Source organism: Gigantopelta aegis, chromosome 6 (genome assembly GCF_016097555.1).
Source record: "Gigantopelta aegis isolate Gae_Host chromosome 6, Gae_host_genome, whole genome shotgun sequence".
NCBI lineage: Eukaryota > Metazoa > Mollusca > Gastropoda > Neomphalida > Peltospiridae > Gigantopelta > Gigantopelta aegis.
In genome coordinates, this window is record NC_054704.1 from 97,699,351 (window position 1) to 97,936,850 (window position 237,500).

The 237,500-nt window shown below is 37.3% G+C and overlaps 7 protein-coding genes across 13 annotated transcripts in view; 4 read left to right on the forward strand and 3 right to left on the reverse strand.

Annotated features, from left to right (window-relative positions):
* Positions 1 to 30,412: 30,412 nt before the first annotated feature.
* Positions 30,413 to 58,262, reverse strand: LOC121375639 (fatty-acid amide hydrolase 1-like). 4 transcript variants are annotated; one of them, XM_041503189.1, is made up of 17 exons: positions 58,137 to 58,262; positions 51,677 to 51,892; positions 51,263 to 51,376; positions 50,153 to 50,209; positions 46,827 to 46,916; positions 46,318 to 46,389; positions 45,815 to 45,876; positions 44,028 to 44,234; positions 43,369 to 43,409; positions 42,552 to 42,676; positions 41,836 to 41,961; positions 38,179 to 38,276; positions 37,227 to 37,326; positions 35,859 to 35,936; positions 34,857 to 34,968; positions 33,902 to 34,049; positions 30,413 to 32,942 (listed from the first exon to the last, which is right to left on the reverse strand). In XM_041503189.1, the coding sequence occupies exons 2-16, from the start codon at positions 51,881 to 51,883 to the stop codon at positions 33,922 to 33,924; spliced, it is 1,617 nt and encodes a 538-aa protein (XP_041359123.1). In that variant the 5' UTR covers positions 51,884 to 51,892; positions 58,137 to 58,262; the 3' UTR covers positions 30,413 to 32,942; positions 33,902 to 33,921. The 4 variants fall into 4 exon arrangements, with proteins under 4 accessions (XP_041359123.1, XP_041359124.1, XP_041359126.1 ...); XM_041503190.1 differs by lacking the exon at positions 58,137 to 58,262 and adding an exon at positions 57,580 to 57,898; XM_041503192.1 differs by lacking the exon at positions 58,137 to 58,262 and having other exon boundaries at positions 51,679 to 51,820.
* Positions 58,263 to 58,415: 153 nt separating this feature from the next.
* Positions 58,416 to 96,201, forward strand: LOC121375638 (fatty-acid amide hydrolase 1-like). Its single transcript, XM_041503187.1, has 17 exons — positions 58,416 to 58,551; positions 61,884 to 62,099; positions 63,307 to 63,420; positions 65,012 to 65,158; positions 67,627 to 67,698; positions 69,036 to 69,097; positions 69,517 to 69,723; positions 70,672 to 70,712; positions 73,344 to 73,468; positions 78,262 to 78,387; positions 79,944 to 80,041; positions 85,032 to 85,131; positions 87,206 to 87,249; positions 89,735 to 89,774; positions 93,727 to 93,838; positions 94,917 to 95,065; positions 95,596 to 96,201. The coding sequence occupies exons 2-17, from the start codon at positions 61,884 to 61,886 to the stop codon at positions 95,710 to 95,712; spliced, it is 1,770 nt and encodes a 589-aa protein (XP_041359121.1). The 5' UTR covers positions 58,416 to 58,551; the 3' UTR covers positions 95,713 to 96,201.
* Positions 96,202 to 96,320: 119 nt separating this feature from the next.
* Positions 96,321 to 100,895, reverse strand: LOC121375919. Its single transcript, XM_041503628.1, has 2 exons — positions 99,097 to 100,895; positions 96,321 to 98,735 (listed from the first exon to the last, which is right to left on the reverse strand). The coding sequence occupies exons 1-2, from the start codon at positions 99,725 to 99,727 to the stop codon at positions 98,704 to 98,706; spliced, it is 663 nt and encodes a 220-aa protein (XP_041359562.1). The 5' UTR covers positions 99,728 to 100,895; the 3' UTR covers positions 96,321 to 98,703.
* Positions 100,896 to 102,979: 2,084 nt separating this feature from the next.
* Positions 102,980 to 106,648, forward strand: LOC121374979 (F-box/LRR-repeat protein 12-like). 4 transcript variants are annotated; one of them, XM_041502150.1, is made up of 3 exons: positions 102,980 to 103,096; positions 103,923 to 104,083; positions 104,585 to 106,648. In XM_041502150.1, the coding sequence occupies exons 1-3, from the start codon at positions 103,005 to 103,007 to the stop codon at positions 105,301 to 105,303; spliced, it is 972 nt and encodes a 323-aa protein (XP_041358084.1). In that variant the 5' UTR covers positions 102,980 to 103,004; the 3' UTR covers positions 105,304 to 106,648. The 4 variants fall into 4 exon arrangements, with proteins under 4 accessions (XP_041358084.1, XP_041358086.1, XP_041358087.1 ...); XM_041502152.1 differs by lacking the exon at positions 102,980 to 103,096 and adding an exon at positions 103,219 to 103,514; XM_041502153.1 differs by lacking the exon at positions 102,980 to 103,096 and adding an exon at positions 103,219 to 103,458.
* Positions 106,649 to 106,901: 253 nt separating this feature from the next.
* On the reverse strand, positions 106,902 to 124,915 carry LOC121374978 (threonylcarbamoyladenosine tRNA methylthiotransferase-like). The gene is made up of 14 exons (XM_041502149.1): positions 124,800 to 124,915; positions 122,340 to 122,781; positions 121,565 to 121,666; positions 119,375 to 119,538; positions 118,698 to 118,885; positions 113,436 to 113,539; positions 112,695 to 112,861; positions 111,309 to 111,454; positions 110,637 to 110,697; positions 109,756 to 109,875; positions 109,207 to 109,269; positions 108,093 to 108,176; positions 107,419 to 107,595; positions 106,902 to 107,044 (listed from the first exon to the last, which is right to left on the reverse strand). The coding sequence occupies exons 2-14, from the start codon at positions 122,524 to 122,526 to the stop codon at positions 106,943 to 106,945; spliced, it is 1,665 nt and encodes a 554-aa protein (XP_041358083.1). The 5' UTR covers positions 122,527 to 122,781; positions 124,800 to 124,915; the 3' UTR covers positions 106,902 to 106,942.
* A 16,176-nt stretch (positions 124,916 to 141,091) lies between these two features.
* LOC121374819 (mucin-1-like) lies at positions 141,092 to 142,604 on the forward strand. Its single transcript, XM_041501930.1, has 2 exons — positions 141,092 to 141,139; positions 141,546 to 142,604. The coding sequence occupies exons 1-2, from the start codon at positions 141,092 to 141,094 to the stop codon at positions 142,602 to 142,604; spliced, it is 1,107 nt and encodes a 368-aa protein (XP_041357864.1).
* Positions 142,605 to 206,489: 63,885 nt separating this feature from the next.
* The window catches only part of LOC121376316 (QRFP-like peptide receptor), a 48,193-nt gene continuing 17,182 nt past the window's right edge, over positions 206,490 to 237,500 (forward strand). The window contains exon 1 of the mRNA XM_041504159.1: positions 206,490 to 207,405. Within this exon, the coding sequence (XP_041360093.1) occupies positions 207,106 to 207,405 (300 nt within the window). The 5' untranslated portion in view covers positions 206,490 to 207,105. The remainder of the gene's footprint in view (positions 207,406 to 237,500) is intronic.

Here is a 237,500-nt window from a genome sequence, read left to right on the forward strand (position 1 = left end):
AGTAGTAGTAGTGGTAGTAGTTGGTGTTGTGTTCGTTGTTATTATAGTTGTTGTTGTGATTCGTTTGCTTCCTTTTGTTTTTATTTTGTTTTGGGGTTTTTTTCTAAACAAATGAAATCATGAAATATATATGTGCTTTGATAACTAATCAAATATATACATCAAAGGTGAGATAGAGTGTTACATTTGGGAAAATACCTATTTTTAATTTCCAATTTTGATCAATGGCTTTGTCTAAAAACAATAATAATACACAGATATTAAAAAGACCACCGGGAAAAGAAAATGAAACGTGTTTTGTTTTTGATAACAACTGCGATTCGTCTTTCTAAAGCCGCCGACACCTGGATTGTTTATTGCGGGTAGATCAAAGCAAGATCGCGCTCTTCAAACAAAACTGGAGGTAGTGTTATTCGTTTATAAACGTAAATACAAGGTCGTGGCAACATGTCTTCGACAACAGAATTCTCTGGTGAAAGAATTTATGCCCACGACAGGCGTGTAAAAATGTATAGTGATTCGTTTGAAACTCTATATGCTGTTTGGTAGTAATGCAAATATGAATAAATGTTGGTATTCAGATTCGGGCATTTTCGTTTAATTCGGGCCCGTACCCCTATGGCTATTTTAAAAGGTTTCCGGCAAATAAAACATATCTACATTATTAAAATTACGATTTACTTATATTTGTTTTTGCTTAGAATAAAAAGGAAGGAAGGAAATGTTTTATTTAACGATGCACTCAACACATTTTATTTACGGTTATATGGCGTCAGACATATGGTTAAGGACCACACATATATTGAGAGAGGAAACCCGCTGTCGCCACTTCATGGGCTACTCTTTTCGATTAGCAGCAAGGGATCTTATATGCACCATCCCACAGACAGGATAGCACATACCACGGCCTTTGATATATCAGTCATGGTGCACTGGCTGGAACAAGAAATAGCCCAATGGGCCCACCGACGGGGATCGATCCCAAACCGACCGCACAGCATGCGAGCTCTTTACCACTGGTCTACGTCCCGCCCACTTACAATATGAATGTCTCTATAATGAATGCCTTTCTGGACATCGTATTATGTTGTATAGTGTCTCGATTTCAATTATGTCAAAAATACTTTCATATATACGAATTTATTTCTAAACAAAATTTTAAATAATTTGGCCAGAGGTGTTAATGTTCTTAAGAAAGTTGTTTAAAAAGCAGAATGTATGTTTAATTTAGTACCTTGGGGAGAACAAACGGAAGTCTTGCTAAGAATGAAAACTCGGGACAATCCCTTTAATAGCGACTTTGCAATACTTTTCATTAAACAGATGGCTAATGCAAATCTTTTCCACTGTAACTAGCTTCCGGTTTATTCCAACAAAACGGAGGACTTCATAGAACACAGATCAGCCTAGATGGCACTGCAAACTCGGATAGGAGTGTTGAGTTTCCGCTAGTATCATTTGCACTATAGTTAAAAATGTGTTTTGTTTAACGACACCACTAGAGTACAGTACTTTTATTAATCATCGGCTATTGGATGTCACATATTTGGCAATTGTGACATATAGCCTCAGAGACGAAACTCGCTAAAACAAATTTCATTAGTAGCAAGAGATCTTTTTATATGCACCATAGCACACACAGGATAGCACATACCACGGCCTTTGATATACCAGTCATCGTGCACTATCTGGAACGAGAGATAGTTCAATGTGCCCACCGACGGGAATCGATCCCAAACGAACCGCGCATCAAGCGAGCGCTTTACCATTGCACCCCCATTTGTACCAGTCAAAAAACATGCTATAAGTTCTGTGTCATGAGTGAAATGATAAAGTATCATTGTATAAATATCTGACCCATCAGATTTATAAAATTGTGTGCATTTTAGACACAGGTAGTACCATCGAGCGCTGATCCAAGGAGAGGCGCTGAGGGGTGTGCCCCTACCCCCTCCCCCTTTCGCCAACGGCAACAGAATTTAAGAAGATGTGGTGCTTCAATATTCTAAAACAAATAATGTTTTATTTTTTAAAGATTAGACTTTGTCTAAGATACATCATCATTATCATCATCATCATGATCATCATCATCATAAACGCCATCATCATCATCACCATCATTATCACCAGCACCATCATCATCATATAAAAACAACAACAATCCGAGATCACCAACGTCCTCATCAACAGCATCATCATCGTTGTCGTCGTCATCGTCACCATCATCATCATATTCATCAACAACTACAACAACAACAATTCTTGCATCGAAGGAATATATTATTTGAAAAATACGATATGCGTATTAAATGACATACGCAATATCGCCTCACCAAACACGTTGCTATGACCGGTCGTCAAGCGAGTGACGCACGACTGTACTGACATAAATGTAAAGTAGCAGGCACTTGATCAATCATACAAAAGCAAACGCTCTCGGATAATCGACTTTGAAAGAATCCGCTTCCCCATTTTGGCATTAACGGTTTATTTTCAGCAGGTTTTGTTACTATTTTCGATTCACACGTATCGATGTTTTCTAATTCGGTGCACTATTTATCATCGACTGGGATGTCGAGGGTATAATTGAATTGTAAACAAGATAATCCTAAATGATCCTTGAACAACGGCATTTTATTATTTCTTGTTTTCTTTCTTCACTCCCATTTCTCTTTAGATTTTCTTTCTTTATTTCGTTTTTGTTTTTTTCTGTTTATATTTTTTATGTTCTGAAGATTAGGCGTTTTGGTATTTGGTTGACAGCAATAATGGCACATTAGATTAGCGACTTGCTGCCGATGAAAGCTGTTACCACATCAGTAGTCATTATAGGTTAACGCACTGTGACGAAGTAGTTTCCACTACTTCTAATGAAGTTTAGTAACAGTTCTACTTAAATTGATGAGAAAGTTTTTTTCATTATATTGTTATATTTATTTTCGTGCTGATATCCAATTAAGGTTCATGCGCATTGTCATGGGCACATAGTTATCAGGTCCTGTATTTTTCAAGCAAGCAATCAATCAACCATTTGACTCGTGCTTACATCTAGTGAAGGTTCCAGCACGACTGTCATGGGTACATCATCCGAGATTCCCCGGCGGATGTTTCAAGCTATCTGCGACACACATCATAGCTCCTGACTATTTTACAATATCATAGCGCTAAGATAGCTTCGAAAATATGGGTCCAGGGCCCCGTTCCACGAAGTGATCTTGGCCCTAAGATCACCATAACTGCACAGCCAACATATGCACTTACGGTGATCTTAGCGCTAAGATCGCTTTGTGGAACGGGGCCCTGGGTTGTCTGTGCAAAAAGGAGCTAGATTAGCAGTTAATTGTTAACGGTTAAATCTGGTTTTCATACAGTCTGTAACACGTCGGCGATCGACGCAGATGGACGCAGATCAAAGAATATTTTTAAGGAAATACTTCAACGGCATTTGTTAGATTTGCGACAGATCCGTCCAACATAGATCGTCCGTGACTATGTTTCCATATAAATTCACTCCCGTCTGTGCCGATATGCGTCAGTCTGCGTCGATCGCCAATGTGTTACAGATTTTATGAAAACCTTGGTGTTTTCGTTGTTGTAGTTGTTATTCGTTTTGTTTTGTTTTTTGTTTCTTCTTGAACTATACTTTTTAAGCTAAATGAGGTAAACGTTGGCTTTGAGAAGCCTTAAACAAATAATTACACCACCACCACCCCCCTCCCACCACCCCCCCCCCCCCCCCCCACCACCACCACCACCACTACCAAAACAACAAAAAACAACAAAAACCTACACCCAAAAACATGAACATGATGTTATAAATGGTTTGGCACGTCCTGTTTCTGAAAAATCACCCGTAACCACAGCGTTGGATATAAAATTGATATGAAGTGATCACACCCTAGTAATCAGATTTGGAAGCGAATCAACCAAATATATTCATTTTAAAACAACACACCCTTGTAGTAACTTGTATACTAACATAGTAGTACATACGAACTCGTCACGGATGACACAACATTTCAAGAATGGATATATTATTTACACCATGATCTGTACAGCAGACGTGAAAATTGAAAAATGACGTAAACTGCAAAATTTGTATGTACTTTTGCCTGCCTGGGGGAAACATACAGTGAAAAGGATAACCACAGGTGTCCAGCTCGTTCTCCCAGGATATTGATTTAAACAAACACACTCTCTAAACCTGGCCGGTGTAGGCTACACCCATTTTACACTAAAAACACTACTTTTGCATGGGCCGGAATTACCACAAACAAGTCTTCAATGTCAACAAGTTACACATGTTTACAAACTACATGCTCTCCCCTGTCAACAGCAGACTACATGCGCGGACAAATTTCCAGATTTGGACAGCCAAATGGGAAGATAACTGTGATATGTGGCCATTCAGGTAACCCATGTCACTTTTGAATAAGCCGTCACGACCATGTAAATGGTGTCTTAAATTTAATGCATAAACGAAATATGGGTTACGCAAAAGTATACTTGCGCGAACGTCGCGGGAACGAAATTATCTGGTACTCTCGACAAGGGGTGTGTGGGGGAGGGGACGTAACTCAGTAATAGAGCACTCGCCTGAAGTGCGATTTGTTACAGAATCGAAACCCTCCTGGTGACTAGTTTAGTTTCATCCCGTCCAACCAGTACCCCACAACTGGCACATAACAGTCATTATTACCCAGTTAGTTAAAAATATCTTGGTACATATCAAAGTGAAAAATATCACTAGAACGTCAAGTGGGACGTAACACTTCGACATCATTGATTGGCACACTACAACCGGACAGGAATGTCAACCAAACGAGTTGAGTGATATAAATTAAGATTGATTATGGGTAATAAATTGGATATTAAACTCGCTACCATTTCGTATTATGTTTATGTCCATCGTGCAATAATTTTCATTGTCACTCGTTGAAGCCCGTGACAACTGAAAATTATTCTACTCGGGACATGAACTTGATACTAAATGGAAGCTCATTTAATATCCTATAATAATATTATTTAGTTCTCTTATAACAACGCTGTTTGGTATTTCTGTTCTAACTTGCTTCAAATATCAGACCTCGCCGTCAAAACAAATTGAGGGGAGTAACTAATTGCTCCTCTAAATTACATTATGGGGAACCATTAATTATAGTTAAATACCGGCCCCGGTGGCGTCGTAGTTAAGCCATAGGACATAAGGCTGGTAGGTACTGGGTTCGTAGCCCGGTACCGGCTTCCACCCAGAGGGAGTTTTAATTACTCAATGGGTAGGTGTAAGACCACTACGCTCTCTTCTCTCTCACTAACCACTAACCTGTCCTGAACAGATAGCTGACGTGTGTGCCCATAACAGCGTGCTAGAACCTTAATTGGATGAATTCAAATTAAAAGGAGCTAAATGTTACTCTCCTTGAACTAGTTTTAGGGCAGGGGTGGGGAGAGGGAGGGATCGGGAGATGGAAAGATGGGGAGAGGCAGGGATGGGGAGAGGCAGGGATGGGGAGAGGGAGGGATGGGGAGAGGCAGGGATGGGGAGATGGAGGGATGGGGAAAGGGAGGGATGGGGAGAGGCAGGGATGGGGAGATGGAGGGATGGGGAAAGGGAGGGATGGGGAGAGGCAGGGATGGGGAGATGGAGGGATGGGGAGATGGAGGGATAGGGAAAGGGAGGGATGGGGAGAGGGAGGGAGAGGGAGGGATGGGGAGAGGGAGGGATAGCTCTCCGTAAACGACGAGGTCTGAAATCATGTTTTCATCTGTACGCTTTTGGTTTCGGGGGATAATTAGTAAGCATTTCACAACCCAATATGTTGAAATATTATCTAGACACAAATTTATTATTATTATTAATGTCACCACTATAGAACATTGATTAATTAATCATAGGATATTATGTCCTAGAATCGATCCCCGTCGATGGACCCATTGGGCTATTTCTCGCTCCAGCCAGTGCACCACAACTAATATATCAAGGTCGTGGTATGTGCTATCCTGTCTGTGGGATGGTGCATATAAAAGATCTCTTGCTACTAATGGGAAAATGTAGCGGTTTTCCTCTCTGAGACTATATGTCAGAATTATAAAATGTTTGACTGAATGACTGACTGACTGACTGACTGACTGACTGGCTGAATGAATGAAATTGGGTGAAATGCCAAAAGCCAATGATTAATAAATCAATGTGCTCTAGTTATGTTGTTAAACTAAGCAAACTACTGAACATCAAAATTTTACAATTTAGACATGTAGTCTTCAGGGGAAAGTCTGCATACTTTGTTCCATTAGCAGCAAGGTAGCTTGTATATGCACTTCCCAAAAGACAAAATGCTCATAATTAATATACCTTGGCCTTTGATATACCAGTCGTGGAGCACCGAAGGAGATAACTTAATGCTTATGCTCATGATGAGTTAACGTGTTCTCAATTGTCATATAACCTAATGCTTCAGTACGACGTATTTCTAAAAGATACTCATAACAAAACAATAACATCAAAAGGTTGGCGCGCGTCAAACGACCACAACAACGAACTGTTTTGAACATCTACAGACATCAGAGACATTCCGTATGAATCATTAGGACCAGACAGGGTGTCTGAGTATCTTTATTTCAAAATGTCCCAGGCGCATGGTCCCGAACACCCTACAGACCCCACTTCTGTTTGGGGCTCCGCTCATTTGTCTTATGCAAACTTTAACTTACCCTATTAGAATTGTGTGACTCTCTAACGTTACAAAATCCCGAATCCGCCCGTGTGTACAACAATTAACCATCTTCTAAGGCAACATAATGCAAGTTTCAACAAGAAACCAGGACTAGTTATACTGAAATAAGGGAACACATAAATAATAACAGCAAATACTAACTTTAACCAAAGCCCTCATCCAGGGTATCAGGAATTTAACCTTGTTCTTGGCAATCAGTCTCTGCCATTACTGCCCGCATTACATCTCTGTGTTTTCTACAGGCTTAACCACTCAATTCCGGTAGTGATTTGAAAAACCTGTGCCTGATCCATTTGATTTTGAAAAGCAATAAAATATGTTTCAATCAATCGTAGTTTAAAGTTGTTCTAAATACCATGTGTTCTCTTAGTTATTTCCATCATATCTGACGACTTTAAACAACAACAACAACAACAACATGCATTGATTATCTCAGAAGGGGCTGGCTGTAGCCCAGCGGTAAAGTGCTCGCTTGATGCGCGGTCGATTTGGGATCGATCTCCGTCGGTGGGCCCATTGGACTATTTCTACCTCCAGCCAGTGCACCACCACCAGTACATCAAAGGCCGTGGTATGTGCTATCCTGTCTGTGGGATGGTGCATATAAAAGATCTCTTGCTACTAATGGAAAAATGTAGCAGGTATCCTCTCTAAGACTATATTTCAAAATTACCGAATGTTTGATATCCAGTAGCCGATGATTAATAAATCAATGTGCTCTAGTGGTGTCGTTAAACAAAACAAACTTTAAGTTTATTACCACAGAACTTAACAGTCTGCCAAATGTCAAGGTTGGAGATCCTTGATTTCATGGCTTTACAATGTAGTTATATAATATATAAGTTATGCGTGGTGAGTGTGTGTGTATGTATGCGTATATATAGGTCATATATTATGTTTTACACAGAAATAAATAGTTATTTAGTACATAAATATATTTGTATCGTTTCAGTATGATTTGGGGATTGGGAAAAACAGCTGATAGTTAGGAAAGGATTGAGAAAAAGTAAGACAAAAACCCCCAGATAATTAAATAGACATCATAAATAAATAAATAAATAAATAAATAGTGCTTTTCCAGCAAAAAAACACACCTTTTAAACCACAAAAGACACCTTGTTTTTGTGTTTGTATGTTGTTTGTTATTGGTTTTTTCTTGTTTTCGTTTCTTTTGGTTGTTTTTTGTTTTGTTTGTTTGCTTCTTGGTTGTTTTTTTTAATGGTTGAGTGGGGGTGGGGGTGGGGGGGGGAGAGACATCCCTCCATTATGTCACCGATTTTGTTCACTGGCCTCTAAATTAGAGACTCTATGACTAATGTTAGAATTACCAAATGTTTGAAAACCAACAGTCAATGATGAATTAACCGATGTGCTCTAGTGGTGTCGTTTAACAAAACAAACTTTAACTGTATCACAGTTTGCATATAAACGATCGCCTGAGTACCATCGGACTTAAGGCTGTTAGACACTGGGTTCACACCCCGGTACCGGCTTGCACCCAGAGCGAGTTTCAATACTCGATGGGTAGCTAGGTGAGTCTGGGGGCCTGTCCGCGGCCCCCGGGCGTCTTTCCCCCGGCTTAGGCCACGCTGAAGTTCCCGATAGGATCGGTGTGTCGGTATATTTTTCTTATCTTATGATAGACTTTCCTGTGGCCTAGGCCCAACCTCCTAAAAACCTACACATCAAGGGTTAAATGTTTTAAATTAATTATTTCCTTTTGGAAAACCCGTTCTAAAAATGGCGTCAAAAAGTTTATTATAGATTTTATAGGTAAAATTGTATTGGGAAAGACGTAAGCAAATTAAAAATATATTAAAGCCCCAACTCCCGATTGGTTGTAAGATCAAAATTGTCCTAATTAATTTTATCACCCCGGACTGGGTTACTGGCATCCAGTGATCGAGCCCGGGGGGGTCATGCTTGAAACCTTCGTGGTATAGGAGCATGTTAAAATTTTTAACAAACAAACAAACGATGGGTAGCTGTAAGACCACTATGTACAGCGACTTCTCTCTCACTAACAGCTTAGTGCTTAGTCCTGGACAAACAGGCCAGGGCCACGTTCCACAAAGCAACCTTAGCACCAAGATCACCGTAAATGCATAACTACCATATGCAGTTAAGAAGATCGTAGCGCTAAGATCGTTTCGTGGAACGGAGCCCAGATAGTTGAGGTGTGTATGCCCAGGACAGAATCGTTTGAACCTTAATTGGATATAAGCAGGTAAATATATATATATATATATATATATATATATATATATATATATATATATATAGTAAAAAATCATGCTGTATGGGGTCACATTTCTTGCGACTGGATCAGACCGAACACGTCGCCCGTGCTGCCACGTGAAATGAGGCGGCAGTTCCCAGTTACAAGGCAGTGTGCTAATGACGCCGCAATCTCGGAGATAAGTCTCGTCCTCAGACTAGCAATTACTGACTTAACACTTTGTCTTTGTTGCGAAAGGCGATCTCGCCCCGATCGCCGTATCGAGTCTGGATCGTGATATTTACAGGCAATAAAACATCGCCTATAATCCACCAGTATTGTGCACTGAAGCGACCATTGTAGTGCTCGTCCATATGATTCTTTGTGTTTTGTTTAAGGACACCACTAAAGCACACTGATTTATTAATCATCGGCTATTGGATGTCAAACATTTGGTAATTGTGGCACGTAGTACTGTCTTCACAGAAAATCCACTGTTTTTTCATTAGCTGCAAATGATCTTTTACAGGCACTTTCCAACAGACAGTACAGCACGTACCACGGTCTTTGATATACCAGTCGCACGGCACTGGTTGGGATGGGAAGAAAACAAGCAGAGAATGGGTCCACTAAGGGGGTTCGATCCTACGATTAAAGCACTTGAGGCGGCCACTCAACCGACTGAGCTAGGTCCTGCCCCCCCCCCCCCCCCCCGTCCATAATAACAATAACACCACTAAAACACACTGATTTATAATTAATAATTGGCATCATCTCGACATGTTATTGGTCTACAGGCTGGTAGGTACTGGGTTCGGATCCCAGTCGAGGTATGGGATTTTTAATCCAGATACCGACTCCAAACCCTGAGTGAGTGCTCCGCAAGGCTCAATGGGTAGGTGTAAACCACTTGCACCGACCAGTAATTCATAACTGGTTCAACAAAGGCCATGGTTTGTGCTATCCTGCCTGTGGGAAGCGCAAATAAAAGATCCCTTGCTGCTAATCGAAAGAGTAGTCCATGCAGTGGCGACAGCGGGTTTACTCTCAAAATCTGTGTGGTCCTTAACCATATGTCTGACGTCATATAACCGTAAATAAAATGTGTTGAGTGCGTCGTTAAATAAAACATTTCTTTCTTTTTCTTTCTCGACATGTTTCCATTAGCAGCAAGGGATCTTTTAGATGCACCTTCTCGCACATAACACAGCGTTGATAACACCAGTTATGTGGCACTAGTTGGGAGTACGGTATGGAAAGTAGTATCATACACTAGATAAGAAACCTAATGTCACAACGCAGACTGCTCCTTCCGATTAGCAGTAATATAATCAATTAAGGTGTTACAGATTTTACAAGCCATGTTAGTCTGTCCCTTACAGCCACAAATAGTCTAAATAAAATACCCTTGCTGCTTGTATGTGGCAGCAGCGGTTTCCTTTCTAGACCATGTGACAAAATAACCATATGTTAAACTCGATTTGTTTTAAGAACACCACTAGTACACATTGATTTAGTAATCATCGGCTATTGGATTTCAACACTTGATAATGTTGGCATAGTGTTAGAAAGCCGACATATTGGATTTCAAACACTTGATGATGTTGACATGGTGTTAGAAAGCCGACATACTGGATTTCAAACACTTGATGATGTTGACATGGTGTTAGAAAGCCGACATACTGGATTTCAAACACTTGATGATGTTGGCATGGTGTTAGAAAGCCGACATACTGGATTTCAAACACTTGATGATGTTGGCATGGTGTTAGAAAGCCGACATACTGGATTTCAAACACTTGATGATGTTGGCATAGCGTTAGAAAGCCGACATATTATTCCATTAATAGCGAGGGATGTTTTATATGCACCATATCCTAGATCGACGGCGTATCAGGCGAACGCTAAATACCGCTGAACTACGTCCTGCCATAGACTCAAAAAAGGGTCGATTTGTGCTTAACAGGGGCAGGGCTCGAGCAGGGGGACACGGTAACTACAATAAACGATCGTTTTTCCAATAACAGTCTGCACCAACACACGTCGCTAATTTTATATAACATTTGTACAATTTCTTACATACCCGTTGGTGAGAACATTATTCGCTATTTTATTTTATTTATAACACATACTGTTAATACATAGTATACGTTTGAAAACAAGTTCAAGAGATACGACTGGCATTTCCTAGGTGATGACCAGGTCGCCAGTGCCAACCAGTAATATAAAAACACGATCGAAATCGATTCCACTGTGACATATAGTTAATATGACCAGGCTAGGGCTGTAAATAGGCTTTTAGTCGAAAGTTTAAATTTGCTTAAAACCTGGTGTTTGAGGATATGCAAGAAATAGAATACTACATTCGTGTCCTGTAGATACTATTTACCTTACAACACGTTAGAAATGTTTTAATAAATGGTATCTAACGATCATTTATGTAGTGTTCTCTATGCATATATAGACAACAACAAAAAACTCCACATAATAATAATAAAAATAAAGTAAAAGTAAAAGTAAATAAATAAATAAATAAACAAGAAGAAAGAAAAAAAGAAGATGAAGAAAACTAAATCAAAACAGAAGAAGACAAGAAGAGAACACTGGATGTGACACCCCTTTTAAACATAGAAGCTGACACCTCTCTACACCTAAATAAAGGTCTTTTTCAGCAAATCAGGTCTATCCATTCTTCTTTGTGAAAATCATCTCACACACAAAACCCCCAGAAAGAGTGAAGAATCTCAAATCAGATAAAAAGCTGAAAAATCCCATATCTAAGAACAGAACAGAACAGAACAGAACAGAACAGAACAGAACAGAAATGAAATGAAATGTAATTTTAACTAGACCACAGTATATATATTATATTTGTTTTAACGGAACAAAATGTGTCGAATATTTCATGTGCACATTGCTTCAGCACTGTAGAACGGTTCCTACTTTATATGGTAGACGGCAGCTCGTGAATGTATACTAGTATATATATATATTTAAAGATACCCCAAGAAAAAAAATATGTCGGCTATGGAATGTCAATCAAAGGTAAATGTATAAAATTTCATTTTAAAAACCTTCAAACACAAAAAACACACGATTTATACAGCTATGCTATAAAACGTTACACACGAAAGATTAGACATATTAACAAAATGAAGCAGTCTATGCCGCCATAATGGAACTGTGATACGGGGTATAAAACAAATACTTGATCTGCAACTAAAAACACCTAAAACAAATTTCAAGCATAGCACAATCTATCACAGACGAAACACTCTAAAAACGAAAGGCATATATTATATAGACTTAAAAAACATTATCACGGATGCTTGTAGAATTAATTTTAAAATTTCAATGAATACTAGAGAATATGTACTGTTATCGTCTCTGATGGAACAATATAAGAATGCTACCCTTGCACCGCGATGAGAAACAGCTATAAACTCGCAACAGAAACAGGTTTTGAATGTAGATCGATTGTGTGTATTTATATATCAGTAGCAAAAGAAACCCCAACATTGAGGCTTCTACCGTGTCTCTCAGTAATGCTTTGACCGAAATGTAGTTCAGGAATAGCTATATCCGTCCAAAGGAATGGACCAATATTTATATCATCACACAGTATGGAATGGACACATTAAGGAATGGACCAATATTTATATCATCACACAGTATGGAATGGACACATTAAGGAATGGACCAGTGTTTCTACCATCACACAGTATGGAATGGACACATTAAGGAATGGACCAGTGTTTCTACCATCACACAGTATGGAATAGACACATTAAGGAATAGACCAATGTTTCTACCATCACACAGTATGGAATGGACCGATATGTCTATCATCACACAGTGAGGAATGGACCAATGTTTCTATCATCACACAGTGAGGAATGGACCAATGTTTCTATCATCACATAGTATGGAATAGACCAATATTTCTGACATCACACACTGAGGAATGGACAAATGTTTCTACCATCACACATTGAGGAATGGACCAATGTTTCTACCATCACACAGTGAGGAATGGACCAATGTTTCTACCATCACACATTGAGGAATGAACCAATGTTTCTACCATCACACAGTGAGGAATGGACCAATGTTTCTACCATCACACAGTGAGAAATGGACCAATGTTTCTACCATCACACAGTGAGGAATGGACCAATGTTTCTACCATCACACAGTGAGGAATGGACCAATGTTTCTACCATCACACAGTGGGGAATGGACCAATGTTTCTACCATCACACAGTGAGAAATGGACCAATGTTTCTACCATCACACAGTGAGGAATAGACCAATATGTCTACCGTCACACAGAAAGGAATGGACCAAGATTTTTAAGACTTTCTGAAGAAGCTTAATGATTTTTAGAATTTTCTGCCAGTTCATCAAATTCTACTGTAAAGAGTTTTTCAAAAATAAATTAAAAACAATTGTTTGACTCCTAAGTTATGTTTAGTATTTATACTTATACATGAATACAAACACAGGATACAGTTCGATTGTATTGTTGCCCATCAGTTTGCATCAAACGAAACTAAACAATATATATCATTAAATAAAGCCAAAACCAGGTGACTGGTTCTCATGCAACTGGTAAACACTTACAAGGTTTGTACGGCATTTTGAACTTCCTCCGTTATGGTGTCCAGTCTGAACATTCGTCTCATATCCGCCATGTTGAAATGTTTGTGTTCTGTTTTCTCAAACTGTAAACTTTAAACTGAAACCGAGGCCTGTAGAGTTAAATGGTCAGTAAACAATATCCCGTACGTCTGTTTCTCAAGACGTTCTCGACTATATGGAATCCAGCCTAGCAACAGTTTTCTTTCCCTGGCAACATCACCTTTCCAGGTAACGGACAAACGTCATACATCGAAAGTGTCTGTAAATATCATTTTCAGTTAATATTTAATTATGGTAAACACAGAGCGCATCTTTCGACTACAGGTCTTCTAGGTATAACAAGCGACATACACTGTACGTCTCTATTATGATGCGTGTGCATTACATTGTGAGTGTGAGATAGCGGTTCTTTGACGCAACAAACAGCCAGAACATTAAATGTCGGGTTAGGGTGCAGTGCGATATTAGCGATAACGCTAACTTGTGTCTACGTGGACGCATCTTGTAAAAAGGTCTTTTATGGTTGTTTAATAGTCTGAAGAGAAGCTTTTCGGGTCTTCTGGCCGTGTAATCAATCTTGCGTGATCTAACGAGATTAGGAGCGACCCCCGAGAACAGGTTAGGATTATTAAAAGAGTCAAACAGAGGGAAAAGGTCGCCTCCCCAAATTTGTCATACATGTATGCTGTTCCGCTGCCATTGTGTCTACACCACGCAAGTCCAGCGAAGCGTGACACCACCTCGATGGTATGTCATTAAATCACAGCCAAAAATCCGGTTAATGGAGGTATAGGTTTTTTGTTTTTTGTTGTTGTTTTGTTTTTTAACCTTAGTGAAAATAATATTTTGGTCGGCTGGGTATTTCTTGGGAATACAGTCATAAAAAAGTCTACAATGTATGTTGATGTAACCCTCTCCTTTTATCGAGCTGTTCAAACTTTGTTTTGTTTAATGACACCACTAGAACACATTGATTTTTTTATCTTATCATCGGCTATTGGACGTCAAACATATGGTAATTCTGAAACCCGCTGTCGCCACACAGGCTACTCTTTTACGACAGGCAGCAAGGGATCTTTTATTTGCACTTCCCACAGGCAGGATAGCACAAACCATGGCCTTTATTGAACCAGTTATGGATCACTGGTCGGCGCAAGTGGTTTACACCTACCCATTGTGCCTTGCGGAGCACTCACTCAGGGTTTGGAGTCGGTATCTGGATTAAAAATCCCATGCCTCGACTGGGATCGGAACCCAGTACCTACCAGCCTGTAGACCGATGGCCTAACCACGACGCCACCGAGGCCGGTTGTAGTGTACAGAGGCAACATGCTAAATTTTCCAATTATCAGCAAGGGATCTTTTATATGCACTTTCCCACAGACAGGACAGCACATACCATGACCTTTGATATACCTTTCCTTCCTTTTAACTTATTTTTGTGCTTATATCCAATTAAGGTTCAAGCACGCCATCCTGGGCATACACCTCAGCTATCTGGGCTGTCTGTCCAGGACATTGAGTTAGGGGTTAGTTTGTTAGTGGTTAGTGAGAGAAAAGAGGTTGTAGTGGTTTTACACCCACCCATTGGCGTTAAAACTCTCTCTGGATGGGAGCCGGTACCGGGCTGCGAACCCTGTACCTACCAGCCTTATGTCCGATGGCTTAACCACGACGCCACCGAAGTCGGTTTTGATATACTAGTCGTGGGGCACTGGCTGGGACGGAAAACAAACCGAATCAGATAATGGGTCCACTAACGTGGTTCGATCTTAAGACGCAAGTACCTGAGGCGAGCGCTTTAGATACCGACTGAGCTAGATCTCACCCCCTGGAGGTTTTGAATTACACCGGCCTCTGTGGTGTCGTGGTTAAGCCATCGGACATCAGGCTGGTAGGTACAGGGTTCGCAGCCCAGTTACGGCTCCCACCAAGATCGAGTTTTAACGACTCAGTGGGTAGGTGTAATACCACTACACCCTCTTCTCTCTCACTAACCACTAGCCACAAACAACTAACCCTCTGTCCTGGACAGACAGTTCAGATAGCTGAGGTGTGTGCCCAGAACAGCGTGCTTGAACCTCAATTGGATATAAGCACGAAAATAAGTTGAAATGATTGAATGTTGAATTGCTCTGGGTTCTTGCACGTTATGCTAACACCTATCAGTTAAGGTCGATGATATAACATATATCCTACCACCATCAGAATGGCTGTGGTATGTGCTGTCGGTGGGAAAGTGCATATAAAATATCCCTTGCTGTTAATGCAATTTTCTTTTTTAATAAAGCCGGTTTCCTGTGAGGACTACGTGTCAGAATTACCAAATGTTTGACATCCAATAGCCGATGATTAATTAATCAATGTGCTCTAACTGTGTCGTTAAATAAAGCAAACTCATAACTAACGGAAACGGAATTAATAAATGAATGTTTAACGACACCCCAGCACGAATAATACTTCGGCTGTTGTGTGTCAAACTAACAGGAACGGATACAGGATTTTATGAAGGGCTGTTTAGCTGTAGTTGCATTGCTTGGTCTGGGGCGGGACGTAGCCCAGTGGTAGAGCGCCCGGTCTGGGAGCGATCCCCGCCGGTGGGCCCATTGGGCTATTTCTCGTTCCAGCCAGTGCACCACGACTGGTATATAAAAGGCTATGGTATGTACTACCCTGTCTGTGGGATGGTGCATATAAAAGATCCCTTGCTGCTAAGAGTAGCCCATGAAGTGGCGACAGCGTGTTTCCTCTCTCAATATATGTGTGGTCCTTAACCATATGTCTGTCGCCATTGATTTATATCTTGTTTTAACTGGGTTCTCATTCATTTCTTCTGATATCAGAACAGGTGAAACTGATTTTAATCACCATTTTGCATACACGACTCTTCGTCGAAAATATTACTTCGTCATGATGGCAGACACAATCAATTTGCCCTGCAGCAGGTTTTCCTTCGATACCATTACACGTGATATATCAACTATCTGTAAGTACTGAAGCCGTATATGTCAACTATCTGACAGCACTGAACCCGTACAATATATACAGCGTGGCTGCCAAAGCCTTTAACTCGTGTATTGTTAGCTCGATGTGGCAATAGTCCAGCTACTTTATAAGCGTAGAGGGTTCCTGTTAATGTCCTCTATTCTAGCTGCATTATATCAAATAAACAGCCGTCTGTGTTCTTTCCGAATATCATTAGATCTTCATCCATATAGTGTGTTAAGGTATGCACTGAACACAGTGCAATATCATCTGTGTTATTCGGTTTAGTCCAGGAACAAACAACATCGTGAAGAGTACATGTTTACGGAGGCTGGCCAAGTAGGTCACAGGTCATTGACAGATCTATATGCAAGCTGTGTCATGCTGCCTGAACTTTGGATGTTTAGTGTTGTTAACAGATTCTTACGCAGTATATAACAACAATGATATAGCATGCAGCCGTAGAACCACGTTGATACAATAAAATTGATGTAACAGGTGTTTCTAGGTAAGGGTCGCCGTGTAGATATCTAGAAATTTCAATATATTGATGTGAATATGCTTTTGGTGATCATAGCCCTGAGGTCATCTGACCATCGAGCTCACCAATCACTTGTCGAGTGTCATGAATAGACGAGGAAAGGCATCCATAATGTTCGGGGCAATCAATCATCACTAGCGGGCTAAAGGCAAAGACTTGTAAATGGTGGAAGTTGTTGCCTCTCCCTAAGAGTCAAGTGTTAAGCCGAGGAGAGAAAACCGAGGATCACCTGCTACTGTTTTCACTAGAAGATTCAATATATGATGCCCATAACTCTGAGCTATGCTCATCAGTCATCTCTTGGACACTACTAATAGATGAGAAAAAAACCCACTCACGATGGTCGGGGTTGTCAATCATCACTAGAGTCATCAAGGAAAGTCTGTTTGGAAGTTGAACCTGTTACAACCACCTTCGGTTTGTCATGGACAGTCAAAGAACTCAAAACAAAGATCTGCAAATGGTGGAACTTGTAGTCCTCGGATTCCCCCACGAGTCTCGTCTTGAGTCGAGGATAAATTACTTAACACCATCTACTTATACAACTTCATTTATACAACTGAACATTCACCCACCACAAAAACCTCCACTGTCTGGAACATGCAAGATCCAACTAAGAAACTGCTGAATCCCCTGGATGAAACTGGCGTGAGCTGTATTTAGCTACGGGGGCAAAACTCTCTTCTGTATATTTGTCAAAACTTATTAATCCGTACACCTGGACCTCGTCACTAGTTCAGGCCTTTCTGATTTCTATTCATAACACGTATGTTTCAGAATACATTGATACGATTATTATGATTCCCTCATATGATAAAAGAAATAACAGTATTGTGATATAAACATATTTTAATTCAGTGACAGTATACGTTTCACTAATTTTCTACACCAGTAGTCTTGCTTTCTGCACTCGGTCGGCTTGGAACCCAGTTAAAAAGTATATACAGATGCTCTGGCTGTACCAGTGAATGAATAGATGTTTAACGACACCCTAGCACAAAAAGTTACATCGGCTAAATTGGGTGTCAATGGCTGTACCAAATCAAATACTCTTTGGTCCTTGTCAATGCATGTGTGGAGGTGACAAGTACTTAAAAAGCGAGAGAAAAAATACAACAAACAAATAAAAAACTGACTGATCAGAAAATATACACAGTATACACTCGTGTCACAAAAGTCTGCACATGTTAATTACGTTACATTACGTCTTGAAACAAGTGTTGGGATATGTTTTTAAACAAACAAACAACATTAATTTAATTCATAAAACAATTGTTAAAACAACATATCTTGATTGTGAACATATGTATAAAACTAGTAGATAACGATTTGATTGAAAAACAAAATTCTAAATTAATGCACTAAAAGTATACTTTTGCCAGCCTCGACCAACGTGTTTTTGTATCACCTGTCAACACGTGTCTGCCACCGCTGTAATGATCAACCTTGCAACTTACACCAGTTTACATAGAAGCTTCAATACATACTTTATTGTAATTTATGAATCCATAAATGCAATAAATGTTTTATTTTATCTGTTATCGTAAACATCCAGGCATACTTTCCCTCCGAGTGACACAACACAACAAATATGGCTGCCCAAACTATAAAGCTTACAGCATGGCCTATTTTTAGCTATAGTTTGTTTCATAAAAGTTATCATTGATTGTCCAATATGGCTAACGAACACTTTTGTGGTCATTTACACGTTAATAAAGCAACTTTTATTGAATAATTATTCATTATAATGATCATAAATTTTGACATTCGCTTTTTTATATTGTCATTTTGTGTTATCCAAACTAAGTAGCATGGAACGTCATTTATATTTATTTCATTTGCATAATCTAAATGTTCCTGAAACAGACTATAATAGGAAGTGTTTGTTGTCTAGAACTTACGAAAAAGTCGGATCCATTACCTGTTGTTGTTTCTGTGAACATTAGCGACAGGAGTGGTTATTTTAATGTTTGCTGCGCAGACTTATGTGCCGTCGTGCAAGCCAGTAAATATGGGGGGTGCCACTAAAATGCGCTCGTTACTTGAGTTTAAAAGATTAAAATAATTTCCAGTAGTAACACGTGTATTGTTTCATTGTACTGTGGCGGTGAAACAAATATTTTTAAAGAAAGATTTTAACTTTAAAATATAACACAAATGCTTTGGTGCGCAGACTTGGGTGCTACCAGTGTAACAAAATATATACCTCTGGGCTTGCCATCGCAATATCTAACAATTGTAGTCATTCTTGTAAAGCTATGGTGCTATCACAATTCCGTATGATCATTCATTCCCAAAGTCTTCCCAGAGATATAAACTGAATGTACTTGTAACAATTTGGAATGATTGGCAGTTAGAGGTAACAGACCTCGCCGTTAAAGTGAGCTATCACTCTCGCTCGCCATCAATCACCTGAGACTAGTTCAAGGAGAGTCATTTTTGGCTCCCCTTAGCATGTGAATTTATATGATATCAATATGGTAATACCTTAAATGGCTCCCCATAATCTAAGTTAGAGGAGCAATTGATAACTCCCCTCAATTTGTTCCTGTCAAGGTCTGGCAGGTAAGCACATCTGGAGCCGATCTTGGATCACAATGTCGGATTTTTGTTCCTTCGTTTTTGAGATAGGTTAGGTACAGAGATAAGAATAGCATATTCAAGATGAAGGAAACATACGCTAGCTGACAAACCATGAACAACATATGCTATATGAAGTTTTGTGACACCCCTCTAACACGATTACCGGTTGTAAATGAATAAATGACTGACTGTTTAACGACATCCCAGTACGGTAGTAACTGTGCCCTGAATGCCGGTATACCTATACTAATCTTCTCAAAACACTCCACCATTTTTACAGTGATCTGTGAGCCCAAGATGCAACACTTTAAACCATACCAAAAAACCTAGTCACCATCAACTCCCCCACCCTCCCCAAAACCCACCAAAACCAAATCCACCCCACAAAAACAAACAGCAATAACAACAACAACAAAAAACCCAGACTACAAACTAATCAACTCACCACAAAAGTAATTAATAAATATTACAGTTTATACCGTTTGTTTTCACCAAATCTAACAAGCGTAACTGATTCAAGATGTGTATATACTGAAACGCAAAAGAAATACAATATTTTCCAGGACATGAAAGTTAATAACTATTCTTGTTCATACATGTTACTACAGTGCTAGATGGCATCATTGTCATCAATTTGTCACACTCTGCCTATTACACAGGTAAGTCGCGCATCACCACCTATTCCAGTAAAGCATGAAATACCCGTGCGTACACACAGGTAACAATTTAATAAGGCCAAACATTGTGATAGTTCCGATTACCTGACTGTCTCTAGAAAAAAATTGCGACCATAACGTTTTTAAAGATCCCCCCCCCCCCCCCCACCACCACCACCACCACCACCAAACAATTGGCGACCGACCGAGTCTAAATTGATATCGCCAACGTTTTCACTGTTCAATTGAGATTTAAATTGCTTTCGGTTAGACGTTTTATCATAGCCGATCAATCCCCGTCGGTGGGCCCGTTGGGCTGTTTCTTGTTCTAATGGAAAAATGTAGCGAGTTTCCTCTGTAAGACTGTCAAAATTACGAAATGTTTGACATCCAATAGCCGATGATTAATAAATCAATGTACTCTAGTGGTGTCGTTAAGCAAAACAAACTCTTTTTTTCCCTTTTTTTTTTTTTTTTTTTTTTTTATCACAGCCGTGTTTAGCCCGACTAATCTGCCGTTCGAGAGCTAGACGGACAGTTGGACGGTTATGATAATACATGTCCGTCTAGCTCTCGAACAGCAGAGTACTCGGGCCAAGTCGTTTTGAAATTCCGGAAAATACTGAAAGAGAAAGTAGAGATTTCTACAAATAACACATTCCTAGACTAGTAAGCAGTGTCTTTGTACACATGGAAACATGCTTATTCGTGTGACAATGGGGCGGGACGTAGCTCAGTGGTACTGCGCTCGCCTGATGCGCGATCGATCTAGGATCGATTCCCGTCGATGCGCCCAATGGGCTATTTCTCGTTCGAGCCAGTGCTCCACAACTGGTGTAACAAAGGCTGTGGTATGTACTATCCTATCTATGGGATGGTGCATATAAAAGTTCCCTTGCTGCTAATCGAAAAAGAGTAGCCCATGAAGTGGCGACAGGGGTTTCCGCTCTCAATATCTGTGTGGTCCTTAACCATATGTCCGACGCCATATAACCGTAAATAAAATGTGTTGTGTGCGTCGTTAAATAAAACATGTCCTTCTTCTTCTTCGTGTGACAATCTGCTTTCTTTGTAATGTTAATTTGTTTAAAGTTTATTTTATTGTTGGATGTCAAACTAGACATGTAGATATAAAAAAAACGTTTCCATTTAAAGACTATATCCATATTAATCTTATCACCACATTTATCATAGATATTAAATAGGATTAAACAGTTTTTAAGATGTTAAAAACTAACGTTTTAACGATTGTAATTACATATCAAATATATTTTTCTGCATAAAATATTAGTGGCTGTATATTAAACGTTTTTTTCTGATCGTTCTAATATTTATATTATTTCCTAAACTATTATTTTTTCGTACATACGAAATTGTTTGAAGACAAAATCCAGTTTGGGCTTCTTAGAAATATTAAAACGACCAGAAACACATTGAATATACAGACATTGATATTCTAAACAAGAAAATATATTTAATATGCAAGTTTAATCGTAGAACTATTTATTAGTCGGAAACATCTTACAATGTCCCTTTAACACAAAATGTTTCAGTATTAAAAACGTTTATACAATGCCTACCTACCTTAAATAATCGATCTTACACAAAATGATTGTAACCGGAGGTCATACCAGATGTACCAATATGTTTCTGAATCTTTAATGATCCCTACCCCTATATGACAATCAAACCTTTCCTATCATTTGTCGATTAACAAAATCAAATTGTGTGAAATAAATTGATCTCTATTGTTCACTAGTTATTATTATGATCTTAATAAAACTGATCGCAAAAATAACCAGAAAATATTACCTGCATTTCTTTTGCGTTTTAGTATATACTTAATACTATAGTCTGTGATAAAACAAGCTCAACACATATTTAGTTTTTATAGATGACAACATTGGAAACGTAATACTTATGATATCGCCTTCAGACTTCGTGGAGGAGGGATACCCATCCATAGCCACCTATCTTCAATCATAAAAAGCAACACAAATAAATCTCACACGCTCAACCCTACAAGCAAAACAATTAAACTTATTACTGTAAACATTTTTTATTGTTATTGTTTTTAAAAACAGGTACAGCAAAACATTCACAGATATTTGTATTGGACATGATTCCCACTACCGTCATAGTAAGTTAGTAACAATAATACACCTCACACAATCAGTTACATTCTAACATAATGTTACATTTCAGAATAAACAAGATCCCCCCCCCCCCAAACCCACCCCCCCAACAAACCCAACCCCAAAACAAAACAACCCCCAAAAAACAACCCCAACAACAAAAAAAACACAACAAAAACAACAACATACAGTTAAAATGTGCCTTGTTTAAAGATACGACAAAAGCACATTGATTTATTCATCATCGGCTATTGAATGTCAAACATTTGGTAATTCTGACTTAGTCATACGAGGAAACCCGCTACATTTTTCCCCATTAGTAGCAAAGAATCTTTTTATATGCACCATCCCTCAGACAGGATAGCACATACCATGGCCGTTGATATACCAGTCGTGGTGCACTGGCTAAAACGAGAAACAGCCCAATGGATCCACTTACAAGGATCGATCCTAGACCGACCGCACATGAAGTGAGCACTTTACCACTAGGCTATGTCCTGTCCATTGAAACAAAATAACTAGACCAGTTTCAAATAGATCTATATGGTTATATCATTGTGCATGTTCTTATACAGGCTACACATTTTCGAAACTATGTTAGCGCTACGATATTGTAAAACTTCACTACGACACTCGCCATAGTCTAGTACGGTTTTACGATATCGTAGCGCCAAGACAGCTTTGAAAATATGGGTCCAGGACATTAACCAGACCATAATTATGGATGTTGTTTTGCTGCATGACAGCCAGACATGCCAATCCCTAGCCAGAGGTGAGAACAATATTTCAGACAAACTGAGAGTAGCAAATGATGTCCGAACACCAATACAAATGAGACCAAATAACGCGGAACATTTTTCATCTAATTATTGGAATGATCTTCGCTATCAAATGTCTTTGTTAACAGTCCTCAGCTATGGTTAACAGTGTCTGGGTCCACTGTCCGATTTTCCTTTCAGCACCATGGTGTACGGCAAACTTTGACGAAATGGCGGTGTAAACCGTTCACAAACATTCACCCTTAGAGAAATAAGCGCACGCCTGATGCGCGGTCGGTTTAAGATCGATCCCCGTCGGTGGGCCCATTGGGCTATTTCTCGTTCCAGCCAGTGCACCACGAGTGGCATACCAAAGGCTGTGGAATATGCTACCCTGTCTGTGGGATGGGGCATATAAAAGATCCCTTGCTACTAATAAAAAAATGTAGCGGGTTTCCTCTCTATGACTGTGTCAAAATGACCATATGTTTGACATCCAATAGCCGATTATTAATAAATCAATGCGTTCTAGAGGTGTCGTTAAACAAAACAAATCTTGGAGAAATAATCTCGAATCCTTTGTTTCAACCCCTGCGCGTGCTGTAACCTCACCGTGGTGCAGGGGTGTAACATTCTCTTTGAGAATGGCCAATACAGCACAAATACCCTTGTTTTCTTCGAGATACAATTGAAATTTTGAGTAAAAGTCAGTATCTATCTGTGATATTTGTATTTTTGAACAGTTCTTTACACTGTGTTTTTATTTAAATCTTGAAATTTTATATTGATGATGATCATCACTTTATTTGTTTGCATTACCATAGTTTGTCACCCAATAGCCGATGTATTTTTCGTGCTGGGGTGTCGTTAAACATTCATTCATTCCTTTTTTCAAACACAAACTGTCATTGGTCAGTAACAGCAAAAGACTGAGTTACGCTATTTTTAGCTCAAAATAACGCATGTTACAAACGAAGAAGAAAATTGGCCGACTCCAGGCCCCATGGTTTTAAAACGTTTAGACCCATAATGAAAAGGGCCTTTTAACTGTAAAACATGTTTTAAAAGAATAAAACGATGTTTTAACAAAAAATAATATTTATAAACCTGTTTTAACTTTAAAACGCTGCTCATACTAAAACTTGTTTATACATCCTAATTTATGAAAGCGTTTTAATGCTAAAACATGTTTCAACATGCCCCAAGATGTGTTTTAGACTCAAAACACACTAGGTCTGGGTCTGGCAAGTATGGTGCCAGTTCAAAATAATACGCATTGAATGTGACAAAACACACCGCGTCTGTGCCGACGTCAACTACAGATCTGGCAACAGACGTCATAGAACATATATTTTTACACTGCCAGACTGTCAGCTGCACAGTGTTCGAACCTTACTCGTTAATTTTTCTTACTAACCAACAGGAAAGGTAAATATTAATCAATGTGGATTTTTCATACTTATTGTTGGTGTTTATTGAAGTAAAAATATGAACGCATTAATATATGATAACACGTTACAGTTATAGACCCAGACGTCAAAATACACCTGTCTTTGCCACACTCGACAAACACAGACCCAGCCAGACCCGATGTGTTTTGGGCCAAATGTTTGGCACCTTTAGATATTAAAGATGGAGGTTCTGCAACAGCTACACAAAATTCACCATGATCGATATGATAAATTTGCCGTCCAGTGGCAAAACTTGATTTGAGAATAAATAAATAAGTTATGCCTGATTAAGAATCAATCGACTGCACTAAGGAGATAGTTGCTTAAACACCAATGACTATTACATGACTATTAAAATTCACGAATATGTTAATTTTGGGTGGGGAATTTGGTCACTGCAGGAGATAAGTTCTGATGATGAAGATGCCACTGGTAAAACAAGCTAACTATAGTTCAGTTTGCATAAACCTGAGCATAACCTATTAACTTTGAAGAATTATCTCACATCTCACCAAAAAACGTCAGCTATTGTTTTAAAGACTGGATAGCAGAACTATGAGCGTAGATGAGGATGACTCGTGTACCAGGTTGTCAGATCTACGAGTATTGTAGAATGTGATGTTTCGCTGTATCATAAATACTGTCCACACTGTGACCGACTTGGTGAGCGAAGCAATAGAATAACCGACATACAGATATCACGCTGTCCCATCTAAACGTCAAGTCTTGAAGTCTCTCATAATTCCACAGATGTTACGCACAATGTTCGTTCTTATACAATAATGTTTGCGTCCCATTACCTTAAATCTCCTGTAACAATGTATCGTCTGTGCTCTTTATGGACAAATACTTCGGAACGTACAGTTATGTTTTATGCCTCAAATTAATTCCAGAACATTTGCCTATATGGATTTACAACTAAATAACATGAATCAATCCACATTAATTATTTACACGAGACAAAAACATTGCAAAACGTCGAAAACGCTATGTAGACCGGTAACATTTGCAAAACACGTTTTATACTAATTTTCGTTATGAACGTGGGAAAATGCTCGAAAATGTGTCCACAATATCACCTGAAAATGACGTAACCAAAGTAACTGCTAAGTAGATGACTTTACACATAATTAGGAGTGGCTTGTGTCGGTTTTGCTGTTTTATATTATTATTATTATTATTATTATTATTATTGTTGTTGAACTTTGTGAATCAGTTCACATGGAGAGACGGAAATAAAGAAAATGTCTCTCTGTCCTGATTACCGCTGAAAGCAATTCGTGAGTGGGTGACATCGTAACTGAATATATGCACCGAGCTCGGTCTGGTGCATAGTAATGTTTGTTAAGCCAGTTTTGTGAAATGTCATTCCTTCAGGTGAAGTGGAAACAATGTATCGTCTGTGCTCTTTATGGACAAAGCATATATAGCACTTATTCCTGAAAGCAATAACGACCGTGTCAAAATATTTATTTTATCCGGTTCTATGCAGATATACGATATTTACTGCGAGTGCTGGTCTGTCATATAAATATATATATATATATATATATATATATATATATATATATATATATATATATATATATATGAAGATTTAAATAATTATTGACATGGAGAATAATGGTTAAAAATAAATAAATGACTTTTTTGCATTTAATTCATTTAAGGATTGTCTGTTATTTCTTTTACATTCATCGGGTATAACAAGAAAGAATCATCCGTAAATCGTGTGAATCGGCGAAGCCGTTCTCAAATATGTTTGCTGATGATTTGTTTTGTTCATACCCAGATGAACGTTAAAGCGTTATTGAGCGTTATTGTTTGTGGACCAAAAATAATTCAAAATAAAATATGAAGGGTTTTTTGTTTTTTTATTATTATTTGCAAGTATGATTCAAATTTTATTATAATTATGCACTGTCTGTTATTTCTTTTACGTTCATCTGGGTATGAACAAAAACAAAAATCATCCACAAACTTATGTGAACGGCTTCGCCGATTTACAGTTTGCGGATGATTTATTTTGGTTCATATCTCGAGGAACGTAAAATAAATAACAGAATCTTTAAATACATAATTTATATTTATATAGTTATATTTTCGTTCATTTTTCGTTTTTGATTAAAGAATGGAATTTTCCCTTTAATTCATCGTGGCAGACTAGTGTATTCTTGATTTTGTTTTCAAGAAGTCTGACACTTTAATGCCATGACAACACCATACAAATTGCATGCGTGTTATGTTATTAAAATTTTAAGGCTAGACTGTAGTTTTATAAGGACGTGCCCTGGGCTTCATTCAGTGATAACACTCAATACGAACATTCGTGAATAGTTGGGTTGATTCCTGACTTATTCATTTATTTAATTAATACAAAGCGCGGAAACCATTTGTTCAACGTTTCTTTGACTGAACTAGTTTGTCTCCCCCATCTCAACTGTTCAAAAACCTATTTTGTGTATCACAGGGCATAGCATTTTTCACATGACCGTAGCAGTGTAGAAAAAGCCAATTTGGCGTAGGAAATTAAGTTTAAAATGTAGCATTATAGTAGTGGGTAGGGTTCTTTATTTTTTAAATAATAATAAGAAATTTAAAAAATGGACATATTTAATGAAACATTTTTGACTTTACAGTATTAATAACTTTGTTTCCAGCTGCATGTAATATAACTTAAAGAAACAAAAGAAAACAAAACACAAAAAAAAAACCCACCAAAAAAACAAAAACAAAAAAACGAAAAACTAAATTACATATTAATTACAATTGTCACTAAAGAGGTGCTCAAACTGGATTTACCTGGCTTTATACACGAGGAGTCCATTTCACAAAACATTGTAAGTTTACGTCTGCCACTAGCAATTACACCAGGGATACATTTACATGTTTGGCATCTATTTCATTAAGACATTTTACATCATTAAGGACAAAACAAACTGAAATATGAGCACTTCTAACTATATTTGTTGTACACTAATAGTAATAAGAATTGTGGTTTAATCATAGATTTATGTTTATGTGTAAAACTATGTGTAAAACTAGGCGTACGATGTTTTGTGAAAGTGGGCCCAGAGACTTGTAAACACACTAAGTTACTGCGAGTATTTTGAGCATCAACATGAAGTTATTACATAATCTTAACTGTTAAACAAGTGTCATTAAGCTGATGCACCTTTCTATGTTTACTTTACACAAGATCTGAAGACAACTCAGGGCCATAGCTAGCGGAGGGGAAGGGGGGGGGGGCAAAACAAAAACAAACAAAAAATCCTAGCTACGGCCTTGCAACTTTAGTCCTTGATTAAAATTCTTCAACAAATTTCAACATTAAGCTAATTAATATATCATATTTCACGACATTAGCATAAAATAATACCCATAAAACTGTATGCTATACTAAAAATGTATAATAAAGACAAAACATTGCTATTTAGCAGTCAAAATCAATGTCTATAAAATGATGTAATAAATATAACTGTAAGTTGAAAAATTAACAATAATTGAGCAATATACTGGCAAAATACCAAGACATGCTGAAAACAAAGCAGAAAACATTATAATAACCGGGTTGGTAACACTGAAATAAAAATTTACCACTGGCTACATCCTGCCCTTTTATGAAAAAGAGACAACTCTTAATTAGGGACAATAGATGTTATCAAAGAGTTATATCCCTTATTTTAGCATCAATTCATAAAATAAATAAATTTCCATTTCCTTTGTCTTTAACAGACGATAAACAGTTCAGATTTCATGAGTATGAATTACTATTTTATTTATTTATTAACAAAAAATGTATGAAATAATATACATAAAAACCACCAGATTTCTGTGGAATTAAATGTCCTGTCTATCATAAATGTTTCCAGTGCACTGTGGTGAACATCCACAGGTGCAACTACAAACCAAGTTTCATTGATCTAGGACTTACAGTTTGTGAGAAATATATCCAAATAGGAAACTTTAATAGAAATGTTTGGGCCATCACCGATGCTGTTGGAAAAGTAATACCTATATCTCACCTTTGTACAGGTGAGACAAACATAGTACTTACATGATACACTGCTCTGTACATTGCATGCACTACATCTACTAACTGTAGTATGTGTATAAACCATACACTGCTCTGTACATTGCATGCACTACATGTACTAACTGTAGTATGTGTATAAACCATACACTGCTCTGTACACTGCATGCACTACATGTACTAACTGTAGTATGTGTATAAACCATACACTGCTCTGTACACTGCATGCACTACATCTACTAACTGTAGTATGTGTATAAACCATACACTGCTCTGTACATTGCATGCACTACATGTACTAACTGTAGTATGTGTATAAACCATACACTGCTCTGTACACTGCATGCACTACATGTACTAACTGTAGTATGTGTATAAACCATACACTGCTCTGTACACTGCATGCACTACATGTACTAACTGTAGTATGTGTATAAACCATACACTGCACTACATGTACTAACTGTAGTATGTGTATAAACCATACACTGCTCTGTACACTGCATGCACTACATGTACTAACTGTAGTATGTGTATAAACCATACACTGCACTACATGTACTAACTGTAGTATGTGTATAAACCATACACTGCTCTGTACACTGCATGCACTACATGTACTAACTGTAGTATGTGTATAAACCATACACTGCACTACATGTACTAACTGTAGTATGTGTATAAACCATACACTGCTCTGTACACTGCATGCACTACATGTACTAACTGTAGTATGTGTATAAACCATACACTGCTATGATGGCATACACTAACGATACAATATATTACATTTATATTACCTGTTCTTTTAGTGCATTAGCACACAGCATAATGCACTGCATTTACACTACAACATACTTACACTGTACTATTACTAGAAAGCATACATTAACAGTGTCTACATGTACAATACTACATTTATAATATTTGTCATTATAGCATATTGGGATGTGACGTAGCCCAGTGGTAAAGTGGTAAAGAGCACGCCTGTCGGTGGGCCCATAGGGCAATTTCTCATTTCAACCAGTACACCACGACTGGTACATCAAAGGCTGTGGTATATGCTATCCTGTCAATGGGATGGTGCATATAAAAGATGCCTTGCTACTAATGGAAAAATGTAGCGGGTATCCTCTCTATGACTGTGTCAAAATGGCCATATGTTTGACATCCAATAGCCGATGATTAATAAATCAATGTGCTCTAGTGATGTCATTAAACAAAACAAACTTCTTCTTTTTTTATAGCATATTTGACATAAATAGGTTATGGCATTCAAAGTCAGTAAAGTTGTGATGTTTGGCATGAATATGGCATAAAAAAGGAAAAAAAAGAAAGAAATGTTTTATTTAACGATGCACTCAACACATTGTATTTACGGTTATATGGCGTCGGACATATGGTTAAGGACCACACAGATATTTAGAGAGGAAACCTGCATCGCCACTTTATGGCCTACTCTTTTTGATTAGCAGCAAGGGATCTTTTATAGGCACCATCCCACAGACAGGGTAGTTAATACCACAGCCTTTGATATACCAGCTGTGGTGCACTGGCTGGAACGAGAAATAGCCCAATGGGCCAACAGACGGGGATCGATCCCAGACAGACCGTGCATCAAGCGAGCGCTTTACCACGGGCTACGTCCCACCACTACATAAAAAAGGAAGACATACAGATGGATCAAGCTTGGTAAAACAAAACGAAGCCACAGTTTATTCACTTCTATGTCAATAACACATTTCGTTGTAACCTTAATTTAAAAAAAAGGAAAGAAATCTTGTTAGACATGATACTGACAGAACTCAAATTTGTGAAGGTCCTGCGAAAAATATGTAAGTTGCACCATTACGACCAACACATTTCAAAAACTGTAAATGCTCTCTTATACAACTATGGCACAATTAAATATGAAATACCGGTACTGTGATGTGAAATGTGAAATATTAAAACATGAGTTACGCGGAATTAAATGTATTGCCTACCATAAACATATTCAGTTTTGCTCTAGTAATGCAAAAGCTATGATTAATTTAGTTCTTAAAAAACTCAACTTTAAAAAAATAAAATAAAAATTAAAAATATTTTTTTATATTAACATTAAAAAAAAAAAATGCACTGAGATCAATATTCATAGGTGCAACTAAAAATCAGGTGTCATTGATCTAGAACTTATAGTTTGTAAAAAAAAACAAGGACCTAAATGTAAAAATTATAATTTAATTATTTTTTTAAAACACAAAGGTTGACGCTATTGCCTTTTAACTTTGTCAAGTGAAGACAAAAAGTTGATAAATTATTGCGGTAATAATTTGCCTGAAATATTGAACTATTTCACAGATACATGTAAGTTGAGTAAATGTTTTCTAAAACAATGTAGAGGACATGAAAAATTTGAATAGGTAAATAAAACAAAATCAGATTACAATCTTGTTATGAAAAACAGTTTTCTAACTCAAATAAAATAAATGTGGAAACAATTTTTTATAACAAACATATTTACTGAATATAAGATTTGCTTGAGCAACAGAGTGATACAAGGCGATAACACAATTTAAAACCTTCCATTGCCATGTATGCGCAATGTTAGACTTTTCAAAGATTTCAATTTCAGTAATCACTATAGAACTTTTAAGAATTCACAAAAATCCTATGAAGACATCAAATGCAGTTTTATTGTGTGTTTTTTTTCAATAAATATTTGAAGATAAATATTTTCTGGTGTGTTTCAGTGAATGAATGTTTAACAACACCATAGCACAAAAACAAATACAAGAGGACAGGGCTCGAACTTAATGACTGCAATTGCCATTGTTGAGATATACATTGCTGTAAGTAGAGAACAATTAAATAAAGTTCCTTTGTGTCAAAATATATACACCAGACAAATAATGGAAGATAATGTACACCAGGGCCCGTACTTATAAAACGTTTAGAGTCTAGACTCGAGACTCTAATAGAGTTTGATACAGTAATGTCATGAAAACGCCATGCAAATTGTATGTGTGTGACGTCATTAGAGATGGAGTCTGGACTCAGTTTTATAAGCATGGGCCCTGGTGTACGTTATCTGCCATTATTTAACATTAGCATTTACACATTTGAAATGTCTTCATACAGCAAAATATCCTTTCAGTCATGTTTATTTACTGAAAATGTCATTTTTTAAACAACTGCCAAAGGCAGGCTCAACCTTGCCGTCAGTGGGCCATTTCACCTGTGGCATTTCATTACAAAATTACCATGGGAGACAAATTCTTAAGTTCGAGTCCTGTGAGGGGCCTAATTGACTAAACTCGCACAACTTTCCAATTTTGCAGTGCCATGCAAAAAGACTTGCAAGGACAATGCAATATTGCTTAAGACTAATAACAGAGCGTAAGTGAAGAGTTCCGTAGATTAGGCCTCACATACTGTCAAACAAAGGTGAGAAAAATGGTATGTTTGAGGTAATTTCATGTTTAATCCACCAAGTTGATTGTCCATGGCAACAATATAAATTATAATGAACAAGAAATCATTAATTAAAGATTTTCACAACCTCATTTCGAAATTAATTTTGAAAATGGATGACTAATGCCAACAAAAAGGTACTGGCCTCATTTTAGTATGCACCAAAAAATTATTAGTAAAAGAGTTCACTGCTTTCTAAGATAAAATAAAAATATATACTGTAAATATACCACATTAATTCAAAAAACCTGTATCAAAATGTCACTGTTAAAACATTTACAAAACATAATAGTAATTTACAAGATTTGATCACCACAGTAGTTAGTTCTTCACAAACATATATATATATATCTACTGTTAAAACCTGTTGGGTTGAACCCCGTCGGTGCTCGAGAAAGTGTTCAACCCACTGGGTAGTTCGACCTAACCATTCGGTCAACATCATGAAAGTGTAACTCGGGACTTCGTTTTTGATTTGCGCACTGCGGTGTATTCGACCCTTCCGAGTTCAATCCAACGAGATCCTACTGTATAATATTTTATATACATGACTTTAAATACTGATGTAGTACATAAAACCTGTTGGTATACAACATGTTCTCTCTCTCTCAAAGTCTTGTCTGTCTGTTCCTCCATCCTACTTGAAGTTGACAGCTGTCTCAATTTCCTTCATCACACGCAACACGACCTCCTCCTGGAACGGTAGTGCTGCACACTGGACGGCCACAGGCAATCCTACGGAACCTTGACACAACTGAAAAACAAAACAACCCCCAAAAGAACAATAAACATTGCAACACACACATATAATATGCAGGGCTATTGGTTTACTAAAACAATTAGGTTTTGCTTTTTGTATTAGCGTTCACATTCTCTGGTTCTAAAAAGTCCCCTTTGAACAGAGGTTTGACTGTAGCTGAACCAGGTTCATCTCAGGTGATATAATTGATACTCTCACTGATGTACCATCTAAGTGAAAAGGCACATAAGTGAAACCTCTCAAATCTGGATCCTCTGTAACTTAACACAGTCCCTTTTTAAACTGGATTCTCCTTAAAGCTGGACTTATTATTTGGTCCCATGGGTGTCCAGTTTAGAAGGGTTGCACTGTATATTAAAATATCTCTTGCTTCAGTCAGAATGAATAGCTTGCATGATAGCAGCACATTTTTATGCTTTTGGGGGGGGGGGGGGGGGGGGAGAGAGATGCAGCAGACACCAGGCATAAAATAACAATTAGGTCAATCCAGTTTTAACTGAACTATTGACAAAAAACCCACTAAAGATCATGTCAAACAATATCGTTGGCTTGTGCAAGAATAGCCAATTGCATAGCTATCAATGAAATTGTAATGTTTGTCAAGATTGCCAATCAGTTATTCTTGTGGCTATTCTCGTATAAGGCACTCATATAGTGTGGCTTTGCCTTAATACAGTGAAACCTTGCAAAACTCGACATTCTGTAAACCAGACTTTTTTCAGTCCTTGTTTAGAAATCAGTAGAGAACTTAACCTCTCTAAAATAGATACCTCCCTAACTGGACATTTTGCTTGATACCTAGGGTGTCCAGTTTGAAGGGGTTTCACAGTAGTGTAAAATGTGCTGAGGTTTCACCCAAACATTCCTTTCCTTTCCTCTCATTGATGGGACATTATAGTTACTGTCTAATTTGTGCCAACGCTGACAGTAATTACACGTGAACAGATAGCTACCTTTCTGATGGCTTTCTCCGTCATATTTCTGTAGAATACACACTGGGATCTGCAAGTTTCTTGTCATCATCTTTGGTTATTCTTGTCACCGGAAGAACTCCACAAGGACAGTTTAACAGGTTGAAGAGACCAAGGTATGATACAGAATCTAAACATGAAATAATCAACTCAAGTTTCACTTATACTGAAAGGAAATCTCAATATAAATCAAATGCATTATCAAGAAATTTAAGCTAGTTTCGAATTATTTATTTTCTAAAGACTTCTGGCTAAAACAGCCTTCATTGCCAAAATCAACCATTTCTAACATTCTGACACCAGATTTGAATTTCCCACATTGACCCAGTCATCTGAAGCTGCTAATTAGCAATTTGTATTGTGTTATTGAAAAAGATATTTGTTGTAATCATTGAAAGTTTTGATTTTCTGGCTAAAAACTCACAAAAATGGGAAAATTGAACTCAAAATCTAAATCTAACACCTTTGAAAGGTAAATAATCATCTCTAAGTTTGGCGAGTAGGACTGGAGGTACCCAGTAGCATAACAGGCTTTGTGGCAGAAAGTAATCTGAAAATACATGTACGTAATAAAAACAAAAGAGAGTATAAATTCCCCTACTAGGTAGTTATGAACTTGAAATCTTTTACAATTAGACAGAGCATTTCATGTACTTTGACACATTTTAAATTACAATTATATTTACTATCATCTTTATAAAAATCATTAAAATATTTCCCATTAATTTCCAAGATTTTAGGGTATGTAATTTTACCCGCTGTACCCTCTGACAGAAACCCTGGATATTGACTATCTAATGTGGGATAGGACAAAAAGGAGAGCTGTATATGAAATGGTCCAAACACCATTTGCCAATAAGACAAGTAAATGTATGCTAAGAAATTAAGTAAGTACATAATGAAGAAGTGTGTTTTAGGTTACATTAGAAGTACATACTGATTACGTCTCCTGTTTTGTGTAGTGGTACTGGGGTACAGGCCAGGGCAGGGCAGATAACTGCATCAAGCTTCTTGTTTCTCCAGCTCTTTACAAACTCAAGCTTGTATTCCTGAAGAAAACAGACGGTCTCCCATAATTAACAGTTGTACTCGATGGCATCTTACTGTCATTATTTAACTAGTACATGCAGAACTTACTCATGCCAATGTTAACCAATGGCTAAGCCATGCAATGTTGAAAGGGGAATAACTCCCACAATTACATCATTCATGCAGAATTTATCTAGAGAAGTGGAATAACTTTAGAAAAAAACTACATATATCTACAATATTAAAATGGAACTAACATTATATATATATTCACTGACTAAAAAGAAATAAATTAATTTTAATTCTGTTAATCGATTAAACAATGGATTTTCAGGTCAGTTATGATGTACATGTGCCCAGCACCCACCCATTAAAAGCATAGCCCAGATCACAACAATTCTGTGTCATTACTACTTAACAATGAATATAAAATACCAAAATGCCTTTTCAAATGTTTCTTTGATTAAACTGTAGGCTGTACCCCTGCAGTATTTAAATAACCCATTGATTTCAATTTGTTATTTTTATCAGTAAATGATAAAATCTGAGCATGTGGTGTGCTGCAACTTGTATAACAGCAAAATGAGTTGTTGCTCTGGGTTAAGGGTAGATAACTTAGAAATTTGTGTTGTCAACCTACATTGATTTTTTGCATATCCATTATGAAGTGACATATTTGCTTAAAAAACCATCCACATGGAAGCCTCTAGATGTTGTACATGTACTATTTTTCTCACAATATATTCTGACATAGCAATTATATTAAAATGAATGTAAAAGTGAATGGATGTTTCACAGAGTTGACCAATTTGTATTTTTGAAGTACACATTTTAAACTGAATTATACATTAATTATTATGACCACTTATTACGTTAAATGACAAGATGAAAAAAAATCTGTTTTACTCACGTCTATCTTCTGTGCAAGGTTCCACCATTCACCGACAGTGGTGGTTTTCAGTTTTAGTACATCAGCTGTCATGGGTTCCTAAACAGAAAACAACTCGTATTTAATGTGACAAGGAAAGGAATATGTGTGTAACAACATATCAGCACATTTTAAATTACAGCAACTGATGTCGAGATAGTGAAAGAAAGAAATAAACGTGAATGACATGTCATATGCTGATAGTGAAAACATAAATCAATCCACATAATAGCTAGACAGTTTTTTATTTTACATATCCTTTACATTTGTCCCTGATATTGTGCTCAGTGTATAATTTTAATTTCATATTAGCCAAAGAACAGCTGCATAATAACTCTCTGTATTACATAGGTGTGATACTACAGTGTACTTATAACAGTGAATTAAGAAAGCCAAGATCCTATTGATGAAATACACCAGCATAAATCTACAGTGTACTTACTATGAAGAGAATTACGAAACTCAAAATCTTCCTGGTGAAGTATGGCAGCATGAATCTACAGTGTACTTACTATGAAGTGAATTACGAAACTCAAAATCTTCCCAGTGAAATATGGCAGCATGAATATACAGCGTACTTACTATGAAGTGAATTACAAATTCAAAATCTTCCTGGTGAAGTATGGCAGCATGAATCTATAGTGTACTTACTATGAAGTGAATTAACAAACTCAAAATCTTCCCGGTGAAGTATGGCAGCATGAATCTACAGTGTACTTACTATGAAGTGAATTACGAAACTGAAAATCTTCCCGGTGAAGTATGGCAGCATGAATCTACAGTGTACTTACTATGAAGTGAATTACGAAACTGAAAATCTTCCCGGTGAAGTATGGCAGCATGAATCTACAGTGTACTTACAATGAAGTGAATTACGAAACTCAAAATCTTCCCGGTGAAGTATGGCAGCATGAATCTACAGTGTACTTACTATGAAGTGAATTAAGAAACTAATGATCCTCCGGTGAAGTATGGCAGCATGAATCTACAGTGTACTTACTATGAAGTGAATTAAGAAACTAATGATCCTCCTGGTGAAGTATGGCAGCATGAATCTACAGTGTGCTTACTATGAATTGAATTACGAAACTCAAAATCCTCCTGGTGAAGTATGGCAGCATGAATCTACAGTGTACTTACTATGAAGTGAATTACGAAACTTAAAATCTTCCTGGTGAAGTATGGCAGCATGAATCTACAGTGTACTTACTATGAAGTGAATTACGAAACTCAAAATCTTCCTGGTGAAGTATGGCAGCATGAATCTACAGTGTACTTACTATGAAGTGAATTAAGAAACTAATGATCCTCCTGGTGAAGTATGGCAGCATGAATCTACAGTGTACTTACTATGAAGTGAATTAAGAAACTAATGATCCTCCTGATGAAGTATGGCAGGCTGAATCCATAGTAAGTTAATCTGATTACTGGGTCAATTCTGTCATATTTTCTGAAAAATACAAAACAGTAATAAATACAATTTAACGACACCCCAAAAGCATGCCACGGATACAAACAGCTCCAATAATAACTAGAATGACCTTGCCATGATAGCTTGCATGTCACATACTGAACAGAGAAAACAAACTTCAATCAATCTACACAACTGAGAGAATGTTTCAAAAAGTAAGTCGGAGGCATTATTCCAATGTCAGATTCCTTTAACATTTTGCAATACACTCCATAACCCCATTTCATTTAGAGCATATTACATATAACAATATTTTCTTTAGTAATTTAAAAATGCTTCAAACGATTAGTTTTATTATATTTATTAACAAATTTCTACCTGTATGAACAGAGAATCGAGAGATGTGCAGTTTAAAGAATATCACTTAGTAAACATTTATAACAAATATTAAAGCATCCAAGAAATAATTTAAAAGTTATAAGCAATTATAAATCTAACAAAGCTCAAAATAACAACGACACTGAGAGGTGTGCGGCCTTGTTTAAGAAATAGGAAAGGCATCCTTCAAAAGAATGACATGCTAAAGTTAAAGCAATTGCAGAAATGTTTCACATGATCTTGACCGTGCCGTGTCTTCACAGTTATGGTACTGATGGTGTGCTGCTGAAACACTCATCTGATCCTGTCCTGGACAGAGAAGCCGGCATGGGCTGACACCTGTGCCAAGGACAGCCGTGCGCTACAACAGCTTGTTCTGAATGTGCACATTAAGTCCTATGACCTGACCTGACCTGACCTGACCTGATCTGAACAAACACATCAAACACACCAAATATAAAAGCCATTCATTAAAATGATTTAGAGATAGAAACAATTTTAAATAATACTTACAGGTCTTTTCGGATTTCATGCAACCCATCACCAAACATAGTTTTCAGAAATATCTCAATAAATGCTTCCCGTGCTCTTGGTGGTTTGAATTCCACAACCTAGAAGTTACAAAGATATTAATTAATGACATTGTCACTAAAACAAATATTCCATCAGTATTAAAATTCTTATTATGCTAATAAAATATAAATGTATCAATCTCTTGAGTTTCACAACTTTGAATTGATCTTACTCAAGCAGTGAAAATTCCCTGTGATTTTCTCTTAATTGGATTACAAAACAGTTTACTGACCTATAATAAATATTAAAATACAAACATGAATACCGTGGAATGCATGTAAAAGAATGCAAAATTACTAATGGGGATTATATCATGACATCCACATGATTGAAAATTTGGACAATGTATCACAATATTAACACTTTATGTATTATACACACACACACACACACACAGTACACACGCAAACACTCAGGGCTCGAAATGCAGTGTTAGTACATGTACCGGTGCATGTAACTTTTAAAACTGGGTGCACGCGGTGCATGCTAATATTTGTCAAGTACTGTGTATTGCGTATACTAGTATCCTGTTGTCTACCAGATTCAGACTCAAGTTGTTGAATTTTGCGTATGCATTTCGTAATCTGTTCGCCACATGAAATGATAACTTTTATCTTATGGGCGCATCCATTTCGTATTCCATAATCCTACTTATAACAATGGTTGTTCGGTCATTTCCGTGAAATATATTTGCGAAAATTGCCGGCAATATCTCGGTTATATCCGTGAACGGTATTAGGGAAGGTGGTCGAGACCGACTTTGGGGTATCCACGCGCATAACACAGTTGTCGTCACTGACAAATTGAACTCCGCCAGATCTGTGATCAATACAAAGTACCATAACTGCCTTGAAAATTTTCGACCTCAGATATGAGCACTTGATCAGATGATTGCGAACGTGCAGGTGCGTTACTCGTGTAGTTGACTCGAAGTCAGCCAGTGATTATTTCAATCGCAACTTCTCGTCGAATTCCGTAGGCTAATTTATATTATACCAACAGATCTTATCGAGTTAAAAAAGTTGATAACTTGCTTAATACAAAACACAACTATTCGTACGTTTTTGCAATAGGCCTATTATAGATTTCTGTAAGGCGTTTACGTTGGGTGATATTTTCAAATTTGATCAAGAATCAGTAATAAACGCAGTTGTATAACGTTCCGGTACTGTTAATAAATACATATAGGTATTGCCAAATAATTCTGAATACAGAATAGCTTCGTATAAAAAAAAATCAACACTCTAATCAAGGTAATTAAAATAGTATTTTCCTCATTGTTAACAGGATTTACCTTATTTTTGGTGCATGCAGAATTTTAATGGTGCATGTAACTTTTTTTCAGCATGCACCTGGTGCATGTAGATTTCTTTTTTCATTTCTAGCCCTGAACACATGATCTATACATTACTACAATCAGAACATCTATAAATGATTTAATCTTTTAAATATTTACCAAAATATACATGTAGTAAAAAGGACAAAAGCATCATATATATGCAATTATTCATAATTTTAATATTTTTACTATAGAAGAATTATACAGAGGCCAAAGATTGTTTTTTATGGGTTTTTTTACTAATGATATCACTAGAGCCCATTGATTTATTAATTATTGGCTGTTGGTTGTTAAACATTTTATAATTTTGACATATAGTCTTAGAAAAAACCTGCTACATTTTCCCCTTAGCAGCATGGGATCTTTTATATGCACTTTTCCAGACAGGACCATACATATCATGACCTTTGATATACCAGTCGTGTAACACTCACGTAGCACGCGAAAACCACACATCAAACAATGAATTTATCATATTTAAATAATGACAATTGTTAAAGGGACATTCCTGAGTTTGCTGCATTGTAGGGTGTATACTACCAAATCAAATCCCATAGACGACAATAGTAACATATGTGGCTAAAACTCCTACCTGTAACGTATCAACCGACATAAACGCCACGGATATAAATACTACCACCCCTTACACTGAAAGTGAATCAGAAAAAAATGGGGTCAAGCTGCTCGTTTCTGAGATAACGGGTAGCGTCTATGACTACCCTAGTTTTGCACAAAATTCGAGTACTTTTTTTTACAGGTACCCCATACATGTTTCAAGCACAAGGCTACTTGACACATTGGTACTAGATGAAATAAAATTGCACTTTTTTTTTTTTACCCAGATGAAACTATTATTTTTTACAACCAACACACTCACATTTATAACCAATCACAGGACTTGTGGTGTTCACTTCTCTATCAAAAGTTCGGTGCACCTCGAACTTTGACCCAGCCGGAAGTTATTTGGTTTAGTACTACCTGTAAGATGTTCCCGACTAATAACATATTTCTACGATTAAACTTACATATTAAATATATTTCCTTGTTTAGAACATCAGTGTCTGTATATTCAATGTGTTTCTGGTTGTCTTAATATTTGTAAGAAGTCCAAACTGGATTTTGTCTTCAAATAATTTCTTATGTACGAAAAAATTATATTTCGAAAATAAAATGAAATTTAACCTAGTACAAATTTTAGACTGATCAGAAACGCGTTTAATATACACCCACTAATATTTTATGCACAAAAATATATTTTATATGTAATTACAATCGTTACAAAGTCTTTGTTAGTCGATAACATCTTAAAAAGTGCAGCAAACTCAGGAATGTCCCTTTAACAAGCATTTTGAGAGTACTGTTAAAGCAATACATGTCCCCTACTGGACCCAACACATTTTTGTATGTCCTGAATTCAAGTGTTAAAAATAGGTAGATCGCCATGAAAGTCAAACCTGATCCGTAATACACTATACGCTATACACAAACAGTGAGCTCAGTGTCGAAACATTGCGAAAACATAGCCCACAAAACTATATGTGGGACAGATGGACAGACTAAGATGAAACCTACAGTCCCCTCCAGTTGGAATGGTAGTCAAATAACAAAGAATAACAAGGTGTGACAGGTGATCCACAAGTCTACAATATTGGTAACACAGCTACATGTATTTCTGTTGACGCTAGAAAATGATGTTTTGAGTTAAAACTGCACTGGAGAATACATCCTGGTTATCTAATGAATTCATAGCCCCATAGCTACAGCCTGGTATTCATAAATAACAAGGTGTGACAGGTGATCCACAAGTCTACAATATTGGTAACACAGCTACATGTATTTCTGTTGACGCTAGAAAATGATGTTTTGAGTTAAAACTGCACTGGAGAATACATCCTGGTCATCTAATGAATTCATAGCCCCATAGCTACAGCCTGGTATTCATAAATAACAAGGGGTAGGATGTAGCCCAGTGGGAAAGTGCTCGCTTGATGCACGGTCGGTCTAAGATCGATCCCAGTCGGTGGGCCCATTGGACTATTTCTTGTTCCAGCCAATGCACCACAAGTGATATGTACTATCCTGTCTGTGGAATACCGCATATAAAAGATCCCTTGCTGCTATATTAATAAAGAGTAGCCCACTGCAATGCAACAGCAGGTTTCCTCTGTCCGACGCCATATAACCATACATAAAATACGTTGAGTGCATCATTAAATAAAACATTCCTTTGTTCATCAATAATATAACTGTACACTCACCGTATGGCCCATCTTCTCAAGGGCTGATTTTGCCACCATTACAGCCCTAGCCACAGCTGGAGTTGGGTGGATGCAGCCGTCCCATGTATAGAAACCAACCCTCAGTGGCGTTTTCTTCTCATATACCTGGTAAAGAAACAACAATGGTTCTACCTCAGTGCTGATATGCAAAAATTATGATTTTGAATGGCAAATGTTCATTAATTTTTGTTTATATAAACGTTTTTTATTGTCAGGTGAATTGACATTTTCTTTTTACTATCATGATGTCTAAATAACAACTATCTTAAAAACCAAGTATATTAAAACCCTTCATCAAAATGAACATTGAGAAAAAACATAATCATACAGTTTTGTACGTTTAATAAAAAAAAAAACCAGTTATGTATAAAATACACTAGATTTCCTAAAGATGAGGATGGACTTGACTGGATCTATGGTTAGACTGTAGCCAGGTAGGCCTATTTAAAAAAAAAAAAACAAGACATTCAATTTACCATGCACATAACCATTTGGAGGTTTTAGATCTGCAGGTGTTATTGTCTGTTTGAAGTCTGCAAATATTTCATTCTTCATCTCAGGCTAATGTGCCTTCCATCAAAAATGACATTTGTAGACATAAAATAGACAATAACATCTTCAAATGTAATAACTCCAAAAGATTATATCCTGATTAATAGCTCTAATACTAAATATCATGAATCTTGTATATTTACTTCCGTTCTGAATGGCATCACTGGGATAAAAGGATCCAACTCGTACATGTATGGCACAGTAAGACATTGCATGCTCAACACCAAGGAATCGACCTCTTTAGCCATCGGGCCGACTGCATCCCTCACTACAACAAACAAATTTCAATCAGTAAACAAGTATACATGTAGATGTCCCACTTGATAAATAAACAAAATTCCAAAGAGAAAATTAAAAATAATATTTAAATCAAATAGATCTAAGAAGTTAAAATCAAAAATTAAAAAACAGAATAGAAATTTAATAGTCAAAGGTTTATTTAGAGATTATTAAATGAGTTTGTTTGTACTGATATTACGAAACGAGTGTCAGCATTTTTGTATTGTGTGAGCGAAAGCAACCATAATACAGTACATAAATCGTGACACGAGATTTGTAAAATCAGTACAATACACACGCGAGTGTGATAATGTCTTTATTATCCCTATTATTATTATTATGTCTTTATGAATAACAAGGGCTGTCTCAAAATGTTCAACCTAACTACAAGGAGATGACGAAATGAAGTCATATTTCACATGCACAGTCAGAGCTAGGACTGGGAAAACAACGTCATGTTATGACGTCGCTTCCCAAAATTATTTTCATTACACTTGTTATTACATGTGTGCTTCGTATGATTTTTATTGCATAGTTACCAGATATGGCCAAATTACTTTAATGCTATTTAGTGGTTGGCTAAAATACGTTATTATTTCTAGAATTTAGCCTTCACAAATTTCAAAAGATTAAAATAAAATATTCATTTATCTTGCTTAACAATATTTAAAAATCACATACCTAGTGTTTGCCCACTTCCTAGAGGAAATATGCCACGTGTACTGTAACCAGAAAAAAGTGCAAAAAACCATTATATATATATGTCAAACAAAAATTCAGGAAACATGTCTTGACTGGGGTGACCGGAACAGTTTTCCAGCTGTGCTAAAATCTGAAATACATTTACCATGTAATCTCTGCATTATCAATGCTAATGAAAATATAGCAAAAATGCTGGCAACAGTCTATTAAAAAAAAGGACATCATGTCAGAACATTTGCTCATATGGCAATACTGATTTTTGGTACCAAAACAATTGATTTCTAAGTCATAATTGATCTTTGTGAGGGTGGCAGAGTATCAAGGTATCTGCTTCATCAATAAATACTTCACAGCTACAAAATGTAACCATCTTTTGTTCTTAACTTGGCAAGTCTGTACATTACAACACTGCTTGACGTCAGAATGACCACTGGCAAAAAAAAGATAACAAATAGAATACATAACTTCGTACTTGACAAAAAGTATTGTTAATCTTGTACTTATGAACCGACACACTCATGCACTGGCCAAAGGCTTGCAAATAATGATGTCAATCCATTTGAACAAGATAAACAGTACTGCCTCATAGCTTGTGGAGTATTCTTCAAATGAATACATGCCTAATATATATTATTTACCTGAGTCGTTCAGAGGTAGGTTTAAAACCACATATGCCACAGAAAGCACTGGGTATCCTGATGCTTCCACCAATATCATCTCCAAACCCAAGGAGAGAGCCACCGCCCCCAATCAGGGCCCCCTCCCCTCCTGATGACCCCCCAGCACACCGTGTTTGATCACATGGGTTCTTCGTTAGTCCACTGATTGGGTTTGAGGTTTCAATCCTGAAAGAAATGAAAATATTGCAATTAAAAAAATGTACATACCCTGTATATATATATATATATATATATATATATATATATATATATATATATATATATATATATATATATAGTAATAGCTTGTTAAAATGACTGGCATTATTACTATGACATTTACACCATCCAACAAAAAATTGTCGGGAACAAACGTACATCAACGTTGTTATGTTCATTACATTGGAATTCACACCTTCTGACACCTACAAAGTGAATTGAAGAATGAATGAATGACTGTTTAATACCACCCAACAATGAAAAATACATCGGCTATTTGGTGTCATTACACTGGAATTCACACCTTCTGACACCGACAAAGTGAACTGAAGAATGAATGAATGAATGTTTAACACCACCCAACAACGAAAAATACATCGGCTATTTGGTGTCAAAAAAAGATACAGAGACATACAGCATACTATCAAGTACAACAAACATCATGAGAGGTACTGCTAAAGCAATGCATGTCCTCTACTGAACCCAACAGTTTTTCGTATCTCCTAAATTTAAGGATATACCTTTGTAAAAAGTAGGTAAATCACCATGAAAGATAAACTTGATTAGTAACAGCAAATGATAAGGAAATATACAAAATTTCATCTAAATATTATCAGGAATGGCAAAACAAAAGTCTGGGGGGAAAATATTCAAGGGCCATAACTCTGTCAAAAATGGGTAATTTGCAATGAAAGTCAAACTTGATATGTAACAGTACAATATAAAGATATACACAAAATTTCAGCTCAATATCTCAAGACCATCTTAAAAAAAAAACCAGTATGGAAATTTGTTTTTCGTCTCCTAAGTTCATGGCCATAACTCCATTAAAAATGGGTAATTTGCAATAAAAGTCAAACTTGATCTGTTTCAGTACATTGTAAAGCTATACACCAAATTTCAGGTAAATATCTCAACACATTATAAAATTATGAAAAAACGGAAATGAAACCTATAGTCCCCTCTGGTTGGACCAGTACGGGACTAATAACTTATATATATAATAGTCCATTAGTTTGCTTTAATATTATTGTGGGTTTTTATAAAGTTAAAAGTTAAAGTTTGTAAGAGCACATTGTTTTATTCATAATCGGCTAGTGGATGTCAAACATTTGGTAATTCTGACATATAGTCTTAGAGAGGAAACCTGCTACCTTTTCCCATTAGTAGCATAGGATTTTTATATGCACTATCCCACAGGACAGCATATACCAGTTTTTAATACACCTGTCATGGTGTACTGTCTGGAACAAGAAATAGCCCAATGGGCCCACCAATGGGGATCAATGCTAGACAAACCACACATCAGGCGAGCACTTTACCACTGGGCTACATCCCACCCACCCTGTTTTTAGTGCGACATGCATGCAACAGAAACGATGCAAAGCAATCTAATCTGAATAATAAACAAGCTTTCTTTTCAGATTTTTCAGAATTTTTAAAACATTACAAACTGTTTTTATGAAAACCATGATTTTGGACATAGTCACTTCTGGTGGTCTGCCACTTTAACAGTTTTAAATTCGTTAAACAGTATAAACACAAACCCGAGCATTGTCTGTGGAAGATTTGTTCTCACAAAAGGAATGGCACCTTGCCTTTTCAAAACCTGTAAGAACAAAGAACAATGTTTATCATAACATAATTATGATTCATTAAATAAAGGTATATTGGAGTCTTTCTGTGAGGGTCCAAATTAAAGTTACAAGTTAAAGTTTGTTTTCTTTAACACCACTAAAGCACATTGATTTATTAATCATGGGTTATTGGATGTCAAACATTGGGTAATTTTGACATATAGTCTTAGAGAGAAAACCCACTACATCTTTCCATTAGTAGCAAGGGATCTTTATTATGCACCATTCAACAGATACATGTATATCAATTGTTGTGCACTAGCTGGAATGAGAAATAGCCCAATGACAGGGATCGATCCTAGAGTGACCGTGTATCAGGCAAGCACTTTACCACTGGACTACAACTTGTACGTTTCAACTTGATGTTTTGTACAGTGTATAAATGGAACATGCGTCTTTAACATGAAGATTACCTTAACCAACACAGCATCGTCCTGCACTGGCTTGTCAACATAGTGCAACATTCCTGCAGTGCAATCATAGCCCTACAAATCAAAAACAATTTATTTAATATATGAAGGTAGCTTACATTTTATTCACTACCCTGGAACCAGTGTGCTCCAAGAGAGTTATAATGGCTGAATAAGAAAAGATTATGGCAAATATACCGATCTCTATCACTAACAATTATTAACCCCTGTGTGTCCAGGACAGAATGCTTGAAACTTAAAGGATTATAAATATGAATATCAACTTGTAATGTATAAATGTATTCATCTACAATATTAAAACTTGACCATACCATATTAAACATTCAACATATTTAATATAATATATAATGACAAATTATTTAAGATCTCCTATCTGCTCCTGATATATAGACGAGATAAATTATTTGTATTCAGTATATGACCCCATGAGATTATTAGTAAAAGGTGAAGACATACACTTCTTTGAGAATAAATTACTTAGGAATGTGTACCTGCACATAGAAAGCCTCCTTCAAGCTGATGGGAATCCCATGTAGCGGCCCCTTCTTCTTGCTTTCAAGGTCACACTCCGTCGCAAGAGCCTGTAACAAGACACACACATCAAACTAATAATTACTTTTCAGTCTTTACCATGAGCAAAGTCAAGGAAAACTAAAAATCACTCTCAATAAATGATGCCAGGTGAGCAGTCACATGAAGTTTTAAATATAATTCATTAAACACATTTTATTGCAAGGTGATCAATTTTACAGATCTCTTAAAACTTTACAGGCGAGTGTAGAGGAGACTGATCAAAGTTAAAGCTGTTTAACAACACCACTAGAGCACATTGATTAATTATTCCTCCGTTATTAGTTGTCTAACATTTGGTAAATCTGACACATAGTCATCAGAGGAAACCTGCTACATTTTCCCATTAGTAGCTAGGGATGTTCAATATGCACGTTCACACAGAGAGGAAAGCACATACCACAGCCTTTGACCATTTGTGGTGCAATGGTTGGAACAAGGAAATATCCAATCAGTTCAGTGGATGCACCCGTCAGTGGGCCCACTAGGCTATTTCTTGTGCCAGCCAGTGCATCATGACTGGTATATCAAAGGCTATGGTATGTGCTATTGTGTCTGTGGAATGGTGCATATAAAAGATCCCTTGTTACTACTGGAAAAAAATAAATAAGGTTTCCCCTCTAAGACTATATGTCAGAATGGAGAAAACTTGGAGTGTTTTCTCTTTTATAGATACATTACCTGTCCTCAAACAAGGACACCTCCCCCCCACGCAAGTGGTCTGGTCCGAACATCCCAACAGCCAATGGGATGGCCTAAATTCTTCTACTGCATACTGCTCTCTAGTTCCGGTCACATGACTGTAACTTCCTTCTTTTTCTCTTCGCTAAAGGGTCTGGACGTCCTTTTGCTTGGCTCTGTTTGTAGTCAACTTTTATAAGACCTTTGGTTTTGTATTCGTGTTTGGGTGAAATGTTTTTCACCTTCGTTTTCGTTAGCTTTCGTATGGTTTTTTTCTTCGCGTATTTCGCTTGACTTTCCAAGCGTTAATTACATGAAATGTTGTTTATATTGCCGGTTGTCGTGTCGGATGCCATTTGCAAAATGGCGTCTGTGTTGACTGGCTTTGTGTTTGGGTGAAATGTTTTTCACCTTAATTTTCGTTAGCTTTCGTATGTCTTTCGCGTATTTCGCTTGACTTGCCAAGTGTTAATTACATGAAATGTTGTTATATCGCCGGTTGTCGTGTCGGACGCCATTTGCAAAATGGCGTCTTTGTTGACTGGCTTTGTGTTTGTGTCATGGATTTTTTTTCTTTCTCTTTCACAGATTGAAAACTTATTATCATGTCGGATGTTAATGTTCAGCGACAGGTACGAGCGTGTTTACGCTGTAAGAAGTTCACTGCAGGTGGCGACCCTCATGATTTATGTCCGGGTTGCCGTGTTCCGTGCAGCCTCTCTTCGAGATGCGACCTGTGTTCGGGCCTGTCTACTGTCGAGTTCACGGCTTACTTGAAGGTGGTGTCGTCGAGAGCCAAGAAAGTGGAATCTTCGCCGTCAATTGCGGACTCCGTAGCAGAAGTATTACGTTCGATGCTACCCACTATGCTGAAAGAGACTATGGCGTCGATGGCGACCTTACCAGAACCGGCGGGTTTGGGGTCAGGTCCGGTTCCAGTCCCCTCTTCAGGGGGTGCAGCTCCAGGATGCAAGACTTCAGATGACAGGCCTGCGGTTCCTACGCAGCCCTCTGACAAGCCGACTCAATCAGACGTTCCACGGCCTCCAAGGATCACCGATCTTCAGCGGGGAAGTCATCTTCGGCGCAGCGGAGCCGGGACCGGAGCCGGGACCGTAGCCGTTCCCCACGACCTGCACGGCTCCCTATGGGTTCCGTGGATCGGCAGCGCAGACCTTCTATTGAGGCTTCCGAGGGTTCTCGACGAGACCGTCCACGGTCCGGTTCACCAGTGGCTTCTGTTTCGGCAGATCGATTAGCCTGTGCTCGAGTGCTTCGAGACTTTGGAGATGCAGCGCCTACAGCGGTTTCCATCCTTGATGAGCCTGACTCTCCTGACCATATGACTATGAGGGATTGCTTGGCGGCCGTCTATGACATGTTGCCGTCCTTGCCACATCCACCAACACCGTCCAAGAAGGGACTGACACCGATGATAGCGACTGATGTCCCTCCGGAAGATGTGGTGATCCGTTCCTTGGCAGCCGGTACACTCGTATCCGAGGTGGCGACAGATTTAGACCGCACCTTTAAAGACACAGCGTCCTTCGTCGCCTTCCCGTCTTGGAATCACCGTATGTATCCGGTGTTTGACATGCCCTTTACAGATGGAGCTCCGTCTTTGGATGAAGATGTTCACCGTCTTGGGAAGTCGTCAACCGTGGGGGGGGGAGGTGCCCTTGTTTGAAGACAGGTAATGGCTATAGAAATTACCAAATGTTTGACATCCAATAGCCGATGGTTAATGTTCTAGTGGTGTTGTTAAACAAAAACAAACTTTAACTTTTTAAAGGGATTATCATTGCACCATGATGAAGACATGCAAAGGAGCTCAGTAGCAAAGCAGTCGTCCAACCAACAGTGAGTCTTAGGACTGATATATTCCTGGTCAATCAACTGATATAGAGGTGATACAAACCTGGGGCCCATTTCACAAAACATTGTAAGTTTACGTCTGTTATTAGCAGTTATACCGGTCATACATTTGCACGTGTTTGGCATCTATTTCATGCAGAAAATTACATCATTATGGAAGCTGGAGTATTTTAAAGACAAAAGAAAATGAAATATGTGTTCTTCTAACTATATTTGTTGTACTATAATAGTAATAAGAATTGTTGTTTAGTCGTAGATTTACGTTTACGTGCAAAACTAGGCTTACAATGCTTTGTGAAATTGGGCCCTGTGCTAAAAAAACCATCTTGCACACGTTCCTATAGACAGTAATATAAAAACCCCATCTTGCACACGTTCCTATAGACAGTAATATAAAAAACCCATCTTGCACACGTTCCTATAGACAGTAATATAAAAAACCCATCTAGCACACGTTCCTATAGACAGTAATATAAAAAACCCATCTAGCACACGTTCCTATAGACAGTAATATAAAAAACCCATCTTGCACACGTTCCTATAGACAGTAATATAAAAAACCCATCTAGCACACGTTCCTATAGACAGTAATATAAAAAAACCCATCTAGCACACGTTCCTATAGACAGTAATATAATGTTTACAACATTAAGCTTCTAATTCTTTTCCTTTTGAATCTAAAAAGATTTACCTGTGCTTCCCATATTGGTTCCACAACACAGTTCAAATGTTCATTCATCTGCATTGCCTGATGAAAGATAAATGAAAGGAATGTAGATACACATATCACATACATGACATTATGTATCATTTTGTACATATGGTAATGATCAGAAAATTAAATTAATAGATCATTACAAGTACAAATAAAACCCCCCACCCTAAATTCTACAATTACTTGGGTATTTATTTATATATGTACTATGTACACTGAAATTTATGCTGGCTCCCTAAACAATGAACGTACAAATTAACATGTAAGTATATAATTAATTTTTTTTTGCATCTATACACTTTATGGCAATCTGATTGGTCCAGAGGTACTCGATGAACCAAAACATTTAAACCACGCCTACCCATCCCTGTCCGACTAGCACTACTTTTGTGCAACTAGCTGAATTATTCAGGCGACAATATTTAGATATTTTGATGGGGGAAAAAGGCACATGAAAGATACAAAAGCAATAAAATTGTGACACAGATGTCATAATAGTACACTTTTTTATACGATAAATTAAAAATGGAAAATCCTATATACAGTGTAAATGTTTGACATGTTCCTTTCATTCACATATATAAAATATAAACTAAACACAAATCAGACAATTCCTTCCAACATAACTAAACAAACCGTTAAAATGCACACAGCAGCTACCAAATGACGTCATTTAAAAATCACCTGAGTCAAATAATAGTGAATAATTGTTTGCATTCTTATGCAACAAAAGTATCAATGAAGTTTACACAAACAATACTACACACATAATTAAAGCTAAACAAAATAAATTCAGTCATTTATTGTTAAAGTATGCATATAAATTTAATTATAAGATTTGACAGCAATTATTTCTTGGTTCATTCAAGTATGAACTTAAAGAATGATGTGCATACAAAAACCGAAAAATAACTGCAGTCCATTCTTAAATGTAGCAAAGAAATATTCTTATTTCCACAATGCAATATTTATATATATAAAAAAAAATGTTTTACTAATACAGTCAAAACAATGAGTCTTGTTCCAGAAAATCTAATGTTTTAAATATGCATGTATATTAAGATACAATGTACACATAATGTATACCTTTGACTGGTAGGCTCTCAGAACTTCCATTGCTGTTAGTTCTCCAGACTGTAACTTCTGTTGCAATTCTGCCAATGACAGCTCCAGAATTTTGTCACGATGAACAGAAGAAACCTACAATCAACCACAGGAAGATATGAAGACTATTTTAGTGAGCACAAAATTGTCAATGATTTTGTTTTTAGTTGGTAATCATCAACCAGGTTTCACCCACCTAAATTCATTAAGTACAGGTCTAATCCAGGACTGATAACATGAGGGAGGTATGTGGAACTGTAATTATTAGTTCATGTCTGGTAGCTAGATTTGCAATTTTAAACAAATGTAGTGACAGAAGGCAGTGGACTTCAAACTGTACCAGCATAAATTACATCACGTCAAAAAAACCCACACCCAGATACTTTAAATACATACACCTTCTGTCCGAAGCTGTTCCGACAGCAGCTGGAGAGATTTCTTGAGCGACTCTTGTTTTGTTTTGATCTTTCTGTCTATGCAGTAAGACCGCCAAACCCTCAGAAGAACGTAGCTTCCAACGCAGACAACAAACGCAGTTCCTGCCACCTGTCCACAGATATCACCGCCATAGTCGCTCCACATGATCACGTCAAAGAAAGCCATTATTCAAACCTAAAAAAATATATAAATCAAATGTTTACTACATACATGAATAGGTAGCTGTAACATACAAGTATCGGTGTTCACCAGGAAAGATGTACACGTAGCTGTAACATACAAGTATCGGTGTTCACCAGGAAAGATGTACAGGTAGCTGTAACATACAAGTATCGGTGTTCACCAGGAAAGATGTACAGGTAGCTGTAACATACAAGTATCGGTGTTCACCAGGAAAGATGTACACGTAGCTGTAACATACAAGTATCGGTGTTCACCAGGAAAGATGTACAGGTAGCTGTAACATACAAGTATCGGTGTTCACCAGGAAAGATGTACAGGTAGCTGTAACATACAAGTATCAGTGTACACCAGGAAAGATGACAGGTAGCTGTAACATACAAGTATCAGTGTTCACCAGGAAAGATGTACAGGTAGCTGTAACATACAAGTATCAGTGTACACCAGGGAAGATGTACAGGTAGCTGTAACATACAAGTATCAGTGTTCACCAGGAAAGATGCACAGGTAGCTGTAACATACAAGTATACAAGTATCAGTGTTCACCAGGAATGATGTACAGGTAGCTGTAACATACAAGTATCAGTGTACACCAGGAAAGATGCACAGGTAGCTGTAACATACAAGTATCGGTGTTCACCAGGGAAGATGTACAGGTAGCTGTAACATACAAGTATCAGTGTTCACCAGGAAAGATGTACAGGTAGCTGTAACATACAAGTATACAAGTATCAGTGTTCACCAGGAAAGATGTACAGGTAGCTGTAACATACAAGTATCAGTGTTCACCAGGAAAGATGTACAGGTAGCTGTAACATACAAGTATCAGTGTACACCAGGAAAGATGTACAGGTAGCTGTAACATACAAGTATCAGTGTCCACCAGGAAAGATGTACAGGTAGCTGTAACATACAAGTATACAAGTATCAGTGTTCACCAGGAAAGATGTACAGGTAGCTGTAACATACAAGTATCAGTGTACACCAGGAAAGATGTACAGGTAGCTGTAACATACAAGTATCAGTGTACACCAGGAAAGATGTACAGGTAGCTGTAACATACAAGTATCAGTGTTCACCAGGAAAGATGTACAGGTAGCTGTAACATACAAGTATCAGTGTACACCAGGAAAGATGACAGGTAGCTGTAACATACAAGTATCAGTGTTCACCAGGAAAGATGTACAGGTAGCTGTAACATACAAGTATCAGTGTTCACCAGGAAAGATGTACAGGTAGCTGTAACATACAAGTATCAGTGTTCACCAGGAAAGATGCACAGGTAGCTGTAACATACAAGTATACAAGTATCAGTGTTCACCAGGAAAGATGACAGGTAGCTGTAACATACAAGTATCAGTGTTCACCAGGAAAGATGCACAGGTAGCTGTAACATACAAGTATCAGTGTTCACCAGGAAAGATGTACAGGTAGCTGTAACATACAAGTATCAGTGTTCACCAGGAAAGATGCACAGGTAGCTGTAACATACAAGTATCAGTGTTCACCAGGAAAGATGTACAGGTAGCTGTAACATACAAGTATACAAGTATCAGTGTACACCAGGGAAGATGCACAGGTAGCTGTAACATACAAGTATCAGTGTTCACCAGGAAAGATGCACAGGTAGCTGTAACATACAAGTATACAAGTATCAGTGTTCACCAGGAAAGATGTACAGGTAGCTGTAACATACAAGTATCAGTGTTCACCAGGAAAGATGCACAGGTAGCTGTAATATACAAGTATCAGTGTTCACCAGGAAAGATGTACAGGTAGCTGTAACATACAAGTATCAGTGTTCACCAGGAAAGATGTACAGGTAGCTGTAACATACAAGTATCAGTGTACACCAGGAAAGATGCACAGGTAGCTGTAACATACAAGTATACAAGTATCAGTGTTCACCAGGAAAGATGTACAGGTAGCTGTAACATACAAGTATCAGTGTACACCAGGGAAGATGTACAGGTAGCTGTAACATACAAGTATCAGTGTACACCAGGAAAGATGTACAGGTAGCTGTAACATACAAGTATCAGTGTTCACCAGGAAAGATGTACAGGTAGCTGTAACATACAAGTATCAGTGTACACCAGGAAAGATGACAGGTAGCTGTAACATACAAGTATCAGTGTTCACCAGGAAAGATGTACAGGTAGCTGTAACATACAAGTATCAGTGTTCACCAGGAAAGATGTACAGGTAGCTGTAACATACAAGTATCAGTGTTCACCAGGAAAGATGCACAGGTAGCTGTAACATACAAGTATACAAGTATCAGTGTTCACCAGGAAAGATGACAGGTAGCTGTAACATACAAGTATCAGTGTTCACCAGGAAAGATGCACAGGTAGCTGTAACATACAAGTATCAGTGTTCACCAGGAAAGATGTACAGGTAGCTGTAACATACAAGTATCAGTGTTCACCAGGAAAGATGCACAGGTAGCTGTAACATACAAGTATCAGTGTACACCAGGAAAGATGTATAGGTAGCTGTAACATACAAGTATCAGTGTTCACCAGGAAAGATGCACAGGTAGCTGTAACATACAAGTATACAAGTATCAGTGTACACCAGGAAAGATGTATAGGTAGCTGTAACATACAAGTATCAGTGTTCACCAGGAAAGATGCACAGGTAGCTGTAACATACAAGTATCAGTGTTCACCAGGAAAGATGCACAGGTAGCTGTAACATACAAGTATCAGTGTTCACCAGGAAAGATGTACAGGTAGCTGTAACATACAAGTATCAGTGTTCACCAGGAAAGATGCACAGGTAGCTGTAACATACAAGTATCAGTGTTCACCAGGAAAGATGTACAGGTAGCTGTAACATACAAGTATACAAGTATCAGTGTACACCAGGGAAGATGCACAGGTAGCTGTAACATACAAGTATCAGTGTTCACCAGGAAAGATGCACAGGTAGCTGTAACATACAAGTATACAAGTATCGGTGTTCACCAGGAAAGATGTACAGGTAGCTGTAACATACAAGTATCGGTGTTCACCAGGAAAGATGCACAGGTAGCTGTAACATACAAGTATCGGTGTTCACCAGGGAAGATGTACAGGTAGCTGTAACATACAAGTATCAGTGTTCACCAGGAAAGATGTACAGGTAGCTGTAACATACAAGTATCAGTGTACACCAGGAAAGATGCACAGGTAGCTGTAACATACAAGTATCAGTGTTCACCAGGAAAGATGACAGGTAGCTGTAACATACAAGTATCAGTGTTCACCAGGAAAGATGACAGGTAGCTGTAACATACAAGTATCAGTGTTCACCAGGAAAGATGCACAGGTAGCTGTAACATACAAGTATCAGTGTTCACAAGTATCAGTGTTCACCAGGGAAGATGTACAGGTAGCTGTAACATACAAGTATCGGTGTTCACCAGGAAAGATGCACAGGTAGCTGTAACATACAAGTATCGGTGTTCACCAGGGAAGATGCACAGGTAGCTGTAACATACAAGTATCGGTGTTCACCAGGGAAGATGCACAGGTAGCTGTAACATACAAGTATCGGTGTTCACCAGGAAAGATGCACAGGTAGCTGTAACATACAAGTATCAGTGTTCACCAGGGAAGATGCACAGGTAGCTGTAACATACAAGTATCAGTGTACACCAGGAAAGATGTACAGGTAGCTGTAACATACAAGTATACAAGTATCAGTGTACACCAGGAAAGATGTACAGGTAGCTGTAACATACAAGTATCAGTGTACACCAGGAAAGATGTACAGGTAGCTGTAACATACAAGTATCAGTGTACACCAGGAAAGATGTACAGGTAGCTGTAACATACAAGTATCAGTGTACACCAGGAAAGATGTACAGGTAGCTGTAACATACAAGTATCGGTGTTCACCAGGAAAGATGACAGGTAGCTGTAACATACAAGTATCGGTGTTCACCAGGAAAGATGTACAGGTAGCTGTAACATACAAGTATCAGTGTTCACCAGGGAAGATGCACAGGTAGCTGTAACATACAAGTATCAGTGTACACCAGAAAAAATTAGTGGTGATCACTCCAACTCCCATCAACTCTCATCTGGAAAGTTTTAGTAGAGTGGCAAATTAACCACCTTGTAAAAAATGTTTTAATAAAACATTTTTATTGTAATGCATAATGTATAATGTAATGTATAAATTTTGTTTTATTCGCATCCTAATAAAAGTAACAAAGTGTACATGCATGCATTATTTTCCATGTTATAATGTGCTTAAGGCGATGATTGTCATTTGCAAAATCTATGTTGCGAACATGTGCTACGGTATTTAAAATGTGTAGTTATGATTGAAAAACCCCTGATACATTGCAATATTAATTAATCTACTTTATGATACCTAGTTATTTTTTGGCAAATGACATTTCTTAGAAGGCCCATATATCTGCTAAGTAGAATGTTTTTTCATAGTGGTTATGTGTCAAAACAATAGATGACCACATTATTGGATTTCTGGAAATTAAATGACAATATTTTATTTGTTAGTTGATGTATACATTAGTCAAAATAAATTATTAAATGCATAAATTATAGGGTGGGTTTTTCTGTGGGGGAATAACAATTATAACTCTGTACCTCTCCCCATCGCTCTCACAATGTAGCCTATTATGTTATGAGCTAAGACCAATCACGCTCCAAAATGTCATACCTGTAACACTTGTGAATACTCGCAGAAGTCAAGACATTATGACATAACTGTACTGATAATAGTAATATAACTGGATTTTCTGTTGGTATTTATGTTTGTTTCTTTGGTTATAAATGAACAAAATGGTTTATTTAACGACACACTCAACAGTTTATTTATGGTTATATGGCATTGGACATATGGTTAAGGACCACACAGATATATAGAGAGGAAACCGGCTGTTGGCACAACATGAGCTACTTTTCGATGGAAAAATATCCATCCGGCCCCCCCCCCCCATCAATGTATGGGGCTTAATATATGGAATGAATGGGTGGGTGGGGGGGGGGGACCGGGTAGATATTATGCCGAAAGTCATTTCAGTGTTTGACAAATATTTGAGTAAGTCGCTAGTCCTCATAGAATTTTTGGCCAATGCTATATGTATTATAGTAATACTGTTGATGATTTCTACTAACCTAGACTAAATATTAATTAGTCAGGACCGAGGGCCAGTGGATTTGTTGAACCCTGCATTTGTTGAAGAACATTTTAGCAATAATGCAATCCCTTAGCTCCCCTCTAGCCCTGGCCTCTTGGCGTGAGTTTGCGACCCGTACCCCGTTTCAGTGGTTAGTGTTAGTTTTAAGGATAGGCTTAGGGTTAGTCTTAGAGACTTTGATATAGAGGAGTATGAGTTGAATTCTTTCCGGCCTGTTTACACGAGCGTAGGAAGGTGCCAAAAAGTGTGTGTATGTGTGTGTGGCACACTTTTATATTTACACTTTTACATTATTATAAAGTAAAATACCCCCCCCCCCCCCCCTTTCCTTTGCCAGTGTTTTTTAATATATAAATAGGCCAGGTTAGAGGTCACTAAGTTATAGCAATGCCTGTGCTTTCCCCACCCCTACAGCCTGGCACAGGCAACCTTCACCTTTGCTTCTGTCTTTTAAGTTGTTATACAATTACCTTTTGAGCATGCAAAATACTAGTCAAAATTAACAATGTGCTACAACACTTACGATATACACCTTGCTACAAAGTACAACTGTCAAGATAACACGATTGAGTGTAATCGAAGTCACCGATTCAGTCGCGACTCGCAGTCAGTTGAAATGTTACTGCGTTGAGTGAAAAAAAAGAGAAAAAAAAAGTTCGCAAAACTGGTTCATACGCTTCCCATTAACTGTCAAATCGAATGATTATTGTTAAAATAATTCGCGAACGTTAGGCCAAGCGTTGCTCGATGTCACGTTCCTGTTTTTGTGTTGATTAATTAACCAATCAAGTAATTTACTCCTATGTACATCCAACCTTTGTTCAACGCACCTAAAAAAAAAAGACCCCCACAAAAACAACACCAACACACACAAAACAAAACAAACAAGAAAAAAAAGAGAGACCCCCCCCCCCGAGACCCCCCCCCCCCAAAAAAACCCCACACAAAACAACAACATATTTAATGTATTTTTAAACAAGCTGTGATATAAATGATATCTAACGGACACAAATGCACTATTCTCCCCCAAACCAGGTTTAAAACAAATGTAAACATATTTTGCAACTCAGTCTTACTTACGGCGCTTATGCGTCACAGACCAACAAGTTTCGGGTTAACTTATAAAGCAAAGTAAAGTGTGTTCTGTTTAACGACACCACTAGAGCACATCATCGGCCTCTTTGTCTCCACCTCTTCACAGCCTGCACAGGTCAGGTGCACCGAGGATAGTGTCGTCGTAATCACTTTAACCAGTTTAAAAAACAAAACAATGATATCTGGATAGATTTACTATTAGCATTTGGAATGAGATTTAGATTACAGTGTAGACAGCCATTACAGTGTTAGTGCACACTGTGCAGTGATTATTGTTACTCTGCTGGAGAATGTCACCCAGCCAAGCGTGTCAATGTCACTGCGGGGTTAAAGGTCACCAGTCAGAACAGATCCCACTGACTTAATCGTGACATCTCGATTCAGTTAGTGAGACGATAAGGTTTGTTGATTTTGTTTTTTATGTTTTCCAGAACTTGTCAATTTAATACAAGTGCAGAGTTGCATTAGAAACTGGTCGTAAGCTTAACAATTCAATCATTTATTTCCGTATAATAATATCAATGAATAGATAGTTCATCAAGATTAACCCCGAATGCATGTTCAAGGCTAGTTCACAAAAATAAACGTCTCCGGCACAGTATTTATTATTGTGATGTTTATTGTTGTGCCGTAAACGAAGGTCCAATAAATGTCGAAATGTTAAAAAACCCGGACCGTAGATGTTTATCTTGGTGAACTAGTTAAAGGCCGTTTCATCCTCGGACCGTTTTGACGGCACACCCAATACACTTTAGTTTTCTCCTTACTCAGGCCCGTACGCAGGAGGGGTGCGTACGCACCCCCCATAGTCTGCCGAGGTCCGTCCGTGGATGTGTAAAAAATATTTTGAGGCAAAGAAACATTTCAAATTTACTTCCCAGAATGCAGGAAAATGCATCTCCTGCATTCTAGATTTAACAAAATTTCGGGGTAGCATGCCCCCTGACCCCCCTAGCAACTCCGGCCCTTTGGGTCGTCAATTACGCCCCCCCCCATATAAATTTCTGCGTACGGGCCTGCGTACATCACATCAAACTGAAATTATATATATATACAAAAAATTTCATGTAGGCTGGGAAGGACTGTCAAACTGCAGCAGGTGTTGTAACACTGGTCCGAAGCGGCATAGAAAGTGTGTTATTAAGAAAAGTATTCACTTACAATAGTGTACGCCCTGCACCATTGTAACACCAGCAAAACCAACAAAGTTTGTTTAGTTTAACAACACCACTAGAGCACATTGATTTATTAATCATCGACTATTGGATGTCAGATATTTGATACCGTACTTTGAGAGGAAACCCACTACATTTTTCAGTAACTAGTAGCAAATTTAAGGGATCTTTTGAATGCACCATCTCCACAGACAGCATAGCACATACCACAGCCTTTGATATACCAGTCATATTGCACTGGCTGGAACGAGAACTATCTCAATAGGCCCAGGGGAGGGAAGGGGAGCCACTCTGCATGGGCGGATCCAGGAAATATTTTTAGGGGGGGACCAAAAAAGAAGGGCACATTGACTCGTCAAAAGGGCACCTTACTACAAGTTTTGATATTTACAATTAATATGAATTCCTACAGTTCTACGTCATAATATACTAGCAATAATGAAGTAAATTGGCGTCACTCGCGTTAGAACCTCAATGGGGCCCCATTGAGACTCAATAACACAGACACATATCTGCAAGCTTGCGCATGTACACGAAAATCTTGATTTCATTTATCTACAATATAATTATTGTTTACTTAAAAAAAAAAAAATTCTACAAACAAAAAGGGCACTTGGACATTTTGAGGGCACTTGAACAATTTTTTTGGGGGACGCGTCCCCCTGGTCCCCCCCCTTGGATCCGCCCATGCTCTGTATGTATGTGTAGTAGTGTTGGTATACAGTGCTCTTACTGGCAGTAGCTAGTGGGAATTTCCCTATTAGCTCAGTTGGTAGAGTGCTGAACTCTCGCACAGAGAGTCCGTGGTTCGAATCCTCTCAGTGGAGATTGATTTTTCTGTTACATTTGTAGCCGACGTAGGGACTGGGTGTGTTCTTAACACAAGAATACAACTATAACCCAGTCAGGACCCGTAACAGTTCAACTGCCCGTGGCCCACCGCTCCGGGATGTATGTAGTAGTGTTGGTATACAGTGCTCCTACTGGCAGTAGCTAGTGGGAATTTCCCTATAGCTCAGTTGGTAGAGTGCTGGACTCTCGCACTGAGAGTCCATGGTTCGAATCCCCTCAGTGGAGGTTGATTTTTTCTGTTACATATGTCTAATACAGTAAAAAAGAAAAAGGTTTCATTGGGGGAGGGGCATTGGATTCCCTGCCACTGGATACCCAGTGGGGGTATAGACTTTTAAATTTTAAAAATTTACTTGGCAGCTAAAGGGGTGGGGTGGGGGTTAAACCCCTAAACTGACTCTTGGATCTGTCATTGATTACAATATTGTGTTCACAAAACATACAAGTTGTATGTTTCTCTTATTAATTAGAAAGTGTCCAAAAAAAGAGAAGAAAAGATGTTTGTTTTGTTTAACGACACTGCTAGAGCACATTGATGTATTGACTGGATGTCAAACATTTGATAATTCTGACTGTCTTAGTGAGGAAATCTACTACATTTTTTCATTAGTAGCAAGGGATCTTTTATATGTACCATCCCACACACAGGATAACACATACCACAGCCTTTGATGTACCAGTCATGGTGCACCAGCTGGAACGAGAAATAGCCCAATGGACCCACTGACAGGGATTTATTCCAGATCGACTGTGCATCTGTCAAGCGCTTTACCACTGGGCTGCACCCTGCCCCAGAAGGTGTTAAGTGCAGAGGAAATCATGAATGGCATGCAAACTTTTTACATTCATTCATTCATTCATTCATTCATTTGATTGTTTATTTTATTTGTTCTTTCTTCTATCCATCCATCCGTCTGCCCATCCATCCATCTGTCCATCCGTCCGTCCATCCGACCATCTATTCATTCATTTAATTCTCAACAGATTTCACAACCAATGTGTTTGTTGTTTCAGTTCATATCATATTTATAAGAGTAATGGACATTTTATATGCAATCAGTGTGCTCTAGTGGTGCTGTTAAACAAAAACAAACTTCTTTTTTATATATATACACTGACTAGGGCAGGATCCTGGAAATATCTTTTGGGAGGGGGATAGTAAGTGAAAAATTGCATATGGGGAAATTCTTAAAGACGTCTACCTATTTTGTTTTTAACACCAGGAAAAAAAGGCACTTAAATATATATTTAGGGGCGACAAATACCCTGGATATTCCCCCTGGATCTGCCTCTGCTGAACTGTTCAAATGAATTTACATTCCTCACATATTGTAAATTAATTACAATACAACCATCATAAATTTTAAGATTTAGAACACATTTATTTTACCAAAACTTTGGTGTTAGAATGCACTGGTTTACTAAGCATATGACTTAAAATACATTATGGTCAGTTCTGCATTAATGTGTAAAAAAATAAATATCCAAATCAACCTTAAAAATAGCAAAACACAACAACCAAAAACACACAAACAAACAACCCCAACAAACCAAGAACAACACCCCTTCCCCTAAAAGGAACTCAGTGTCCTCAACTTTCCCCATGCTACCCCATCCATACACACAAGAAAAAAATAATCAACGAAACAAACTCCCAAAATCCCAAACTGCAATTAAAACAAATTCTTTTCTTTTGCACACGCAGATGTGGCAGCACATTAATTTAAGAGAATCTGCATCCAAGATCGAGGTACCGAAATGGTTACCGCAATACGTTGCGGTTGCTGTTGGGTGCGGTGTGGCAGTGCACGTTGTCCACAGACTCTGGAGGAAGGTTGCACTCAACAGAAAACTGGACGAGAAGAAACAACAACTGAAAACCAGCAGAGAAAAACTTGTAAAAGAAGTTCAACATTATCATGTATGTACTGGAGTCAGGGGAAGGTCAGACCCAAAATGCAAATCTAAACACTGTTCTATTGGTCAGAAAATATTGTCACTCAGTATTACCTAACAATTTTGATTTGTGACCACAATAAAACAAATGTTCCAATTATGTTAATTATTGTTATTAGGAATAGGGCTACTTTATTTTATGTCAAATTAGAGAAGTCTATATAAAGTCAACTGGGTCCCACTTGTAATAGTATGATAAATTATTTTATAAGCCAAACTGATACCCAAGTCAAACTGTACCTGAATTTTAATGGAATTCTTGCCAGCATATGACTTGCCAGCATATAAATCCAATTTGACTGCAATCATTAATCTGGATTAAGTTTAAAAATGACCTGTACATTACCCTAGGTACAATGTAACAAATTTAAATGTTATTACAGACATCAGGGATGCGACACCCATTTAAAAGTTGAAATCATCTTGAAAAAGTTGAAAACTATTTTATACTTTAACAGGGCTAGCTCTGGCACTCGTCAAATTCACCAACTGCGAATTTTGAAAGCAATTTGCAAATTTTATTTTCATTTGGCAAAATTATTTTATGTAATAACTGACATTTTTTAGAAAATAACTGTTGATTTCTGCAATTTTTTAAGTTTATATGGACAATTTGGTGAAATGTTTAGCTCACCCAGAGCTAGCCCTGCTTCTGTTAAAAATATTCAACATGTCGGATTCAGTCTATATAATTTAAAAAATGTGAAACAGTTTCATCAAAAATTCTGATTCATTTTTAAGAGTAACAAAATAACTTATATGCAGATCTAACTTATATCATGGAGAGTCATTTAAGATATTACCATGCTGAGCATTGATATGTTTTTTAAATTCACATGCTAAGGGGAGCTAAAATTACTCTCCTTGAACTAGTCTCGAGGATGTGAGTTATGGAAAACCAAATTTATCCCATTTCCATTTCAACTTATTCTCGTGATTATGTCCAATTAAGGTTCATGTACACTGTCCACACACCTCAGCTGTTTGAACTGTCTGATAGTCAGTTAGTTGTTCGTGGTTAGTGATACATATGTTGGTGTAGTGGTCTTACACCTAGCCATCGAGTCGTTAACTCTTCGTGGGAGCCAGTATTACCAGAGTGATATCTCCCCTTAAATAGTGATGCCTGCCCATTTAAAATTAACTGCATGTATTTTTTTCTATCTTCCCAGTTGGACCCTAATTTACAGAAAGAGATTGTCCATTTATCTGTTGAAGCGCTGCAGAACAGACTGCAGACAGGAAAGCTGAAAGCGATGGATGTCCTGAGAGCGTACCAAGCAGAGGTCAGTGATGTGAAATCTTTGGAAATCAACAGAAATTTATATACAATTAATGTTCAAGCTTTGAGCTGCTGTGGACACATACACACACACACCTCAGCTACTATCAGATCTGTCTGTTCAGGACAGTGGTTTAATGGTGTTAGTATTTGTTTAACGACACCACTAGAGCACATTGATCTATTAATCATTGGCTATTGGATGTCAAACATACATGTATGGTAATTTGTATACAGTGATAGGTGAGGAAACCCGCTAAATTTTTCCATTAGTAGCAAGGGATCTTTTATATGCACCATCCCACAGACAAGATAGCACATACCACAGCCTTTGATATACCAGTCGCGGTGCACTAGCTGTAATGAGAAATAGCCCAATGGACCCACTGGCAGTGATCGATCCTAGACCGACCGTTGTTCAGACATGCACTTTACCACTAGGCTACATTCTGAATCCCCCCCCCCCCCCCCCAACCGAAAAAAGCCCAAAGTGATGATATTACAGAAGATGGATCATCATAAGAATGAAACACGCTGATTAATGCATATTTTATACTGTATTATTAACATTAATTGCCCCTGTATGTGCCGTTCCTCATTGTGGTACAGAGGTGGCAACATTCTCACGGGTTTCCAAAAGCCTCTGTGATACTGTATTATTAACATTAATTGTCCCTGTATGTGCCGTTCCTCATTGTGGTACGGAGGTGGGCAACATTCTCACGGGTTTCCAAAAGCCTCTGTGATACTGTATTATTAACATTAATTGTCCCTGTATGTGCCGTTCCTCATTGTGGTACGGGGGTGGCAACATTCTTACAGTTTTCCAAAAGCCTCTGTGATACTGTATTATTAACATTAATTGTCCCTGTATGTGCCGTTCCTCATTGTGGTACAGAGGTGGCAACATTCTTACAGGTTTCCAAAAGCCTCTGTGATACTGTATTATTAACATTAATTGTCCCTGTATGTGCCGTTCCTCATTGTGGTACAGAGGTGGCAACATTCTCACGGGTTTCCAAAAGCCTCTGTGATACTGTATTATTAACATTAATTGTCCCTGTATGTGCCGTTCCTCATTGTGGTACGGAGGTGGGCAACATTCTCACAGGTTTCCAAAAGCCTCTGTGATAATATTTTCAAATGTTTTTCATTTTGTGCTCATAATTTGGTGGCTTACTGGTTTTTTGACCACATCATTCATTTTTGTCTTTTCAGATATTTATTTTTGGTTTGTTGTATTGATCTTTCACAGCAGTTTACTTTTTTTGGCTTGATAATTTGATGAAATATTAGTTTGTTTACCAGTTCCATACAATATTTTTTATCGTCTGATAATAATGTTTATTTCTGTCTTTTTAGTATTTAATGTTGATATGGTTCATTGATGAACATGTTGTTTAACCTTTCCCAGTTAACATTTTCATACAATATAATATATTATTTATATTAATAGTTTGTAATTTAAAAACTCTGTTCCATTTTGAGGGAACTTATGAGTGTATACATTGTAACTATTACACATCAGTAAGTTTCCCCGAAATTAAAACTGTTTCTTTTAGAAAGCTATTTTGAAAAACACCTTGACCTTGCAGGCCCTGCTTGTAGATGACAGACTGAATTGTATTTCTGAAACTCTGTTGGAGGCGACCGACCGTGCTTGTGACTGCGACTCAAACAAAGGTCAGAAGGGAATGCTGCATGGCGTCCCTGTCAGTGTGAAAGAAAACTATAATATTCAGGTCAGTTTGTTAGAACAATTCTCACAGTGTATGTTCCTTGAAAACTATAACATAGCCTTCAGGTCAGTTTGTTAAAACAATTCTCACAGTGTATGTTCCTTGAAAACTATAACATTCAGGTCAATTTGTTACAACAGTTCTCACAGTGTATGTTCCTTGAAAACTATAACATTCAGGTCAGTTTGTTAGAACAGTTCTCACAGTGTATGTTTCTTGAAAACTAACATTCAGGTCAGTTTGTTAGAACAGTTCTCACAGTGTATGTTTCTTGAAAACTAACATTCAGGTCAGTTTGTTAGAACAGTTCTCACAGTGTATGTTTCTTGAAAACTAACATTCAGGTCAGTTTGTTAGAACAGTTCTCACAGTGTATGCTCCTTGAAAACTATAACATTCAGGTCAGTTTGTTAGAACAATTCTCACAGTGTATGTTCCTTGAAAACTATAACATTCAGGCCAGTTTGTTAGAACAATTCTCACAGTGTATGTTCTCTGAAACTGTAACATTCAGGTCAATTTATTAGAATAAATGTCATTTGTCAGTGTTTGTTCCTTGAAAACCTGGAAAATATGGTACAGTATGTAATATATGTACCTGTATATTTTTGTAATCTCTTATTTAAAAACAAACAGCACATGCTAAGGGTAAACATGGGTTGTGTACACATATTATCATACAAATGGGGGGGGGGGGGGGGGATAGTCAGTTTAGGGGTCAACTGCTCCCCCTCCAGTGCAAAAACGATGGAGATATTCGGGCAAAATGAGCCGGGTCTGAAACCATTTAACATTATATTTTCATCACTCTTCTCACAATATTCGCTGTAATCTATGTGAAAATATGTCATGATTTTATTGCAACCATTTCTTAGAATGCTAAGATGAATAAACATCGTTATCCATATTCAGGCAAACATCAGCCTGCCCCACCTACAAAATGGAAGCCCGTATGCCTATGTGTACATAATAATAAAACACCTCATAGTGTACGGCAGGGGTGGGGAAAAGCCCTTTTTTCCCAGTCTGGGACCGATTCTCGATCTCTGAGACCGAAATCATTTTTGAAAAACGCGCGTTTGCCAGTCCCACTTTTGTCATTCTTGTCGGTCCGAAGCACCTGTCCATTTCTATTATTGGAACAAATTCCTATCGGTCAAGTGGACCGGCCAGCCCAGATATCGGTATCTCGTGCATGATCTAAAATAATAAATAAATAGTGGTCAATATGGCTGGTATTTCAGACATTTGTGATTTTAAAGTCTGCCTAAGTATATTGCCAGTCACTGAAGTCGGACCTACAGTAGTGTCAATCGACTGCCACTAGACTACCATCAAGGTATTACACTCCAATTAAAACAAAGGACCCAGAATTTGCAACTGGTTACAATCAACACCTGTCAACACCTGTGTACGGAGCTCTGGGAGTCTGTCGGGTCGAGTGTCCTAGTCTGAAACAAAAGGCTTTTGTGCAATACAAACTGCTTAAAATAGCATGAAATATAATGAAATAATCTATAAATGTATTTATTGTTGACTGTTCAATGTAGTGTATCCAATAATTATAAAGGAGTTTAAACTTAACAACAGGTTTCCACCTTTTTTTTAACAAGTGGGAGTAAGCAGAACAGCTACATGCACTGTTATCTCAAGAACCAGTAGAGGTAAAATTTCATCCAATCAGTGATGAAGTTATTACTCTCTTTGTCTAAACATGTGCTAGCTTAGGCTGTCAAACGCTTCGAACAGTGCCATCTTTTATTAATTTTCAGGACACTACTGAATACTCGTACTTTTTATACATATATGGGAATTAAAATTCATAACTTTTATTCCTTTTTTATATTATTTATTCTATTATTTATTCTATTATGTAAAATATATACAATTTGTGGGGTTTGTCACAGATCATTATTATGTGATTAATTTTTTATTTCTTCATGTTTTCATGTTTATCGTTTTGCATTCATGATTCAAGATAAAACTATACAAATATCACTATGATTTAAAAAAAAAACCATTTGACAAATATCGTTTTTTAATTTATTTTTATTTTTATTCGTTTCTTCTCTCTCCTGGTTCCTGGCTGTGAACCCAGTACCTACCAGCCTTATGTCCGATGGCTTAACCACGACACCACCGAGGCCGGTTTATATTCTATAAAGGAAACTTAAACATATAACAGATATTATGATCAAGTCACATGGTGGTAAAAGGTGATCTGTATATGTTATTACCACACTAGAATACATTTCATTTTCAGCCTCATTTATAATGTTAAGTTCTTCATCATTTATAGTGTGTGATCTGGATAATTCTGAAAAAAGGTTACCATGTGAAAATTTAACTATAAGCATGTTGTTACATTAATTATGGCAGCATGCAATTACTGAGGGCTTTGGGATGATTTTATAACATATGTTGTTAGTCTTAGAGAACATTAATGTGCATGTATTTCTTCTATTTCACAGGGATATGACACAACTATAGGTATGGAATATTTCATAAACAAACCAGCTGATGAAACTGCCGTTCTGATTCAGGTACTTTACACAGGTGTCTAGCCATAAACTGTATTAAAATCTGTATTAAATCAGAACCATTAAATTTTGGATACTGAACAAACCATATGCATGAAGATCCAAATGTTATCTATGCCTTAAAATCTATGACCATTGAGAAGTATAGTTAAGGTAACTCTTAACACATGGAACAAAATGTGTGCTTTTTGTGAGGCCCAGGTTTACCGAATGTTTAGAAAAAAAAAATTTGACATCAGTTATCATAAATCATGAGATATGATGTCAGTCACCAATACTTGACATATTTAGAAATTTAGACAGATTTATCTAGCCCTATGCAAAATGTGGCTAATTCAGTCCAGTTGGCAGCTACTACAGTACTGGAATGGGCAGATTAAAACTGATGTTTTTCCATTGGCCATTTAGTATACGTTTAAACATTGTATTCTCATCCAGTTATCTTGTGAGCTGGAATGGTATCTCAAGGTTGAGAAATGGAAGGAAGGAATATTTTATTTAATGACACACTCAACACATTTTAATTATGATTATATGGCATCAGACATACGGTTAAGAACCATACAGATGAAGAGAGGAAACCCACAGCCACCACACCATTGGCTAAGTACTCTTTCTGATGACAAGGGATCTTTTACATGCATCATCCCACAGACATTCATGATAGTACATACCACAACCTTTGTTGCACCAATTGTGGTGCACTGGCTGGAATGAGAAATAACCCAATGGGACCACCAATCCTAGACTGACCACACATCAGGCGAGTGCTATACCATTGGGACACTTCATTTTGCTTGAGAAATGGTCTGATGGGATAAGTTTTACTAACAACCTGCTATGTTCATTTCGAATGACCATTATCTCAAGCTATTTGGTTCAGTCCGAGACATGACTATGGAACTATTTGAGAGGAGTGATTAATGGCTCCCCACACCTAGACTATGGGGAGCAGCTGTTGAAGATATTTCCATATTGAGCATTGAGAACTAATCCTTTAGCAATACGATACATGTACAATTGTTTTCTTAAATTCACATGGTATAGGTGTTACTCTTATTGAACTAGTCTCAGGGGAGTGATTGGGAGTAAAAGTGACAGCTCCCCATAGAGGGCAAGGTCTGTAGTGCCTACATGAAGATAACCATATATATAGTTTGACCATATATTGGAAATAAGCTGCAGACATGTAAGCATATAACTGGGACCATTTCAAAGTCTTTTGTTTTTCACCCACTTTGTCATTTTTGTTATTACATTTCAATTGAATGAAACAAAAATTTAAATATTTATCCTAGCTTAGATGTCTAGTAAATATTTAAATTAAATCTCTCTGTCAGGTGTTAGAAAGACAAGGAGCTATACCTTTTGTGAGAACGAACGTGCCACAGACAATGTACAGGTATGATGTTTTTGACACTTTTATTTTCCATTTAAGACATTCATTTCCATGCTTATATCGAGTTAAAATTCAAACGCTCTCTGTTGCAGAGACATCAGCTACATGTATCTGGCCCATATTTGCGAGACAGAGATTATAGATTATTATAGATGTTTACCTATTTTCCTCATTTTTGATATTTATTAAATCATTAAATTAGAGATACTTAGCTAATTTCCCCAGTTATTCATGTAAATGATTGGTTCAGCAAAAACACAATATAATGAACAAGTGTTATGGTTTTTGTTACTAATTTCCCAAATTATTCATATAAATGATTGATTTAGTACATATACAGCATAATTAACAAGTGTTTTGGTTTTTGTTAAATTATTGATTCAATAAATACACTATATAATTGAAATGTGTTATGGTTTTAGCTATTCTTGCTCTAATCCAATATATGGCGTCACCAAGAATCCGCATGACGTCGCCAGATGCCCAGGGGGTTCGAGTGGGGGAGAGGCTGCTCTGATTGGCGGTGGAGGCTCATTGATGGGTATCGGAGGTGATATTGGCGGCAGTCTGCGAATTCCGGGTAACATGTGTGGAATTTATGCCCTAAAGCCAACATACGGCAGGTTGAGGTGAGTTTGTCATTCCAGACAGCAGCATTCAAACTTGCAGGGACTGTCCTGAGTTTCCTGCCATATGGTAACATGTATATGACATACAGAACCTTTTTGATGACTAAAATTACATACTTAGCCTAGTATTACCAGTAAAGATATTTTCTGGTTTAGAATATCAGTGACTGTATAAATAAGGTGTTTGTTGTTGTACTAAGTAGTTGAAATCAGATTTTACCTTCCAATAATCCCGTATGTATGAACAAATATATATTACGATGTAAAGTGAAAAATGACTGCTACAAACGTAAGTGCATGATATACAAATACATTGGATATACAGACAGTGGTATTCTAAATAAAAAAATGTATTTAATATGTAATTTTAGTCACCAAAAAGACTGTTAGTTGGAAACATCTTACAATGACTGCAAACTCGAGTCCCTTTAGGAACTTGCTGACTATGGCAATTTTGAAATGGTTTTGCCATAGGAATATTGCTCATTTATGGCAATTTTGTGCCTTTTTACAGAAATTTTAAACAAGTAACTATTGCAACAAATATAAAAATGAAAAACATTTTTCATTCAACGAATGCTGAGGGGCACATACCCCATCCCCCTTTTGTCCCTGACGTCAAAAAAGAAACAGTAATTAAAGCCTGTTCAACATCTCTTACCATGTCCCGTGATCTCCCTTCACGGATCTCCCCTAGATCCATGTCCCGTGATCTCCCTTCACGGATCTCCCCTAGATCCATGTCCTAGCATTTATTAAATGTATTTCTTTCACCACTTAGTGATCTGTATAACCAATACGATTTTACAGTTTTAACTGCAATATTGGTACTGCTGTATTAATATTATGGCAAGTTTAGATAAATTATTAAGTTTATACGTGAAATGTAGATAGACTGTTAAGGTATAATTATGTTTTGATTCTCATCATTTATCTTTTTTAAAACAGTAAAAAAGGAATGTTTTCAGTTGGAAGTGGACAAACATTAGGTAAGAAAGTTGACATTTACATTCATGCATTGTCTATTATATGTAAATTTTTTAAACGTTGTCTAGCCTGCTGTAATTTGGTTTAAGCAATATTAATTTCCAAAGAACAATATATAAAGGAATCACCTCGAATGTTTTTTAATATGGAAAATATCAACGAAGTCCATGTTAATCGGTGTTTGTTGAGGCTCTCCAAAACAAATATCAACCAAGTCCGTGTTAATCGGTGTTTGTTGAGGCTCTCCAAAACAAATATCAACCAAGTCCGTGTTAATCGGTGTTTGTTGAGGCTCTCCAAAACAAATATCAACCAAGTCGCTGTTAATCGGTGTTTGTTGAGGCTCTCCAAAACAAATATCAACCAAGTCCGTGTTAATCGGTGTTTGTTGAGGCTCTCCAAAACAAATATCAACCAAGTCCGTGTTAATCGGTGTTTGTTGAGGCTCTCCAAAACAAATATCAACCAAGTCCGTGTTAATCGGTGTTTGTTGAGGCTCTCCAAAACAAATATCAACCAAGTCCGTGTTAATCGGTGTTTGTTGAGGCTCTCCAAAACAAATATCAACCAAGTCCTTGTTAATCGGTGTTTGTTGAGGCTCTCCAAAACAAATATCAACCAAGTCTATGTTAATCGGTGTTTGTTGAGGCTTGTTGAGGCTCTCCAAAACAAATATCAACAAAGTCCATGTTAATCGGTGTTTGTCGAGGCTCTCCAAAACAAATATCAACCAAGTCCATGTTAATCGGTGTTTGTCGAGGCTCTCCAAAACAAATATCAACCAAGTCCGTGTTAATCGGTGTTTGTCGAGGCTCTCCAAAACAAATATCAACCAAGTCCGTGTTAATCGGTGTTTGTCGAGGCTCTCCAAAACAAATATCAACCAAGTCCGTGTTAATCGGTGTTTGTCGAGGCTCTCCAAAACAAATATCAACCAAGTCCGTGTTAATCGGTGTTTGTCGAGGCTCTCCAAAACAAATATCAACCAAGTCCGTGTTAATCGGTGTTTGTCGAGGCTCTCCAAAACAAATATCAACCAAGTCCGTGTTAATCGGTGTTTGTCGAGGCTCTCCAAAACAAATATCAACCAAGTCCGTGTTAATCGGTGTTTGTCGAGGCTCTCCAAAACAAATATCAACCAAGTCCGTGTTAATCGGTGTTTGTTGAGGCTCTCCAAAACAAATATCAACCAAGTCTATGTTAATCGGTGTTTGTTGAGGCTGTCCAAAACAAATATTTTACATGTTAAAAACACAAGTAGTGAATTCTATTTATCCTATAACACTTCTAAAATAACATCAGTCTTGTTGGCTTGTAAACAAATGACTCATTGACAGCAACAAAATATTCACCTAGTTAATAAATAGAGACTTATTTTCTTGCCCACTAGACTGAATTAGCCAGCTTTTGCATGGTGATAAATAAATCTGTCTAGCACCCCAGTGCTGGACGATTTTTACATACGCTTTATGCTATAACTCATGTTTTACAATGATTGATGTCATAACTCATGGTTTTCAAAATTCTGTTTGCCAGTTCATGCAAATTAATATTTTCAACCCTATATTTATTGGTAAGTTGTTACATTTTTATATCGTTGCATAAAATGGACTATATTTTTCTGTGTATGATTAAGTGAGTTTGTAGGTGAAATGTTTACGAATCATTCTACAATAAACAAACCGTTGCTTACAAAGTTAATATTTTGTTACTGTAATTAAATGGGCAAGAAAAGGAATCAATCACCATTGTGTGGTATAGATAAGGCAATTACAACCCTCGGGACAAAATGTTTTTTATAAGGGCCTCGGTAAACCACGGACCTCACAAAAAAACATTTTGTCCCGAGAGTTGGAATTGCAATATCTATACCTCACAACAGTGATAGATTCTATTAATATGAGCTTGTTTGTAATACTGATTTTATGAAATGAGTGTCAATGTTTTTGTATGGCCGAAGCGAGAGCAAGGGTAATACCTGAATCCTGACACGAGTTTGTTACAATCAGTACAACTCACATGCGAGTGTAATAATTTCTTTATTATCCATAATACAATGTATTATTATTTTTTTAATGAATAACAAGGGCCGTCTCAAAATGTTTTAATCACAACCAGAAAGAGACAACAAAATGACGTCATATTTCACAGGCACAGTCTGAGCTTGGACTGGGGAAGCAATGTCATGTTATGATGTTGTTTCCCAAATTTACGTCATTACACTTGTTATTACACAACAGATGTAAGCCTATATTAAGGCCTCTCCGTACATACATTTCACAAGTACAAATGATGGTATACAGCCAAGATGACAAACACAGTGTGTGATTAATTAATATTTTTGGGGCGGGGCATAAAATACATGCCTGATGCGCATACAGTGCCCATTGTGCTATTTCTTGTTCCAGCCAGTGCACCACGGCTGGTATATCAAAGACTGTGGTATGTGCTATCCTGCTTGTGCGATGGTGTATATAAAAGATCCCTTGCTACTAATGAAAAAAATTAGCGGGTTTCTTCTCTTAGACTACATGTCAAAATTACCAAACGTTTAACATCCAATAGCTGATGATTAATATGTGCTCCAGTGGTGTCGTTAACCCATACTTTATATTTAACTTTGTATCTTGTAGTGCAAGGGACACCCGGTCCCATGGGCCGTGATGTTGACACCATAGTAATGCTGCAACAGGCTCTGCTCTCCCAAGATATGTTTGACCTTGATCCAGCTGTTCCACCAATTCCATTTAGAACTGAGGCAAGTCGGATGTATTTTATTTATTACAGTTTTTAGTTGATCAATATTTGCAGCCTTAAAAGTGTTTTGGTTTTTGTTGATGCAAATTAAACACACAGAGACACAAACAGTGCAAAAAGATTGTTTATCAGATCTGTATCGTATCAGTTAGACATTTTATTAGTTGACGAAAATGAGTTTACAAGCCTCTGAGAATTGAGAATAATTTATATCGAATATTAAGCAACGGTTAAGCAAAAAACAAATTCAGTAACTCATTAAAAATACTCACATTTTGCATAGCTCATTTTGAATTTCTCATTCCAGCCAATGCACCACGACTGGTACATGTACACAAATGTATATCAAAGGCCGTGGTATGTGCTCTCCTATCTGTGGGATGGTACATATAAAAGATTTCTTGCTACTAATGGAAACATAAAGCAATTTTCCTTAGCAAATGTTTGACATCCAATAGCCGATTATTAATAAATCAGTGTGCTCTAGTGGTGTCGTTATACAAAACAAACTTACTTTACCTCATTTTGATGATGTAATCAATGTCTTAAGGGGCCATCCATAATTTTCAACATTTTCACGAGCGTACAAAATGTACACTTTTGACCATCCCCTTCCCCCCCCCTAAAAGTGTACATCCCCAAATGAAAAATGTTGATTGACATTTTTCATTTTTTTTAAAAAGCATACGCTGGCCCCTTAACCCCTTACCCCCCCACCCCCCACCCCCAACCCCCCCACCCCACCCCACCCACCCACCCCCACGTACGGTTTGTACGCTCGTGACTTTTTTTGAAAAGTACATGTATGGATGGCCCCTAAAGTTTAAAGTTTGTTTTTTGTTTAATGACACCAATAGAGTTGATGAAGTGCCAGAGTAGAGGGAAGATACCTGTCCATGTCAGCTTCATCCTTCATGTCTCAGGTGGATTGTCAACCAAGACAAGTCATGGTTGCTCCCAACACAAAGCCTGCAGTTCTTTGGTGTCCTGCTACAAACAGAGCTGTGCCTAGTACAGGTTCCTTTCGACAGATGGGAGGAGATCCACTTTGCATCTCCAGGGTTTTTATCAGGCATGTGATGTTCCACTAGTGTTGGAGTCTGTTGGGTCTCTTGACGTCAGTTCAAGACATGACACTCAGAGGCCGATTGCAGTTACACTGTATTCTTACATTGCATTCAAGTCTTCTTGAATCCTTACATCATGTTGGACAACCTCAATTGATATTCAGAGTTCCATGCAACCTTTGCCCTAACCTTCAGTGGTGGCTGATTCCATCAATGTCTCAGGCGAAGTCTTTTGATACCATTCAAGTGATTCACCATCTTTGTGTTGATGCGTCGCTGGAAGGTTAGGGAGCTCATCTGAACAATCAGATGACTTCGGGGCTGTGGTCCTCGGACGAAGTCTGTCTTCAAATCATTGTGTTCGAGCTTCTGACAGTCTTCAGTGCATGCCTGATGGTAGCAATGGCAATGGGATGGAAGTGGCATACATGAATCGTCAAGGTGGGATGCTTTCCAGCAGTCTGCTGGGACTAAGCCATCGTCTCTGCGAGTTGGTTACCGCCATTCTGCTGAACCTATGAGGAAGACACATTCCTGAGGTCTCGAATGTGCTAGCAGACATCTTGTCCAGGACATCCACTCCACAAGCCATGGAGTGGATGCCACATTCCAAAGCATTCTGGTGGGCATGTCAAAGACTTTGGCCACTTCACGCAGACGTGTTCACGACCCAATTCAATCGTTAAGCTTCGGGTTTATGTCTCACTGGTTCCAGATCCAGACGCTATGGATCGCAACGCACTGGCCATCAGTTGGGAAGGTCTGGACGCATATACGTTCCATCCACCAGTACTACTTTCCTGGGTACTTAAGCAATTCCAAGAGTTCGGCTGTGCCCTGCTACTCATGGCTTGGATGTTGCCGAATCGTGTCTAGTATCCCAATCTACTACGTATTACAGATCCAGATCCACAACCATTACCTGACTGGGAAAGACTGCTTTTTCATCCCACGTCGACACGACCATCCCAATCCATACTTGTTCTAGTTGCAAGCATTGATTTTATCTTCGAGGGAGTGAAGAAGACAGGTTTTTTCCTAAGACCACGGAGGCGATTTGTAATGTCTGATGTCTGTGCTTTCACAGATGGTGTCTTAGAAACAAGATCAAGCCTCAGACAAATCATGTTGAAAAGCTGGTGGAGTTCCTACTGTATCTACAAGGTTCCTATTGTATCTACAGGGTTCCTACTGTATCTACAGAGTTCCTACAGGGTTCATACTGTATATACAGAGATCCTACTCTTTCTGCAGAGTTCTTACTCTTTCTACAGGGTTCCTACTTTATATACAGAGTTCCTACTGTATCTACAGAGATCCTACTGTATCTACAGGGTTCCTACTGTATCTACAGAGTTCCTACAGGGTTCCTACTGTATATACAGAGTTCCTACTCTTTCTACAGAGTTCTTACTCTTTCTACAGGGTTCCTACTGTATCTACAGAGTTCCTACTGTATCTACAGAGTTCCTACAGGGTTCCTACTGTATCTACAGAGTTCCTACTGTATCTACAGAGTTCCTACACTATTAACAGAGTTTCTTCAAGCTGAAGGGATCGACGATAGTGGGCTACATCTCAGTCATTGCTACCATCCGGGACTCCGCAACTGGGTCACAGTTGGCTTGGTACCGGAGATCCATGCGATTCAAAGGGTTCAAATATGAAGAACAGATTCAATGGATCAATGGGTTCGTCCTCCGATATGGGACCTGAATTTTGTTCTAAGGGCCTTGTCCAGATAACCTTCTGAGCTGTTGTCAGTGGCACCGCTGGATGTCTTGACAAGGAAGCCAGTGTTTCTATTTGGCTTTGTGATGGCGGTGTTCAGGTCTACATGCGTTAGCAGTCGTCATAGTGCAGTTGCTGCGTGATGAAACTTCGGTCAGTCTGTGACTGTCAATGAACTTGTAAGAATCACCTTCGAAACCAGCCGCCATGGAACTATTCAGTGCAAGTTCTCTCATCCGTCGTGGGTCAACTGATGTCGAGGAAGCACTTGCTGCAACAATGTCTTTGCACTACAATACACCAAATAGTAACATTCTAACAGGTATTTTGAGGCACTGATTCCATCTTCGCTACCGACTATCAATGAAATGTCTCTACCGACGATGTTGATGGGTTCCACCACCTGGGTCCAGTGGTCGCAGCGCAAGCTCTGGTGAACACAGGCTGTGCTCATCACCACAGATGTTCTGTCTGGTTCCAAGCCTGCACACTGAGAGAACCGACAGCTGAGGACTGGCCTTTGACAATTGTCTGTTTGCGCCATACTACATTTCGACAAGACTTTTGTTAGGTTAACATTAGCCTTTTTGCACAGCACATCAGCGAAAGTTTACTACATTATTGGACTAACAGAAACTTGTTTACTAACCTAGGCTTGTTTAGTTCAATGTTCTGACATGCACGTTGTTATTATTTTTAACTCCAACTGCATGGTCGGTTACCTAATACCAGTATCGCCAGTGGCTATGTCTACCCACTCTGTCAGAACACTGTAAGTAATGGATTACCTGTTCTTGGTTCTCACAAACCTGGGGCTGCATCCTCCATTCATCTGAAGGATGCAACCATCACTGCTGTTGTTACTGACATCACAGGTATGGTCCGTTTCAGGCATCCATCCATGACCTAATCTTCCACTTTTTCAGACTCCTATTGGTCTATGGGAAGAAGACAAATGCATCTTCAGAGCATGGAAACTGCTGCCTTCGTTTAAATTTTATTCTATTTTGTTGGGTGCCCAGCCTTGTTGGCATCAGAGGCAGTGAGAAGGCAGATTCAGCTGCCAAGTCTGCTTTGGGTTTGCCGTATGCCAGTGTGCCTTATACTGATTTTAAACATAGTATCTTTTCAACTTGGGAACATGATTGGGATGGTGCGGTTGCGAACAAGCTATCAAGCCAGTCTTGGGAGAGTGGCAGTCATCCTATAGGCAGTGCAGGAAGGATGAAATTGTCTTGTGTCATGCTCGCATCAGTCATACTTACTTGACCCATTAATTTATCTTGAAGAAAGATTCTCCACCTCAGTGTGAGCACTGTCAATGTCTTCTGATGGTGCGCCACATATTGGTGGAGTGTAAGCATTTCAACGGAACTCGAAAAGATATATTTGGACAACGAACTGTGATGGAATCCTTTTATTACAATTTTTATGTGATACTGACTTTACTCTAAATTTTAAAGTGATCTATCTGTGATATTTATAATTTTTGCACAGTTCTTGACACTGTTTTAATTTAACTGTTGAATTTTTATATTGATGTTGATCGTCACTTTATTTGTTTGCATTTACCATATTTTGACACCCAGTAGCCAATGTTTTTTGTGTGCTGGGGTGTCGTTAAACATTCATTCATTCATTCATTCATTCATTCATTCATTCATTCATTCATTCATTCATCTCCCCACTTCCACTTCTCTGAGTGATCTGCTCAGGAGAAAGAAGGAATTACAGTCACATGACCGGAACTGGAACGAGGACTTATTGGAAGAATTTTAAGCCATCTCATTGGCTGTAGGGATGTTTGGACCAGACTACTATCCTGAGGGGAATATGCAATTGTGTTGAGGCATGGTGAGATATTCTTAAAAGAGAAAACACTCCAAGTTTTCTCCATGTTATAAAACAATGCAGACTTAGTGCACATGTATGTGCTAGAATGTTTGAAACAGTTATTGTTGTTGGAGGTGTTTCATGATTTTAAAATTTCTTTTAGATTTACAAAGACAAAAGCCCACTGAAGATTGGTTTCTACACCTGGGATGGAGGTGTTCAGACTGTACCGTCAAATGTGCGAGCTGTCCAAGTAGCTAAAGCAGCGTTAGAAAGAATGGGGCACACGGTATACTAACGTTCTGACATTCTCACAGAAAATTCTACCATCTGTCTTTGCCCATTATAGTTGGCCTGACCTAGGAAACAAACCATTAAAGCTTGTTAATTTTATGAGACCTAAATAAGCTGAAGTAAAGTTTAGTTTGTAGAATTAAGTGCAAATTGCAACTGACCTATGAGTGCAATATTTTAGTTCCATACAGTTATTTTACTTAAAAGTTTAAATTCTCACGATCTTCAGAGTGTTTTTTTGTTCATTCAGTCTAACATCTTCAGCAAATGTGGTGGAATCAAGAAAGAATAACTATGTTCTCAATAGATGGTGAACAATAATTTACAAAATGGTAATATTTATATTTATGATTTTTGACCCTGTTATACAATGTCATGTAAGTTTACCCCTTGGGATATTGAAGAATATTTTGACATATATAATAGGGGTGTAACGAATACACATAGTGGTGAATACGATAAATATCATGAATATGAGGTGATGAATACTAATATATATCCACATCCATGAATACAAAAGTAAAATGGTTTTGTAGAGCAGTTAAAAAAAACCCCCAAACCCCTCATTAATCAATGGTCTTTTTACTGTCTATGTGCTTGATCTAATACAAAACAGGTTTGGGCATGAGTATGAGTATTGTATTTTGGTTAGTGTGAATTACAAATATTAATTGTAGTTAGCATTACATACATTGTACGTGTATTCGTGTATTCGGTTCAGATAGACAAATACGAACACATGTACAATATAGATCACTGTTTGGTTCACCGAAAATTCAAGTATATCATTACAGCCCTAACATATAGTAGGGGAATTAATTAGTTCATTTCAACTTATTTTCGTGCTTATATCCAATTAAGGTTCAAGCACGCTGTCCTGGGCTCCCACCTCAGCTATCTGGGCTGTCTGTCCAGGACAGTGGGTTGGTTGTTAGTTGGTGTGGTTAGTGAGAGAGAAGAAGGAGTAGTGGCCTTACCCACTGAGCCCTTAAGAACTCGCTCTGGATTGGAGCTGGTACCGGGCTGTGAACCCTGAACCTACCAGCCTGTAGTGCGATGGCTTAACCACTGCGCCAGAGACTTTTCACTGTACCACTGAGCTGCTACTTGCTGCACACGCAGAAACGAATCAGACCGCTATCATGGACAGAACTCTCTGGCCAAGTCAGAGGTTGTGCCCGCGACAGATGTGCTTGAACAGTTTTCTGATGGAAGCATGCCAAAAATTACCTACACCCACACTCACAAATCAGACCAGATAATATATGAAGGGTCCACAGGAATTACCTGTGATGTTACATTTTTAGTAACTTATAGGTAATATTTATAAATTTTACCAGTTACAACTCTGCAATCGTGGAATATTTATGCATAACAAAGCAAAATTTACCAGCTGATTTTAATAGCCTTCCATAATTATACGTTTTTAATTTAGTGTGTCATTGTTACCGTGACATATACGACTGTTATAATACTGACTATCTGTTGGACATCATAGGTTATTCCCGCGGACCCTTTATATGTATTTGATTTAATTTTAATTATTACTAGGTTGTTCCATACACCCCCCCACGAGCTATGGAAGCAGTTGCAACACTCTGGATGAAGGCTATGGCGGGAGATGGAGGCCAATCATTCACTGAGAAACTGTAAGAAATACTTAACACATAAACTGTAGCGATGTTAGGATGTACCTGTCTCATAATACATTATGTATCATGATTCATAGCCCTCAATGTGATATGGGCAAAAATGCAGATATTGTTAACTTTTGAAAAATACTATTCAACAGCATTTCTCTTGAACGCAATGACGTAAAAAAAAAAATTCACTGCTTTTGCAGAAAAAGTACAGATGATTCACATCTATGATTATCATAGGTAAAATAAATATTTTTTAAGTTCTGACCCGACAAAGGTCAGAAAAAACGTAAGGACATTTGTTATAAAATAAATATAACTGCCAGGTAGTCTTCTCTTGACCAAAGCAAAATAGACTGCAGTCCATAAAAAATTTGCTAAGTTATGAGGTCTGGCAGACACACACACGTATTTGTTTTTAAGGTACAGTAATAAACAAAATATGTTACACAACCACTTCTTTGAAAATGTTTGTGTGGATGTCTGAAAATTATATTATGTGATAATACAATATACAATGGAATTATTGTGAATAGTGTCTCTTTGCATTGTGCAAATATAAATTGGTGTCCTTTGGTCTGCTATAAATATTCAAGAGTTGAAAGTATAAACCTGAAATGTAAACAAAATACGAAAAATTAAATGCAAACAACTTTTAATAATTATGTTATATATTCAACTTGTTTGAAATATCCCAATGAAAACTCACCAAATGTGATTAAAATATCATATTCTCACTAAGTATATTGGGGAAGACTGAACCGGTTATCATACATTACGAAACCATGGACATTTTATTAAAAGTAACATATTTTGCTTTAAAAAATGCCCCTTCACTAAAATAACCATAATTTTTGTATATACTTGGTATCTCACAATGTTTGATAAAGGACCTTCAAATGATCATAATTTATAATAATTTCTGAGAAGTACATTTTTCAAAATTTCTCTATCAAAAATTAACAATGTTGGCATTTTTGCCCCTACATGTATGTCTGGGACCATTTCTCGGTCTCCGTGACCAAAATTATTTATAAAAATGTGTTTAATTTGCCGGTCCCACTTTTATCATTCTTGTCAATCTGAAGGAAGGGACGTAGCCCAGCGGTAAAGTGTTCACTTGATGCATGGTCAGTCTGAGATCGATCCCCGTCGGTGGACCCATTGGGCTATTTCTCATTCCAGCCAGTGCTCCACAACTGGTGTAACAAAGGCTGTGGTATGTACTATCCTTTCTGTGGGATGGTGCATATAAAAGATCCATTGCTGCTAATCGAAAAGAGTAGCCCATGAAGTGGCGACAGCGGGTTTCCTCTCTCAATATATGTGTGGTCCGTAACCATATGTCCAACGCCATATAATCGTAAATAAAATGTGTTGAGTGCATCGTTAAATAAAACATTTCCTTCCTTCTTGTTGGTTCGAAACACCTGTCCATTTCTATTATTGGAACAAGAAGAAGTTTGTTTTGTTTAATGACACCACTAGAGCACATTGATTAATTAATCATCAGCTATAGGATGTCAAACATTTTGTAATTCTGACTCATAGTCAACAGAAGAAACCTGTTACATTGTCCTAATGCAGCAAGGATCCTTTATATGCAGTTTCCCACAGACAGGAAAGCACATACCACGGCCTTTGTGGTGCACTGGTTGGAACGAGAAAAAAACAGTCAATTGAATGGATTCACTGAGGTGGTTCGATATTGGAACAATTTCCTATCTGTCAATTGGACATGCCCAGACATCAGTATCTCGTGCTTGATAAAAAAAAAAAAAAAAAAAAAAAAAAATAGTGGTCAGTATGGCTGACATTTCAAACATCTGTGATTTTAAAGTCTGCCATACATGTAAGTATATATCGCTGGTCACTGAAGTCAGACCTACAGTAGTATCAATCCACTGCCACTTGGCTGGTCATGAGATTAAACAGTTGTTAACAATAACACCATTCTTTGTGAAAAGCTCTCAAAGTATTACACTGCAATTAAAACTAAGGACCCAGAGTTTGCAACTGGTTACAATCATTGTCCTGTCAATACCTGTGTACGGAGCCCTGTCAAGTGTCAGAGTCCGAGGAAAGAGGCTTTTGTGAAATATACAACTGTTTGAAATAGCATAAAATGTACTGAAATAATCTATAAAATTAATGTATTTATTGTTGACTGTTCAATGTAGTGTATCCAATAATTATAAAGGTCTTGAAAATTAAAAAATGTTTTCAACCTTTTTTGTTGTGGCAGAATAGCTACACCGGTTATCTCTAGAGCCAACAGAGGCCAAATTCATCCAATCCGTGACAACATTTTTAATCATTTAGTCTTGGCCTTTCCCCAGCATCTTTTTAAGGTCGCTTACATTTTTAGTATCAGTATAACACAAATCAAGCCAAAATAAGTGGGGTAGTGGGTTGAACACCGTTTCTCGTTAACGGTCGCGAGATCGCTATTACGCTAATTGAATATTTGGTATTATTATTATGTTTGAGGTGTCGGATTAATTATGTAACCATTTGTTCACATCAGAAGATAGAAAATGGCTTAGCCAAACTTTTAGCCACTTACAAATTTTATTAGCCATTCTTTGTGAAAATAATTTGTAATTAACCAATGGCTAATTTGGCTACCAACAGCGCAAGCCCTGGATGTTTTCAGTGTGTTTTGGGAAGGGGTGTTAGTATAGAAATGAGTGATTGCCAGTTAACTGTACTTTTAAAAAGTGCTTCAACTATCATTTATTCATTTAAATGGTATAGTTGATTCTGACAGTGGGCATCTTCTTTGATCGGCCTTGAAGCTTGATTGCTCTGTGCGGAAATCCTGTTATGCATAAGCGCCTTCCTGACGAATTAGCGGTCCCATTTTTGAGCAGACGACTGGTCCATTGTTAGGTATTTAGGAAGTGTTTTACCTGTCATAGTGATTAGGTGTGCTTGATATACTGGTAGACAAGTTGTTTACAAGAGGTAGTAGACTGCCACGCTCGTACTTGTGATAATTGTTTTTCTAAAGCACTTCAAATCAAGGCGTTGCGGCAGTTGATTTACGGTGCTTCCACGCCGTCAAAGCGCTTACTTTACAGACCAAGGCGTGTCGGGCCGCTATGCCAAACGGCCCTGGGGAAACCTCTGTAGTCTAAACACGTGCCAGCTTAGGCTGTCAAACGCCTCAACCAACGGTGTCATCTTTTATTAATTTTCTGGACACTTGTACTTTTAATACAATCATATACATGTTAAAATTCATAACTTTTATTCCTTTTTTTATATCATTTATTCCATTATGTTAAATATACACAATGTGTGGTTTTTTGCTGATCAAAAATTGTTTCTTTCTTGTTTTGATGTTTATCGTTTCGCGTTCATGATTCAAGATAAAAACATACAAACGCCATTATGATTTTAAAAAACGTATTTGGCAATAGTTAAATGTTCCCTGCCGGTAGTGATAACATCACGTAGGACTGATTGACAATTTTATTTTTCCCCACCCCTGATGTCGATACCTGATTCGCAATGTTTTCACCATAAAACAATTTTAAGAAGGGTGAAATGATTTAAAAATAAGAAATAAACCTGATAAAAGTGAAAAAACCCTGATTAAACACAGTTTTAATGTAGAAATGCCACATCATAGACATATTAACATAAACAGGCACATATTCTTTCACTGTCTTTTTTTTTTTTTAAGGAAATAACTTGTCAATAAATACCATTACAAATTGGAGTTGGTAAATGAATACAGAATTAATATAAGAATTGATACATTTTTAAAATGGGAACCGATACAAGCAAAGGTATTGTGTATCCTATCGTCAGGAGTGGCAAAATTACTCAACCTTATAATCTATCTCTGCCAACCAGAGGCAAAAGCAAACTATCAACTGTAAAGATACATTTATCATTTCTACAAAGTATGGGCAGGATGTAAGCCAGTGGTAAAGGACTCGTCGCGGTCCATCTAGGATCAATCTCCATCAGTTGTCCCTTAATTTGGGCTATTTTTCCTTCCAGTCAGTCCTCCAAGAATACTTAACAATGAAAGAAAAGGTTATCTTGCACTGGTAATACTTACTAGTCCCCTACCGGTCCAAACTATAGGTTTGATCTCCATTATTCTGTATCTCTGTCTCTCCATCCTTCCTTCTGTCCCCTAACGCCATATAACCGTAAATAAAATGTCTCGAGTGCATCGTTAAATAAAATATTTCCTCTATTTCCGTCTGTCACATATAAAGTTTTCTGGATGTTTTTTTCAGAATGCCTTGAGATATTGAGCTGAAATTTGTGTATAGCTGTATAATGTACTGTTACAGATCAAGTTTGACTTTCATGGCAAGTTACCGATTTGTCACAGAGTTATGGCCCTTGAATTTAGGAGATCAAAAAAATTGTTGGGCAACATACATGTATATTGCTTTAGCAGTACTCTCAGAATGCTTGTTTAAAATACTTTCATTTTGAACAATGTCATTCAAAACTAATCATCAAATAATCAAAAAGTAATCATCTCAAGCCATTGATGAAAGATATATTTGAAATAATCAATTGCAATCATTTCGACTCCACTCAGGACTCCCATTTTGAAAGATGCTGATTTTTCAGCAACGTATTCTTTCACATATTGATATTTTGAATGTTTTATTGTAACTTGAATTTTTGTAATAACCAATATACATTATTGTTTATTCTGAGGTTTGTAAAGTATTCATCCATCCATCCATCCATCTACACACCCACACGCCCATTCATATTTCTTGTGTATGAAAGATACCACCCAAACTTGCCAAAGGCATGTAATATGTGCCTACAAAATTGTTTGTACAACAGTTATTATTTTATTTTATTGTGTTAATGGATACGTGATAAATATATATAATACTATATACTGAATATGTTTTTAAAAACCACATTTAAGAAATAGTAACAGGTATATTAAGGGTTAAATAAAATGCATATCTCAGTATTAAGAATACTTCAGTGATATTTCGTTTTCCAGGAAAGATGACTATGTTGATGATGCGTACAGAATGGTTTACATTTTGACAAATCTTCCCAGAATGCTGGTGTGGTTATTGTCAAAGCTGATGTATCCTCTGGTAATTTGGCTTTCCTTTACAACGCTTCTCACAGGCAATTCAGCTTTACACTGTTGTGAAATCTGATCTTTAAGTTGCAATCTCTTCACACCTCAAATAATATCACTAGATGTATGCCGTGGTTAGCACACGCAAGTTTAGATTGGGTATTGTGGCCTTATATTGGGCTTCCCCAAATAGTATGGCCTCCATATAGATAGCCATATTCTCAGTTAAGTGACAAAGATGGCAGCATTTATTGCCATTGTATTCATGAAATTCATCTTTGTATGCACTATTGTGTGTATACAGTAGCTGACTGGACCTGAGCACAAGCAAATCCTTGTCAAGTATAAAAGAACGTGGATGGCAGTGCAAATCAAAAGACGAGAAGCGATCTAACAAATCGTATCACTATTTTTTTTATACAGCTCACTAATTCTATAATTAGCAACCAGATTTTATAAATAATTAAACATTAATGAAGTGATGTCTTTTTCAAAAAGGGGGATGGGGGTGGGATGTAACCCAGTGGTAAAGTGCTTGCTTGATACGTAGTCGGTCTGGGATCGATCCCATAGGTAGGCCCATTGGGCTATTTCTTGCTCCAGCCAGTGCACCATGACTGGTACATCAAAGGCTGTGGTATGTGCTATCCATCAAAGGCCGTGCATTGGTGCATATAAAAGATCCCTTACTACTAATGGAAAAATGTAGCACATTTCCTCTCTTAAGACTATATGTCAAAATTACCAAATATTTGACATCCAACTGACGATGATTAATAAATCAATGTGCTCTACTGCAGAGTATGACAAATATTTTGAAAAATCGCTAGCCACAGGGCTAGTGGGTTTGTGAAAACCACTAGCCCACCAAGATAAAGCACTAGCCCAAATTCCTGATCAATTATAACTGGATTTTTATACAATTTTTTGTAACATTACACATTTACGAGTATAACAGTAAAATAAAACAAACACTTAAATCATGTTGTAACTTTCAGTTTTTTGTCGTGTTGTACGTTTGGTTTTTTGTCAAGTGTGATCCATCGTCGTTCGCGTTTTCGCGTTTGCCCTCCCCCAGGGGAAAAATAATTGAGCAAACTCATGGTTGATATCTAAACCCACTATCAAAATAATTAAATTTAAATGAGGGTACGACAGTGTGACACACGGTAATAGATGGTTCAGTGTATTCGGTAGTGGGTTATACATTTAGGGCCCTACTATTAATGTGGCCAGGAACGGTGATGCCAATTGCTCAAATACAGGGCATTATCCCGTGTCAGACCGATATCAAAAGAATATAACGGCGACATCTAATCCGTTGTTAATTGATGAACAAAAAAGGTATCATCTTGTATCGGCAGCTGTGACGCATTATCCAGACCGATACACAAATAGGTCAAGCAGAGTCATTGCATGTGCGTTACCATTAAAGTAAATTGTTTTCCTGATTGCCGATAACCACATGTCAGCGAAGTGTAAAATTAGAAAACAACAGGTAAATAAAACAAACAAATTTCTCTTAACTTTTTTGCCCGAATTTGACCATTTTCTCCACCTCCATCCCCTTGTCTCATACGCTTACGCACCATATAACCATACCCGGTAATTAAAATGTGTTGAGTGCTGCATCAAATATACATACATGTATATAGTTGATAAAATTGTGTAAATAGGATTTATTCATTAATTCTAATATACGCCGCATGAGGCTGGATTGCATGAGTGTCATTTCACCACAACTAGGACCTAGTGTCATAGTATATTGAGTTCTGTTGGCAAATATCTTCTACATAGTATGTCCACAAATATGACAGTCTCCAAAATGTTTATTCTAAGTTTAAAACTAACTTAACTTGACATGTAATTCTAATCTTAACCTTAATGTTTAAACTGAACAAATAACCGAGATGCTGGAGTATTTCAGCTGTAATGACATTACACATTTTATTGTCAGAACACATCACTAGAATGCACATCCATGTAACTGCCAAGTATATATATACAACCAAGTACAAAGTAGTTATTTCTATATATAGATTTAACAACATCTTACGTGCTGATTAAAAAATATTTTCACATTTCAGGATCCATTTATGAGTGCCTCTATGAAAGGTCTTACTGAAGCTGGGTAAGCTAAATATACTAAAATAAAGTAAAACCCCGACAAAAGCATGTGTTGCCAAGTTATATAGTCTATCAGAAGATGACAGTACATATGTTTTCATTTTAGTAAAGGCTTTTTCAATTTTATAAAACGTATTGAAAATCTAACATTAAAATATTCCGTCTAGATTACTAGTTTTCACATAGTTAACAAGCACATTACTGCAATTTTCTGCTAAATTTAATTTCTCTGTAATCTGCATAATGTCAGAGTTTATCAAAGGTATTATTTCAGCTTATCTTAGTTTTAGTCCCCTACCGGTCCAACCAGAGGGTTTCATCTCCATCTTACCTGTCTATCCTTCTACCTGCCTGCCTGTCTGTCTGTCCATCCGTCTGTCCTACATATAGTTTTCCGGATGTTTTTTTAGAATGCCTTGAGATATTGAGCTGAATTTTTTTTTAATATAGTTTTATCATGTACTGTTTGACTTTCCTGGAGATTAACTAAAAAAAAATTATAAGTTTTATCATGTACTGTTTGACTTTCCTGGAGATTAACTAATTTGTTTTTAATATAGTTTTATCATGTACTGTTTGACTTTCCTGGAGATTAACAAAAAAAATTTATATAGTTTTATCATGTACTGTTTGACTTTCCTGGAGATTAACTAATATTTTTTTATATAGTTTTATCATGTACTGTTTGACTTTCCTGGAGATTAACTAATGTTTTTTTATATAGTTTTATCATGTACTGTTTGACTTTCCTGGAGATTAACTAATGTTTTATATATAGTTTTATCATGTACTGTTTGACTTTCCTGGAGATTAACTAATGTTTTATATATAGTTTTATCATGTACTGTTTGACTTTCCTGGAGATTAACTATTTTTTTTATATAGTTTTATCATGTACTGTTTGACTTTCCTGGAGATTAACTAATGTTTTATATATAGTTTTATCATGTACTGTTTGACTTTCCTGGAGATTAGCTATTTTTTTATATAGTTTTATCATGTACTGTTTGACTTTCCTGGAGATTAACTAATGTTTTTTATATATAGTTTTATCATGTACTGTTTGACTTTCCTGGAGATTAACTAATATTTTTTTATATAGTTTTATCATGTACTGTTTGACTTTCCTGGAGATTAACTAATGTTTTTTTATATAGTTTTATCATGTACTGTTTGACTTTCCTGGAGATTAACTAATGTTTTATATATAGTTTTATCATGTACTGTTTGACTTTCCTGGAGATTAACTAATGTTTTATATATAGTTTTATCATGTACTGTTTGACTTTCCTGGAGATTAACTATTTTTTTATATAGTTTTATCATGTACTGTTTGACTTTCCTGGAGATTAACTAATGTTTTATATATAGTTTTATCATGTACTGTTTGACTTTCCTGGAGATTAACTATTTTTTTATATAGTTTTATCATGTACTGTTTGACTTTCCTGGAGATTAACTAATGTTTTTTATATATAGTTTTATCATGTACTGTTTGACTTTCCTGGAGATTAACTAATGTTTTTATATATAGTTTTATCATGTTATTCTAAAAATGAATCATATTTAATTAGCTTCTGTTATTCTGGGACAAAATAAAAATCTATCTTATAGTTTTAACTCACACTAATGTGAGCGCATGTGCGCATATAAAAATAACAATGGAATTTTCTATTACTACAGGGATTATTCTATAGGTTAGTTAATTGATTGTTGTTTTAAGTTTAAGCTATCTGCATGAAATAAGAACAGATCAAATCTAAAGTCTTGACACCAAGACTTACATGATGACATAACCGTCCAAATATTACTGTAATAAACAATAAGTAAGTGTTTATGCTTTGTAATATGATAACAAAATACATTGTATATTTTGGTAAAATGTTTTTTTGTTTTTTTAACAGATTTATTTTTGTTTCAATATTTATTTTATCAATAGCCTACTATTGAGCACAAGCACAAACACACACACACACACACACATTACATTTTACTGAGGCAGAACATTTCCATGTTTAGGCTATTGTCCATTTGCTTCAAAAGGGAACCGATGAATTTTAACTTTATTCATTATGAAGTTACATGCCAATTTTGATGTGGATCTAAGGGGGGGGGGGAGGGGGCGATGGTTATAATTTTATTATATATTACTTTTAATTTTTTTATGATCCCCTACAAACCTCCCTCAAAGTTCCATTAGCATTCCACCTCATGTCATTGGGGAACCCCCCCCCCCCAAATGGATTTTCTGGATCCGCCACTGCAATTAATCACTTTCCTGTTGAAGCAAATGGACTATTATTCAACAAAGAACATTCTAATTCTGATTTTGATTTTGGCTGTGCAGTTAAATTTCATTGTAATAATTGGAGGACTAGTTGAATTTGAGAAGGGTCAGTAAGATTTTTCTTTAACTGGCTGCAGGCGACCATGGTCTTCATGTTAATTTTAAACCCTTATAATACTTTTTTTTTTTCCCTTACCTGTAGATCTGTTTACGACTGGTTCATTCTGTCTAACAAAATTCAGGTATTGTATTTTATTTGTTCTAAGTTATATTTACTTAAGTAGCCTAAGAAATGTTGATAATCTTATATATTTTTTCACTGTTAGAGTTTCAGTTGCAAAATCATGAAAAAGTTCCACCTGGATGTTAAAAAGTTTGTTTTGTTTAATGACACCACTAGAGCACATTGATTTTTAATTATTAGCTATTGGATTTCAAACCCGCTACATTTTTGCATTAGTAGCAAGGGATCTTTTATATGCACCCTCCCTCAGACAAGATAGCACATACCACAGCCTTTGATATACCAGTTGTGGTGCATTGGCTGGAACAAGAAATAGCCCAATGGGTTCACCGACAGGGATCGATCCCAAACCGACCATGCAGCAAGTGAGCACTTTACCACTGGTCTACATCCCGCCATCCACCTGGATGGACTCTGAGAATATACTATGCAGACTGTGGCTTTGAACTTTCATTAGATATATGCAGGTTATTCGAAACTCTGGTCTGATGCATGGGGTGTGTTCATGAATGTGTTCATGAATGTGAGACAGTTCTCATATGCCAAACTACCTCGTATCATAATTAACAAGAATGGGTTCTCAGTCCATTCGCAAATGCAGTTTTGAATACACAGGAAGATGCATTAAAAGATTAAATTAGATCATGAAACATTGCTATTAAAAACTGTCATTGGGTTTGCAACAATACAATATTTTGCTTGTATGGAACAAAATTTATTAATTAGTTTTTAAAATCTACTACAGGTATTGACATATAAAAGTCAAACATAAAAAATGAACTAAATAGATTTTAAAAATAGGTTCTAAATATTCCCTCCAATAACAACCTTAAAATAACCAAATGTAAGTAAATTTCATTTCATTTTTAGTTATTTTCATGCTTATATCCAATTAAAGTTCAAGCACGTTGTCCTGGACATACACCACAGCTATGGGTTTGTTAGTTGTAGTAAGAGAGAAGTCAATGTAGACCCCTGACACCTACCTATTGAGTCTGGGTGGGAGCTGGGATGCGAACCCAGTACCTACCAGCCTTAAGTCTGATGGTATAACCACTATACCACCAAGTTCGGTGTCTGCTTAGTCTGATTTTCGTCTTTGTGTTTTATTCTCGAGCTCTCAATACACTTTAGTATGTTGTTCTAGAATGGTTTTATATATAGATGGGTTTATTGGCCAGTGACGTCAAAGTACTGTGTGCGGTCATGTTTAGAATCACGTGATCGGTCCGCCATTAAGGGAGTGTACCTTGCACAATAATAACATTAGAAAGCATTGCATCTGGTTGCATTTTCAGTATTTATTACCTTCTTAGTACATTTTCTGAAAGCAAAACCAGTATGTCGGATAATTCAACCTCATTTAAAGAATGTAGATCAGGGCTCTAAACGGTCTGTGGCCAGGTCACCAAATGCGATCAATATCCCGTTTGGGCGACTTAAATATTAAAAAATAATGGCGTTAGTTGCCCAAATAATATTATTTTAGCGATCTTCTTTAGAGCTATAACATATGAGCCACTATTAATATTTGTATTGCATATATTGATTCCACATTAAAATCTTGCTCGTAGTTCATGGTTCGTTTACCTTAATTTGCCAACATCCATTATTATTTTTTGGGTCACTGTATTTTTTGGCTAGTTTTGAGCCCTGGTAGATTCATATCTAAATTGGTGGAAGTGTGTTAATAATTAAAAACGTAAATAATAAAGCATGTATATTAATCTAATTAAAATTAGCTTCACTACATGTATTACGTTGGAGCTTATGTCCAGTTGTCCTTTCATTCGACCAATCAAAACCTTACTTGCAAAATCATGCCAGTGATTTTAAAAGAATTTGAAAACATTCGGGATTATGCTGAGGATATACGAAATGATTCGGGTGAAGTATGCCGGAAACTATAGCAATATAAAATTTTATATAAAATTAGTTTCAAGACGAAAAAAAAGTGATGGTATAGCCATAAAATCTGTTTATACTAGTATACAATCCAGAGTTTATTATTGCACTTTTCCCCCTGTTTTTTCAATGTTGAAATAGACCAACAAGTTCGCCTAATGCATAAATAGTCTCGCCCAATATTTTTAGAATTTGTATCTCCCGAATAACGCTATAAAAGGCGAAGTGTAATTGGTCGATATTTAAATTGTTATTTGTAGATGAAATGTCACCTGGACATGGGAGTCCACGCATTGCTGTTAGATCTACTGATAGATCCAGTAGAGCTAATTTTAATCAGATTGCATGTGTATACATGTGAATACAAAAGCATAACGAATAATTTAAACTATGCAAGCAAATATAATTTCCCTGGACACCTGTATAGCCTAATATATTGAACTTTAAAACAGTATTTTAGACTCTGCTGACAGGGGTATCAGATGACACCCCTCCCCAGCCTATGCTCCTGTTTTGTTCAGTAAGTGTCAAGGGGTTCGTTTTGTAATTAACTAGTATATTGAACATTTAGGCCTAATGACTAACCAGAGGCGACTTTTCAGGGTAATTTAGTGTTGAATATTGTGGATGAATAATTTAATTTAATTTTTTTTTTCTAGAAACAAAAAATAATTTTTTTTTCTAGAAACAAAAAATTTGACCATGTGGGTGGGGATGCGATTTTTGGTGTGGCCAGCATACGTATTACGTCAGTAAATTATTTATTTATCATTTATTTACACACATTTAACACCATAATAATTCATATTTATATATAAAAAATAATACATTAAAAATAAGAGAGCAATATTTGGAAGTGTGAACTGCGTCCCACTTCAACCCCATGTGATCACATCTGGAATATCCCAGATCTAATAATAGTAACATCTAAATGTTGACATCTAGATATACGGTCAGTCTTTCTTTTTTAAAATGATAAACCATGTTTTCTACAAATGTACATAATTGAAATATTTTTCTATATTTTAGGATATATTCATTAAAGTTTCACTTAATAACAATCAAACTCATTTACTTGCATGTATTTAATTTATTCGCTATGCTTTTGTATTGGCGATATAGGTGCTTTGTTATTTATGTTTTTAATCATTCATAGATTTCCATCGACATTGATATGAACATACAATCTTTAAATGAGGTTGAATTATCTGAGAGACTGGTTTTTGTTTTACAAAATGTTCCAAGAAAGTCATAAATACTGAAATTGCACCAAGATGCAATGCTGTCACATGTTATTGTTGTGTGAATTTCACTCTCTTAATGGCGGCCGTACGGTTACACCATCTATCGACAATGTCATAAACTGCTGGGCAACAATCGGAAAAACCTGTCTATGTGTGTACAAGGCAATTTGGTGGGTCTAAACGTCAAATTTGGGCAAAAATAATACAGATATTTGGGTAAAATAGGCTAACATGAGACCTTTTTTACTGTGTACTTCCATCATTCTACATTCAAAATTAGTTGTAATCCATGTAAATATGTGTAGTGATTCATTTGCAACCCCTTATGTAGGTGAATAAATCTTGTTGTCAATGTTATTTATAATCTAATTATTGCTTTAGCATTAACTGGGGTGGCTGGAAACTGTTGGAAATTACAGACGGGGTATAAGAGAATTTGGCTCTGCCCACAGGGATATAAGGGATTTGTCCAACGGCAAACAACCAATTAATTTAAAGAATTTTACATGAAGGCGAGATAATAGAAGTTGTAGAAGCATCACGAGGGGTATATGGCTTTTTATGTACCCTCTGTGAGCTCTTTTACCCCCTCGCCTTCGGCTCGGGATAAAAGAACACACAGAGGATACATAAAAAGCATACATATACCCCTCGTGATGCTTCTACAACTTATATTATCCAGATTCAGGCATTTTTGTTTAATTCAGGCAAAAGCCAGCCTGTCCTCCTACAAAAATGGGAGGGCTTACGCCTATATTTATATATATATATATATATTTTTATTTTTTTTACTCTGTTAAGGCCTACAAAGAAGAGTATTTGCAGAGCTGGAGAAGTGAAGGACTGAATGCCGTCATTGCTCCAGTTTATCCTTGTCCAGCTGTTCTACTCAACAAAGCTTCATTCTTAACAGGTTATTAGTTCATAGTGAAAACTATTTCTATCTACTGTATACATGCAGGGTTTAGTTCTCAAATTTGACTTGATGCCCATGACTTTGTTTTACCAAAAATTGGGAATTTTCAGTTTCATTTCAAAAACATCTCATTAAAGCTAAGTCAAATTAATAATCTATTTTGCATTATAAAATGTTATAGGGGAGGGAAGGGTTGTTTGTCAAGAGTTATGAATCATTTTCAAAATATATCTTTATATAATAATAAAAAATGGTAATTATTTACATTCAGATTTTGAATGTTTCACTCCAAAATTGGGAATATAAAATGACAGCCTTTGGAGAATGGTGGGCAATGGTGCCGATTATCAGAGTCTAGAAACATAGCTGATGAAACCATGACATGTCAGGCTTACATGGACTTAACACATTTTAAACAAAAGTTCTCTTACTATGATTTACTTAAAAATTGCAATATCATACAGGCTATATATTCATTAATTGCAAACATTGGTATCCTCTAGCAAAAACCATGATGTCATTAATAGTGGTTTTAAAGCAGTGTTTTTTTTAGCAAGTGGCAGCAAGGTGATAATTTCCTGTGGTTATTACTGTCACCATCACTGCCTACACGTGTACCTTGCTTACAATTATACACCTCACTGCTCTTGGTAAATATAACATAATATTGCTGTCTACTTTTCTCACAGAGCATCCTACTTTCAAAGGTAATAAATAATGTGATGAAGTAATTAATGTCTTTTTGCTAGATTCTTAGACTTGGGGAACTCTTTTAAAATATGTTTATATCCAAACAAGGTTCAGACATGTCCATCTCTGTGTATGATCAGTTTTAAAGCCAAAAATTGCCTCAGTCCATATATCAAAGTCACTGGTGTATGCTGTCCTGTCTGAGGAAAACTGCACATAAAAGATGCCTTTCTGTTAATGGGAAAATGTAGCAAGTTTCTTCTGAAGACTACGTGTCAGAATAACCACGTTTCACATCAGATGATAGCAGAAGAATTCCAGTGTTGTCATTAAACAAAACACATTTTAATAGTTCATGTCATGAATTATTTGAGTTAATTTTCAGTTGCTGGTTCCATGTGTCAGCTGTACAACCTGCTGAATTACCCTTCCGGAGTTGTGCCTGTAACAAAAGTTTCTGCTGATGACCTAATAAATCTGGAAAATCCTAACGTGTATTCTCCACGCAACTTGCAAGAAAAAGTCATTAAAAAGGTAAGCTACTAGTACTTGAGAATCATTTTGATGGACTAGTTTATTAGGTTTTTTTTACTACGATAACAAAACAACAACAAAAAACAACTAAACAAAAATAAGTTATATTCTTTTAATTTTGTTTATATACGTGCAGGTATGTCTATGGGAAAGTGCATATAAACAATCTGTCGGCAGGATTCTTCTTATTCTGTGGACCAAGTGTCGAAATGTACTCCCCACAAAAAATAAAGAACCTAAGGGCGGTTTTTTTCCCCATTAATCATCTTTATCATGTATGCCAACCTATTTTAACAATATTTAAAATAAAATACCTATAAAATGTCAGAATCATAAATTAAACAAGAACCGACACCTGTCTTATTGCAATTAAAAATTGTGAAATTTAGATCATAAAGTGCTTAATTTTTAAAATGAAGTTTGGAGAGGGGAGTACAAGTACTTGACATCAAACAGCCATAGTTTTAAATATGCTGAAGTGTCATTAAAATTCCTTTGAGCTTTAACTAATTGAGTGACTTTCTTTGCAGGCGTGCGAGGGTGGCGAGGGCCTGCCCATTAGTGTGCAGTGTGTAGGTCTACCGTTCCAAGAAGAACTGGTGCTTCGGGTTATGAAGGACCTTGAAACCGGACTGAAGACAATTTGATTGCTGCATGCCGTTCAAAACAGACATGCTGGAAGAGAATTACCTCACTGGCAGACTTGTCATTATGTTTAAGACTCACTTTTGAACCTTTTTTCTCACATGCATTTTTACATAAAATCAAACTCATTAAAGAAAAAAAGTGGCATCAACTGCAAAATCATAGCAAACCTTCATGAAACAGGAAAAAGACCTTTGATAGCACAGTAGTGATACCTGTTTCAAAATAAAAGCTTAAATGATCGTTAAAAAAAAAACCTAGAAAAAAAGTCATTTTTAAATCCAATCTACTATTTTATGCAAAATATAATTTAAAGATCAATTATAAAAATGGTTGAGAATGATCATGGAATTTTATGATTAATTTTCAGGTGTTTAAGGAACATTCCTGAGTTTGGTGCATTGTAAGATGTTTCCGAATAATAAAATATTTCTACGATTAAACTTATTTTCTGGTTTAGGATATCAGTGTCTGTATATTCAATGTGTTTCTGGTCATCTTAATATTTGTAAGAAGTCAAACAGGATTTTGTCTTCAAATACTTTCGTATGTATAAAAACATTATATTTTTAGAAATAAAATGAAATTTAACCTAGTACAAATATTAAAACGATCAGCCAAATATTTTATGCAGAAAAATATATTTGATATGTAATAACAATTGTTAAAAAGTCTGTGTTAGTCGATAACATCTTAAAAAGCGCAGCAAACTCAGGAATGTCCCTTTAACTTAAATGTTTCTAAAGCCTTGAACACACTAGTCAATATAATTAACTTCAACTCGGCTAGATGACTGAATCATGATCCCATTGGTTGACAAGAGCTCAATTTCTATTTTCGTCCGTGGTTTTATCATCTTGCATGACTTCAATATCTGGCACCATTCTCAATAGGCCTTTTTTTCAGTTCCCAGTTTTGAAGTTAAAATTCCCAAGCTGAATGTAAATATTCCCAATTTTTCATTTTTTATTATATATATATCGGGGGTCTAGCTTGGGATTTTAAGGTGTAACGCAGACTTTTTCGGTGATGGACTAAAACATAGAGCATACATGCATTTACATCATATATTTTAATAATAAAAAAAAAAATTGTAATCTCAGGTGGTACGGAAGTACGTACCTGCATATATGGAAGCTAGGCCCCTGTATATAAATACATGATGTGAATCCTCCATTCTACTGTGAAGATGATGAAACCCTCGAACTGAAACCATCTTGAAGGCTTCTTACAGTTAGTGCCATGGGTCATACCTTTCTGGGATATTTCTTGATAAAGATGGTTACCAAAATCTGTTCTTTAATTTCTCTCTAAGATTGTTGAAATACCCCGGTTCTTTGTGGCGGTCAGTCTTTAGGCTAACCCATCAAGTTCTTTATTTGAGGGATAATCATCAACTTCATCTATGTTGATTAAGTCTCCTTAGCATTAACAGAGTAAGCATAGTGATTTCACTTTCCTGTGCGTACTTGGATACCTTTTAAGGGAGATAATTATTTCTAGTTCAGCTAGAGAGTAGAATTGCTCTAACTGGCCTCAGTGGCATTGGATATAAGGCTGGTAGGTACAGGGTTCGCAGCCTGGTACCGGCTCTCACCCAGAGCAAGTTTTTACAACTTGATGGGTAGGTGTAAGGCCACTAACCACTAACACTTAACTAACCCACTGTCCTGGACATATAGACCAGATCGCTGAGGTGTGTGCCCAGGACAGTGTGCTTGAACCTTAATTGGATATAAGCACGGAAATAAGTTGAAATGAAATGTACCGTATGCACTATTTACTACTCAAATTTTTACATGCAATTTTATGATTGTTTTGTTTTGAATTATGTTCGCCTATTCTTTGTATAGGCATTTGTTTTTACTATGGTATATACATGTAATGTATATTTATAAATGTTTTAATGTGTAAAATGTTTATAAATTAAAAATATATTTTTGCATCTATTATTCTAGATTTTTGTTAAAGAAAATGGAATCTATGCACTATTTACTACTTAAAATTTTATATGCAATTTTATGATTGTTTAGTTTTGAATTATGTTCGCCTATTCTTTGTATAGGCATTCTCTTTGTTTTTACTATGGTATATACATGTAGTGTATATTTATAAATGTTTTAACGTGTAAAATGTTTATAAATTAATAATATATTTTTGCATGTATTATTCTAGATTTTTGTTAAAGAATATTCTTATATGAAGGTCCATGGTGTTTGGTACTTTTTGGTAGAAATGTAATTCTGTTGGGTTTTAGCCAGTGACACATGACAAACACAGTCAATAACACGGGTTGCTACTTACTCATCTTCAAGTGACCACAGACGTAATGATGGTACCTTACAACACTCCTCTACTCTTAGATTAAACATATTCTTGTATATAATTCAATACAACACAAAACACAAAGAACTGAAAAAAAATCTTGGAACCGCGTTAAACAACAACAACAACAACAACAAAAATCCTTAGAAGCCGGAAAAGAACAATAAATATTAAAAAGAAAATAGATCAACCTGATACTTAATATTGAGAAACAAACATAGAGTAACCAAAATGTGTCCACATGAATTAAACTGTCTCAGATGTCAGTGTTATATTCTTTAAAATACTCTGGAGGTCTTCTTTCCCTAACTGAGAATCTTGTCACTGCTGGTCGCGGACTTTCTACTGAAGATTGTGGAAATTGTAACTGGCCAAAGGTCCTCTGTGTATCGATGGGAAAGTGGGTAGCTGGCACTGAAGATGGAAATACTTCTCGATCAGGCTATGCAACTGGGGAAGTATCTCCACTTCTGTGTGATGTCGCTGAATATGGTTAACATGGCATCTGACCACACATTTATCAGATAAAAGTACTTCACAGGATAGTGGACCTGTAACTTGGACTACAACAGCTGGAATCCACTTCAGACCATGGCAAAAGTTATTGGCATTCACCGTACCACCAACCGCAAATGTTCTTTCGCATGCTTTCTTGTCGTGATTCATCATCATCTCTGACTGATGCTTCTGGACTTTGCCTTGCAGATTGGGTACAACAAGTCCAGTTTGGTCTTCAGTCTTCGCTGATTCAGTAGTTCCGCTAGACTCTTCCCGGTGGTTGACTGCGGAGTTATCCTGTACTGCAACAGGAAATGATGCATCTTTTTTCGACACAGTCACCAGGAGTTTTAGCGATGCCCTCTTTCACTATTTGCATAGCCCTTTCTGTTGGCCCATTGCTGGAAGGATGGTATTGAGCTGTCTTCACATGGATGATACCATTTGACCTCAAGAACTCGGCAAACACCTCAGATGTGAAGTTTGTTCCATTATCAGGCACTAGCATGTCCGGAAGCCCATGCTGTGCAAAAATCACTCAACTTCCGAATGGTAGCTGTTGATGTTGTCTACTTTATCGACCCATTTCGAAAAGGCATCGACGACCACAGTCTCGAATTCAACTAGTTCACCTTGAACTTCCAATTCACACAACAGTGGAGCAGTCTTCCCTTCCTCATTTGCACTGCACATCACTGTGTGGACTTCATCCTCACTATCATCATTACCAATGTTCTTTACCTTGGACTTCCACCTCACCTGATGACATTTGACTCTAACATGGCCTTTTCGGCCACAGCAAAAGCAGTTCTTGTCATGAAACCCACACTGCTTTGGATCATGATCTGCTCCACAATGAAAACAGTATTTCATCAGTCTTCCATCCTGGCGTCCATCCAGACGTCCACCACTTCTTTTCTTCTTTTGAAACTGCTGATGTCCCTGATACTTGGACTCATCCTGGACTTTTATCACACCACTTGCTGATTGCATTACAGACATCTGCATCTCTCTGACATTCCTGCATGCCGCTTCGTGAAATTCTGCAATCTGGAATGCACAGTCAATTGTCAGTTCACCATCCGGAACAGTCAGAATCTTCTCCTGGATTTGCGCATCGTTCATCCCAGCAGTGAATCTATCACGGACCAGAGAGATGCCGCAACTTCGCCAGGAACATTTGAACACCTTCATCTATCTTACGACTTCTAGAGTTGAACAGCAAACTAGCACTAGCTTTAGAAAGTTTTGGTTTAAAATGATTCTTGACAAGGCCACACATAGCTGTGAAAGTCTTTGTTTCGGGCTTGTCTGGGAGACACAGACTTTTGATAATGTAAGTCGATGACCCAACATTTGGACACAGGATGCACCCTTTTTTTCTTGTTATTGTCAATGTCGTTAGCAATGAAAAAGTTCAAATATTTCCACATATTCTTGCCAATTTTCACCTTCTTTGCAAATATCCGAAAATACCAGCCTTTGTTGCAATACACAGGTAAATATAATGATTCAGCACAACAGCAGACAGAATAACGTTTGTGGTGATGTGTTACACTTATATTAAAAAACAGTTTGCTTATAATGTTCCATTTTTGTTTTACCTTTAAGAAGTAAAAAATGCGAGATGTAGGTATAATTTTTCTGATGGCGATGGCGTAATTTTAAAACTTAAATTTAATGTTAAAAGTTCCGTGTTTAGATCAGTTACTCACAAACAAATCCTAAGTTGATGAAACTTGGCTTACAGTTGCACTTGTAGATGTTCATCACAGTGCACCAAAAACGTTATGGTAAGCGACACATTTAAACAAACCATGATCAAATGGTATCTAAAACCACAGTTACTATTAACACCACAGATTAAACATTTAAAAGAAACCACACATACATGTACAGGTATACAGTGGCCTATCAGTGCAATTTTATTTTTAAACACTGACTTGCACTGATGCATTCCAATGATATACGTGTACATACTGAAGCAATGCTCAGACCAAATCCGGAAATATATTTGCATACGTTGTCTGCTGTTTCACTCCGATTATTTTATCTTTGACAGCTTTGTAGTGGCAATTTTTAGACTGAAGTTGACAGGGGAACGCATGTAGTTTGCAAACGTGTAAATTGTCAACATTGAAGACTCTCTTCGTGGTAATTCCAGCCCATGCAAATGTGGTACTTTAGTGTAGAATAGGTATATTCTGGCCAGATTTAGTTAGTGCATTTGTTTAAACCACCGGCCTCTGTGGCGTCGTGGTAGGCCATCGGTCTACAGGCTGGTAGGTACTGGGTTTGGATCCCCGTCGAGGCATGGGATTTTTAATCCAGATACTGACTCCAAACCCTGAGTGCGTGCTCCGCAAGGCTCAATGGGTAGGTGTAAACTACTTGCACCGACCAGTGATCCATAACTGGTTCAACAAAGGCCATGGTTTGTGCTATCCTGCCTGTGGGAAGCGCAAATAAAAGATCCCTTGCTGCTAATCGGAAGAGTAGCCCATATAGTGGCGACAGCGGGTTTCCTCTCAAAATCTGTGTGGTCCTTAACCATATGTCTGACGCCATATAACCGTAAATAAAATGTGTTGAGTGCGTCGTTAAATAAAACATTTCTTTCTTTCTTTCTTGTTTAAACCAATATCCTGGGAGAAAGGGCTGGACAACAAGGGTTGTCTTTTTTCAGAACATGTTGCCTTCAGGCAGGCAAATGTGTATACACAAATCAACTGATATTAATAAAAGTGGGCTGTGGTGAGATTTAGATAGAAATACCCTGTACTGTTGTACATAAGAGGACCATGTATTTATACATGAATGCCTTCAGTTTTATGTTTGAACCATTCTGTATACTCTGTAACAAGTGTGAGATGGAAAGAATGTGTTTTATTTTGTAACCAAATACCTCATAAATTGGTTGTGTCTATTAAGATCATACAAATAATCTGTTTACTTTATTAAAATGCTAATAAATGGTGGTCTATTCAGTTGTTACTTTCTTCAATTGGCCTTGATATTATAGTATATATTAATACAATGATGTAACATTGAGAAATATGTCTCTCCTCTCCAGTCTTTGAGAGACTGTCACTTGTTAGGCGTTGCAAAGATGTGCAGGGCGGGGGTGGGGTAGGTTTGAAATGAACAGATAGTGTCTTTCCTAGCTTGTTTTAGCATGTCCGTGTGGCACCGTGCCTCAATAGTCTAGCGCCATCTTGCCTTTATCGGCGCCATGCTGCCGTTAAATTAAACAAGCCTTTTTCAATAATTAATTCTACAATTGTCTTTATAAAACACTCAGAAATTACGATTAATTAATGAAATATCTCTGTTTTAAATTTTCTTGTCATTCATTTATTAAAGCAAGTACATTAATTATATTTAGTTTTATTTCAATGAATGTTTGGTCTTTAATGAAAAAAAAGTACCTTGAAAATGGTTATAATTCTTCAAAAGTGTTCAAAGTTTATCATGCATTGCCAAATTTCTAGTCCAAACACTGACAAAATTTGCAACATCACAGTGTTTAATAAATAATCAAAATTGGCATAGTCTTTATCCTTGACATTTTATACTAGCCCGAGTACTCTGACTGTAAGAGAGCTAGGCGGACATTTGGACAGTTATACGCTCTCATTACAGTCGGAGACCAACCTATGCATTTTTTTGGCAATTCCTGACAACCAAAAAGTTGGCAAATATTCCCGCTCTAATAGCACACCAATCCTATGTTTGACGTCAAATACCTTTACATCGATCATTTTCGAGTTAACTGATAAAAAAAATCCACATATTAATCACTAATACACATACTACAGAAACAAATCCGACAGTACCCACATTCAGCTACGCTTCGTGACACTCCGTCGCCATAATTACAAAGCTCGGCGATCTATTTCGAGACGTAGATCACGTGATCGCCCACTGGGCGATTCCGCCTTGTGCAGCATTTACAGGGGCCGTCTCATACCAAGTAAGTTACACTAATCTAAAACTCGTAAAAGTAACACACACACACACACACACACACACACAATATTATATTCACCTTTTCTCCAGGTGAAAAAGTCTTTGATCTACGACTGGTATGCCTGCTTGGCGTGTGTACCACTCTCTGTCGCTTTGGTGTTTGTCGGGCACTTGGGGTGGCTGGCAGTTTTGTGGCTATGTATGAGCCTGGTTTTTTAACTTTTCTAAATTTTATCTCCACAGTTGACAATTGGGTTTTTTTTTTGTGTCCAAGGAACGAATCGTCAAACTACATTGGAGACAGACGAATAATTATATACTTAAAGATGTTTGCTCTGTTATATACTAGTATATAAAAAAAACCCAGACATCTAAAAACTGCTTCCTCAAGACAGCAAACAGCTTTAAGTTTTTGTAAATTATGCAATCGCTAGAGATACTTGATTGGAGTAGATACACGTAAAACCGGGAGGAATTTCCGAACAGAACAAACGTTCAGAAGATGGAGTCGGACGCTTTCGCCAAATTACCGGACAACATTGTACTGGAAATTCTCAGCTACTTACCTGTTAAAGATTTATGCCTTTCTGGCAGGTACTACTCCAGTTTATTATATTAAAGTATATAATTAGCATTCTGACTTCAGAATATTCTGTACCAACCGGGTGACGGGACGATCCCACTCGGAACCCTTCGGCAGAATCCGGGCGATTGCGATCCTGTTGCATTTCCGGATGCTAATTCGCCGTGTGTGTGTGTGTGTGTGAGAGAGCTAATGATCTTCTGTAAATGCTAAAAGATGTATTGCAGTTGTCCTCACCATGCCCAATTAAATTAGGCAATTGCTAATTTTTATGCAAAATGGCTATAACATCATCATAATGATCATTAAACATCAGGGTTGGAACTTAACGACGGCACCGATGGCAATTGCCGTCGTTGAGAGATAAATTGCCGTAGGTAGAGAGCTTCACCGACGGAACTTTTGTGCCATCGGAAAAGCTCAATAGTGGTAAAATGTACATTAAGTACCAATATTTTACGTTTGAATGTTTGTCTACATACAACAAAATAACCTTTCAGTTTATTTGCTGCAAATAAACCTTTCAGTTTATTTGCTGCAAATGTCACTTTAAATGACAAAATTACCATAGGCAGACTCAAAATTGCCGTCAGTGGGTCCCTTTACCCATGGAAATTCTTTAAAAAATTGCTGTGGTAGACAAATTCTTATGTTTGAGCACTGTAACGTTTTGTCTTTGGCTACTAAACATGTCCTTAAATTAACATCTTTTTAAAAGGAATTTTAAAGGAATTACTCAACTAAAACTAAAATTTGTTTTAGTGCGAGCCTTGCTGCAGATTGATTGCAGAGTTAAAAACTATAATATTGTATTAAATGATTGTGGTCTACTTTCAGAGTGTGTGCTAGATGGCGGCGAATTGTCCGGGACAACTCCTTGTGGCGCCATGTTGATCTTCTGCCCTACAGACTGAACCTGCCCAAGATGTGGAAAGTACTGAGAGCACACTTTTCAGAATGCCTCCTCACTTTCCGACTGAGAGGCTTCCTCGATCCAAGTGGGTTCAAATACAAACTTCAGTCTGCCGATAGTTGTTACATTGTTATAAAAGATTCTGTTCTGCTACTGGTATTAATGGGGGAAAATCAAATGGATATCCTTTACGATTATACCTCAGAATTGTTAGATATTTGACGTACAACAGCAGATGGTTAATAAATCAATGTGATCTAATCACCAAGTGGCAGGGAATATGGAGTGCTTTATTTGTGCTGCAGTTTTCGATGCATGTTTTAGAGATCGCTACACTGTACACAAGTCTAAAATATTACAAACTAGTTAGTAATCAATCTTCAAATTGATAGCAAATGTCTTTGATGAAACCTTTTTAAACAAAATCTTTGCCAAATGGTGGTGTTAAGCATGGTACGTCATGGACGTGATGGCACGCTTTATGATGCAGTTAATTTAATATCACAAAAAAGCTTGGTCCATGATGTCATTCCAGCACATATATGAAAAGATTAAACAAAACAAACTTTCACTTTTAATGTTACAGGTGGTACGAAGTGGAAGAAGCATTCACTGTCGGATGCCATGCTTGGAGAACTTCGCGACAGATGTCCCCGGATTAAATCTCTTCACCTGGAACAGTGTAACACGGACAACTTGACCAGTGACAAACTGCCGAGCAGCCTCACTCAGCTCACTCTGAGAAACTGCTCCTGGCAGCCGCGCTGGCTCAAACCCAGCGACCAGATCCTCTCAAACCTGAAGCATCTCGACCTCAGTCAGACCACACGGGTGGACAACTTCGATGCAGAAGATATTTCCACATTTTCCAGTCTCGAGGAGCTGAAGCTCAATTCTTGTTACAGAGTGGGAGAAACAGGACTTGAAAAATTGACCAAACTGTCTCGTTTGAGAGAGTTGGAGATATCGGGCACTGGGTGCACCGACATGGCGTTACATCACATCTGTAGACATCTTGGTGACTTACGACGACTTAATATCTCCAAGTGTACCAAGTTCACAGGTTCTAGTATTCAGAACATCGGGCTATCGCTGAAATGTCTTGAATATCTGAATGTTTCAGAATGCACACAGCTGAACCTAGCTTGGCTTCAGTGTCTATCAGGTTGTTCTAAACTGCGCGAGATCGACGTTTCAGGGGTTAATCTCACTGATGAGGATGAAAAGGCACTTGGTAAATTCATTGCATGTGTTACAATGGTTAAAAAGAAATTTGATGTTCAAAGTAAACACAAAGATAGTTGAAAAATATTCATCCTGATACAGGTACCACCAGTGATATGAATATGTGATAAACATATAGTTGCTATATGACCTATTGGCTTCTGGTAGGTCATTTGCAATTTATTAATAATTTTGCATAAATACGCCTAAAGACTCCAGATGACAGAATATAAAAATCCATGTCCAGAAATAATACCAAATTTGTATTTCATATAGTACAGGAAACCTATATTTATACATCACTCAATATGTCTAATCAAATATGTGTATTTTTATAAATATAGAATGTATTGTTAAGTAGGGTAAGATTAAATGTTTTTAATGTAGTATTTGTTTTTAAAACAATTTTTCTTGAATTAATACCAATATATTTTGTATTATTATGTATCATAAATGAGGAAAAACAAATATTGCATAGATGAATAATTTTATTAATACAAATAATAATTAACTTAATTTCTTTTAATATATATATATATATATATACACATACAAGTATTAATATTCAGAAGAACAAGACTATTGAGAGTTGGTAATTAAAAGCAGAGTTACTTAGCAGGTCATATCTTTTAAAATGAACATGATCATGACAATTAATTTGAAATGTTTATACTGCAGCATGTACAGGATATATACATATATACATATATATATACATATATATATATATATACACATCATGGCCTAGATATATATATATATATATACACATAATGGCCTAGCCAGCAAAAGCAGGCGAGGTGCTTGCCTCGTCTGGAATTTATTTTATTTTTCCCACGACACTGATATTTATTTTACAGGTCTGGGTTTGCCTCGACGTTTTTTCTTCACTGGTTATGCCCCAGATGTATATTTATAGATATTACTATTTGTATCCAAACATGTATGTACTCTGTTGGTCCGTTTTGACTACATGTATGTAAATCAATTTGTATATTGATATTATATTTAATTTGTAACATGAAATGAATTTAAGTAGATTTGGTGTTTTTTTTACCCAGATACTTGTTAGTTGCATTGTTATAAAATTTATCTGAAATTTTTGAATAAACAAAAATAAACAGATTCCTCTCTTTCCATGTAGTTTAAGTGTTCTTCCTTCATAACATTAACAATTCCTAATCAAGATTATACCTTACTTATTTTTTAATGTGTCATTCAGGAATATCTCAAGAATGAAAGCCTAAAAACTATTAGCATCATGATGACCTATTAAAATATACACAAACAAATATGATTGTTATTTTTTTTTAAATACCAGTATGAAAATATATAATTTTGTTAAGAAGACATTGTTACACCTGACAGTATAGTAATGAAGTCAAGCTTTATATAGTTTCAGACTGAATAAAAGAAATAATGCTAATACAGTTTTCAGGATTTTATTCCAGGAATTTTCCTGGTCCCCGTTCCATGAAGCAATCTTTGCACGAAGATCACACCTTCGTGCATACCGTAGAAATGCACTTACGGTGATCTTAGAGCTCAGATCGCTTCGTGGAACCGGGGCCCAGGATTGTAATGTCATAAGCATACACACAAAGTATAGTTTTGATTAGGACGCTAAGGATGTGTCATGTGTATAAAGATGTCAACACAAAAACAAGAAAAGACTCGGCTTGGTGTTAATTTTATAATAAATATGTTTCAACGCTGCTCGTTATCTAAAAGACATGTATATTGAGTGAAGTCTCCAGATCACAGCCACACAAATAACCCCGAACGATAGCACTAAAAACAGTGACTGCCATGGTGACGAAGTCTGAAAATAAAATAAATCTGCATCACTGATGTATCATGTTATGGCTTGGGTTTAATGCCCCAAGATTATAATCTAATATTTGAAGCAATCTAATGTAGCTGTAAATATTGACAATTATACAATAGTATTAAAGGTGCTTCACCAAGTTTTTTTAAAAAGAGATTTGGTCTTTACAACTTTTTACTGAGGTATTGTGAATTAATAAGTCGAGCTGACTCAAAAAATTACTACAGTATACGAAATGGGGATTATGTTTTTATGGAGCCGTTTATCAGTATTGTTTAAAAAAAATGTCTTTCTAATTTTCGATGTAATACTTTAAAATAACTTTTCAGCATCTATGGAAATTCAAGCACTTAAATGTTAAAACTCACGTAATGAATTCTTTCAAACACTCCCGACACTTCTCCCTTCTTCAGTGGAGGTGGCACATCAGGCCGGACCGCAGAACTCTTTGAGAGTTGTCTCCCCTTGAGGAAGTGTTTTCCTGTTTCCATGATCTCCACTTCAAACATTTTTCCCATCAAATTATCATCTTTTGGTACCAAAACCTGCGAAAACAAGTATTTCGATATAAAATTTCTTTCATAAAATTAACAATACAACAAAACTTCACATTCACAAGCATCAGAATTGAAAATTTGCGTAATCCATTTATGGGTTACGCGAAAACAAATATGGGTAACCCATTTCGTTTTTGGGTAACCCATTTAGTTTTTTGATAACCCATCATCAACATCTAAATGATGCCATAAATTCAATGTGCGAATGAAAGTGGGTTACACAAACTATACTTACACGAGTGTCTCGCAAATGAAACTATCGCTCTTGCAACTTTCAGAAGCCTGATTCAAGAATAAACAATTCATCATTCATTCAAATTTATACAGTATGTAACATCATCTCATGGCAAGGCATTTACATAGGTGTGCTGTCTGTTGGCCGATACACTTCATTTATTTGAATAAATATTGTTTAGAAAGAAAACAAAGATGGTCAACAGAATTTCAGGCATGCAGTTCAGTAACTATGTAGTAACACTACCAACCTGGTCATAGCTCTGGTTATGAGCCACATAGAACAGCCCATCGTGAGAGACTTCTGTTACAAGCACTTGCTGAACCTCACCAAGCTGACATAGAAATCAAATAACTTCCATTTTAGCAAGATTCCAATTCCATGATTAATGCATTGCCAATATATTTAATATTAGAACATTAAATGTTTGAGTATGCCAACATAATAATTTTTGGTTTATATAGTGATGTAGTTGTATAGATAAATGTTCTGATTTAAGCCTGCATTCCATAAATGTGATTTTAAGTGCCATTCTGTGCACAAGTTTATCGACATAAAGCATACATATAGTACCGTTTCTATATTCGTGTTTCCACATGTGGGTAATATGTATGCAGAGAAAAAAGTAAATTGATGACCTATTTTTCCCACACTGTGACATAATACAAAGTGTTTACTAGTGGCTTAAAAGTACACTTTGATGACATAAAATTTTGTATAGTAATCTGCTTGCGAAAATGCAGATGTGGAAATGCACAGATTTAAAAAAATTTTTAACGACACCACTAGAGCATATTGATTTATTAATCATCGGCTATTGGATGTGAAACATTTGATAATTTAGACAGTCTTAGAGAGGAAACCCACTACATCTTTCCATTAGTAGCAAGGGATCTTTTATATACACCATCCCACAGACAGGATAGCACATACCACGACCTTTGATATACCAGTCATGGTGCACTGGCTGGGACGAGAAATAGGTAAGTGGGCCCACCAATGGGACTCGATCCCAGACCGATCGCGCATCAAGTGAGTGCTTTACCACTGGGCTACATCCTGCTTGGCCCATGCACAGATATGCACAAGATAAATTGCACACTGAAGAGCATGAATAGAAAACAGGCCATATACAGATGTTATTAACTCTGTCTCTCTCATACAAATACATGCATGCATTAAACAAGCAAATCAATATATTTATAAATAGCACAATCTTTCATACATTAGAGAAAGGGAATAGGTATGTGAATATCCTACATGATGTAGGATAAAGAATTTCAGTTTGTAAGTTAATCCCTCTGAAATGTAAAGCTCATTAAAAAATGTTTTCAGTCGTTGTGTACGTTAGAATTAATACAAACCTGGTGTCCATATGGATAGTAAGACTGAAACAACTCGGACACCCTCTTTGTTCTTTTCTTGACCTTAAAATAATAGGGGGAAATGTTTATAATAATGAAACAAATTTACTCTTCTGTCATGTAAGCAAATCACAATGTTTGTATTTGAAACGTTTTATGTGGAAAATTTACACCACAGCACCCATATATTCAAGCCTTCCATCTATCTTTTTTATGAGAACTAAAAAAACCCAACTATTTAATTTTTATTTTTATTTAAGAAAATATGAAGATAACAGACTACTACTGCTATTTTAAGGCTGCTAACACAAACAGCAGTTTCTTAGGCATGTACCATTTCTGTGTCACAAAAAGTTACTTTTACGTTACTTTAAACACCAGGATGACCATAAACACACTGGTGTTGCCAATATTGGTAATTTAAGCAAACTATTGTAAGTATGATGGAAGTTAATAGTAAAGAAGCTGTAATAACTTAAAATAGTTACACTGCCTAACTAGATTCAGTGAGTTTTAAAATAAAAACTAACTATCATATCCCCATCTCACCTCCTGTGGGTGCACACGAGGCATTTTGGCTGCCGGTGTGCCGGGTCGAGGAAAGAACTGGTTGATGAACAAGCTGGCAAATTTATACTCTTTCACAAGGTCCATCGTCTCCTGAAAGTCCTACAGAAACAATGAAAACACAATATTTTAAATTATGAGCCACGTACAGTTATAACAGTTCTCCATGCCAAATATCACACTGATCTAATACATATTCTGTATATACCAGCTAAGAAGATCTGATGGAACATAATTCAACCAAAACAAAAAGGAAAGGAATGTTGTAAACTATGTTTATTTGGTGTCTAATATATCATCAGCATCTTAGCATAATTACCCAACTTATTTTTACAGCTTTTGAAGCGAATGGATAAAAACTTATTTTTATCCAAACAAAAATGAATTCTTTTAAAATTATTAAAAAAAGAATAAGAACAATTGTTCTTCCTGTTTTTGTTTAAATAATTTTGAAAGAATCTCTTCCTTTGGTCTAAAAATGAGTTAGGCAATTATGCTAAGAGGCTATTTCAACCTTAGGGAAAGAAAACAGGCAGGAAACCCACTGCCTCCAGATAAATTACTCCACATCATAGGATTTCAAATTTCATGGCAAACACTTTTTTGGTTCCATGACTTGTGATCATGGGAACCCATCAGAAACTGTTTAAAATATATTATTTTCATTTAATAGTCGTACTTGATATAATAATCATGGGAAATGAAATTTCGGTCCTGTGATTTTACCAACAAGGTACCGAAAGTTATCGTTAGCGTGAAACCCGAAGGTGTGTTACTCCTACTAGTAAACCACAAAAGCATTTGGAAAACTTGGGACATTCTCTTTAACCTGTTCTATCTTCCTCCCAACTACAAATACTTACCTCCTCAGTCTCTGTTGGGAAACCACAGATGAGATCAGTTGCCACATTGACACCAGGAACTCTGAAACAAGAACAACACAAGTCATTTATGAGACAAATAAAAACTGTGCGAACATTTACCATAGTGTTTTTTGGGTTTCAAAGCAAGAAACTGGCCAAAATAGGTTGTTGCATGTAAGTTCAGCAGCCCACATTTCAAGAACTGCCGGACTCCTTAAAAAACACAACTCCACCCGCTCCCCCCCCAAAAAAAAATTAATCATCATTATCATTATCATCAGAGATATTAAAATATACAACTTGACTTGAATGGAATCTATGCTAAAATGTTTAATAACATCACACACATGCAATTTGTATGCATTGCGAAGATGTTAAAGTCTCAAAATATCATTAGAGACGTGTGTCTTAGATTTTAACAGTTTTATAAGCACGGAGAACAGCCTGCTGAATTTCATAGAAACATGGCATTGTTTTGGGTCTCTGTTGAAATTTGATACTTGATTAATTGGTCAAATGTTTCCAGCAAGCAATGCTCAATGCACTTGATTAATTGGTCAAATGTTTCCAGCAAGCAATGCTCAATGCACTTGATTAATTGGTCAAATGTTTCCAGCAAGCAATGCTCAATGCACTTGATTAATTGGAACATGACTAGTAGTGCTACAGTACCTGTCTCTAAGGAAGTCGACAACGTGTTTGAAGTCTGCCACACAGTACTCGCGCTTCATATCCATGAGGACGCTGTCTGACGCCGACTGTACAGGAACATGCAGGAACGAGTAGACGCGCGGGTGATTCAGGATCTTTGACATTTCCTACAAAATTAGCTGATCACTTAGAAACACTCATAGAAAACAACGGAAAAAAAATAACCCCATAAAAAAGAGAGATAACTTTAAAACAATTGAGTAAACATTAAACAGTGAAGTGATGCCATTTTAAAATAAAAGCTAAAATGATCTTTTCTCAGCTGAAACTACACCATAATGTAACAAATACATATACAAAGGGGTCATTCAAATATTACGTAACGCTTGAGTGGGTGAATGGTATAGGTCCAAACGTTATGTAGCCTTACACAGGAGTGGGTGGATGTATTTAGCAGTGTTACGTAACACACTTTTTTATTACTAAAATTCTTTCTTTTTTTCATAAACGTCACAGCAACAATTTTTAACGTAGGATTATAAATCGAGTTGAAATGCATATCTGCATTTTCCCCAAATCGCAAAACGGTACTTTAAAATTATATTACACACTTGTTTGTAAATAGGAGGGCTGGGGTGTCTCCATGTGTTACATAATAATTTGGGTCTGTAAGGTGTAGCGTTAGGTAGGGTTACAGGAGGGAGGGAGACTAATTTTGATAAAAATAGTGTTACATAATATTTGAACAGAAGCCTGAATATTGGAATATTTCTTAATTCAAAATTATTATATGTCTATGGAATGTACATCTTATTCTAGTCATAATTAAAGCTACTAATTCTATTTTCTGAGGTACAGGGTTTCTGCCAGAAGGAACAGATGTTATAATTACGTACATTAAAATCTTGGAAATTAAAGGACATATTAAAAAACATTTCACATAAATGTTAGTAAGATAACAGCTGTTTAAAATCTGTCAAAGCACATGAAATGCAATGTCCAATTTCAAAAGATTTGAAACACACCTTGTGAGGTCTCTTATGATTTGTTTTGTTTTTATTATGTACCTTCAAATTATTTTCTGTCAGAAAGCATGAGGTGCTTATCTTTTTGGTTTTACATAAAGCAAATAAATAATGTATAAAATAACGGTAAACAAGCCGCAATAGCTGAAAATATTATACATCACCTAAAAACTAAGGTCAGTGGCTTTATAAATACAGTAAAATTATCTGTTTGATTGTGATATGTTAACTGATATGTTCCCTTAAAATATTTATTTGTATACATTTACTACATGAAAATATTCTTTTTTGCAAAATATATCGGAGAACATACAGCTTGTACAGGTATGTATGAAAAATGTATCTATAAATATTTCAGAGACAAAAGAAGCCTTGCTAATACCTCAAGATGTTCCAGGATATATGGTGGATTGGTCATCCCGAGTCTCATTCGAGCTCCTTCAGGAATTACTTCTACTAGTTTCCATAGCAACTCGGGTAGTGTCACTCCAATATCATGGCCATATGCTCCAAGGTCCTCAGACGTTAACCATATCTCAACTACACCTTCTACAAATACAATAAACTGTGTATTTGACTACTGGTGAACCACATCTCCACTACACCTACAAATACAATAAACTGTGTATTTGACTACTGGTGAACCACATCTCAACTACACCTTCTACAAATACAATAAACTGTGTATTCGACTACTGGTGAAGTCCTTAATAAATCAGGGTGAGATGTAGCCCTGTGGTAAAGTGCACACTTGATGCATGGTCGGTTTTGGGATCAATTCCCATCAGTGGGCCCACTGGGCTATTTCTCTCTCCAGCCAGTGTACCACAACTGGTACATCAAAGGCTTTGGTATGTGCTATCATCTGTATGGGATTATGCATGTAAAAGATCCCTTGCTGCTAATTGAAAATGAGTAGCCCATGATTTGGTGACAGCGGGTTTCCTCCCTCAATATCTGTGTGGTCCTTAACCATATGTCCGACGCCATATAACCATAAATAAAATGTGTTGAGTGCATCATTAAATAAACATGCTAAACTGCTCATAAATTTGGGGATTTAAAGAAAAACAAGACAGTTTCAAATAACTGCAGCTAATATATTGAAAACAAATATAATTACCTTCAAAGGATTGCTTGGCTCGAGCTACTATTTCATCGGGATGGTAGCTACCGAGTTCTCCTCTCGCATGCTTTGTTTTACAGTAAGTACACTGATTGAGACACCTAAAATACAACAAGAATAATACATTCTCCAATTGTTGCTTCTTTCATAGATTTTTTCAAACAATGTACTAAGAAGAGCCACAGAATTAGAGAGGCGATAAGAAGTCATTTATGGCATCTGTGCTACTACTGAGACCACCTGCAATTTGGATGTCTAAACACAGAGTTTAATAACCACGAAGAAAGATCCCAAACAAATTAATATGAATGCACCTTTTTAGAAGTGTGTACTTACGAACTATTATAGCATACGACACTAACACTAAATGAATGTGAATGCACCTTTTTAGAAGTGTGTACTTACTAACTATTATAGCATACGACACTAACACTAAATGAATGTGAATGCACCTTTTCAGAAGTGTGTACTTACTAACTAGTATAGCATACGACACTAACACTAAATGAATGTGAATGCACCTTTTTAGAAGTGTGTACTTACTAACTAGTATAGCATACGACACTAACACTAAATGAATGTGAATGCACCTTTTTAGAAGTGTGTACTTACTAACTAGTATAGCATACGACACTAACACTAAATGAATGTGAATGCACCTTTTTAGAAGTGTGTACTTACTAACTAGTATAGCATACGACACTAACACTAAATGAATGTGAATGCACCTTTTTAGAAGTGTGTACTTACTAACTAGTATAGCATACGACACTAACACTAAATGAATGTGAATGCACCTTTTTAGAAGTGTGTACTTACTAACTAGTATAGCATACGACACTAACACTAAATGAATGTGAATGCACCTTTTTAGAAGTGTGTACTTACTAACTAGTATAGCATACGACACTAACACTAAATGAATGTGAATGCACCTTTTTAGAAGTGTGTACTTACTAACTATTATAGCATACGACACTAACACTAAATGAATGTGAATGCACCTTTTTAGAAGTGTGTACTTACTAACTATTATAGCATACCACACTAACACTAAATGAATGTGAATGCACCTTTTTAGAAGTGTGTACTTACTAACTATTATAGCATACGACACTAACACTAAATGAATGTGAATGCACCTTTTTTAGAAGTGTGTACTTACTAACTATTATAGCATACGACACTAACACTAAATGAATGTGAATGCACCTTTTTAGAAGTGTGTACTTACTAACTATTATAGCATACGACACTAACACTAAATGAATGTGAATGCACCTTTTTAGAAGTGTGTACTTACTAACTATTATAGCATACCACACTAACACTAAATGAATGTGAATGCACCTTTTTAGAAGTGTGTACTTACTAACTATTATAGCATACCACACTAACACTAAATGAATGTGAATGCACCTTTTTAGAAGTGTGTACTTACTAACTATTATAGCATACGACACTAACACTAAATGAATGTGAATGCACCTTTTTTAGAAGTGTGTACTTACTAACTATTATAGCATACGACACTAACACTAAATGAATGTGAATGCACCTTTTTAGAAGTGTGTACTTACTAACTAGTATAGCATACGACACTAACACTAAATGAATGTGAATGCACCTTTTTAGAAGTGTGTACTTACTAACTAGTATAGCATACGACACTAACACTAAATGAATGTGAATGCACCTTTTTAGAAGTGTGTACTTACTAACTAGTATAGCATACGACACTAACACTAAATGAATGTGAATGCACCTTTTTAGAAGTGTGTCTTTACTAACTATTATAGCATACGACACTAACACTAAATGAATGTGAATGCACCTTTTTAGAAGTGTGTACTTACTAACTATTATAGCATACGACACTAACACTAAATGAATGTGAATGCACCTTTTTTAGAAGTGTGTACTTACTAACTATTATAGCATACCACACTAACACTAAATGAATGTGAATGCACCTTTTTAGAAGTGTGTACTTACTAACTATTATAGCATACCACACTAACACTAAATGAATGTGAATGCACCTTTTTAGAAGTGTGTACTTACTAACTATTATAGCATACCACACTAACACTAAATGAATGTGAATGCACCTTTTTAGAAGTGTGTACTTACTAACTATTATAGCATACCACACTAACACTAAATGAATGTGAATGCACCTTTTTAGAAGTGTGTACTTACTAACTATTATAGCATACCACACTAACACTAAATGAATGTGAATGCACCTTTTTAGAAGTGTGTACTTACTAACTATTATAGCATACCACACTAACACTAAATGAATGTGAATGCACCTTTTTAGAAGTGTGTACTTACTAACTATTATAGCATACGACACTAACACTAAATGAATGTGAATGCACCTTTTTTAGAAGTGTGTACTTACTAACTATTATAGCATACGACACTAACACTAAATGAATGTGAATGCACCTTTTTAGAAGTGTGTACTTACTAACTATTATAGCATACGACACTAACACTAAATGAATGTGAATGCACCTTTTTAGAAGTGTGTACTTACTAACTATTATAGCATACGACACTAACACTAAATGAATGTGAATGCACCTTTTTAGAAGTGTGTACTTACTAACTATTATAGCATACGACACTAACACTAAATGAATGTGAATGCACCTTTTTAGAAGTGTGTACTTACTAACTATTATAGCATACGACACTAACACTAAATGAATGTACTGAAGCTTAAAGGGACATACCCTAGTATTTAAACACTAAGGTATATTTTTTCACCTAGACCCTAGTTTCAACCCGTAAAAATGAACACGAAGTTTGGTTAATTTACAAACGTGTAACAAATTTGGATACAACAGAGTGAAACACGGGTCTGTGATGTTGAAATACACTTGAAAATACACTAAAACGCGACTACATCACCGTTACTTCTCAGATGCATGTGGTATTAGAAACACCAGGATGACCAGAAACACTTCGGTTGTACAGAAATGGATAATCTAAACAATAAAATATAAGCAATGTTTGATAGATCCTAAACGGCTCTAATAATGAAGAATATACTTTGAGTGTTTAAAACCTAGGGTCTGTTCCTTTAACTACAGCAAAGTATGCAGATTAATCTATATTTACAGAACACAACTACAGCAAAGTATGCAGATTAATCTATATTTACAGAACACAAAAAACACAAATGCAAATCAGGGTTAAATGTAATTAGAACAACTTTAGTACAAATGTTAATTTATGCCAAATAATAAACGGTATGTCAATCTGTAATTCTCCTGAATCTCAATATATATTAATATCTTCTTAAGAAACAAAATGTGCTATTAGAACTGAAAATTACATTTGAGATTCTTTCGGGGTTCTGTATATACAGTGAAATCTGTCTAAACCGGACCCTGAACATACCAAAATCCTGTCAAAACCTATGGTTCCGAATATTCTCTTATTTAAACCATGTATTAAAAACCTGATAAAACCGGAACCTGTCCATTTCAGAAACCGGATTGATTTTTTGTTCAGAAATGTAAAATCCTTTATTACTTAACCTGAACAAACCAGAGTAGTATAAATGATTGAAGAGTAAACTTAACGAAAACAAGACTTCCAGAAAACATTGAAGACCGGAATTTCTGCTGTCCAGCATCCGTTGTTACGTCACAGGTCACCAATTTTAGCCCAGCTTAGCAGACAGCAGAGTAATTAAGGCTTGATTGTTTTCATTTGTCCTGTCTGATGCAGTGCTGAGCACATACGTTATAGCTTCAGACAATTCTCGGATACTCACACATTAGGTTTTTCACCTTTGATTTTTAATCAATGCACTTTAATAATGAAACACTGACACACAGAGTAAAATGTTAGAAACAACTTGATTTAGAGTAAAATATACACATGTGACTTAATTTGTATATACTACATACATTGATACAAAAAGAAAATTTTATCTTTTCTGCGATAGATATGAAAAACCTCCAAGCTGAATTTTGCTAAAAAGAACAACTAAAAAACAAACAAACATGTCCCGACTACCACAGGCTAAACGTAGGCATGTGGAATTATTGTTGAAAGTAAAATTTGATTTGATTAAAAATTTGCAGTATGTACCAAAATTAACTCAAAAGGATTTGACAGCAACTAGCGCCAACAAAACACAATTCAGTACAGGCTGCAAATATGACGAACTGAATGAATTGACAAGGAAATGGTTTCAACATGCACGAGCAAAGAATATTCCCATATCCAGACCGATCATTCAGGAAAAAGTTTTGAAAGTTTCATCTAATCTGCTGATTCAGGATTTTAAGGCTTCTAATGGATGGTTAGAAAGCTCCAAGTCACGCTTTTCTGTTCATTTCAAGATCAGCGGTGAAAGTGCCGGTATTGATAACAACGTAATTGATGATTACAAACTGTCATTTTGTAACCTTAATTGTGGTAAAAACTAAATTACACTGAAATCTGTTGTTTTTAATTCTTTTAATGTCAATTAATAAAGATACATAACAAATTTGATGTCAAGGGAAATAACTCTATATTCTAAAACGTGACCCTCTAAACACCAGATTCTCTCCAAACCAGATAAATATTAGGTCCCCGACATGATCCGGTTTAGACAGGTTTCACTGTATCTAGCACAAGCATACCAATTCTATATGGGCAAATTATGGGTTAAAAAAAAAACCTGCAGAGTAAAAACAATTAGTTAAACAAAACTAAGAGTTAATATAAATTTAAACTTAAATGTACAAAGGCTGCACTAGAATTATACACACACCATGAATGAATTATTGATGTTTAATGACACTCCAGCATAAGGAATAAATTGTCTACTAGAGTCCTTCCCACAGGGAACGCCTTTTTTCATAGTGAGGAATTTACTACAAGTTATTTATTTCTGAGCCGATTGTTTTCTAAGCTGGACACAAAAATAGTATTTTTTTTTATTCCAAACACTTTTACTTTTCTTCTTATATCAAATCAAATTGAAATTATTTACAATCTTTTTTTGAAGGAGGATGGGACAGACAATAGGTGTCAAACAAAATGAAGTACAGGAATGAATTGATCAAATCAGAGGTTCAAGAATCAAACCATGAGGCATGCTCATAAAAGGTTAAAGTTCGCATTGAAGACTTTAGCAATGCCTCCAGACTTAAATTACATGCTATTTGTAAGTTTGAGACTTTATCAAAATTTCGAGTCTAGACTTTAGTTTTACAAGGACAGGCCCTGATCACAACTCTTTACCCTGTATTGATAGCAATTATCTCAATGAGGGGATTTTTGCGGATCTTTGGAAGATTCAATGCGGCGCCTCCAGTTTTCTTCCCTTTCTGTTTCTTCTGCCCAAACAATCTCACTGTGTGACCTTTCAAGGTCTCTTCCACGACCTCAACAACCCGGTCAATTTGCTGCACACCAATAATACTAAGGCCCTGAAAAAATACACACAAAAACAGAATAATAATAATTTTGTTTGGTATTAACTTTAAAAAATCTAACTACCGGTAATGATATATTGTTGAATGGTTTAACTTGATTTAAATTAGTTTTAAAACATGATTTAATGATAAATCCATTTATTGTATCTATGGAGGTTTAAAAAACCAGAAATATTTGTATGTTATAATAGAATCCATAAAGGGTTTTAACTCTACTTGCTATTGTAAATAAAGGCTGGAGAAATATACCTTAGTCTTTGGCATGGACAAAATTATTTTAAATCTTTCAGGTGGATTTCAATGATTTAAAATTACTATATAATAGTAGAAGGTCACCAATTTAATTTTGGACTGAAATAATGGACTCCCACCAGGCAAATCCTGCCGATTGTGGTACAGAAAACATAAGACTGGGCAGCATTGTCTGCAAACAGCATGCAAGGAATTAATTTAATGAAATATTAACACAGCTTAAATGCACACCTTTGTATATTCGGATTTCGGTTGTCCCTGTGGCACACATCCAGCCAGAACGACATGCTTGTTCAGTTTGTTAGCAGAGTTTATCTCATTGCGGAAGTGATCCTCTGCAGGATTCTTTACAGTACAGCTGTTCAGCAGCCACAGGTCAGCCTCGTCTTTGTTCTCTGCAAGTAATAAAACAATGTCTTTACAATACATCCAAGTGTGTTAATGACTCGTATGCTCAATATGTCAAAAAATGGTTATTAGGATGAAAACATACCACATACAGTTTGAAAATATTGACAATAAATGTATTTTCTTCCCCAAAATAAATAATAATTTTATGTGAACTTGAATTAATTTTAAATATCATGAACAATTTCACATTTAAAGTTTTCCAGTGTTTCAATAAAGAGTCATGAAACTAATGGACATAATAACTGTCAGTTCTGTGAATTATTTAATTCAAAAAAGCTATTAGCGACAAAGAAATTATGTATGTTCCTAAATGTGATTAACTCTGTTCTCAAAAAGATCTATACGGCATAATTATAGACAATACGTAATGGTTAACATCTAAAGTATACTACTGCTTCTAACACTGTTATATTATTATACATATTGTGTATTATGTGTATATTATGTGTGTGTGTGTGTATATATATATATATATATATATATATATATATATATATATATATATTTGTCAAGCGTTTACTGCAGCCGTCTGTATATGTTTGTAAACCACCTCAATGCATCACCGTTTGGTGATTTGAGTTGAATAAAGTTCTGTTCTGTTCTGTTCTGCATTGAGCATACAATGTACATGTCTGAACTGAATCTTTTTAATTTTCAGAATATGCAGAATGTTGTAAGTTAAATTTAAAAAGATAAAAATAAAATAATGTATTATATATACATCAAAACATTATGGTGAGATATGTTACTTTTATTGTGCATAGGAACATAATTTATCCTGCCAAAATATTTGGTTGTTGATTGCAAGTGATATTTAAAAAGTATAACCCCAGTGTTCTCGCTGGGTGAAAATTAAAGGAGGGCGGCCGCTCGGCACCACACCCTTCAAAAAACACCCCAAAAACCCAATAAACGAAAAGCAAAAAGAACAAAAACAAAACCAAGGGACTGAGTGTTGTTTGGTTACCATATTGTTGTGTGTTGGTAGACTTTATGAAAAGACATACTCCTTATTTTGCCTACAAAAAGGTTTATAAATACGAAATACAAGCAGACTCATCTTTTAATTGAACTGTCGAAGATGATATCGGTCTGACATTCACAGGCAGTTCTGCTTTTGCTGAATCGAATATCGAAGTTTTAATATTATTATTTTTAATAAAGATTTGAAGATATATGAAAAACAATAAAGATGTTTGTAAAGTGATCCCCTAATGTCGGATACATTTTTTGTTATTTCCATCTTCATCGAATGAATCGATCGCTGTGGTAAAATATTATCGCCAGCTGATAAAAAGTAGTTTAGTTTTTGTAAAGGCGATGTATATATATTATTTGGCACTCAAGATAAATGATTTTAATGATAAACACTACCACTTCCATTGTTTTTTATAAGCGTTCATATCTCCCCAAAATGAAAAGTTTACAATATTTTATAAAGAACTGCTGAATAAAGAGAATGACAGAAAGTAAAAATCATCAGTTACAACGAATTATATCTGCAACTGAGGACAAAATATCAGACGATAGTTAGTGGAAATAAAAGACAGAACGACCGTTCTGATAACATGACAAATTTGGCGCCAAATAAGTGAGGGTTTTTTTCAATCGGAGATTGCCGAATCCGTAAAAAATAAAAATGTTTTCATTGCTCAAATAAAATATATAACTTTTATTGTGTCTATTAAATATACAAATGGATACAGATATGGGACAAAATAGAGGCTGCTAAAAATAGTGTTAAATTAGGTTACGGTAACTGTGGTAAATTGCTTTTTTGTACACAATGTGGCTTGTTTCCTTTGATGTCCAGTGTGCAGACTGATGGTTGTTTTTTGTGTGGAAAAAGTGTGCATTTGGAAATAGCGGAGATAGGTGCTGGAAAATAAAGAGGGGTGCACAAAAATAAAGGAGGGCGGAGAACGTGAAAGGAGGGCGGCAAAATGGAATAGCAGGGCGGGCCGCCCCGCTTAAATGGAGCAGCAAGAACACTGAACCCAAATTGTTAACCTGTTATTTTATATCCATACGATGCAAGCTGGCCCGCCATGTATTCACTGTCTGAGTTGTTATGGGAACAGCCCCATGTCTTCACAAATACGGACTGCGTCCCTGCAAGAAAATCAAAAGTACGATAATAATTTATTCATCACAATACAGAGACTCTGAGTGCCAACCAACAATAAAGTCAACTAGTTTTACATATCCAGCTAGATTTGCAACCAGTTTGACAGATACTTTGTACAGGTACAGGTAGTTTAACAACACTCATGCAGTGCTCAGTCTGAAAATAATTTTGTCTTAGCCAATTTTCAGATACGTAGAGCATTTCTTTGAAAATTATTATAAATCTAAACAAAATTTTATACACCAAATATTTATATTAAATTTTGTAGCCACTTTGGATAAAAATTAGCAGTTGACTAATTTGGCAAATATATATATATATATATATATATATATATATATATATATATATATATATATATATACACACAGCTAAATCATGTTGACTCAAACCCCATCGTTGCTCAAGAAAGTGTTTAACCCATCGGGTAGTTCGACCCAACCATGCGGTCAATATCGTATAAGTGTAACTCGGTTCAAGTGCTGCTGTGTAGTTGACCCTTCCGAGATTCTACTGTGTGTATATATATACAATTTTACCAAGAACATTCATGAATCCATCAAACAACATATATATGTACATAGCATGCATTAGTAACTTGGTTGATTGTTATAAATAAAACAGGTAGACTATTTTGAAGTTGCCCTAAAATGGTACCTGGTATGTAGCTCTCTGCTTGCACTTTCTCTTCCGTTCCACCATTTTCTACTTTACTGTTCGGTGTTCTGGTCTTCCTTGCTCGAGGCAGAACATACTTCTTAGCTTCCACTCGATCTTGAACTGTGACGTCGTCAACTCTCACAATGTCCTCAATATCATCAACGTTTGTAACAAGGGCTGGCATGTTGTGACCACAGTTTGCTTTTGACTGTTAAATGTTTCAGTGAAATCAAACTACTGCTGAATCAACACTATTAAATCAATAAGTGGACCAAAATTAGCAAGTTGAACAATTAACTTTTTATTATTAATGTATCAAATGTTATACCGGTACGCAGGCCTAAAACAAGTATAATCAGATGATAATGATAGCTATGTCAGTCTCTTGCAGGCACATGTAGTAAGGGCTTCATGTTTAATTGCAACACAATAGCATTTCCTGTGGAAATAAAAAAGATAGATGTCACTTTCATGTATATAAAATATAACTGAAATATTTTTTTTAATTTAATGATGTGTCAACATATTTTTATTTATGTTTATATTGCATCAATAGAAAATACTAAATAAGTTTCTGTGATAGAGCATTTATATTATGAGTGTATTTTCCATTGTGAGCAAAAGACAAGTGATGTACATCTTGTACAATCAAAAACACAACAGTTGCCTCTTTTGGGAATGCCAATAGTATTCTATTTATTACACTGCACATAATTCAACAAACGAAAATCGAAAAGAATTACTTGCAAACTAGTTCATCAAGATTAACCTCGATTGCAAGCACATGTCGAGCTTAATCTACTTAAGGCATTACGCCTATAGCAGATCTGAACGGTTTCGAGCAATCGAAGTTAACCTTGATGAACTACTTGCAAAGGGTTACCAGTCATTTCGTACCAAAGTCATTTCATACCATCCATTTCGTACCATAGTTTATGGTAATTTCGTACCATAGTCATTTCGTACCACAGTGCTTTGGTCATTTCATACCACAGTCATTTCGTACCATAGCCATTTCGTACCTACTTTTTACCATCTTGTACCATAATGTTTGGTCATTTCGTACCATAGTGGTTACGTACTTGGTATCTTATTTGTGTCATGGTATGCCACTTCTTATTTTTATTGTTGACGAATAAACGTTGATGTGTAAACATATCTTGTAAAGTGACCAAAGGTTTAAATAAACATATGTAAATTGCCACTGATGATCATTCATATAATACGAGACTCACCCACCCCCACTCCATCTTATATAGGCTTACGTCCTTACCCACTGTCGACAGATTCTCTGCCTATGCTTGCCTTATTGCTGTTGGATAAACAATCATTATAATTAACAGTCACATCACCATGGCCTTTGTTTATTTTATAAAACCATAATCCGTTTATCTAACACAAGGTCTTCGTGGGTAATTAAGGTTTTTCCGAGATCAGCTTGTCTCAGAAGATCTTGATATGTTATTCTAACACAAAGTGCTCGTTGGTAATTAATATAATGATGAATGGAAACGTTTGAAGATAAAAGTAATAAAAGTAATATATAATCTTTTTCTTGTTATTTGTTTGTTTGTTTGTTTGTTTCTTATGGGTGGAGCTTCAATTATCAATATAGCTGCATTAGCCTAATGTTTATTTTTTAAATCAGTAATATGACATTTTACTATCTATCAGTCAACTAAGCTGCACAATAAATTATTGAGGTACGAAATGACCAAACAGACATGGTACAAAATAACCATGGTACGAAATGACTAAATAACTATGGTTCGAAATTACCAGGGTACGAAATGACTTGGGAATGAAATGGTAAAATTGGGTACAAAATGACTATGGTACGAAATGACTGGTTACCCTTGCAAAGCAACTAAATGAGACATGAAAATGCAAACCAAAGACTGGAGAAGATTACTGCTTACCGAAATTACATCATTTATGATTTAGCAAGCTGATCATGATGTGATGTCATGACTAATGGTCACCATTTGATTTAGCTATACATTTATCAATGAAATGTTGTATTCCTATTGCGAAATAATATTGACCAAGTGTCCTTAGTTAATAACCCCCATTTGATAAATTCCGAAACATCCCCAGTAATACTCAAAACCATATAGTTGAGGTGGGAATTTAAAAAACGATTTGCTAAAAGTTCAAGTCCCTGACATGGCTGTTTTGTGGCTCCGACTTCGAGTGACGTATGACTGTCACCCTGTGGAACTCAATGAACATTAACCTATGACCAATAGTACACTGTGGGGTATCGATCCTATTGCCACTGTACCTCAGTTGCCCCGAAACAAAAACCATGAGGGTAACATATATGATAGTTCATAAAGATTAACTTTGGCTACAAGTGCAAGCACTACCAAATGTGTATCAATGTGCATTTACATTCGAGTTTATTTTTATGAACTACATATATGTTCATATGTTCTGTTACATAAATTAAACTACCTGTTTGCTTAAAAACAAATTCTTCGAAACACATGTGTACAAGATATACAAGTATCGATAAATTGTTCTCCTTTAAGGGTAAATAAAATGTGGCGCTATTGGGTTTGATAATCGAGTTTACAAAAACAATATATTGTACTTCATAGTTAAAGAATCTGCGCAAGGGAGACAACAGACAATGATTCTCGGGTGTCACAACACAGATGTTATTTGCCATTGAAATGCATGATAAATTGCTAAACTTCAAACGAAGATTGCAAATAGAACGAGTTCTCGTTGGCACTAACAACATACACCATTGCGAACATACATTATATATGCATTTATTTTCACTCCAAAATTGAGAACATTTCCGTCTCAATTTTCGTCTCAATTTTTAGCTATAGACCGCATCTGGCTGTAGTATCGGTCCAAACAGCTGGTTCAGAAACCCATTAACACACACCGGCTCTTCCGCACCCATGTCCCAAAAAGTCAATGCACAATATTAAAAATAACATGGGCAAAATCCAGCCAGAAGGCTTACCATTGAAAAATGCAAATTGTTTCAATTCTTCCCCAATTACTAGAAATGAATACGTGAACCACAACATATGTCACAATTAGGAACTATAGTGAACTGTGTAGTGGGACCTCAGAGGCGGATACCAGGAGAAAACTAGAGGAACCCGCGCCCTCTAAATATATTCATGTGCCTCTTTGTCTGGCTTTAAAACAAAAATTAAATTCATGGGGTTGTCCTTTTCTCTTTTGTCCCCCACCCAAATATTTCTACAAATCTATCCATCTACCATCCATCTATCCATCTATCTATATATGAGGCCTGTTATAACGATATTAGAAGTGGTGGCACACTCTCTAGTTTGGGGTGGGGGTGATGGTGAGGGTATCAGCTAGATTAATAGAATCTATTACCGTTGTGAGGCAATTCCAACCCAAGGGACAAAAACATTTCGTCCCGAGGGTTGGAATTGCCTTATCGATACCCCACAAAAGTGACTGCTTCTTTTTCTTGTCCATTTAATTACAGTAACAAAACATTATTTATGTAAGCTACTACGGTTTGTTTATTATTGAACGATTCGTAAACATTTCACCTTCAAGCAATGAAACTCATTTAATCATAAGCTGAAAAATATAGTTTAGCTTAAGCAACGACATAAAAATGAAACAACTTAACAATAAATATAAAGTTGAAAATATTAATTTGTTTAAATATTTTTAAAACAATTACACAACGTGAAATGGCAAACAGAATTTTGAAAACGATGAGTTATGATGTCAGTCATGGTAAAACATGAGTTATGCCGTAACGCGTATGTAGAAATCGTCTAGCCCTCGGGTTAGACATATTTATCTAGCCCTAGGGTCAGACAGATTTTTCTAGCACCGTGCAGTAGCTAGATAACCCTGTCCAGTGGGCAAACATGTTTTGTCTTTATCGAGAGTAGTAGGCTACAACAAACGAACATTATCGTCCTCAGGTGGGGACTCCATCCCCCTACCCAATTCTTATGGGTCTGGCAGTGCATTTTAGAAATGTAATTATCTAAATAAAGCAAATTTATTAAATACATGTATATGCAAACGGCCACTGGCGTAGGAAGCGAGGGGGGTTGGTGGGGTAGGGATGTGCCCCAACTTTTCAGATCTTTTACTTTTTATTTGCTTTATGATAGTGTAAAAGTGTATAAATTTATATAAACGTGTGCCCCCCACTTTTTGGCACCTTCCTACGCTATTGAAGGCGATTCATCTTTTAGTTTCTTCTAATTCTTCGTCTTCTTTTTCTAGCTTCTTCTTCCAATGGTTAATTAACTGGACATAAATGCTGGATTTTCTTATCGTTTTGTGTGCGTGTAATTGTGTGTTTGTGGGGGTGGGGGTGGGGGTGGGGGGGGGTACGCGTGCGTGTGAATCTACGCGTAGAACGGCCACCAACGTCGGTGTATATTATTTACTTTTGAATTAGTAGAAAAACAAAACACATCCACTTTTATCGTATTCGCAGCGTGGGTGCAGCGCACGCCGGACAACCCGATACCCCCACCGCACCCCAAAATGACTATAAAGATGTTTGTATATTTTTACTTCGGGACAGCCTATCGGTTGTTTAGGTTGAACATATTTTAAAGATAACACCAAGGGCATTTTGGCAATATATCAGCCTAGTATAATTACTCCAGTGGGATATATTATTTTAGTGTACCGATAAATGATGTGTGTCGCCTGGTAGTCTTATAGTAAATATAATAAACATTTCTAGACCATTAAAGGTAACCACGTGATAGCAATGGAGCGAGATTGTATAATTTTTTCCTTTTAACACACAGTCGCAGATGGTGTATACTGATACTGACGGGTAAAATGGATCGGTTATTGTTCCTGGCGTTTTCATCATGTGCGACTTGAGTTTTTTTACCCTTTTTGACAACAGTCTTATACTCTTATAACACAAACCAGGCCGTAGGAGTGTTTGTGTGTGTGTGTGTGTGTGTGTGTGTGTGTGTGTGTGTGTGTGTGTGTGAGAGAGAGTGTGAGAGAGAGAGAGAGAGAGAGAGAGAGAGAGAGAGAGAGAGAGAGAGAGAGAGAGAGAGAGAGTTGGGGTGGGGGCAGACTCTCTAGTGGTGGGTCAATACCTTTAGTTGTGGGCACAAGTCATATTTTTACCTTTTTTATGTAGAGTAGGACACATACAAAAATACCCCGTACATTTTTGTTCTCTTGTGGGAGGGGTGTGTGTGGCACAGGATCCCATCAATCACCGGTTCTTACGAGACTACAAACGTTTGAGTACAGATTCAACATTTTGAGTCTCGACTAATTAACGACTCGACCAGACGCGCGTGCAGGAAATTATGAATGATTTGTTTTTAAAATTAGTGGTCTGCTCGGGGGACAAAGAAAAGCACAATGGATTTAGCCATCTACTCAAAAGTTTGGCAGGCGCGAGCGCGTGGGGGTCTCGCGCGTGCAGGAAATTATGAAAGCGCGCAAGGGTGGTGGTGGTGGTGGTGGTGGGGGGGGGGGGGGCTAGACCCGCGAAACCCCCACGCGCTCGCGCCTGCCAAACTTTGAGTAGATGGCTAAATCCATTGTGCTTTTCTTTGTCCTCCGAGCAGACCACTAATTTAAAAAAAACATTAATAATGCTTAGTATATATTATTTTAGGGACAGATGCAGAGGCGCCACATGCCCCTCCCCCAATCTAGCAGTGGACTGTTTCACTTCAATATTGTCTGATCAGGATTAGTACTACTGTTGTAATCAGACAATATCTCGTCCCACTTTCATATCCCGACGCCAACCCACCTTTCACTAAATATGGAATCAACCATCTAATTTTATATTTTAAAAAAATGTATTTAATCAGTTTTCTTTCTACAAATCCATGGAAAATAAGCTTAATACATATACATGTAAATCCATCTAACTTGTTTCCATCCATCCATCCATCCATCCATCCAGCCAGCCAGCCAGCCAGCCAGCCAGGCAGCCAGCCAGGCAGCCGTTCATCAGTACAATACTATCATCGGTATCGTTCATGGCGGGAATGACATAACACACACACTTCCCCACCACTCCTTTCTACACATGGTCAAGATATAAATAAAACAGTAATACGATTCTGTTCCACAGTGAAGAACATTGTCTGCTCATGGAGTTTGAAACTATTATTTATCGATTTTGAGTTTTTAATCTGTACAAAACTAGTAGACACACATTAACAAAAGACTAATTTTAAACTCCGTGAGCAGACAGCATAATTGTATTGTTACTAGGGGTAAGAATTGATTTTTTGTATTTATATATGTATATGTATAAACTATTTTTGTAGTCAGTTTTTTTTTTTTTACGTCAGTAAACATTCAATCGGTCTGCAACATAAGGCACCATTCTTTGATTTTCTTTAATAAAATAGTATTTGCTATCTACGTCACATTTAAACACATATTTTCTGAAAAAGACAACTTGAAGCGCTCAGTTTCAAGTCATATACATCTGTTCAGCTTAATGTTTGGGGAAATACATAAATATATGTAAAGTATATACAAGCAGTTACAAATAATACAAATGGTAATCTGTTTAGCTTAGCAAAACCAAATGGTGACGATGTTTGAGTTTCATGTAGACAGTTAACAATATCCGTTGATGGAAAAAACATAAGGCTTTAACAAAGCAGTTTGTGTTTGTATTTGTTGTTTATCAGTAAGCCATATAACAGGACGGAGAGACGATAGTGCCGCTTTAACATGTCAAAACCACTCTGCTATCAGTTGTGTGTCATCCTGTGTGAAATATAATGTATTATAGATGTGATTTATGAATTTTAGTCATCTTGCGTAACGCCAGGCGTCATTTTATATCATCTCATCCGTGTGCATTTCAAATGCCCCACTGAATCGACCGCCAGCATGGAAAGATAACCGCTATGGTATGTCTTGTAGGATGATATATTAAAGTGTCCATGTCAAAACACCGGAACATAATTAACACCTCTGCAACCGGTTTCCTTCATATTTGACGTCATCAGTACAATCGATATATACGTATATACAGTAGAACCTGTTATAAAAGGGCACTTTACGAAACAACCACCTGTCTGTCAATACATCTTCATGCATATGCCTTGTACACAGAATGTATTGTTGTTTAGCACCATACCGAGGTTGCCTGCTATTAAGGTCCGGATAATGTCCCTTATGTAGTCCTAGTAAGATAAGTCTAACTGTAGGCCCATTGTACACGTGCGGGAAGGATGATTGTGATCAACAGATTGCGTCGCCTGTCGCGCACTTCATAATACATCACGGTTATGAAAGGTTTCATCTCATCTCGCTTCCTGGATATTTCTCCCCAAGTGTAATATATTTATCTTTTGCGGGTTATATAACTTATATATATATATATATATATATATATATATATATATATATATATATATATATATATATTTATTACTTTTTGTTGTTCTGGATAGATCCAATAATTTAATATTGTGTTCCTAGTTTTCTCTCATTTATCTGGTCATATTTAATGAAACGATAATCGGTAGATGATATAATTATATTCACCAAGAGTCCAGTAGCGGATCTAGTAGGGGGAGGGAGGAAGAGTGGTTAAATCCGTCCTTTAGCAAACACGAGTCTACCGTCTCGCGGCGCCAACACGTAGATCCCCGCCCCCGACTTTGCTGGATGTACACAGTACAATATAACATTATCAAGTGTGCTTGGTATTCTGTCTTTTTGGGGCGGGACGAAGTCCAGTGGTAAAGCGCTCGGTCGATGCGCGGTCGATTTAGGATCGATCCCCGTCGGTGGGCCCATTGGGCTATTTCTCGTCCCAGCCAGTGCACCACGACTGATATATCAAAGGCCGTGGTCTGTCTGTGGAATGGTGCATGTAAAAGATTCCTCGCTACTAATAGAAAAATGTAGCGGGTTTCCTCTCTAAGACTATATGTCACAATTACCAAATGTTTGATATTCAATAGCCGATGATTAATAAATCAATGTGGTGTCATTCATCAAAACAAACTTTGACTCTGACTTTCTGTCTTTTTAGATTTGTATCATAAAAAAACATACGTGATGAAAAAAGTAAAGTTTGTTTTATTTAACAACGCCGCTAGAGCACATTGATTTTTTATCTTATCATCGGCTATTGGACGTCAAACATATGGTCATTCTGACACTGTTTTTAGAGGAAACCCGCTGTCGCCACATAGGCTACTCTTTTTACGACAGGCAGCAAGGGATCTTTTATTTGCGCTTCCCACAGGCAGGATAGCACAAACCATGGCCTTTGTTGAACCAGTTATGGATCACTGGTCGGTGCAAGTGGTTTACACCTACCCATTGAGCCTTGCGGAGTCGGTATCTCGATTAAAAATCCCATGCCTCGACTGGGATCCGAACCCAGTACCTACCAGCCTGTAGACCGATGGCCTGCCACGACGCCACCGAGGCCGGTGTCATACGTGATGAAGTACATTGTATTGCAGAAAAATACACCTTCAATCTTTTTTCACTGGAACCCCCTTCCCCTCGACAAACAAACACACACACACACACACACACACACACACACACACACACACACACACACCGCTCAGTGAGGTATGTGGATCTGCATGCAAGGATAGATGCTAAACCACCTTCACAAAAATCGTAAATCCGCTCCTCGAACCTGCTTGTATTTTAATTTAACGTGTTATGCTTATAAAGTCTGTAAAAGGCCACAAAATATGACAGAGATCAACGTAGACGTAGAAGCTTCCATTAATACCCCCCTCCCCCTCCCCCATAACGCTACGTACTTGTTGAGCAGCTCTTTATAAGGCGTGTTTGTTGTAGCGCTTTTCCCAAATATAATATAAAAACACAAGTGAACGGGGTTTTTTCCCTTCATTCTTTCTTTTTAAAAATATTTTTTAAGAAGAAAAAAAATGATTACGATTGGAAAATGGAAAAGTGGCTAATCTCCAATCGCCAAAATAAAAATTAATAATAAAGAATATTTTTACTAAAGCAGATCCCATTAATTTCAAGAGGAAAAATGAATCATCTTTCACTCATAAACTTTTCTTTATATAAATAAAACGGGCTTTGACATTTCGTATCAGCCACGCCGAACCACGTGCATTAATTATCAACAGACGTTATGACTGAGGTACCCTCATCACCCGTATCAAATGACGGACGATTCCCAATAAACAAGAATACTTCCTGCGCATGCCGTTTAATGTTAAAGCAAATAAAGTAATATTCAGGCGTCGACTGGAACTGATAAACCTCTGCACCGAAACAAAAAAAACATTTATTAGTAAAACAGTATATCCGTTTTGTCTGCCCGGACCGGTTTATCGCGATAACCCGAACGTTATCGGGTAAAGCAGAATTTTAAAATGTTCGTGTCAGATGATAACGGCCGGGAGGACTACGCCGCCATATTGAAAATATTGACGGAGAAGGGAGATTTAAAATAGATTGATTTGCCGCCGCTTGTCCGTTCGCTGTCGTGCAGATATAAACTGACCGGAGAGATTAGCGGGACTGACAAGTACACGGTGTAAACATCTCACACCTATCTTCTTGACGTAATCCACATGCGCTAACTCGGTTCTCTCCATGGGAGGAAATGAAAGGAGCACGTGCTCCGTGACACCTCAGCGCAGTAATTGTTCATTACAGCCTGTACTATCTTCTTATGTAGAGGTATAAATAAATTTGTTTTAGAAATATAAATAATTGCAAAGAGTTATAGCCTACGTACTGAATTTTTGCTATATACACTATCAAGCGTTTTACGAAGCGATTTTAGCGCTAAGATCACCTTAAAGGAAGGCTTATGGACTGGTATGCATATTCAACGATATATAGTGCACATTATTGCTTAATATCAAAAGTATATTATTTTATTTTATTAATAAAACGGTTAAATGTGACGGCTATTATATATATTTTGTTCTATCGCAGTGAATACACACTCTGGCGAGCCGGTGGTTACGTAATACTTAACGCATCACGTCAGGAATTAGTCTTAGAACTGAAGAAACAAACATACCTGATTTTTGAGTGATGATAAAACAAGCATGCATCGGAATGTCCTGTAATAATATCCATCCCAGTAAACCAGCAATAAGTACATTACTTTTCAATTACACCCCCCCCCCCAAAAAAAAAAAAAAAAAACAGCAACGAAAAAACACCATTGTCAATCGAAATAACTGTATCATGTTTTTTTCCATGCAGTAACCTACGTCCTGAAATGATAATCGGAGTGTTTTTTTTTTTTTAGTTAATTGGTTTATCGTGTAGTTGCCTCCACCTGTGACATACCCAACTAATGCTTCGATAAAACTAGACGTCAGTCCATGTGCTCTCGACTTGCCCCCCCCGCATCCCCCCCCCCCCGCCCCCCAAACTGGGGGCTCTTGGCAAGTTATGGAATGCTACTTGAATATCGCGTCGCGTACACCGGGTCACGGGCAGCTGTGACTGGTGTATGACGTCGCGGCAGTACAGAAGAAGAGGAGATGGAGGAAGAGCGCGCCAGATCCTGCACGGGGGGGGGGGGGGGGGGGGGGGACTGGCGGCTCAACCCTTCTGCAACGACGCCCCCGACCCGTCTTAAGTCGACTGGACATGCGAAGCCGGACCTGCCGACCACTCCGAGGGACGATCTGAACACTGCGGTGTGCGAGCCGCCCTGTGACGGCCACCATCACCCTCGACTCCACCGCCTACTCGGAACTGGCCACTTTCACCAGTTCGGAAGGCGGCGGTCTAGACAGGAGCCGTTGGAAAACGGAAGGCCGTTGCTCATCCGAGCGACCAGCCAGACAAGGCAAGGCCTCCTGCTTTGTTACGGTAAATAATTCTGTAAAACTCTTACCGGCCTCGGTGGTGTCGTGGTTAAGCCATCGAATTTAAGGTTAGTAGATACTGGGTTCGCAGCATGGTACCGGCTCCAACCCAGAGCGAATTTTAAAGACTCAATGGGTAGCTGCCCAGGACAGCGTGCTTGAACCTTAATTGGATATAAGCACGGAAACAAGTTGAAATGAATGGTAAAACTATTGATTAACTAGTTTCCCATCTGACCAGTTACGTAGTCCCTAAGAAAAGAAAATTATCACTTGGGTATCGCGAGTGGTCGTTTTTGCTCCAACGTAGCCTACCAATAGGCCTAATAATATGCATTTTGTATTTGGATTTTTTTTTAAGAGAGAAAAGTACCATAACCCCATTTTGTTCTGTTAATGCAAATTGAAATATATTTAGTTAAATAGTTTATTATATTATCAAGTCATTTATGTCGTTTTAAAAGTCCGGTAGGTCAAAGGGAAATGCCTTGTAAATTACCGCGTTTGTTTACACTATGCATACAGGAGTTGGTAGGAGCTGACGTCATTTCGCCCCATGCTAGAGTACCGGACGCAACGAAAACCAAACAAAATAGCTGGCCCCAGTTAACAGGAATTATCACCCTTTTTTTTAATTATTCATTCTAAAATTATGCGTTTTTGATTTCTTAAAGTATCAGTATGTGTTGGTGGTCCGGATATACATCTTTCCAACACACATGGTTCAAATTTGACTTGTCATCCACTTTAAGTGCATAAGGTAGTAGATATATCTTAACGCTAAGGTCGCTTCGTAAAACGGGGCCCAAGGGGCCGAGGCAAGACTTTTCTAAGAACGAAACGGGGTCAGATCGCACCTGACCTCTCTGTACACACGCGTTTACTTAAAGGAAACATGCCACGTGGCCTATATTTGGCACCAACTATGTAAAATAAATTAGAAATTGAATCACCTAAAAAAAAATTTTTTAATTAAAATTAATTACTTAAAATTGCTCCGTCAAAACCCCAGATACGAGCTCTTAGCGGAAATTGCCGATCTTTAATGAGCAGGTCGATCACGTGGTCCTTGACGTCAGTCACGCGTCGCTTAATCTGAAGCCTCACACTTAAGCATTAGTCGGTACCACTCACAAAGAATCTAAGAGCTTATGTAAAAAAAAAAAGAAGAAGGAAACGTCAATGAAGTCATTAAATATGGCATATACAAACATCAATCGGAACTCCTTGTACATTTCTACGAAATATAAACTCGGACACAATGCGTCACCATTTTGGACGGAACTTTTTTCAGTCACATGATCAAAACATGGCCATGGAATATAATTGCTCATTCTATGCTTCAGTGAATAGACAACTACATACAACAACAAATGCATCGAAGAGAATACGCGAGAATGATATAATTCAAAAGATAACAGACACATTAGGCTTTAAACCTACTGACAGTTACAGAATATGTGACAGATGTGTAAATAAAATTATTAAATTCCAAAATTTTAAAACACAGGTTTTTGAAAATCTACAGAATGCAGGTAATCATATAAGCACAGGGACGCCACCCAGCACTGGTCCGACGCCGAAACCAAGGAAAACTGTTGTTGACAAACTTATTGAGTCTGTTGAGAAGTTAAAAGTACATACAGATCGCCCACATGCCAAAGCTTCATCACGAAGAAAACTAGTTTTTAATGATCACATATATCAAAAGAAAGGTAATTTTATAAACAAATAAATATTCCTGTTGTTATTTTGGACATTTCTTACCGATCGTTTTATATAATAATGGTCCAGCTACGGAGTAAAATGCGTGTCAAATTTATAAATTTATTACAATTTCTTCAATTTTAACTATAATTAAATATGTTGAAGTAACCTTTTTCAGAAGTTTCTAAAACAGATTGAAAATACAAATCCACCACGAAACAATTTTTTAGTCGTCATATCTTTATCTTTACTCATGAACCACGGTTAAATCTATATCACAGTTAATGTGTGCAGTTGGCGAGCATGTTCCATAGAAATAGTGACAAGTCAGCTTTTTAAACAATCCAGCGCTTTCACATTTAAGAACAATTTCATCAAAACATCAGTCTGTTTAATCAGCTGTTTCTTGGTACAGATTGCCATTAGGTTCAGCTCCTCCAAAGAACTAAGTGGGGCTTTTTTTAATAGTTTATTGTGATACTGGACATTTAAAATACTAAAACATAGAACTGTTAAATGTTATAATTAAAATATTGCATTACACATGTGCTTGCATGCACTCACCCATATTTCGCCATATTTGATCGAACTACATTATGTTACGAACATCGCCCTAACCGCGTCACCAAATACATAAAAATTTGGTGTATTCCTACAACTTGTGTCCGAGCCTACATCTAGCGTAGCGGAATGTGACGAGGTGTTCCGATTGATACAAACATGGGACTTGGCACGCGGAAACATCTCAGTACGATGTATTTAAATATGTAACAAAAAAGGAGGGTACAAAACAAAACATTTTTTTTTTTTTTTTTTTTACATATTTAAATGCATAATGCTTAGGTGTATGTTTGTGCCAGATGTGAACAATGTACGCCTCGGCATTAACATACGGGTTCTGTTTTGGTCTTCGTGCTACTTTCGGGCTTCGTTCGGTGAGAAACGTTTTTGTGACGTACTCCGCCCGAAGATAAAACAACGTTATTAAAAATTATTTTTGTTTTCTACATTTAATTTTTTTTTTTTTTTTTTAAATACATCGTACTGAGATGTTTTCTCGTGCCAAATCCCATGTTTGTATATGCCATATTTAATTACTTAATTGACGTTTCAGCCCGAACGTGAAAAATGCGATTTAATAAAAAATAAAAATAAAAATTCCCTCATTTTTTTTTTTTTTTTTTTTTACATATTTAAATACATCATACCGAGGTGTAACTCTGTGCTAAATATGAACAGTATACACATCGGCATTAACATCCGGGTTCTGTTTTTGTCTCTGGGTTACTTCCGGGCTTCGGGCTGTAAATAGGTCGACCGCTTGGTGTCCAATCTTTTCTTTTGCAAAACCCACGCCTTTCTTTGGATTCTGATGGTCTATTTGGTAGTTGCTTTTAGTTAACATAGGTTCGACTGTAGAAATGGACGCATGCTTTAGTGCTATTTCAGAAATCAGACTACCTTATCACAATAATCATGGTCCATTTGCATTGTCCATTTAGATTTAATTCTCTGAAACTGGCTAACTCAATTGTCAGTTCGATTCCAATACGATTCATTTTGTTTTGTGTTTTTGGTAAATCCTTTGATGTTGTTAAGAAGCACCTGTTATCGCTAGTCACTCGTCGGTGCAGGTTTCGACTCTACGGATCACCCCGTGCCACGCTGTCTGGTACATATCATAGCTAGTGTGCTCCCATTCACCAGTAAGAATTAAGTTACTTTTTTTCTTTTTCTTTTTATCGTCTTAACTAGTTCCCCACGACGGGTTTACTAATGGCCGCGTTAGACCTATACATGCATACTGTCGACCTCTTGTATTTGGAAAAGCTTTTAGGTTTTCTAAACTAGTCTTAGGATTCGCAGTCCTCCTACAGGCCGTGCAAAAGGGATGAAACATCCTGTTACGGTTCTCATAGTGAGTGGCAGTCTTCCTAAGGAGAGCACCTGATAGTGGATCATAGAAGCAATCACCACTGCCTAAAACATCCTTTCGACTCTGCGTGGTGCAGAGATACAATTTTGATCTCGGAATACAGTTTTGTAATTCAGATTGTATGTGGAAAAAGTGCACAAGACCCTGTTTACGGTTTCAGAGGCTATGTGTCAACAGCAGGTTTGCCCACTATCTCTCTCCCCACTATGTCTCTCTCTCTCTCTCTCTCTCTCTCTCTCTCTCTCTCTCTCTCTCTCTCTCTCTCTCTCTCTCTCTCTCTCCATCGCAAATATCGAAGTAACCATATGTCAGACTGAGACGCCAATTAACTGTAGTTTAAAATGGGCTGAGGTGTTGTTAAATAAAATTTTGTTTTCTTTCAGAAATTGCTAACAGGAAGCAAATCTGGAAGTGCGATCTTTGATGATGCTGATTCAAAGTGACCAAGGCTGTTTTAAAACTGTTTCCAGCTAATGGAACTAGACAATCAGAGTGCTGCATCGATAATGACGTGGATAAGGCAGGTTTATCGAACCAAGTCCGCCTGTACCAAAACGAAAACACACACACACACACACACACACACACACACACACACACCATAAACCCAAGGAAAGAATACTAGTATTTGTTTACGGAAACCTCACCACATTTTAAATGTTGCAAGTTGCATTTAACATTTCTGTCTATTTGTTACAGTGGCCTTGGGACAAAGGGATGAGATACGCCCCCATTGTTCTCTGTACTTGTGCCCAGAAGGCTGAAAATACCGTATTAGAACATCTGAAATTCAAATTTGTTTCGGGGGACATGCTCGGGTGAATACTCCCACCCAAGTAACATGTTTAGACCCTTCGGGCCAACAAGTTTCCATCCCCTGTGTCATCGCATTTTCAGATACACTGCGCGAGCACTGACATGTATTTGTAATAAAGTTAAAGTTTGTTTTGTTTAACGACACCACTAGAACAAATCATTGGCTATTGGAAGTCAAACATTTGGTAATTTTGACATATAATCTTAGAGAGAACACCCGTTACATTTTTCAGTTATTAGCAAGGAATCTTTTATATGCACCATCCCACAGGCAAGGTAACACACACCACGGCATTTGATATACCAGTCGTGGTGCACTGGCTGGAACGAGAAATAGCTCAATCTGTCCACAGACTGGGATCGATCTTAGACCAACCGCGCACCATATATGTATGATAGTATAATTTCATTATGACAGCAGGTTTTTTTGTTTTTATGAAATATAAAAAGTATTTCTTGCATTATTTTGCCCTTTACGTGACGTCACCCACTGTTAATATCAGCTCAAATATAAGAAGTCACGTGGTCATGCAGACCGATTTATTCCGCATGGGCAGACGTCATGGAATACGCCTGTCTTGCATGGCTAGGGATGGGAGAAATATATATATTACCACTACATACCAACCTTTTCACAAAGACTGTGTGCACTCATTTGAGTTTTGGCTAACAAAATCCATTCTAATTGAAATCTCCACTGGTTTATACATATTACCTGTTGGCCAGTCGAACCGATTTCAGTCAAATTGGACAACATCTTGACTTTACCCAATAGGTTATTTTACTTTCAGAAGATCCATTATCTGGACTGTCTGCTATAAAACAGGTGCTTTCCAGGGCCACATCCAATTTTTTTGCGAAGGGTGTAAGGTTCATGTGCCGGGAACAGGTGGGGCCCTCAGAAAATCTATAGAAAGTGGTATTTCAATTTACATTTTCCCCTATTATCTAGCGCGTTGTTCACTGATCTGAAAATATGCTGGAGTCCATCCAAAAGATTGGTAAGTGTTGACTTGGCATCTTAATGAGTTTCATTTGAGAAGCGTAAGGACCGTTTCGCATGCTCCCGGTTTTTGGCACTGTGCGGGCGCGGAACGTAAGCCCCCCAAAAAACCAAACAAAACAACAACAACAAAAAAACAACAACAACAAAACAAAACAAAAACAAAACAAAACAAAAACCAAATACCCCCCTCCACCCCCCCCACCCCAAAAAAAAAACCGTTCGCATAAAACAAAGTTGATTCTATCAATATTTTTAACACTGTTTTCGTATGCGTGACGCAGAATGTGGTAATCGCATTCACTCCGTGTCCAAAACTGGCAAACATGGAAAACGACCCTAAAGGCGACGCAACACGATACGTGTGCATCGAACGACAAGACAAGATTAAGATTTTATCCGAATAATCGGTTGTTATGCAATCGACTATTTTCGAACGAGGCAGCTAAAGCCCCAGTCACATTATCTCACATATACACGAATTTTGCCGATCCTATCCTGTCACGGTTGCACCCGAATTGTAGCCAAATTCAGCATGAATCAGCTTCACTCACGACCTCTCTACGACTACTCACGACTGCTGTAAGTTACTGAAGACGATTCATTACGAATTGCTACGTAGTACGCCTCCACTACGGTACATTGACGAATACAGGACGACTCATCACGATTTATCAGGAATACGCCACGAATTACTACGACTGTACTGGGTGTATACTACCAAATCAAATCCAATAGACGACAATAGTAACATATGTGGATAAAACTCCTACCTGCAGCGTATCAATCAACATAAACGCCACAGATATAAATACTACCACCCCTCACCTTTAATACAATCAGAAAAAATGGGGGTCAAGCTGCTCATTTCTGAAATAACGGGTAGCGTCTATGACTACTCTAGTTCCGCACAAACTTCGAGTACTTTTTTTTACAGTAACCCCATACACGTTTCAAGCACAAGGCTACTTGACACAGTGGTACTAGATGAAATAAAATTGCATACATTTTTTGCCCAGATGAAACTATTTTTTTTACAACCAAACACACTCACATTTATCACCAATCACATGATTTGTGGTGTTCACTTCTCTATCAAAAGTTCGGTGCACCTCGAACTTTGACCCAGCCGGATGTTATATGCTTTAGTACTACCTACTAAGACTCCTCTCCACTGCCTCTCGGTTTACTCCGACGTCCACAAAACTCGCATAAAAAGGCCTGCCGATCAGCCAAGATTTCATTCCACTTTCCCAAGTTCCACGATTACCCCCGAGTATCACAACTGTGTCTACGGTGCACCTACGGATATGCACGATGTACTCACGACTGCTTTAAGAATGCGTCAGGATTTGAAAAATTCCAAGGACACTACCGACAGTTTTGAACATGGTCAAAACTGTCGTGTGCCTATCCAGACGTTCCAAGAATACTGAAGAATGACCAGGAAGCCGCTAGGGTCTCAACACGCATATCCAAGAATAGCCCGATTGTTTCAAGTCGTGGCCACTCGGGGCAAAACTTGGGCTTTAAGATTACTGCACCGATTTAATCTCAGTAAACACGAACAACTAATTATTTACTCAGACGGCGTAAGGATGTAGCGTCCTACAGGGGAGCGTGAATATAAAAATAGCACTCACACCCGTCCAGTTGTTAGTCGACTGAAATGAAACGAAAATGGTTTAATTATTAAACTTGTCTTAGATTATCAACTGTCACGACGGTGTTGGCCAACTCGATAGGTGCGTTGTAATTTCCCCCACACCCGACTTACGGCGGGTTGTAGGAGTTGTATACAAGTTGTAAGAGTGCTCAGACTCTATCAACTGGACAGTCGTAGAAGTCGAAAGATCGGCTAAATGGCCAACTCCATCGTGACATTTGTAGTCTGAGCCTAGCATTAAATGATGACAGAATGAAACACTGCTTCTCTTCTGATGACCCTAGACAGAAGGGTGAATTAAAACATATTTACAGGAAGGAGATTGTCCAGCTTTGTATCTGATTTCAATGTCTTTGCAATAGGCAATATCATGAAGATTACCGTGCAGCTTTACTTCTCCACGTCACGTTTTTGCTTTGGATTATATTTTAAAAACCATTCAGCAGCAGGTTTTGGGATTTTGTTTTTTTCCGTGGACATTTTCTTAATTGCAAGGGATGCATTTAGTATATTCTTTGAGAGGCCCATTGAGACTGTATATAGCGAATTATCAATCTGATTGAAATCAGCTCCACTGGTCTACAACAGGTAATAGCTATAGACCAGTGGCGATGTTTCTAATCAGACAGAGATAATATAAAACATAAAAAAGTGTTATATCTTACACAGCAAACACAGATGTCCGAGGAAACGTAATCAGGTGGTGTTTCATCGATCTCCTTTGTGTTCGCCCACCAACGTATGCAATGTGTGTCTTTGATGAGATCACAATTGCACGACCACTTCTGAACAATGGAACTGGATCTGGTTGTCAGATCGGCGATAGCCTTCATACTGAGGGTTATTTCGTCTTGCACACTTCATCATACCTTGTGGCTATCTGCACCGAGTACCCCTGCTCGTGTTTGTATGTTCACAGGAATCAGACAAGTCTTTGAATTGTTTGGAGGTGTTTGAAGCGCCGATACTCTCGAGGTTCTGTTGTCTCCTTTGTGGTGGTTAGAGTGCGATGAATACCTGGTGAAATCAGGTTACAAATGCCAGAGGGTAGCTCAACATTCTGGAACTATCTTGGCGGTTTTATGTTTTGTACACAGATTTGTATTAAGATAGACGGAATTACATTTTTTTTAACTGATTAATATTAATAAACGTTAATGACGCAAGAAAGTACATGCATGTTTAACCAATTAACGTACGAACCAACTGACCGGCTAACCAGCAATCTTAACAAACATCCAACCAGTCAGCCACACAGCCAACCAGTCAGCCACAGAGCCAACCAGTCAGCCACAGAGCCAACCAGTCAGCTACACAGCCAACCAGTCAGCTACACAGCCAACCAGTCAGCCACAGAGCCAACCAGTCAGCTACACAGCCAACCAGTCAGCCACAGAGCCAACCAGTCAGCTACACAGCCAACCAGTCAGCCACAGAGCCAACCAGTCAGCTACACAGCCAACCAGTCAGCCACAGAGCCAACCAGTCAGCTACACAGCCAACCAGTCAGCCACAGAGCCAACCAGTCAGCTACACAGCCAACCAGTCAGCCACAGAGCCAACCAGTCAGCTACACAGCCAACCAGTCAGCCACAGAGCCAACCAGTCAGCCACAGAGCCAACCAGTCAGCCACAGAGCCAACCAGTCAGCCACAGAGCCAACCAGTCAGCTACACAGCCAACCAGTCAGCTACACAGCCAACCAGTCAGCCACAGAGCCAACCAGTCAGCCACACAGCCAACCAGTCAGACACAGAACCAACCAGTCAGACACACAGCCAACCAGTCAGCCACACAGCCAACCAGTCAGCCACAGAGCCAACCAGTCAGACACAGAACCAAAAACTCAGCCACTCAGCCTAAAAGTGAGACACAGAGCCAACCAGTCAGCCACAGAGCCAACCAGTCAGCCACAGAGCCAACCAGTCAGCCACAGAGCCAACCAGTCAGCCACAGAGCCATCCAATCAGCCACAGAGCCAACCAGTCAGACACACAGCCAACCAGTCAGCCACAAAGCCAACCAGTCAGACACAAAGCCAACCAGTGAGCCACACAGCCAACCAGTCAGACACAGAGCCAACCGGTTAGCCACACAATCAACCAGTCAGCCACAGAGCCAACCAGTCAGCCACAGAGCCAACCAGTCAGACACAGAGCCAAAAACTCAGCCACTCAGCCAACCAGTCAGACGCACAGCCAAACAGTCAGACGCAGAGCCAACCAGTCAGCCACACAGCCAACCAGTCAGCCACCCACCCATCCAGTCAGCCACACAGCCAACCAGTCAGTCAGTTACACAGTGAAGCAATCAACCACAAAGCCAATCAGTCAGTCAGCCAGCCAGCCAGCCAAACAGCCAATTATCCAGCTAGCCGGCCAAAAAGTCAAACAGCCAAGCAGGCAGCCAGCCAGCCAAACATTCAGCGAAACAGCCAACCAACCAACCAACCAACCAACCAACCAACCACTAAAACCTAAACAGTCATTGGCTAAATATAGAAAATACATGGGACCCAGTTCAGTGGGTAGAGTGCTCGTTTGAGGTGCTTGAAATCCCTTCGGTGGAGACATTCTCTGACTGCTTTTCGCCCGTCTCAATCAGTGCCCAACGGCTGCTATATCAAAGGCTGTGGTATGTGTTGACCTTTCTGTGGGACAGTGCATATAAAAGATACATTCCTGTAGTAGGAGTTGTAATATTAGTTGTAGTGGTAGTAGTAGTAGTAGTGGCAGTGGTAGTGGTAGTAGTACGTATTAGTAGTATTAGTAATATTATTAGTATAAGTAGTAATTGTAGTAGTAGGAGTTGTGGTGGTGGTGGTGGTGGTACTAGTACTAGTAGTTGTAGTAATAGTAGCAGTAGTATCAGCAGTAATAGTAGTAGTAGTAGTAGTAGTAGTAGTAGTAGTAGTAGTAGTAGTAATAGTAGTAGTAGTAATGGTATTGGTAGTAGTAGTAGTAATAGTAGTAGTAGCAGCAGCTGCTGTAAATGCGTTTTATACTAAATCAAAGAGATAAGTATGTGGATAACTTGAATCAAGTACTTTAATTAAAACGTTTTTCACATTATATTGTTACACGGATAGCGATTTGAGAAAGAGAAGCAGATACTGGCACCAAACTGTACATTGCTTTTACCTATACACACTTGACAGTCGATTCATTGTTTATGATTGGTGGGGATGGTGGGGACATAATCTCTAGAGAAAGGAGAGGGACACTGTCTCTAATAGGGGACACAAGCCCAATTTTAATACTTATTTATATAGAACAGGATTTTATTTTTACATTTTCGTACTCGAATGTGCGTGGGGGTGTAGGTTGGGAAGCAGGGCCTCCACCGTCCCTGGTTCCTACGGGTCTTCCACTACAACCAACAGAACAGTGCTTGCTGTAAATAAACATATATGCACCGCTTGTTACGTTCCGAACTCTAAATGATTATTTCCGTCTCGCCGAATACACGTTATCATGTTTGAGGAGTTTCATTTTTGCCTCTGATGTTTCGACACGATTAAGCGGGAATTAAATTTGTGTCGAGATAAGAACCACAACTGGAGGTGCAATGTAGAAAATTAAGATTTTTCTTTTTGCATAGACGTGAAACCCAAGCGGCAAACTTGTACCGTGTACCTTGGCAATCTTGCACGATCAATCCGATCAAAGATCACAGGGGAGCGTCGCTTAATTCCGTCTTGGTTCCGCCAAGGGGAACTGGTAATTTCCTAAACTAAGTGATAACAACTCAGTTTGTTGTTCAAGTGAAATTATATTTCATCGATCACAAAACTGAGATTTTGCCAAATATTTTTCCAGATAATGATTATAAGTTCGTTTAATTTAATACTTTAACCCTTTGTATCCTCACCACTAGAATAAGTGGTACATCGAAAAAGTTCTAGAGGTGGGAGGGTTAACCCTATCAAGTGTGGAAGTTGTACAAAGTAAAAACCTAAAGCAATCCCTATATTTTTTTAAAATATTTATTATTATAATTTTTTTTAATTTGGTTAATTCACTTTACTTTTTCAGTGTTGTAACAACACTCGCTTTCTAACACTAAGGGTAAAAAGCATATAATCCACACTTATTACGAGTAGGCTAGTGCAATGACCGATCTTTCGCTATCTGCCCGTAAAATTTTTTACAGCTTCTTTGCATAAAAAGGGAACCGATGAATTGGTATGTAATTCCATAACAAATAACGTTAAAATTCATATAATTAAAAAAAAATCAAGTTTTAAACTCATACCAACTCGCATTTTCAGGGTAAATAAAAAAAAACCCGCATCAAATTCCACAGGTTAACAGTTGCTTTTTGATACAGGGATGAATTGTTTTGTTTAACAACACCACTAGAGCACATTGATTTATTAATCATCGGCTATTGGATGTCAAACATTTGGTAATTTTGATATATAGTCTTAGAGAGAAAACCCGTTACATTTTTCCATTAGTAGCAAGGGGTATTTTATATGCACCATCCCATAGACAGAACAGAACATACTATGGCCTTTGATATATTAGTCGTGGTGCATTGGCTGGAACGAGAAATAGCCCAATTTTGTTGGGGATCGATCCTAAACCGACAGCGCATCAGGCGAGCGCTTTACCACTTACCATTTAATCTAGAAAACTTAATCGTAATTTTTAAAGGTTTTTTTTATTATTGACAGAGATATTATTCTTTTTTTACGAGAATTGGTATGAATTAAAGTTAATAAGTTGTATGCGAATTTTAACTTTATTCATTATAGAGATACCAGTCATGGGTTTCCTTTTCATGCAAACAGACTATAGTAAGGGGAGGGATCTAGCTCAGTCGGTAGAGCGTACGTCTAAGATGATTGAGTCGTAGGCTCGATTCCCCTCGGTGGACAGATTCTCTGATTAGGGTTTTTACGCCAATGGTCAAAATGTCAGTGAGAAAAATTTTAACAGTCAAAATTTCAACTATTAAAGTAGTACCCACGTAAAAATATCAACTTTCAGATTATAAATATATTTGTTAAAAAAATAACATTTTCTGTTGTATAACCTTTCATTTGACCAATCAAAACACCTCTTTCATACATTTGACAGCAATAAGCGTGTATTTAATTTTCTCAATAAGGAAACAACATCGATGATGGATTTAAAAAAAAATGCATATGACTCATTTCTAATTTTGTTTTAATCAAGCACAGGTTGGCTAATGGTCAAGGCGTTTAATCAAGCACAGGTTGGCTAATGGTCAAGGCGTTTAACCAACAGTGGAGCATCCTTTAATTATACAAAATTTTGTAATGAGCAAAGAGTTTGATTTACCTAACCCTAGTTCTAAAACATACTAGGTCTCTCTCTCTCTCTCTCTCTCTCTCTCTCTCTCTCTCTCTCTCTCTCTCTCTCTCTCTCTCTCTCTCTCGCTGGGGTGGTGTCGTTAAACAAATAAACTTATTTCCGTATCTTACAAAGATTAATATATTTATAACACCAATTTGGTTCAAGTCTGATAGCAACCACAATACACTGAAGTAAGTGATGATGCTATAAACAAGTTTGGCACTTTGACATTTTATCGATTCACATTTTGTCCATTGGCATATTGACTATTGACATTTTGTTCGTTAACATTCTGTCTGCACACCGCCTTCAGTGTCTTAGTGGTTGGACACTGGTTGTGACGTAAAAACAATCTGTCAGAGAATCTAATGAAGAAATACCAAGACATTAAAATTATTTCATTAAAACGTAAAATACCTTGTGACAATTCATGAGAATATGAAAGCCATAAATAGAAGCAAACGTGATTGCAGACAAGCGAAGAAAGGACTATTTTGACTTTACAGAAAATATACTTGTAATCTTTGTGCGTATAACAGGCTGGAGGTTGGTAGGCTGACAACAGATAGCAAATGATAGTGGCTGCAAATGCAAAACTTTAAATAGTGTTGTTACAACAGACTGCAATTATTCAGGGCTCGAATTCTATCTGGTTAAGTGATGCGTCCATAACAAGCATATGGCATGATTATATATTTCAACACTTTGGGCCCAATTTACGAAGCTTGTTTTTCTTAAGCGCATGTCCTGAAATGTTGTAAATGCATGTAGTTACACGCATGTAAGATGATAGACAGGCTTTGTAAATTTTACCCATTATTTTGCTTAAAGAGGTGAAGAACAAATGTTCATCTCAGTTATACACTGACACAAAAATGTCTTTCAGTATTATTATTTCATTTTAAAAAAATGCTAAAATAAACACGACTGTTGTATCAAAGAAACTCTGATCCTTTGACAAGCTAACTTGTTTAACATGCAATAAAATCTTTTATATCGACGTGTTTTGTTTATTTAGTCCTCAAGGTAACTCTCCCATCCCCCGTTAACACACACAAAACAACATCCAAGAACCTCCAACAACCATTAACTGATCGTCATCCAACGTAATGGGAAAACAGGAATTTAACGAGGCCCTGAATAATAACGGCACCAACGCATATCGCCACATAATTAGCTCAGATGGACTAGAAAAACAACCAGTTGTCTCACATCTTATACTCGAACAATTGTAAATAAATCAATCTTCCAGTGATCTTTCAAGCTGCATTTTAAGCTTCTTCGAAATTCCAAGCCTATGCATTATTGAATGACAACACTGTGAAAAGAATGACAAAAACCCGCTGTTTGATTATTATACACAATCAATCCCGAAGATAATTTGTTTTATTTGCTTTTGGTAAACAAATACATGTATCGGAACCTGTATTTGAGGCTATAACAAATTTAAAGGTCTTATTATCTTGAACGGTTTACACATCGATTTCAAGCCATTGATCCAATTTGATTAAATACACGTCAACTCCACACCGTCCACTGAAATTAACACTACTGATAATAACGTCAAGTTAGCCTATTCATGCGGACACAAGTGACGTAAATAAATGAAGTTTGAAAAAAAAGACGTTTTTGTTCTTTTAAGCATCTTGATTTGTTTGGTGTTGATGTTGCGTCCTCTCATTATATAAAAACGCATGCAACTCGCTTTCACTCGCTCATTAAGGTTGCATAGTACCAAAGAAGAGAGTTCCGTGTCAAAGTTCGAGGTGCACCGTTAAATATAGGCCTATACGGAGTAAAAGCAGCCGTGGGTGTGATTGGTATTAATATGTGACATTGATTATTTGTGTAAATACTATTATCCATTGACAATAAATAAATACACTTTTATTTGTTACACAGTTGTTATACCAGTATATACCAGAGGTTGAAACTACTGCGGGGTACCCCCAAAAATGGAACTTGAATTTTCAGCAAAAATTATGGTTGCTATTAAAAACATTAATTAAATCTCTTAAATGATACGTGACCCCCCATTTTCTTCCAGGTAGATTAGATGTGAGGTGCCACACTTTCTATTGCTGTACTTCCTGGGTGTGCTGATACGATGCTTTATATCAGTTTTATTAGTAAACGTTAACATTATCGGCAATAGGAATTGATTTGGTCTATTAGAACCTTAAATGGCCACAGATGAGTTATCTTCCCACTTAGTTGACCGGAAATATATCCTCACTGTAAGTAGTCTTGTGTTTAACTGTGCTTTTTTTTTTATGGCAGACAGTTTGACGTGCCAACTGTTAGACTGCAGTTGACAGGGGAGAGTATGTAGTTTGCAAACATGTATAAACTGCCCCTGCGTGTGCTATAACCTCACCGTGGTGCAGGGGTGTAACATTCTCTTTTGAGAATGGCCAATACAGCACAAAATTGAAGTTTTGAGTAAGATTCAGTATCCGTAAAATTCTGTGATATTTGTGTTTTTGCACAGTTCTTTACACTGTTTTTGTTTAAGTTTTGAATTTTTTTATTGATGTTGATCATCACTTTATTTATTTGCATTACCATAGTTTGACACCCAATAGCCGATGTATTTTTCGTGCTGGGGTGTCGTTAAACATTCATTCATTCATTCATTCATTATGTATAAACTGTTAACATTGAAGACTTTTTTTGGGGTGGTAATTCCAGCCCATACAAATATAGTACTTTGTGTGTAAAATAGGTGTATTCTGGCCAGATTTAGTGGGTGCGTTAGTTTAAACCAATGTCCTGGGAAAAACAACTGAACAACAGTGGTTGTTATTCTTTTCAGGATATGGTGCCCCCCCCCCCCCCCCCCCCCCCAAGGCAGGCAAAGGTGCATGAAAATTCCACGGGCCTATTGACATTAATAAACGTGCTATTGCTATTAACTATATAGAAACATATAGCGTATATAATTGTGGTCTACGGTTATATAAGGTATCTAATGGCCGCTCATGTTGAAGCTCGTAACAAGTGAAAATCATTTCACTCGGAACATAAATTTGATAATAACTGGTAACTCGTTTATTATCCTCTACGCACCGCATGCGTCCAGTTGATAAGTATCAACATCCTGTGATTTCTTTTTGTAAAATCTTACATTACGTATGTCTGTCATAGTCTTATCTTTGAGTAGCAACCCGAAAACGTGACCGTGTCATAACGTGTGTCGAGGGCTGGGTGATATCTGACAGGAGATCACAGATATTTACCCATGTTCCTGACCTAAGACCCGAAAATAGTAGTCTTATTTATTAGAGGGATTCTCGGTTGGCAGTCTCTGATTAATGTAAGACTAAGCACATAATATATATAAATTCCGAATATTGGTTAACGGGAAACAGTTCCGACTCCCAGACGCATCTAGGAAGTGGGATGCAGTACAGTGGGGCTAGGTGTAAGACATTGGGAATGGGGTGTAAAAGAGTGTGGCCGAGATGCAAGAGAGTGTGAGGCGGGGTGTGTACGCCTTTGAATTTTTGAACATGAAATGCAAATTAAAAAATTCATGTTTAAAACATTTTGCATCCCCTTTGAAAAATACTTGTATTCACATTTAAGCAAAAACTCTTTATTGAACAAAAAACAAAGAAAAAAAATAATTTGTCTTAGAAATCTAGTCTTTAGATTTTCGAGTACGAACTCGAAGATATGTTTAGCAACACCCCCCCCCCCGCCCCAAAAACCCCCCAAAACAAACAACAACAACAAAAAACCAAAAAAACCCAATACAAAACAAACAAAAAAAACAACAAAAAACCCCAAAACAACAACAAAAAACTAAACAAAACACCATAAAACCCCCAAAAAACAAACAAAAATACAACAACCCCCCCCCCCCCAAAAAAAAAAAACCCCAAACCCAAAACAACAACAACAACAACAACAAAAAAAAACCCCACCCACACAGAACAAAACACAACCGGTATGCCATATTCTACGGGTCAATATCTCATTAATTCCAAAAAAATTAAAATGTGTCTAGAGTTTAAAACCCTCCTAAAACATCTGAATCGTTACCACTGATTTATAATACACCCCGTTTTAATGTGTGTCTATCAATCAGTTAATTAACCAACCATATGCGACATGCTTACATCCACAAAAGACTCAAGCATGCCTGTCTTGGACACATCTTCCGGGGATTACAAATGGACTCACTAATGAAGCGTGCATCTGGTGTCCGCGGGCAGGTGAGTCGGTGCAGACATTGTGATTACGTGATGGGGAATAAAAGACGATATCATTTCTCCCCCAAGTCGCTTTTCATTATAGTTCCTATATGGGTTTGTAATCTTTAAGCTTTTGTTATGTCCAGGGCCCGGAGGAAATCCGGATTAGTTCACCGTTAGTCTTAGTGTATTTCATTCCTAATGGATTTTGATGCACTTCTCAAAAGTCGTCACAATTGCACATCTAACAAAAGGATCTGGTCGGTATGAATATTGAAAAAAACAAACAAAAAACAAATGATGCACCAAAAGATATACTATTATGTCCGACTCGGTGTACCCATAGCCAGCCTCGGTGCTGTAGTGGCTAAAGTTAAAGTTTGTTTTGTTTAACGACACCACTAGAGCACTGATTTATTAATCATCGGCTATTGGATGTCAAACATATTATGGCAATTTTTGACATAAAGTCTCAGGAAACACTACATTTTGTCGTTAGCAGCAAGGGATCTGTTATATGCACCATCCCAGAAACAGGACAGCACATACCTGATAAACAAGTCGTGGTGCACGGTTTAGAATGATAAATAACCAAATGTGCTATCGACAGGCATATGCGCTTTTTTACCTTCCTAGTCTCTCCCTTTCGGTGAGACATAATATTATTATTCCCCCCCCCCCCCCCCCCCCATTTTTAGTTGGCAAACAAATTATGGGGGTGTTGGAAACGGAGCGGGCAATGGTTGGGCGGGTGAGGCGAGTGGTGTGTAGTGGAGGCTGGTAAATAGGGGTGTTAGGCGTAGGCAGTTTCGGCCGTAGGTTGAGCTTAAGTCTGACTTCCCCTCTCTCTCCCCCTCCCCCCCCCCCCCCCCCCACGCCCTCGGCCCGCCACACTGAAGCGTTCAATGTGACCGATATCCTAAGACACTAACCAGTTATTTTATGTCTCCTGCAATCCACATAAAACGAAACATTAATGAAATGAACCGTTTTATTTCATTTACCGTTTTCCAGAGTAGAAAGACAACAAATGTTGAAAGCCGTTTCGTTTACAATATCCATACACAAAAACAAAATAGTTCCTAAATAACAACAATTTATTTCTTATTTTTAAATTAAAAATTGTCTGCAAAACGGTTTTAAAAATAAATTTTACAAAATAATCAACTGAAAATAAAAGAATAAGTAACAATATAACATTCCTTTTGTGATAATAACTAGATATTCAGTAATTCAGTCCCAAAAAGCTATGAAATGTATCTAATCGTCATATCTTGACAATATATATAGTGATTGCAGGATAAATGCACTTTTCTTTCCATGGGGATAAGCATATCAAAATCCTTTACTGCTATTCGATAAGAATAACGGGTTTCCTTTGTTCTACTCCGAGGCGGGATCTAGCTCACTCAATATAGAGCGTTTGCCCGAGGCACAGTTGGGTCAAAGTATCAAATTCACTCGATGGACTCGATCTCATTTTCCCATCCCAACCTGGTTGGGGTTTTTTTGCGCCTAAAGTTAAATTAATGTGATATTATAGAAGACGATATGATGGTACCAGTGAAATATTTCGCCTCCTGAACACTCCACTGTTGCCAAAAATAATCCTTTTTTTATTCTTGACACCAAATGACCGAAGTTTAAAGAGTTCTGAAATGTCGTTAAATAAACACTCTTTTCTTTCCCCACACACATAAATTGCCATAGTGACAAGCATACATAAATGTACGAACATCTTGGATCACAGTACATCACCATATGTTCAAACGCCCCCAGCAACAAAACATTACGCAGTATATTACACCAACATTTCCTACGATGCGCGTTTCCGGTTGTTATCACATGGTAACAATACGTGGGCTTAATGTTACAATATTTCAATGTTATGTAATTAAACAGTTGATTGAGTTCTGTATGAAACAAAGCCCGTAACATCTGCTAATCTGTTTTCCTAGTTTCTATTTTGTTTACACCAATAGGGCTTTCGTGATATTAGGAAACAACGTTCAGTATCGTTTGTAACGCTATAGTCGTAAAACGTGTATAATGGTATCTTACATCAAACTAGCCTAACCTGCAGTGGCTTAGCATGACGTGTTTACACAGGCATGTTTCATAACTGGTTAGCAGTTGCACACGGTAAAGAAAACAGTGTTATATTTGAGAAAACATATGTAGGCCTGTATATGCTAGTAACGGATCCAGAAACAAAATAATCCCAGGGAGAACCAGCTGTATGATATTGTTCGTTTTATAGCATGCGTGCACTAAAGCAGTTAATTCGTACGTACACCGGTTATTTCATTGTGAGAAACAGGTATAATGGTGTTCAAACACATACAAATACACACGCTCGTACACACAGACATACACCCTCTTCAGACACACACTCCCACACTACACACATACACACACATACGTACACACGTACACACACAAACACACACACACACACACGTATACAAAGAGAGAGAGAGAGAGAGAGAGAGAGAGAGAGAGAGAGAGAGAGAGAGAGAGAGAGAGAGAGAGAGAGAGAGAGAGAGAGTCAAACTTCGATAACTCGAACTTGAAGGGGACATCGAAATAGTTTGTGAGTTTATATATATACATATATATACACATGTAGATAGATAGATAGATAGATAGATAGACACAAATACACATATACACATGCATATACATATATACATATGTGTACACACACACACACACACACACACACACACACACAGATATATATATATATATATATATATATATATATATATATAAACACACACACACACACACACACACACACACACACACACACACACACATGTATATGCGAGGACTTATATTTATTTAAAACTGACTAAAAACTGTCTACAAGACAACACCACCATTTACACATTGTTCTATAATATATGTACTAGGTAAACCAATCTAATTAAAATTAGCTCCACTATTACATGTGGATCTAACAGCAGCCCGTTGGAGCTCATGTCCAGTTGACCTTTCATTCGACCAATCAAAACCTTACGTGCAAAATCATGCCAGTGATTTAAAAAGAATTTGAAAACATTCGGGATGATGCCGAGGGTATACGAAATGATTCGGGTGAATTACGAAGTATGCCGGAAACTTTTATATAAACTTCGTTTCAAGACAAAAAAAAACCCGTGATGGTATAGCCATAAAATCTGTTTATACTAGTATACAATCCAGAGTTTATTACTGCACTCCCCCGCCCCTGTTGTTTTAATGTTGAAATAGAGCAACAAGTTCGCCTATTACATAAATAGTATCGCCCGATATTTTTAGAATTTGTATGCTCCTGAATAACGCTATAAACGGCGAAATGTAATTGGTCGATATTTGAATTGTTAATTATAGATGAAATGTCACCTGGACATGGGAGTCCATGCAATGCTGTTAGATCTACCAGGGTAGACCCAGTAGAGCTAATTTTAATCAGATTGTTGGTAAACAGGATATTTTCTGAGCATTTAGTTTATTCTCTCGGTGATTCTACCTGGCATATAGGGATTATAATTAAAGACGCGAATATGCTATCTGAATGGCGATTTCGGATGTCATTAAGCGCATTATGCTGCCAATTATTCGCATTTTCGCTACAGTAAGCCCACAGAGATGCTTCGTTTCATTAAGTGCATTAATATGATTAACATTTAGTGGCCTGGAAGGAACATCCCTAACGCCAGGTCAAGCCAGGTTCATTAAAGGGACATTCCTGAGTTTGATGCAATTTTAAAGATTTAATCGACTAACAAGACTTTTTAACGATTGTAATTTCATATCAAATATATTTTCCTGCATGAAATATTAGTGGCTGTATATTAAACGTATTTTTGATCGTTCTAATATTTGTACTAGCGTAAATTTCATTTTATTTCCTAAAATATTTGTTTTCGTACGTACGGAATTATTTGAAGACAACATCCAGTTTGGGCTTCTTACAAATATTAAGACGACGAGAAACACATTGATATTCTAAACAAGAAAATATATTTAATATTTAAGTTTAATCGTAGAAATATTTTATTAGTAGGAAACATTTTACAATGAAGCAAACTCAAGAATGTCCCTTTAATCGCTGTGAATTTGTACTCGGTACTAAGAGTTTGTACAAAATTGTTTTGTTGTCATTAAAAGTACATCACTGTTAAACAGCAATTTGATAAATATTTCTGTACTTTGTAACGTGCCGCTACACCACTAAGCGTTAAGGCATATTTCTGTAAATAATATGGAATCTTCCCAGGTTTGTTTTGTTCATGCATATATACAACAGATCCCTGGCACTACTATATTTGATTTCTGGGGTCAATAAGCTTTATTAAAAGAAGAAATCACTAGCCCTCGTAGAAGCTTTGGCTAGTGCCCTATTTATTTTACTGATATAGTTGATAATTTCCACTCGCCCAGGCAAAAGATCATTAGCTAGGGTCGAGGGTTAGTGGATTTGTCAAACACTGATTAAACAATATTTCCATTGAAGAACACGGACACACATGGGCCCGATTGTTCAAAGCATAGTTAAATTAACCCTGGTTAGTAAAATGAATGAATGAATGAATGTTTATCGACACCCCAGCACGAACTATGGTAATGCAAACAAATAAAGTGATGATCAACATCAATATAAAAATTCAACAGTTAAATTAAAACAGAGTGTAAAGAACTGTGCCCTGGTTAGTAAACCAATGTATAAAAAGCAGGTATCAAACAGGTATCCCAGATAAAATTAAATTAAAATTAAAATCATAGTTTGCTTCCATTGTCAGATATTTCTGTCTTTTTGATGACGAAAATTACACATTAAACATTTAGAATAACAATGTCTTTATAAACAAGGTGTTTTTTCCGTCCTAATGTTTGTCGTAGGCCGTGTGCAACACTTGAATTCGACTGGCCATGGGTGTACTTGGAGAATATTACACTATATTAAATATACTAGTGGAGGTTGAAATATCGTAAGTGTGAATTTTCAAAACTTTAGTCCCTCCCTAGAAAAATTGTGCACCCGTCTCTGAATATACTTGTACATTAAGACGCGCTCGTCTAAAATTATTTTTTCTGACTTAATTATTTGTATGGTTTGTGGCTGATCCCACTCATGTATGTGTTCAGTACGCACATACTATAGAATCATCTGTCTGATTGTTATAGCCTTCAGATTCCATAGTCATCTTCTGTAGCAGACGAAAAACCCTTTTTCACACGTCTCGCCCGTCAGGGGACCATTTATGAAAGACATTTACACACCATCCGCCCTAGGAGAATAGATATGTTATTTCTGATTTCATCGTGCGTTAATAATGTGCAACCCATTGGGATTACATAGCAGAACTTAATGCTGTTTATGGCGGCCCTTCTCTTTTAGAAGATCAAGGTCAACGAAGTGTTAGTTATTGATTCATTCCTGGGCTTGGTTCTAAATTTGGACCCAAAATTTAGATTTTGTTCAAAATTATTTTCCAAATACTGTAGTCCAACCCAAATGAGGTATAGCTTGGTGCGACAGTCTAGAATGCGTTCAAATGTTTCTCAAACGTTTTGGTCTACGCAAACAAAATTAATATTAGGCTATCAGATCAAATCATTATATATATATATATATATATATATATATATATATATATATATATATATATATATATATATATATATATACACGTATTGTATTTTATTTAGTCTCAATACTTAGTCTGGCCTTTTGAAACTTTCATTCTATATAGTATTTTACATTAATAATTAGCCAATTAATAAATCAATATTTGTTATTTAGAAGTCCAAACAAAACAGTATTTTTATCTAATTAAATATGTTCACTTTGGTTGTGTTAAATGTTCAACAGTTTTGTTTAGACTTCAGAAACATTTGAGCAATTATAAAGTAGATATTCCCATTCTTCTGGTTGAATATAACAAAAGTTACAAATATCAGAATCGATACATTTTATTTTATGTAAAAAATATTAAATGTACCAAATGTTATATCGAAACCACATTAAAGATGGGTCTTTTAAAAGTGAAAATGGTAAGTTGTTATAATATCCCTATATTTGTATACAAAACGTGCAACCCAGTTCAGAATATTTTATTTGTAAAGTAGGAATTGACTTATTTCTGTTCAATAATTGATAAATCGCTTTACTTCCTTTTTCATCTTTTAAAATATTTCTTTAATTTAAAGGAAAAATTCGATTGTTCGTGAATACAAATATATATATGGTTATCGGTTTTTATTTTACGAATAAGTGTTTTGATAGCTCTTATTATGGTAATAAGTATTTGTTAATAATTGTATTTTAACTTGTCTAGATATGGCTGTAAATATTTTATATTGTTATAGACACTATACACATTAAAACATTTGTTTTTTTATAAAGAGAACGATGCTTGGACACGAACAAAGGTCAGGACATTATCACTGGATCCCCGGAGGACTGAACTAAATGATTCACAATGATACCAGTCATCAATTACTTTCACTCACGCCTTCCAAGGTATTCAGTCATTATGGTCGAGTATGCTAAAATACAACAACAATAATTTTATAGTTTAAAAACGTCGTGGTTGTCTTGCTGGAAAAGACACTGCGGTATTTTATTTATTTATTTATTTATTTATTTAATGTTTGGCTGAATACTATTCTTAAAAACAATAATATTTTGCTATAATCTGACCAACTCTTAAAACTGTGTCCTAATGTTAAACCAGTTTCTTTTAGCCGCAATTTAGTTTTAATAATAATTTGAAATAAATACATTTAATCAGCTATTAATAATATTCTCAAACGTCATAAAAAACCCAACTCCCACAAAAAAAACCCCCAAAAACAAAAGCAACAAAAAATCCCCCCCCCCCCCAACACAAATACACACCAAAACAACAACAACAAAAACCACTACTTTCAAAAGAACAAATCGAGAAAAAAGAAAGAAAACTATATATATATATAAAGATATACGAAGATAACCTATCAACGCACCAGACTTGTTTCTAGTGATGAAACCAGATTACCATTTACCATGATTAACCTTATCGTCGTTCGACAATTATGCACTTAGTCTGACATATTTGGTATGTGGTAAGGCAACCAGATAGACAGCACCTCCGTCTCGTGGCTAAATTGGTTCTCGAATCTTGCAACTGCAACCTTTTTGATCATTTAGTTCAGTAAGCCGGTAATCGAATAAGCGGAGCGCCTCGCAGCAGTCAAAGAATTTTTGGTGTCAGACAGGTCAGCATGGAGTCAAAGACTTTCAGGAATTTTCCTTTTCTCTCCTTCTTCACACCGCGTTCATTAGAGCATAATTGTAATCGACGTTTGTGAACCGAGGAAGCGAGATTTCTTTCTGCTGGGTTCACTGTTTAATTATGTGGAACTCTTGTAAGCAGACTGTGTCTAAAGTGTCCTGTTATTCCAGGTCTAAGATAACGGGTTCGTATAATCGCCTTGTGGCTTATCGGAATCACCGCTAGACTGAAATTTGTATCTGTCCATTAGTACCTTCATGAAGGTCGACACGCAGAACCTTCCCATCATGTGACTTGTCATCGTTCCTAAAAAAGTATATTTTAAAAATCTACGTCCTGGTCGTCGGGCACGCATCCACATCACCCCCACCTTAAATCCGCACCTACTTTCATTAAACTTTGTTACCATTCGTAAATAAACAACAAGTTCGTTGAGGTTTTCATGTATAGAAAAAGAAATCACTTTTATCAGCAGTTAAACAGCTTTAGTGGAAAATACCTGCAACAAAATAAGAAAGAAAAAAAGAGTGCCAAAGTTGATGATAGCATCATCACTTACTTCAGTGTATTGTGGTTGCTATCAGACTTGAACCAAGTTGGTGTTATAAATATATTAATCTTTGTAAGATACGGAAATAAATAATAGACAGCCCGTAAACAAAGGAAAGGAAATACCTATTTGTTTAACGACATCCCAGAAAGATATATATATATATATATATATATATATATATATATATATATATATATATACGAGAGAGAGAGAGAGAGAGAGAGAGAGAGAGAGAGAGAGAGAGAGAGAGAGAGAGAGAGAGAGAGAGAGAGAGAGAGAGAAAGGCGGCTGGGTTTTTTTTGAGGGGGCACTAAAATAATATTAATTAAAATGTATAAAAAATGAAATGAATTAAAACAATATTTAATAACATGTCTTTAAAGGAACTATTGTAGACTAACAACCATTGGAACATATTTCCAAATACTAAAACCTTTTTAACAACTAAAGTGACATTTTGAATACAGTTTATTGTTTATAATATCAGTGTGTATATCCAATATGGTTTTGGTCGTCTCCATGTTTGTTGCAGCTCAAATCTCGTGCTACTTCCTAATATAAATGTTTTTGTACTACGAAATTATTTGAACCTGAATTACAGTTTGGGCTACTTCAAACATTATGATTACAAGAAACATATTATATACACACTGACATTTTAAACATTATGATTACAAGAAACATATTATATACACACTGACATTTTAAACATTATGATTACAAGAAACATATTATATACACACTGACATTTTAAACATTATGATTACAAGAAACATATTATATACACACTGACATTTTAAACATTATGGTTACAAGAAACATATTATATACACACTGACATTTTAAACTGACATTTTAAACATTATGATTAGAAGAAACATATTATATACACACTGACATTTTAAACATGATTACAAGAAACATATTATATACACACTGACATTTTAAACATTATGATTACAAGAAACATATTATATAAACACTGACATTTTAAACATGATTACAAGAAACATATTATATACACACTGACATTTTAAACATTATGATTACAAGAAACATATTATATAAACACTGACATTTTAAACATTATGATTACAAGAAACATATTATATACACACTGACATTTTAAACATTATGATTACAAGAAACATATTATATACAAACTGACATTTTAAACATTATGATTACAAGAAACATATTATATACACACTGACATTTTAAACATTATGGTTACAAGAAACATATTATATACACACTGACATTTTAAACTGACATTTTAAACATTATGATTAGAAGAAACATATTATATACACACTGACATTTTAAACATGATTACAAGAAACATATTATATACACACTGACATTTTAAACATTATGATTACAAGAAACATATTATATAAACACTGACATTTTAAACATGATTACAAGAAACATATTATATACACACTGACATTTTAAACATTATGATTACAAGAAACATATTATATAAACACTGACATTTTAAACATTATGATTACAAGAAACATATTATATACACACTGACATTTTAAACATTATGATTACAAGAAACATATTATATAAACACTGACATTTTAAACATTATGATTACAAGAAACATATTATATAAACACTGACATTTTAAACATTATGATTACAAGAAACATATTATATACACACTGACATTTTAAACATAATGTATTTAACATGTTAGTGGAAAACATGTTACAATGGCTGCAAACTCAGGACAGACCCATGAAAACGTGTCCCAACCGACTCATCATCCATCAAACAGTAATTCGTAAAACAGTCATTCTGATCCTTTTGTTCACAATAGCATATTAAAATAGACGCGTTACATGTATTTATTTACTTTAAGCCGTGTGGCTCATAAGCATACAGTTATATACAATATTATAAGTCATATATAAATAATCATCAGCATAAACATAAACAAGTGGATGTGTATTTCGAGGATGGACAGTTATACATGCTGTAATCTTAAATGTAATGCATATTTTAAATATTTTCCAAGGTTACAAAGTTGTTTTCTATTCTGAACAGACAGTAATTGTATTAATTTAAAAACAGACGGTCTTAACCAGTAATATTTGTTTACATACAATATGCGAATATGCAAATACAATGGACATATAAAATAAAATTAAATTCATCTTCAATGTTATCCCGATTACACATACGATATTTTCTCTGTGATCGTTCAGTTCCACAATACCTTCGTTGTTCAATGAGTAATTAGTGCGATGAAACACGAAATTTTGTGATAAGAGATGAATAACAAATTGGTAATGATATCCTCAGATAATAATGAAAACAAAAAGAAATGCCTTAAAATATTACAATTTGGTGAATTGTTCAACGATTTGTTTTTTCTTGAATACAGTGATCTGGCAGGCGCATGTTAACTCTTTTTATAAATATTACCTGATTATCAAGTTGCTGATTAAACCATACATCTCCAAATCCTTCAGATAATAATAAATGTTTTGCATGGTGTAGCCAGCCAGTTGAACAATTCCTGACTTTCTAACATATCATCATAATAATATTGATTTCAAGATACAATCTACATCATGAGCTGGGTCAAAATCCCATACATCACGACCATAGCAGAACACACTAGATATAACAGTATCAAAAACATGTAACTGTGTTTCCTTATTAAGTGATAGATTATTACATAGTCTGAGGATATGACCCATGGTTTTTCTGCCTTGTAAAGCAGTTAATATTTGAGTTTTTATAATTTAAGGTTAATCCAAGATAATTAACACTGTCAAGCACTTGGATTATATTGTCATTGTAAGTCCATTTTCCTTTAGTAGTAATTTTTTCCCTGTTTCTGAATACAACAATTTTTGTTCTATATTTACATCAATATTCCATTTAGTACTATAAGTATATAACGAATTTAATATTTTCTGCAGACCATCAACAGACTCTGACAGCAGCACAGTACCGTCTGCGTACATTAAAAGAAACAGTGAAATATGTTGTATACACATCGGTTCACTAGAACCTTTAATTAACTCGTTCTCAAAATCATTTACATACAATGAAGATAAAAATGGTGACAAGACTTCGCCTTGCATAAGTCCTGTGTTACTACTGAAAAAGTAACAAAAAAAAGAAGATTTTACACAAGTCTTTAAGACCTTATACATAGATTTAATAATAGTATGAATTTTCCCTGTGATACCGTTTCGGGCTAATTTAAATGATAGCTTATATCTATTTATACGGTCAAGGGCTTTTCTGTAATCAATAAAACAACAAGACAGCTTCTTCTTACATCCTAACGCTTTCGAAATCAGATAATGAAGAGCAAATATAGCATCAGTTGTACCATAACCAAGTTTAAAACCAAACTGTGCATCTGTCACAATATTATTTTCTGATCAATTAAGCAGTCTATTATTTAAAAGTGAGGTAAATATGCCCAGAACAGATTACTTATAACAGATGACCTGCAACTATCAACGTCATAATCAATATTATGTTAACTGTCTTTGTCATCATCATCATCATCAGCAGCAGCAGCAGCAGCAGCAGCAGCAGCAGCAGCAGCGTTATTATAGTCGTCATCAGCATCACAACTGTCATAGTCATCATTATCATCATCATCAACGTCGTCGTCGTTATCATCATTATCATCGTCATCATCATCATCTACAATGTCGTCACCATCATCGTTTCTTTTGTTATTACTCTATCGTCGATCGTTCATACAAACTTTATTTAATTACTTTTAAGGTTTCTTCATGGAGTAAAACTGTATACTGACGGAAAGAAATAAGGGAACACCTGGTATCTGAGACCAAACTTACCCACTACTAGAGTAGTTATACCTGAATAAAATACAGAGATTAAACGTGGGACTGAATGTCAGTGATGTGTGACTGACGGAAACCTGTTAACTTCCTCATACTATGGATGTGGCTTGTTGTTTCTATGGTTGCAGTCAATATTTTCTGTTATTATTTATGTGTATTACTATATTTTATTATTATTTGATTCTCGTATAAACCATCTTGTCATTTTTATTCAATTGATTAATTATGTATGTTCCCCTAACACCGTTGTGGAACGGCCTGAGTGTAATAAAGTTCTATTCTGTTCCTGATGTCTTTCCATCAGTATATATCTTTTGGCTAGCCATATTTAGATCGCGTCTATTGGGTTATTTCTCGTTACAGCCGGTGCACCACGACTGGTATATCAAAGGCTGTGGTATGTACTAACCTTGCTGTGGGATGCTGCATATAAAAGATCCTTTGCTGCTAATCGGAAAGAGTAGCCCATTGCGTGGCGGTAGCGGGTTTCCTTTCGCATTAACTGTGTGATCCTTAACCATATGTTAGACGCCGTATACCCGTAGACAAAATGTGTTGAGTGTGTCGTTAAATAAAACATGTCTTTCTTTCTTTGTTTAGATCGCACCATCAATACTTGTGAAGGACTCCAACGCACTAACACCCACATTGAAGATTATTTAATAGTCTGCTTACGCTAGAAGTTATGTTCTGACGTGTGACTATTTGGACCATTTAAAAATTCCTTTCTTTAATACAAAAGAGAAAGAAAAAACCCTAACCAATCAGTAACAGCTTCAAAGCATTTTCGGCTTGTTTTCAATCGCTTGTCTCGAATATCAAAAGGTTTTCGTGTCTGATATGAAGAAAAGTCAAACGCACTCTTATCGTTTCATCTAAACTGACTTACAAAACACGAGACAACAGTGGTAATTATGGAGGTCTTTAAAATTACCTTCTTTGTGACATGATAATACTTCGAAGAGCTTGTGAAAATGTGGGGTTTCTCGATGCTTCCTGACATATGTCAAAATCTGACTTATTGCGCAATTATGTCCGCCAAACTACGGAAGCCGTTTTTTGTTATAGAAAGTATTCTATTATTTGAACACCTCAATTCGTCATACTGTAACAAAAACATCGCGTCTGAGTATTCTATTATTTGAACACCTCAATTCCTCATACTGTAACAAAAACATCGCGTCTGAGTTTAGACGTTTTGTTTTGTCTTTCGTAAGTTTACAATTTAATATCGATATGTAACAGATCTGTTTTAGAACTCAATATTTGTTTTGGCGGCATTTGGATAGATACATTCATTGTAGGAAGATTGTTTTTGTTTTTGTGTTAGTTGGGGTTTTGTGTTGGTTGGTTTTACATACATACATACCCAGTGGAAAGGCGCTCGCTTGATGCGCGGTTTGGGATCGATCACCGTCGGTGGGACCGTTGGGTTATTTCTCGTTCCAGCCAGTGCTCCATGACTGGTTTATCAAAGGCCGTGGTATGTGCAATCCTGTCTGTATAAAAGATCCCTTGCTATTAATGGAAAAATGTAGCGGGTTTTCTCTCTACGACTATATGTCAAAATTATCAAATGTTTGACATCCAGTAGTCAATGATTAATAAATCAATGTGTTCTAGTGGTGTCGTTAAACAAAATAAACTTTAACATACTTCAGTACATGTCAAACATTTGGTAACATATATACATACATCTATTTATTTATCTAAATATCTACTTGTAAAGTACATGATTGCACCATAATCCTGTTCGTCGACTGACCAACTGGGCTATTTCTCGTTCCAGCCAGTGCACCACGAATGATATATCAAAGACCGTGGTATGTGCTATCCTCTCTCTGTGGGATGGTGCATATAGAATAACCCTTGCTACTAATGGCAAAATGTAGCGGGTTTCTTTTCTAAGACTATATGTCAAAATTACCAAATGTTTGACATCCACTAGCCGATGATTAATAAATCAGTGTGATCTAATTGTCTCTTTAAACTAATTTTAACTATTCCATAATCATGTATAAAATCAATTCCTATGGAGACCCATTAAGCATCAGGACGTATTCCCCATCCTGTCCACACTTTGAATACATCTATAACAACTCTTACGTAATTATTTAGTCCATTGCATGACAGCACAGAACTCAATACCAGTCTAACCGGGGGAACATCACGCACAATTTCTGTCCTGGTATCCAGCTGTTTGAAAGCTTTTATGGGATTTAAACGCTCAAACCTAATTGTGTCTTGCAATATCCATTCGTTACCACCACGTTAGGTACAATTGTGTTTGCGAATCTCAGTGCTGTTATAATGGCGAGCCCATCCCAACTGTCGTGGAAACTGTAACTGAAATAGTCTAAACCCGCGACGATGGAGAGGTGTTTGGGCATGCACTGACCTCGGACACGTACTCGCGTAGTCGTCGTCGTTAAGGCTGTGGGTTAATAGGTTCGCATCTCCAATCCTATCATCCTTGCTGCTAATGGCAAAAGGAACCGGGTTTTCCTTTAAGACTTCGTGTCAAAAAGCACCATGTTTTTAGACATCCAATAACCGATGATCGATGCGCTGTAGTGAGGTCGTTAAGGAGACTGTCGCTGGTATTGTAAAAATGTTTCCAACTAAAAGCACTTTTTCAGCGACAAAAAGTACACATTAAACAAAACAGAGTTTAAACTTCAACCTTTGGTGGGTACACAAAACAGTACTACATCTCCAAACCCTTCCCCCTATCCACGTAATCCATATTGGAACAAGCATAATCATATGATATGATAGGATAAGATAGGATAGGATAAGTTAAAGTTTGTTTTGTTTTACGATACCACTAGAGCACATTGATTTATTAATCATCGGCTATTGGATGTCAGACATTGGTTAATTTTGACATATAGTCTTAGAGAGAAAACCTGCTACATTTTTCCATTAGTAGCAAGGGATATTTTATATGCACCATCCCATAGACCGGATAGCACATACCACGGCCTTTGATATACCAGTTGTGGTGCACTGGCTGCAACGAAAAATAGCCCCATGGGCCCACCGACGGGGATCGATCCTAAACCGACAGCGCATCAAGCGAGCGCTTTACCACTGGACTACGTCCCGCCCCCATTTGAACAAATATATGCACAAACTAACCTCAAACAAGTTTCAAACATCCATATAAAAACTTATTAAAGGGGAAGACATTTTTGTTCACACTTTATTTTTATCTTTATCCGTTTGCCCAACTAATCTGTTTACGAAAAGACGTGTGTATCTGTTTATATCGTTAATCTTTAAGAATGTTTGCTTCTGGTTTACCTACTTGATGAGCTATCTTGTCAGACCAGAACGATTAATTCTAAGACGGCAGATTTTAAGAAATACTCATAAAAACATTTATTCTTAAATCGTAAAATATTCTTGTTTGTTTTTGAGCTCAGGAACGTCCATAAAAGATTAAATTTCATGGGGAGATGTTTTATTTAGCAGTCAGGGGTCTCCCGGTTTATCGACGCGTACTTAGACACAGTTTTTATGTTAATATAACAAGGCAGCTGGATAAACGTGGCCTTCTTCAGTAAACTAATTCCACGTGGGAAGCAATCAGTATTGACATATTACTAAACATTTAACATTTAGTTATCGTTGGACTACACTGTCCTTGAGATATGAATTTATAGGGATTATATGAGGTAGGTATAAAAATGCGTAATATCAGATATTAAGCTGAATCAAGAATAAAACAACCCACACCCAGAAACCCCCGAAAGGAAATGCTTTATTTAACGACGCACTCAACACTTTTTTATTTACGGTTACATGGCGTCGGCAATATGGTTAAGGATAACACAGATAAAGAGAGAAGAAACCCTCAGCCGCTACTCCACGGGCTAATGTTTTTGATTAACAACAAGGAATTTTGTACATGCATCACTCCACAGACAGGATGGCACATACTACGACCTTTGTTACTCCAGTTATTGAGCACCGGTTGGAACAAGAAATAACCCATGGGCCCACTGATGGAGATCGATCCTAGATCGTATCAGGTTAGCGCTTTACTAATGCTGGTAGGTACTGGGTTCGCATCACAATACCGGCTTCCATCCAAAACAAGTTTAACGATTTAATGGGTAGGTGTAAAACCACTACACCGACTTCTCTCTCACTAACCACAAACAACTAACCACTAACCCACTGTCTTGGACAGCCAGTCAAGGACAGCGTGCTTGAACCTTAATTGGACATAGCACGAAAATAAGTGTGATGGAAATGTAATGAAACGGTTTACTTTGAATGGCATATTCTAAAGCTACGGATATTTGGTGTCCAAATATGGTTATTGCGACAATTGGTCATTGTAGTGAGAAAGGAAACCCGCTCCCGACACATGCTTCTCAAACCAAACACCAACAAGGTATTTAAAGTGTGTTTGTTTTGTTTAACGACACCACTAGAACACATTGATTTACATATTTTACATATAGTCTTAGTGAGGAAACCGCTACATTTTTTCATTAGTAGCAAGGGATCTGTAATTTACATCATCCCACAGATAGGATAGCACATACCACGACCTTTGATATACCAGTCGTGGTGCACTGACTAGAACGACAAATAGCAAGGTATTTGTATATAATTTTCCACAAACCTGTTTTTTCTTCTGTTTCAACCAGTGCTTCACGACTGGTATATCAAAGGCCGTGGTATGTCCTGTCCTTTCTATGACAAACGTGCATATAAAATATCCCTTTGGGCTTCAAACATTTAGCGAGTTTCCTGTGAAGACTGCGTGCCAAAATTAACAAATAGCCAACGATTAATTAATCAGTCTGCTCTAGTGATGTCTTTCAGCAAACCGACTTTAATGGGGTTTTTGACATACAGCACAAGAAACCAGACGTGGGGTACTGGTTGAAATGGCGGAATATACAATGCTACCACCTGAAGCGGTCGATCTTAGGACCCATGGTACCTCCGGCGAACACTCTACCACTGGTGTACATCTCGCACCAGTGGTAAAGCGCTAGGCTGAAACGCAGTCGGTCAAGGATCGATCCCCGTCGGTGGGCCCATTGGCCTATTTCTCGTTTTCAACCAGTGCACCACCACTGGTATATGAGAAGCTGTGGTATGTGCTGTTCTGTCTGTGGGGTGGTGCATATAAAAGATCCCTTGCTACAAATGGAAAAATACAGCAGGTTTCCTCTCTAATATTATACGTCAAAATTACCAAATGTTTAATATCCAATAGCCGATGATTAATAAATTAATGTGCTCTATTGGTGTTGTTGAACAAAGTAAACTTGAACACCTCGTACCAAAAATGTGATAATAAAAGCCCCACTTCTTCCACATAGAATACTACTTTCGAACAGAAGGGTGTTTTAAAGTCAACCTTTCGAACAGAAGGGTGTTTTAAAGTCAACCTTCTCGATAACGGATGGAGTAGTCAGTGCCCCAGAACTGACATATCCAGGCTTGAAAACTGGGTCTGGCTCTCAGGGCAAGTCAGGTCTTGTAACTCTGACAGGGATACGTTTTCGACAGGCGTGAGACATGATTTATACATGTATTACGGTCAGAGATAACACTGTGTATCAACGGCCATGACACGAGATTTCCTGTCTATAGATAACTGCATATAAAATATCACATCTTACAGTTTGTTTTCTTTAACGACACTTATTTTATTAATCATCGGCTATTGGATGTCAAACATCAGGTAATTCTGACATATAGTCTTAGAGAGGAAACCCGCCACATGTTTCCATTAAAGGGACATACCCTAGTTTTTAAACACTAAGACATTTTTTTTACTGTTAGAGCCGTTTTTGATAAATGAAATCATACTTTACTTACATTTTATTGTTTAGGTTATTCATTTCCGTGCATTCGAAGTGTTTTTGGTCATCCTGGTGTTTTTAACATCACAAAATACCTTTCTCATACTTTTAAAAACGCACGTGTGGCTGAGCAGTAACAGTTATGGAGTCGAGTTTTTGTCTATTTTTAAAGGGTATTTCACCATTTGAAAGTCACACTCATGTTTCACTCAATTGTATCTTTATCTAAATGTCTTACAGGTTAGTAGATTAACTAAACTTAGTGTTAATTTTCACGGGTTGAAACTAGGGTCTGTCCTTTAATAGCAAGGGCTGTTTTATATGCATCATCCCACATACAGGATAGCACATATCACGGCCTTTGATATACCAGTCGTGGTGCACTCGTTGGAATGAGAAATAGCAAAATGGTTTTACCGACGTGGATCGATCCTAGACCGACCGCACATCAGACGAGTGGTTTACCACTGGGCTACGACCCGCTCCATTTCCACCTTTTGTGTAAAGACACTGTCCTGAGATTGTTGCCATTAAGATGTTGCCGACTAACAGAGACGTTTTAACTACAAAAATGGAATATTAAATAATGGGCCGAATTTATAAAGCCTGTTTATGTCTTATAATACATTTACAATGCTTAAACGCCTGTTTATGTCTTATAATACATTTACAATGCTTAAACGCCTGGTTATGTCTTATAATACATTTACAATGCTTAAACGCCGGTTTATGTCTTATAATACATTTACAATGCTTAAACGCCTGCGTTAAAAAACAAACGGGCTTCGTAAATTCGGCCCATTGTTTCTGTATAGCATATCAGTGTCTGTATATTAAATGTATTTTTGATCTTCCAAGTCTTTGTACTAGGTCCACCTCAGTGGATCCATTCAACTGATTGGGATTTGTTTCTCGTTCCAACCAGTGCACCACAACTGGTCAATGGCCGTGATATGTGCCTTCCTGCCTGTGGCAAAGGGCATTTAAAAGACCCCTTGCTGCATTAGGATAAATGTAACGGGTTTTCTCTGATGACTACGAGTTTACCAAAGTACCAAATCCAATAGCCGATGATTAATTAATCAATGTGCTCTAGTGGTGTCGTTAAACAGAATTGTGGTCGTTAAAGGATGTTAGGGCGGGACGTAGCTCAGTGCCACAGCGCTCGCCTGACGCGGGATCAATCTAGGATCGATTCCCGTCGGTGGGCCCATTGGGCTATTTCTCGTTCAAGCCAGTGCTCCACAATTGGTTTAACAAAGGTCGTGGTATGTACTACCCTGTCTGTAGGATGGTGCATATAAAAGATCCCTTGCTGCTAATCGAAAAGAGTAGCCCATGAAGTGGCAACAGCGGTTTCCTCTCTCATTTCTGTGTGGTCCTTAATCATATATCCGACGCCATATAACCGTAAATAAAATGTGTTGAGTGCGTCGTTAAATAAGCCATTTCCTTTCTTCCTTAAAGGATGCTATTGTGTGAACATCTTACAATGGCAGCAAACCCTTTAAAAGGCCGTTGTATACATTGATCCGCCTGTGAAGGCATTAGGTTTTCGTTCTGTATTCACCAAGTATGAACAGGATCATAGTGACCTACCGACAACCCCACCTGCAAAAATAAGAGAGAAAAACCCCCAAAACAGACAGAAATCAATTAATTTATGTTATACATGATATATTTTCAATTATTTGTAATTGCAATGAGATAAATGTCCGTTCTTGTTTAATTTTTGAAAGTGATATTTTAGGGTGTTTATGGCACAGGCATGCGACTATAATGTATTGTGATGAACGCCCATAGGTGCAGCTGTAAACCGACTTTGGGGAGAATATATTAGACAGTGGTGGTTAAAATTGGCTGAGGTATCGCTTAAACAAATATTTGATTCTTTTCTATCATTCAGCTAATTTCAGCTTTAACGTTTATTACTTGTAATGAATGTTTTGGGCTTAAGAATCAGGAACGTTTAATGAGTAATAAAAGTACAGAAATAACTACCAAAAGGAATCCTTCATTCAGTTGTAATCTCCACGCACTGGAGAGATTTTAATTCTAACGAAAGTTGTTTACGCGATTTCCGTCTGGAATATTGATTAGAAGAATAAATACGTCTAATTATGTTACAAAGTGGAACTTAAACTACACCGCAATCTGAATAACGTATTGTAATTTTAAACATGTTTTGTGTCATGCTTCCGGTTTATCTGCTACATTATTATTGACCTAAAATCCGTTAATATAGTACATAAACACACATTTTATTTTTTTGCCAAAAAATATACATTTTGTAGGCATAGATACATATTTATATATAAAATAATATAATGTGCACACTGCGGGGGATGGTATGTAGCATCGGGTTACAATCGATAAAATTCTATAGTAAATGGGTAATGCATGCATAGCAATAATATACAATGATAACATATGTCATGTATCGATGTTGTCTGTTCTATGCGTGGTAACAGTTTTCAAATACTTAAACAATTTAATTAGCTGTTTTGAATTGTCGCTGGACAGTAGTTGCGTTAATTTAAATGTTGATGGTTTATTGTAATAAAAAGGTTTAATATATTTTCTCTCTTATGTTACTGAAGAAAGGACACACTAGAACAAAGTGATATTCGTCTTCTACTACATTCATATTGCACAGACAACAAATTCTATTATTCCTGTCAATATTGTGGTATCTGCCCGTTTCTATAAAGAGATTATGGGAAAATAATCTAATCTAATCTAGTATAATTGTATTACAGTCTAAACCAGTGTTAAACAGCTGTCCAAAAATAGCACCTTAAAATATTAAGAGAATGTCTTCCCAGTAACAGTCTTATGACGTCTTTAAAAGCAGACAAGTCCTTAAGAAAGATCATTGCGTACTCTCCTAATTTGCGAAAAAAGAACAAATATACAGAAAAATAGTAAATCTACTTATATTAAAGGGGCAGTCTTTTACGCCAAAATTATTTACTTGAAATGTAAATCATACCTTCAACTATATACCCATAAAACATAACAACCAAATCATTTAATTTACTAGTAGATTTTTTTTTGAAGAAGCTTTAAAGAACGACCGATATAACCCGTAACATTATACTAGGTGCAAATTGCCGAAAAGTTTGCTGTCTCTGGCGACCCTATCTAGTTGTAGGCAATCAACTTGGAACATTTGTAGTGATAGTATTTATTTATTTTATTGGTTATTATTTTTGTAGCCATTTTGTAGCGATAGCTTGTTTGTGTTTTATGTTTTGTGTTTTCTTTTAGAAAACCTGCTGTCTAATTATCGAACACATAGAAAACTTTAATGTGTCTTTTCTCTGTTTTCTCTGTTCTTTCTTTCTTTCTTTTTTTCAATATATTTATTTCAGTTCATATTTAAATTACAAAATATATATGTATGTATTATGGAGAAGGCCTAGTAAGTTGTGTTACCTGTGCCTAATCCATTTGCTCTTTAAAAAGCAATACAATATGTTTCAATCAATAAGACAGGAATCTATTCCTAATGAACGCGAATCTAGTTACACGACGTCCAACACTGTACAGTTTCGATATTTTATTACAAATAAATGTAAAAATAGCAAACAATTGTCGTTTACAATTAAACCATTGAATCTTTAAGACTTCAGTGTTCTTTTCAAATCTAAAATAACTGTTCTGATTCACATACTCCGAATTTTTTATTTCGAGCGAACAGAAAGATGAAGATTCTAAAACAAAAATCAGTATATTATATATATTTATAAATGAGAGAAAAGAAAAATAATAGTTGTGTAACGTCACATCAGCACATTTAAAAGTACGGCCATTTAAGTATCAAGTGCCTAGTTCAGGAAACTCTCACAACTTGGCTATCTCACAGTACAATCCAAAAAGACTTTCAAGGACGACGAAGAAAACTTTGTGAATTAGAACGCAGGTGGGTGAAAAAAGGATCCTTTCATAGTTTTGGCTCTAAAAGCAATTATTATTAATCAGTTCCACTTCCTTTACGTCTCCGCTGATGTGGCATCTCCATATGTAAATTGTGTCAAACAATGGTTTGAATCTATGTAAGCATTACAAAATAATAGGTAAAAAATATATGTTGTTAAAATGTCAGGAATGTAACACTTTCGAATGACAACAATTGAATTAATATTTTCTGGTGATTGTTGTAAGGTTTTTTTGGGGGTTTTGATGTTTTTTGTGAAAAGTTCTTTTCACACCTGTTACAAAATAAAAGGATATATTGTATTCTGAAGAATTCACAAATAAATCCTTAAAAAATCTCTTCGTCGTGCGAAAATTAGTAAAAAAAAAAGTATTAAATCTTGAGTGTTTATGCCATTTTTGTTGTAGAAAGTGATGCTTTTTCCAAAATCGATTGTTGTAAAAGTACTAATAATATAAGATATAAGATATTATCATTCCTGCAAATACTTGTGTGTTTGTACACATTGTTTGCATGTTTGATGAACCAGTTATGTCAGCTTGCCGCAAATACCAGGTGTGTAACATACATCCTTTATTTAAGTATTATTTTATATTGTGTTCTCTGACTTTCTGTGTGTTTCTCTATTTCATTGGTGTATGATAGTCTAAAGACCGGCCTCGGTGGCGTCGTGGTTAGGCCATCGGTCAACAGGCTGGTAGGTACTGGGTTCGGATCCCAGTCGAGGCATGGGATTTTTAATCCAGACACCGACTCCGAACCCTGAGTGAGTGCTCCGTAAGGCTCAATGGGTAGGTGTAAACCACTTGCACCGACCAGTGATCCATAACTGGTTCAACAAAGGCCATGGTTTGTGCTATCCTGCCTGGGGGAAGCGCAAATAAAAGATCCCTTGCTGCTAATCGGAAAGAGTAGCCCATGAAGTGCCGACAGCGGATTTCCTCTCAAAATATGTGTGGTCCTTAAGCCATATAACCATAAATACAATGTGTTGAGTGCGTCGTTAAATAAAACATTTCTTAGTTTTTTTGATAGTCTAAAGTAGAGGGTCATCATAAAAATCCCTACAAAAACATTAAACCCCCCATATTTTCCTGCTTTATGATTTCACAGATCCCATAGAGTGTAACAGATTCAGAATCACCATAGTTCAAATGTAAACAAAATATTCTTAAATAGTTTTAAAAGATGTATTATGATATCAATGTGGCATTTTCATTGATATACCACTATAGGCGTGCAGGAGATTGCCCAAAAGTGCTCTAAAAGTAACCGAAGTGGCAACTATCGTACTACCAGCTAATTTGGGGTTTTTATCAAAGTATGGGTCCTGACTACCTCCTGGGTAAAAATTACCCGAATATCTGTGGGGGAACATGGTCAAATGACGTCATCAATATAGCCGCCTCGATTTTGATATTTTTGCATATAGTTCCGATTGAATCTTCATTCACTTTAGTTGCTTGGCAGTTTAAGTCTTTACTAAGATTGGAATTATTATAATATACTTTAAAAATAAAATTTATTACTTTTGGTTTATTAATAAATGTTTAAACAGCAGAGAGCGCTTCCAATATGGCTGTCTCCAGATCAATAATGCTGTTTCTTAACGATGATGAAGTAAGATTTACTAAATTTAAGAGGTGGCAGCTTGTCTGGTTATAGCTACTACAATGCCTTGATTACTAATACAAATTAATTTGTAAAACATTGCATTATATTTTGGAGCCTGATATTTAGTGTCTGATTGTATCCTCACAAGGAATATGCTAGTGTTGATTATGTTTTGAAGATATCTAGCTATGTATGTAAATAACTTTCTTTCAAATCCCCCCCCCCCCCCTCTAGTCTAAAGTAGAGGGTCATCATAAAAAAAACCCTACAAAAACATTAAACCCCCCATATTTTCCTGCTTTATGATTTCACAGATCCCATAGAGTGTAACATCTTCAGAATCACCATAGTCCAAATGTAAACAAAATATTCTTAAATAGTTTTAAAAGATGTATTATGATATCAATGTGGCATTTTCATTGATATACCACTATAGGCGTGCAGGAGATTGCCCAAAAGTGCTCTAAAAGTGACCGAAGTGGCAACTATCGTACTACCAGCTAATTTGGGGGTTTTATCAAAGTATGGGTCCTGACTACCTCCTGGGTAAAAATTTAAGAGGTGGCAGCTTGTCTGGTTATAACTACTACAATGCCTTGATTGCTAATACAAATTAATTTTTAAATAATCGGTTGGATCACGTAAAATGTCAGTTCAATTTTAATAGAACCTTGTTTTTATTAGTAACCTGACATTTCATGAGTATTCTGGCCACGTCTTTTGGAGTTTTTTTTATTATGACATAAACATAATTATATGGATGATGATAAGATGAATGATGAAGCCACAGTACTTCCAGTTCGGTATTGACAGAGCCGAGTCCCGTGTTCTCTGTCAGATGAGCTATCTCAGTATTACCCGAGCCCGGGATACACGGATCCTACAGTGTTTGTCGAGTAATCATTCCCCATGTGGGGTCAAACATTCGAGGGAAACCCATAATTGCATCCGATACCGACCTCTTTGCGTTGGCATAGGACACACACATCATGGGTAGTAATCAAAGCATCCACGGAGAAAAGCAAAGAAAAGGTATTCACGGAAGCTGGCATCATTCCTAAAGAGAAAGACCTGGTCTTGCTGCTCATCAAACATCTTCAGAGGATGTTAACACTACTTTGCTTTTTTCTCGGAATAAACTAGAGAGCCAGTCTGGTGTGCATGGAACTGCTACCCTCATGTGACCTGTGTCCTTCTTGTTATTCTCTTAAAGAAATGTTGACCGGTTCAAATGGATGTAACAGTTAGATGATTAGCAATTCACTCGTTATTTTGTATGATTTATTTTATTGTTCGACCAAATGGCATTTTACCCGAATTGAAGTGAAACGTTAAGTATAGTTTTAAGTCTGAAGTGATACAGTAACAAATGTGCTGCACTGGAGTGTACTGAAATGTATTTGTTACTGTGATAATTACAGTTTTAATATTTTTTTAAATCAATGCATGTGCAGTGGCGTATGATATCAGCACAACATCTTCAATAATATATACCTCTGCATATTGCAATTATTAATTGTGTTAATATATGCCGTGACTACAATATGTTACCGTAGATATTTTCAAATACGTTCTCGTGAATTAATTGATTGCATACCAAAAAGTGTAATCCATGGAGAGCCAGCAGCGGGTTTCCTCTCTAATTATCTCCGTGGTCCGTAACCATATTATCGAAGCCATAATGTGTTGTGCGTCGTTAAACAAAACATTTCTTGTTTTTATTTTACAGTTTCTTCTTAACGATTATCTAAAACATAACGATAATAATACAGCAAGAAGGTGGTGATGCACAATAGACGTTTGTTTTCCTCAATAATATTTCTCTATATTTCCTTCCTTTTATACAAATCTAGCTAGTAATATTTGTAATTATATCATTGCATTCCTTGCCCCTAAAATGTTTAGTTTAGACCAAAGAATTGCGATCCTAGGTGGCATGGAAGAAGAAGACGCGCTCAACACATTTTATTTACGGTTATATGGCGTCAGTCATATGGTTACGAACCACACAGATATTGAGAGGAAATCCGCTGTCGCCACTTTATGGGCTACTCTTTTCGATTAACAGCAAGGGATCTTTTATATGCACCATCCCACAGACAGGATAGCGCATACCACGGCCTTTGTTACACAATTCTGGAGCACTGGCTGGAACGAAAAATAGCCCAATGGGTCCACCGACGGGGACCGATCCTAGACCGACCGCGCATCAAGCGAACGCTTTACCACTGGGCTACGCCCGCCCCTTAGGCGGCATGGGTGCTGAGATATTGATACTGTGCGAGTGCGAATAATTTTGAAATTTACATCCACAAATTAAATAGTGGGCTTTTAAAATTTTGATGCGCATCTCCAATTAATATAATTAATAAAGAAAATTCTACTCATTAAATTTGGTCGCTAGATTAGATCGGGTGGTCAAAAAGAAATAGATAAGATCGGTGGCCTGACTCGGGATGGAGGGGGGGGGGGGGGTGATAGAGTTGAAAATGGGCAGAATTTTGAAAATAGCAATTAGTAAAAAAAAGTCAATAGAATTTAAAAAAAAAAAAAGAAGAAAAAAAGGTTACAAGCCAAAAATAAAAAGAATTGACTGCTCGGTCGAATATTTATATAATTTGGAGCATTTTAGAAGGACAGTCCAAAAATAAATAAGAGAAAGAAGAGAGGATCGGACTATTTAATAATATTAAAAAAAGAAAGTATTTTCGACGTAAACTTTTGAACGAAGGTCTAAAAGTTTAAAGTCCGATCTATATGTCCACGTTAGTGGCCTCGTTAAGGCCGTTAGGGTGCACAGCTTGTAGGGACGAGATGGGTTGCATCCCGTCAAGAAAACCCCTAGATTGACAGTCAATAGAAGCTGAAGGTGTAGTGCTGTGCTGACATGTAGAGACTAAACGCGAACAACCGTGGCGTTCTGCAGAATGGCCGTCATACGAGTCACGAAAAAAGCAAGTCAACATAGTCAGACGGAGAAATGACGTGGAGGCAAGGAATGTCGCTAAAAAAGAATCCAACCTGGTGGTGCAAACTGTCGAAATGAGAAGCGTTCCAGCGTTCCAGCGTTCAATCATACATCCCAGTAGAAAACTTAATTTCGCTGACAAAAACAACGAAAAGAAGGATCCCCAAGTCGAGCCGCGAAAGCACGTGCAGTGTGCACAAGCAAAACAAGAACGTCTTACCGCGTCGAGCTCCAGACTGGGAATGGTACTAATAGATTTTTTATGGCGGCCATCTTAAAAATCCAATTTAGCCACCATAATGTTATTTGGTCAAGCGGTTCATATTAAAAGTTGAAAATTGTGGCACTGGGCAGCTTGTGGAAAGAACTTGATGCTTTTATCTGGAACGTCTACAACATTTTACTGGGCTGCTTGAAAAATATACTAAATACGGTCACCATTTTAATGACGTCATTTGAGTGTGTTCCCCTACAGGAATTCTGGGTAATTTTCACCTGTGAGGTAGTCAGGACATATACTATCAATAAATACCAAAATTAGCTGCCAATGCAACTCATTTTTGCAGTACTATTCATGCCAATTATGTTTGTTTACAAGTTATGATGAAATTGCTTATCACATCTATTATTAACTACAACAGAATACAGTAAGTCTTGGTTAATATTCCCCTGCGCGTGCTGTAACCGCATCGTGTGCAGGGTGTAACATTACGTTTGAGAATGGCCAATAGAGCACAACTCCCCTTTTGGGATCATTTAATGTTTGCATTTACCATAGTTTGACACCCAATAGCCGGTGCATTTGTTCGTGCTGGGGTGTCGTTAAACATTCATTCATTAATTGATTCTTATTTAACCTTACTGAACTGCAAAATCCTAGATGTGATCTATTGGTGCTGAATGTTAAGCTCCTGACATGAATTGTTTATACCTACCGATAGTGAGCAAATAGGTTCTCGTATATTTTCAGCTTAATTTCTTGAATATATTACTGATAAAGTACATGTTATGTAGATAACAGCGCTGAAGGAATACAAGTTCTCGTTCCGTTGTTTACTAACACTTGCATATCTCATTTGCCTATTTGAGATTATACTCCTTTTTATCAGAAAAGCTGAAAGTTGGTTAATTAAAACATAATGATTAGGTAATATGAGTTTCCATGATAAATATCAATGATGTTGTAATATTCACGGTGGATGATATTGCATGTGTTGTGCTTTATTACATGAGTTCGATTTTGGAAGGTCTGGGGCCAAATTCACAAAGGTCTTTTAGGCTCTGCTAGACAACAAAGCATCCTCTTTGCAAGTCTTTTAGCATTGCACTGCAAGATCACAAAGTTGCGAGATCGCAAAGTTGCAAGAGTTTAGTGAATTAGATCCCTGTGGCTTAATTCACAAAGGTCTCTTAGGCTCTGCTACACAACAAAGCATCCTATTTGCAAGTCTTTTAGCATTGCACTGCGAGATCGCAAAGTTGCGAGACTTTAGTGAATTAGGTCCCTGGTATGTAACGCCAAACACATAATACCGGCCAGTGCTGTAAGGAACTGAACGGTATGTAACACCAACACGTAATACCGGCCAGTGCTGTAAGCAACTGAACGGTATGTAACGCCACACACGTAATACCGGCCAGTGCTGTAAGGAACTGAACGGTATGTAACGCCACACACGTAATACCGGCCAGTGCTGTAAGGAACTGAACGGTATGTAACGCCACACACGTAATACCGGCCAGTGCTGTAAGGAACTGAATGGTATTTTATTTGTGTTACATTTCCTTTGTGTGTGGTTGGAAGATTTGTTAAGACAATAATTAAGTATAAAAAGTTTTGTTTTATTTAACGACGCCGCTAGAGCACATTGATTTTTTACCTTATCATCGGCTATTGGACGTCAAACATATGGTCATTCTGACACCTTTTTTTCTTTTAGACGACACCTGCTGTCGCCACATAGGCTACTCTTTTATGACAGGCAGCAAGGGATCTTTTATTTGCGCTTGCCACAGGCAGGATAGCACAAACCATGGCCTTTGTTGAACCAGTTATGGATCACTGGTCGGTGCAAGTGGTTTACACCTACCCATTGAGCCTAGAGGAGCACTCAATCAGGGTTTGGAGTCGGTATCTGGATTAAAAATCCCATGCCTCGACTGGGATCCGAACCCAGTATCTGCCAGCCTGTAGACTGATGGCCTAACCACGACGCCACCGAGGCCGGTAATTAAGTATAAATGCAATCCTGTTGATTCATTGTGTTTAATGCACAGAGTCAATTTGTCACGTATAGGTATACACTTTGTACATATACGATTTAATTGTAGTATGATTGTTACATGTAACGTAAGACTAAAAGTTTTCCATGGGTTCTATTTTCATACTACTGTCTGACTAAAGGCGTCGCATATCATCATTTAACAACAAAACCATGAAATTGGCATGAGAAATGTAATATGACATCTATTAGGAGTGTAACCATATACCACCATTTATTCAGTGATTAATTGTGGTGCTATTTGGGGAGACAGTGAGCCAAACGTTTAGTCACGTTTCTGAAAGTGATCTGTATTATTCAGGAAACCAATGAAATACATTTCAGCTTGCCTAACCATGGCAATTTTTACATGTAGCCAAAACAGCCCTACCTTGCTGAAAATGGCGTACATGAGGTTTTGACTGATTTTCACTCCTTAAATGCCCTTCTTTGAGAAACTGATGGGTACCGGTGCAGTACCCTCGGGGAAAATCCGGTACTGAAGATGGAGTTCAAGATGACCGCCATCAAAGAGATAATTCTGTAACGTTTCAACTAAACATCACAGAGTAACATATAATACCACTTTTTCTATGTTTTTAGGGTCAAGGAATCCAAAATTTGTCAGGTTATTTTTGGATTTAAAGGTCAAGAAAACACCTCAGTATCAAGTTAATGGTCATTTATTCCCAAAATTCACCAATTTGAAAGTATCTCAGCTAATATATCAGACTATTTGAGAAAGGCCTTATTCAAGTCATCATTGATAATTTTGATGCTGATGTTGCAACACAGAATAGCCTTGCAAAGGTTCATAAATTGGCCACGATACTTTGTCAGACCCCTAATGAAAGCGATGCATGTGACCTCATGGTTGGAGTTCAGGTCATTGGTCGCATACCAAAGCCAGAGATGACTCTACCGATTGAGCTGCCAATACATGTGCACAAATATCTGGGTCCTAAAAAACCTGACATGATCTCATCTTTTGGATTTGGCCATGACTCTTTAAGTCAGCTAGACATCACAGCTAAAGTCAGTGTTGCTAGAGCACGTGACCTAGACTTTGATTTCTACAAGAGCGTATCTACCACAGACAAGCCAGTTGAGTATGGGGGTTTCATAACAATGACTGCTCGTCATCAGGGCTAGTCGGTTCAGCCAGCTTCTTTCATTGAGTATCAACCCCTCATCAATATGAATCCTTCAAACCAAACAACAATCAGAATATCACTTGGTGCAGGTCAGCAGTTGACTGCATCTGGAGGGCAGCCATTCACTGTCATCACAGCTGACCAAGCCATATACAAGCTCATAGTTGACAATCTCTGGATGGATCCTGACGAGCAATTCACAAATGTGTATCCACGACTTGGTGGCATGCACATGCTAATGTGAGTTTTGTGGGATGTGTTTGCAAACTCATGCAAGAGACAGGTCTTTATGATATCCTGGGTTATGCCTTTGGTGGAGTGGAGAAGATGATGTCAGGTAAAAGATACCCACAAAATGTTCGGGCTCTTCAGATGGAGGCTGAAATTGTACTGTCTCCACATATGAAGGACATGACTAGTATTGATGATTTGGATAAATTCCTTCTTAAAGTCTCATCTAAAAGTCCAACCTCAAAACTTTGGGTAGATAACCTCATCCGACCAGTGAACATAATGATGTTGTTAATAAGAGCTGAGAGGGAGTCTGACTGGTACCTGCACCTTTATGCAGCTCATAAGATGATCCATTATTTCCATACAGCAGCTCTTCCAACCCAGTGGTGAAATAAGGCCAGCAACTGATAGGTCCAAGCTCATGAATAGTCTAGCTAGCATAAAGTCATACAGAACGATACCCAAGCCAGACACTTTTATCAGTGATGGAGTCGTCATGTTATGGGCCATGTACTGGCCTGCTGATGGGACAGTTCGTGTTCTGGTGCAAGGTGTGGCAAGCTATGTGACTCAGCAGTTTACACCATCTGTGTTAGGTGTGCATCTGATATTTGACGCTATCGTGATTTTAGTATTAAGGGTGGTACGAGAGCAGCACGAGCTGATAATACCATTAGTGAAAAGTACACACTCACACTAGATTCACCCCTCCCAACTCAGACAGTTTCTCTCAAAGTCGTAGAAAACAAAGTTCAGCTGATTAGCCTCATCACTGACAATATCTGGGTGTATGTTGAGGGTCACTTATCAGCCCAACAATATATTATCGTCTCTGGCCCTAAACAAATTCCCATTAAAGTGACTGCAGCTTCACCAGGGCATGTGGACTGTGATGGTCTTCGTAACTCACAAGAAGAAGCAGATAATACCATTATTCATCATGTGACTGACAGTGTGAGAAAACATGGAGCCCATACAATTTATGTCAAATGCAGTGATACGGATGTTTTTGTCCTTCTCTGTCATTTTAAGCATACTCTACATCTTGATGCTCAGATCTTCATGGTCCCAATATCACAGAAAATGAAGCCCATTGATATCAATCAAACTATAAAAACCAATGTTGACATAATGCCCCATCTACTATCAATGCATGCAATAACAGGCTGTGACACAGTCAGTAAAACACATGGCATTGGCAAGCCCACAGCACTGACTGCTCTGAAGAAAGGACACCACCCTCCATGTCTGGAGGACCTCAGTGAGACCACTAAAGACCTTGTAAATAAGGGAACATCATTCATTGGAGCTTGCTATGTGAATCCCTCATCATTCACCACAATGTCAGAAATAAGATTCTACAAGTGGAAAAGGTGGACACAGCGCCAGAGTGGAAGTTTCAAACTTGAAACCCTTCCTCCAACAACAGAAGCCTTTTCTCTGCACATCTCACTACCAAGCTGCAGTCTGGCGCTCTGCAGACAATCCAGACTCTCCTCCTAAGGAACCATTTGAATACGGTTGGGAGAAGGATCTCACTACAAGGTCCCAAGTGCCAGTACAGCTCCCTTGAAACACATCCATTGCTCCTGACTTGGTACTGAAGTTGATAGGTTGCAACTGTGATTCAAAAGAATGTTGCAAATCAAAGCGCTGTTCATTTCATCATGACAACGCCTGTATTAGAGGATGAAGATGTGGATGAGTTCACCGATGATGATGAAGATGACTTTGTAGAGGAAGAAGATGATGACTGATTACGTTGAACCTCTAATAGTCATTAAATGAAAATTATTGTCTTGACTTGTAATGTGGAATGAGCTTTAACATATGAACATTGTCCTTAATATCATTTATCAACATTTAGATATTAATGTCATTAGTAAATTGTCTTTATCAAAATGACATGCAAGATATGTATTTTATAAATTATTGTCCTGTTTTTCAGTTATGATATGTTAAAATTGGTGAATTTCATGAATAAATGACCTTGAACTTGACCTTAGTGTCTTACCTTGACTTTAAAATTTAAAAATAACCTGAAAAAGATTCCTTGACCCCAAAAACATAGAAAAAGTGGTATTATATGTTACTCTGTGACATTTAGTTGAAACGTTACAGAATTTCCTCTTTGATGGCGGCCATCTTGGACTCCATCTTAAATACTGGATTTTCCCCGAGGCTACTGCACCGGTACCCATCAGTTTCTCAAAGAAGGGCATCTAAGGAGTGAAAATCAGTCATAATCTCATGTATGCCATTTTCAACAAGGTTCACCCAATTTCCTACAGACTAATGGTTCAAAGATGTTAAATGTTTATCATTAAGTCGTTTATTGAATTATCATAGCTTTAAAAGCATAAACATACATGTGTAGCTTCTCTTGGTAAACAAAATGTTCAGTGTTTAACAGAAATACATGTGTAGCTTCTCTTGGTAAACAAAACGTTCAGTGTTTAACAGAAATACATGTGTAGCTTCTCTTGGTAAACAAAACGTTCAGTGTTTAACAGAAATACATGTGTAGCTTCTCTTGGTAAACAAAACGTTCAGTGTTCAATAGAAATAAAATGAAAAAAGTTTGAAGTTCATTGAGTGTTACATCCTTGTATTTTCTTACATTCATATATATATATATATATATATATATATATATATATATATATATATATATATATATATATATATATATATATACACACACACACACACACACACACACACACACACACACACACATAAACACACGCACGCACACACACACACACACACACACACAAACACATGTATATCATGTTGAATGTTCAATCATTGTGTCATAAAGACGAGTCATTTTATATTTATTTTATATTTCAAAAAATCACCCACGTTTCTAACATGATTATTAGAAGAGAGAAGAAACTCGCTATTGCTACATAAGCTACACTTACGGTATATCAGCAAGGGACCTTTTGTAGTAAATTTCCAAGAAACATAAAAAAAAGTATGGTATCTCGTAAGCAGAAATGGTCGTGATAATGTTTGTGTTTTTTTTGTTTTTTTACTAAATTATTGTATTCATAATGTGTGGGGGTAATAATAGATTTCGACAGTGTCCCTAACTCAGTTTTGACAGAAAGTGGATTTGCTTTGATTTGCATGAACTCTGTATCTGTACGCTAGGCCGTGTTCAGTACATATGTTTTGTCGCGGACACTTGCTAGCGCATTGACTAGTTTCCGTCCTCGTCACATTCTAAAACCTTCTCGTTCCAGCCAGTGCACCACGACTGGTATATCAAAGGCTGTGGTATGTATTACCCTGTCTGTGGGATGGTGCATATAAAAGATCCCTTGCTGCTAATCGAAAAGAGTAGCCCATGAAGTATCGACAGCGGGTTTCTCTCTCAATATCTGTGTGGTCCTTAACCATATGTCTGACGCCATATAACCGTAAATAAAATGTGTTGAGCGCGTCGTTAAATAAAACATTTCTTCTTCTTCATTCTAAAACCAGTCTAGCGAGTGTTTCGTAACGTCACGTAGCGCTCGTGGTAATCGATCGCAGAGAAGTTGTCGTCTGCTCCATGATGAAGTGTGAACATTGTCCGATTTGTGATCTAATTCATGTTCCGAAGGTCGAGCCCTCACTACACAGTTCTTTGCGACTGAAATATAACATAAAATGTCTCTACGTGTTCTACCAGCATGTATCACCATTTGTCGTGTCGTTACATGTAGCGGTTTAGGAAATAGTTCTTCATAAAAAATAACATAAAATACTGAAAAGTTCGTTCAAATCTTTCTTTGAAGATCACAAGTAAGTTGAGCTCTGTGGTATTGAAATAACCCATGGACTTGAAATTATTTGTCATCTTTGGTACTAAATGATAATACCAGTGCAAGTGGGACGCTGCCAATTATATAACAGCAAAATAAAGATGTGCTCTAGCATAGTGCGAATAAATGTTCATGGTTATCAAGGGAGAGTATTTCCTAAAAGTAGCAGTCACGTTGCTCTGTTGATATTGTTTTCACCGGACTCGATGGCGTCATGATTAAATCATCGGACATTAAGCCGGTAGGTACAGGGTTCGCATCCCGGTACTGGCTCCCACCCTGAGCGAGTTTTAACGACTCAATTGGGATGTGTAAAGCCACTATACCCTCTTCTCTCTCTCCCCCCCCTCTCTCTCTCTCTCTCTCTCTCTCTCTCTCTCTCTCTCTCTCTCTCTCTCTCTCTCTCTCTCTCTGACCACTAACAATTACCTACTAACCCACTGTCCTGGACAGACCGCCCAGATAGTTGAGGTGTGTGACCAGGATTGCGTGCGTGAAACTTAATTGGAAATAAGCACGATAATAAGTTGAATTGAAATGGAATATTTTTTCCTTTTTGTTTTCTTTTTTTAGAGTAAATTCTGACATAGAAATTGTTTTGAATTACAGGCAAAAGTGAATAGCTATGCGCAACATGAATGTTGTTGGATAGGATACGACGGAAACCAGTCCAAATGTTTGCGAACGCTCACACTACTAATTATGCCCTGCGTCTGCGCATGTTTATGTTGTTTGAAGCCGGCTGTTGGTGACCGCTTAAAGCAGTCGTAGATTGATCTAAGCTGGGCAGAATCTTTATCAGTGGTCTACATCTAACAGGGCAGAACTGAAACACAAAACAAAACCTCAAAAACACTGACGAAGAACAGAGGTACGCTTCGTGATGTATTTATGTACAAAGATACACGCTGTTGAAACGAGACCCGAGAACAGAAAATTGTTTTGGCTGTATCAGTAAACATGTTATTCGCTGACCATTAGGAGCGAGTGGCATGTTGAATAAATATATCTGAGAAGATAATAACTTACCCATCTGCTGTAATGCCGTTAGTATCTGTGTGGCAACTGGTTGCAATTTTCGTAAATAGTCTTTTCGTGTGTCTTAAGGTTTGTTTATGAATTGATCAAATGAAGGACAGTAGTTGTTTGTTTTTTTTGTGTTTTTTTGTAAACTGACCACACAAAAAATAAAATTTAATTAAAAAAGTGTGTATAGAGAAATAGAGAATACTACATGAGTAGCCATTAGATACCAGTTACATTACGATACTACATGAGTAGCCATCAGATGCCAGTTACCTTACGATACTACATGAGTAGCCATCAGATGCCAGTTACCTTACGATCCTATATGAGTAGCCATCAGATGCCAGTTACCTTACGATACTACATGAGTAGCCATCATATGCCAGTTACATTACGATACTACATGAGTAGCCACCAGATACCAGTTACATTACGATACTACATGAGTAGCCATCAGATACCAGTTACATTACGATACTACATGAGTAGCCATTAGAAACCAGTTACATTACGATACTACATGATACTACATGAGTAGCCATCAGATACCAGTTACATTACGATACTACATGATACTACATGAGTAGCCATTAGATACCAGTTACATTACGAGTTGTTTCAAATCGTATATAACGAGCGATACTTGATACGTTTTTAAACAAATAGTTTATTAAAAAGTAACATATTCAACAAAATAAAAGTTAATACAAGCCTAAGACAAATTCAGATGGAAAAAAAAAACAAGAACAAGAAAGTTCCAAACACAACAAACAACAACAACAAACAACAACAAATAATTACAATAACAAGAAAAAAAAAGAAAAAGAAAAAAGAAAGAAAATGTATAGCCCTCCACACACACACACACACACACACACACCCCAAAACAAATAACAACAACAAATCGCAATAAACCCCCACAGTAACCCACTCCCACTTCACCCCATTGCAAAATGTGATTTTTAAAGGGACCGTAACAGTAGTTAGTAAGATAGGAATCCACATTAGCGTGGTTATGTCATGAAGACACAAATACGGCATTCACTGAGATCTATCCATATCTACGTCAGCTGGGAGATTTATGATATTTGATACACACTGATGCCCTGTGTTTAAGTCCACAGCACCGTTCAAGCTGTAGCAACTACACAATAAAACACGAGCCAAGAGTTTCGCGTTTGTGCGATTCTTACACTGACGAAATGGGCAATACAGGTGATCTTTGTTTAGACAGAATCTCGAACTAAATCGGAACGAGAAATGGCTTTTTTGTTTACAACTTTGCCTGGCTGTCTCTGCTATATAGCTGGCCATTGGTGTTAATGTGAGAAATATACGAGCATACTTGATGCGTGATATATTTTCCAGGATAAGTCTACACACGGTAGATGCTGCGGTTTATTTACCCATGCCTGAATCTTATTTCACTTGGGTTTACACAAGAACAGGTAACGTTCGGGGAATGGGAATTATTTCATCGCCAGCTTTTATTTATATGTCTTGCATCTGCACAACGCATTTCGTAGCACAGTCGTCACTGATAGGTGAACAAATATATGTTGTGAAATATAAAAATGGTACCCACGAGGTTAGGTGGTTTCATGGTATGAAAATGGCAAACATATCATCGGAAACAGGCTGGTATTTTTTAGATCTGCAAGCGTGTCATCACGATCAACCAGCATTTGGAAAAGTGTTTATACAGGGCCGTATCTTCTGGGGTTGGTAGTGCGGGCAATTGTCCAGCGTTGATGTGTAATACCTATATACCGAGGTATATCTCACTAACCACTAGCAGCTAGTCATAAACCTCTAAAGTAAATAGACATCACAAATAGCTGAAATATGTGCCAAGTACAGCGTGTTTGAGTTTTAATTGGTGAAGAACCCCCCTCCCCGAAAATTTTCCCTAGTATATTTCGATAAGCTATTATAATATTTAATCATTGCCTTAACGATAGAGCCGGTCGTATGCTAGTGTCAGACTACCAACTATCAGTAGAACGGTGGCCAACTCGATGGTTGTAATTTCCCCAACTCCCGACTTAGACGGGTGAGCTCACATTAACAACTAATGGGTTATATAACGAGAATCGAGTTGTAAGAGCGCTCAAACTAGCAACTGGACAGTCGTAGAAGTCGTGACAGCAGGAAGTTGGTCAACTTTCTGCTGTCAGTTGGTAGTTTTAGCCTAGCATTTTATATATATATATATATATATATATATATATATATATATATATATATATATACATACAGGCTTTACACACACACAAACACACACATAACGAAACGTCTACCCCCCCCAAAAAAGAAAAATCCCCACACAAAAAACAAAACAAAAAACAAAAAAACCCCACACAAACAAAACAAAACAACAAACAAACCCAAAAAAAACCCAACAACACAAAAACAACAACAACAAAACAAACAAAACAGACAAACAAAGAAACCCACCATCACAAAATACCCATAAAAAAACAACAACAAAATAGCAACAACCACTCCAAAAAATCCCAACAACAACATACACAACAAAACAAAACAAATAACCAAACAAATCAAAAACAACATCACAACCCCCATTAAAACAAACAAAAATTAACAACAACCAAACCTAAAAAATTAATGTTTTATTAAAAAACAAAACAAAAATAAAGTAAAGCAAAAAAACAAAACAAACAAAAAACCGAAGGTTTAAATTTTTGGAAACTGGTTGACTGGATATCTGCCTTTACTTGGAACATTAGTCCTAGCTTAACGAGACTAGTTTACGAGAGAGAGAAGATACGTTTCTGAAATGAGGCATGTGGCAAGCCGTTTTGTTTTTGTTTTTATTTTTTAAAAGTGTTTACAACATCTAAACCAAGTCACCCATCTTGAATGGCACTGACAAATATGCAATAAAACGCTGAAAGGTTTTCGTTTCGTCAAATTGATTTTCTTTTTATGAACCAAAAGTTTTTTTGTTTTTTTTTGTTACTCTCGTAGCCGTAATAGTGTTACAGTAATTATTCTTTTGCACCGATGTATGCAATAAATAATTGCAAAGATTTTTTTTTTTAATTTGTCAGAACGATTTGTGGTTATTTTTAACAAACGAACTAACAGAAGGTAAACATGGAAGAAAAATAATGGGCATGAAATGAAAATAATGTTTGTTTTACGACATGTGATAACTACTTGTATGCAAGACGAGAACCTAAGGCGTCGTTGCGTGGGTGGGTCTTATAGGAGTGCGCATCTCCATATTGAACTATTAAAAACAAACCCTTAAAGGAAGGAAATGTTTTATTTAACGACGCACTGAAACTCCTTAAAGGAAGGAAATGTTTTATTTAACGACGCACTGAAACTCCTTAAAGGAAGGAAATGTTTTATTTAACGACGCACTGAAACTCCTTAAAGGAAGGAAATGTTTTATTTAACGACGCACTGAAACTCCTTAAAGGAAGGAAATGTTTTATGTTCCTTATTTAACGACGCACTAAAACTCCTTAAAGGAAGGAAATGTTTTATTTAACGACGCACTAAAACTCCTTAAAGGAAGGAAATGTTTTATTTAACGACGCACTGAAACTCCTTAAAGGAAGGAAATGTTTTATTTAACGACGCACTAAAACTCCTTAAAGGAAGGAAATGTTTTATTTAACGACGCACTAAAACTCCTTAAAGGAAGGAAATGTTTTATTTAACGACGCACTGAAACTCCTTAAAGGAAGGAAATGTTTTATTTAACGACGCACTGAAACTCCTTAAAGGAAGGAAATGTTTTATTTAACGACGCACTAAAAATGTTTTATTTAACTCCTTAAAGGAAGGAAATGTTTTATTTAACGACACACTGAAACTCCTTAAGGGAAGAAAATGTTTTATTTAACGACGCACTGAAACTCCTTAAAGGAAGGAAATGTTTTATTTAACGACGCACTAAAACTCCTTAAAGGAAGAAAATGTTTTATTTAACGACGCACTAAAACTCCTTAAAGGAAGAAAATGTTTTATTTAACGACGCACTAAAACTCCTTAAAGGAAGGAAATGTTTTATTTAACGACGCACTGAAACTCCTTAAAGGAAGAAAATGTTTTATTTAACGACGCACTAAAACTCCTTAAAGGAAGGAAATGTTTTATTTAACGACGCACTAAAACTCCTTAAAGTGACAGACCGTAGTTTTTAAAATACTATCGCGTATTTTTCAATATTATTAGTTGGGTGGGTTTTTTGATAACTGAAATAAGACATAAGTTAAATGTTATTACCTAGATAATCGAGTTCCATACATTCAGTGTTTCTCGACATCCTGGTGTTTGTAATACAACGAAATTAATGTTTCACAATTCAAAAAGTCACGTACTTATTAGAAGAAACTTCTGGAGGTGAGCTGTAGTAAATATTTAGATGGTATTTCCCCGTTTGAACGACACAGTGTCCTACTTCTTTCTAGTCTAACTTTATCCACATGTGTTACACTTTTGTAGATTAACCATACTACGGCCTTTGATATACCCGTCGTGGGGCACCGATTGGGAGGAGAAAAAAAACCCCAATCAGACAATAGGTCCACTGAGAAGGTTCGATCCTGCTACAGACTTAGCTAGATCCCACCACTCTTCTCTGTTTCGATGTTATCAAATTATTATGTTTAGTACACTCACATACAACGTACCGATAACCGTTTAAATGATGGAGCAGTGGGATAAACGACAAATGATCCAAAAGGATTGTTAATCCACTCTCGGGTATGGATCCCAAGACACATGTAAAATTAGCTGAGGGCTGTAAGACTACGCTGTTTCCCGCTACAAAAGAATCTAAAAAAAATGGTTGATCGATCGCGAGTGGTAACTGATCCGTAAAGCTGAATAAACACCACCTGTCAAACTGTCAGTCTCCGTACGTAACTCTCTAATCAACAAACAAAAACAGTATTGTCAAAAAAGAAAGAGAAAAACAAGAAGAAAAAACACTCCTCGTGCACAACTTGCAACAATAATTATTAAAAAAGAAAGAAGAAAAAAGCATAAACAAAAAATAATAATTAAAAAATCACGTTTTCTCTTCTTTATTATGCTATTTTTAAAAGATTGAAATTGTTGACGGTGTCTTGGGAGATTTACTACCCGTGTTGCCTTGTACCGCATTGCTAGTTCTTGTTAACGTTAAGTCAGCGAGCAGGTAACAGAAACCTATCAACGATACACGTCGTGTTTTGTGAACGAAACATGCCAACCGTGCCGTCATTAGTTGAGGAATCATCTGTCTCAATTTGTTTTCCATCGATAAATAACGGCTACCTTAAAGTTATCGAAAATACATGTATGTTTATTAAGAAAATGATAAAGCGATTATTTTTTATATTATTTATTTATTTGTTCAGTCTGTATTGACTATCCTAAGAAAGTCCTAAAGTGGCCAGAAATAGCATGCATCATCATTGAAAGTGATGTGCGGCTTGGGGTTTTCGGTAGTTGTGGTAGAACACTAAGTAAATAGAGACGGTGGGTTGTCCTTTGCAACACTGCTGATGGTTGTTAACAATAATCATATGTACAAAATTTTCTCATGATCATCTGAACTGTGTCTTCAGTCATGATTTTTAGAAAAACAAGTTGTTTTATTTGTTTATTAAATGAAGTAGTTTTGTAAATTACGTCTATTACATACAGATTACATACGATTTATGTGAACGAGTGATGTATGAAGTCCATATTTTTTTACGAATTGCGAAGCAATGAGTGAAAATATGGTTTTCACACATCACGTAAAATGGTCTATTTATATATACATCTTTCCTAGTTTTTGAAAATATCTTTTGCTTTTTTTTTGTTAATGTCTTTCGCTGATGCTATCAAAAACACGCAACGCCATGATATATTTCTTCCGGTTGAAGTTTTGTAAGAAATACGAATAGAAAGTATCTTGATTTAATTATTAAATTAATAATTACTTAATAATACTGCTGTTCAAACATACCTGACAAAATTATCCTTCCAAAACAAACCTTCACCATTCGAACGGCAAGTTTAAAACTTACACATAACGACAGGACATTGTGTCATCATTATTTAACTTCGTATTCAATCAGTTTTAGCTATTTTATCGTAATTGCACTTCATATCCTTTTTTATAGGTACAGTTGTTTATAGTATATTAAACAAAATATGACCAGATGCATAATTTACAAGGGAGATAAATGATTTATTACTGTTCACACAAATATAAATATGATTTCTATATTTTCACTGTAACTAAAATACAGTGAAATTTTGACTTTTCACCGAATATCACTTTAATATTTTCTGTGGATATATATATTTCATTGCTATGTATATAACAAATGTACCTCTTCACCAAAACAAATACATATATAAAAAAAAAACTTTAAAATAAAAAGAATGAAAAAGCGAAATATAGTGGACTACTCTCGTGTTTTTAAGAGTGGTCGTAACCAGCACAGACCAGCTAGACCAAGCAGAAAACCGTTTGCTAGACTGGTTTATGCGCTTCATGTTAAACCAAATGTCCACTTCGAGGATCAGTCAAATAGGGAACGTTGGCGTCGCTCGCTGTCGTTGAACACAGAACCGTTCTAGTTGCCAGGTCTTGGTTTCTTGTACTAGTTCTAGACCATAGAGTTCACGAAAACCATTATATGCACCATTGCACAGACAGGATAGTACATACCATTGTCTGTGTTACACCATTTGTGGAGCACTGGCGGCTAGAACAAGAAATAACCCAATGGGCCCAACGACGGGAATCGATCCTAGATGGATCGCGCATCAGACGAGCGCTGTACCACTGAGCTACGTCCCGCCCAATTAAGTGCAAGAAGTCAGCAAGTCAATATAAAATAACTAATCGTTCGTAAGACAATAGCACTTTAATATACTAGGACTCTACCTGTTAGCTTTACAGGTCAATCATGTTTAATGAGTGTTACAATAACAAATGTGTGTGGTTGTAGAAGACTATTGACACTGGAAGTATCGGCGACTTTCTCCTATCGTATATAAGTGTGTGAGTGTTCCAGCGAGGAGCCATACGGTGTATCCACACTTCCTTAATAAAACTTTACACTTCCCTGTGATAAAATGATTTGTACTGTTTTTGAGTACAAAGAAAATATTAATTTTATTTTCAACTGAAAACTATTGTGAAAAAAACTACAAAAAACCTCCGTTGCCACCGCCAGAAAGGTAGCATCTATATCTCGCCTTTCGACTTCGTCGAAGCATACGGCTGGTATATCAAAGACCGTGGTATGTGCTGTTCTATCTGTAGGGAAAGTGTTTATAAAAAAATCCATTGCTAAGTAAATGTAGAATGTATCCTTTGAAGCCTGTTGGGCGGGACGTAGCCCAGTGGTAAAGCGTTCGCTTGATGCGCGGTCGGTCTAGGATCGATCCCCGTCGGTGGGCCCATTGGGCTATTTTTCGTTCCTGTATGTACTATCCTGTCTGTGGGATGGTTCATATAAAAGATCACTTGCTGCTAATCGAAAAGAGTAGCCCATGTAGTGGCGACAGCGGGTTTCCCCTCTCAATATCTGTGTGGTCCTTAACCATACGTCTGACGCCATATAACCGTAAATAAAATGTGTTGAGTGCGTCGTTAAATAAAACAGTTCCTTCCTGTGAAGCCTGTGTTAGAATTATGACATGTGTGACATCCAATAACCGACGACTAGTTAATCAAGTTTGTGGTGTCTTTAAACAAAATGAACTGTACGTTTGGTCTAGGCGAGACGATTTGGCGCTAATTCATTATTGTATATATCTGAAAACACATTTTCCCTTACAATTCAGAAACTTCACTTCATTGTGCATAGCATAGTCTGTAATCTATATAAAATGTATATTTTAAAAAGTTTCTTAACTGGTAACACAGTGTGCATAACGTAGTCTGTAATCACATAAGTATATATATATATATTTAATTTTCTTGAGTGCTCACACTTACAATACTACTCCATCACTGACACGCAAGGTTTCATCAACAACCCAAATGTCCAGTCCAAAAAGAATTTTCCAGATTCCAACAGCCGATCGCTCTACTCCAAAGAATGCACACAGCATGTGCATCAATCAAAACGTTTGCTGTTTCTAGAATCCCACTCTGCTCTGAGAACAAAATCCATCTTCACATTTATCTTAATTACAGGCAGCAGTGAAGTTTAATGATCCCAAAAGAGACGACTGATACAGGTGCCACCCATTAATTACGGAAATTGGTCAAATGGTTTTTTTCACGTTTAAAGTGAAGTTAAAAAAAAAAGAAGTTTTATTTAATGACTCCACTAGAGCACATTTTTAAAAATCTTATCATCGGCTACTGGACGTCAAACATATGGTCCTTCTGACACTATTGTTTAGAGGAAACCCGCTTGCCACATAGGCTACTCTTTTACGACAGGCAGCAAGGGATCTTTTATTTGCGCTTCCCACAGGCAGGATAGCACAAACCATGGCCTTTGTTGAACCAGTTATGGATCACTGGTCGGTGCAAGTGGTTTACACCTACCCATTGAGCCTTGCGGAGCACTCACTCAGGGTTTGGAGTCGGTATCTGGATTAAAAACCCCATGCCTCGACTGGGATCCGAACCCAGTACCTACCAGCCTGTAGACCGATGGCGTAACCACGATGCCACCGAGGCCGGTGTTTAAAGTGAAGGCGCGAGACGTAGCGCAGTGGTAAAGCGCTCGCCTGATGCGCTGTCGATTTATCCCCATCGCTGACCCCACTCGTTCCAATCGGTGCACCACAACTGGCATATCTATGGTATATGCTGTCTTGTCTGTGGGATGGTTAATATAAAACATCGCTGTCTATTAATGGGAAAATGTAGCTGATTTTCTCTCTGAAGCTAGATTTATACTTCACCGACGACTCTTGACGGCGAGTAGTTAACTCGCCCAGTCCTGCTTCTGTTCAAACCAAATCCTAATTTTTCAGTCAATTCAGTCTGATGTTAACATATTTCATATTAAATTTTCGCGCGCTTTTCAGTTTTCCTTATAAACAAAATAGTTTCAGTTTCGCATGAGGTCGGCAATCACAGTATGAACTGACCTTTAGACAAAACAAACTTTAACTTTAACGTTTAGTTATGAATACTTTATAAAATCTGCCGTGGGAGAAAGTAAATTAATGCTAGGTTCAGACTACCAGCTGTCATGACTGAGTTGGCCAACTCGCCGATCTCTCGACTTCTACGACTGTCCAGTTGCTAATCTGTGAACTCTTACAACTCGATTCTCGTCGTATACAACTCCTACAACCGATTAGTCGTTAATCTGTGAACTCTTACAACTCGATTCTCGTCGTATACAACTCCTACAACCGATTAGTCGTTAATATGTGAACTCTTACAACTCGATTCTCGTCGTATACAACTCCTACAACCGATTAGTCGTTAATCTGTGAACTTTTACAACTCGATTCTCGTCGTATACAACTACTACAACCGATTAGTCGTTAATCTGTGAACTCTTACAACTCGATTCTCGTCGTATACAACTTCTACGATCGATTAATTGTTAACGTGAGCGCACTCGTCCTAAGTTGGGAGTGGGAGAAATTACAACGCAAGTGAGTTGGTCAACTCCGTTGTGACAGTTAATAGTCTTAGACAAGCATAAGATCACTGGCATAATCAAACATACCTCGCTTTTACTGATTCGGCAGTGCATTTTGTTAACGGTTCAGGTACATGGTTCATGAACCTTTTAATTAAATTATAAATAGATTATCATATCCATGTCCAATTAAAGTTCAGGGTTCTCCATCATGGGACTCATACCGTCAGACCTTCACTTGTGGTCGTATATTTTACTTGGGCCTCTGAGAAATGAAAATTTGCATGACCCGTCGGTTACGCAGAAATAAATTAAGGTAACCCATTTCATTTTTGCGTAACCCGTTATATCCAAGTAAATGGTACTCCAAAGTTTGCGCGAACAAAAAATAAGTTACGTAAACTTAGATTTACGCGAGAAACGGGCGAACGAAACGATCGTTCTTGCAATTTTCAGAGGCCTGAATTTACTGCATTTCATTTTATAGTAATTTTTGTCCCGCATTTTCCAAGTAACAAGACGAGATATAGGTGTTATTTTTCCAACTTTTGTGATAAAGTTTATCGTTAAAGTTTCGTGTTTAGGGACCCTCCCCACGAATGCATGACTAACTTATGCACTTTACGTCATTTTAGCACCAAGATCATCTAAGGCGCATGACTACCTTATGCACTTTAGGTCATCTTAGCGCCAAGATCATCTTAGGTGCATAACTACTTTATGCACTTTAGGTCATCTTAGCGCTAAGATAGCTTCATACAACGGGGTCCAGAGTTTCTAATAACCCTACAGTATTCTCTTTCAACAATGTTTCGGTGGTGTTATCGGGTTTCTTCCTGTGGTGTGTGTAGTAAGGATTAAGGTCAGTTATGTTATTATCGAACTCGAAAATCATCGATGTAACATCAAACATAGGATCACCTAAGATTACCTCTAATGTAATGTATCCGCATGTAAATTGTAAGCCTGTTGACCAATCCCAATATGTTTTTGTAAAATAAATATTGATTAAACCAAACATAGGATTATTTGAGCAGGACTCTTTGCGTACTCGGTGGTAGGCAAATATCCCTCGTTTTCGTTATAGAGTTGTCTCTGACTGTAGATAACGGTTACAACTGTTGGTATGTCTGTCTGGCTCTCTACGACAGCGTACTGGGCTAAAATACATCTTGATGTTGCTTAGTGTGTGTGTGTTTGTCTTCATAGTGGTGTGCCGCTGCTGAGAAAAGAAAACATAGCGCTTATCAAGACTGGAATACCACACAGTGGATCGCGGCAGTTGCCGTAGTTTACTTACAACCTGTCCGCGGAGAGCGCTACTTTTAGAGCGGGCTATTTGCGTGTAAGACAATACACAGTCAGGTACGATACAGGTAACGCGAACTTCCCACCTCGCCGGCAGGTGGGTATACCTGCTGCTGTCTTGATTCCCACACCTGTCCCACTGACGTTTTATAGGTACAAAGTTTGTTTGTGTTTAACGAAACTTACTACAACACATTGACTTATTATTCATCGGCTATTGGGTACATTTGGTAATTTTCACATTTTTGCATTAGTAGCAAGCGATCTCTTATATGCACTATCCCACAGATTGGATAGCACATACCATAAATATACCACCGACGGGGATCGATCCTAGACCGACATCGCATAAGGTGAACGCTTTGCCACTGGACTACGTCCCGCGCCTTTGATATACCAGTCGTGATGCACTGGCTGGAACGAAAAATAGCCCAATGGGCCCATTGACGGGGATCGATACCAGACCGACCGTGCATCAAGCGAGTGCTTTACCACTGGGCTATGTCTCGCCCCCTTTTATATGTAAGGCTCAAATTCCATTTGTTCGTAATCTAAATGCGTACACGTAAACGTACTAGTAATCCGTAATAACGTAATCCGCATCAATCACTTTCTATGCATATGGGTTGAATAGATTCTAGTTGTGCGTCATTCATACGAGTGTGCGTATCCGGTCACTGTAAAGAAAAAGAGCAAACCCGCGGCCACCACACAGGCTACTCCTGACGACAAAGCAGCAAAGGATCTTTTATACGCATTTTCTATTAAAAAAAAAAGTGAAAAGAAAGAAGATATTACATACCACGACCTTGGTTTCGTAATATGAATGAATGCATGTCACTGCACCACCAAGGCCAATATTCAACCGAGTCGCAGTGTTTGCGTGATCATGAACAGTCTGTGAAGTTCGCTTTATTTAACGACACCGCTAGAGCGTATTAATGTATTAATAATTGGCTACTGAATGTCAAACGTTTGACATACATTCTTAAAATTAATATTTGTTTTGTTTAACATTGATTTATTCGTCATCGGCTATTGGATGTCAAACTTTTGTTAAAACTTTGACATATTATAGTCTTAGAGAGGAAACCCGCTTCATGTTTCCATTATTTTATATGCACCATCCGACAGACAGGATAACACACACCATGACCTTTGATACATTACTCGTGGTGCACTGGCTGGAACGAGAAATTTCAAATAGTCTTAAAGAAAACATGAAACATATATCTTTCCGTTAGCAGCAATAGATCTTTTATATGCACTTCCGACAGACATTTCAGCACATACCAAGACCTTTGACACACACAGACACACACACACACACACACATATATATATATATACACACACACACACACACGCAAACACACACACACACATGTATATATATATATATTACCCAGTCGTGAGGCACTAATTCGGATAGACAGTCTGTGTTGTCAAACCTAATCTTGGATTTTGTTTCCACTTTATTTTGTTTTATTTTAAATTTGTTTTCCACAACCATTGTTTACCAAAGGTGAAAGTGACATGAAAGTATATATTATCAAATGTCTGGTTTGCCGTATTATTTTCAAATAGCCTAGTGACTTATGCTGTGAGCGTTACATTCGTCCGCACGATTTTGTAAAATCAATTCCTTAGTGATTTCATTAGACGTGTCTAAGCGCAAATAACAGGACTTTGTTATACCAGACAAATATGGCGTGCGTATAAAGACTAGGCCAATAGTCAACTAACTATTACCGAAATATTTACAGAGTGTAATTAGTTCTATTTACACGTTCATAGTGTAGACAAAGAAAAGCCCGTCGTTTAGTACATATTAAAGCTCCCTCACCGCCTTGCTGTAATTTAACATCATTTTGTTTTGTAAAGCAAATCCAAACGAAATTGCAATCTTAATAAAGTCGAACATTTCCGTTATCTGCCAGTCCCAGGAACCGTGATAGCAATGATAGACAATACGTCGACTCCATTTTCATATTTAACTGTTGATTAAATAATGCGTTAAGTGTCGTTTTCTTCACGTTTCTTTTTTGTGTGTGTGATTTCTATATGGTATTTGCAAAACCAGAAACAGGGGAAAGGATTACACAAGAATTAAGACATTTATGCCAGTGCGAGATTACCATCATGCGAGAATAAAATCATCCCTAACAACACTAGGTGTGGGATCTGATAATAAAAGAAGACTTCCTATTTAGTCGTAAAGGAAATGTCTTATGCATATATAACTGTGAATTTTGTTCTCTTTCAGCAATAAAACAGAGAAATTAAAAACACATGATACTAAACCTATTGACTAATTACACTTCCATTTTAAAGTGTTATCAATAATCAACAGAATTACATATGCATAACATTACCATCCTTTCAAGACAACGTACCCGCCATTTATTCGGTTTTGAAGTAATGTTGTTTTTTTCAACACCCTTGCGAATAAATAACATCTGTATTGTATCTTCGTGAAAAACTTAAATATCCTCGCCTACTACATTTCGCTTTATGGAACAAACACCATTGATCAGTGTCTTTGTTTATGAAATGTTATTCGTACTTAGCTTTTCATTTCAAATTGAATGACAAAAACCAGGTTTTCTCATTTCTGAACGTCGATGTTAGAGGGATCAAGATTATGTAATGCTTATTAGTCTCTGAAGGACATAAATATGAAATAAACAATACCCGGTGAAAATAATCGTATTATTATAAACTTTGGATGACTTTTTTTTACATGATACTCTTTATTTGGAACTCAAATAAAATATATTACTGTATAGATGTAAAATACACGAACACAAATTATACATTTTTCTTCAATATGAATTATCTGTCTGGTAATATACGTTATGATTCATATTATTTACTATTATAATTATGTTACAAATTTCATTAAAACTCCACCCCCATCCTACAATCTTTTCCATGGTTTGTTCTTCATTAAACATATTTATTCTTAACGTGTTTCCCAAATTTACTAAGTAAAACATAATGTTAATTATTATAACGATATGCCAAATAAAGTTAAGGAAACTGTTGAACCAGTTATGGATCACTGGTCGGTGCAAGTGGTTTACACCTACCCATTGAGCCTTGCGGAGCACTCACTCAGGGTTTGGAGTCGGTATCTGGATTAAAACTCCCATGCCTCGACTGGGATCCGAACCCAGTACCTACCAGCCTGTAGACCGATGACCTAACCACTACGCCACCGAGGCCGGTAATAAGGTTAAGGATTCAAAGAGTTAAAATGAAACGGGCCATGCCATTTTGAAATATGAATTTTGAATTATCAACTGTTCAAAGCAGCTTTTTTTAATGCTATTTTTATATTATTGAAAGCCTTTTTATGTTCTGTAATAGTTTTTCTATCATGATATGCATGATTTACATGCTGTTTTAATTGTCATTTATGTAATATAATTACATAAAAATTGCCTTAATTTTTGATACTTTTAATGATTTTAATACAAATTTTTCAACAAAAAAATTACGAAAACTTTTACAAAACTTGTGCTACATTTTTTTTTAAAAAGAAGATATAATTTTCATATAAAGTGTTGTAAATGTTGCATTTTAATTTTAATATGTTTTAATTGTTGTTGGTGTATTCTGTAAAGTTGCACATATTGCATGTTTAGATTCTTGTGTTATATTTTGTATATGATAACTGTAAAATGTGAATGTAATGTTTTATTACAACATTTAGGAAAATAATTATTGTTTTATTTTAAAAGATAAGACGTTAATAAATTATTGAACTAAAATGAATGCACCGTCCATTAGTAAAGCTATATGTCGGAAACGGGTTTCTACTCAAACAGTTTAAAACTAAAGTGTATGAATTACCATTTACCTGAAACCTAAAAGCCAGTGATTAAACAATATCCGACAATTCCTTTTCTTTCCATTACCGAACACGGCAGATACACTAGAAAGCGCTTGGAGGTTTTATCTTCAGGCTAAGAGGGAAAAAAAGAAAAGGAAAAAAAAAGACAGGATTTTTTCTGTACCTTTGACATCTGGCAACATTCCACTTTGATGTGAAAAAATAAGCTCGGTGTTTGGAATGAAACCATATCTATAATATCCAACCTAGAAAGCGATCGGCCTGATCACAACTCTCTGGGGTATTGCCATCGGCGCATCCTCTCGGCTTACACAGAAATCGAGATTCAGTGTTTCCTCAATCCACCTGTAAAGATCTACATGGAACCGGTAGAGCCAGCTTTCTGCAGTTAGTCTATTTTGTGTGTTCTTTTCGAACCGACAACGAAAGGTTCTTACGTTTCAATTAGAGAGTAGATCGAACTCTTTCGCTAGACCCATTCTTCAACTGGGATTCTTTATATATATATACATATGCTGTCCTGACTGTGGGAAAGTGCATATAAAATATCCTTTGCTGCTAGTAAAAACAATATAGCGGGTTTTCTCTAAAACAATATAACTGAATTACCAAATGTTTGACACCCAGTAGCCAATGATTAATAAATCAATGTGCTCTAGTGATGTCGTTAAACAAACTTTAACTCTGATGTAACCCTTTTGGAGCGTGCCAGAATTTTTATGCTGTTTGATTTTTAAAAATATATGTACGCTTTAGAAACATTCGCTAGTCAGGGGAAAATCCAGGATTTATTGGGGCAAATGGGGTTGGGGTGGGGTGGAAAAGTGGACTAAAGGAAACATGGTCCAACTCATGAAAATGGCAACCCAATGATTTATTTATTAGGAAAAAATAGGCACTGGAATAGTATATTTAATGGGTGTGGACCGGTCCCCACCCCCAAATCACCCCCCCCCCCCCCCACCCACAGGATTCGCCTCTGCTAGTGGTCAGGGTGTGTGTCAATTGAGAACATTTCAGCTAATCACGGACACAAGTATTTCTTTGCAGACAAGATTTTAAAATTTTGTGTTATGGAATGAATGAATGAATGAATGTTTAACGACACCCCAGCACGAAAATTGCATCGTCTATTGGGTGTCAAACTATGGTACGGCAAACAAATAAAGTGATGATCAACATGAATATAAAAATTCAAGATTTAAACAAAAACACAGTGTAAAGAACCGTGCAAAAACACAAATATCACAGATAGATACTGCCTTTTATTCAAAATTTATTTCTGCTATATTGGCCATTCTCAAAGATAATGTTACACCCCTGCACCACGGTGAGGTTACAGCACGCGCAGGGGTTGTGTTACGGAGTCTACAACATTAATCTGTAGGTGATACTAGTAATACGCAAGCTTTTAATTTTACATTGTCAAAACAAATTACCATTTCACACTAAAAACGCAGTTTTAGCTAAAACATTCCAGACCATATTGTAAAACACTAGTGATTTGTGGTTTCGAATTAATTACATTTAAAGCTAGTACCATTGAATTATATTCACTTTCAAAGCCATGGGAATTGTTATGTCCTCCTCACTTCGTTCAAACTTGGGAGATGCAAATGACGAATACGTAAAAAGCAGATGTATATTGGAAATGCGGAATTACCGAAAAAATATATTTAGGAACAATGTGTTAGTTGTGTTGACATCATTGAACAGCAACGATGTTTTCCTGATTTAAGTCCATTCATTCTTGTAGCATTATTCTTTCTTTTTTTTGCACACTCTCTCATTTTTTCCTCAGAGAAAATACTTTATTGAAATTACTTTTCCAAATGTCGGCGATTAATTTTTAATGTCGATGATAGCCGAAGCGAACTGTTACTAACAGAATGAAAGAAAGAAGTGTTTTATTTAACGACGCACTCAACACATTTTATTTACGGTTATATGGCGTCAGACATATGGTTAAGGACCACACAGATTTTGAGAGGAAACCCACTGTCGCCACTACATGGGCTACTCTTCCGACTGGCAGCAAGGGATCTTTTATTTTCGCTTCCCACAGGCAGGATAACACAAACCATGGCCTTTGTTGAACCATTTATGGATCACTGGTCGGTGCAAGTGGTTTACACCTACCCACTGAGCCTTGCGGAGCACTCACTCAAGCTTTGGAGTCGGTATCTGGATTAAAAATCCCATGTTTCGACTGGGATCCGAACCCAGTACCTACCAGCTTGTAGACGGATGGCCTAACCACGACGCCACCGAGCAAACAAACAAAAACAAAACAGTGAAAAGGCTGTAACGACGAAGAAGCCATTCTATAACACACGCGTTGATTTGTTGTTCCCTATAGATTTAGGTGGGGAAGGTAATGAAAGTTCACGCAGGCTGTTTTACCATTCTGAAATGCTGCTTTTGCAGTTAGAAAGCTAAATCAACATGGTTTTCGCTGCAAAGTCGTACGTTAAACATAGTATATGAGCATTGTCCAAAATAAACACACCGACTCACTAGTGCTACCGAGTTTCAAACACCATGATCCGGTAATAAATATCTTCCGTTCTGTTTTTAAACGCTCGAAATTGTAGCCAATTATATATATATATTTTGGTTGTCTGTTATTATTCACATGCGCATAGCCAATATTTGAAAGGTATATAAATGTAAATATATGTGTCTATCAGTCTGACCTCTCTCTCTCTCTCTCTCTCTCTCTCTCTCTCTCTCTCTCTCTCTCTCTCTCTCTCTCTCCCTGCATCCTCTCTCTCTCTCTCTCCCTCTATCTATGTCTTTCTCTCTCTCTCTCTCTCTCTCTCTCTCTCTCTCTCTCTCTCTCTCTCTCTCTCTCTCTCTCTCTCTGTGCCTCTCTCCTCACTCTTTCTCTCCCTGCATCCTCCCTCTCTTTCTCTCCCTCTATCTATGTCTCTCTCTCTATCTATGTGTCTCTCTCTATCTATGTCTCTCTCTCTCTCTCTCTCTCTCTCTCTCTCTCTCTCTCTCTCTCTCTCTCTCTCTCTCTCTCTCTCTCTCTCTCTCTCTCAAAAATATTGCTCTTTATATGAGCTCTATTACTCCTACGTTGTATTTATCTTCCCCACTGTTATCACTAATATGTTTTCCTTTTATCTTAAATGATCGTGATGTGTTGTTTTTTTAGGTTTTATCGTGGATCATCTCAGTTTTTATTTGTTTTTTTTAGTGTATATATACATGTATATGTTTTTCATGTTTTTGTGTTTATGTGCTTTCTGCTGCAGTGTGTTGTTTACAGAGTGTAAATGAGCATGGCGTGCTTTTAGTCTTTTTCGTTATCTTAAATCATATAGTGTGCGCTTTATGTGCTATTATTAGTTTATAGCGTAAAAATCTTAGTGTAGTTTAGGGTATTGACTAGTTTTGTTAGATAAATGGGCCTGTTCAACAATTAAGTAACGCCAAATCTGGCCCGTTTTGGGCTGCCTCCCCCACCCGTCAGTTAACGGTTTGTAACGCTAATACCACTCTCGTTTAAAGCTATACAGTGCTCTTACTTAAAGTTAAAAGTTTGTTTTGTTTGAGGACACCACTAGAGCATATTGATTTGTTAATCATCGGCTATTGGATGTCAAACATATGGACTTTTTGACAGTCTTAGAGAAGAAACCCACTACAGTTTTTCCATTAGTAGTAAGAGATCCTTTATATGCACCAGGATAGTGCATACCATGGCCTTTCATATTACCAGTCGTGATGCACTGGTTGGAATAACAAACAGCCCAATGGACTCACCGACAGGGACAGGGATCGCTCCTAGACCGACCGTGCATTAAGCGAGCGCGTTACGACTGGGCCTCGTCCCGCTCCCTACCCCCTCTTATTTAAAGTGACAGAACCTGGTTTTAAAACATCACGGCGTCTTTTTCATCATTAGATCTGGTTTTGATAACTGAAATCAGGTATTACTTAGATTGTATTGTTTAGATTATTCATGTCCGTACATCCGAAGTAGTGCTGGTCATCCTGGTGTTTCTAATACCACGGAATTCATTTGTCTCTGTGAAGGAACGGTTTCTGAGTCGAACTTTAGTCATTGTACCATTTCAAGATGACAGACTCTTTTTTCACTCTATGGTAACTTTATTGAAATGAAGTTAAATGTTTGTAAATTAATCAAACTTGGTGTCACTTTCACGGGCTAAAACTAGGGTCTGCGACGTTTAACTGTGATCATCAATTAGTTCAACCAACATTATTTGAATCTCTGTTTGGTAGTTTTTATTCGTTTCTTTGGTATTAATAAAATAGTAGTAGTAATAATAATAATAATAATAATAATAATAATAATAATAATCAACAACTAAAGAAAAAAAAGTGGTCATGGCAGCTTGTACTAGTATTTAATCTAATGTTACGTAAGCTCTTGATAACCACCAACTCACATCTCCCAAACGTTTTATGACACATCCCACATTTTGATATCCAATTTTCAGCATTCTAACAGTAAAATTCATCATGACAAATTCGGTTGTATGCCTATTAAACACAAAATTCGCTTTGAGCCGGTGTGTGTGTGTGTGTGTGTGTGTGTGTGTGTGTGTGTGTGTGTGTGTGTGTGTGTGTGTGTGTGTCCAATCCACCCCTTAGAACATTATAAGTAATTATTAAACTGTCTTAATGATCGTAGCGTGCTTCTGGGTAATCAAGTTGTAACTATTGACAACAGCCAATTTATTACCCGTCATCGATCTTCATTTATATCACTCAACTCGTTTTGTTGTCGTTCCTGTGAAGTTGTAGTGCGCCAATCGATGACGTCACGAAGTGTCACGTTCCACTTGACGTTCTAGTGGAACGTATCACTTTAATATGTACCACTATTATATTTGTAACCATATTATGGGTAATAATAACATTTTATGTTATTACACACTTGTATGATGTAACTGTAAATGTTTTGGTATCACACTGAGGTACCGGCCTCGGTGGCGTCGTGGCAGGCCATCGGTCTACAGGCTGGTAGGTACTGGGTTCGGATCCCAGTCGAGGCATGGGATTTTTAATCCAGATACCGACTCCAAACCCTGAGTGAGTGCTCCGCAAGGCTCAATGGGTAGGTGTAAACCACTTGCACCGACCAGTGATCCATAACTGGTTCAACAAAGGCCATGGTTTGTGCTATCCTGCCTGTGGGAAGCGCAAATAAAAGATCCCTTGCTGCCTGTCGTAAAAAAGAGTAGCCTATGTGGCGACAGCGGGTTTCCTCTAAAAACAGTGTCAGAATGACATATGTTTGACGTCCAATAGCCGATGATAAGATTAAAAATCGATGTGCTCTAGTGGCGTCGTTAAATAAAACAAACTTTACTTCACACTGAGGTATCCATTTTATGCTGAAGGTCGATTTAAAGACGTCTGACTGACTGTTCCATGGTAATGAACTTGGTTAGAAAGCTAAACAGTCCACTGAAATTAACATAGCTGAAACTGATTTCTACCTATCTATATTACTGTATACGCGCAAGTGTCGTAAATAAGGTTTAGTTAGAAAATACGTTTACAATTCTTTTAAACTCACTGTTGAGGATATGTAAGAAACAGAAAACTACATCCATGCCCGTCAGATACAACTTTTCTCATAACTCGTTGATTAAAAACGTATTTAACAAGCGAAATCAAGTTGATGAATTTTGAAACAACTCGCTGAAAATTATCTAACGTCCACTCATACAGTATTGGATGTTTGTCCCACTGCTGTTATATAACACATATTATTACGTAAATCCCGTCAAAGTTGGCTCACACTTTCATTGATCTCATCTACCACCTTCTGCCTATCATTTTCATTATCTTCATATAAAAAAACAAACACTTTCCAATTTCTCCACTTTCCAATTTCTGTTTTCTGAGCTGTCAACACCATCACCTACATGTCTCGTCTTTCTCTACAGGTGCAGTCTCTGTGTACCTCCCTGCACCCACCTGACATTCTCGTCCTTCACCGCTTATAAAGCTGGTCTAACCTACGGCACTACCTAACGACGGCCGGTAGGAGGGGAGTATAGTAGGTGGTTACAAGTGCCTCTTAACAATGCCAGAAGTAACCGCTGAAATGGCAGATGTTTAACACAGATAGCTACAAGAGACAAGCATATGTCGCTGTTGGATAGGCAAAGAGTGGGATGTGAGGTGAACATGTTACAGCGTAATAAAGCTGCCAGATTAGGAAGAAATGAGATGGAATATAAAAGGAGAGAAAGGAATGGGGGCAGTGGGATAAAACCAATTTTAAAATATATTTTCTAATATGATGTTTTAAAAAACAATGTTTCTTGTTTATTTTCGTTTTTTAAAATATCTAATTGTAGTTGAAGCACGCTGTCCTTGGCATACACTATCTAGAGAGGGCGAACCGTAGCAGTAAAGTGCTCGCCAGATGCACGGTCGATCTAGGATCGATCCACGGTAATGGGCTCAATGGGCTATATCTCTTTGCAGCCAGTGCTCCACAACCGGTGTAACAAAGGCCATGATATGTGTGTGGGATGTTTTAATTAACAATGCATTCAATACACATTTTAATTACAGTTATATGGTGTCGGACATATGGTTAAGACACACACATATAATGAGAGGGGAAACCCGCTGCCGCCACCCAGTGGTTTACTCTTTTCGATTAACAGCGATAGATATTTTATATACATCATCCCACATGCAGGCTAGTACATACCACGGCCTTTGTTACATCAGTTGTGGAGCACTGGCTGCAACGAGAAATAACCCGATGGGACGTGCATCGATCTTAGACAGACCGCGCATCAGGCGGGCGCTTTACCACTGGACTACGTCCCGCCCCCATGAAAAAGGTATTGTCTGACTCGGTATACCACTTTGATTAGAGGTGTAAATTAACTTTAATATTAAATGACAGTCCATTAACACCGTCTGAGTTCTACACGCATGGTCGGTGGAATGGTCGGAGCAATTTGACAGGTAGCTGTGTCAACTAATGACAAAGACCGTTCAGAGACAATCTCAGACATTCGATCACCGTCAATGAAGATTGAGTGGTCTCAAGACCCATATCGCAGCGATTATGACAAACATCTTTTAATCCCAATACACAAACTCGCCAAACCCAAACAGCCACGGAATCGAGAAAGCGAGAAAACATAGAGCGCGAGAGAAAAACTCGCCCTTTCCCTCCTAGTAATACGTCATTTAGCCACACGATTGGATATTGCTTTTATCTATAAATCTTCAAAGAGGCAGTGCCAGGGGATAAAGATATACACACGTGACGTGGTCGCTCGCCACGCGGCGGGTTTCGTAAACTTATTAACCAGTTCATAGAAAAGCAGCCGCAAGTTCCAGTAAGACACATTTTCAATCGACCGTGCCAAGACCCCCATCTCGTGGATTTCCATTCTTAGGGAGGGGACTACTTTTTTAACGACTGGCAAGTCTGTTATGGTGCCATAACCACTTTGGTGTCAGCGGTGGTGAAAGTTAAACAGACAACATCAGTTCGGATGCACTAGGACAAGAATACTCATAAATACAATCGTTCCGTGGATCAAAGATACATCTGAAGATTGTTTGCGCAATACACTGTAATTCCTTAAATTCTTAACTCAATCTTTCAATGGACTAGTGTTCCTACAGATGAGGAACTATATAACTGGATTATTTCACACATAATCTATACATAACTCTGGATTATTTCAAACATATGAATACGGATATTGTTTTATAAACTTAATTTGTATAATCAATTAATTATCGCTAGTGATTATTTTAAAATATTTAATTACGAAACTATTTAAAATCAATCAATGCAAATTAAAAAGGAACAACAATAGCAGCAGCGACAAACAAACCTGGAATTTCAAGTCCACAAAACTAACATTTAAACCTGCGAGGGATGAACTCGAGTGCAATAGGAAGAAGACAGAAATCTATAATTGTAACCTAATTGTCTTCAAACCAATCAAACGGGCCCCCTGCAACGCTCCATCAAGTTACCATCATGTCATCCACGGCTATTCCCAGTTTGCCCCACAACGGCAGCATGGACCACTACGACGCGTTCCGCTACGAGTACGGATACGACTACAACTACGACGACTCTGTGAACAGCCTGCCCCTGGACGAGGTGATCCCCGCCGGCCTCGCCTACTCGCTCATCCTGCTGCTGGGACTCGTCGGCAACAGCCTCGTCATCTTCTCCATCGGCTACTACGGCCGCATGAGGAACGTCACCAACGTCTTCCTCATGAGTCTGGCGTCGGCGGATCTCTTACTCATACTCATTTGCGTTCCTATCAAGGTGAGAACAGTGAATAAATGAATGAATGAATAAATGAATGGATGAATGAATAGATGGATGAATGAGTGAATGAATGAATGAATGAATGAATGAACGAACGAACGTTTGAATGAATGGATGGATGTATGTTGGAATGAATGAATGAATGTTTTAATGAATGAATGAATTATTATTTGAATGGATGAATGAATGAATGAATATTTGAATGAATGAAAGAAAGAATGAATGAATGAATGAATGAATAAATAAATAAATAAAACATTGTTGAAATCTCAACATATTTTAACACTATTTCACTATTTAACACTAAAGCAATATACCAACATAAATAAATAAAAACAATACCAACAATCAAATACACGAGCACATTGTTTCAAAGGTCAAACTATTTTAATAATATTTTACGATTTAACGCAAGGCAAAATACAAACACAAGTACAAGTCGTGAGTTACCGTTAACAACGGCCTTCCTTCAACAGAGAATAATGCATTTGTGACGTAATTTAGCGAGATTAGCCGAAGGATATCGAAGAAAGACGAGCAGCGGTAAGAAAAGTAATGTGTATGGTTAAGTGTATGTTAAATAATAATAATAATAATAATAATAATAATAATAATAATTGAGATGTTTCGCAACCACATCGTTACTGTTACGGATAGTGATAAGTCATCACTTTGAGTATAGTGGGCGACATCACGGCAATTTGCTCCCTGCTCTTGAAATACAATTAAAAAGCCTGCTACACGAAACCAATTTCTTGGCTAATATATAAATAAATAAATAAATAAATAAATAACACTCCTGAGAACTAAGTCACTAACCGTGTCGATCTGGAGCCAATTTCACAAAGCATCGTAAGTTTACGTCTGCGACTAGCAGTTATACCGGAAGTACGTTTACACGTGTTGACATCTATTTCACACAGAAAATTAGATCATTATGGAAGATGGGGCATTTTAAGGACAAAATAAAATAAAATATATGTACTTCTAACTGTATTTATTGTACTATAATACTAATAAAATATATGTACTTCTAACTGTATTTATTGTACTATAATACTAATAAAATATATGTACTTCTAACTGTATTTATTGTACTATAATACTAATAAAATATATGTACTTCTAACTGTATTTATTGTACTATAATACTAATAAGATTTGTGGTTTTGTCGTAAACTTACGTTTACGTGCAAATCAAGGCTTACGATGTTTTGTGAAATTGGGCCCAACAATAAATATCCGTAACAGTATTAGTGTGATTGCAATACCTTTCTAGGGATAGAATTATACACTCGAGTTTCCAGCTTTAACCAGCGCGTATTGGGTATATTTAACTATTGACTGGGGAAGGGGAAAAGCCGAATCGGAGAATGGGTTCCCGAGTGTATTCCATATGGCGATCAAATCACCTCAGGCAAGCGCTCTACCGACTGACCCCCAGTAGACCCGCCCCCGGTAGACCCCGCACCCTAGTGTGAAGGAGATGTCTGTTTAGTGGCGTTACGCTTGTCTACACTTTACACATCTCTACTCGCCCTGGGATGGTTCAGGTTGACGATCAGATTCCGGCAATCTTAAAGATGCTGTTCTAAAGTTTTTAAAAAGTTAAAGTTTTATTTTGTTTAACGACACCACTAGAACACATTGATTTTTTAATTATTGGATATTGGATGTCAAACATTAGGCAATTCTGACATATAGTATTAGAGAGGAAACCCGCTTCTTTTTTCATTTGTAGCAAAGGATCTTTTGTAATTAACCATCCCACAGACAGGGTAGCACAAACCGCGGCCTTTGATATATCAGTCGTGGTGTACTGGCTGGAACGAAAAATAGCCCAATGGGTATTGATACTATCTCTAATTTGCATAACGACGGCTTCCCGCCAAAACGGTTTGTTAACTTCTGCTTTGAAATGTAAACAATTATACCTTCAACTATATTCTCATAAAAATTACAACTAAATAATTTAGTTTACTAGAAAAAAGAGAAGGTTAATCTTTAATAGACAACTGATGGAATTGGGCGTTTTCGGTTTAAGCCAAATTTTAAGAATTTGTGTTTTCGTAGATTGCAGAGGATTTGTTAGGCTGTGATAAGACCGAAAACTAATCGCACTAAACGCTACTCTGTTTACACGACGTGCTGTAAACACATTACAGTTTCGATATTCCAGAGTTATTTATTCAAAGATTATGTGTGGTATCGATTAACTAGTAGTTATTTAATATCAGTAAGTGTGAAAATAGCGAAATGCGTCACTTGTAACTTTGATGTAGCACCTTTAAGGCGGATAACGTAACCGCTGCACTCCCGAGTCCCACATCTTTCTGGGTGATGTAGATAGCACTATCCCTCCACGGCTGGAATGTCAAAGGTCATCACATGCCCTGACGAGGAGGTGGTAAAACGCTCACAATACACTCCTTGTTGCTAATTTTATAAAAGCAGTAGTAATTGGATTTGTAGGAGTGCTGAAACATATATATATATATATATATTTGTTTATTATTATTATTATTTTTTAATTCATCAGTAACTTTCTTGTGTTAGATCGGAAAGAAAGGAAGGAAATGTCTTATTTAACGGCGCACTCAACACATTTTATTTACGGTTATATGGCGTCGGACATATGGTTAAGGACCACACAAATATTGAGAGAGGAAACCCGCTATCGCCACTTCATGGGCTATTCTTTTGGATTAGCAGCAATTGATCTTTTATATGCACCATTCCACAGACAGGATAGTACATACCACGACCTTTGTTACACCAGTTGTGGAGCACTGGCTGAGACGAGAAATAGCCCAGTGGGTCCACCGACGGGGATCGATCCCACACCGAACGCGCATCATGCGAACGCTTTACCACTGGGCTACGTCCTGCCTTAGTTCGTTGCTATTTTCCATCAACCACTGTTGTCATGCATCGACACTGTATTAGTGAATCAGTGTTGTAATGCATCGATACTGTATTAGTGAATCAGTGTTGTAATGCATCGACACTGTATTAGTGAACCAGTGTTGTAATGCATCGACACTGTATTAGTGAATCAGTGTTGTAATGCATCGACACTGTATTAGTGAATCAGTATTGTAATGCATCGACACTGTATTAGTGAATCGACACTGTATTAGTGAATCAGTGTTGTAATGCATCGACACTGTATTAGTGAATCAGTGTTGTCATGCATCGACACTGTATTAGTGAATCAGTATTGTAATGCATCGATACTGTATTAGTGAACCACTATTGTAATGCATCGACACTGTATTAGTGAATCAGTATTGTAATGCATCGACACTGTATTAGTGAATCAGTATTGTAATGCATCGACACTGTATTAGTGAACCACTGTTGTAATGCATCGACACTGTATTAGTGAACCAGTGTTGTAATGCATCGACACTGTATTAGTGAATCAGTGTTGTAATGCATCGACACTGTATTAGTGAATCAGTGTTGTAATGCATCGACACTGTATTAGTGAATCAGTGTTGTAATGCATCGACACTGTATTAGTGAATCAGTGTTGTAATGCATCGACACTGTATTAGTGAATCAGTGTTGTAATGCATCGACACTGTATTAGTGAACCACTGTTGTAATGCATCGACACTGTATTAGTGAACCACTGTTGTAATGCATCGACACTGTATTAGTGAACCACTGTTGTAATGCATCGACACTGTATTAGTGAACCACTGCTGTAATGCATCGACACTGTATTAGTGAACCAGTGTTGTCATGCGTCGACACTGTATTAGTGAACCAGTGTTGTCATGCATCGACACTGTATTAGTGAATCAGTGTTGTCATGCATCGACACTGTATTAGTGAATCAGTGTTGTCATGCATCGACACTGTATTAGTGAACCACTGTTGTAATGCATCGACACTGTATTAGTGAACCACTGTTGTAATGCATCGACACTGTATTAGTGAACCAGTGTTGTAATGCATCGACACTGTATTAGTGAACCAGTGTTGTAATGCATCGACACTGTATTAGTGAACCAGTGTTGTAATGCATCGACACTGTATTAGTGAATCAGTGTTGTAATGCATCGACACTGTATTAGTGAATCAGTGTTGTAATGCATCGACACTGTATTAGTGAATCAGTGTTGTAATGCATCGATACTGTATTTGAATCAGTGTTGTAATGCATCGACACTGTATTAGTGAATCAGTGTTGTAATGCATCGATAATGCATCGATACTGTATTAGTGAATCAGTGTTGTAATGCATCGACACTGTATTAGTGAACCAGTGTTGTAATGCATCGACACTGTATTAGTGAACCAGTGTTGTAATGCATCGACACTGTATTAGTGAACCAGTGTTGTAATGCATCGATACTGTATTAGTGAATCAGTGTTGTAATGCATCGACACTGTATTAGTGAATCAGTGTTGTAATGCATCGACACTGTATTAGTGAATCAGTGTTGTAATGCATCGACACTGTATTAGTGAATCAGTGTTGTAATGCATCGACACTGTATTAGTGAACCAGTGTTGTAATGCATCGACACTGTATTAGTGAATCAGTGTTGTAATGCATCGACACTGTATTAGTGAATCAGTATTGTAATGCATCGACACTGTATTAGTGAATCGACACTGTATTAGTGAATCAGTGTTGTAATGCATCGACACTGTATTAGTGAATCAGTGTTGTAATGCATCGACACTGTATTAGTGAATCAGTGTTGTCATGCATCGACACTGTATTAGTGAATCAGTATTGTAATGCATCGATACTGTATTAGTGAACCACTATTGTAATGCATCGACACTGTATTAGTGAATCAGTATTGTAATGCATCGACACTGTATTAGTGAACCACTGTTGTAATGCATCGACACTGTATTAGTGAATCAGTGTTGTAATGCATCGACACTGTATTAGTGAATCAGTGTTGTAATGCATCGACACTGTATTAGTGAATCAGTGTTGTAATGCATCGACACTGTATTAGTGAATCAGTGTTGTAATGCATCGACACTGTATTAGTGAATCAGTGTTGTAATGCATCGACACTGTATTAGTGAACCACTGTTGTAATGCATCGACACTGTATTAGTGAACCACTGTTGTAATGCATCGACACTGTATTAGTGAACCACTGTTGTAATGCATCGACACTGTATTAGTGAACCACTGCTGTAATGCATCGACACTGTATTAGTGAACCAGTGTTGTCATGCATCGACACTGTATTAGTGAACCAGTGTTGTCATGCATCGACACTGTATTAGTGAATCAGTGTTGTCATGCATCGACACTGTATTAGTGAACCACTGTTGTCATGCATCGACACTGTATTAGTGAACCACTGTTGTAATGCATCGACACTGTATTAGTGAACCAGTGTTGTAATGCATCGACACTGTATTAGTGAATCAGTGTTGTAATGCATCGACACTGTATTAGTGAATCAGTGTTGTAATGCATCGATACTGTATTTGAATCAGTGTTGTAATGCATCGACACTGTATTAGTGAATCAGTGTTGTAATGCATCGATACTGTATTTGAATCAGTGTTGTAATGCATCGATACTGTATTAGTGAATCAGTGTTGTAATCTAATACTGTATTAGTAAATTAGTTTTGTAATGCATCAATACTGTATTAGTGAATCAGTGTTGTAATGCATCAATACTGTATTAGTGAATTAGTTTTACAATCTAATACTGTATTAGTGAATTAGTTTTATAATCTAATACTATATTAGTGTATTACTTTTACAATCTAATACTGTATTAGTGAATTACTTTTGTAATGCATCAATACTGTATTAGTGAATTACTTTTACAATCTAATACTGTATTAGTGAATTACTTTTGTAATGCATCAATACTGTATTAGTGAATTAGTTTTACAATCTAATACTATATTAGTGAATTACTTTTGTAATCTAATACTGTATTAGTGAATTAGTTTTATAATCTAATACATTATGATAATAATGCTTACTTTTATCTTTTCTGTTCTTTTTTTTCTTGTTTTTGTTTTGAGTTGTTGACTGAAATAAATGTTTTATGTAATGTTTGTCTGTTATTTAACATAAGTTGAAAACTATAAACTGTATTCCTTACGGAAACGTACTTTGTTAACTGCGTGATGTCCCGTAGTTTGTTAACTGCGTGATGTCCCGTACTTTGTTAACTGCGTGATGTCCCGTACTTTGTTAACTGCGTGATGTCCCGTACTTTGTTATCTGCGTGATGTCCCGTACTTTGTTAACTGCGTGATGTCCCGTAGTTTGTTAACTGCGTGATGTCCCGTACTTTGTTAACTGCGTGATGTCCCGTAGTTTGCCAAGCAAGCTGCCGTAACTTACGCAGATAATATACCGACGTTCAAAAGAAACGTTACTTACATAACATTTGAATAATGTGATAAATATTGTTGCTTATCGAAAATAACCAATTTAGAAACCACCTTACAAACACTTAGCATGTATCACGAAGTGCATTGTGATGTTTATATGTTGAACGTCATGATACTTTCATATCCCACCGTACGCGTGTAGTTTTTTTTTTTATATAATACAATTTTAAGCCGTTGTCACGGGAATCCTATAATACCCGTAACTGGATGAAACACGATTATCCAAATATCTCCTAACTGTATATCTATTAGATCTCTCTGTATCGAGCAGTATTTACCCGAGTGGCTTGTCTAGGTATGATCAGAGATAAGATCTTATATAAAGTATATATTATTATAGCACGTTTAGTTCACTAGAAAACACAACAAAACACAATACACTTTGGAAACTGTATTAACCTACGCTGACAAATGTACTGCCGCAGTAGTTAATTAACAACAACAAATAATAACAACCCAGAACTGATCACTTAATTAGTTAATCTCTAGGTGTCTAGTTTACACAATATGCTAATCACTTCACCGTGACACAACACCCACACGTGTGATAATTGAGAAACGCTTCCAGGAGAACTTAATTAATAAAGGAATTACAACTCTATTCCTAACTGGTTAATTTTTAATTAACCCTTACTACTCGTTCAATAACGTGTGATAATTGAGAAACGCTTCCAGGGGAACTTAATTAATAAAGGAATTACAACTCTATTCCTAACTGGCTAATTTTTAATTAACCCTTAACTACTTATTCAGTAACCTTGTAATACAGAATTAATACTGGTACCTATCACAATAAAGACAATAACCTACAGTTTACCTAGGTCCTCTAGGATGACTGGTTAAGCTTTTAATAATTATTTAGGACAGTGAGCCTACAGATTACTGCGTCAGATGACCGGTAGCACCGTCTAAATAATATTGGTATAATACAGTATTAAAATATTTAAAGTCACATCAATCACATCAAGGTTATACACAGAGCAGAAAATATATAATTACCAGTCCGGACGGACTAACGTTCCCCCTGGACGCCTTCCAATATGTTTTTGCCCGATATCTCTAAAAGCCAAGCTATTTATTCAAAACTCTCAGAGACAGCGAATATCGCCTGGGGGCACAAGGCGGTACCTCACCTATCATCTGATATTTCCACCTCTCCCAGAGTCGGTATATTTTCTTAGATGTACAGACTTTCTGTCGCCAGTCGCCAAAATCACGGTTGTAAAAACCGCACTCGCGAAGGTATTACGTAACTACTGGCCACCTGGGCTAAGTGCATTTTGAACTGCACACGGCCCTCTAAAACAATTAATATCGCCACAGGCGAAAAGAAATTAAGAGCATGTACCGTCACAGCCGTGTAAAGTTTCTTTTGGACATCAGTATATTTATTAAACAATAACAAAACAAAATATTAATACCAACACACACAAACATACACATACACACACACACACACACGCAAGCATGCACGCACATACGCAAGAAACAAAATCGCACTCCCATTAATTGTTTTCCGCAGCGATGTTGCTGATGAACTTTCGAGTTTTCCTAGCACTAAAATAACAGCCGAGATTTTCTTGTTCACAACCGTAATATTCTAAAGATGTGTATCTGTATTTGGTTTTCAATTTATATAATTTAGTTACAAACCAGAAAATAAAAGTGCTAAATTATGTCATTTCGGGAACTCAAAACGTAAACTGGCGTTAGACTTAGTAAAATTGGTAAAACGACGTATGTGACGTTTTGTATACCCAATTCCACCCAACACATTTTAAAACATATACATTTAACGATAACTTGAGAGCTGCAATTTCAGAACAATTCATCTGGCATAGTTTAGTCTTCCACGTGCTTTACTTGGCTTTGCTAATGGGACCCCCCCCCCCAAAAAAAAAAAAAAAAAAAAAAGAAGAAGAAAAAAAAAGAACAAAAGCATATTTCCTCTTAGACTACGTCAAAATTATCAAATGTTTGACATCCAACAGCCGATGATTAATAAACCAATGTGCTATAGTGGTGTCGTTAAACAACACAAGCTTAACTTTGCCCTATTCTTCGACGGCAGCCCAACACAGATCTATACAATACGATTGATAGTAAACAGTTGCTATTTGTTGTCTGTTGCGTTCTGGGTACAGCGTCTTACGAACCCTGGTATGCGTATATATCTTTCCAGTCATCTGAATAAAGGTCAGAGCAAAGCGAAGGCGGTTTATTCAACATTCATAACGCACCTAAGATTTCGGTATCCGATGGCGTCTCACATCCTTTCCCCCGCGTATCTAGCAGTTATCAAAATATATCAGATTAGAACATACGTTTTATATTACCATTTCATGCGGTCGTAAAAATAAAGTACTTCAAAATACAGATATAAAACAGCAGCAGTCGTTAAATTCTCATTTCTCCAATTTGTGTACCAGTATTCATAAATGTAAGTCTCTCAAAAGTGTTACAGTACTTACATTCATAAACGTAACTGTCTAGAAAGCGTTTAGCACCAGCATTCATAAATGTAAATGTCTAGAAATCGTCACTGTTCTAGCATTCATAAAGGTAAATGTCTACAAATCGTCACTGTTCTAGCAATGATAAATGTCTACAAATCGTCACTGTTCTAGCATTCATAAATTTAAATGTCTAGAAATCGTCACAGTACCAGCATTCATAAATGTAAATGTCTAGAAATCGTCACTGTTCTAGCATTCATAAATGTAAATGTCTAGAGATCGTCACAGTACCTGCATTCATAAATGAAAATGTCTAGAAATCGTCACTGTTCTAGCATTCATAAATGTAAATGTCTAGAAATCGTCACTTTTCTAGCAATCATAAATGTAAATGTCCAGAAATCGCCACTGTTCTAGCAATGATAAATGTCTAGAAATCGTCACTGTTAGAGCATTCATAAATGTAAATGTCTAGAAATTGTCACTGTTCTAGCATTCATAAATGTAAATGTCTAGAAATCGTCACTGTTCTAGCAAACATAAATGTAAATGTCTACAAATCGTCACTGTTCTAGCAATCATAAATGTAAATGTCTAGAAATCGTCACAGTACTAGCAATGATAAATGTCTAGAAATCGTCACAGTACCAGCAAACATTAATGCAATTGTCTAGAAATCGTCACTGTTCTAGCAATCATAAATGTAAATGTCTAGAAATCGTCACAGTACCAGCAATCATTAATGCAATTGTCTAGAAATCGTCACAGTACTAGCAATGATAAATGTAAATGTCTAGAAATCATCACAGTACCTTCAATCATTAATGCAATTGTCTAGAAATCGTCACAGTACTAGCAATAATAAATGTAAATGTCTAGAAATCGTCACAGTACCAGCAATCATTAATGCAATTGTCTAGAAATCGTCACAATACCTTCAATCATTAACGCAATTGTCTAGAAATCGTACCATACTAGCAATGATAAATGTAAATGTCTAGAAATCGTCACAGTACCAGCAATTATTAATGCAATTGTCTAGAAATCGTCACAGTACTAGCAATGATAAATGTAAATGTCTAGAAATCATCACAGTACTAGCAATGATAAATGTAAATGTCTAGAAATCGTCACAGTACTAGCAATGATAAATGTAAATGTTTAGAAATCGTCACAGTACCAGCAATCATTAATGCAATTGTCTAGAAATCGTCACAGTACTAGCAATGATAAATGTAAATGTCTAGAAATCATCACAGTACTAGCAATGATAAATGTAAATGTCTAGAAATCGTCACAGTACCAGCAATCATTAATGCAATTGTCTAGAAATCGTCACAGTACTAGCAATGATAAATGTAAATGTCTAGAAATCGTCACAGTACCAGCAATCATTAATGCAATTGTCTAGAAATCGTCACAGTACTAGCAATGATAAATGTAAATGTCTAGAAATCGTCACAGTACCAGCAATCATTAATGCAATTGTCTACAAATCGTCACAGTACTAGCAATGATAAATGTAAATGTCTAGAAATCATCACAGTACTAGCAATGATAAATGTAAATGTCTAGAAATCGTCACAGTACCAGCAATGATAAATGTAAATGTCTAGAAATCGTCACAGTACTAGCAATGATAAATGTAAATGTCTAGAAATCGTCACAGTACCAGCAATCATTAATGCAATTGTCTAGAAATCGTCACAGTACTAGCAATGATAAATGTAAATGTCTAGAAATCGTCACAGTACTAGCAATGATAAATGTAAATGTCTAGAAATCGTCACAGTACTAGCAATGATAAATGTAAATGTCTAGAAATCGTCACATAGTTATTGTTTCTCGTCCAGTTAGTTTTGAAAAAAAGAAGAATAAAAAAAGTTAGTGAAGAGAACTGCTGACACTAAGAGTTGCTACATATATAAGGCTTGTTTTTAATATTTGAAAAAACTGTCTTTGTATGACAATCAAAAAGTATACAAAATCCAAATGAGATTAAAAAATAAATTAACAAACGTACTAACCTTAACACAAAAGCTTTTGCAGTAAGTAAGCCCAAACACATAGCATATACCAGAATGAGTTTCTTGGAGCATTCTTGAAACCAATACCTGTCAAAGTAACTCATAGACGCGCATACAAGGGCACACACGCACGAACACGTAAAACAAACCCCGCACATATACATGCACATACATTTATGTTCTTTATTTGCTTTGAGTTTTACAAATTATCAGATAATATAATACACTGTAACACACATTCATACGTACGGGTACGAGTCGGGGAAATGGGCGGGGTGAGTGGTCAACTTTCAGAGTCATGCCCTACAAAAATAGGAGCTTGTACGCCTATACGCGCACAATCCAAAACGCGCTGGCATGCAAACGAATAGCAAAGCAAAAAACAACAAACCCAAACCCCCCAAAAACAAAACAAAAAACAAAATCAAACAATCTAAAACAAATAAACCACAAAAGAAGCAGAATGAAAACCTGTATGGTATTGTTTGTCTTCTTTATCAAAATGCAAAAACTCTAAGATAGACGTTACTTCATTGTTTAATATATATATATATATATATATATATATATATATATATATATATATATATATATATATTTTTTTTTTTATTTTTTTTAAACACCCCCGAGGACCATAGCAACAAATGAGCCTCATTTCAGGTTCTTTTTTACTTCCTGAATACACACCACACTTATATCTGGGACATGAATTTCTGGTCATAATTGACGCTACCCACAACCAGACGGTAAAGTCGTGTCACCTCACCGGAAGTACATTAGTGCGCGGGATCGCCGACGCCATTATTTCGCGGCACTGATGGAGTTGCGTTGTTTGACCAATTACAAACCCATATCCCTTCCAGAGTCGTCTGCTGCCGACACACTCTTGTCTTGTGTTTCTGACAGGATGTGATCACCATTCAAAGTCAATGCAATTTTCATATTTTTTTCTTCAAATTTTGTGTTAGTAGGTCATAAACGCTATATCTGGCACAAACACAAAACCAAACCCTGCCATTAACCGTGATATTATACGTCGTATTAAGATTTACATCTCGTATTAATAATCTGATTGTGATTGTTAAAAAAAAAAATAATCGCAATGTTATGACTCGATGTCGTTAATTCATACATAAAATGTCGGATTTGGATGGTGGGTTTTTTCGTATTGTAATTATTGAGATAAAGTATTTGACTTAAAAAGGATTTCTTTTTCTTTTCGGTACTTATAATTACCTCCATTTATTACAAGTTTTATCGTTTAATGACTATAATTAGGATGTTTCAGAAACAATCTGAATCACAATGAGATTTTTTTCTTTGTACTTATTTGTTTTATATTCTTCTCCGTCTTATACCTTTTCTCTCCCCCTTTGCACTGGCGTAGCTAGGATTTTAGATTCGGGGATCCATATTCGGGGTGGGTAGTGGGACAACCCACACTATGTATTGATGTATGCATATCTATATACTGTATGCATGTCGAGGTTGACTGTTACATAATACTTTACTTATATTATATTGTTTAGATTATTAATATCCGTACATTCGAAGTGTTTTTGGTCAACCTGGTGTTTTTAATATCACAAAATGTATTTCTCATATTTTTAAAAACGAACGTGCGTCTGAGAGGTAACAGTTATGGAGTCGAGTTTTTGTCTATTTTTAGAGGGTATTTCACCTTTCAAAGTAACAGACACATGTTTCACTCAATTGTTTCAAAATATTGAAACGAAAGTCTGTGACACTGAAATGTGAGAAACATCCTTTGAAAATAGACCAAAACGCGTCTCCTTAACCAGTACGTGCGTTTTTAAAATGATAAAACAAATGCATTTCGTGGTATTACAAACACCACGATTGCCAGCAAAGTTTTCAATGTATGAAAACGGATAATCTAAACAATAAAATGTAAGTAATGTCCAGTTTCAATGAACGAAAACGGCCGTGACAAATATGTCTATTAATTTAAATATATAATATATATCTGAGATTGCAGGAGGATTATATAAAATGTATAATCGTCGAATAACCTATGACTCTTACATCGTTCAGTCAGCTGTTGGAGAACATTTATAACGGACTGAGATAACGACGTTTCACGGACCACTTAGTCATCAGGTCAAGCCGAAAATTGTTAATAGACAGCGAAGAGAAATCAGTCGGGCAAAATTGGACACCACTTAGAAGTCAATAAGAGGAAATATTGCTAACGTCTAATATTAACTGACCGGCTTGTGGATTGTGCAGAAGTCGTATTAACAGAAACACTGATTGCTTTTTTTTTCCTCCATCTACTGCCGTTTCAGGTTATAATAATGGTGAAGAAAACCCCGTCCTATACAAATTCAATACTTTTATATCGGTGAAGAGTAATTCCGATTTGCGTGTCGACGTTATGAAAGACGAAGTCTTGCGTGGTATAAATGATATGCCTAAAATGCACGTATAAACGAATCATTCTGCTTGACTGAGTTGCAGTAAAAAACATACACCTGATTGTTGTTAGCTGGCCCATTGGGCTATTTCCCGTTCCAGCCAGAGCACAACGAATGGTATATCAATTACCATGGTATGTGCTATTTATCTGTGGGACGGTGCATATAAAAGATCCCTTGCTACTAGGTGAAAAATGTAGCGGGTTTCCTCTCTAAAACTGTATGTCAAAATGACCATATGTTTGACATCTAATAGCCGATGACGAATAAGTCAGTGCGCTCTAGTGGTGTCATTAAACAAAACAAACGTTTAAACTTTTTTCTGACTTTTGACATTACCCTTCCTCACAACTCTGAATAATACCCCAAACCCCAAACAGACGTTTATTCTATCTAGGACGGAAAGACTGGCCCACGCCAGGACTTGCGCCCAAGACAGGCGTACACTACAACAGCTTCATGTTAAATTATTTCCAAGACCAAAGCCCAGCAAACGTTTTCGTTGAAGATGCATGAGCAGGTATTTATAAGTGAACGAAGAAGAAGAAAAAGAGTTAAATATTTTTTTTTAACCAAATATATCCCCACTCAAAGCAAAATGAAGAACAGAAAAAATTAAAGGGATATTAATAGTGTTCTTGGGCTAAAATGGTCTCGTCTGATAAATGACCTGTCACTTTTCGTACATTGGTTCTATTCATTGCTAACCCGCCTAGTTGTGTTGAGTGGCAAGATGTAGGTCGGTGTTAGAACACTCGTCTGAGGAGCGACGGATCCTAGGATCGATCGTCCCTAGCAGCCCAGTAATTATCACAGCTGAACGACAAAACTGTAATATATGATGAGGACCATATCTCTGCACCTTGCAGAGTCGAATGGGCATTTGGCAAAATAGCGGTTGATTCTGCGAATCTCTATCTAGTGTCTGATATATAGGAAGACAGCCACTCCCGAAATCCTCTTGCACATCTAGAGAGGACTGCCACTGACAGACTAGTTTACTGAATCAAAACTAGCACCGGACAAAGCTCGAAGAAAGAAATGTTTATTTATTGACGGAATTAACACATTTTAATTACAGTTATCATCTGTTTAAGGACCACATATTAACAAGAGAGGAAACCTGCTGCCACCACGCCATGAGCTACTCTTTTCGATTAGCACCAAGGAATCTTTTATATGCAGCATCTCACAGACAAAATAGTACACACAACGGCCTTTGTTACAGCAATTGTGGAGAACTAGCTGGAACAAGGTATAGCTCAATGGGCCTACCGGCGGGGATCGATCCTAGACTGACCGCTCATCAGGCGAGCGCTATGCCGCTTCGTCCCGCCCCTATAGTAATTATCACTGGCACCTCACTTATCATGCTGTCATCCATTTCCAACAGGTCGCGTTAGCATCTTCTTTCAGATCACATTATATTAGTAGCCGTTTCACAAGAATGACGTGTTGTATGTCAACCCATTGTTAATGGCCATGGCTTTAAGACTGCACTTTTATTGACAGGCGGACAGGAGATGTAAGTCAGGTGTATAGCGCCTGTCTGAGGTGCGATGTATCATAATATCGATCACCATGAATGGACTTTGGCTTTTCCACGTCTCAACCAGTGCCCACGGCTTGTTCCCCAAACACCATGGTTTGCACGGTTCTGTTTGTGGAAAACTGCACACAAGAGATCGCTTGCCATTTTTGTTCAACCTGTGTGATAATAACAGGTTTTCTTGCTCTGTCTTTTAATTAAGGGTCGATATAACTAAACGTAAGATACTATATAGCCGTAGATTAAAACTTTTGCTGAGGTGTTGTTAAACAAACATTCATTTGCTTCCTTGTTCTGCCGGGGGCGGGACGTAGCAAAGTGGTACAGCGCTCGCCTGATGCGCGATCGATCTAGGATCGATTCCCGTCGGTGGGCCCAATGGGCTATTTCTCGTTCCAGCCAGTGCTCCACAAGTGGTGTAACAAAGGCCATGGTATGTACTATCCCGTCTGTGGGATGGAGCATATAAAAGATCCCTTGCTGCTAATCGAAAAGAGTAGCCCATAAAGTGACGACAATGGGTTTTCTCCCTCAATATCTGTGTGGTCCTTAACCATATGTCCAACGCTATATAACCGTAAACAAAATGTGTTGAGTGCGTCGTTAAATAAAACATTTCTTTCTTTGTTTTTCTTGTTCAGGCTGTCTGTCATATTCTGCGTACGTCTGTACCACAACGAAACGCTTCAAGACGCTCCCCGCCATGTCTAAAACGAGCAGCCTAGCTCCAGTTTTCCCTTCTAATCTACTTTAAGGGTGAGGGGTCGCAGTATTTATAACCATGGTGTATATGTTGACTGAAACGCTGCGTATAGCACACATCCTACTATTGTCGTCTAGACTGTGTTATTGGATTTCGTAGTATACAAGTAGCCGACCAAGATATGATTACAAATCTACAACTAAAACTAAAATCATCACATTTATTCGTTAAATACTGGCTTTACTTAGACTTAGACTTAGACTTAGAGTATTTTTACATGCCCCTATACCACTGAGGTTTCAGGCGTGTCCACCCCGGGTCCGGTCTCTGGATAGCCAGTGATCGGACCCAGGATAGCCAGTGATCGGACCCAGGATAGCCAGTGATCGGACCCAGGATAGCCAGTGATTGGACCCAGGACAGAAATACAAAATAGGGACAATTTCTAATAATTACTCAAATGAGGAGCGTGACTTTATCTAAAATATTTTTTGAAGCGCAACCTAAAATTATATAATAATTAAAATTATTAGAATTTTTATAAATTATATAATGCGCAATTTTTTATCGGGCATTTCTAAATGTATCCTAATTTAATTTTGCAATTAATATTATTAATTAGCCCTAAGGAGGTTAAGGAGGAAGGCTGGGCCCAGGCCTCACAGGAGTGATTTATTGGGTAGATTAAGAAGGAACACTGTTCCTATCCGGAACTTCAGTGTGACCAAACGGGGGATGGTGTGGTGGGGGGGGGGGGGGGGGGGGGGGGGGAGTAGGATCCGAGGACAAACTTAACCAAACTAAGGGCGAAACCGCCTCCGCCCTACCCTATCAGACCTCTAAGCTCCGACCCCCCCCCCCCCCAGGGCAACTCGAACTTCGAGCACGCCGTCAACCTCCCCCCCCCCTCCCGAATCCGCGCCGACAACGTGCGCGTTGACGACTATGTTTTCTGTAGCCGATTAATGATCACTGCCACCTCACTCATCATCATGTCACCTGTCTCCGACTAGCCGTGTTCGGATCTTCTTTCGGAGTACATTAGTAGCCCTTCACAAGAAGCACTTGTTGTTTGTCAGTCTAATGGTGATGACTCGAGGTTGCGCTACCACTGACAAGCAGACCCGACAACAGGATTTCTGCCAGACAGACCGGCCTCGGTGGCGTCGTGGTTAGGCCATCGGTCTACAGGCTGGTAGGTAATGGGTTCGGATCCCATTCGAGGCATGGGATTTTTAATCCAGATACCGACTCCAAAACCTGAGTGAGTGCTCCGCAAGGCTCAATGGGTAGGTGTAAACCACTTGCATCGACCAATGATCCATAACTGGTTCAACAAAGACCATGGTTTGTGTTATCCTGCCTGTGGGAAGCGCAAATAAAAGATCCCTTGCTGCCACACACACACACATACACACACACACACACACACACACACACACACACACACACACACATCGGCTCAAAGCGAATTTTGTGTTTAATAGGCATACACTCGAATTTGTCATGATGAATTTTACTGTTAGAATGCTGAAAATTGGATATCAAAATGTGAGATGTGTCATAAAACGTTTGGGAGATGTGAGTTGGTGGTTATCAAGAGCTTACGTAACATTAGATTAAATACTAGTACAAGCTGCCATGACCACTTTTTTTTCTTTAGTTTTATTATTATTATTATTATTATTATTATTATTATTATTGTTATTATTACTACTACTATTTTATTAATACCAAAGAAACGAATAAAAACTACCAAACAGAGATTCAAATAATGTTGGTTGAACTAATTGATGATCACAGTTAAACGTCGCAGACCCTAGTTTTAGCCCGTGAAAGTGACACCAAGTTTGATTAATTTACAAACATTTAACTTCATTTCAATAAAGTTACCATAGAGTGAAAAAAGAGTCTGTCATCTTGAAATGGTACAATGACTAAAGTTCGACTCAGAAACCGTTCCTTCACAGAGACAAATGAATTCCGTGGTATTAGAAACACCAGGATGACCAGCACTACTTCGGATGTACGGACATGAATAATCTAAACAATACAATCTAAGTAATACCTGATTTCAGTTATCAAAACCAGATCTAATGATGAAAAAGACGCCGTGATGTTTTAAAACCAGGTTCTGTCACTTTAAATAAGAGGGGGTAGGGAGCGGGACGAGGCCCAGTCGTAACGCGCTCGCTTAATGCACGGTCGGTCTAGGATCGATCCCTGTCGGTGAGTCCATTGGGCTGTTTGTTATTCCAACCAGTGCATCACGACTGGTAATATGAAAGGCCATGGTATGCACTATCCTGGTGCATATAAAGGATCTCTTACTACTAATGGAAAAACTGTAGTGGGTTTCTTCTCTAAGACTGTCAAAAAGTCCATATGTTTGACATCCAATAGCCGATGATTAACAAATCAATATGCTCTAGTGGTGTCCTCAAACAAAACAAACTTTTAACTTTAAGTAAGAGCACTGTATAGCTTTAAACGAGAGTGGTATTAGCGTTATAAACCGTTAACTGACGGGTGAGGGAGGCAGCCCAAAACGGGCCAGATTTGGCCTTACTTAATTGTTGAACAGGCCCATTTATCTAACAAAACTAGTCAATACCCTAAACTACACTAAGATTTTTACGCTATAAACTAATAATAGCACACAAAGCGCACACTATATGATTTAAGATAACGAAAAAGACTAAAAGCACGCCATGCTCATTTACACTCTGTAAACAACACACTGCAGCAGAAAGCACATAAACACAAAAACATGAAAAACATATACATGTATATATACACTAAAAAACCAAAAAAAAACTGAGATGATCCACGATAAAACCTTAAAAAAAAAAACACATCACGATCATTTAAGATAAAAGGAAAACATATTAGTGACAACAGTGGGGAAGATAAATGCAACGTAGGAGTAATAGAGCTCATATAAAGAGAGAGAGAGAGAGAGAGAGAGAGAGAGAGAGAGAGAGAGAGAGGAGAGAGAGAGAGAGAGAGAGAGAGAGAGAGAGAGAGAAGAGAGAGAGACAGAGAGAGAGTGAGAGATAGAGAGAGAGAGAGAGATAGATAGAGAGAGAGACACATAGATAGAGAGAGAGACATAGATAGAGGGAGAGAAAGAGAGGGAGGATGCAGGGAGAGAAAGCGTGAGGAGAGAGGCACAGAGAGAGAGAGAGAGAGAGAGAGAGAGAGAGAGAGAGAGAGAGAGAGAGAGAGAGAGAGAGAGAGAGAGAGAGAGAGAGAGAGAGAGAGAGAGAGAGAGAGAGAGAGAAGAAAGACATAGATAGAGAGAGAGAGAGAGAGAGAGAGAGAGAGAGAGAGAGAGAGAGAGAGAGGTCAGACTGATAGACACATATATTTACATTTATATACCTTTCAAATATTGGCTATGCGCATGTGAATAATAACAGACAACCAAAATACATATATATAATTGGCTACAATTTCGAGCGTTTAAAAACAGAACGGAAGATATTTATTACCGGATCATGGTGTTTGAAACTCGGTAGCACTAGTGAGTCGGTGTGTTTATTTTGGACAATGCTCATATACTATGTTTAACGTACGACTTTGCAGCGAAAACCATGTTGATTTAGCTTTCTAACTGCAAAAGCAGCATTTCAGAATGGTAAAACAGCCTGCGTGAACTTTCATTACCTTCCCCACCTAAATCTATAGGGAACAACAAATCAACGCGTGTGTTTTAGAATGGCTTCTTCGTCGTTACAGCCTTTTCACTGTTTTGTTTTTGTTTGTTCAGTTCTTTTTTTCTTATTTCTTTATTTTTTTGCGGTTTTGCTTGTAGAATGTTTAAACGAAAAATTACATTTTCATCTTGTTTACATTTACATTGTTGCATTGCTATGTCAACATGTTAATGTCGCTTTTTTATTAATTTAAGGTTTTGTTTTATGAATATTAAACTGAGTCATGTTCAGGAGTCTTTGGTAAGACTGGCGTTTGCATCAATCGTTAGCTGAACGTGTGTTTGAATAGGATATGTTGGAAACCAGTGAAATTGTTAGCGAGCTTTCTCCGTCCTGAACACACAACCATGATAGTTCTGCAGCCTTATTAAATTCGTATGTTTCTGTTAGTAACACACCGGCCTCGGTGGCGTCGTGGTTAGGCCATCGGTCTACAAGCTGGTAGGTACTGGGTTCGGATCCCAGTCGAAACATGGGATTTTTAATCCAGATACCGACTCCAAACCCTGAGTGAGTGCTCCGCAAGGCTCAATGGGTAGGGGTAAACCACTTGCACCGACCAGTGATCCATAACTGGTTCAACAAAGGCCATGGTTTGTGTTTTCCTGCCTGTGGGAAGCGCAAATAAAAGATCCCTTGCTGCCAGTCGGAAGAGTAGCCCATGTAGTGGCGACAGCGGGTTTCCTCTCAAAATCTGTGTGGTCCTTAACCATATGTCTGACGCCATATAACCGTAAATAAATGTGTTGAGTGCGTCGTTAAATAAAACATTTCTTTTCTTTTTTTTCTTCTGCCAGACAATGATTTGTGGGTACGGTGATAAAATAACACAGACTAAAGAGCCTTTACCGATGATTACTATACGGGTATGGGTTGGAATGCAATTCATACAGGGCTATTTCTCGTTCAGCCAGCATACCACGATTGGTACGGTATATCAAAGGCCGTGGTATGTGCTAGCATGTCTGTGGGATCGTGCATATAAAAGATCCCTTGCTACTAATTAAACAAAACAAACTTTAACTGTATTTTATACACTTTGACACAACAGCAAGTTTGCTACTATGATTTATCAAACTTTATGTCACACCAGCTCTGTATCCATTAATTGCCAATATGTTAGGGTACTACATTTTACCATTGCTTTGGCACAAAATCCTTCACAAGATATGGGTATAGCAGAGCGCTAGCCTGTGGTTCAGTGGGTCGTAGGATCAATAGCCCAGTGGCCTTCCTCGTCCCATCCCGCGCCTCATACAAACAGGCGTATACACCATCCTGTCAATGTAGCGATATCAGGACTGGTATAGTATCTTTTCTCTCTCTCTTGTCTGTTTGGCTCTTTGTCTTTCGGCCTGTCTCTGTCAATGTCCGTCTTCATCTCTCTCTCTCTCTCTCTCTCTCTCTCTCTCTCTCTCTCTCTCTCTCTCTCTCTCTGTGTGTGTGTCTGTCTCTTTCTGTCTCTCTTTCCTTATTTCTTCTCTCTCTCCATTTTTTCATTGTCTCTCTCGCTCCCCTTTTCTCTCTCCCTCCCTCTTTCTCCTCTCTTTCTGTCTCTCTCTCTCTCCCCTATTTCTCTCTGTCTCGCTCTCGCTTTCACATGAACACAAGATGCCATCAAGGTCAACCATACTATGGAAATGTGCCCATTAACGCTATTTTCTTATTTGTTTTAACGTCAACAGCATATTTAACCAATTGCACGATAATCGATAAACAATTCGAAATCTACACCATTACTTTACATATGGTGTGTGCAATCTCGATGGATATCAAATGGATATGAAAATAAGCTGTTTAAGTTAACATTTCTAAATGAATTACCCGCTTCGCTATAGATGTAACAAACTAAAACAAATAATAATCATATATATGTACACTAAAATATATATTCTGCGCAAAAATAAAACCTCATATGTCTCTCCTCCCACCCACCCCCCAAAAAAACAAAAAACAACAAAACAAACCCAACAAAACCACCAAAAAAAAAAAAGAAGAAGAAAACCCACCAAACAAATCGAGAACAAAACAAACAACAACAAAAAAACTTCAATATATTTGCATCGGTGCGATGAAGTCAGTACCAACCATGTTTGTCTCAAATTAATCTTAAACCCGGTTTCCATAAAATATGACACATGCAGCAGAGCTCCACCGTCCAACACGTTTTATAGGAATACTGTCCTATATATAATTTGAGGGGGTGGGTTTTGTTCTTGTTTTTTTAAATTCGGTTCAGCTTTGGAAATTAAAAGAAATTCTATTTTCATGTGTCATTTGTAAAAACATTGCTCATCATATAAATTTAGAAAAAGCAATACTCGGCCATAGTGAAGAATGTGACGAGTTCACGGCGTGCTTCTGTTAACCTGTCTGTACTAGAGATAGCTTTTGTATGACATAAAAAGGGAAAAGAAACATTATTTCAGACTCCATGACCAGGCTCAAAAGAACATATCTGTCTATCAGTAAAGAAAGAGAAGGAAGAAAATAAACCCGAAAACTCCCACCCACCCCATTTAAACATATACAAATGATGCGAAGTTATAACTTTTCTTACATCGTATGTTTGCCACGATAACAAAACTGGACCTTAATTTCTTTTAAATCATTAATAAACTGAAAATACTTAGCATGCTAAATACATGTATTTAACTCCAATGTGTACAAAATAATTATCGTTTGTTTTATTAAAACATTGTTTATATTACAAACGAAAACGTTATTCCAATTCCCAAAGCCGTTTTAAATCGCTAAAACGTTGTTAGTCTAGATGGAAAGCAACATATGATGTTTCACAATAAAATACTCACTTCGACGTTAATGCAGTCATAAACAAGAGTAACGAGGTTCTTTTTGGAACAAAAAACAAGAAAGAAGTGTTTTATTTAACGACGCACTCGACACATTTTATTTACGGTTATATGGCGTCAGGCATATGGTTAAGGACCACACAGATTTTTTTAAAGGAAACTCGCTGTCGCCACATAGGCTACTCTTTTACGACAGGCAGCTTTTTGGAACAAGACTTGTCTGTAATTTCACCCTTCATTGACACTACATAGAGTACAATGTGTTAAATCTGCAGAGGGTTAACGTACACTGGGGGAAAAAGTCCACCTGTTTCAGTGCTTGGCATACACACTGATATTTGATTTAAACTACTTTAAACATGCTGTAAAGACTTTAAGACACATTTTCAAAAAATCAATATTTGTTTAATAATTGATTTAGCTTGAAAAGTCATTCCGCGAAGTTTATACTTCGTTCATCAAAAAACCCCAACAACACCTTTTAACGTATTAAGGTTTATAAATCGTGTTGGGAATGGCCAAGCGCATATTATTTTCCAGTGAAGTGAATAAAACAAGAACTGACAATTGCGTATCGCTAACAGATCTAAGGTGCGGATCTAGCTTGGGTTGTAGGGTCGAATCACCTCGGTGGACCTATTCTCTGATTGTGGTTGTTTTTTTCACCGTTCCAACCAGTACCCCCACGACTGGTATGTTAAAGCCCGTGGTATATGCTATCCTATCTATTGGGAAAATTCCTTGCTGCTAACGAAAACATGTGGTGGAGTTTGTCTGAAGACTACGTGTCAAAATTACCAAATGTTTGACATCCAACAACCGATGATTAATTGGCTCTAGTAATGTCGTTGCCAAAAACAGAACACAATAGATTCTAGGATATCAAATATCCGTGAATCCTCGTTTTAATACATTTTTTTTATCAAGTCTGTGACGATCTGAATGAATGAATGAATGAATGAATGAATGTTTAACGACACCCCAGCACGAAAAATACATCGGCTATTGGGTGTCAAACTATGGTAATGCAAATAAATAAAGTGATGATCAACATCAATATAAAAATTCAAGGTTTAAACAAAAACAGTGTAAAGAACTGCAAAAATACAAATACAAATATCACAGAATTTTACGGACACTGAATTTTACTCTAAACTTCAATTTGTGCTGTATTGGCCATTCTCAAAGAGAATGTTACACCCCTACACCACGGTGAGGTTACAGCACGCGCAGGGGCGACGATCTGAGGCAGTCTATGGCGATCTGCGACACGTTACAACGTTTATGGTAACCATCAGAGCAGCATAGAAGGTAGAGAGAGGGGTCCATATGTCCAGAGCAAATTGAAATTATATAAACCTTTTCATCGTCTGTATTTTGACTGTCTGTTTTATAAAAATCAAAATGCTGTTATGTCCAATATTTTAATTGCGATGACTACTACTACTACTACTACTACTACTACTACTACTATGAAGCGCGTGTGCATAAATGTATGCAGGGAGAGGTCTATACTATGGCGAGATAACTTTCTAGGGGGTTGGGTCGTGCCCCACTGGAAAATACATTACAAAGAGAGACCATTCGCTTGATCACCAGGGGTTTCCGACCCTCGAAACCCATCCGTACACACGCGACTGACTACATAACTAGTCTATTGGGTTTTGTCACATCGTGATGTAATCGTGATGTACTGTGGATGAAAATGGAGATTAAGCAAAGTGGACTCCAAGACACAGCTGCAATCAGACTGATATTTTCTTTTTACGAAAGAAAGCTGGGGGAGCAAAGATCACTGTTTAATGTATATTAGGTTGTTTTCCTTAAGAGACAAAGATGAGAGGATCTAAGAGTCCGTGGTGCCAAACAATAGAGCATTCGCAGACCTTGATCTCTGCCAAATCATGTAACAATCGGATTCCACAGTATTTGAACTACTTTTCTCTGGCTTTCTTCCTTGTCCCAGACACTTGATGATCGCGAACGCCTTGAATACCAGCGATCGCTTTTAGGTGTACAATCTACGGAAATCTACTCATTCGTGTTCGCTTTTAGGTACACAATCTACGGAAATCTACTCATTCGTGATCGCTTTTAGGTGTTGTATCTACAGAAATCTACTCACTGATGATCGGTGCCGAGGATGGTTATCACAAACATCTTACTCTTTCTTTTTATTTTTTATTTCATGTTCGAAATGTAACGACTGTTCTTCTATATTAATTAACCGCTATCCACTGAAAACTGACATTCAGAAAACAGAATTCTAAATAAGATATTGTAGACTGCGCCAAACTGACACTAATGAAACACAGTAGTTAAAACTTTGTTGAATGTTCGAAATGTAACGGTTAATCCTCGGGGTTTTTTGTTTAAAAAATATTTTTGTTTATTAAATGAATTGATAACACTGCTCTCAGTTTGCTGCCGTTGTAACATGGTTTCAACTAACAACTACTACATTTATTTATTTATTAAAAACATGTTCGTATCTTTAAATACAAGATGTTTCTGGTCGTCGTAAGGTTTGTGCACTTACCTTCATATTTATATTGTAATGTATTTTCTTACACACCTGTTGGTGAGAAGATCATTCGTTATATTTGATAACACATACTTCTTTACACATGTACGTGTGTTAACAATTTCAAGACATACGCCTGGCTGCTCCTAGGTGATGACCAGGTCACCAATGCCATACATCCAATAAAAAACAGCACGGTCAAAATCGATTACACTGTTACGTATAGTTAACCTGACAATCATCTGTCTGTCACGCGTAAGTTAGCTACAAGTGCAAAGGCTGTAAATAACCTTTAATCGAATTTTTTTTTTAATTTGCTTAAAACCTGGTTTTTGAGGATATGTAAGAAATAGAATAATACATCCGTGTCCGTTAAGTCACCATTTATGTTGCAACTATTTGTGTAAAAACGTATCAAACTCGGTTTCGCTCGTTAGATACATCGGATTCGCTCGTTAGATACATATTAAAACAACTTGTTGTAAGATAAATGGTATCTAACGGCTACTCATGTATTATTCTATATGTATTTTCCCCACAGCTCTTTAGGTAGGGCTACACTGGTATTTTCATCGAGAAAATATTTTATATATAAGTTTAGAAATTAAAACGACGGTTAGGATTCAGTCACAACATTTTAACAATGGTAACACACTCACAACGTGGGCAGGACGTAGCCCAGTGGTAAAGCGCTAGCCTGACCCGCGGTCGGCGTAAGATCGATCCCCGTCGGTGGGCGATCTTGGGCTATTTCTCGTTATAGCCAGTGCACCATGACTGGAATATCAAAGGCCGTGGTATGTGCTATCATGTCGGTTGAATGGTACATATAAAAAAAAACTTGCTACTAATGGAAAAATGTTTCGGGTTTCCTCTCTAAGATTTTATGTCAAAATTACCAAATGTTTGACATCCAATAACCGATGATTAATAGATCAATGTGCTCTAGTGGTGTGGTTAATCAAAACAAACTTTACTTTAACTTTACTACTCAAAAGAATTTAAGGGTCAGACGATATTTTCGACATTATTTTCTGAATGTCAATTATATTAGCTAGACCATAATGTCACGCATGGTATTGTTCCATTTTGACGAAAGTGGGTTTAAGCAACCCATAAATGAATTAAAATCCACTGTCATTGACACTGTCGACTAGTTCTAATGGCGAAAACATGCTTACATTTGCACGTAAATTAGGGCGAAAGCGAAAAGTCTGCTAAGTGCCCATAACTTGCTTTTTCACAAAGCGCTTCATTTGCACGCTTTGCACGTGTATTCCATGTTCCCAATGCTGAATTTCCGTATAATTGGAGCTTGCGTTCGTGTACGGTGCACACTCCAAATTCGACAATGGTACGACTTCAACTGACTATCGAAGATCGAGGAAGGGCTATTGCTTGGCTTCAGGATGGCAATACGCAAAGAAATGTTGCTCTGAGACTTGGTGTCAGTCAGAGTGTCGTTGGCCGACTGTGGCAACGGTACCAAGCAACGAATTCTGTTCGAAATCGTCCACGTTCGGGAAGACCCCGAAGCACTACAAATAGAGAGGACCGCTACATCACCAATATGGCTCTACGTCAACGCACAACCACTGCACGCCGATTACGTGACAATCTGCGGACTGCGACTGGAACTCGAGTGTCTGATCAAACCATACGCAATCGTCTGAGAGCCAATAATCTACGCTGCCGTCGCCAGGCTGTTCGACCACCACTCCTACCACGTCACAGAACGGCCAGACGTCACTGGTGCACACTTCATCTGCGGTGGCAACGTGTTCAGTGGGGTCGAGTGATGTTCACTGATGAGTCCAGGTTTAGTCTCCAGTTCAACGACGGTCGGGTTCGTGTCTACAGACGTCCTGGGGAGCGCTTCGCTGATGTTAACGTTAGACAACGTCACCGGTTCGGTGGTGGCAGCGTCATGGTGTGGGGCGGCATCTCTATCCACCACAGGACCCCCCTCTATGTGGTGGATGGCAATCTGAATGGAATCCGCTATCTGAATGAGATTATCCGGCCGTTGGTTCTCCCAGGCCTTCAGCAGATTGGCGGCGGGGCAGTTCTGCAGGATGACTATGCCAGACCCCACCGCGCCAGGGTTGTAACGGACTTTCTCAGACGACAAGGTATCGCCAGGATGGATTGGCCAGCATATTCGCCTGACTTGGCCCCAATAGAGAACGCCTGGGACGAATTAGGCAGGAGAGTTCGGGATAACCATGCCCCTCCGGCCAACCTTCATGATCTGGGTCAACTTCTTATGGCAGAGTGGCAGGCCATTCCCTAAGAGTTCTTCAGACGTCTGATCAACAGCATGAGGCAACGATGTGTCGAGTGTATTCGCGCCAGGGGTGGATTCACACACTATTAAACGAATGTTCTAATGTGTAAAATCCATGTTTGACAACCTTCAACTTTGACAGCATGTCGTGTGACTTTCTTGTATACAGTGACGTTTATTTGTGGTTTTTTGTAAATATGGAACAATAAATTAAATGTTTGGTGTAGTTTACATCATCAATCTAATACTCTGAAACTTATTTGGTTATACATTTTTGACCCTTAAATTCTTTTGAGTAGTATATATTACAGACAGCACCAAATGCACAGTACTCAGAAACAGCAGTTGAAGATACGTCGAACGTGTGTGTTCAATTTGTGTTCTGCTTGCTGTAAGTGCATCATGCTCATGTTATGTCTAAACATTCTGGAAACACCATGGACCGAATTTACAAAGCCTGTTTGTGTCTAACACGCGCGTAACTACATATATTTACAATTCACTGCGTTTAAGAAAAACAGGCTTCGTAAATCTCGGCCCTAAAGGTCACTATAGAGAAACATAAACACACTGTATAATGAAAATTAAATTAGTGAGTACAGTTTGTTTTTACAATTTGTACTTCAGTTTCTGTTTGAAAATGTTAAGAAGATTTAAACACCCATAACCCGTGATTCAGAAGCAAGAGATACACGTTATTGATTTGTACTTTCAGTTTCTGTTTAAAAATGTTCCAAAGATTCAAACACCCATACCCCGTGATTCAGAAGTGAGAGAAAGAAAGAAAGAAATGTTTTATTTAACGACGCACTCAACACATTTTATTTACGGTTATATGGTGTCAGACATATGGTTAAGGACCACTCATATTTTCAGAGGAAACCCGCTGTCGCCACTTCATGGGCTACGCTTTCCGATTAGCAGCAAGGGATCTTTTATTTGCGCTTCCCACAGGCAGGATAGCCCAAACTATGGCCTTTGTTGAACCAGTTATGGATCACTGGTCGGTGCAAGTGGTTTACACCTACCCATTGAGCCATGCGGATCACTCACTCAGGGTTTGGAATCGGTATCTGAATTAAAAATCCCATGCCTCGACTGGGATCCGAACCCAATACCTACCAGCCTGTTGACCGATGGTCTAACCACGACGCCACCGAGGCCGGTCAGAAGCGAGAGATACACGTTATTCATTTGTTAACCGCCACTGACAGTAAGCGTGCTGCAGGCGGGCGGGTGATGGATAGGGTTAATCGTTAAGCAGTAATAGAAGCTGTCAGTAAGATGTATTGTACGCTGGTGAGAAATGAAATGGGATGGATGGAATGAGCACATTGCTTACTGTGTCTTTGTTTTTTAAACTTCCTTTATGTTTTACATCTAATCAGTATACTACAAATGCAACATGTGTAAGTATATATAGTACAGTATGCAATATCACCTTATCAGCATGAACAAATACAGGAATACAGTATGCAATATCTGCAACTTGTCAGCATATAACAAATACAAACTATATAAGTATACGTATATGTATATGTAATACAGTATGCAATATCCACAACTTTACAGCATACTATAAATACCAAATATATAAGTATGCACATGTATATAATATCTACATCTTACCAGCATACTACATCTGCAACATCTATATGAATATTTGTAATATCTACAACTTTACAACATACTACAAAATGCAAAATATATAAGTAAATATAATACAGTATGTAATATATCTACATCTTACCAGCAGACTACAAATGTAATTTATATAAATATATGTGGTACAGTATATCATATCTGCATTATATACCGGCTATGTATGGAGTCTCGCGACGTTTTATCATTGTTACTATATCACGTTTGTCATTTCTTGGAACTGCCGCTGACATCAATGTAAGTCTGTGTACACTTAAACTTTGGCTAACACCACTTAACTGGAGTGGACTTAACAAATGTCAAGACGTACACGTAATTGGCTCTTTCTGTCCTCAGTTTAACAGTTAAGAAATTCCCGAACATCAAGAACTGTTTATTGAATTCACGATACTAATGTGCAGTACAATAAGGTCATAGAGATACGGATGAAAGTGTGAACATTTCACAAAGAAGTTACCGTGATTACTAACAAACAATACCTCTAGAGCATTGTTTCGCTTCTTCCTGACGTCCTGTCGATTCCAAGCAGGGTCTTATAGACTAGGTTGGGGTGAGGATAGTGGTGGTGGTGGTGTGTGTATGTGTGTGTGTGTGTGTTTGGGGGGGGGGTCTGGTATTCGAACGAAACCACCTCCTCCCCCGCTGAGGCTAAACCAATCGTTTTTTTACAGTGCAATATTAGGCTATTTATACAAGTGTGCAGGTAAAATGTAGACACAAAGGTCCGTGAAGTTCGGATTCTACCCCCTCCAGGTCCAAACAATACCATGCCCCTGCCATGGAAACTAGAATAGTTTGTGAAACCCACAAGATAGCCCATCAGCGTTAAACTGTTTAACAACTCCACAAGAACATGTTGATGTATTAATCATCAGGTATTAGACATAGTGTTTTTAATGACGTAAAATATCTATTATGTTCATCTTACCGCATGACGCGGTACGTGTTGTTGAAGCCCGTGGTCTCGAAGCTGGTATTAGTGTTCGTATACCACGTGTAATTGTTCTTGTTACAATAGTTACAGACTCTCAATGTCATCGCGAGTGATCGCTCGAGGTGTGATAGCTCGCGGGATCGTTCTGCCTCTGTGGAATATGGTTTTTTCCTGTTCCAACTATTGCTTCACGACTGGTACTGTGTTGTCTATGGGAAAGATGATTTACAACTACCCTTTCTGTTTCACCGGTAGGACCACCTTGGTGCATCCATTCAACTGATTTCTTTTCTCGTTCCAACCAGTGCACTACAAACTGGTCAAAAGCCGTGGTATGTCCCTTCATGTCTGTTAGAAAGTGGATATAAAAGACCGGTTTCTGCATTAGGAAACCTGTAGCGGGTTTCCTGTGATGTTTGACATTCAATAACTAATGGTATGGTTAATTAATCAATGTGCTCTAGTGGGGTCGTTAAACAAAACACTGACTTTAACTTTACCAGTAGGAGTAGCCCATGTGGCGGCAACGGGTGTCTGTCTCTTTCTATTGACCACGGCCTGTGTTTATAAAACTTT

Excerpts from the sequence above, each read along its gene's own strand:
- LOC121375639 (XM_041503189.1), bottom strand. The coding sequence starts at position 51,883 with ATGGCTTTCTTTGACGTGATCATGTGGAGCGACTATGGCGGTGATATC. Across the intron at positions 46,917-50,152 it reads AACCAATATGGGAAGCACAG|GCTCTTGCGACGGAGTGTGA; the intron begins GTAAATCTTTTT and ends GTCTTGTTACAG. Across the intron at positions 42,677-43,368 it reads AGGAAGTGGGCAAACACTAG|TGAGGGATGCAGTCGGCCCG; the intron begins GTATGTGATTTT and ends TGTTTGTTGTAG.
- LOC121375638 (XM_041503187.1), top strand. The coding sequence starts at position 61,884 with ATGTGGCAGCACATTAATTTAAGAGAATCTGCATCCAAGATCGAGGTA. Across the intron at positions 62,100-63,306 it reads AAGAAGTTCAACATTATCAT|TTGGACCCTAATTTACAGAA; the intron begins GTATGTACTGGA and ends CTATCTTCCCAG. Across the intron at positions 89,775-93,726 it reads TTCTGTCTAACAAAATTCAG|GCCTACAAAGAAGAGTATTT; the intron begins GTATTGTATTTT and ends TACTCTGTTAAG.
- LOC121375919 (XM_041503628.1), bottom strand. The coding sequence starts at position 99,727 with ATGAAGGTGTTCAAATGTTCCTGGCGAAGTTGCGGCATCTCTCTGGTC. Across the intron at positions 98,736-99,096 it reads GGTCGATAAAGTAGACAACA|AGGCAAAGTCCAGAAGCATC; the intron begins TCAACAGCTACC and ends ACCCAATCTGCA.
- LOC121374979 (XM_041502150.1), top strand. The coding sequence starts at position 103,005 with ATGGAGTCGGACGCTTTCGCCAAATTACCGGACAACATTGTACTGGAA. Across the intron at positions 103,097-103,922 it reads GATTTATGCCTTTCTGGCAG|AGTGTGTGCTAGATGGCGGC; the intron begins GTACTACTCCAG and ends GTCTACTTTCAG. Across the intron at positions 104,084-104,584 it reads GAGAGGCTTCCTCGATCCAA|GTGGTACGAAGTGGAAGAAG; the intron begins GTGGGTTCAAAT and ends TTAATGTTACAG.
- LOC121374978 (XM_041502149.1), bottom strand. The coding sequence starts at position 122,526 with ATGCCAGCCCTTGTTACAAACGTTGATGATATTGAGGACATTGTGAGA. Across the intron at positions 119,539-121,564 it reads GTATGGATATAAAATAACAG|AGAACAAAGACGAGGCTGAC; the intron begins GTTAACAATTTG and ends TATTACTTGCAG. Across the intron at positions 107,045-107,418 it reads TGTTTGAAAGAATTCATTAC|ACTTCGTCACCATGGCAGTC; the intron begins GTGAGTTTTAAC and ends TTTTATTTTCAG.
- LOC121374819 (XM_041501930.1), top strand. The coding sequence starts at position 141,092 with ATGGAACTGGATCTGGTTGTCAGATCGGCGATAGCCTTCATACTGAGG. Across the intron at positions 141,140-141,545 it reads CGATAGCCTTCATACTGAGG|TCAGCCACACAGCCAACCAG; the intron begins GTTATTTCGTCT and ends ACATCCAACCAG.